The sequence below is a fragment of the Trifolium pratense genome, linkage group LG2 (genome assembly GCF_020283565.1).
Source record: "Trifolium pratense cultivar HEN17-A07 linkage group LG2, ARS_RC_1.1, whole genome shotgun sequence".
NCBI lineage: Eukaryota > Viridiplantae > Streptophyta > Magnoliopsida > Fabales > Fabaceae > Trifolium > Trifolium pratense.
The window spans coordinates 25,528,151-25,816,048 of record NC_060060.1 but is presented as its reverse complement, the minus strand read 5'-3'; the positions used below and the strand labels follow the sequence as shown (position 1 = coordinate 25,816,048).

Below are 287,898 nucleotides of genomic sequence, written 5' to 3'. Positions count from 1 at the left end.
TGGGCAGCTAAGTTACTTGGCTATGATTTTGAGATTATCTATAAGCCAGGGAAACTGAATAGAGGGGCAGATGCTCTCTCTAGAGTAGAAGAAAGTGGTGAATTGTGTCAAGTAATTACTAGTGTGCAATGGAATGATGAAGAGATAGTGAGAGCAGAAATTCAAGAAGATTCAAAACTGCAACAAATAATTAAGGATCTGCAGAAGGATGTGAACTCCAGACCTGGTTATGTGTACAGGCAGGGGGTGTTGTTGTATGAAGGGAGACTAGTGCTATCTGACAAATCCTCTTTAATTGATCAGTTATTGACAGAATTCCATGCTACTCCTCATGGTGGTCATTCTGGTTTTTACAGGACATATAGAAGAATAGCTGCAAATGTGTACTGGATAGGGATGAAGAATACAATCCAGGAATTTGTACGAGCATGTGACATATGTCAACGACAGAAATACTTGACCAGCTCACCTGGAGGCTTACTACAACCTCTCCCAATACCAGATCGTGTTTGGGAAGATCTTTCCATGGATTTCATAACTGGATTACCAAAATCCAAGGGTTATGAGGCCATTCTGGTAGTAGTAGACAGACTTTCAAAGTATGTTCATTTTGTACCTTTGAAGCACCCTTATACAGCAAAGGTCATTGCAGAAACCTTTGTAAGGGAAGTAGTAAGGTTACATGGAATCCCTCTGTCCATAGTGAGTGACAGGGATCCCATTTTCATGAGCAATTTTTGGAAAGAGTTGTTTAAGTTACAGGGCACCCAGCTGAAGATGAGTACAGCCTATCATCCAGAGACTGATGGCCAAACTGAAGTGGTGAATCGTTGTTTAGAAACCTATTTGAGGTGTTTTGTCACTGATCAACCAAAAACATGGTCAAATTGGATCTCTTGGGCTGAATATTGGTTCAATACCAGTTATCACAACTCTTCTGGCAAGACTCCTTATGAAGTGTTATATGGCAGAGTTCCACCAGTCATTACACGCTGGGTAAAGGGTGAAACTAGGGTGGAAGCAGTACAGAAAGAGCTTGAAGACAGGGATGAGGCTCTTAGACAACTCAGAGAGCAGCTACAAAAAGCCCAAGATAGGATGGCACAGTTGGCAAATAAGAAAAGATGTGACAGAAAGTTTGAGGTAGGAGAGTGGGTTTTTGTTAAGCTTAGAGCTCACAGGCAACACTCTGTAGTCTGTAGGATCAATGCTAAGCTTGCTGCAAGATACTATGGTCCATATCCTGTCCTTGCACGTGTTGGAGCAGTGGCCTATAAGCTGAAATTGCCAGCTGGATCACGTGTACACCCAATTTTTCATGTGTCCTTATTGAAAAAGGCTGTGGGGACCTACCAAGATGAGGAGGAGCTTCCTGAATTGGAGGGTGAACAGGGTACATTGATTGAACCAGAAGATATTCTTGCAAGGAGATCTGTGCAAGTGCAGAATGAATGGGTTGATCAAGTTCTCATACATTGGAAAGGACAGAAATTAGAGGAAGCTACTTGGGAGGACACTGTCATGTTGAGAAGCCAATTTCCTCAATTCTGCCTTGAGGACAAGGGTGTGATTTCTGGAGGGAGTATTGTTAGGGCTCAAACTCCAAATGATGACTCAGCTACCCAATCATTAGCTAATGATTATTCTGTGGGACCCAGAGAATGGTTAGTCTATTCTAGAAGAAGGAAAGCTGTCAAGAGTTAGTTACAAGTGAGGTGACGTGGGGAGAGAGAAGTACAAGGATAGAGTCATTCCTTCCACGATATAAGGAGCTAGATAGAGAGTTGAGAATTATCTTTTGATTATAGCTAAGTTGTTAGAATGGAAAGGCAAGTCTAACCTTGCTTTCACTGAGCTTAGCTCTGGTCAGATATTGTTAGGATCACAATCTCCTCATTATCTGTATTATTCTCCATCTTTTATTCATCAATAAAACTCTATTTCCTTGTTCTGTTTCATCATCATTTCACTATTTCCATCTATAATTTCTGGGTTCGTAACATATACAAATGATACAGTTCTTTAGAACTAATTCCTAGCATCAAGGGAGCGTATGATTCAAAACTATAGCAGCTGATCATGTACACAATAATAGGGAAAGTGGTTTACACCTTCAACACATAAGGATAGGAACAACTTATTATAATTATATATTAACTATACTTGTGGCCCTTCGTTTGGATAGAGCCATATGTAATCACGCTTGGCTTTCCCATTGGCAAGTTATTCACTGTTGTGCCCTCTACAAGCACTGTTCTGACCACCATCCTTTGTTGGTTAGTCAAGAATTATCTGAAATGCAGCACCCTACGACTTTCCGTTTTTGTAAAGCCTGGACATCTCATGAAGATTGTGAGAGAGTTATGATGGAAGAGCGGAACAAACAAGTCGTTGGCAATCCCATGGCTTACCTTCAAACAAAGCTTAAAAGATTGAAAGTGGCATTAAGGGCATGGAACAAGGAAGTGTTTGGAAACATTGATGCTAACGTAAAACTCGCAGTGAACGAGGTAATGCGGATCCAGTCCCTAATAGACATCAATGGAGTTAATGATGACCTTCAGCAATTGGATTATAAAGCACAACTGATTCTCTCTAAAGCTCTTCTTGACCAAGACCAATTTTGGAGAGAAAAAGAAAGAGTTACACACTTTATGCACGGCGATAGAAACACATCATATTTTCACTGAGTGGCTAAGATAAAAGAAGTGACAAAGAAAATTCACATGTTGCATAACAGTAATGATGCAATTACTAGCGCTACTGTGATTGAGGATCATATCCTCCAATATTTCCAAGCTATTTTCTGTCAACACAATAATAGTACTGCAAGTAATATTGTCGTGAACAGTATCCCACCTTTAGTTACATCTGAGGATAATAATTTGCTTCTCCGTCTTCCCTCTAATAATGAAATTAAGTCCACGATTTTTAATATGAACGGTGATGGAGTCCCGGAACCGGATGGTTTTGGCGGGAATTTTTTCCAATGTCACTGGCACGTTGTTGCAGTCGATGTCATTAACTCGGTGCAACATTTCTTCATCAATGGTAGCTGCCTAACAATTTGAATTCTAATTTGTTGATCATAATTCCTAAAGCTCCATGTGCTGACCGCATAGAGAATTTTCGACCGGTTGCACTCGCAAACTTTCAATTTAAAATTATTACGAAATTGTTGGCGGATAGACTGGCTATAATAGCTTCAAAAATTATTTCACGACATCAACGTGGCTTTGTACCAAACAGAAGCATCGCTGACTGCATTATTGTCGCCTCTGAAGCCATAAACGTTCTTTCTAAACGAAGCTTTGCTGGTAATTTGGCATTGAAAATAGATATCAAGAAAGCATTTGATACTCTTGATTGGAGGTTAATATAGGCATCATTCCGTTCACTTATCTCGGATGTCCCTATATTCGTTGGTAAACCTAAGGCAATTCAGTTTCAGGCAATGGCAGGTAGAATTAAAGTGAAGCTAGCAACGTGGAAAGGCTCTCTGCTCTTGATTATGGGAAGAGTTCAGTTGGTGCGCTCGGTAATTCATGGAATGCTGGTTTCTTCTTTTCATGTTTATCGCTGGTCCAAGAACATGTTGAAGAAACTTGATGCATGGATTTGCAACTTCGTGTGGATCGGTGATATAAATATAAAGAAATTTTGCACGGTCGCTTGGAAAACAGTTTGTACACCTTACGAGGTTGGTGGTTTGGATTTAAGACCTCCGTCTAAGATTAACGAGTCTCTCATGTTGCTTCTTTGTTGGAAGATGCTGTAAAGAAATGATCAATGGGCGATTCTCTGTCGAGCTCGCTATTTTAAGAATGGTACACCCACTAAATCTTTCCTTCGTTCTTCTATATGGAATGGTCTTAAACATCATTATGCAACTGTCGTGGATCATTCATTATGGCTCATTGGCAAAGGAGATACTATCTCATATTGGAAGGATAATTGGCTAGGTGAATCATTGGTAGATATGCTACATATCCCGCGACAGATTTTGAAAACTCTGAATTCTTCGATTGCGGATATGCGAGTGGCAAATCAATGGATCATACCCAATTATATAACAGATTTCGACGCTGCATTGGCCGACAGAATTTCTGCGGTAACGCTTCCAGCACAGCAGTTTGATGACAGACTTGTTTGGAAGAACTCGACGATGGAATTTTAACATCAAAACTTGCGTATCAGTTCCTCTTTCCAGCACCAGCGACTAATTGGACAGCCCCTATATGTTTTAACCATATTCCCCCTTCCAATTCATTTGTCGTTTGGCGATGTTTGCATGAGTAAATGCCTACCAATGAGAATTTCATGAAACGTGGGTGTACGGTTGTTTCTAATTGTGTTTTATGCATGGCGTCTGCTGAGACCAGTTCCCATATTTTTCTCCATTGCCCTTTTGCTGCTGCACTATGGATATGGTTGGACAGTATTTTTAATCATCACTTTGATATTACAACGTTCAACGGCAGTTTCTACGAGTTGCAATCAAGCTTGGGACGACCAGACGTTGGATCTTGCTACAGCTGCTATTATCCATATTTTCCATACTATATGGATGGCACGAAATGGTATCCGTTTTAATAACACGTCTATTTCATTACATGCTGCACAAATGAAAATAAAAACGTTGATTGTGAATAGTGCTGCACTCATGAAAAGTTGGTCTAGCAAGTCGAGTGCGAACCTGTCAATGTCAATTCTGCAGACGTTACAGGTGCCAATTCGTCTTTAGAACGCACCTACGATCAGTCAGGTACTATGCAAAGTACTGAGTATCCTCGGCGTGCGGAGGTATTTTTCGTGACCATTCTGCCAACCATCTTGGCAGTTTTGCTGCTAAACTCCAACATGATTCTGTGTTGTATACAGAGTTTAGGGGAATGATTATTGCTCTTGAGCACGCTAGCATACATGGTTGCACGCTAGAATACATGGTTGGAATCATATATGGTTGGAGAGCGATTCTAAAGTTGCGTTGAGCGCCATCACAAATATGGATATTGTGCCATGGACTTTGAGAAATCGTTGGAGTAACTGCTTCTCCTTAGGATTAAACATTTCAATGTCACATATTTACCGAGAAGGGAATAGCTGCGCAGACAAACTTGCAAACCACGGTCATAGTCTGTTATCCCTCAGGTGGTGGGATTCGCTTCCGATTTGTGTTAGGAGTGAGTTTTTGAAAGACAAGTTGGGACTCCCTACCTTTAGATTTCACTAGTAATGTTTTTCTCCTTAATTTTTGGATGGGGTAAGGCCTAGCCCCCCACCCACATATTTTTATTTACTATTTTTATATATTTGATGAGCTATAGGTATAGGATAGGTGAAATTAGGGGTGCCAACATAGTTGAGATGTCTACTTGTTTCTTGATGCCTAGATGCTCTTAGTTGATCCAAAAAAAAGAATTTCCTTTCTCTGGGATGTTAATAATTTTAAGACAGAGCTCATCCAATATGGAATATAAATAAACGATGTTGTGCGAATCTAAAACTTAAATGTCTAAAATATATTGTCCTCATAATAAGATGCTTCGCAGGATCAAGTATATGTTCAAGACCCGAAACTTTGGTACTTTCCTATGCCATCAAATACAAGTAGTGCCATTCCTGGTTCAAATCACGACTTCCGAAATGCAGTTTATCATGTGGTGCTTTCATCACCTGTGGTATGATAATTTTTTTTTTTTTGGTTTTCACCACCAGTTTAATCTGGTACGGGGGTCAGTTCTAGCATCAAGTGGTTCCAGCCCCCTCCCGATCGCAGTTGCGGGGGATCGAACCGTGGTCCTCCTTACCAAGTTCAGCGTCAATCACCACCGAACCAACTAACGATTGGTACATGTGGTATGATAACTTAAATCACATATGCTATACACATTTGTAGATTAAGAGATGACTTGCTTTACTCATCTGATTGCTAAATGTGAATGTGTTTGTTCAAATCCATGTTCAATGCAATACTTAGTTTAGTCTTCTCTGTATTATGTAAACAAAGTTACTATCCAACTGATAATATAAAGCTAAACTAATTTTAATATGTCGTTGCCCTTCAACATTTGCAGAGAATAGCATTGTCTTTCTTTAACATTTTAGAATAGTTATCATGTGATTGTGACTATGAGTTTTCAGAGTCATTCTTTAATTCTAACTGACGATGAAGGAGCATGTACTCACTTCAAAAAAAGTGGAAGTGAGAAACTACGAGCAGTTCATGCTCATAAGGGAATTATAGTTGCGCTAGTGCCTGAATTTTATGATTTTCACTTCTAATCTTGTTTATTAAAAATATTTAGGTTGGACTCACTGACATGGCAAATTGATTGCACAAAGCAATGTGGAAAGAATTTTGAGGCATATGGAAACTGATCTAGTATGTCAAATGTGATTTAATTTTATGTAAATCTGCCTATTTGTATGTTCTTTTTCATGCACACAATAATTGCAACCCTTTCTTGCGCACCGAAAATTTTCTTACTCTCTAATGAAACTTTCATCATTAGTTTCTGTCTATGCCGTATTCCGAGTTTCTGACAATAGTTTCCTTATAATTCGAATAAAACCATTTTTTGTCTTTCATTGTGAAGGAAAAGGAAAACCTTTATGCGTCATTTTTGTTTTTCAAGCACTGTTTTCAAATGATAGAAACAGAATGTCTATGCGGTTGACTGAGGAGGCTGAGAGATATATTGAGGATGTTATTTCAAATGTTGAAGATACGGATATTTCGTCACTCGATGGAGAAAGGAGTGACACAAGCTCATTCATCGGAGGACTGATAAAACAAAAACATCTAGCAGTCCACCGTTGCCTATATCTCTTCCTGTTTTGATGGATGGGATTACCTAACCATGGTTGCAATGGGAAACAACTAACAATACTACTTGTACAACAAGCATGAATAAAAGCACTTTTGGCATCGACTCCGAATATTGCCACCCCGATTTCCACTCAAGTTATCAGTAAACTTTTAAATTGTTTTCACATAAAATGCACTTGCGATATTGATTCCTCGATAACCCTAATGAAGCCTTGATTTTACTTCTTGTTAAATTTGATGTCTCGATGACCCTACTGATGCCTTGAATTTACTTGCAATATTTGATACCTTGAATTTACTTGAGATATTGATGTCTCTATGACCCTAAATTGTATTATGAATACTAGTCATAATCATAATAATCTAAAAGTTGCTTATTTGTGATATTCATCTGGTAAGTCTTTTTATTTTTGTTACATGTTATGGTAAGTCTAAAATACACAAGTAATATCCTAAAACCAAAGTGTCGGTAAGAAGTTTGGTTTGAAGTTGAATCTGACTTTGGAATTTAGATATAATAAGATTAGGGATTATATTAAGTAACTGATGCAACTATGGTGGAAACAATAGTGCTTTTAGTCTTATGTGTTGGGGATATATTGATTTGAACTTTGAAGAAGGAGGTAGTAGTTATAAGTTATAACTATTGGTTATGCTCTATTTTGGACTGCAAATATATATTTGTTTTGGCTGAGTTGTAAGTTAAAAGTTATAACTATTGCTTATGTTCCGACAGTTTTGCTGTCATAAGCTAAAAGATATAGCATTTTTTTTTAGCATATTAGCAAGAGATTATGAAAATGTATACTGTTACTATGTTAGTGTGCTTGATTTATCCTTAACAATATCAGAAAATGGAATTTTAAGCAAGGCATATCAACTGGTTCATCCTTAATAACTAAAATATATGATTAAGTTAAACATACCAATATTAATCAAGAGAATCACTTTTTACTCCCATAACATATATAAGACTTTCTTTTGAATCAAAGGTAAAAGTAAAAATTTTATATGAGAGTAACATTTTCTACCACTCACATTTCTATAATATCAAAGGTAAGTGTACTTTCACATGATATATTTTTTAATGACACAAATTTCATATCAAGGTGAACTTGATTGATAATTGCTCTCCCCCTGAATTGCTCAAAATCCTCTCATCCACTTACCGGAAGATATTTTCTAGTAGGAGATGAAATCTTCCGGTAGTGTATTTTGTCTATGTGAGCAACTCGGGGAAAAAAGCAATCACCAACTTGATTAGATTGAAAAGTTTATCTCTTTTGATATACCACAAAAGATACACTGAACTAATTGAACTTCACTTTGTGGGCAGAAGAGAAATGCTTTGATGCTGCAACTATGGATGCTTCAGGTCCACTAGTTGCAGAATCTTTGGTACTTGTCTTTTTATTACCACAAAATAACATTGTAAAGAATCTTAGTATTGATGAAAACCAGCTTTTCTTGTTTCCCTTAGAACCCATTTTACTCCTGTTTGTGATGGTGCTCAATATTATTAATTTAGAGGATTTTGCTAATTGATGGATGCATTTGAATTCATTTGTTAACCTCTATACTTTATATAAACTTAGTTTTCTTGTTGAAGTAGATAATTAACTTGGACAACAAGTTTATTAATTCAAAATATTCACTTTATGCTATTGACTAATTTTATGTTTCTTGTCCAAGAAACTTCGATAACTAGCAGTTCAGTCCATCACTTTCTTGGAATTTACCTTTAAAGCTTAAAAAAAAAAAAACACTATTGATCTCATTCAAATTTAAGTAATAACAATAAGGTGAAGTATATTTTTAGTCCTGTAAAATGCTAGTAATTTGTAAATAATAATAAAAAAATACTTGAAACTTTTATAATCTAATTTTTAAAAATATAAAAAATATTTTTTCAATTCAATTTTTTTTCCTTTCTATTCTCTTAACTAGCACCTCAGAACACAATATTTTGCCAATAAATTCCATTTGGAACTTTTCACGGAACAAAATGTTTATTTGATCGGAATATCCAAAATTCTATTGTTTCACAGATGTTAATAAATTTGTTATTTTTACTAAATTACCCCTTACATACATTAAATTTGCATTGGGACTATGCAGTTATGTCAAAAAGTGACAATTAATCAGGGGTACTTTTAGACGGTCGGAATTGGGTCCAAATTAAATGATTACGATTTTTATCGGTTTGATGGTTTTTGGCCCGAAACAGACCGATGCTCAACTTATATTTAAGGCAAAAAATTTCTTTAACTTTTACTTATAAATAAGTTCAAAGGGAGTATACGGTCAAGGGCATGTTTGATCTGTTTGACAAGAAAGCACAATGACATAAATGTTTGATCTGTTTGCTGCTGCACTATGGATATGGTTGGACAGTATTTTTAATCATCACTTTGATATTACAACGTTCAACGCAGTTTCTACGAGTTGCAATCAAGCTTGGGACGACCAGACTTTGGACCTTGCTACAGCTGCTATTATCCATATTTTCCATACTATATGGATGGCACGAAATGGTATCCGTTTTAATAACACGTCTATTTCATTACTTGCTGCCCAAATGAAAATAAAAACGTTGATTGTGAATAGTGCTGCACTCATGAAAAGTTGGTCTAGCAAGTCGAGTGCGAACATGTCAATGTCAATTCTGCAGACGTCACAGGTGCCAATTCGTCTTAAGAACGCACCTACAATCAGTCTGGTACTATGGAAAGTACGAGTTGATATGGTTTTTTGTGTTTTTGTATTGCGGAATTTGGTGAGATATAAATTTAGGGAGAAAACTCTCCTCAAATATAGGGTTATATGAAGAATACTAAAGTTCTTGTTTTATTCATTATGCTTATGGCTCTATATATAGAGCTACATAAAAAACAAATCATATATTTTTAAAACAAAACTAATCATATAATAAATTCTAAACAAATCTTAAATATTCTAAATAGAAATATAAATCATAAAACCTAATATTATCATATTTTAAATATAAATCTAAATAATATTTAAATCTAAGATCTTCAGAAGATATTTAGGCATATTATTCTCAACACTCCTCCTTGACTGAATATCTTTTGTGCGTATCCAATCTGAGCTTCTTGAAAAATTATTCTTGTTTTGATTCTTCTTCTTATCGCAAGCTTTAGCATCTTTGTGCCTTGTGGACTTCATGGTAGAAACATTGCATTTGTTATGACTTTTAGGTGATTTTTCACAAGCATATTTATTCTCCTCCTTAACTTGAAATTTCTTCAAAATACCTGAATCTTCGCGATCTTCTTTGAATTTAAGTTCTTTTTTCTCTTCAATAATATGATCATTCTTCATTAAATCTAAAACAAATCTTTTGCCTTTAATCTGAGATGTGATCACTTCCTTATTGTTTTGATCCTTAATCACACAACTTTTATGTTCAAATATCACTTTATAATTTTTCTCCAATAACTGAGCAACACTTAAAAGATTCTGATTAATTTCAGGAACATATAAAACATTGGAAATTTGTTTCATACCTGCATGAGTTTTAATTGAAATTGTTCCAATGCCTTCTACTGCAATTTGTTCTCCATTCCCAATTCTGACTTTGGAAATAGAAGTTTTATTGAGCTCTTTGAAAAGATCTCGATCATAAGTCATATGGTTTGTGCAACCACTGTCAATGAGCCATTCTTTTGACGATTTGTTGGTTGTAAAACCTGAGATTGCAAGTAGTAGTTCCTGGTCTTCTTCATATTGTTCATGAGCAATGTTAACATCTCCTTGTTGTTGTTGTGATGTGCATACCTTCATCATATGACCTAATTTACCACATTTTTCACATTTTGCATCAGGCCTCCACCAACAATTCTTTGGTGAGTGATTATCCTTTTTGCAATGAGGACATGGTTTGTGTTGGTATTTCTTTCCAAAACCTTTTGCTAGACATATACCATCTATAGTTCTTTCTTCCCTCATAAGTCTTCTTTGTTCTTGTGCATGCAATGCATGTAACACTTCTGGCAGAGTGATTTTACTCAAATCTTTTGTGTTCTCCAAGGCGGCTATAGAGGCTTCATATCTTTCAGGTACCGTTACAAGGAGTTTTTCCACAATTCTGGAATCAGAAAATTGAGTGCCTAGTAATCGTACCTTATTAGCAATACACAATAATTTATCAGCGTATGTCTTGATTGTTTCATCCTCCTTCATTCTTTGCAACTCGAACTCTCTCAATAAATTCATAACTTGCATGCTTCGAATCCTTTCATCTCCTTTATATTCTTCTATTAGGTAATCCCAAATTTCTTTTGGTGTTTTGAGAGTCATGATTTTAATAAAGACGGTTTGTGAGACACTTGCAAACAAACAAGTCTTTGCCTTTGCCCTCTTGGTTTTTCTTTCTTTATGAGTTTTCATCTGTTCTGTTGTGGGATCTTTTGGTAACGAAGAAACATCGTAATCATCCTCCACAGTTTCTGATAGATCTAGAGCATCTAAGAATGCCTTCATTCTCACCGCCCAAAGATCATAGTCTTCTCCATCAAAGATCGGAGGAGCAACCTTTGAAAAATCCATCTTCACAGGTCCTTATGAACGTTGGCTCGGATGCCACTGATATGGTTTTTTGTGTTTTTGTATTGCGGAATTTGGTAAGATATAAATTTAGGGAGAAAACTCTCCTCAAATATAGGGTTATATGAAGAATACTAAAGTTCTTGTTTTATTCATTATGCTTATGGCTCTATATATAGAGCTACATAAAAAACAAATCATATATTTTTAAAACAAAACTAATCCTATAATAAATTCTAAACAAATCTTAAATATTCTAAATAGAAATATAAATCATAAAACCTAATATTATCATATTTTAAATATAAATCTAAATAATATTTAAATCTAATATCTTCAGAAGATATTTAGGCATATTATTCTCAACACGAGTATCCTCTGGATTAAGGTATATACTGATGGTTATTTCTTGGACAATTCCTCGGCGTGCGGAGGTATTTTCCGTGACCATTCTGCCAACCACCTTGGCAGTTTTGCTGCTAAACTCCAACATGATTCTGTGTTGTATACAGAGTTTATGGGAATGATTATTGCTCTTGAGCACGCTAGCATACATGGTTGCACGCTAGAATACATGGTTGGAATCATATATGGTTGGAGAGCGATTCTAAAGTTGCGTTGAGTGCCATCACAAATATGGATATTGTGCCATGGACTTTGAGAAATCGTTGGAGTAACTGCTTCTCCTTAGGATTAAACATTTCAATGTCACATATTTACCGGGAAGGGAATAGCTGCAAACCACGGTCATAGTCTGTTATCCCTCGGGTGGTGGGATTCGCTTCCCATTTGTGTTTTTATTTACTATTTTTATATATTTTATGAGCTATACATAGTTGAGATGTCTAGTTGTTTCTTGATGGGCTTAACTACACATTTGGTCCCTTACGTTTATTTTAAGTTTTAATTTAGTCCCTTACGTTTAAAAAGTATCAATTTGGTCCCTTACGTTTCCATTAGGTTTCAATTTAGTCCTTTCCGTCAATTTTGTCACATGTGGCAGTCAATTCACATATGTGGACTGACACGTGGACACTTTGACACAGTGATACGTGTATAGTTCAAACGGTGTTAGTGACAAAACTAACGGAAATGACTAAATTGAAACCTAATGAAAACGTAAGGGACCAAATTGATTTTTTTTAAACGTAAGGGGCCAAATTGAAACCTAAAAAAAACGTAAGAGACCAAATGTGTAGTTAAGCCTTTCTTGATGCCTAGATGCTCTTAGTTGATCCCAAAAAAGAATTTCCTTTCTCTAGGATGTTAATAATTTTAAGACAGAGCTCATCCAATATGGAATATAAATAAACGATGTTGTGCGAATCTAAAACTTAAATGTCTAAAATATATTGTCCTCATAATAAGATGCTTCGCAAGATCAAGTATATATTCAAGACCTGAAACCTTGGTACTTTCCTATGCCATCAAATACAAGTAGTGCCATTCCTGGTTCAAATCATGACTTCCGAAATGCAGTTTACCGTGTGGTGCTTTCATCACCTGTGGTATGATAACTTTTTTTTTTTGGTTTTCACCACCAGTTTAATCTGGTACGGGGGTCAGTTCTGACATCAAGTGGTTCCAGCCCTCTCCCGATCGCAGTTGCGGGGGATCGAACCGTGGTCCTCCCTACCAAGTTTAGCGTCAATCACCACTGAACCAACTAATGATTGATACCTGTGGTATGATAACTTAAATCACATATGCTATACACATTTGTAGATTAAGAGATGACTTGCTTTACTCATCTGATTGCTAAATGTGAATGTGTTTGTTCAAATCCATGTTCAATGCAATACTTAGTTTAGTCTTCTCTGTATTATGTAAACAAAGTTACTATCCAACTGATAATATAAAGCTAAACTAATTTTAATATGTCGTTGCCCTTCAACATTTGCAGAGAATAGCATTGTCTTTCTTTAACATTGTAGAATAGTTATCATGTGATTGTGACTATGAGTTTTCAGAGTCATTCTTTAATTCTAACTGACGATGAAGGAGCATGTACTCACTTCAAAAAAAAAAGTGGAAGTGAGAAACTACGAGCAGTTCATGCTCATAAGAAGGTTGGGGAATTATAGTTGCGCAAGTAGTGCCTGAATTTTATGATTTTCACTTCTAATCTTGTTTATTAAAAATATTTAGGTTGGACTCACTGACATGGCTAATTGATTGCACAAAGCAATGTGGAAAGAATTTTGAGGCATATGGAAACTGATCTAGTATGTCAAATGTGATTTAATTTTATGTAAATCTGCCTATTTGTATGTTCTTTTTCATGCACACAATAATTGCAACCCTTTCTTGTGCACCGAAAATTTTCTTACTCTCTAATGAAACTTTCATCATTAGTTTCTGTCTATGCGGTATTCCGAGTTTCTGACAATAGTTTCCTTATAATTCAAATAAAACCATTTTTTGTCTTTCATTGTGAAGGAAAAGGAAAACCTTTATGCGTCATTTTTGTTTTTCAAGCACTGTTTTCAAATGATAGAAACAGAATGTCTATGCGGTTGACTGAGGAGGCTGAGAGATATATTGAGGATGTTATTTCAAATGTTGAAGATACGGATATTTCGTCACTCGATGGAGAAAGGAGTGACACAAGCTCATTCATCGGAGGACTGATAAAACAAAAACATCTAGCAGTCCACCGTTGCCTATATCTCTTCCTGTTTTGATGGATGGGATTACCTAACCATGGTTGCAATGGGAAACTACTAACAATACTGCTTGTACAACAAGCATGAATAAAAGCACTTTTGGCATCGACTCCGAATATTGCCACCCCGATTTCCACTCAAGTTATCAGTAAACTTTTAAATTGTTTTCACATAAAATGCACTTGCGATATTGATTCCTCGATAACCCTAATGAAGCCTTGATTTTACTGCTTGTTATATTTGATGTCTCGATGCCTTGAATTTACTTGAGATATCGATGTCTCTATGACCCTAAATTGTATTATGAATACTAGTCATAATCATAATAATCTAAGTTGCTTACTTGTGATATTCATCTGGTAAGTCTTTTTATTTTTGTTACATGTTATGGTAAGTCTAAAATACACAAGTAATATCCTAAAACCAAAGTTTAGGTAAGAAGTTTAGTTTGAAGTTGAATCTGACTTTGGAATTTAGATACAATAAGATTAGGGATTATATTAAGTAACTGATGCAATTATGGTGGAAACAACAGTGCTTTTAGTCTTATGTGTTGGGGATATATTGATTTGAACTTTGAAGAAGGAGGTAGTAGTTATAAGTTATAACTATTGGTTATGCTCTATTTTGGACTGCAAATATATATTTGTTTTGGCTGAGTTGTAAGTTAAAAGTTAAAACTATTGCTTATGTTCCGACAGTTTTGCAGTCATAAGCTAAAAGATATAGCATTTTTTTTAGCATATTAGCAAGAGATTATGAAAATGTATACTGTTACTATGTTAGTGTGCTTGATTTATCCTTAACAATATCAGAAAATGGAATTTTAAGCAAGGCATATCAACTGGTTCATCCTTAATAACTAAAATATATGATTAAGTTAAACATACCAATATTAATCAAGAGAATCACTTTTTACTCCCATAACATATATAAGACTTTCTTTTGAATCAAAGGTAAAAGTAAAAAAATTTATATTACAGTAACATTTTCTACCACTCACATTTCTATAATATCACAAATATTTTTAGAAGTGTACTTTCACATGATATATTTTTTAATGACACAAATTTCATATCAAGGTGAACTTGATTGAGAATTGCTCTTCCCCTGAATTGCTCAAAATCCTCTCATCCACTTACCGGAAGATATTTTCTAGTAGGAGATGAAATCTTCCGGTAGTGTATTTTGTCTATGTGAGCAACTCGGGGAAAAAAGCAATCACCAACTTGATTAGATTGAAAAGTTTATCTCTTTTGATATACCACAAAAGATACACTGAACTAATTGAACTTCACTTTGTGGGCAGAAGAGAAATGCTTTGATGCTGCAACTATGGATGCTTCAGGTCCACTAGTTGCAGAATCTTTGGTACTTGTCTTTTTATTACCACAAAATAACATTGTAAAGAATCTTAGTATTGATGAAAACCAACTTTTCTTGTTTCCCTTAGAACCCATTTTACTCCTGTTTGTGATAGTGCTCAATATTATTAATTTAGAGGATTTTGCTAATTGATGGATGCATTTGAATTCATTTGTTAACCTCTATACTTTATATAAACTTAGTTTTCTTGTTGAAGTAGATAATTAACTTGGACAACAAGTTTATTAATTCAAAATATTCACTTTATGCTATTGACTAATTTTATGTTTCTTGTCCACGAAACTTCGATAACTAGCAGTTCAGTCCATCACTTTCTTGGAATTTACCTTTAAAGCTTACAAAAAAAACACTATTGATCTCATTCAAATTTAACTAAAAGGTGAAGTATATTTTTAGTCCAGTAAAATGATAGAGTGTTGATGCTCTATCAAGCTACACTATAACTAAATCTAGGAAAACAATAAAGAAATGCAAATAAATAAAGATAAATAAAAGACTTTATTTTCATTCCTCGTGTTAAAATGCATAAGGCACTACATATATATAATACTCCTAATGGGCCTAAGGCATAAAGCCCATTTAAACAACCCAATAACATAAAAGTCCTCATAACAATAAAAATACTAAATCTTACTTATACCTAAATAATTGTTAATAAACTATTATCTAATAATTATTTAATTAACTAGATATAATCTTCTATCATTGCCGCCGGATTCACTTGAACCTTGCCCTCAAGGTTCGGAAGCGAGCATGGCAGTTTAAGGGTCGGAAGAGCGCGTGAAAGCCCAATTGAAGTGTGTGGATTGTGTTGTAGTGAAGCTTGGATCACAAAAGATTTTGGCCCATAAAATTCATCCATAACATAATATTTGGCCCACTTCTCTCACCATGAAAATGATAACTAAAAATAATTCCTAGCACATGTGGGTATATCACGTGATTGTGAAACGTGCTGTGAGTTCCCTCAAGGACAGAGGCTGGCCCACCTTGGGAATAAAACAATTCGTTACATGAGTAACGCATCCCTCTCCTCCAATGAGAATTCAACACACGTCTCCCCACTTTCTGAAATTACGCTGCCAAATACAAACAGCACAGTAGCACACACTGCTGAGGATAAGGACAGTGAGAGCACGTGTCGATCTGTGATAGGATGGTAAGATTAAAAAATTTATTGACCGTCTTGATATGAAGAAACAAGCGGAATTTCTGTGAGGAACCATTTGAACAATTAAGTTTCAACGAGAGTTAAATCTGGGGGCTTCGCCGGCGGTCGCAAAAATGGCGATGACAAATTCGGTGGTGGATGTAGCTTCGATGACGGCGACGTGAACAGAGGTAAGACCTTGTCTGGAGGTTTAGGTGGCGGCAGTTTCAGTGGTGACTTTGAGAAGCACGGTGGTGTTCGAAGATGAGACTGAGATATGAGAAAGCTCGATGATGGATCTGGCGGTTTCGACGGCGGTCGACTCGCCGGAGGTGGAACTGAGAAGGTTTCTGACGGAAATTTTTGATCTGATGGTTCCGACAGTTTAGACGGCGGCTTCGACGCCGGAGAGATGTTGGTTTCTAGTGACTTCAGGAGTTGTTTGGATGGCGGCTCAACTAGAGGAACAGGTCCTTGTGGTGGTGACAGCAGCGCCGGCGACGACACAGTTGAAAGAAACTGTGTTGGTGGTAGTTTTGGACACGAAGGAGGCAACTGTGATAATGAATCACGGTGAGTTTTAAATTCTTGTTTCTTCTCCACGTTGTCCTCTTCTGTTGATTCTTTTTCTTCGACTGAAATAGTAAACTCAGTTTCTTCTGTTTGTGGTTTTTCTTCTGCAACTTTCTCTGAATTTGTTGTAAGAAGTCTCTCCTGCCTGCTCTGTTTCAAAGCTGTATATTTGTCAGATACTTTTTGGAGGTTTTCCTTGAGAGCAAGGCGAATGGCTTGCATTTTTTCAGTAAAAACTCTATGAGATTCTTCCCATTCCTTTTCAGCATGCTTAGAGGAAATATGTTGATCTGCAGTGTGAAATGTTGTAATATGTTGTGAATAGTTGGAATTAGGAGTCTGATTTGGTTGTTGAGGAAGAAATGATGTGTGGTATGATGGGTGTTGGGTGTAGTTGTAGTGATTTGAATATGCATAATCAGATGGAGAAGAAGTTGTGTATGATGTGTAATGGTTTGGTGATGGTGATGCGGTGCTGTTTGGGTATGAAGAGTAAGGTGGATAGGTGAAAATTGGTGGTGGGTTGTATGATGGGTCATGAAGGTGATGTGGATATGAAGGAAAACTTGGGTTGGGAGTAGGGGTTGGAGTTAGGTTTGGTATGGTTGTGGGATAAGTGGGAGGGATGGTAGAAGGGTAAAATGGAGAAAAGGTTGGAATGGTGGTGGGATCTGGATAATAGAGATGATTAGGGTTTGAATAAGCCATGGGAGGTGTTTGGTGTTCAAGAATGAAAGCACCAATTGATAGAGTGTTGAAGCTCTATCAAGCTATACTAAGCTAAATCTAGGAAAACAATAAAGAAATGCAAATAAATAAAGATAAATAAAAGACTTTATTTTCATTCCTCGTGTTAAAATGCATAAGGCACTACATATATATAATACTCCTAATGGGCCTAAGGCATAAAGCCCATTTAAACAACCCAATAACATGAAAGTCCTCGTAACAATAAAAATATTAAATCTTACTTATACCTAAATAATTGTTAATAAACTATTATCTAATAATTATTTAATTAACTAGATATAATCTTCTATCATAAAATGCTAGTAATTTGTAAATAATAATAAAAAAATACTTGAAACTTTTATAATCTAATTTTTAAAAATATAAAAAATATTTTTTCAATTCAATTTTTTTTCCCTTTCTACTCTCTTAACTTGCACCTCAGAACACAATATTTTGCCAATAAATTCCATTTGGAACTTTTCACGGAACAAAATGTTTATTTAATTGGAATATCCAAAATTCTATTGTTTCACGGATGTTAATAAATTTGTTATTTTTACTAAATTACCCCTTACATACATTAAATTTGCATTGGGACTATGCAGCCATGTCAAAAAGTGACAATTAATCAGGGGTACTTTTAGATGGTCGGAATTGGGTCCAAATTAAATGATTGCGATTTTTATCGGTTTGATGATTTTTGGCCCGAAACAGACCGATGCTCAACTTATATTTAAGGCAAAAAAAATCGATATTTTCTCTTCCCCCCTCCCATGAATCTTTTATACCCCCTAATATTTCAATTTTGCCCTTGCAGAAACATTTTGTTCGCAGAAACCGAAATTTTTCTAGTGCAAATTCAGAGTAAATTTCGGTTTTTAGAAACCGAAATTTGTTTTCAAGGCAAAAAAAAACTTCGGTTTCTACGAACCAAAGTTTTTTCAAGGGCAAAATTGGAAATTCAAGGGGGATAAAAGATTCATAGGGGGTGGGGAGAGAAAATATCAAAAAATTCTTGACTTTTACTTATAAATAAATTCAAAGGGAGTATACGGTCAAGGGCATGTTTGATCTGTTTGACAAGAAAGCACAATGACATAAAAACTTCTCTTATGTCCTCCCCCCCCCCCCCCCCCCCCCCCCCATGATTCGGTTCCCCACCCTCCAAAAAAAACTCCATTTTACCTCTAAACTTGTTTCGGAATCTATTTTTTGAAAAGGGAAAAAAATTCGAAAAATAGATTCTGAAATTCCTATTTTAGTAACAAAACAATAAAAAAGATGGTTTTGTGTGGGGACCCGAAGCATTGAACGCATTCGAAGAATTAAAAAAGATCATGACCCAAGCTACGGTATTGACCCTCCCAAATTTTGCTCAACCTTTTGAAATTGAGTGTGGCGCATCCGGAAAAGGCATAGGGGCTGTTTTGATGCAGGGGAAGAGACCAATAGCTTACTTTAGCAAAGCCTTATCGAAAGCTAATTTAAGCAAGTCCGCATATGAGAAAGAGTTGATGACAATGGTGTTAGCCGTGCAACATTGGCAGCCATATTTATTGGGGAGGAATTTTGTGGTGTATTCCGATCAAAAAAGTTTGAAACACTTGCTGCAACGAGTCGCCACTGCTGATCAACAAAACTGGCTGTCTAAATTATTGGGATACCATTTTGAGGTGGTGTACAAATCCGGTCCAGAGAACAAGGCAGCAGACGCATTGTGACTGCGTGATGAAGGGTGTGAATTAAAGAATATTGTGTCTTCTCCAGTCTAGTTGTAGAGGCAGCAAATACAACAAAAAGTTCAGTTTGAAATATGGGGTTCTGCTCTACAAAAATCGTTTGGTTTTGTCCTCTAACTGCTCTTTTATTCCAACATTATTAGAAGAATTTCATTAGACACCAACAGGGGGTCATTCCGGATTTCTCAGAACATATAGAAGACAAGCAGGGAATCTATATTGGATAGGAATGAAGAGGATTGTCCAAGAATTTGTCAAGAGGTTTGATGTTTGTCAATGTCAGAATTATTTGGCTGCTTCTCCGGTTGGCTTTCTTCAGCCATTACCCAAGACTTGGGTTCATTGGGTACCATGGGCGGAATTGTGGTATAATTCGACATTCTATGTGTCGACTGGAGTGACACCTTTTGAAGCTGTTTACGGAAGAAAACCACACCTGTTGGTGAGATACACACAAGGAGAAACTAAAGTGGCAGCAGTGTCTGAAGAATTAAGTGACAGGAATGTGGCATTAAGGCAGTTGAAACACCATCTGATTAGAGCACAAGAGACAATGAAAAAGTATGCAAACAAGAAGAGACTTGTCTTTTGAAGTAGGAGAGTGGGTATTTCTCAAGCTGAGGCCACATCATCAACAAACAGTGGCAAGAAGGATCAATCAAAAGCTGGCCCCAAGATTCTTTGGACCATTTCTAGTTGTGGAAAAAATTGGAGTTGTATCACACAAATTAAAATTACCAGAGATGGTTTCTCTCCCGACCCCCCTCATTTCTTTTCTACCCCCTGAATTTCCGTTTTTGCCCTTGGGGGGTACTTCGGTTTATACGAACCGATTTTTTTTGTCATGCTAAAAAAATTCGGTTTATATAAACCGAAATATTGTGTTCTAAAATTTTTTCCAGTTTTCCTGCATAAATTCTGCATGAGACCCTCAACTTCCACAATTTATTTGAAATACTAAACGATGTCCGATTTGAGTAAACGACCACTCGTTGGAAAGCTTAGGGTGTCAACAATACAAATATAATTTTTGTTTTGAGGGTTAACTATCCAATTGGTTCAGTTTGACCAAATAGTGGGTACTGGTACAGAAACAGAGCATAAACTTTTCTCAAACTTGTAGGTAGAGTTTCTCATACTATACTTAATGAAATTTAACAATTCCGGTTTCAATCGTGTAGTAAATTTTGTCTTCTTTACACTGGATTAAAAATAATTAGCATACGACTTATATTCAGAGAGCTATGATAAATTTACCACAGGTATATCTACAACATTTTGCAGAAACTTTTCTCAAACTTGTAGGTAGATTTTCTCATACTATACTTAATGAAATTTAATAATTCTGGTGTCAATCTTGTAGTAAATTTTGTCTTCTTTACACTGGATTAAAAATCATTAGCATACGACTTATATTCAGAGAGCTATGATAAATTTACCACAGGTATATCTACAACATTTTGCAGAAACTTTTCTCAAACTTGTAGGTAGATTTTCTCGTACTATACTTAATGAAATTTAATAATTCCGGTGTCAATCTTGTAGTAAATTTTGTCTTCTTTACACTGGATTAAAAATCATTAGCATACGACCTATATTCAGAGAGATATGATAAATTTACCACAAGTAGCTCTACACGAATTTTCACATAAATTTTCCTTCTTTTTGGGGGGTATATGTTATTTCGGTTTATATAAACCGAATTTTTTTTCCATGTTTAAAAACTTCGGTTTATATAAACCGAAGTTTGTTGGCAAAATTTTTTCATACCGCAAGGGGCAAAATTGGATTATTGGGGGGTAGAAAAGAAATGAGGGGGGTCGGGAGAGAAAACGTCATTACCAGATGATGCGCGAGTTCATCCAATTTTCCATATATCTCAATTAAAAAAGGCTATTGGGAACTATACTGTGGAGCCTAAGCTGCCTGAAGGAATGAAGATCGAACCCGAAGAGTGTGAGAGTCCTGAGCAGCTGTTGACATCTAGGGAGGTAGTGGTGGTAGGTCAAGTGGTCAAACAATGGCTTGTGAAATGGAAAGGAAGGGCTGAAGAGGACACAACCTAGGAGGATGAATTGAAGAGTCAATTCCCTCAAATTAGCCTTGAGGACAAGGCTGCTATTGAAGGTGGGGGCAGTGATAGAAACCTGATGCCCAATACTGCTGAGCCCAAAATTGATGTTGGGGTGGTTCCACCTAGGCCGATTATTTGGAAAGTTTATTCTAGGAAGAGGGTTAGTGGTAATAAGTAGTTCCATAACGTGGAAGTTATCTTTGAGCTGTAATTTGATTAGAGGTTATATGTAGGTATGATTAGTGGGGGAGAGGGTATCACATATTTTGTTTGTTAGAGTAAGGAGAATCATTTCTCTGGGAGGAGCATTTTGGCTCTGGTTTATTTCTTTGTAACCACCACTTTCCATTATTTTCACTAAATAAACATTCATATTCCATCTCTATTTCTTTTAATATCTATCAGTTGATGTCTTTCTAAGTTTCTTGAGATGTTTTTCACAGGTACATCCTTAAATATCAATTACTTATGTCGCACAATATAAAGATAAAATTTATTAGAAGTCTTAAACATTTGAAAGACAAAAGTTTCTTGAGTATTGTTTTACTTACCTAAATTGAAGTCTTAAACATTTGAAAGACATTTACAAACAATAGAAACGGGGGAAGAATTGGTTCATATAAAAATTGCATTGAAGGACATCATCCACTCGTTTTTCAGATGATGAAAAAAGATTTCCATCTCACAATGATATATAGTCTTATAGGGTTTGTATACCCAATTAAATTTTGATCCAACCAACATTCATAGAGGTTTTAGTTTTATCAAGAAACTATAGTATTTATCACAATGCGTTCAGTCTTTACTTGAGAAGAAGAAAGACGAATCAGACAACTAAACCAAACGCCATAGTGATAGAAGCTGCATAACATAGATGTGTGAAGAATGCATGTGCTTTAATATAAAGGCTACCTGATGGTCTTTCATATTTTATTCGACCAAGGGCCTCGACCCAATACCGGGTTAATTAAAGTGAATTTATGCTTCCATCAAGCAATATTTTTTGTCTTAGTTTTTAAGTTAATTTATGTCCTTCAAACTTTTGAGTTAGAGAGACGTTTATAATGAGATGTACCTTCATAGGTGATGATGTGAGACTTATATAGTCGAAGAGGTGGTATTGGGCTTGGGTCAGCTCACCAATCCACTCTAGAACACACAATATTTGAATTCATATCCTACAACCACAGCATCAATATTCCAGTCAAAACACTAATGAACCTAAAAGGATGACAATTTAATCAACTTCAATTTGTTTAAACACAGAAACCAAATTAGAAAACATAAATATGGTCATTTGACCAAGGGATTTCTACCATCAACTTCTTAACATTTGACCATGGGATTTCTATACAACTTTTGTTCCGTATTTAAAGATGTTATAACAACAAACTAACTTAATCTCAATCAGATTTATTAGTTTGATATTCAATAGTAGCTCTTAGGCTATGTTGAGGTAGTATTATCACACAATTTCAAGGCAACTAATTATCCATATATACTTATATGATGAAATTAATAGACTTATGAGAGCATAAACCTATTAAAGTCTAAGTCGCTCATCCTTGTAGCCCTCTTTCAAAATCCGAAATCAACCATACATGCCATCAAGTACCACTTTCTCTACTAGTTATTTTCATGTAATTGATCAATTTTTAAACAAGCATTGAAAGCATATTATAACAGAACTTCCCGTCACACAGTAACCATCATATAATGTAATCTCGTTATCTCGATAATGTGACCATTGAAATAGACCTTAACTCAAGAAATTTTCATGTTGGCCATGATACTTAAATTCTGTCCTTACAAACAAAAATTGTGTAAAAGCAGTAAGTATAATTCAAAAGAATATAATGTTATAATGTAAATATAGGTTGAATAAGTTCTCAAAAACGAAAATAAACTGCATTCAGCACCAAATCTCCCAAATACATAACATGATAACATAGTAAAAAGGATCCTCTTGTTAAGCTAATTATAGAGCTTTAGTTATATAAGCAACATTGTAAATTGCACGACGCGTATGTAATTGACAGCAAGTGTTAATTGCATAAAGAAAAACACATCAGTAAAGTCATTATACCATATGAGAAACAGATACAATGGTCGAATCACTTGCTCATAATTACCGTAGCAAATATGTTTGAAAAATCAAGAATGATAAAATCGGTAGCCACAATCGTTCCCAACATGTATCGATTATAAACCAGATATGTCCATTATCCTGAGAAACAAAAAACTGTCTTTTTACACGATTAAGGTTTTTTTTTTTTTTTACTCAAGCAGAAGATCCAATCATTCTTAATGAATTGTTAGTAGATTCTATGCAAGCAACACCCTCTGTCAAAAGCCCTAGTTGTAAGATGCGTTAGTTCAATAATGTAAGGTCTAACAAACATAGATAAAAAATGTAAAATTTTTAGAGATATTCAGGTCCTAGATAGGCTAGATTGATTTCATTACCATCCTATGTCATTTACACCAGGGTAACCAACTAGACGCATAATCCAAAATAGATCACAAGCCCTATCTCCTTCAAACTCATGGTGATCCACCTAATGCTAAAGCAATTCTGCGCATTTTTTTCTTTGCAAGATATGCTCTGACCAAATGAACAATATAAGAGAAACAACTTTAGCCAAAGGAACTTACCGGACAAAAAAGATAAATAAGGTAGGAGAAAGCATGCCTTTGCAGCGGCTTATATATTCCTTCATAAGAACTTTGAACTTTGGAGGATTATATGCCTTTGTAGAGGCTTATATATGCCTATTGTCAGTAATATGAAACATATCTATTGTATAAGAACACACAAGAAACATAGGCACTTAATTTTATGTCAAGCAACAATTAAGACTTACATCAATAGCTTCATCCATACAGGTGCACCTTCAGTTATATTTTATCCAGTCTTCTCATATCCTCTGCAGCAGAAGTTACACTGGTATTAGTTGATGTAACAAGTACTCAAATGATGTGATAGAAACCAGAATTTCAGAAACAGCAGCAACAGGAATATCCTAATCTTAATGTAAATTACTCGGCAGCACCGAACGTGGTTACAAAGCAAGCTCTGGCCTACCACCAACAACATTCTTGCTTCTTTCGCTTCCAACACTAATCTCACATTTCTTCTTATTCCAATTATCCAAATCTGCATCACCACTAATACTAAACCTGTTTTTCTTTTGTTCTCCAATTCTTAATACCAAACCTGTGTTTTTCTTTTGTTCTCCAATTCCTAATACCAAACCTATGTTTTTCTTTTGTTCTCCAATTCTTATGTCATTTTTTCCCTTAATAATAATACACAGTAGTTGACCAAAATAATACACATTTTTTCCCTATATATATATTACATCACTAACAATTGAAATTACCTTGCTTCATAGTAAACTTTGAGACTTTTTCCCGTAACAATCGGAGATATGTTTAAGCTCCTGCTGATCCTGGAAAAAGAACAACTAGAGGTCTAAGATTATTTCCATACCGGAAAAAGAACCGACAATCCTGCTCTTCATACCACCAGCTCGGTTCAGCTTTAGCAAACACAATTCCACTGTACCATATCCAGTTCATAACGTCATCAAAATTATAAACAGTTTTTAACCAATCAAAGCCAGGGGGATTGAACACCAATGGTGCTACCATCCATAATGCATGAACTAACTAGTAATGGTCAGAGATATATAAACAAATGTGTCAGTTGATACAGAACTGTGTTAATAAGTAGCTTATATAATGTTATAAACAAATCCAATTCATTAAGTCATCAAATCTTAAGAAACCACACAATGTTGATAAATCTCACACTACAAATTATCCCCTTCTCACCTATTATTGCTTCATGGAGTATCTATCTTTTTTGCTTTCTACCTCATCCCTGCAACATATCACAAACATAAATTAATAGTCCACTTCCAGCCACATTTTCATATCACAAACATAAATTAATAGCTCACTTTTCACCTATTTTTACATCATAGCTCTCTTTTTCACCTTCTACCTCAGCCCCGTAACATCACATGTATAAATTTTAGAATTCATCCTAATCGAAAGAAACCACACAACGCCCCCATCAAAATCAATCACAAACCACATTCCTCCAAAACTGCTAACATTATATGTACTAGGCAACAATTTTGAGTAAGTGGGCTCATGTTTACCACACCACACTTTATAGATAATGAAAAAAAAAAAAAATTCATCTCAATGACTGTTTCACGATTAGGGTTTTAAAAAGACAATAAATACCATCGATTAGGGCCATAATGCATTTAACTCTGAGGTCATTGTCTCATTGAGGCAATCCATTCCTTACAAAACTTGTCAAACATTAGGGAATAGGGTCATTAAGAACATAATGAAAAATCACATCTAATTGCAGTTGCAAAATTGAATTTAGGGACCAAGGGTCATCAAATCAAAATAGATATCCATGCATGCATTATGAATAAAAGTTCATATATATATTTTTTGACAGAAAAGAGGACATCGATAGAGACAATTGCTTGAGTGGCAATTAAGGCAACAACTAGCTTTCACATTCAGTGACTAGGGTCATTAAGTTCATCACATCAAGATATTTAATCTCTTACAAAAATTGAAAGTTCTTGAATAAACAAGAATGAAAAAATCAACAACCCATCATAGTTCCCAATAGGTATTGATTATAAAGCAAACAAGGAAAATATGTTGGAATGAAATTTCCAATAAGCAGAAGATTGAAAGTTCTTGGGACAGAACACCTTTCCTCGATTAAATGCATCATCCAACATTTTTGAGCCATCAAGACAATCGCTTACAAAAATCATGCAACAAAGTATATTTATCATTTTATCCATCTTATTGTCGAATTTCAAGTTAGTGAGCTCATCATGTATATCATACCACTAGTGACAGTTGCACAATTAGGGTCATAAAAAGACAGTCGACACCATCCACATTTTGAGTAATATTTCATATTAAAATTGCTTTGCTTTGAAAGCCACGATCCAACTTTTCCATTATGAATAAACAATTCATAATGCATTTTCCACAAAGGTCATTAAGGCATTCATCCCTTACAAAACTTATGTAACATTAAGGATAAGGGTCATTAAGTTCATAATGTAAAATCACTTATAAAGCCACCATCCAACTTTTCCATTATGAATAAACAATTCATAAGGGATTTTCCTCAAAGGTCATTAAGGCATTCATCCCTTACAAAAATTAATGTAACATTAGGGATAAGGGTCATTAAGTTCATAATGTAAAATCATTTCTAAAGCCAGCATCCAACATTTCCATTATGAATAAAGAATTCATAATGCATTTTCCTCGAGGGTCATTAAGGCATCCATCCCTTACAAAATTTATGTAGCATTAGGGACATGGGTCATTAAGTTCATAATGGAAAATCACTTCTAACCGCAGTTGCAAAATTGAATTTAGGGACTAAGGATCATCAAAGCAGAATATATATCTATTCATGCATTACTATGAATAAAAATTCATAATTTTTTTAATAGAAAAGCGGACACCGATAGGGACAATTGCTTTGAATAGCAATTAAGGCAACAACAGGATTTTATATTCAGGGCTAGGGTCATTCAGTAATTTATCCAGCATTTATTGGGTATCAAGACATCCAATCCCTTACAAAATTTGAAATTTCATATTTTATTGATGGAGAGGATTGAAGGTATTTGAATAATCAAGAACGAAAAAATCTAAAACTCATCACCATTCACAATAGGTATTTATTATAAACCAATAAGCTGAAGATTGAAAGTTTTCGGGACAGAACACGTTTCCTCAATTAAAATTCATAATGTAAAATCACTTCTAAAGCCACCATCCAACTTTTTCATTATAAATAAAGAATTCATAATGCATTTTCCTCGAGGGTCATAAAGGTCATTGAGGCATCCATCCCTTACAAAATTTATGTAGCATTAGGGACAATGGTCATTAAGTTCATAATGCAAAATCACTTCTAACTGCAGTTGCAAAATTAAATTTAGGGACTAAGGGTCATCAAAGCAGAATATAAATCTATTCATGCATTACTATGAATAAAAATTCATAATTTTCTTTAATAGAAAAGCGGACACCGATAGGGACAATTGCTTCGAGTAGCAGTTAAGGCAGCAACAAAATTTCACATTCAAGGAATACGGTCATTAAGTAATTTATCCAGCATTTTTAGGGCATCAAGACATCCAACCGCTTACAAAATTTGAAATTTCACATTTTATTAAAGCAGAAGATTGAAGGTATTTGAATAATAAATAATGAAAAATTCGAAAACCATCATTATTCCCAATAGGTATTGATTATAAACCAATAAGCAAAAGATTGAAAATTTTTGGGACAGAACACATTTCCTTAATTAAAGTTCATAATGTAAAATCACTTCTAAAAACCACCATCCAACTTTTCCATTATGAATAAAGAATTCATAATGCATTTTCCTCAAAGGTCATTAAGGCATCCACCCAAAACTTATGTAACATTAGGGATAAGGGTCATTAAGTTCATAATGTAAAATCACTTCTAAAGCCACCATCCAACTTTTCCATTATGAATAAAGAATTCATAATGCATTTTCCTCGAGGGTCATTGAGGTCATTGGGCATCCATCCCATACAAAATTTATGTAACATTAGGGACAAGGTTCATTAAGTTCATAATGCAAAATGACTTCTAACTGCAGTTGCAAAATTGAATTTAGGCACCAAGAGTCATCAAAGCAGAATATATATTCATGCATTACTATGAATAAAAATTCATAATTTTTTTTAATAGAAAAGCGGACACCGATAGGGACAATTGATTTGAGTAGCAATTATGGCAGCAACAAGATTTCACATTCATGGACTAGGGTTATTAAGTAATTTATCCAGCATTTTTTGGGCATCAAGACATCCAATCTCTTACAAAATTTGAAACACATTTTATTGAAGCAGAAGATTGAAGGTATTTGAATTAATCAACAATGAAAAATTCGAAAACCCATCATTGTTCCAAATAGGTATTCATTATAACCCAATAAGCAGAAGATTGAAATTTTTTGGGACAGAACACATTTCCTCTATTAAAGTTCATAATGTAAAATCACTTCTAAAAAGCCACCGTCCAACTTTTCCATTACGAATAAAGAATTCATAATGCATTTTCCTCAAGGGTCATTGAGGTCATTGGGCATCCATCCCTTACAAAATTTATGTAACATTAGGGACAAGGGTCATTAAGTTCATAATGCAAAATGACTTCTAACTGCAGTTGCAAAATTGAATTTAGGCACCAAGGGTCATCAAAGCAGAATATATATCTATTCATGCATTACTATGAATAAAAATTCATAATTTTTTTTAATAGAAAAGCGGACACCGATAGGGACAATTGCTTTGAGTAGCAATGATGGCAGCAACAAGATTTCACATTCAGGGACTAGGGTCATTAAATAATTTATCCAGCATTTTTTGGGCATCAAGACATCCAATCTTTTACAAAATTTGAAATTTCACATTTTATTGAAACAGATGATTTAAGGTATTTGAATTAATCAACAATGAAAAATTCGAAAAACCATCATTATTCCCAAATAGGTATTCATTATAAACCAATAAGCAAAAGATTGAAATTTTTTGGGACAGAATACATTTCCTCAATTAAAGTTCATAATGTAAAATCACTTCTAAAAAGCCACCATCCAACTTTTCCATTATGAATAAAGAATTCATAATGCATTTTCCTCAAAGGTCATTAAGGCATCCATCCCTTACAAAACTTATGTAATATTAGGGATAAGGGTCATTAAGTTCATAATGTAAAATCACTTCTAAAGCCACCATCCAACTTTTCCATTATGAATAAAAAATTCATAATGCATTTTCCTTGAGGTTCATTGAGGTCATAGGGCATTTATCCCTTACAAAATTTATGTAACATTAGGGACAAGGGTCATTAAGTTCATAATGCAAAATGACTTCTAACTGCAGTTGCAAAATTGAATTTAGACACCAAGGGTCATCAAAGCAGAATATATATTCATGCATTACTATGAATAAAAATTCATAATTTTTTTTAATAGAAAAGTGTACACCGATAGGGACAATTGATTTGAGTAGCAATTATGGCAGCAACAAGATTTCACATTCAGGGACTTGGGTCATTAAGTAATCTATCCAGCATTTTTTGGCATCAAGACATCCAATCTCTTACAAAATTTGAAACACATTTTATTGAAGCAGATGATTTAAGGTATTTGAATTAATCAACAATGAAAAATTCGAAAACCCATCATTATTCCAAATAGGTATTCATTATAAACCAATAAGCAGAAGATTGAAATTTTTTGGGACAGAATACATTTCCTCAATTAAAGTTCATAATGTAAAAGCACTTCTAAAAAGCCACCATCCAACTTTTTTATTACGAATAAAGAATTCATAATGCATTTTCCTCAAGGGTCATTGAGACATCCATCCCTTACAAAACTTATGTAACATTAAGGGTCAGTAAGTTCATAATGAAAATCACTTCTAATTGAAGTTGCAAAATTGAATTTAGGGACTAAGGGTCATCAAAGTAAAATAGATATCCATTCATGTATTACTATGAAAAAAAATTCTTAATTTTTTTTAATAGAAAACCGTACACCGATAGGGACAATTGCTTTGAGTAGCAATTAAGGAAGCAACAAGATTTCACATTGAGGGACTAGGGTCATTAAGTAATTTATCCAGCATTTTTTGGGCATCAAGACATCCAATCCCATACAATATTTGAAATTTCACATTTTATTGAAGCAGAAGATTGAAGGTATTTGAATAATCAAGAATGAAAAAATCGAAAACCCGTCATCGTTCCCAATAGGTATTGATTATAAACCAATAAGCAGAAGATTGAAATTTTTTGGGACAGAATACATTTCCTCAATTAAAGTTCATAATGTAAAATCACTTCTAAAAAGCCACCATCCAACTTTTCCATTATGAATAAAGAATTCATAATGCATTTTCCTCGAGGGTCATTGAGACATCCATCCCTTACAAAACTTATGTAACATTAGGTACTAGGGTCATTAAGTTGATAATGCAAAATCACTTCTAATTGCAGTTGCAAAATTGAATTTAGAGACTAAGGATCATCAAAGCAGAATATATATCAATTCATGCATTACTATGAACAAAAATTTATAATTTTTTTTTAATAGACAAGCGGACACCGATAGGGACAATTGCTTTGAGTAGCAATTAAGGCAACAACTAGATTTCACATTCAGGGACTAGGGTTATTAAGTAATTTATCCAGCATTTTTTTGGCATTAAGACATCCAATCCCTTACAAAATTTTAAATGGGCCACCAAATTATTCATTAAGTCATTGTTATGTGTATATAACATAGTGACCAATGATCAAGAACATGTTATTTACAGATTCTAAAAGCAAATTTTTGCTCTGCATAAGTATATATATCTATTCATGCTCTGCAGCAAGTAAAATAGTATAACACTAACAATTGACATAATAAAAAAGTTGTTCACATATATATATTACATCATTGAAATTACCTTGCGCCATAGTCAACTTTGAGACTTTTTCCCTGTAACAATCTGAGATATGCGTAAGCTCCTGCGGATCCTGAAAAAAGAAGAATTGGAGGTCTAAAATTATTTCCATACTGGAAAAAGAACCGACGATCCCGCTCTTCATAGCCCCTTCTCACCTATTATTGCATCATGGAGTATCTATCTTTTTTGCTATCTACCTCATCCCTGCAACATATCACAAACATAAATTAATAGTCCACTTCCAGCCAAATTTTCATATCACAATAAATTAATGGCACACTTTTCACCTATTTTTACATCATAGGTCTCTTATTCGCCTTCTACCTCAGCCCTGTAACATGACATGTATAAATTTTAGAATTCATCCTAATCGAAAGAAACCACACAATGCCACCACCAAAATCAATCACAAACCAAATTCCTCCAGCACTACAAACATTATATGTACTAGGCAACAATTTTTGATCTATCACAACAAAATTGTTTAGAAAAACAACTAACAATCATATATAAAGAAGTCAAATACTGCAATAGTAATCATTTAGGTCACTGAAAACATGCATAAATCAAACTTGACGAGGATGAAGAAAAACCCTAAGCAAAGTGAAAATCGACTTAAAATCAAATCTGAAATGTCAAATCCTAAACATACATAACATCAAATTAGAAAAATCAAAACCCTAAACAGAGTTAAAATCTCCTTGAAATCAAAACCCTAAAATCACTTGATAATATAGAAAATAACTTGAATCAGAAAATATAAGTTCAGAACCATATAATAGACATGAAATTAACAAGAATTGATACCGCAATCAATTGATTCAGAAATTGACTTGAAAATTTATGATTGAAGAATCACGGGATGCGGAAGATGCACACAAATGATCATTGAAGAATCGACGGAGAAAGGAGAAACACGAGATTGTGAGTTCGAAGTGTGATTTTGGAAGAATCTGTGAGAATGTGAGAGATTTTGGAAGAATCGGAAGTGTAATGGGTGTGATGAAAATGGGAGAAAAATAGATTCTTGTTTCTTGAAGAAGAAAAAGAAAGAACGAATTTTTATTCTTGTTTCACAAATCCACATAGCGTAAGATTCAAACACACACGCACATATTTCAGACCGTTTGTTTTAGTTTTTCTTTTCAAAATAATTTTTATACTGTAATCTTTTTTTAAAAAAAAATCTTAAAATTAAAATTTTTTTTGCAATAAAAAATTGAATATATTTTTTGTCATCATAAAATTACCAACTTTGAATCGGAAAAAAAATAAAATTATCAACTTTCTTTTTGGTCCCTGTATTCTTTCTTGTTAAAATTCATAGGATTAGATATATTTTTTGTTTTTTTATAAAATTACCAAATTTTGTTTTGGTCCTTAGAAAATTATTATGCAAGTAATTTTTTTATTTTTTTGTTACCATGATATTGGTACGAAGTTTCCACCACCGTTAGCGTTGACTAATCTCCATCGGGGAATTTGTGGGGCACACAAGGTGGGTTTTCCCCTCTCAACCGAATTCTCTCCATACGCATGAGTCAGGAATCGAACCCCGACCATATACAAGGTGTACCATTTAGATTGTGAAGATGATTTTGAACAAGAATGGCGATCAATGGTTTCACAATTTGGTCTAAGTTGATGAAAGTAATACATGTTTTAAGGTGTTTTAGCATGCTTAAAGTAGAAGTTAAGTGACTGAGTTGGAATTTTAAAGTTGCAGCATTACTAGCTCAGTGAAAAGATGTTGGCTGAGCGAGCTTAGCAGTCTTTGTTTTTCAGTTCTGACAGTTAAAGTCAATTACAAGTAGTTAGTTTGTTTTAGTCCTAGGTAGTTAATGCAGTTATGATTAGAACTTGTATATAACTATCTTTGCCCCTTTGTGGATGAATGAAATTTCTACCTTTTCTCTTATTCTCTTCTTCACTCCAAAATTCATCTCCCTCAAAATTGTTCCAATATAAGTAATGATACCCATATTGATTTGTTGTATTCTCTTCGCCAATGTTGGGCACTAGCTTATTTGAAGGACTTCTTTTTTGCTGGGATGACAACAACCGGACGTTCAGAATCAATAAATTCATATATAAATACACTAAAGTAACCATAGGTAGAGAATCCTTTTCCTAAAGGATATATGCAAAAGAAAAAGTTTCTTTGAACACCAATTTTTTAACAAAATTATCTTACCAAAAAAATTCTAATAAAAATACAACAACCTACATATTCGTGCTATTTTTTAATTTTTTAATACTTTTCGCATGTTTTGGAAATTGTGCATAGAGAAAGATAAAATATAAATGTCGTATTTTTGTCTAGAAAAAAATGTTTTTTTTTACGCGAGAGAAAGATGTTCATCTAACATAGCTCATATACGAAAAAATATGACCATAATTATGAGTAATAGTACTTTACAAGTGTTAACACAGCGCATCATGATAATTTAGTCAATAATAAATTGAAGAATTCTCGTTCAATGAATGTTCAATTGAATTGCAACGAAACTTGAGACTCAAAGATTTGTCAAACAAACGCATTTGTTCTTCATGACCCACCTGTTCTGTTCCTACCTTTCATATTTATTCTTTTCTATGATTCACACCAAAAGTGCTTCTAATTATCTCACTCATTACTCAAACTCACATGCATATCAACATCTGTATATGATTCTAACTTCCCTTTGGTTGCAAATAATAAAGACACATATTACTCATCCGTACGAGTGTGGAGACTAAGATGCCTTGCTTTTGGGATCGGATATTGCGTCAACGTAGTAACTGTAATAAGCTGTTCAATTAAAAATAAATGATGAAATTGAAAACTGGGTTTTAAAATGTTAAATGAATACTAAATTAATTTGAGTCGTTCAATCATATATAAATTTATAGTTGAGAGATTGCCTACTGCGTGAAGCAGCTAAAATAGACAATCCGGATCCCTTATTTAGGACTGAAAATGACTGCTGCATGCAATTACAACAGCGATCGATCCGAGTCATCGATTTCATATAATTAGTGCTACAATTCTAAAATGTACTCACTTCATAACAACAGCTGTAATATAACAGTTTTAGAGATTTCGGCAACAATATTGCAACCGCGACCGTAATTGTGATTGCATCACCGTCTTTGTCTATATTTTATCACAATGTTTAAATTTATAGCATGGGATAACTACAACCGTGACCATAACTACGATAAAGAACATGCTTATTATAGGAGTATATATCAAGTGATGTGAAGGTTTAGAAAGTTTTCAAGATTTAGTCAAAAAAAAAAAAAAGTTTTTAAGATGTTTCTCTATTTTAAAGCTCTTAAATGCAAGGCGTGAACATGTCACCTAACTATCGGACACAATTCATTCTTACCATATGCTATGCTCATGTCAAAGATTATTAAAAGAAACAATAATACTGTGCTATATATTATCATGTTTTGTGAAGGTTCAGTGGTAATTGACGTTGAATTTGATAGGGAAGACTATGGTTTGATCCTCCGCAACAGCGATCAAAAGATAACTGGAATTACTTGATGCCAGAACTAACCTCCAAATCGGATTAAACTGACGGTAAAAACCAAAAAAAAAAAAACTATCACCAAACCTTTTACTATAGTACTCTTTTCGGCTATAATTATAAACAAAATTTCAGTTTTTATAAATTATATTATTTAGTCTATATATCAGATACATCAATTATCCGTACAATTGTGATTAGAGTGAATATAAATTTACCTTGTGATGTTAATGAAGGGGACCATATCATATGACAAGTCCCAGATTTACTCCTCCATTATTTTTTCTCCCACCTTTGGTGTATCATTGTATCTTTAAATCAAAGTTTTGTAGTACAAGTGACAATAAGAAACTAGAGAACCAAATGGAACAGATTAGGATGCCACATCATCAAAGTCACTTTCAAGTTTCCATATTGCAGACCAATCTCTTAATTAAGTATTTAGAGCAGAAATTCAACACTTAAGTTATGACTCTTAATGGTAGCAATTATTAAACTAGGAGTAGTAGATTTTGTTAGATGCAAAATCATATCATGCCCACAGTAAAGTTGTTGGAACTTAGATTATCAGTGATCAAGTGTCTCACCAAATCTCTATGTTTATCTAATTAACTCAAGTAGTATAGTATAATATGAAATTAAGTGACAATGACATGTTAAACCCATGGAGACAATATTAGAATAGCACCCCCTACACTTATTAAACACCTATTCTACACAGAAACTATAGTCTAATTAATTTAGAGTCAATTGATAATAATTGTTGGTGTGCTTTTGAAGCTTCTTAAGTGAATGGAAGAATCATGCATCTGCCTCTTTATACTGTGTAGTGTCTATTCTTTTGACATCAAGTAATCTTTACCATATTTATAGGATTAGATTATATTATATTTAGTCATTTTCCAGTATGCTTTCACAAGGAAATGAAATAAAAAAATTAAAAAGTCATTTTTAATTTTCAACTTTTTTTCATGAACCCCCAATTTTCCATACACAAGTTGAGTAGCACAATTAATTACTCATATATAAAATTGTGATTAATTCAATTGAATAGATGATTAATTAGAATCACGTTAATTTGAAATTGTAAAATAGTTGAATTAACTACAATTTTAACCGTGAATTGAATTAATCATCTACTTAACTAAATTAATCATATTTTTAACCTAATTTAATTAAATGACGCACTTGTAGAAAAAATGAGTGTATAAATATAATTATTTTTTTATTACACCCTTTATTTCAAATTAATTGTCTATTTTTTGTTTAAAATTACACCATTTCATTCATTACACTAGTAAAAATACAAAATGGCATCAACTCAAAAGTTATGGTAACGGGCATACAATTTTGTTCCTTAGCCCATGGTTTTTGTCACTTGTAGTATGCCCTTGATTGTTTCCTACTTAAGCCGCTTTTGGGGTTATTGGCCCCTAACTCTTGCCATTAAACAACATTTAATAATATGAACATTCTTCGACGTTCACATACTCGTCGATATTTTATTTTGTTGAAACAGTCAATGTTAGTAGTTACACTAGTGCAGAAAGGGGATTCCACTACTGGCCAAAGCTACTTTCCACTACTGGCCGTGGCCGTAGTGAATGCTGGCGTCGTTGTAAGTCCAGACTTTCCACGTCGGGTCTTTCAATACCCGTCGTGGTATGTATATTTCTTCTTTAATTATTATTTAAAATTATGGACTTTCCACGTCGGTTTTCCCAATTACCCGTAGTGGTATGTATGGGATTCCACGTCGGTTATATGAATACCAGTAGTGGTATGTATGGTTTCAAATTTTTTTAATATAAATCATGGGGATTCCACTACGGGTATTTACACATATCCGTAGTGGTATGTATGGTTTTCCAGTTTTTTTTTAAAGAATTGGGGATTCCACTACGGGTCATTACTCATTACTTTTACCTGTAGTGGTATGTGTAGTTTTCACGTCTGTTTATTATAAATATCAGTAGTGGTATGTTAGTTTTTTTTTTTTTCGTTTTTTTGTAGCTTCCTGTGCCATATTAATTATATGGCCTACACTTTTCCGGCGCAGAAATTATACAACATAAAAATTACTAGTAGCTAACATGTTATACATATCCCTCATAAAGGTAAAATTTGAATGTGTCTACACATAAGTTCATATCTCAAAGAAACTAGTAACTATCTCAAAGAATTAGATTGAGGGAGTAATGAATACAGGTTATATATAAGTTCATCGATGTACAATTACAGGTATTGTAATATGCTAAACTAATCATGGGCATCATTGCAAAAAAATAAACTAATCACGAGCCAAAACAAATTTAACTCTGATTTCATTTTGGACAATGAATACAGCCAAAGCTTCTTAATATAAAGCATAAGCAAAAATGCATTGTCAGGTTCATTTTGGACAAGTGGCATACCCCATATGTTTTCCACCTCCGGCTGTCTTGTGCCATGAACCCAGCATTGCTTGCATAATCATCAGAGGAATTGAATCTGGATCCTTCCAAGAAGCACCTTCAAAAGCTACTGCAAATTGTGCAAGGGGAATATCATCATCGAGCATTCGAACCTGTTTTCAGAACACGTAGGTGAACATAGTTAATAAATTAACTAACTATAACAACAGGTTCAAATTTTCTCAATATTAATATTTTTACCTCGGAACCAGTGAAAACTGCTGGTTCTTTTTCGACCAACTGAGATGCTGTGGAGGGATTAGTTGACAACTTAGTAAACAATTTTTTCACTTCCTCAACAAAAGCTTCATGCTTTACAGCTCCAGATGCAGCAATCACCTTGAAAAGCAGACACACGCGGAAAACAGACATCAGGCCAACTTCCAAATTTAGATATTAAAAGAAAATCTATATACTGAGTACAAGTTACAAAAATAATGTGCTTTCACAGTTATGGACTGCACACATCAGCAACAACACACATACACCAGATCCCCACGTTCAAAGACTATAACCTATAAAATGAAAATTGAACACATCGCATACCCTTCATATGTATTCTCTGGATGAAAATTGAACACAAACACCAGATCCCCACGTTCAAAGACTATAACCTATAAAAGGAAAAACATTAGGCATTTAATTATAACATAGCGCAGAGTATTACTTGAAATTAACTAGTAGTAGACAACGGCTTGTTCATCATTTTTAAAAAAAGCCTTCTTCATACACCATGTATTTATTCTAGGATGTAGTCTATTTTAATGTGTCTTAGCATAAGAAATTCTCAGAATTGCCTAGCAGTAGTAGAAAATATCACATTATGAATGAGCATAATACAATCATTTGGGGGCAAATTCACCTTGTCTTCATTGTTTGTGCTGCTCACAATCTGTTTTGTTGATGCAAGGAATGAGAATCTGCACATAATATGAATTCTAAACTGCACACAATATGATAATCTGCATAAACACTCGTGTATGATAGTTCAATCTCATTAGTTACAATTTTTGGCACAATTTTTGATTGAACTATCATTTGGTCAATTGTGTTTCACTACTAGTATTCACATATCAGTAGTGGAATCCCTTATCCAAAAGTCTTTTTTCTAGTAGTGTAACAAAATCAAACAATGCTAACTACGAAAAGACTAGGCTAAACAAAGCTAACCAAACAGCACAAGCTCTAGTGTAAGTGTAGCACTTATAAGCCTACATATAATTGAATTAATAGACCGGTTGCAATGCTCTAACACAAACCTAGTAACTTGAAGTAATAGTTACCCCTCAATGCTCTAACTCAACATTTCTTGGGCTGAATTCCTACATGCTTCATATTCTCAAAAGCTTCATATTCTCAAAAGCTGCATCAAGTTGTCAACTTGAAAAGCCATAGCCTGGAACCAGAAACTTATAAAAGTTTACATTACTAGATTAGGCACTAGCTAGCATCACTAACCTGTTCATACAAACAACATTAACCTGTAAGAAAAGCATAAACTTTTGCATGTTTATGGTACATTCTATAGCCTTTTTATGCAGGGTGTTACAAAAGTAAAGAATGATCCCTACATATACTGGCTAACAGGGGAATCATACAAACAAAGAGGTGAATAGATAATTAAAGCTAATTTGTGCTTTTGTTAGTTTATCTTCTTTTCACTTCTTTCTAAATTAAATTCAAACAATATACACAAATGTCATGGTAGTTAACTACACAAATGCCCACTTTACTTATCAACCACTTAGACACATGAGGCCAAAATTTGATGCTAATATGCTATGCTAGCAAATGCAAAAATAGAACCAGATAGCAATAAGCAGTGGAGTAAATTTGTGCATTACTCTACATCCAATATGAACCAGATAACAATCTAAACATAAGGTTATGCATTTAGTTACTTACCTGGGATTGCAGAAAACATCCAATATGAATAAATACTCAGTATATATGCTTGAATATGAATAATAAAAATTTCCGAAACAAAAGGTAACAACAAGAATTGGGTATAGAACTAACTCAACACTACAGAAAAGGAACCGAGTATCAAACTAAGTACAATGGTATAGTTAGTTATAAAGTGGGCATAAAAAATGAATAAATTAGTTGACAAAACCATCTAATCTAATCAGTAACCAAATAATACATGTAAATAATAATGATAGAATTTTTTCAGGCCTAATTTAAAAGATATAAACCATTATATACCATATCCATAAATGAGTAAGGTTCAATTTCACTCTGCTAATACCAGCCATAAGCAAAAAAGGGTCATTCAATTTCAAAGTAAATTTAACTAATGATATAATGACGGGTCGGTAACAGCTCACAAACACAGTGATACAAATGCAAAAACGTTCACTAATATATCATTATATCATTAGTTACTTTCACTAATAATTATATCATTATATCATGACACATAATCATTATATCATTAGTTACTTTCACTAATATTAAATCTTACTTTGATGCCAAAAAGACCTTTAAAAGTCTAAGTGCAAATTGAGTAATTCCCGCAAAGAAAGTAGCACTAAGTGCAAAATGCATCTGCCAAGCAAGAGAGACATCAAGTTTCTACAACTGGAGTGAAATTTATGTCTTACTGAACAAATTAATGGGAGTTGTTGTCTTTAACAAATCTATCTCATGCATAGAATATTGATTGATTATAATGGAAATTTAAAGAGCTTACCACTTCAATGGTGCAGTAAGAGGAGACTAAATTTTTTATCAGGGTTATTATCCATCGTCAAAGGATCTAAAAGCAAATAATAATTTTGATTTTAGCTATGAGAAAAATAAAATAAAATAAAATCAATAACGAAGAAGAATTGATTCACCTTCTCTTGATTCTTCAACAAATGAACATCAATTGCATCATATATATATAATTAACATACCATATTGTTTCCTCCATTCTTCATATATATAATTAACATACCATATTGTTTCCTCCATTCTTCAAATTTCATAAACCCTAAAAAGAAAAACGAAAACGAAATTACATAAACACTAAAAAGAAAAACGAAATTGCATAAACCCTAAGTTTTAACATAAACCACAATTGCATAAACCCTAAAAAGAGAAATTAGAACGAAGAATGAAATTAACTGAGAACGAAATTAGAACGAAGAATGAAATTAGAACGAAATTACCTGCGAACACGAATTGGGGAACGATTTGAGGTTGGCCGGTTTCAAGAAGAACGATTTGAGGAACGATTTGAGGTTGGCCGGTTTCAAGGAGAACGTTTCGAAGAAGAAGAACGATTTGAGGAACGATTTGGGGAACGTGATTTGGGGTTTCAATCGATTTAGGGTTATTTCGAAGAAGAAGAAGAAGAAGGTGATTTGTGTTAGCGCGTAGTATATGTGTGTGGTACAGATCGAGGAACCCTTCTAGTATGTGGAAACAAATTTAACTACCGTGTAAAACTAAATCAGTAGTGAAATCTAATTAAAACAAATTTCAACGTAATTACAACATTGCCACCGTGTCTACTTTTCACTACTGATTTAAGAAAACCAGTAGTGAAATCCCTTGTCTATGAACTTTTCACTACTGGTATTCAAATATCAGTAGTGGAATCCTTTGGTTAAATGTGTTTCACTACTGGTATTCACATACCAGTAGTGGAATCCCTTATCCAAAAGTCATTTTTCTACTAGTGTTAGTAATGAGTATTATTAGTTTTTGTTGAGGGCCAAAATCGAACGTCCTAACACATTAACCTTCAAACACTAAATCATCCTTATAACTTCTACATACTCATCCAATTTTAGGACTTTGTGAGTTATGTTAACCTCCAACTTCTAAACCCTTAACTCAACTAACTTAACCACCAGTTAAGTTATCCATCCAAAAAAAAAAGAATTTATAATTGGAAACGGAAGTAGCATCTTCATAGATTATATTTCAGAATCGGTAACCTTTGTTTTGTAGCTCTTGAACTGCGCTAGGAAGTTAAGCAGCACAACTGCTACATAAGATAATGCTCATGTCTATTTCAATCCACCTCATGAATAAGTCACATATTTAGAAAACATCGAAAAGGAAATTTGCTTTTTTGTTATCTTGCTTGCAACACAAACAAATAAAAATAATTCAAACTGTTGCGACGGCAATTAAATAGAACTATGCCAGTCCATTTCAATTGATTTGGACATTTTTTGCTTTAAGCTAATTATTGAAATTAAACTATGCAGTCCATTAGAATTTTTATATATAAAAATTGTTTTAGACTGTGCCAAGACCCGACTAAGAACTATATTTTTCTCGCTCGGACCAAATGAAGTTGGCCGACGATAAAGGTCCAATTTATCAATGGGGCGGCAGCAGATTCGAGCAGACAACGATCGTTACGTCCATGTCCGCCGCTGGAATCAATTACCTTAAATGTTAATCAATGTATTAAGGGTTTCTGATCAAAACAAAAAATTAATACATTAAGGAAAATTGTCCCCACTTTGGTTTCTCGTCAGGGGACTTTATATACATCTTTCCGAGGGAGGACTCATTTTTGTTACATGTTCTCAAGTCTCACACTTCCCGTACCTAATTTGAATGTGAGATTACTTTTAGGGTTGTTTGATAATACAAATAAGTTAGTTTATAGCTTATTAGATTAATTTATAAGTTTGTTTGATAAAATAAAATGTGTTTAGCAAAAAACTTTTTGTTCGGACTTATAGTTTTTTTGAGATGTTATTTCAAAAGCATTTGAGCTTATAGTTTAAATATTTTTACCTTTTATTTAAATTTTACTCTTATTATTTAAATTTTAAAAAAAATATAATAACTACCTACTAACCATGTATTTTTATGTCATATCGTACTTTTACAACAACTAAATTTATTTCATATCAATTATAAACAAACTTTTTAAAATGGATCAATCTAAATTCAATTGAAAAAAAGAATATGCCGTGAGAGTTTAAAATAATTTTACACTGTCAACCAATATCAATCATGTTTTCCGCTACGTTACCTCATTTTACCCCACTTTCTTAATATAATATAGCAAAATGATAATTATTTATTAAATAATCTCACTTTCTTAATATAATATAGCAAAATGATAATTATTTATTAAATAAAAATTTAAAATTAATTATTTTACACCCGTCAGTACATCTCTATTAACCTCAATTTAATTTCTAGTAGAAACAATTTTTTTGCTTAATACTGTAAAAAATAACAACTTAAATAAATGACCCTTAAACTTAAATAAATTACCCTCGAAATATGCAGTAGTCACATCACGTGTTAGAAAAACAAGTGGCCGGTTTAACAATGCAAAGTACAAAAGGATCCCCGGTTTTGGGAAACGGATCCTCTCCCGTGTGGTTTTCACGGGAGGGAGTAAAGTATTCATCAAAACCCTTCAATACTTTTTTGATAAATAGTCACTTTGCAACAAAAAAATATCATGTGGCTGAAATTTAACTAGAGGGCAATGCACACTGGAGAGAACCTGCTCCCCCGGTTTTGATTAATGTTGGTTGATTCCTCTATCTATGTCTGCCACCCAACGTGACTTTATCAATCACAAAATTAAAGTGACAACAACGTGCTCAAGGATAAGGAGGGGACTAAACTAAAATACATCAAACTTTTTTAAATTTTTATACACAACTTGCCTGCATAGAAATTATGATTCATCTACCCAATATTCTATTCTCAATATTCTATCATGGTTTAAGCAAAAATATACCCAAAATCTTTTATCTTATACGGTATCTTAAGAATAAAAGATGAAAGACTAAAATATTACGATAAAAGATTTCTGGTATATTTTTGCCAAAATTCTATGTTTTTCCTACTTGATTGTCAACAGTGAACAGTTATGACACAACCGTTGTCTTTTGATCGGCAGTTAGTAGTTACTGTGCAGTAACGGCATTAAAACCATTCCCGTAGGCCGTAGCATATCACAAAGTATGCTTATGCAAAATATATAATGTCACTCCAAGTTAAATTGATTGTAATATTTTACAAAGCTGGATAATGTAATTGATGATGTTTTACAAGGGTTTTGGTTTATAATATATACTTCTCAAATTTTGTTCTTTATTTTACAGTGTCACCTGCTTAAACAAAATTTCTCTCTTGTAACAAAAAAAAAAACCTGCTTAAACAAAAGCTATAACCAGAAGCATTGTTTTTACAAATAAAAATACAGTCCATCTATACCAATCAAATGACAAATATCCTTCCAGCCTCACAATAAGCAACAAAACTTGAACAGTGTCATTCCAGTAACAAAACTAATAGGATAAAAAAGTGAACAAATTACATTCATTATATACACAAATTTCATTTCACAAATATATCCTACAAATTATTTATCAGACAAGTCAGAGAACAAAAAGAGGGCAAAATGATAACAAAGAAGAAATGAAATCATAAAATGAAAATGCAAACAACTATTAGGCTCACCACTTAAGCATATCTACAGTGGTTCTTCCTACCCTCATCCAAATCTCAAACAGGAACCATTCTAACAATCCTGCAATCTCCGCAACCTATAATAAAAGCCTTATTCTTCAAAACTGGCATGAAGTACCAAGCCTCTGCAGCTGCTTCTGACCTAAGGTTATCGATTTTCTCTTGGCAAATGCGGAATACAGCAACTCTTGAAACTTCTCCAGAAACAAGGTCCATTCATCGTCAGTCATATCTGCAAGCTTTACAAAGCTTATACTTGCTGGCAGCTGCTCGTTTGCACTCCTATGGCCAGATGATGTATTCACAGAGTGGCCATTTTCCGGTTTTCCTCCAGAGTGTTTCTGCTTTTTCTCAGCTAACATGGTAGTTTTCAGCGACACAGTAATCTCCGGAATAGTTGGAACTTTTTCTTGAGTGGAGAAAGTGCCATATTCCTGAGGAGATTCATTGTCACTTTCCTCCTCTTCCTCTTCAATGCACTCATCCAATTTGGAAAGTAGATTGCGAGCATGCCCATTTCCAAGTGTATGCTGAAAAGTTGCTCTCATTAGAGGATCATCCATTGCAAATTTTGGAGTGCAATCTGATCCAGCTTCATCATAGTCGATATCAAACAGGAATTCATCGTTACCCACCTCAGTCCTTGGAGATAGTTCTTTCTCCATCTCTGCCAACAGCTTCCTTGCCTCCAAACAAACAACCTCGAGTTCACTTGGCTCCTCCTCACCCCTATGGAACTCACGAGTCATCATCTCGCCAATTTCAGCAAGACAAAGGCCGAATTCAGCAGCCTCCTTGAGAAAAATGGTGCAGAGCACCAACACTCTCAAACAAGCCTCTCGAATCATTGGCAGCTCCATTTGAAGCATCTCACAGTCGTGAGCAGGGTCAAGATCTCGAATGTAGGCAAGCTCCTCCTCAGAAAACGGAATTGAAGCTTGAGGCCAATGAATCCACTCAAAATAAGGATCCTCCAAAGTTTCTGGTAGGCAGAGCCCGTGATCAATAGGAATTAACTCCACCTGACCAAAAGTCCCAATACCATCACCAATTTTTCTAACTAACAAGTTTCCAGCGTGTCTATCAGTGTTAAGAATCCTAATATCTAATATCCCTATACGATGCACCGAAGCAACTGGGAAGCTCGACGTACCATGATCGCTAGCGTCAAAATCATGATGTATGAACTGCTGACAAGAAGCTATCTTGCTAACCAGTGTCTTTCTCCGGAAACAATTTCCATTGACCTCATCATTGACATTGAATATAGAATGAGTAACCTTCACCAAGGCAGTAGGAGGCACATTAGCAAAATGATCATAGTCAAGAAGATAAGCCGCAACCTCCCTAAAACCAGTTTCACCAACCCGAACCGATCGTTTCAATCCCGGCTGTCCAAGAGCTTTACCAACAAAACCTTTAGGGTTATTCGGCGCAAAAGGCTCCTCATCAGTAGGTTTCACAATAGCAACACTATCCCCGTTACTATCCCTAAAATAGTAGGCACCTCCAAGTCCACCATTAACCGGAACCGGATCTATCCCGATCTTAATTGCTTTCACAATGTCCTTAACCATATCTTTCACAATATCAAGGCGTTTTGATTGTCCCAATATCTCAATAGGACCACTCTTATCCCCTTGCTGGATATCCTTACCAGATGGGGACAAACAAGGAGTTGATGAACTTCTATGGATAACATTCCTTGTCAATAAAAGAGGCGAATCATTCCGAACAGCACTAAGATCATTTTTCAAGACAATATCACCAAAAGTAAGAGAACTCTCTTCAACAGGGACATTAAGAGCAAGCTGCAACCTTCTCTTAACAGTATGTACATTGTCCCCACGATCCAACTCCATACCAAGAACACAACCCTTATCGGTTTGGACGAAAACACGTCTCCTACCAGCCGGTTGCCTCTGGCTCTGATTCTGACTCCCATGATATTCCCCCCCAAGAGGACTCCTCATCACTGCAACTGCCATCTGGGTCTGAACTGGACTCTCTAGTTTACGAGACATAAACAAACCCAGAAGGAAAAAAACCTTCTTTTCTTTTTCTTCAGAACCAACAACAATAATTCCACCAAAATCTTAACAACAACACCAATCTCTTACACTAGTACAACAATCATTAATCAACAGAACTATAATATCGAAATTCCAATGTCAGTAGTAAAATTACACACTCAGCAAATTTTACATCAACTCAACAACCCCCATCGTGCTTATATATAGCAAAAATGAACAAAAATCTGCACAAATAAATATACAGTTTTAGATTCACACAAAATTCACCGCTATATATAAGCTTAATACGTTATGTACATGAATCACACGGAATAATTAATAGATTAAACCTCTATTAAAAGTGATAAAACACAAGCATCAGTTTTTTTTTTTTAACATTCATCACTGAACACTACTATTAAGCATTTTCAACACGTGAAAATTTTGGTACATCGAAACAACACAATGAATGAGAAGAAGAAAAATAACTCCACAATTACTTGATCTGTTTAACGGTTCAATTAAGTACTTTACATAATAATAACTAAACTAAAACGTAATAAGAAATTAAGAATTTAAGCATACCCTTAATCAAGGGAAACAAACTGAACGGTGTAGATTGAGCTTGAGCTGAGATTAGAATACGAAGTCGCTGTAATTAATGCGAGATCTGAAACAAACTGTGTAAGAAAAAAGGAACAAAAATGAAGAATTGTGTGTGAGGTTTATAGAAGAATCTGAGACAACTCGACCGAGTCGACTCAGGGAATTTTTAGTTCAAACAAAAAAATAAACAAAAAGGTTTTGAATTGAATTGAACAAGAACAAATGAATTCTCAGTGTTAATTTATCGTTGTTGTATTGTTGCGTGTGCTTGTTCTCGCTGTAGGAAAGTTCATGCTTTAACCCGATTCGTGGAGTAAGGTTAAGAAACTTAACTATGGTTAAAACTTGACCTCTTTTGCAAGCCATGGTTAGTTAGTAGTAGAATAGTGTTGGGGGAGTGGAAGAGTCTAGAATAGAGAATGAGGACCGTTGGATTGCGCCGCGAGATTAACTAGATATGGTGACGTGGAGATAAGGGAGTGGGTAAGGACGTGGAATTGAGGCGTCACCGTTAAAGAAGGAAGGTTAACGAATGAGGGTGAGAGTGCGGTGATTTTTTTCACATCGGCCAGTCTTTGCATGCCAACGTGGTTTTTTCACGTGTGATTGTGAAATGCCATAACTAACCTTGTTTCCAGTATAGAAAATGTCAATTAATGTTACTGGATAAGAAAACTCAATACAGTATATAATAGCATCCGAGTTAAATGTTTCTAAGGATGAATCTGCGAACAGGCTCACGGTATCCGAGTTAATAGTATAAAATGGCATAATGTCTATGACAAAACCTACAGTTGATATGACAAAATTCAAATGTCCGCAATAATTATGCATCCGGATCTGCAACATTAACGACACTAAAGTCATTGAATCTGCACTTAATTTGGATTGAAGCAAACCTGCAAATCTGAACAAAAATAAACATCGTACTAAGACAGGATAATCAAAACACTGTACTAAGACGGGATAAAATAAAACACCGCACAAAGATGGATTAAAACAACACCAGATGAAAAACTCTCGAAGAAACTCGAATGAAACCTAAAAATATGTGAATATTATGACTTGTTTAAATAAAAAGAAATAAAAAAAACGATCAAAATGGATGATTTTGGATCAATTTTTTTTTTTTTTTAACAAGCCAAAATGAGATATATCAAAATTGATCCTAAATAACTTGCGTGGTTAATGTTTGTAAAATATAAAAATGTTATTTTTAATGTAAAAAATATCTTTATATGTATTTTTAACTAGTATATCGGGGATATTAGTTGAGGACACTAATTAGCATGATCTTATAAATATAAAAAAAAAATCAATTTTTAAATTTATTGAATAATTAATAAATCTGATTTATATTACACATCAAATTCATTAATTATTTAATGAATTTATAAAATAATTTTTTGCTTATAGTATTATAAATTGAAAATAGTGATGAAAAAATCCAGAAAGGGTTAAATTAATGATTTTGTTTTTATAATTAAGTTAAAAGGTGTTTTACAATTTCTTGGGAATCAACTTTTTTTTTTTTGTAAAAAAAAAACTTTTTTAGGTTATAAATAGCATAGCAGTTACTTCTTTATTCATGCATACATTTCTATTGAGTTTAGTTCTTAGTTAAAAAAAATCACTCTTTCAAACCATGACTCCTATCTACACTCCTGTGTCCGTTATAATAGCTGGAAAAACAAATTTAAAGTTGAAAGTTCGAATAGTTCATGTGTGAAATGTAACAGACAAATACAAACCAACTGAGGTTACATCTATGAATATGTTGTTTGTTGATGAAAATGTGATGAACTATCTTAATATACTTTTCACATTTTCACAAAATCTCTATTGATGTGTTTTTTTATATTGATTTTTTTCCCTTTTTTATTTTGATCATCAAGTGCGATAAGATTCTTGCTACTTTGGGAAAGTGTTTGGTGTCAAAGATAAAAAAAATCATTGAAGATGGATCAACATATAAGGTTGAAAATATATTGGTTGGAGGAAGTGATAAGTACAGAATTACATCACATAAGTATAAGCTGAATTGCAAGTTTATTACTACATTTACCAAGATCGATGCTCCACACATTCCATTGAACCATTTTGATTTTATGTCATTCCAATATATTTTGAATTCGACTGAAGAAGAAAAAATAGTTGGTAATGATTATTAGCTTTCGTTTTAATTTAAATGTCATATATTGATTGATATTTTAATCTAAATAATATGTCTCCATTTTAATTTTTTTAGATTTTATTGGGCAAGTGATCGAAAGAAGTGAACTCAACATTATAATATAAAATATCGCATAACATCCTGCATCGCACGGGTGTAGGACTAGTCCAATAAAAATCTACAAAATTGCCACTTATTTTTGGTTAAGTAGTAATTTCATCTTAAAGGTTAATAAGTGAAGTGTTCAGATTCGAATCTCGGCTTCTGGGCATATAATGCGATGTTCCTACCAACAGAGTTAAGCTAACGGAAACCCAAATTGCCACTTTATCGTACTCTTGTATTTTTTATTTTTATAATTCTTGTATCGTTATTTTGAAATTAACTTTGACATGATATAATAGTATTTGATATTAGTGTGAAATTATTATATATGGACGATGTATGTCCTCTTTTATCAAAACTTCTTTCAAAAACTATTTTAAAATGATTTTTCATGCTGAAAAATGATATAATTATTTTTGGGTCATGTTAATCAGTGTCTCCGAAACACTAGTATTTTTTTTTATATTTTAAAAGGTTCATTATACACATGTTTCAAGATCATTTTACTATATTTGGTTTCTTAACTAGTACTATCACACAAGTATTAATTTTTTTTTTGAACAAGCCAAAATGAGATATATATTAACAAACAAGTCTCCTTAGCACAAGATGTGCCAAGATAGACTATCAAAGTTTACAAATAGTCATAGAAAGAAAATAAACAATCATACAAGGCCCAAACATAATAAAGGACTAGACTACCAACTATGGTAGTTTGCGACTAAAGTAACACTCGTCGTCTTCAACCACCTATAGGAAAAAAGCTTAATCTTGTCCAACAACTGATAAATAGTACTGACTGAGCCCCTGAATAACCTGTGATTTCTTTCCGTCCACAAAACTCATACGCTAGCAAGCCAAATGAGTTGTAAAAAAGACCGACGTGCTCTAGATCCACCAGCTGAGAGAGTAAACTGATAGAAGTAGATTCCAAAGAGAACCAAAAGTGCTGCAAGAGATGAATAAGTGATGAGCCGACTCTACCACCCCGCAACCAGATACACACAAATGAGCTGCAGAGGATAATATGCCTCTAGTGACCAGGTTTGACTTAGTGGGCATTTTCTTTATTTTTTATTAGTTTTTGAAAAAAAATTAATAATTGGGTGTGAAAATAATAATGTAGTGACTTTTATCTTTTTACTATATTAATTAATAAAAATGTATTTTGACATAAATATAAATTTTAAATTTCAATATTTTTTTCAACTATACTAGTAATTTTTATTTTTTTTGAAAATTCTCTATAAACAATTCCCCAATAAAGTAACCTTAAAATACATTTTTATCATAACCCTACAATCATACGGTATGACTTCAAAAAGAAACATTTGACCAAAAATTAAAATTAACTTTCTTTGACCCCATGGGTCCTACGTTAGATCATGGTGGGTCTCTTTAAAGTGAGCAAGATTTTACTGAACCAGTAGTTTTTCACCTTAGACTCTGTTTCTTTTTTTTTGACTGATTATGAATCATGCCGTTTTTCAAGTTAAATTACTCATACTATAAATTGGAAATGAAAGGGTGGTTGGGTAAAATAGGAAAGGGTATTTGGGTAAATAACGTGTACATTGTAAAACGACAAAAACAGGATGAGAATGAGACGGTTTACCTTTGGATGAAGTCACTATCGTGCTATAACTGATCTCCACATAAGGTATTGCTTCTAGCTAGCAATAGTTCAATCCTGACTTGGTAAACACGAAATTTGTATTTTTTTTTTCTCACACAAATTTTGTCTTTAATGGAGCATAATGTGGTGATGATATCAAATACACAAAAAATGACTGTATTTAAATTATTTTGCGATGAATCTAAAAAATAAAAAATTTATGTTGTTTGTTCAACGGTATGTAGTCGTTAGTTCTTGGCATATGGAGATGGTTGTTAACTGTTTTTGTTTTCGCCTATATCTTTATATCATTTTGATATGCTACTCTAGCTTGTTGGTTTGGTTCTGGAAGTGCTGGAGGTTCTAACTCTAGTTTATTTACTCGAAAGAGCTAAGGCTTGATGAATTGGATGCTTTTCAGCGTCTCAGGTTAATTCATGATCACTTGCTCATTGTTGTCGTTTTCATCGCAATGAGTTGTGGTGGGTGGATCCGTTCTTCATTTTGACGGTCGATTTCACATTTCTAATGATTGTCCGAAGATAATAGAAGTACCATGTTGATTTCTGGTTGTTTTTAATATCCTTGTCATTTCTTTTGTTTGATATTGGACTAATTAGCTCGAAAAAGTAATTGATTGATTGTTGTCGTTGCAAGGAGTTCAGTACTGGACAACATTTTTATAAAATATTTCTTTTTTATAACGTCTGCTACTGAAGTAGCAAAAGGGTAAAATGTGAAATGCGTAGGACACGCAAGCAACTCATAGGGTGACAAAAGTAAATCTCCATTTTCTTAAGTGTTTGCATTACCTATTTGGGTTGACCTACGTATTGTGGGCAAATTCTAATGTGCATAAGTGAGTTAGGTCTTGCACCATGCACCACTTGCGAATATTATTATTACGAATATTACAAAATTCACCGTTGGATTGAAAGTTTATATCATATAGATCATTCGTAATTTTTTTTAAAGAAATTGAAAATCATTTGATATGATATCGAGACACATCAAAATTAACGGTTTGTGGATTTTAATTGAATATCGTTAATTTTGATGGGTCTCAATACCATATCAAATTATTTTCAATTTTATTTAAAAAAATTTATTGATAATCTATATGATATAAACTTTCAATCCAACGATAAATTTTATAAAATTTGCATTCGTAATAATAATATTCGCAACTTGTACACCATAAAAGACTCGGTGAAGTCTTCCATGTTAGCCAAAACCATATAAAATATTATACTCACTTTACATTCTTACGTATAATATTTATTTTCAATTTATTAATTAAAGTTGATGTTAGTCACTTTACATTCTAAACTAAAGTCAATCACTCACTTTAGAGGAGTATACCTCACCGATTTTTTCTAAAAATGAGATAATTAAGTAAAAAACAATAAGATTTTTCTTTTTAAGTAGTATAGTGGTTTAAAAAAAGACAGTATTATATAATGAAAAATGCAAAGACACTGCTTAAAGAAACCAGAAGAAATAAAACTATTTAGAAATTTGAGTAGTTAACAGAATATATGGATATGGACATAAACAAACTCATCAAATGAAACTTGAAATAAAATATATACATGTTTAGCCCCACAATGGCACCCCACCCTGACATTTTTCAGCTACACTTTTGTATTGGTGAGGCATCAGCATTCAACCGTGGGCTGATCCACAAAACCATGTGTGCTGAGACAGCGAGTCATAAGATAGCGTAACTGTTTGGATTTCTGTCACAATTATGCACTTTGCATTATAAATTCAGCTTAATTATTTAGTGTGAGCAAATAAAGGGGAATTTACATCATAAAAATTGAAAAGAGAGAAGTACTCCCTCCTTTTCAAATTTTATTATAGAGAAAATTGATAAAGTGTTTACACCCATATTAAAAAAATACAGTGATTATAGAGAAGATAATGATTAATATTAATGTCTTAAACTTACAGGCCAAACATGTGTAAAAATAATTATAAATATACAACTTTCTATAAAAACAAAGTTAATATTTTTTATTGTTTAAACAATATTTTAAGACGCTTGTTAGCATTTTCATTAGTTATTAGTTATTTTACCAAATTATCTTTAGTAATTATATATTCCTCCCGTCTCAAAATATAAGTAAAAGTTAGTCAACAAAAATGAATGTATTTGGTTCAAATTTTTAATCAAATACATCAAGTTTCTTTGACTCATTTTTACTTATATTTTGGGACGGAAAGAATATTAATGTATATATTTTTCATTATTTTATAAATTCCAAATAATTGGTCCCCATGAGCTTAGCTCAATTGGTTGGGACATCAGCATTTTATATGCAGGAGCCAGGGTTCGAACCCTGGACACTCCACTTATCCATCTTTAAAGGTGGAATTTCAAGCCACTAGGCTACCTGACCAAAAAAAAAAAAAAAATTCCAAATAATTGTAATATTTTGAAAGTAGTGTAAAAAATAATTAATTTGAGGCTATAACCGAAAAGAAAGTGTGACATTCATCATCCAACAACTTCTTTTTACATTCATTTGAAAACATTTTTTTCACTACAATGATACTTATTTTTATTTAATTTTTTTGGATACAATTTTTATTTATTTTGAAAGTAGTAATCTCCATAGCGTCAACTAATAACAAGTTACTCAGATTAACATGACACCGCTCGTATATCATTAGCAAGAGCATCTGCACAAGAATTTGCCTCGCGATAAGAATGGTAGACATTCACCTTCCGGTCCATATAGCTAATAACCGTGGAATTTCTTTGATGAGCCTCCTCCCAATAACACTACCACCCTTAGTATTATTAAGTGTTTGAACAACAACCTTCAAATCCATCCTTACCTCCATCTTAGTAACTCCTTTTTCACGCGCCAAACAGATACCTTCCAAAATTCCCCAAACCTCTGCGAGATAAGTATTATACCTTTCCAAATACCTTGAGAAACCATCAATCCATTGCCCACTGGGATTTCTAATAAATCCCCCACATCCAGCCACATTGTTTGCTCTACATGTTCATTCGTATTTAGAATGAAACAACCTTCCTTCGTGCCGTTCCATGCAATATTTTAAAATGAAGGGAACAACCGGTCTATTTAACTAGTTTTTCTTTTTTCCTTTTAATAAAAAAAGAAATATTTATTAACTAATCACTGCCAAAATAAATATTTTTTTATACAAAAAATAAATTAATTATTAATCCATAAAATAATATATGCAATGCCACATATAGAAGATATAGTTATTTATCACACTAAAACAAAACAAAAAGAATGAAGTCTCGTGAACTTAACTCAATTGACAGGACATTGTATTATATATGCAGGGATTGAAGTTCGAATTTCGGTCACTTCACTTATGCACCATAAGGGTAGAATTTTTAGTTAAAACAAAAAAAAAAGGAATATGAATATACACATATTTACAAATAAATAAATAAAATAAATAAATAAAATAATGGAGTAGTATATTATATGGATGGCATTGGCATGGGGTATGTATGTGAATGTCAGGCAGTATACATAATAAAAAGTGTGTTATATATGAAGAGATACAGTGCATCAACAAAAAAGGACAGCCAAGGAACCGGAATCTACTGGAGTCACATTCTGTACTGTTCGTGCGCAGCAGCAGTACTGGTAAGTGGTAACACCTTCATGTCGTTTACCTATATCTTTTTTGTGCAAACAAAATCTAAAATATCACCGAATCTATTTTTAAATGTAACAATAACATTGGACTTGAAACCAATAAAAGAAAAACAACGGCCCCAGAATAATACAACAAACAAACAATGGACTACAACTACATTGGTGATGTTCTCATGTGAGAAGAACCCAACCATAGTTAATTAAGGAGTAAACGGTTATTTTGGTTAGTGAAAGTCACACTCGCTGTCATGGTAGTACCTGAATCATCAATTTTCTTTTTAAATTTCTGGATATAACTTCCGTTAGTTAGAATAAACTCTAATGTTAAGTTTCATCTAGAAACCGTTTGTGGGTGCTCACATGGACTGGTTGTTGATTATGTTGACCATGATGTGTCATTTGGTTTTCAAAAAGTATGCCACGTAGTCGAGAACCAAAATGAATGTAAAATTTACAAAAAAGAAAGATGAATCTTGAGGGACTAAATCGAGGAAAAAGAGAATAATATTAAAATCAGTCAACAATTCTTCATCTTCTTGCTTCCAAGTGCATCAACATTTTCACAAACTTCAACACACATCAACCCATCAAATCAAATCAAATCCAAGGCTTGTTTCAAAAACTTCATCTTCTTTGTTCTTCAATGTCCCTAAGGGTGTGTTTGATCGTGAGAAAAAAATGAGAAGAGAGAAATTTGTGAGAGAGAGTGTGAGAAGAGAGAAAAAAATGAGAAATAAAGTAGATTTAATGTATTGATTTGTATAAGAAAAAAAAGAGAAAAATAGAAGAGAGAGAAGTGTGCTTAATTTATTAAAAAATAATCAAATCCTTGCAAAAGAAAGAATAAAAAACAAACTTGTTGGGTATTGTAGCATAAAGTGGGGACATAAAAGGAAATTTGAAAAAATAATTGTTTCTCTCTCATTTCTTCTCAATTGTGAAGAGAAACAAAAAGGCAGTGGGTCGCACGTTTCTTTCTTCTATCTTTCTTATTTCTTCTAAAACCAAATAAGAGAAGTTTGGTATCTCTCTTTGAAAAGTATAATATGGATTTAAGCTATTGATTTTTCTCCATATCATGTTTTTTTTTTCACCACCAGTTTAATCTGATTCGGGGGTCAGTTCTGACATCAAATGGTTCCAGCCCCCCCCGATTGCAGTTGCGGGGAACTGTGGTCCTTCCTACCAAGTTCAACGCCAATTACCACTGAACCAACTAATGATTGATATATTTGTTATTAAATTTTTACTTAATGGTATGATATATTTTTATATTAATTTATTAACAAAATTATGTTTGTGGTCTCTTAACTTAATTTCAAGTAATACTCCTTCCGGTCCTTTTTATAAGAAACACTTTGAGAATTTTTTTTGGTTCTTTCTATAAGAAATTTTGACCAATTTTCAAATGTTTTAAATGTTTAATTTCACTTATGCTCTTATTTATTATGGAAGAGAATATTAAAAATAAGTAAGTTAGTTGAATTAAGAGTAATTAAATAAGAATATACATGGAATAAATTTAAATTTTGAACAGTATTAAATGAAAATCATTATGTACAATTATGTACAATGTGCTTCCTTGATATGTGTAATTTTTTCAAAATGTTTCTTATAAAAATGATCGGAGGAAGTATTATTTTTTTTTTGATAGAGGTGATACTTTTCTTATAACAATTTGGTCATTTTTTTCCATATTTTGATATGAATTTCAAGGTTTTTCTTTATTTGTGCGATCTCAATTATAAAATCATATACAAACATAGATGACTAAATGCTCTTAAGAGTCAACTGTCTTCTTGAGTCTTCACTCTCATTCAGACACTCTAGTCTAGTCGATTGAATCAACACAAACACAAGAAAGAAAGCAAGCAAACAAACCATGTCAAACTCAAAGACACACATTCTAGTATTCCCATACCCAGCACAAGGTCACATACTCCCACTTCTTGATCTCACTCACCAATTAGCACTTCAAACAACCTTAACAATAACCATTATCATAACCCCAAAAAACCTCCCTATACTAAACCCACTCTTAACAAACCACCCAAACACTATCCAAACACTCATATTACCCTTCCCTTCACACCCCAAAATACCCCTAGGTGTAGAAAACGTCCGTGAACTTGGCAACAAAGGTAACTACCCTTTCATTAACGCTCTTTCCAATCTCCAAAACCCAATTATCCAATGGTTTAACACCCACCATAACCCCCCTGTTGCTCTTATCTCCGATTTCTTTCTTGGATGGACTCACCAACTCGCTACTCGACTCAATATTCCCAGAATCGCTTTTTACTCATCTCGCGCTTTTTTAACAACTGTCTTGAACCACTGCTGGAGAAATCCGCTCCATTTCCAATCACAGGAGGTTGTTCAATTCTCCGATATTCACGGAAAGCCTTCGTTTAAGCGTCAACACCTTCCAAGCGTGTTCCGTCGGTACATTGAATCGGACCCTGAATCGGAGTTTGTGAAAGATAGTTTCATTTCCAATGCTGAGAGTTGGGGTTTTGTCATAAACACGTTTAGAGTGTTGGAAGGTCCATATTTGGATTATATTGAAGCTCAATCTGGTGGTGATAAAAGGGTTTTTGCTGTTGGCCCGTTGGGTTATAATCCGGTCGGATCTGACCCAGATGATAGGGCCGAAGTGTTACGGTGGCTTGATCGGTGGGACGAGGAAGGGTCGGTGTTTTATGTTTGTTTTGGTAGTCAGAAGCTACTGAAAAAGGAGCAGATGGAGGCATTGGCATTCGGGTTAGAAAGATCCGGGACCCGATTTGTTTGGGTGGTGAAGGTTCCATCGACGGAAGAGCAAATAAAGGAGGGTTATGGATTGGTGCCAGACGGATTTGAGGATCGGGTTTTGGGGCGGGGGTTTGTGGTGAAAGGTTGGGCGCCACAGGGAGCGATATTGGGTCATCGAGTTGTGGGCGGGTTCTTGAGTCATTGTGGGTGGAATTCGGTGTTGGAAGCTGTGGTGGCTGGAGTTGGGATTCTTGGATGGCCAATGGAGGCTGATCAGTTTGTGAATGCAAGGCTGTTGGTGGAGGATATGGGAATAGCGGTTAGGGTGTGTGAGGGAGAGGATTCTGTGCCTGATCCGGATGAGTTGGGTCGGGTAATATCAGTGGTTATGAGTGAGGATAGTCCTCAAAAGAGAAGAGCTAAGTTGATGAAAGAGGAAGCTGTTGGGGCTGTGAGTAAGGATGGTGCTTCCTCTAAAGAGTTGGATGAACTTGTCAATGCTTTGCAGCAACTTGGTGTTAAAGATGGATCACATTGATATTAAATTCTCCAATATAGTCAGCATCTCAAATAAGTGTTCATTCTTTTTCTTTTCTTTTTTCCGGTACAAAATAAGTGTTCATTTAAAATTGAAACTAAGTGGCTTTGCTGATGCCGCATCGTATTCTTCTGTCAATATTGATGCTTTAGATGATAATGTGGAATCCTTTTAATCAAGGTGTTTGTTATTGTAAAAAGTGTTATTATTAGAGCCAATTTTTCTAGCCTTCTGTTAGTTGTTGTTTCCTGATTTGTAGGTCTTTTTTGCTCGAAGCATGGCATCTTAAATTTAGTTAGTCAGTTTGTTACCACTAAATAAGTTCCAAACTGTAGTAATGTAACTGTTTTTGTTATTGTTTGTTCATCGTGAAAAGCATGTCGCGACTGTCATTTGGAATAAGATTTTAGCTGTTGGCGGCAACTCTTCGCTACTAGATTGTTAGATGATGTGCACTGCAGGCACGGTGTTGGTGAGATTATTCTATTACCATCCACATTAACATTAACTATTTTGTTCCTTCTTAAAACTGTTTGTTTAATTTTTATTGATTATCTAATTTTCTTTTTTGGAATTGAAGTGTTGTTCACTTCATCTAGTTTTTTTCTCGAATGTTTTTTCATCTTTTGCTGCTTAGGAATACATAGTAGTATTCAAGTATGTGAATAATCAAAACGGTTTTATCCTCAATTTTGATTTTCTTGTCATACTTTCCACCACCAATGTGAATAATCACACGCTCTTAATAACATCAGTGATGGATTTGAGAATCGGGTTTCGGGTCAGGGGTTTGCGAAAAAGGTTGGGCCCAACAGATATCGATATTGAGTCATCGGGTTGTGGGTGAGTTCCTGGGTCATTGTGGGTGGAATTCGGTGTTGGAAGCGGTGGTTGTCACCAAAGAAGAAGAAAACCACAGCAACTTAGTACATTGGTGTTGAGTCACAGTAAAGCGGACATTGAGAGTCGATCATATAAGCTTTGTGTAGGAAGAATATTTCTAGTCACTCCTCAACAAAAATCCAATACAGTTTGCAAAATCAAAGATCAAAAGACTAAAGTAGTACCACATATTTGAGCTTTATATGAGAATTGAGAAATACTACAACACTAATGATATTTTGTTTTGAAAAACAAATAAGAGGAATGGAACAAATCTTATTTAATTCCTTCTGTACATAAACCATATCTTAATGAAGTATTCTTTGCAGGCTATATATGTCCCTACCAACTCATGAAGAAACTTTAGTGACATCTTTAGGCGATCTGATGTATTTCATGTGGCTCTTAACAAGTTGTCAAGCAGCAATTGCAGACATGAGTGAGAGCTCTCCGGCAAGGACTAACGCAGCTACTATTGTCGCCAGTTGCCTTGAATTTGCTCCAGGAGTCTCTTTACTAGCACCCTTAACACCAAGTAAATTCAAACAAGCTGATTGTGATGCAAGTTGTGTGCCCCTCTAACTGTGCCCACCTCAATGGAAGGCATAGTCACAGATATATGAAGGACCTTCCCATCATTCACAGCTTCCATCACCGTCATATAATGAGAACTCTCGACATTCTGAGCTGGATCTTTACCTGTAGCCAATAATCTCCACCGCTTGGTTCCGAATCACGCAATCTCCAAGCTTTGATTTAAGAGAGTAAGACGGAATTGATCCCGATACCACCTCTCGGACAACCTCCTCATCTTATATGAAAGCAGTGCAGGCACCGCACCAGAGCAACTTTATGGATAGAGATTTTAGGTTGTAACAGTCTAACAGAGGTAGCTTCGACACGACTCCGGTAGTTTCTGTTACGTCAGCATCATCTTCTTCATCATAATGAAGAATAAATGCAATGCTGAAGAAAGCCATAAGGTAGATAACAGAAGCGATGAGGGAAGCTAGAGCGACAATCTCGGAGATTGTGAGGACGTGGAAATTTGTGGAGGTTTTGATCTTCTCATGCCGCCGGTGTAGAAGAAAGTACACGATGGAGAAGAAAAGACCGAAGAAAACTTCATTTGCTAAGTACAGTGAATGTTTTTTTTTTTTAACGGCAAATATATTATTATAAATATCCAGATCTCTGTACAAGAAGAACAAAGACCGGCAAAAAACGGAGCTACAAACAATGGCGCCGTATATAAGCGGAACACCAATGAAAATACTAAAACATACACTACCTAATAGAGGTCTAGTACAGTGAATGTTGTGACTGTGAATCCTGCTTCTGGTTCTTTGTTTTTGAAATAAGAGTCCATCAGATATATGTGCAAGTACTACTTTGAAAATCACAGTTTGACATACCTCATATTTGGTCCATACTTATGCAGCTACTTATACAACATCATACTTATCTGCACATCATATACAAACAGTTAAGGGTGTGCATAAGTACAACTGATGAAGTATTTGTGATAGCTTGAATTGTCTAACAATTGAGATGAAGGACATAAACAAGACTTCATTCAACGATGATATTTAGTATTATGAGATTATTACAAAACAGAAATAAAAAGAGAATGCATAACAATATTGTTCTAGACTAGAACATTAGGTCTGGAAAGCAAAATTAGTGCATAACAATATTGTTCTAACTCAAATCACCATAACACAATCAAGTGGTTTGAACTTGCAATTGAATTAACAGGTTTAATCTCATCATCTTCCTTTCAATGGCTTGACCACTTTTTGGATTGATTAGTCCTGAGTTTCAATTGTTGGTTTTTCCTCAATAACAGACTAACTAATGAAATATGAAATAAGTATCAAAACTTTCGACAGTGTGATTATCAGTTGCAGAAGCTGCCATCGTCAGAATAGGTAGCATTTCATCAGTTCCAAGCAATTCAAATTCAGAACTCATTTGTTTCTAAAACACATTGCTCTGACTTCCATGACTTACAAACATTAAAATTAAACTCAATTAAAAAAAGTCCATCTAACCGTTGAAGATACATGTAAAATACTAATTAATGATAAAAGTGTCCGATAAAATTAGACATAAACATTAATTACTAACATTACCTCAATGGATCCAAAATCAAAAGAGAAATCCTGAAAAATGGAACTTTTCAGAACATTCAATTTCTATTCTAACATCGTGCATCAGGTGATTGTTAAAGACCAAGTACTAGTATCTGCTCCAAAGAAAGCGATTGTTTCCTATTCTAACATCATGCATCAAGTGTTTGAAAAATAAAAACAAGAGCATTCAATTCCTAACCCTCTTTCAGTTTTACTTGCTTAAATAAGAACAAACAGAAATTTCAATCAACTAACCCGATGTATTACACCAAAACAGCTATTTCAAGCAAGGTTTTTAACCCTAGAGACAATTCAAATACCCTGGTCCTTGGCCCAGCAGAGACCTCAACTAATTCCCATGGCATCCACTATGGTTGGATGTACTCTGATTCTTTATGGATTGGTAGCAACTGATAGCTCCTACATGGTTCCGGACCATGATCCCCCATCTAGTAATGCTGTCAAAGCAGCCAACATCTATTTTGTTTTTTTGTGCAATTTTTCCTTACAACTACTTCTCTCCTTCCTGCAGATTTAACAACTGAATTTACTTTGTTGACCGAATTATATTAAGCTATTAAGCCTGCATGGTTAGCCGCTATGACAATATCATTAAAAATGATATTGTAAAAAACAAGCTGATTTCTTCAAAAGAGTAGTGCTAAAGAGTCGGCCTTCTAAAGCATATGAGATTGTAAGCCAGTGAAGTAGCGGAGACTTAATATGCAATTGATCAAGCACATTTATACCCAAAGAAGAAGAAAACCAAAGCAGCTTTAATATAGTGGTGTGGAGTCACAGTAAAGCGGACATCGAGAGTCAGTCTTCAAACCTTCTAGTAGGAAGAATACCACTCACTCTCGTCAAAAGAATCTAATTACATTTCAAAATCAAAACACAATCCACTGACATAACCTCCGCACAAGTATAGAAAAAGAAAACATACCAAAAACAGTATAATGTACATGTACTGCAAGATAAAATTCCTCGACCAAAACAGTTCAAAACAAACTATAAGAAATCAACCACTCTCCATATCTGTGCAGTATATATATATATATAAAACAATCACCAAAACGCACCATACCACCTCTCTATAATTTTGAACGAGCCTCGTCGATTCAACATTCAAACTTGCCCTGCCTCCGTGATAGCAACAAATCCAAACATAGTCAAGACATAAAATCTTGACAGAATTCCCACTTAGCACCCGTCACCTTTGGTGAACAAAGCAACAGATGACTCTTCATTTCCTGCATAATTCCTCATAGAAAACATATATCCATTAAAATCGCACTCAGCATCCTCCACTTTGTCTGGCCACCATCCAGCTCAGCCGCAATAATGCCAACCTTTTTTCACATTTTGCCACCTCAGGCTCATTTAAGTGATAAAGGCATAAGCATCAACCGTCATGATAAAGCACCAACCACTTACCCAAACCTGCATTTGCTGAACTGAAGCACACTTTTAAGGATACATGTTTAATATTCTCTGCATGACCAGAACCAGTCACACATGTACCTGATTCCATCAGAATGTTAGTATCATCGAAAAATTAGTAAATAACAAGGAATCAGCCTCATCCTATTTCAAGAAAAGGTTACATACATGCATTAATCTTGTAGAGGAGAGAAAACTATTCGTTATTAAGAGTAAGAGTTACTTTTTTCTAGGCTAAAACTAAATACCGAATTAGCAATAAACGTTGTTATAAGTGGTAAGTTGCTTGAAAAGGAAAATAAACAACACAGATTAAGGAAGTCCTACTCAACAACAGATATACTAAATGTCATTCTATTTTTAGTTACTTCTGGATATTGCCAACATGATTATACAAACAAGGACAAAAAACATAGAAAGAATTTATATAATATGTTGAGAGAAAATAATTAAATTTTAATTGAGGAAGAAATAAATACCATTGAGAACACTGGTTTGACAAACAAGGGATAGGGATGTGATACTGAAGCAAGAACATATGTAAGCAATGTATCCCATTGAGAACTTAAATAATAAATCAGGAATTCAGGATAAGTCTATTTATTTAATGGAAACACTGACTTGTATGGCAAGTTTGTGAAAAAGGAAAATAAAACCAATCATAGTTAGGAAGTTCTACTTCTACTAAAAAAACACATACTTTACCTGATTGAGTAGCAACCCTTTTTCTCCTGTTTTGGTTCAGCATTGACTAGCAATACCTACCTACCTCAGAACATCACAATTTCATAATAACAAAATAGCAATGGAAAAAAATGGAATTTCTTACCCTTTTCCTTACCATTTTTCCATACTATAAAAAGTAAAAACTAAATCAAAAGAGGCAAAAAGAAATTAATATCTTACTGACAAGAATAGGAATGTTGATGTACCTGCAAAGACACTCACGTAACAGAAAATAACATAACCTACCTCTAACAGACTAATTTCACAATTTCATAATAAAGCTCTTACCTTTTCAGTTACCCATTTTCATATAGAAAGGAATGATCATCGAAGTGACATCAAAATACGTATTTTTCTTTTTCTTTCGTTTTCCCTGGCTTCAGCAGTGTTCTGATTCCTTCGATACTCAAGCAACAACAATTCTCCCTCTTGAATGATTTTATCCATCAACTGTAGCATCGGGGTACAATAATAATAATAATAATAATGGAGCTCCCATTGCTCCAGACACCATGTAGTTGGTAATTGATCTTAGTTATGAATTCTGACATTGAGAATCAATCTAACTCAAATCACCATAACACAATCAAGTGGTTTGAACTTGCAATTGAATTAACAGGTTTAATTTCATCATCTTCCTTTCAGTGGCTTGACCACTTTTTGGGTCGATTAGTCCTGAGTTTCAATAATTGATTTTTCCTCAATAACAAACTAACTTATGAAATAAGTATCTAAACTTTCGACAGTGTGATTCTCAGTTGCAGAATCTGCCATCATCAGGGCATCATTGGTAGTAAAATTATCATGCTGAGCAGCACCTCATCAGTTCCAAACAATTCAAATTCAGAATTCATTTGTTTCTGAAATACTTGTATCCCCATTGCTCTGACTTCCAGGACTTGCAAACATTAAAGTTAAACTCAATTAAAAAAAAAGTCCATCTAATTATTGAAGATACATGTAAATTACTAATTAATGGTAAAAGTGTCCGATAAAATTAGACAAAAACATTACTAACCTTACCTCAATGGATCAAAACTCAAAGAGAAATCATGCAAAATGGAACTTTTCAGAACATTCAATTCCTATTCTAACATCATGCATCAAGTGATTGTTAAAGACCAAGTACTAGTATCTGCTCCAAAGAAATCGATTGTTTCATATTCTAACATCATGCATCAAGTGTTTGAAAAATAAAAACAAGAGCATTCAATTCCCCCTTATGCCTCAAGACAACATCCAGAGAAGCACAATCCTGAGTATATACACAAACAATTAAGTCACCAAAAAATGAAACTAATAAAAACAAATTAGTGAATTCAGTCATACCGGAGAGTGAGCAGAATTGCAAAAGGAATAGTAACAGTCGAACTTCAGTCTGTCTGTCTGCAAGGGAACACGATTCAGATAGGATTGGAATGGGACATTCTTTCAAATTTAGTAAATTCATTTTTTAGTTTGAAAGGAGAGACGTTTTCTGTTTAAGATCATAATAAGTTCTTCTCAAATCTTTTTGTAAAGTCACAGCAGATAAAGAAAATTCAACCAAACACTATATTTTTAACAAGCATCCGTGCTTGATCTAAAAGAGAAGCACTGATAAGTCCTTTAAGCAATGATCCAAACAGGACATTAAGACAAAAAAACTCTACTAAAATTGATCTGAAGCTTCTTTAAATACAAAAATTGATTACAGATAAATATCCTAAAATATAATTTCTTACCAAAAAAAATAAATAAATAACATTTAAACCTCTCACTAACAAAATACTAAATCTACTAAAACAGAACAGAAAGCATCCTAATTTAATTAAAAGATAAGACCAACAAACTGTTTCTAGATCTTATCAATGAGGATATATGTTGAAGCATTATCTCAATACTACTCCTTGCTTTAATAGCTGTAGACTCTGATCTTTATGCAAGACTTCAAACTTTCTTTTAGAAAGCGGCTTTGTAAAAATATCTACTCTGATCTTTATTCCAAGATTGTAACGAGATTTGAGATTTCATCCTCAGAAAGTACAACTTCACATTAAATTCAGGGTCTTTCCATGAAACACTAGATTCTTAGTACTTTGCCTCTGCTCCTCTTGAACATCTTTTAACAACTTCCTAAATTGGCTATGAATTCAACCTCTGCGGCGGACTGAGCAACAATTTCCTGCTTTTTTTAGCACCAAGAATATCAGCAAAACTGCACCTATCATAAATATCAACAAGTAATCTTGTACTTGTGCATCATCAATGTTCTCATGATCTAGTGGAGAGACGTGATCTTCCTGAAATAGTAATTCTGGAGATTCTTCAATTTTTTGCCATTTTACTTGCATGGTTTTTCTTCTTCCCAGTTGCATTCTTGCTCCTCCTCAAAACGAACATTTCTACTTATGAAGATTTTTTCTGACTTTGGCTGAAAGGGTTCTATAGGCTATAGAGACATTGTGGTAGCCTAAGAATATTTCAGCCTCAAACCTTTTATAAAACTTATCAGATGTACTAGTGTCACATGACTGAAGCAAACACAGCCAAACACCATCCTTCAAATGGAGTTTTTCATCAGACTTGTTGCAGCTTCTGCCCAAAACTTCTGAAGAGATATTTTTCTCATATAGCAAGCAGCTAACCATTTCCATCACAGTCCTATACTTCCTTTCACCAGCACACGCACCATAATGTTTCCAGCCTCCTCATAAAGCTTATTGAATTTTTCTGAGGTGCATTGACCTTCATTATCTGATCTTAACATTTAAATTTTGCATTCACTCTGATTTTCAACCCATCTTTTGAATTTACAAAGATCCTTCTGACAAAGATCCTCTAAGATCTGTATGTAATATATGGTCCATCCAATGATGCTTCTGACAAAGATCCTCTAAGATCTGTATGTATCAACTGCAATCTACCTATTGCTCTGATCGTGAACATAACAATCTGGTGAGGAGCAAAATTAGTCATGTTTTTCTCCAATGCTAGTATACCTTCTGCTAGATTGTTTTTATCCAAGTATAGTACAAAATTCAGTATCAGAAATTGATTTTACAACAGCAGCTTCCTTACATTGCAAAAAGCCCAAAGAAAAACTTTTAACCTACATTGGTATTCTGAACAATTCTCAAAGATAAGTATGAACCCCTTTTCAAGCAACTGTGCTACAATTGATCCTCTTCATTTGACATCAACAAATTAACCATTACCAATCTTAACTTTTGAAACAGAATCCTTGTTGAAATCTTTGAAAAGCTCAATATCATATGGCATGTGATTAGTGCATCCATTATCAATTAACCAACTTTCACCTGTGTTGATAATCTTGATCTACAATCTGAGTTTCTTCTTGCTTCTTTTCCAGTTGGAATTTGTAGATCTTTGAAATATGACCCAAGCGGTTGTATTTGTTACACTTCACATCTGGCCTTATCCAAGATCTTAGAGGAGCATTACCTTTTCTTCCACAATGATGACATGGTGGACAATCTGATTTCAAGCTAGAATCGGTATTGTCGCCTTCCGGATCTCGATAGTTCTTCTTTCCACTATTCTTCCTCCATTTGTTGCTACCACAAATATGTAACTTTGCCAGCAAAGCTCCTTCTTTCCACTATTCTGCTCTCTCATACCTGATATGAAATCCTTCTGCAACCTAAAAAAAATAAATCAATACCAATAAGAATCTAATTACATTTCAAAATCAAAACAAAATCCACTCACATAACCTCGGCACAAGTATAGAAAAAGAAAACTTACCAAAAACAGTATAATGTACATGTACTGCAAGATAAAATTCCTCGACCAAAACAGTTCAAAACAAAACAATCACCAAAAAGCACCATACCACCTTTCTATAATTTTGAACGAGCCTCGTTGATTCAACATTCATACCTGCCCTGCCTCCGTGATAGCAACAAATCCAAACATAGTCAAGACATAAAATCTTGACAGAATTCCCACTTAGCACCCGTCACCTTTGGTGAACAAAGCAACAGATGACTCTTCATTTCCTGCATAATTCCTCATAGAAAACATATATCCATTAAAATCGCACTCAGCATCCTCCACTTTGTCTGGCCACCATCCAGCTCAGCCGCAATAATGCCAACCCTTTTTCACATTTTGCCACCTCAGGCTCATTTAAGTGATAAAGGCATAAGCATCAACCGTCATGATAAAGCACCAACCACTTACCCAAACCTGCATTTGCTGAACTGAAGCACACTTTTAAGGATACATGTTTAACATTCTCTGCATGACCAGAACCAGTCACACATGTACCTGATTCCATCAGAATGTTAGTATCATCGAAAAATTAGTAAATAACAAGGAATCAGCCTCATCCTATTTCAAGAAAAGGTTACATACATGCATTAATCTTGTAGAGGAGAGAAAACTATTCGTTATTAAGAGTAAGAGCTACTTTTTTCTAGGCTAAAACTAAATACCGAATTAGCAATAAACGTTGTTATAAGTGGTAAGTTGCTTGAAAAGGAAAATAAACAACACAGATTAAGGAAGTCCTACTCAACAACAGATATACTAAATGTCATTCTATTTTTAGTTACTTCTGGATATTGCCAACATGATTATACAATATGTTGAGAGAAAATAATTAAATTTTAATTGAGGAAGAAAGAAATACCATTGAGAACAGTGGTTTGACAAACAAGGGATAGGTATGTGATATTGAAGCAAGAACATATGTAAGCGATGTATGGCAAGTTTATTTAGGAATTCTGGATAAAGTCTATTTATTTAATGGAAACACTGACTTGTATGGCAAGTTTGTGTAAAAGGAAAATAAAACCAATCATAGTTAGTAACTTCTACTTCTACTAAAAAAACACATACTAAATAAAACACATACTTTACCTGATTGAGTAGCAACCCTTTTTCTCCTGTTTTGGTTCAACACTGACTAGCAACACCTACCTACCTCAGAACATCAGAATTTCATAATAACAAAATAGCAATGGAAAAAAAATGGAAATTCTTACCCTTTTCCTTACCATTTTTCCATACTATAAAAAGTAAAAACTAAATCAAAAGAGGCAAAAACAAATTAATATCTTACTTACAAGCATAGGAATGTTGATGTACCTGCAAAGACACTCCTAACAGATTATGGATTCAAAATAATATTTTTAAAGAAAATAACATAACCTACCTTTTACCTTTTCATAATAAACCTCTTACCTTTTCATAATAAATCTCTAACAGATCAATTTCACAATTTCATAATAAACCTCTTACCTTTTCACTCACCCATTTTCATATAGAAAGGAATCATCATCGAAGTGACATCAAAATACGTATTTTTCTTTTTCTTTCGTTTTCCCTGGCTTCAGCGGTGTTCTGATTCCTTCGATACTCAACCAACAACAATTCTCCCTCTTGAATGATTTTATCCATCAAGTGTAGCATCGGGGTAGAATATATCTTTCCTTGCTTCATCGGTGCACGAGGAGGTGAAGGAGTTACTACCACCGCCAGGGACGATGATGAAAGCGGCGGAGTACGAGGTGTGGATGGAGAAATCGGAGTACGAGGAGGAGTGGTGATCGGAGTACGAGGTGTGGATGGCGAAATTGGAGTACGAGGTGTGGTGATCGGAGGAGTACACGGCGGTGAATCCATGGAGCGGTTGGTAAGGAAAGTGAGAGGGAGATTTGATTAGGGCGAAATCAATGAACAAAAGAAACAACGAGCGAAATCAATCAATGAATCAATCTATTGAGAGAATAGAAAGATAAAGTGAGATCAGCTTTGATCGAAATAGCGAGCGAAATAGAAACTATTGAGAGAATAGAAATAGAAACTTAGAGAGAGCTTTGATCAACAAAAGAATTCAATCAATCTATGAGAGAGAATAGAAATAGAATGTTCAATATCTATATCTATATATATTCGCGGATTAGGGCGCAACGGTTATTTTTTAACTTAGCGTCAATATTAAGCTATGCTTCTGGGCCGTATTTTCTAATTTTTCTCTTAAGCCCAACATTTCTTTTTTACTTAATAACTAAATACTTTTTTTTTTCTATAAGCAATTTACCTAAAGGATAAAGATGTAATTTTGCCTACTAAATAAAACTAATTTATAAATTTAATATAACATTGAAATCATTTTATTTTATTTTTTATTTTGAACCAAAAATCAGTTTATTTTTTTAAAAAATTATTAATAAATAAAAATAAATTATAAATAGATGAATGAAAAGTATTGGGTAAAAACAATAAAGTGCTCCTAATTTGAATTACTTTCGATAGAATAAGAGTTACTTAAATGAAGTTGAATTTCACTAAGTTGGCTAAGGAGATATAGGTTTTCAAATGCATATATACCCTCACGCCTAACTGATGAAAGACCGTCTGCTAGATACACCATTTCTACTACTATTACATTGAACAAAATGGCGATTCTTAATCCCACCTTTATCAAAACCTTTTGAGCATATCATCTTATGCATGCTTTGTTGTTCTTGTTACATTCCTGTAAGGAAAAAAGAATTGGCTGACACAAGCAACTTCTACGCAAGCTAGAAAAGAAAGGAGAAATTGAACTTCAAAAAATACATTATTACCGTTTATTTGAACATTTTTAAAGAGGAAAATAATTTTTTTTAGGTAAATTAAAAGCATTATAAGACATTACAGTAGATATAAGAGGGACATCTACTAACTCTAATCCTATGACATTAGAGGACAAAAACTATTAGTGAAATTGACTAGTAAGAAAAATATGTTAATTACTTTTAACTACTCCCTCCGGTCCTTATTATAAGAAACAATTTGGAAAAAACACACATACCAAGAAACCTTATCTTTCTTAATAAAAATTCTAAAATTTTACAATCTATTCCAAAATTAACCTTGGTGTATTAATTTATCCTTAGGGAATATATCACTCTAATTAATGCATAAGTTTGGAATGGATACAATTTAATAAGGGTAAAAATGGAATTGTAAGAATAAATTTAATGATTGTTTCTTATAAAAAGGACCAAATTTTTTTTCCAAATTGTTTCTTATAAAAAGGACCGGAGGGAGTATTAAGGTTATATTAATAACCCAAGATTCAAAATAAATACACACAACAAAGGAACACAACAATATGATTGTAATTATTGTAAAAAAAAGAAAAAAACATTTTGATTGTAACCAAAGTTTATACAAATTAGGGTCAAAATAAAATCAGTAAGGCCAAATGAATACTACTTTTCAATTGCATTAATTATTTATTTACCACATATAATCTTAAAACCAATTTCATACACCATGAGGAAGCCTCCCTCTCCTCTATTTCTCACTCAAACACAAATCGACTTTGGATGATTCTCACTTAGTGTGATCCAAAGTAAAAACCCAAGCTGATTTCTTACTTTCCAGCTGCAAAATCAAGTTGACTTGATTTCTCACTTAGGGTCAAAATAAAGTAGTGATCACTTTGATTAAGCAAGCAAAACCCAAGTCAACTTCCATGTCTGCACAGATACCAGCTGATTTCTTACTTTCCGAATCATTACACGCGTAGTGTTAAAGAGTCTTTTGGCTAATGTATCAGTCAAGGAGCCATGAGTTAATGTGTACTTAGTCAAGCACCCTGGCCAGGGTTCAGTTCTTGGATGGCCTGGCCAACAATATAAAATAACATAAAACTTAATTTATATTGCATAAGCTATTTGCATAAGCTCAAAAAAAGCTAGGCCAAACAGGTGTGCTTATTATTTAAGAGCTGGTCAAATGTAAATTTGGGAACACTTGCAAATTTCACCATCCTCAACCAAGTAATATTGTACTTTCAATGAGGGGTTCCCCTAGTTATCCTAATAATAATTTGTCACATTGTTTCTATCTATTAGATATAAAATCATTTGTGCTTCTTCTCAAAGCTTAAGGTAATAAGGTATTTTAACCTTGATTTCCAATTACCCACTCTCTTCTCCCTCGCCACAAATTCCCCATCCACTCTGAAAGATATTGAGAAAAACTCAGTTACTTGTGAAACAAGTTAACTGAGTTTCTACATTTTAACTATATGGTTGTAACCACTAACTACTTGTTGTAATAGGTTGTTAGTTAGTTGAGCTGTAACTAGTTAGTTAGCTTTGATCCTAACATTGTATATAAACCATTAGCTATGCATTGTATTATATTAGTTTTTTGTGTGAAATAAAATTTCTCTGCTTTTCTCTCAAGCTCACATTGAGCTCATCTTCTGGTTTGCTCTTGCTATCACACAAACTCAACATTGTTAATGGAGTTTCGGCTATCTTTTCACACCCATACACTCTCAAATAAAACTGTTATTGAAAATGTATTTACAATTATATTACATTAAAAATTATAGCGACATGGTTTCACATATTTAGAGAACAAAATAATTATTACGAAAATAAAAATTCTAGAAACTAAAAAAAAAAAGGTACCGGAACTTGATGTTGCAATGGTGATATTATGTCGTAGAAACATTGAGTGGTTGTAATTAAAACATTGAATTCAAGTGGTTAATGAACTCTCCATTCTTTTAGTGTATTCTGATTGTATCTTTTAGTGTATTCGGAAATTTATTTGTTCCTCAAAAGTTTGAATTCTATGTAAAACGACTTGATTCTCCATTCACCCCATGTAGTAAACTAAACATCGTTATACCAACCAACTAAATTGATAAGGAGTGCGATGTGGATTCATTTTCTCGAAAAACATCATCAAAAGAGGAATAGCCCTAATGTTAATGATTAGGATTAGTTGTTAGGAATTATTATTTTATTTAACTTTTTAAATTTGAATGTCAATATTATTAGGGATAGGATTTATTGTTAGATGAGTTTATCCTATTAAATAGGATTATCATCATTTAAATGATAGTAATTTTAGGATAAGTTAGTTATTAACCTAGTTTGATTGGACTCTTTTATTGTAAGACCTATTTTTTGTTTTTTTGGTTTACAATGTCGGCAACGAGGATCAAATTTAGGACCTCATGCATACTACCTCAATTCCTCACCAATAGACCAAACCTAGTGACTTATGTAAGACCTATCTAAAGACGTTCAGATTGGGAATAAAGATCATTCAATAATTATTACAAAAAAGTAGGGTTGTAAGTTCAACATGAATCAACAAGAGACTCTGTCCAGGACGAGTCCTCCGCCTTTACCATAGGTCAAAAGAAAGGTTATCCCGTGTCTAATGTCATGCTGCAGAAGCATACTCGTCCTTGTCATAATCTTTTTTTTATAATTAACAAAGAGAAAATTCTAATATGGACCACTCCTATAAGTGGTTCATCGTGAACCAATTCTTAAAAAATATTTAAAATTTCAACAACGACATACATTGTTGTTTGAAAGTATAAATTAATGACTTAATTGTACCAAAAAAAAATAAATTAATGACTTAATTGATATCGGTTGGACTAAAAAAAAAAGTAATATATATTGAATTGACTTCAATCATGTCATTATTTTAGCCGTAAAGATTAAGAGAGTTGTGATTTTTTATCGTAAAAAATATTGTCGACAGTCATTAGAATTTCGGATAATTGTAAACATTAGTCCACGGTGGACCACTTATGAAAATTCATAAGTGGTCCACTGTAGCACTGGCCTTGACAGAGTCTTTTTTTTTTTTTTTTGACGGAGTCTTTTCTTGAATTCACAAGTTTGTTGATAACAATTATTGATGATTTCTTTACCAAAAAAAATTAAAATAAATTATTGATGATTTTCATTACCAATCTAAATGCCTTTAAATAGACTTACAATAGAAGAGTCCTAATTAAATTAGATTAATAAATAATTTTATCCTAAAATTACTATAATTTAAATTTTAAAGATAATAATCTTATTTAATAGGATAATTTGTTCTAACAGTAAACCATATCCCTAATAATACTGAAATTAAAATTTCATTTAAAAAGATAAATAAAATAAAAAATTCTAATAACTAATCCTAATGATGAAAATTGCGTTATTCCTTTTCTGATATTGTTTTCCCACAAATGAATCCATATCATCACCTCCCCCTAGACCTTAAATTTACTGTCAATCAGTTTGGTCGTGTGTTCTCCTTTTGTTGTTGTGCCTTTCAGGTTTGGGATAACAAATAATTGCCGAAGGTTCTACTCATTATCTCGTGTCGTAAGCAATCCTTGTGATCCCTTTAGCCCGCGTTCAAAGGCTCGAGCCATATTCATAGCAACTCCGAGATTTTCTGGTTGCTGAAGTTCAATGTTTATCCTCAATTCATCAATCAGCCCTGTCCTAAATAAGTCTACTTGTTGTCTAGGCTTAAGATCATGAGTTCTGGCAAGCAAGGATTGAAACCGGCAATGATAATCTTCCACAGATCTAGTTTGCTTGAAGTTGGCGAGTTCTCCCAATGGATTATTGCTCATAGCAGTCCAAATCGTATATGGCAACATTCCTTGAAGCGTGCCCACTCTATTTCGAAAGTCGTTCTTTATTGTTGCCAAATCCGCTTCATATGTTGGCTCGTGATACCAAATTGTTATGGTCCCTGGTCTGGGATCGTAGTGCACGATCTTAGAGGCGGGAGAACTTTTCTTTCACAGATGGTGAAGGAAAAAGCAAACGCGTCCTTGACAGATTCTCTTCTTGAATCCACAAGTTTACTTTTAGATAATAATTCTTGATGATCTTTATTCCCAATCCGCATTAAACTAGGTTAATAACTAACTTTATCCAAAATATCATTTAAATACTAATAATTATTACCTATTTTATAGGATAATTTGTTCTAACAATAAATCCTATCCCTAATGATACTAAAATTCAAAATTAAAAAGATAAATAAAATAATACCGTAATTCCTAACAACTAATTCTCATCATCAGAATTAGTGCTATTCCTTTTTCTGATGCATTTTCCCACAAATGAATCCACATCAGAGTGTCACAATTTATATCATGTAAAAATAGAGTTCGGTAAATTTACCTACAAAGATAAAACCTACATAATATAGATGTTGAAACTTGCCTGCATCTTGCATCTCTGAAGATTGACTATGCACTGACTAGGAGGATCAAATAACTCATCCTTTTTTCCATGAAAACTCTTCCACTAGTAAAAAATAACCTTGCTGAAGCTGGCATAATATATTAACTTATTCATTTAACATTCCAAAAGCTTTCATGAAGAAAGCATACTCATAAGCTGTTTCGTCGCACTGAGCATAGCGACCACCTTCACCAAAATGGCCACCTATCATACTTGTTTTCATGATGACACCACGAGAACAATGAGAGCAGGTACTATCTCGTACTTTAGCTACCCACTTAGCACCTTCCCAAACTCCAACCCTGAGAATGAATGTCAATCGCTAACATCAACCTCTTTGAAGCAACTAACAGTAGATGAAAATGCATATAACTCAAGAGGTAAAGAAGAATGCATAAAAATATTGAAGTAAATCAGCAATTTAGTTATTCAAATTTGCGATATAGCAATTTATTCCCTTAATTTGAACAATGTCAGCCAATTTGGTCTATTTTTCCCCAAATTTAGCACCACGACTTTAAAGGTTCAATGTTTGTCTTGGATCCACCAAGAGACTATTCAAGTTAATATGCAAGTATTTTATTGGTTTTGATTGATGTTTACTAAATAGCTATTTTGATGGAAGGACTAAATTGATCAATCTTCTTTAATTTAAGGGACTAATATGCTATTTCGTAAATTTGAAGGACTAAATTATTTGACCCTTATAATTTAAGGGATAGAAATGCTGATTCGCTCATAAATATTATGTATGCACTGCATCTGGTCCTTGCAAATAACTAAATATGTAAATAATGCAGAGATATAGGGAAGAGTGAGATTGCCTTGAATCATTAACTGCTGCTGTAACCATAACTGAAGGAAAGCAACAACCTTGAGGGATGTTGTCGTAAGGAGAAAAACTAAAAATAGAATTGAAGTTCGATTGAATTTGAGGATCTCCAAATTCTTCATAATCCAGGATTGTAAGGGGCAGACTTGGATCCAACAAAGTGTTGCATACATCAAGAAATGGCACCTGATACATATAATATAACCCATCCGAGTATAAGAAAAATAAAATAAAAATAAGAAAATATGGATAAACAATGTAAAATATTGATTGATTGTATTATCCTTCTAAATCAAAATAAGTTAATTTATTTACCCACTTAATTACCACATTTATAAAAAAAATTGATACATAGAAGGCAGAGCAGAGATGATGCACGTGTGCATGACAATGTCCAAAACTGGTTAATTTTCAAATTAGTTTCAGTTATGTTCCGAACCAGTTCAGAACCGGTTTATAATTACAAACTGGTTTTATGGTTTGGTTCAGTTTTTAAAAACCACTTTCATCATGTACAAATGTTCATGGTTCATAAACTGAACTGAATTTAAATATGCATCACACTTATCACACTTGATAGGGAAATAATGTTTTACTTTACATTACAGACATTTAAATACAAATTCCAAAACAAACGCACAGAAGGGGAGGGAGAGAGGGAGGGAGAGAGAGAGAGAGAGAGAGAGAGAGAGAGAGAGAGAGAGAGAGAGAGAGAGAGAGAGAGAATGGAATTCCAGAAATCTAAAGAGCTATAACAATCTAATAGTAATGTCATATATTTCATTGAAGTTTAAAAGTGACAATTCATTATTTAGAATTTTGACAAAACAATGCTTCAAATGAGTTAATTGTAGCCAAAAAGTTGAAAAGGGTTTAATTAAAAACTTAGATTTGAAATGTTTGAACTCTTTCTCCACAACTCAAGTTATCTCTAACAAATTGGTTCAAAAAAAAAGTCATCGCTAACAAATCATCCTTCACAAAAAGTCTGTAACAAACAGTGATATTATATAAAACATACCTTTAATATGGCGGCACGAAAGAGTTGTGGATGCATATTCATAGCTGCACCAACAAGAAGGCCGCCAGCACTCCAACCAATAGCACCAAGCTGATCTCTGTGGACGTAACCCTCATTAACCAGGTAGTTGCCACAAGATACAAAGTCAGATATTGAATTGTGTTTGTTTAATCCACTCCCGGATTTATGCCATGAACGACCTCCACCACCACCACCTCTGGTGCAACATAGATGGCCAGATAATTAAATATATGGATATGCAAGTTAGAAATATCATAATAAAAACTTCCAATCTAATATGTTCAACAAGATTATATAACAAAACCCAATATGCAAAAACATTCAATTTCAATGATCTCAACATATAAGCATATCACAAGAAACAGGCCTATCCCATATATAAAAGACCAAAATAAAGCTAGCAGAGTTGTGAGGATAAATGTCAAGTAACCAACCTTACATCAGCAAATGCCACAACCCAACCACGGTCCAATAAACTCAGGCGATCCGAAAACCAGCTCTTATCAACATCTTCTCCATATGCTCCATAGCCTATTAAAAGTCCTGGGCGTTGACCCTTTTGCCAGAATTCCCTAGAGTACACAATGGTTAGTGGAACTTTTACACCATCATGGGAAACAACTTCCTCTCGCTGACAACAGTATACTTCTGAAAAATCCTTCCATCTTTGTGAATCAGAATCCGAGGCACACTCCTTTTTATCGTTGCATGGCTCTTGAATTTTATTATTAATAAGCTCAAAAGGTGGGATGCGTGACTGACCAACAGAATCACAATTCACTTCCTCTTGATGCACAATTGAATATGTCTGTCTCGACATGTCATAGTCAACAATAACATCTGGCATCTGTTCACTCGCAAAGAAAAACCAGGTTAAGTTAAAGGAACTAGATATAATAAATCAACAAATATTACTTTTTTTTTTTGGTCAAGTAGCCTAGTGGCAATCCGGGGTTCGAACCCCGACCACTCCAATAATGTCCCTGGTAGCTACCATTTGAGCTACACTTATGGGACAACAAATATTATTTTAATGAAATCACAATTCACAACACCATTAAATGCACTAAAGGATCAGCTCCCATGATTAAAAATAAGCTAGATGTAGATTTAGTCACAGGTTTAGATATGAAGAATACTTCTTGTGACCTATAGTAAATGTAGAGAGGTGGACTTGTACTCGATAGAGACCCTTTAGAGCCCTTACCAGGATATTAAAAATGAAAGAATATGTTAAACAAGTGGACTCAAATTTTCCATAAATATAAAATAAAGAAAAATCAACATGTTAAAGAAAGACAATGCTATTCTCTGCAAATGTTGAAGGGCAACGACATATTAAAATTAGTTTAGCTTTATAATATATTATCAGTTGGAAGAATAGTAACTTTGTTTACATAATACAGAGAAGACTAAACTAAGTATTGCATTGAAAATGGATTTCAACAAACACATTCACATTTAGCGATCAGATTAAGTTATCATACCACAGGTGATGAAAGCACCACACGGTAAACTGCATTCAGGAAGTCGTGATTTGAACCAGGAATGGCACTGCATGTATTTGATGGCATAGGAAAGTACCAAGGTTTCAGGTCTTGAAGATATACTTCATCCTGCGAAGCAACTCAATATGAGGACAATATATTTTAGACATTTAAGTTTTAGATTCGCACAGCATAGTTTATTTATATTCCATATTGGATGAGCTTTGTCTTAAAATTATTAACATCCCAGAGATGGAAATCCCAGTAGCAAATATCTAAATATATCTGCAAACAGATGACATCCAATATAGTTTATCATTTGGATTTGAACATTCATATTGACATCATTTTATGGTCTCTTTTGGAAATGGGGAATAAAGGCACACAAATCCATGATTGACACGATGGTTACACAGTAGTGTATCTGTCATTCTATTGCTATGGGATAAAATTTTATGTACAATGAGACAACAAGTAACATGACAGAGCAAGGCCACAACATATTTTTATTTGGCTCTTTGATTATCCTCTTCATATCATAATTTTTATTTTCATCAAATTAGCAAAAAATTCGATTAACTAAGCTCAAACTAAGCCATTCAGTAATCCCATATAAATTAAGCTTATAAAATGTATATCAGATAGCCTCAGTGTCATTGTGATTGAAGTTTAATAATATACCTTGAAATCAATTTGGAAAGGTAAGTTCAAGGAACATAACATAGGAAGACCTTTCTTATTGAGGAAAAGAACCAGATGTCCATTAAAGATGTCCATATCACATAGCCTTGTATCTTTATCAGGAAGGATGATATTCTGAAAGAAGAGCAAACCCAATCGGAGTTAGAGACACGATAATGATAGCATTCACACACAGATGCACAGGTAAAAGAGAACTCAAATGAGAGAGAGGTGTATGAAGCTCATCACACAGAACCTGTAATTTAGGCGACTGTATATCTTCAACTCGGCACCTAACAAGGTAATACTCATCGCCAAACCATTTACCATCAGGCAAAGGAGCATTAGTAAGAATATAAAATAGACCAGAGTGATGTTCTACAAAATACTGTACACCAGAAGTACGTTCACATAGTCTTTGTAAACCATCCATTGGATTGCCGGAATCTATAACATAAACCTGTGATAAGCATCAAGATAAACATGTCACTAGAAAAGAATTTTTTTGTATAAATCATAATAGAAGACATATAAGTTCCTTCCTCAGATGAAGTCCTTGAGTTTGAATTCACAGTAATGAACTTGCCATCCTTTGTGCTTGTTATGTCCACACAAAAACTGGAATCGCTTTCTGTAAATACTGGGAGATCATTCACAAGATCATATCCTAATTTTCTGCAGAGAACCCTGCCATAATATCATACAAAAGTTAGGATACAATCTTAATGCAACTCTCATTCCCTTCCCCAAGCCCAAAAAAATCCACAAAACAGGAAATCCGGTTACAATATTTTGCCTGTAAGGTCGGTGATTTTCATCTGATTGAGTATAAAAAAGGGAACTTGCATCTCGAGACCAAGCCAAGCTAACAACACCATCAACTTCTACTTTTGGGTCATTTAGTCCACTTCTAAGGTCTTTAACCTGAAGCACAAATCGTTCACCACCAGAGGTGTCAACTGTGTATGCAAGGTAGTTATGATCAGGTGAAACTCTACATGTTCCCACGTGGACATACCCTGCAGTATTGAATATACTGTCAAATATCCCATGAAGATTCCATGAAGATTCTAGAAGAATTTAGCATTTATACAATTTGAGTATAACAACTATCCCATGAAGACTCACTAAAGGTTAAAACTCTGAACTTATCAGATTCAATATAAGTGTGTAACAAGATCAAAGTATTAAACATGTCACACTTACATTCAGTATCAGTGTACTGGTAAACAGCATTTTCGGTATACAAGGGTAGCTTAGTATGAAGTCCGGATACTCTAAAATAGAAGAAGTATCCGTATCAGATATGTATCATAGAAGTATCTTATTATTTTATATTGTTTTAAAAAAACATTATTGAACACGTTAGAGATACTTTATTGATACTCCTATGATACTTTCGGATACCCGACCATGTTTTTGAAATTCAAGATACGAGACGACAAATATAAGTTTTCTTATTAAATTTTATTAATGTATCTAAGTCGTGTCGTATCTTGAATTTCAAAATAATTCGGTATCCATGTCATATCGCACCCGTATCTGAGCTACGTATTCAGACTTCACTAGCTTACCATATCTCTCTGCGAGTTCATTCCAGTCAAGCAAAACCTCCTCGTTTTTCGATCTTGTCATTCCATGCCGAAACAAAAATGTCTTCAACCAACCACTTCTCTCTGTTTCCAGCTTCCTACAAAGCACAGGATATTCCTTTCCCTCTGGAATGTACTGATAATACAACCTGACCAACAGATCAAAACCAATGCATTAAACTCAAAAATAAACAATTGTGTAGAAAATCATTTGTATAGTTCCATTGACACTATCAATTTTCAGAAAAGTAAATATCAAATCATGCCTCAAAAAAAATATATTCAGATTAGTTTTCAAAAGATTAAGTGTATGTAATTCAATCAAATTACACTATGAAGCCACTATGTTATGTTAGTTTCTAAAACATTTCTATTAACATCTATGTGGTGAGACCTGAGATTTAATTTAATGTAAGTTATGTCATGTTATGACTTAAAAATACACTATGAAGCCACTATGTTATGTTAGTCTCAAAAGATAAGTTGTTTATTCATAAACTACCTTGACAAGCTTATAAATAATACATAAAGCTTATTTATTTTCATAAGATGTTTTCCATAAGCTGAAAAATTAGCCAATCCAAAAGGGGCCCTTTATCTTTTGCTATAAAAATAGCTTATGTAAGCTTATACATAAATACTTATTATGATAAGGCTCTGTTTGAGAAGACACATAAGCTAGCTTAAAGCTTATAGCTGATAGCTTATAACTTATAGCTTATAAGCTCATTTGGTTAAAAAATCTCTGTTTGGTAACAATTTTTCAAAAAGAGCTTATAGCTTATTTTTCAAACGCTATTTGAAGTAGCTTATGAGCTTATTGCTTATAGTTTATCTTTTTTTCTTCCAATTTTACCCCTATCATCTTACTTGAACAAAACTAAATATTAATTAAACATATCTTTTTTATGTCATTTCATATTTATAAGTTAGTTCAACCGCTAATTTGACCAAACATTACAAATTCAATCGGCTAGTTTATTTGCTATAAGCTAAAAGTTAGCTTATAAAGCTATCCGCTTATCACCTGTCCGCTATTTTTTACCAAACAGAGCCTAAGTGTTTGTGCTATAAGCCGTTTAACCAAACATGACCCTGGAGATTAAAGGACATGTAGGAGAAGCCATTATTTTGCAACTTTATATCAATAACCCTATCATTCAGCAAATATTATTATGAAGTTTAATTATTTTCTTTCAATTGAATTTGAATGTAAATACTAAATAGCTATAAAACAAAAATACAGAAAAGAAAATGGAGTAAGAAAAGTAAGTGAGTAACTAACCAAGGTCCCCAACGCTCAGGAGGAGTGGAAATAGAAGGAGGTAAACGAGTTTTCATCTCAGTAGACAATTGGGAGCAGAGTTTGAGAGTATCAGCCATGAATGCGTTGGTATAGCTGTTTTCACGGTTAAGATGTTCCAATAGATGGGGATCCTCTGTGTTAGACATCCAGTGATATGGGTCCTGCCATGTCCTCCCGTGAGCAGATACCGTGAATGGGATTTTCTTTGGGGACGGTGGAGGTTGCGGCGGAAATGGAGCGGAAGGGCGGAGGCAGCGTGTAGAGAAGAAGGAGGAGGTGATGAGTGGGAGTCTGGCGTGGGAATGAGGAAGATGAACGAAGAGGCGGTGTGCCATGGAAGTGATTTTCGAATTCAAACTCATTAGTCACTCTGCACACACTAGTAACGTAAGAGTTTGTTTGCAACGGTATTCTAAAATAAAAATTAATAGGATTTTAAATACTAGACAATTCAATTGATTCAATTGAATTTTTTTTATTTTTAAATTTTATTGTTTGGATGAAAGGATGAAATTTCATTAATTATAAAAAAATTTGTTTGGGTAATGTAATTAAATTTTTTTCACTTAATTTTATTTATCTTAACAAAATTAACCATAAATTCAAAAAAGCGACCGAAAACCTAAAATTAATCGTAAACCCAAAAACCACTTGAAACTCAAAAAATCGGCCCAAAACCTAAAATCCCTTGATTTTGAATGCTGACCCTGACCGATACTCTTACTTTGATTTGGTTGACGACGTTAACGAGTTGGCTACAGATATTGGGTGCAATGATGCATGTTTGTCGTAAGCCTTTCGTTTCTTCATCCTGGTAGTCAGTCAAGAAACCCCATTAAAACTGATTCAGAGGTTCTTGACATTTTTAAGCTCAATAACATGTGTAGTTACATCCATGTGTATGCTACATTATTAAATCATCATCATGAAGAAACTGAAGTTCTTAGGCAGGTTGTTGATACAATAATTAGTGATTATACCATCTGTTATGCCAAATCCATGGAAAAATAGTAGTTTTTTATTTAAAATAAAAATAGTGTTAAGTTGACAAGGGAGGTTTTTATCCATTTTAAGAGATCTAACTCTAAGGGAGGTTAGTTTCTAGTGTAAAATTATATGAATGGTTAACGGATTAGTTAACGATGTTAAATTGATAAAAGAAATTTTTTATCTATTTTAAGAGACCTTTGGGTTGGTCAATGTCAAATGTAAAAATAGAAGCGATGTCTGTGTCATTTAAAGAAACCTCAAGGGAGGTTAGTGTATTTTTCCCTTGAATCAATGACATAAACTTAAAAGGAAATCAGCCATTATTACAATTAATAATGTGATTATATTTTGGGACCAATGAACTTTTTTTGTCTCCAACGAAGAGGAAGATACTTTGAACGGAGGAAAAAATAATTTTTCATGATAAGCACTCGAATAACATGTCTAATATTTCGGAAAACTCAAATTATTTGCAAGAACAATAGTCTCTCCAAAACATCTCAATTTTTTTTTATTCTATACGACAAATTATTTCAGGTTACTTCCCAAAAGAATAGTCTCTCCGGCAATTAATTATTGGTACAAACGGTTTTAACATGAGTTTAAGCCCAAAACATATAAGACCTAGATTATTATATTTATACTCTTCTAATGATAGTTTTCAAAATAAAATAAAAAAATAGAGTGCAAAGGCATCATATGACAATCCGTGACATCCCAACTAGGTTGGCACCCCATAGTTGTCACCTATCATTTGCAGCACTCTAAAATTATTATTAACAAACAACATGAATAATACATATTATGGGAGGTCTATATGCCAAAACCCAATAAAAACATTCAAGGACTCTCAACATCTGCCTCGTTAAAAACCTTTTAAGAAAAACCTAATAGGATAAAACATATAAAAGGAAAAGAGTGCAGAGCTACTAAACAATGCAAGGAAATAAAAACTCCTTATGAATTTGAGGCATTTCAACATTTGGAGGAGGAGTTGGATTGTAGTCCTTATAAAGAAGAGGGTGAAAACTTCCATTCCATTCGATTGTGTCATGGATTTGATGCATTTCAACATTTGGAGTAGGAGTTGGATTGTAGTCCTTATAAAGAAGAGGGTGGAAATTTCCATTCAATTCTGTTGTGTCATGAATTTGATGCATTTCAACATTAGGAGGAGGAGAAGTTGAATTGTAGTCCTTATATACGAGAGGCTGAACATTTTCATTCCATTCGGTTATGTCATGAATGCTTGTTCGTTTCCTCTTCTTCATTGCATCATCTTGACGAAGGAAGTATTTTTGAGCATGACTAGCAACTTGTGTATGAGTTTTTGTAACAACATGTTTTGCTATTTTTTTCCAATTTCCACGACCATACTTCTCGAGCCCTTGCAGAAATAACCTACATATATCAAAAAATAACAAGGGGGAGTCAAATTTTAAGGGTATACAACATAATATGATTGTTATATGTAATCATCAAAATATTTCACCTTAGTGTGTGTATATATATTTTCGGTATTCAACTAAATGTATATTTTGATTACACGAAAAATAGGAAAACAAAGATATTTATTAGCAAAATTCAATTTAGTTGATACTATAGGGATTGATGTCCCGCATTAATTTAGTTCGTTTTTCTTATGCCCCTCTTTGTATTAAAAAATAAAATAAAAAATTTAATGATCTCACTCTCTACAAAGTTGTTAATACAAATAGAGACAAGTATTAAAAATATAGTTTTAGCAAAATAAATTGATAGTTAATTATAAATTCTAAAATAAAATACATACCTATGTTCATCATGATTCCAATGCTTCACTTTCTTTTTTACATTGTTCTTGTCAGCCGAAGTGAGATCATCTGAGTATTGAGGTGATTCAACAACACTTGACTGAGTATGGAGATTATCGTCATTAAACAATAATTGGTTGAGCTCTTGCTCTTCTTCAACCGATTTTGCAAAACAAAGAGCTAACAATTTATCTGAGTAGCTTTTCACAAATTCTTCTGAAAATTGATCCATTCTTCTTTAGTTGTTGCCTTGTGAATTCAAAATTTTGTAGAGAGGTACCTCTTGTTATTATTTATATAGATATAGAGTAAGTGTTGGAAATACTTAATGGGCCCAACTAATTAGGTTTCCTAATAGTTAAAAATAAATAAAAATCCTAAATAAATGGTATTTTTTGTTTTTGACGGAATTGTAGACTAATTTGTTTTCTTTGAGGATAAGATAAGATATTTTTTCTAACTAATTGGATTTTAGAGTATACCTAATATTCATCCGTCAAAAAAAAAATTTAAATAAAAAAAAATCCATTTTATTCTTCAAATCCCAATTTTATTCTTCAAATTCCATTTTTTTAAAAATAAAAATCCTAAATAAATGGTATTTTTTGTTTTTGACGGAATTGTAGATAAATTTGTTTTCTTTGAGGATAAGATAAGATATGTTTTCTAACAAAATAGATTTTAGAGTATACCTAATCAATTTTTGAAACATATACCGAATATTCAATTCTTCAAATTTTTTTTTTTTAATCGACGGTTTAAAAATATTTTCACATGTATTCAATTAAATCACACTATAGTGTCACTTTTATAAGTTAGTTCATAACATATTTTCACAAACATTTACTAGTTGTGATTTAATTAAATGAATGTGTAAAAAAATAATACATATTGTGTATACAAATTAAATTCATAAAAGTATAAATTCTATGTGAAAATAAAAAATTACTTAACTGATCATGCAAAAGTAGCTCAGTTTGTAGCTACCGGTAACATTATTGGAGATGTTATAATTCGAACTCCGAATTCTATATTTTTATACACTTAAACTGTGAGTCTGGTTACTAAATTATAGGTTTTTTTGTTAACCCTCTGATTCTCAGGAAGTTGGTCTAGTATTTTAAAGTTCAGCGGTGAAGTAAGTAAAATCTGACAAAAAATAAAAGAAATGAGTCATATCTAAAAAGTATGATAGAGTATATCTAATATCAAATTTACTTGAATAAAAAATATATTAAGTTTGACTAAATTGGTGTATACAAATTAAATTCATAAAAGTCAACAATTCTTTTTGAAAATAAACAAAATTATTTAAGTGGTCCCTTAAATGTAGCTCAAATTTGTAACTACTAGTGACATTATTAGAGAGGTCGTGAGATTTCTTTTATTTTTATTTTTGAAACACCATATTTCATATTTCCCTATACTTAAAAGTGCGTGGCCGTATGGGAAACATGAGAAAAGCTGATGAAGTGATATTGGATATATGCAAAAATGAGGATAAGGAAGTGGCTGGCCAATATGCTGTGTTGGTTTGGTTATTATGGAGTAATAGAAATAATAAAGTGTGGAATGGTGAGCATGAGGAAGGACGCAGGAGTGATTGGAACATAGCGCAGAACTGCCAACAGCTTGGTACACATAGCGCTGATCAACAACAGCAGCTACTTCGGTGGCAGAGGCCTCCAATGGGATGGCATAAGTGCAATGTGGATGCAGGTTTCCATAGCGATTTAAATAAAACAAGTGCGGGCTGGATTTTGCGAGACCATACAGGTAATTTTGTGATGGCGGAAACTTCTTGGAACCAAGGTAAAAGCTCTATAATTGAAGGAGAAGCAATAACTTTACTTGAAGCAATAAAAGAAATGGAGCATAAACGCATTACTCATGTCATTTTTGAAACGGATTCTAAGAATGTAGTTGACGCTATTTACAATTTACGGGTTGGTAATTCAGAGTTTAGTACCATCAATTGTAACATTAGGAATGCTTTGTTTTTAAATTCAAACTTTGTGGTAAAGTTTATTAAGCGACAAACGAACATGGTGGCTCACACGTTAGCTAGGGCGGTCATTTCTTGGGCTAGTCGCTATGTCTTTGATGTATTACCTCTTTGTATTACTCCTATTTTGAATAATGAAATGATATAAGTTATTGTTTGTCAAAAAAAAAAAAGTGTGAGTCTAACCAACAATAATAAATTAGGTTAAAGTGACGAGAATTTTGGGCATGTTAAGTAGGTGGTCAGAGTTAGATTCTTGACTCTTGCATATAGAAAAAATTTGGTTGGTAGAAGAGAATCCACCTTATATGGTCCACAATTTTTCAAAAAAAAAAATAATTCTTGCTAATGATGGAAACTTTATACCTATATATCATAGTAACAAATAAAAAAAGGTGTATTTTTTTTTTGTTTACAAAAAAGTGTGTCAATCTAACCCTTACATTACTTGAAAAAAAAAACTATTATTAGGTAGGGAGTATATATTGTTACGGGTAAAAATCTGAAGGGATACATGTCGTATTCTTTATTTATTTTTTTTCCTAATAAAAATTTAAAGACAGTCTAGTGACTGAGTCTAAGATAACATAGACCTTAAGATTTAAAGAACATTTATAAATATATCTATATTTATAGGTGTTCGAACCTAAAAGCTCTCATATTCAAAATCTTATTGTTCTGGACTGGGATTAGAAGCTCGGATATAGAAGGACCACGAGTAACGGCTTCCGAGCAAGCCCTAACACAAGGATGCTCGGCGGCATATTCAATCCACCAACGACCACAATGCCAACGCGTATTGTAACGGCTTTTACCAGAATGATGAGCATTAACTGTTCATCATGGCTCTCCAGCCGTTTTCCGGCAGGCCATTAATGCCATCAAGGGCCTTAGCCCAGTGGGGGCTATATATACGGAACCAATCACCATTTCTCAAGGTACGTATTATCTAGCTAAGAAAACCTCACTCCACACTTAAACTGACTTGAGCGTCGGAGTGTCTGCAGGTACACAATCCCCCTCAGTTTCAACAGGGGCATTCGAGAACAAACACCGGCGTTGTTGCACGTTCTGATCAGGTACAATCACTTATATTAGATCAAACCATTCAAATGAATAAATAACGAACGTATCCTAAATTTTAGTTCAAATGTACATTGCAAATATTTTCCTGCCCATTTCTTTTGTCTTTATGGACAAAAGACCACTAGAAATCTAAAAAGAAAGAGATTCACCATACAGCAAAACATAATCCTACCAATAAAGTTAGCTTTCCCTATAATTGACATTTAGTTATAAGAACTTTCAATTGATTTTGAGAAGCATTGCCTGAACAACAACATCAATCACAAGGTAGAAGTATGCATTGGAGTAATCAATGATTTAGAAATAGAAAACTTAACAGATCAAACTACAAATGAGAAAATTGCTAAAAGCGACGACGGAGAAAAGGTGCAGAGATGCAGAGGCAAATGGATTGGGTCATTTGGGTGTAAGAAGAGTAAAAGCTACTTAAAAACTGGAATTTAATCGGACCGTTAGTTTTGATCGGATGGTTTATATTTGTTCCTCTCATATCTCGCAATAAGACACTCTTCTCACTTTTTTTTGTCACTTTGCCAACTCATGCTTCATTTTCTCCGACTCATCATCCTAAATACAAAATGTATCAATATACTTAGTTATTAGAAAATTGAGATGGTAATACTTCAATATTTTTCTTTTTATTTGAACGATTTCGCGCATTATTATTAGTTCCACCACAATTTGGAACTTGATAATAACGAGGCTTCTTTGCAATTTCAACTCCTCCTTTTGGCTTGGATCCTTTTGGTCGACCTTTTGTTTTTTAACCTGACAGATTTTCAACATTCAATTCATCATTATTTCGAACAGCAAAAGCTAAATCCACCAACTTTTCTTGAATTTCAGATATGTATTTAATCACTCAAATGGCTTTCTGCGTAACTACAACTTGTTCTCGATCTTTTGTCTTTAAGGATTCAATTTCTAATTAGACATTAATTTAAGCGAAAAATACAATAACCTCCCTTGAACTTTATCCATATGTAATTAACACTCCCTCTATTTTCTCACATGACACAAACCTCTCTTGCCACTTAACACCATTAAAGTCCGTCAAATTGAGATCGAATAGTAAGCGCTCTCCTAAATTCTTACTATTGAGTACCCCTCTTCTCCTTCTAAATTCAATTCGCCTATTCAGTATTCACTCCAAGGAATATTGATCGTCACTTGCTTCTCACCATGGAAGTAACTAACAACACCTAAAACATTCATGTTTTAATCCCTTTCGTTCTCACGAAACTCGGTAACGTCGCTTTCGTTTTTGCCACACTTTTGATATTTTGTCTTTAAGGATTTAGTTTCTAAACATTGAATTAATGACATAAACTTAAAAGGGGGGCTGCCATTATTAGATTTTGGGATCAATGAACTTTTTTGTCTCCAACGAAGAGAAAGATACTTTGAGGGAGGAAAAAATATTTTTTCATGACAAGCACTAGAATAACATGTCTAGGGTTGAACTTGGTGATGTTATTAGAGATTGTGATCGTTTGCATAAAATTTATTTTAAAAACTCTAGTGTTGAGTTTATTAGGAGACAAGCCAATGAGGTTGCTCATGCGCTAGCAAGGGTGACCACTTTTATAGCTAGTTTCCACATTTTCATTGATATACCCACTTGTATTGTTAACATATTCTAAATAATGAAATGCTATAAACTTTTTACTATAAAAAAAAAAACATGTCTAATTCATTGTTTGAAATTATTTCCAAAACATCTCAATTTTTTTTATTCTATACTACAAATTATTTCAGATTACTTCCCAAAAGAACAGTCTCTCCGGAAAATTGTAATATGTTAAACTATACTTTGAATAACTTTTAAAAATGCAACTTCCACAACATTTATGACAATGCCCGGCTTATTTTTGAACTTATACAAACAGTTTATGCAATATAAATTAGGTTATAAGTTATTTTATACGCTAATTTATCATAAACTACCATGACAAACTTATAATAATACATAAAAATTGCATAAGTCGTTTGAATAAACTTAAAAATAAATTAATGTAAACGGGCCATAAACCTAAAAAACTTTCTAAGTTAGAATATTTTCATTCACCAAAATCAACATGGTGCACGAAAATATACACGCCAACATCCAACTAATTTATTTGCACCAAAGTTAGCCACAATTCTATCAAAGGGCAACTTAGGCCTCACCACATTATATTTTGTTGTTTTACGTAAGTTTCTTCATATTGAGAGGATATAAATTGTTTATTATAATTAAATTAGAAGAAGGACATTAATTATAGGTACAAACGGTTTTAACATGAGTTTAAGCCCAAAACATATAAGACCTATATTATTATATTTAAACTCTTCTGATTAATATGATAGTTTACAAAAGAAAATATAAAAAAATAGAGGGCAAAGGCATCATATGACAATCCGTGACATCCCAACTAGGTTGGCACCCCATAGTTGTTACCTATCATTTGCAGCACTCTAAAATTATTATTAACAAACAAAATGAATAATACATATTCTGGGAGGTCTATATGCCAAAACCCAATAAAAACATTGAAGGACTCTCAACATCTGCCTCATTAAAAACCTTTTAAGAAAAACCTAATAGGATAAAACATATAAAAGGAAAAGAGTGCAGAGCTACTAAACAATACAAGGAAATAAAAACTCCTTATGAATTTGAGGCATTTCAACATTTGGAGGAGGAGTTTGATTGTAGTCCTTATAAAGAAGAGGGTGAAAAATTCCATTCCATTCGATTGTGTCATGGATTTGATGTATTTCAACATTTGGAGTAGGAGTTGGATTGTAGTCCTTATAAAGAAGAGGGTGGAAATTTCCATTCAATTCTGTTGTGTCATGAATTTGATGGATTTCAACATTAGGAGGAGGAGGAGTTGAATTGTAGTCCTTATATACAAGAGGCTGAACATTTTCATTCCATTCGGTTATGTCATGAATGCTTGTTCGTTTCCTCTTCTTCATTGCATCATCTTGACGAAGGAAGTATTTTTGAGCATGACTAGCAACTTGTGTATGAGTTTTTGTAACAACATGTTTTGATATTTTTTTCCAATTTCCACGACCATATTTCTCGAGCCCTTGCAGAAATAACCTACACATATCAAAAAATAACAAGGGGGAGTCAAAGTTTAAGGGTATACAACATAATATGATTGTTATATGTAGTCATCAAAATATTTCACCTTAGTGTGTGTATATATATTTTTGGTATTCAACTAAATGTATATTTTGATTACACGAAAAATAGGAAAACAAAGATATTTATTAGCAAAATTCAATTTAGTTGATACTATAAGGATTGATGTCTCGCATTAATTTAGTTCGTTTTTCTTATGCCCCTCTTTGTATTAAAAAATAAAATAAAAAATTTAATGATCTCACTCTCTACAAAGTTGTTAATACAAATAGAGACAAGTATTAAAAATATAGTTTTAGCAAAATAAATTGATAGTTAATTATAAATTCTAAAATAAAATACATACCTATGTTCATCATGATTCCAATGCTTCACTTTCTTTTTTACATTGTTCTTGTCAGCCGAAGTGAGATCATCTGAGTATGGAGGTGATTCAACAACACTTGACTGAGTATGGAGATTATCGTCATTAAACAATAATTGGTTGAGCTCTTGCACAATTTGGAACTTGATAACTACAACTTGTTCTCGATCTTTTGTCTTTAAGGATTCAATTTCTAATTAAACATTAATTTAAGCGAAAAATACACTAACCTCCCTTGAACTTTATCCATATGTAATTAACACCCCCTCTATTTTCTCACATGACACAAACCTCTCTTGCCACTTAACACCATTAAAGTCCGTCAAATTGAGAATAGTAAGCGCTCTCCTAAATTCTTACTATTCAGTACCCCTCTTCTCCTTCTAAATTCAATTCTCCTATTCATTATTCACTCTAATGAATATTGATCGTCACTTGCTTCTCACCGTAGAAGTAACTAATAACACCTAAAACATTCATGTTTTAATCCCTTGCGTTCTCACCAAACTTTTGCCACACTTTTGATCTTTTGTCTTTAAGGATTTAGTTTCTAAACATTGAATTAATAACATAAACTTAAAAGGGGAGCTGCCATTATTAGATTTTGGGATCAATGAACTTTTTTGTCTCCAACGAAGAGAAAGATACTTTGAAGGGAAGAAAAAATATTTTTTTCATGACAAGCACTAGAATAACATGTCTAATTCATTGTTTGAAATTATTTCCAAAACATCTCAATTTTTTTTATTCTACACTACAAATTATTTCAAGTTACTTCCCAAAAGAACAGACTCTCCGGAAAATTGTAATATGTTAAACTATACTTTGAATAACTTTTAAAAATGCAACTTCCACAACATTTGAGACTAAGGTTTAGATTAGCTTATTTTTTAACTTATACAAATAGTTTATGCAATATAAATTAGGTTTTAAGTTATTTTATACGCTAATTTATCATAAACTACCTTGACAAACTTATAATAATACATAAAAATTGCATAAGCCATTTGCATAAACTTAAAAATAAGTTAATGTAAACGGGCCATAAACCTAAAAAACTTTCTAAGTTAGAATATTTTCATTCACCAAAATCAACATGGTGCACGAAAATATACACGCCAACATCCAACTAATTTATTTGCACCAAAGTTACCCACAATTCTATCAAAGGGCAACTTAGGCCTCACCACATTATATTTTGTTGTTTTACGTAAGTTTCTTCATATTGAAAGGATATAAATTGTTTATTATAATTGAATTAGAAGAAGGACATTAATTATAGGTACAAACGGTTTTAACATGAGTTTAAGCCCAAAACATATAAGACCTAGATTATTATATTTAAACTCTTCTAATTAATATGATAGTTTTCAAAATAAAATATAAAAAAATAGAGTGCAAAGGCATCATATGACAATCCGTGACATCCCAACTAGGTTGGCACCCCATAGTTGTCACCTATCATTTGCAGCACTCTAAAATTATTATTAACAAACAAAATGAATAATACATATTCTGGGAGGTCTATATGCCAAAACCCAATTAAAACATTCAAGGACTCTCAACATCTGCCTCATTAAAAACCTTTTAAGAAAAACCTAATAGGATAAAACATATAAAAGGAAAAGAGTGCAGAGCTACTAAACAATACAAGGAAACAAAAACTCCTTATGAATTTGAGGCATTTCAACATTTGGAGGAGGAGGAGTTGGATTGTAGTCCTTATAAAGAAGAGGGTGAAAAATTCCATTCCATTCGATTGTGTCATGGATTTGATCTATTTCAACATTTGGAGGAGGAGTTGGATTGTAGTCCTTATAAAGAAGAGGGTGGAAATTTCCATTCAATCCTGTTGTGTCATGGATTTGATGCATTTCAACATTAGGAGGAGGAGGAGGAGTTGAATTGTAGTCCTTATATACAAGAGGCTGAACATTTTCATTCCATTCGGTTATGTCATGAATGCTTGTTCGTTTCCTCTTCTTCATTGCAACATCTTGACGAAGGAAGTATTTTTGAGCATGACTAGCAACTTGTGTATGAGTTTTTGTAACAACATGTTTTGATATTTTTTTCCAATTTCCACGACCATACTTCTCGAGCCCTTGCAGAAATAACCTACACATATCAAAAAATAACAAGGGGGAGTCAAAGTTTAAGGGTATACAACATAATATGATTGTTATATGTAATAATCATCAAAATATTTCACCTTAGTGTGTGTATATATATTTTCGGTATTCAACTAAATGTATATTTTGATTACACGAAAAATAGGAAAACAAAGATATTTATTAGCAAAATTCAATTTAGTTGATACTATAGGGATTGATATCCCGCATTAATTTAGTTCGTTTTTCTTGGGGCTTTAGCCCCTCTTTGTATTAAAAAATAAAATTAAAAATTTAATGATCTCACTCTCTACAAAGTTGTTAATACAAATAGAGACAAGTATTAAAAATATAGTTTTAGCAAAATAAATTGATAGTTAATTATAAATTCTAAAATAAAATACATACCTATGTTCATCATGATTCCAATGCTTCACTTTCTTTTTTACATTGTTCTTGTCAGCCGAAGTGAGATCATCTGAGTATGGAGGTGATTCAACAACACTTGACTGAGTATGGAGATTATCGTCATTAAACAATAATTGGTTGAGCTCTTGCTCTTCTTCAACCGATTTTGCAAAACAAAGAGCTAACAATTTATCTGAGTAGCTTTTCACAAATTCTTCTGAAAATTGATCCATTCTTCTTTAGTTGTTGCCTTGTGAATTCAAAATTTTGTAGAGAGGTACCTCTTGCTATTATTTATATAGATATAGATATAGATTAAGTGTTTGAAATACTTAATGGGCCCAACTAATTAGGTTATATACAACATCCAATTATATTCTTCAAATTCCAATTTTACTCTTCAAATTCGATTTTTTAAAAATAAATAAAAATCCTAAATAAATGGTATTTTTTGTTTTTGACGGAATTGTAGACTAATTTGTTTTCTTTGAGGATAAGATAAGATATTTTTTCTAACTAATTGGATTTTAGAGTATACCTAATATTCATTCGTCAAAAAAAAAAAAATCCATTTTATTCTTCAAATTCCATTTTTTTTAAAATAAAAATCCTAAATAAATGGTATTTTTTGTTTTTGACGGAATTGTAGATAAATTTGTTTTCTTTGAGGATAAGATAAGATATGTTTTCTAACAAAATTGATTTTAGACTTTTAGAGTATACCTAATCAATTTTTGAAACATATACCGGATATTCAATTCTTCAAAAAAAAAAATAATTTTTTAATCGACGGTTTAAAAATATTTTCACATGTATTCAATTAAATCACACTATAGTGTCACTTTTATAAGTTAGTTCATAACATATTTTCACAAACATTTACGTGTTGTGATTTAATTAAATGAATGTGTAAAAAAATAATACATATTGTGTATACAAATTAAATTCATAAAAGTATAAATTCTATGTAAAAAAAAATTACTTAACTGATCCCGCAAAAGTAGCTCAGTTTGTAGCTACCGGTAACATTATTGGAGATGTTATAATTCGAACTCCGAATTCTATATTTTTATACACTTAAACTGTGAGTCTAGTTACTAAATTATAAGTTTTTTTGTTAACCCTCTGGTTCTCAGGAAGTTGGTCTAGTATTTTAAAGTTCAGCGACGAAGTAAGTAAAATCTGACAAAAAATAAAAGAAAGGAGTCATATCTAAAAAGTATGATAGAGTATATCTAATATCAAATTTAAATACTTGAATAAAAAATATATTAAGTTTGACTAAATTGGTGTATACAAATTAAATTCATAAAAGTCAACATTTCTTTGTGAAAATAAAAAAAATTACTTAAGTGGTCCCTTAAATGTAGCTCAAATTTGTAACTACTAGTGACATTATTAGAGAGGTCGTGATTCATATCGCAAATTTCATATTTCTTTTATTTTTATTTTTGAAACACCATGTTTCATATTTCTCTATACTTAATGTGCGTGGCCGTATGGGAAACATGAGAAAAGCTGATGAAGTGATATTGGATATATGCAAAAATGAGGATAAGGATGTGGCTGGCCAATTTGCTGTGTTGGTTTGGTTATTATGGAGTAATAGAAATAATAAAGTGTGGAATGCCAGCAGCTTGGTACACATAGCGCTGATCAACAACAGCAGCTACTTCGATGGCAGAGGCCTCCCATGGGATGGCATAAGTGCAATGTGGATGCAGGTTTCCATAGTGATTTAAATAAAACAAATGCGGGCTGGATTTTGTGAGACCATACGAGTAATTTTGTGATGGCGGAAACTTCTTGGAACCAAGGTAAAAGCTCTATAATTGAAGGAGAAACAATAACTTTACTTGAAGCAATAAAAGAAATGGAGCATAAACGCATTACTCATGTCATTTTTGAAATGGATTCTAAAAATGTCGTTGACGCTATTTACAATTTACGGGTTGGTAATTCAGAGTTTAGTACCATCATTTGTAACATTAGGAATACTTTGTTTTTAAATTCAAACTTTGTGGTAAAGTTTATTAAGCGATAAGTGAACATGGTGGCTCACACGTTAACTAGGGCGGTCATTTCTTGGGCTAGTCGTTATGTCTTTGATGTATTACCTCTTTGTATTACTCCTATTTTAAATAATGAAATGATATAAGTTATTGTTTGTCAAAAAAAAAAATGCGTGAGTCTAACCAACAATAATAAATTAGGTTAAAGTGACAAGAATTTTGGGCATGTTAAGTAGGTGGTCAGAGTTAGATTCTTGACTCTTACATATAGAAAAAATTTGGTTGGTAGAAGAGAATTCACCTTATATGGCCCATAGTTTTTCCAAAAAAAATTAATTCTTGCTAATGATGGAAACTTTATACCTATATATCATAGTAATAAATAAAAAAAGGTGTATTTTTTTTTGTTTACAAAAAAGTGTGTCAATCTAACCCTCACATTACTTGAAAAAAAAAACTATTATTAGGTAGGGAGTATATATTGTTACGGGTAAAAATCTGAAGGGATACATGTCGTATTCTTTATTTATTTTTTTTCCTAATAAAAATTTAAAGACGGTCTAGTGACTGAGTCTAAGATAACATAGACCTTAAGATTTAAAGAACATTTATAAATATATCTATATTTATAGGTGTTCGAACCTAAAAGCTCTCATATTCAAAATCTTATTGTTCTGGACTGGGATTAGAAGCTCGGATATAGAAGGACCACGAGTAACGGCTTCCGAGCAAGCCCTAACACAAGGATGCTCGGCGGCATATTCAATCCACCAACGACCACAATGCCAACGCGTATTGTAACGGCTTTTACCAGAATGATGAGCATTAACTGTTCATCATGGCTCTCCAGCCGTTTTCCGGCAGGCCATTAATGCCATCAAGGGCCTTAGCCCAGTGGGGGCTATATATACGGAACCAATCACCATTTCTCAAGGTACGTATTATCTAGCTAAGAAAACCTCACTCCACACTTAAACTGACTTGAGCGTCGGAGTGTCTGCAGGTACACAATCCCCCTCAGTTTCAACAGGGGCATTCGAGAACAAACACCGGCGTTGTTGCACGTTCTGATCAGGTACAATCACTTATATTAGATCAAACCATTCAAATGAATAAATAACGAACGTATCCTAAATTTTAGTTCAAATGTACATTGCAAATATTTTCCTGCCCATTTCTTTTGTCTTTATGGACAAAAGACCACTAGAAATCTAAAAAGAAAGAGATTCACCATACAGCAAAACATAATCCTACCAATAAAGTTAGCTTTCCCTATAATTGACATTTAGTTATAAGAACTTTCAATTGATTTTGAGAAGCATTGCCTGAACAACAACATCAATCACAAGGTAGAAGTATGCATTGGAGTAATCAATGATTTAGAAATAGAAAACTTAACAGATCAAACTACAAATGAGAAAATTGCTAAAAGCGACGACGGAGAAAAGGTGCAGAGATGCAGAGGCAAATGGATTGGGTCATTTGGGTGTAAGAAGAGTAAAAGCTACTTAAAAACTGGAATTTAATCGGACCGTTAGTTTTGATCGGATGGTTTATATTTGTTCCTCTCATATCTCGCAATAAGACACTCTTCTCACTTTTTTTTGTCACTTTGCCAACTCATGCTTCATTTTCTCCGACTCATCATCCTAAATACAAAATGTATCAATATACTTAGTTATTAGAAAATTGAGATGGTAATACTTCAATATTTTTCTTTTTATTTGAACGATTTCGCGCATTATTATTAGTTCCACCACAATTTGGAACTTGATAATAACGAGGCTTCTTTGCAATTTCAACTCCTCCTTTTGGCTTGGATCCTTTTGGTCGACCTTTTGTTTTTTAACCTGACAGATTTTCAACATTCAATTCATCATTATTTCGAACAGCAAAAGCTAAATCCACCAACTTTTCTTGAATTTCAGATATGTATTTAATCACTCAAATGGCTTTCTGCGTAACTACAACTTGTTCTCGATCTTTTGTCTTTAAGGATTCAATTTCTAATTAGACATTAATTTAAGCGAAAAATACAATAACCTCCCTTGAACTTTATCCATATGTAATTAACACTCCCTCTATTTTCTCACATGACACAAACCTCTCTTGCCACTTAACACCATTAAAGTCCGTCAAATTGAGATCGAATAGTAAGCGCTCTCCTAAATTCTTACTATTGAGTACCCCTCTTCTCCTTCTAAATTCAATTCGCCTATTCAGTATTCACTCCAAGGAATATTGATCGTCACTTGCTTCTCACCATGGAAGTAACTAACAACACCTAAAACATTCATGTTTTAATCCCTTTCGTTCTCACGAAACTCGGTAACGTCGCTTTCGTTTTTGCCACACTTTTGATATTTTGTCTTTAAGGATTTAGTTTCTAAACATTGAATTAATGACATAAACTTAAAAGGGGGGCTGCCATTATTAGATTTTGGGATCAATGAACTTTTTTGTCTCCAACGAAGAGAAAGATACTTTGAGGGAGGAAAAAATATTTTTTCATGACAAGCACTAGAATAACATGTCTAGGGTTGAACTTGGTGATGTTATTAGAGATTGTGATCGTTTGCATAAAATTTATTTTAAAAACTCTAGTGTTGAGTTTATTAGGAGACAAGCCAATGAGGTTGCTCATGCGCTAGCAAGGGTGACCACTTTTATAGCTAGTTTCCACATTTTCATTGATATACCCACTTGTATTGTTAACATATTCTAAATAATGAAATGCTATAAACTTTTTACTATAAAAAAAAAAACATGTCTAATTCATTGTTTGAAATTATTTCCAAAACATCTCAATTTTTTTTATTCTATACTACAAATTATTTCAGATTACTTCCCAAAAGAACAGTCTCTCCGGAAAATTGTAATATGTTAAACTATACTTTGAATAACTTTTAAAAATGCAACTTCCACAACATTTATGACAATGCCCGGCTTATTTTTGAACTTATACAAACAGTTTATGCAATATAAATTAGGTTATAAGTTATTTTATACGCTAATTTATCATAAACTACCATGACAAACTTATAATAATACATAAAAATTGCATAAGTCGTTTGAATAAACTTAAAAATAAATTAATGTAAACGGGCCATAAACCTAAAAAACTTTCTAAGTTAGAATATTTTCATTCACCAAAATCAACATGGTGCACGAAAATATACACGCCAACATCCAACTAATTTATTTGCACCAAAGTTAGCCACAATTCTATCAAAGGGCAACTTAGGCCTCACCACATTATATTTTGTTGTTTTACGTAAGTTTCTTCATATTGAGAGGATATAAATTGTTTATTATAATTAAATTAGAAGAAGGACATTAATTATAGGTACAAACGGTTTTAACATGAGTTTAAGCCCAAAACATATAAGACCTATATTATTATATTTAAACTCTTCTGATTAATATGATAGTTTACAAAAGAAAATATAAAAAAATAGAGGGCAAAGGCATCATATGACAATCCGTGACATCCCAACTAGGTTGGCACCCCATAGTTGTTACCTATCATTTGCAGCACTCTAAAATTATTATTAACAAACAAAATGAATAATACATATTCTGGGAGGTCTATATGCCAAAACCCAATAAAAACATTGAAGGACTCTCAACATCTGCCTCATTAAAAACCTTTTAAGAAAAACCTAATAGGATAAAACATATAAAAGGAAAAGAGTGCAGAGCTACTAAACAATACAAGGAAATAAAAACTCCTTATGAATTTGAGGCATTTCAACATTTGGAGGAGGAGTTTGATTGTAGTCCTTATAAAGAAGAGGGTGAAAAATTCCATTCCATTCGATTGTGTCATGGATTTGATGTATTTCAACATTTGGAGTAGGAGTTGGATTGTAGTCCTTATAAAGAAGAGGGTGGAAATTTCCATTCAATTCTGTTGTGTCATGAATTTGATGGATTTCAACATTAGGAGGAGGAGGAGTTGAATTGTAGTCCTTATATACAAGAGGCTGAACATTTTCATTCCATTCGGTTATGTCATGAATGCTTGTTCGTTTCCTCTTCTTCATTGCATCATCTTGACGAAGGAAGTATTTTTGAGCATGACTAGCAACTTGTGTATGAGTTTTTGTAACAACATGTTTTGATATTTTTTTCCAATTTCCACGACCATATTTCTCGAGCCCTTGCAGAAATAACCTACACATATCAAAAAATAACAAGGGGGAGTCAAAGTTTAAGGGTATACAACATAATATGATTGTTATATGTAGTCATCAAAATATTTCACCTTAGTGTGTGTATATATATTTTTGGTATTCAACTAAATGTATATTTTGATTACACGAAAAATAGGAAAACAAAGATATTTATTAGCAAAATTCAATTTAGTTGATACTATAAGGATTGATGTCTCGCATTAATTTAGTTCGTTTTTCTTATGCCCCTCTTTGTATTAAAAAATAAAATAAAAAATTTAATGATCTCACTCTCTACAAAGTTGTTAATACAAATAGAGACAAGTATTAAAAATATAGTTTTAGCAAAATAAATTGATAGTTAATTATAAATTCTAAAATAAAATACATACCTATGTTCATCATGATTCCAATGCTTCACTTTCTTTTTTACATTGTTCTTGTCAGCCGAAGTGAGATCATCTGAGTATGGAGGTGATTCAACAACACTTGACTGAGTATGGAGATTATCGTCATTAAACAATAATTGGTTGAGCTCTTGCACAATTTGGAACTTGATAACTACAACTTGTTCTCGATCTTTTGTCTTTAAGGATTCAATTTCTAATTAAACATTAATTTAAGCGAAAAATACACTAACCTCCCTTGAACTTTATCCATATGTAATTAACACCCCCTCTATTTTCTCACATGACACAAACCTCTCTTGCCACTTAACACCATTAAAGTCCGTCAAATTGAGAATAGTAAGCGCTCTCCTAAATTCTTACTATTCAGTACCCCTCTTCTCCTTCTAAATTCAATTCTCCTATTCATTATTCACTCTAATGAATATTGATCGTCACTTGCTTCTCACCGTAGAAGTAACTAATAACACCTAAAACATTCATGTTTTAATCCCTTGCGTTCTCACCAAACTTTTGCCACACTTTTGATCTTTTGTCTTTAAGGATTTAGTTTCTAAACATTGAATTAATAACATAAACTTAAAAGGGGAGCTGCCATTATTAGATTTTGGGATCAATGAACTTTTTTGTCTCCAACGAAGAGAAAGATACTTTGAAGGGAAGAAAAAATATTTTTTTCATGACAAGCACTAGAATAACATGTCTAATTCATTGTTTGAAATTATTTCCAAAACATCTCAATTTTTTTTATTCTACACTACAAATTATTTCAAGTTACTTCCCAAAAGAACAGACTCTCCGGAAAATTGTAATATGTTAAACTATACTTTGAATAACTTTTAAAAATGCAACTTCCACAACATTTGAGACTAAGGTTTAGATTAGCTTATTTTTTAACTTATACAAATAGTTTATGCAATATAAATTAGGTTTTAAGTTATTTTATACGCTAATTTATCATAAACTACCTTGACAAACTTATAATAATACATAAAAATTGCATAAGCCATTTGCATAAACTTAAAAATAAGTTAATGTAAACGGGCCATAAACCTAAAAAACTTTCTAAGTTAGAATATTTTCATTCACCAAAATCAACATGGTGCACGAAAATATACACGCCAACATCCAACTAATTTATTTGCACCAAAGTTACCCACAATTCTATCAAAGGGCAACTTAGGCCTCACCACATTATATTTTGTTGTTTTACGTAAGTTTCTTCATATTGAAAGGATATAAATTGTTTATTATAATTGAATTAGAAGAAGGACATTAATTATAGGTACAAACGGTTTTAACATGAGTTTAAGCCCAAAACATATAAGACCTAGATTATTATATTTAAACTCTTCTAATTAATATGATAGTTTTCAAAATAAAATATAAAAAAATAGAGTGCAAAGGCATCATATGACAATCCGTGACATCCCAACTAGGTTGGCACCCCATAGTTGTCACCTATCATTTGCAGCACTCTAAAATTATTATTAACAAACAAAATGAATAATACATATTCTGGGAGGTCTATATGCCAAAACCCAATTAAAACATTCAAGGACTCTCAACATCTGCCTCATTAAAAACCTTTTAAGAAAAACCTAATAGGATAAAACATATAAAAGGAAAAGAGTGCAGAGCTACTAAACAATACAAGGAAACAAAAACTCCTTATGAATTTGAGGCATTTCAACATTTGGAGGAGGAGGAGTTGGATTGTAGTCCTTATAAAGAAGAGGGTGAAAAATTCCATTCCATTCGATTGTGTCATGGATTTGATCTATTTCAACATTTGGAGGAGGAGTTGGATTGTAGTCCTTATAAAGAAGAGGGTGGAAATTTCCATTCAATCCTGTTGTGTCATGGATTTGATGCATTTCAACATTAGGAGGAGGAGGAGGAGTTGAATTGTAGTCCTTATATACAAGAGGCTGAACATTTTCATTCCATTCGGTTATGTCATGAATGCTTGTTCGTTTCCTCTTCTTCATTGCAACATCTTGACGAAGGAAGTATTTTTGAGCATGACTAGCAACTTGTGTATGAGTTTTTGTAACAACATGTTTTGATATTTTTTTCCAATTTCCACGACCATACTTCTCGAGCCCTTGCAGAAATAACCTACACATATCAAAAAATAACAAGGGGGAGTCAAAGTTTAAGGGTATACAACATAATATGATTGTTATATGTAATAATCATCAAAATATTTCACCTTAGTGTGTGTATATATATTTTCGGTATTCAACTAAATGTATATTTTGATTACACGAAAAATAGGAAAACAAAGATATTTATTAGCAAAATTCAATTTAGTTGATACTATAGGGATTGATATCCCGCATTAATTTAGTTCGTTTTTCTTGGGGCTTTAGCCCCTCTTTGTATTAAAAAATAAAATTAAAAATTTAATGATCTCACTCTCTACAAAGTTGTTAATACAAATAGAGACAAGTATTAAAAATATAGTTTTAGCAAAATAAATTGATAGTTAATTATAAATTCTAAAATAAAATACATACCTATGTTCATCATGATTCCAATGCTTCACTTTCTTTTTTACATTGTTCTTGTCAGCCGAAGTGAGATCATCTGAGTATGGAGGTGATTCAACAACACTTGACTGAGTATGGAGATTATCGTCATTAAACAATAATTGGTTGAGCTCTTGCTCTTCTTCAACCGATTTTGCAAAACAAAGAGCTAACAATTTATCTGAGTAGCTTTTCACAAATTCTTCTGAAAATTGATCCATTCTTCTTTAGTTGTTGCCTTGTGAATTCAAAATTTTGTAGAGAGGTACCTCTTGCTATTATTTATATAGATATAGATATAGAGTAAGTGTTTGAAATACTTAATGGGCCTAACTAATTAGGTTTCCTAATAGTTATCTAATATGTCAAGTTTATATGTAGATAAGGTATACTGATATACAACATCCAATTATATTCTTCAAATTCGATTTTTTAAAAATAAATAATAATCCTAAATAAATGGTATTTTTTGCTTTTGACGGAATTGTAGACTAATTTGTTTTCTTTGAGGATAAGATAAGATATTTTTTCTAACTAATTTGATTTAAGAGTATACCTAATATTCAATTCGTCAAAAAAAAAATTAAATATTTAAATAAAAGTAGAATAATTTTTATTAATCGACGGTTTAAAAATATTTTCACATATATTCAATTAAGTCACATTATGGTGTCACTTTTATAAGTTAGTTCATAACATATTTTCACAAACATCTATGTGTTGTGATTTAATTAAATGAATGTGTAAAAAAATAATGCATACGGTGTATATAAATTAAATTTATAAAAGTATAAATTCTATGCGAAAATAAAAAATTACTTAAGTGATCCCGCAAAGGTAGCTTAGTTTGTAGCTACCAGTGACATTATTGGAGATGTTATAGTTCGAACTTTGAATTCTATATTTTTATACATTTAAAGTGTGAGTCTAGTTATTAAATTATAGATTTTTTTTTGTTAACCATCTAATTCTCAGAAAGTGAGTCTAGTATTCTAAAAGTCAGCGACCAAGTAAGGAGTAGGGTAAGGGAGAGTTGAAGACATCTAAAACCAATGTTTTAAAATCCAGACCGGTGATCGACTCGGTCAAGGCACTGGGTCACTGGTTCACTGGTCAGACCAGTGGGTCACTGGTCAGACCGCATGACTATTGACCCGATTTATATAAAAAATTTAAATATGTACTTGAATTTCATAACAATAAAATTTAATAAGAAAAAATTTCCTTCAAACTTTTTTCAATAAAAATTTCATATATTTAAAAGAAAAAACTCAAAAGCTTTTCATTTCATCATTATTTATATTTTGATTCACATATCTAACCGTATAATATTATAATTTAGTCAATAAAAGTATTATTATATCATAATTTTTAATTAGAACAACATAATTTATTAAGTCCAAAAAAAATAATACATAATTTAATATATTATATTAAAATAAAACAGTGAATATATATTAAATAAAAAATAATAAGAAAAAAAATGATCAATGTATTTATTAATACATGCCATGGTATTCTATAACTAATATAGTAGTATTAAATATATTTCAGTTATTTAGAATATCACATAAATGTGAGTGGTCTGGTGGTAGTAGTGATGCTGCTGTATTAAAGTGACCTGAGTTCAACTCCCATATGCAACATATTTAGAATTTTTTTGAAATAATTGACTTCCTCTTCAAACCGGTCCGGTTCACGCGTGCGGGTTAACCCGGTTCCCGGTTCAACCATCAAACCGGCCGGGTCACAGCGGTTTTCGGCGGTTTTAAAGCAGAACCGGTTCTGCATGCTAACCGAGCCGGCCACCCCACCGATTCCCGGTCCGGCCGGTCAGACCGGCCGGTCCGGTCCGGTTTTTAAAACTATGTCTAAAACATATATATCCCTCTCCTGGTAATTTGAGTATTCCGGCTTTTTCCTTGATCAAAGCATATTAGCTCGCCGCCTTTTTGTTATCAAAAATAAAAGAAAGGAGTCATATCTGAAAAGTATGATAGAGTATATCTAATTTCAAATTTAAATACTTGAATAAAAAATATATTAAGTTTAAATACTTTGAATTGATTTATTTTGGGGCTTATGAAAAATAATTTATACAAATAAATAAGATTTTATTTTAATTCATAAGTTCTTACAAATAAAAAATATATCTTTATAAGCTGTTTTTTTATAACTACATTGACAAGCTTATGAATAATACGGAGTACATAAAAACTTATTTATTTGCCTAACCTATTTTACATAAGCTCAAAATAAGCTAATACAAACGGATCCTTAATCAAATCACATTATGTGTTCAGTTTAATAAGTTAGTTCTTGTTAGTGATATATAACCATTGATTGTGGCTCTATCCTAATTAACAACTTAAGCTTTTGAGATAATCGGTTATTTGACATGGTATCAAATCCTCTATGACTAAGTGGTCTAGAGTTCGATCCCCGCTCCCCTCACTTTCTAATTAAAAAAGTGGAATTTAAGCATATGGTAGGTGAGTTCGGGTTCTCTCCATTTATTATCCCTCCATTTATTCTCCATTTGGAGAGAGATAGACACATTAAGAATTAGTGGGACCCATTAAAAGTGGGTCCCACTAATTTGTGGACCCCACTAATTTTTTCTTGTGTCTATCTCTCTCTAAATGGAGAATAAATGGATAAATAATAAATGGAGGGAACCTGAACTCATGGTAGGTGGGCCTATTCATTATTCACGCTTCATGTGCACAGCTTTGCTGCGGCGCGTAGAAGAGGTGCGGCGGCGTGAGTAACAGTGGGTTATCCTAGCATCATTATACCGGTGCTTTTTTCGCAGAATAAAACATCATATAAGAATTTAGTAATACTAATAACATCAACAAATATGTCAACTGTACAAGGCAAAGCGCCCGGGTTCATCAATATCTTATCTAATGAGCCAATCCGCCACTATATAGGTACGGTCAACAAATAAACAATAACGAATTGCATAAGCTTTCTCCACCAGTTCACCAAATCTACATAGTGCCACAGCCACCGATCTTAAACTCGAGACAGCTACAACCATTCGTCTCTGACAGATATCTCGGCTAGTTGCAAGCAGCAAACTTCATTTTCACTATAGTCTAAAACAAAGTAAATTAGCAACCTATACTGTTGCAGCAGATGTTTTCTTTGCATGCTTCTCATCTTCAACATCCTGAAAATTCCCAGTAGCATGATAAATACAAATTATCTCACCAAAAATAAAGCTACCAACTATTGAAGTTTACTATAAAATGCTGACGAAAACCATAGATGCCGACAGCAACAAAACTACTCAAAGTCTAATACTAGGTCTATTATTCATCCATATTATCCACACAAAGTCCAAAAGCTCAGGCCATTATGGGGTGTACTGCTATAGGCAACCTTATTAGAAGATTTGGTAGGGCTGCGTTAGACACAAAATCTAGAGATCAATTATAATTGTATTTGTTAATAACAAAGTCAGTTTTCAAAGGAAACATCCTATTTGCCTGCTCTCTAACAATATTAAGGTAACTAAAGAATGTTAGACCAACGGAAAACAAGAATCCCAAACCAAAGTGGATTCAGTTGAAAAGCACTTACAGAATTGCCAATCTTGTCAAAATCATCATCAAAGCTACCCTCACCATCATCTGAAAGATATGTAAAAGATGATCAATACATGTCGAATAACAATGCAAGATCATAGCATTAGCAGCTCGTGACATGACAGACAAATCTTAGTTATAACCATCAAAGGCAATGTCTGCCAAAAGATTTCAAAATCAAGTTAGTTCTCTATAATATAATCTTAATGATGGTAAGCCTTCACGCTTATGCACATACAAATCTCTACACAATGTGCAGAATTTCAGTTACTGATCCTATAAACAAAATTCAAAAAGCCAAGGTAAACTGCATATTTCTGTATTCATATCTTAACAAACTTTTGAATAAGATACCTGGAGCTTCATCACTGTCTTCAAGATCTCCAAGAAGAAATGTATCCAAGTCTTGCTCAGTAGAGGATGAATTAGAAGATTTACTCTTCACAATCTTCCCGGTTACTTCGGCCTTTCCACTTCCTCCACTAATATCAGTTTGCTCTAGCTTAGGATCTTCACTCTTCTTTGCTGCTTCTCTCAGCTTCTCCATATATTGATTTTCATACCTGCTTGTAAAGTCATAAGTATTAAATGAGGATACCTTAAAGATGCTACAATACTACCCTCATATTAGATGCGTGGCTCAAATTATTTACATCCCTCCCAAATGCCAACTACTTCATGAAAATGTTTGTTATAGCCTTTTAATAATACAATCAATTTACCATGCTCACACTTTTACCTAAAGATTTATGTTTTTGTAATCAGACTCTTGATGTTAAGTTATCTATTGAATTGTATAAGGTGGCCAACAATTTTTCATGCTGTAATCAGTGTTTAAACAGAGACAAATAGTGAAAAACTATATCCAAGCATGGCAACGGAACCTGTATCTTTACCAACTTTACAAAAACGTGAGTTTTCCCATGGCCTTTAAATCTTAACCATCCAAAAACGTTAAAAAACAGAGAACACGGAACTTGGGTCTTTACCAACATTCTTCACCCCCTTTGCCACCACAAACACGTCAGCCTCCATACCATCTAACAGCGGCCACCCATCATCAACAAGCACTGTATTCACCATGTACTACCCATAGTGACTACACACGAGCTCATCATCAATCACAGCAAGTTTAGCCAGCAACCATCACAAACCATGTATCATCGGACCTGTTGTTGAACACTGCAAAGCCATCACTATATGAAACTTTCTCTCCATGAGATAACTTTCACCGCCATCTCATCCAGCACAGATCACCACCAGTTGGCAACTGAACTACTAGAGTGAAGATCCCCCATCGTCATCTTTCCACCAAATCTCCCACTCCCAACAACAAGGGCCTCCAAGAGCTCAGCAAACTAATTAGGGTCGCCAGTGATAGGTTTAGAAATTGAACATTTTATGATACGCCTCTGTGGGAGGTGACGCCGACAGCAGGGGTCGGTGTGAGTGGGCAGATGAAGATTGGGTTATAGCGATCAACTAATTAATTTAATCTTAAATATAATTTAATTCCATCACGTGAAGAAGCCTTATTTACTTAGCTCTAATGTCTGTCTACAGTAGGATCTTTGTCAAATACTTGTGTAACCAAATTTAATAACAGAAAAAAATTTAATAACCGAAATTATTGTTAAATGTGTGCTACTTATGGGGCTACATTAAAAAATCTAATATGTTATATGACCTGTTAAAATGAATGCTACTTACGGAGCCACATGAGTGTTGACAAGTGTGAAATATATCTTCCAAAAGTGTCTTTCCTTCATAGCACGTGGGCATAGTTCATATCTCAACCTTGAAATTTCCTGTAAAGAAATAAAAATAGGTAAACAATTTTATAGATGCAACTTGAATTTTCAAATGTGTGCATGTAATTTATTTTTTTTTCAATCAATGCATTACAATAAGAATACACCAACATTATCAACCATTAAATTTAAAGAATGGAAGAAAAAAAAAAGGCATGGAAGTAAGCACACAAAAGACTGGGTAATATATACATTTCTTAATCATTATATGTGCAATGGGATGCATTATAAGGTGAAAAATTGCTAGGGTGGACCAGCATGCTAGGTGGTCCACCATAGACCAAGGTTTTTATACTCTTATTGTTTTAAATTTTTAAAATACATAAATTATTTACTCTCCTCTCCCTTCACCATGAGACACCACCCCTCTCCTAATACCCTTGTTGCTCCCTTAAACTGGAATCATATAATTATGCTTCTTTTGCTTTCTCCAATTAGAGTACTGAAGCCCAAACCATTTCTATCTTCCTCTCCATGTTACTATTTTTTCACTCAATATTCTCGTGCTTCTACTCTAGTCGTGTATTTGCATACGATCACGGCGATGGCAACGTCGGAGGAACCAGAGCAGGAGGCTATATTCTAATGAAAACACAATCGTCAAGCTCAGTTATCTCGCTGTCGCGGAGGGCGAAGAGGAGCTGAGGTGTTAAATATATTTTTGGTCCCTATAAAAAATAGGGACTAAAACTGTATGCATAAAAAATTTGTAGGACCAAAACATGCCACTTTTTTTATAGGGACCAAAAACGAAATTTGGTAATTTTATAGACCAAAAACATATTTAACCCTAAATAAAAATTGAACTAAAGAGATTTAGTAGATGGAAAATTGAGAACAAAAACAATGATAGATCCCTCAGAATGCCAAGTATCAACTAAGGAGAGGGTATGGCATGAAAATCAAAATGGGTTCCTCAACTTCATTTTTTTTCTAAAGAAGGGAGCCTGCACTTGATATTAAACCATGAAAACCCACACTCCTCTCTTCAGATTACTAAAATTCTCGTCACCGGGAAATATTTCTACCATGAACCAACAACATAGTAACTTCTGTTTGTAGAACTAAAAATGCAGTTTTTTCAAACTTTACTTTCTCTGCTAGCACTGGATTGTGGATCTTAAGACAGTCACACCATGATAATAGAAAGTACAAACAAACCCAATAAAGAACTCAACTCAAAATCCAGTTTTCTAAATTCTCAAAACAAACCATACAGGGGAGGATTCACATGCCTTCTACACATTACAAAAGTGCACATATGAATTCAAATGAATTTATAAACAATCATATAAATATTAGTGTATGTTTGGTTCTTCTGCGTGAGAAAAATTGATTTTTAGTGAATTGATTTATAAAATTGATTTTGGCTAAAATTAAGTTGAATGTAAAGTGCTTTATGTTTGGATACATGTAAAAGTGAGTTGAACAATAAATTTGTGTGTAAAAATCAATTCTAAAATCAGAAACTAAAATTTCTAGCTTCAAGTAGAATCCATTTTAAGGGAAAAACCAATTCTACTATTGACGAACCAAACATATCTCTAGAATCAACTTTGGCTCCTCCAAAAGTGGAGCTAAACATAGACTAAGTGTATGTTTGGTATCACGGTGTGAATGACAGAATCACGGTGATCCGCTGTGATTTTGCATAAGCTACGGAGTATAGCCTTGTGCAAAATCACAGCAAGTCACCGTAATTCTGACATACCCACCGTGATACGAAACATAGGTTACATATTACATGCACACAATGAAATTCCTCTACAACAAGAAACAATATAACACACTTCGAATAAAAATTAATTTTAAGAAATTCTGAATTCACCTTAACAGTAGTTAAAACAAGAGTGGCATGCTTCTCCTGAAACTCATTGAGATCCTTTCGAACATTAGAGGCCGAAGTTGGCACATCAGAACCCTCAGATTCAGATTCATCTGCATTTTCAAATCACACACTCAATCAACCAGCACAAATAACACAAATCATTTCTATTTAAACAAAAATAAAACTTTTTAATCAATAAAAATTTACATAAAAATGTGATTGAAGAATTACAGAAAATTACAGGAAATGAAAAACTGAAAACTACAAAAAGATCAGAAATTACCGGAATTGACAGGAAAGTGTTTGAAGGTGGTAGAAGTGAGACCCTGAACGAAGGATCTGAGATCATCGGTGACGCCGAATCTCTCTAAATCTTCTTCCTGAGGAGCAGAAGGAAGTGCGGTAGAAGTGGCAGTTGTGGTAGCTGCGGTAGCAGCGGCGGCAATTGCGGAGAATTGAGGAGGAATGGAAATGTTATCGGAGAAAGACTTGATCTGATCAGCTTGACGGATTGCAGCGGTTTTGATTTCTTCAGCTTTCTTTGAAGCTTCGGCGGCGAGTTCTTTTGATTTCTTGGTGGTTTCGGAGACGAGATCGGCGATTCTAGATGTGGCGGAGGAAGTGGTTATAGATTGCGATTTCTTTGCCGCTTCTTCGGCGAATGATTTGGCTCTCTTCCAGAAGTCTTCCATTTTGGTGGTGTAGTTGAGTGACAGAAAAAGAAGGGAGAGAGATAGAGAGAGGTTGAAGATGATTGGAGAAAAATCGATGTGAAAAAATGATTGAGACTTTTATTTGAAGAGCAGTGCTTCCAATTTCTTTTCTTTTTTTTCTTACTTATAATTATTGATATATTTGGCCCAATTTTTTTATATTAAACTAGCAAGCACATATAACGCGCATAAAAAAATATGTCTTATATTATGGTTAGTTTGTTAATTAAAAAAATTTGCTAGTAAAAAGAAAAAGGCATTCCTTATGTTATGTTGAGTTTGGACTAGGGCAATCTCGCTTGTAGATGGACCAGGATTCCATGCATTCGAATGTTTGGTGCAGTCGTGCAGTCACTTGATTTACAGCTGTCCGATCAAAATCAGACGATCGTGATTTAAAACTGCATTTATTAACTGCATTTATCTAAACCGTCCGATTATGATCGGACGGCTATAAAACGACTGCATTGAAAATTCGACTGCACATGATCCATTTCCTTTCCCTTGTAGATGGATCATCTCATCCACATTGGTCCATATATCGAGATAAATAAGATGGAACTTGACCCCGTTTGGCCCTACTTTTTTTTTACTTTTTTACTTCTCCTTAAAAGAAATAGAGAAGTAGAAAATTGTATTTGACTATATTTCTCCTTAAACGAATTAGAGAAATAAAGTAAAGAAGTAGAAAATAAGGAGAAGTTGGGTCAAACACAATTTTTTACTTTTAAGGAGAAGAAAAAAAGTGAAAAATAAGTAGAGCCAAACAGGGTCTGACAATCTCAGGTATCAAAAAAACTTCAAATCCTATCATTTGCCAACTTTTGATGGCAAAATCGATCCCTTAACCGGGTCATTGTTAGAACACAAACTGTCATCATTGGTGTTGTAGAGTCCCTTAAGTTCAAACTCATGTTGCAAACTTTCAAGGACGCCGCCCTCCGTTGGCACATGAACCTAACTCGATATTCAATCACGACAAATATGTGAAGGTCAAAAAAATAGCCTTTTCAACATATGCCAAGGACATTTAGAATCCCTCTAAGACTATTTTTTTCCGTTTCAGTGAGGCCACCATTAAGGTCGCAAACCATAATAAGCAAATGTTCGTGGGAGCATTCTAGAATGACCTCAAGGCAATACACTTCAATGAGCCCTTGGCTCTTAAGACAGTTGTTGATATGGAAGAGATCTTGAAGTGTGTTGTTATATAAAAAGAGATGAGAGCAATGCAAGAAAAAGGTCTCGCTTTGCCGAATTCTATTATTAAGACATTCTTCTGAAAACCAAAGAGTTTAAGGCAAAATAAAAAAACAAAATAAAAAACATTTTTTAATGCAAATATATTAATAATATTATCTCAGGATCAAATGACACCAACTAGTTTGACACCAAACGTTACATCTCTCAATAACGTTTTAACCAATATAAATTTTATAAAATCCACCGTTAGATTGAAATTTTATATCATATAGATTATTTATGTAAAACTTCATACAAATCCAAAATCATTTGATATGTTATTGAGATACATCAAAATTAACGGTTTGCGTCTTTTTTTATACGTCGTTAATTTTTATATGTCGCAATAGCATATCAAATGATCTTGGATTTTTCTGAAATTTCACACAAATGATCTATATGATATAAACTTTTTAATCTAATGGTGGATTTTATAAAATTTATATCGGTTAAAATATTATTGAGAGGTGTAACATTTGGTGTCAAACTAGTTAGTGTCATATCTTGACCCTATTATATTATATAAATATAAAAAACGAAAGAAGTACAAGATATAAATGTACTGGAAGTACACTCTACTAGAACCTAATTAATAACCTCTAAATAAGATAAGAACAAACAAATAAAACTGCAAAAACATATTTAATTAAGTTGTTGATCCATGTTTTCCTAAATCATTCATACATTTTATAAATGAAAAGACTTTCATACTAGTAATTAAAAAAACATTTCCCTATTTTTAGTTCCTAATTACACACTTTTGTGACAAAACTGTGGCCTTAATAAACTCCTAAGTCCTAACTAGGTTATGTTTATTGGAGAGAAATGAAAGGAGGTGGGTGTATAATACTATTCTCCTATCCTATCCTATGTTTATGGACCAACCGGCAATTTCTTGTTGTGTATAGGACGCCGTCTTTTAACACGATTATAATCCATAGTAAAATATTGTGATGGATCATCAGCTTCCTCTATCCACTCTTGTCTTGTTCCTTTGCTCCCAACCTCCATGTTTTGCTGTTTCTTGCTTTGTTTCCCTGTAACGTTGCACAATTTCGTAAACATGTTCAGTAAATTAATATTGTATTTTGAATTCATTATATAAGATATATGTACATATATATAAGCAATCATTAGTTGGTCTAATGATGATTGGCGTTGTACTACTTGGTAGGGAGATCCACATTTCGACCCCCCTCAACTCTGATCAGGTTGGGGCTGAAACCATTGAATGCCAAAACTAATTTCCGAACCAAATTAGGCGGTCCATTGAACTGGATATTAAAGGTGAAAAAAAAATATATACATATATACGGACATACCATATGTTAGATAATAAAATAATAGTTTATGTTATTGGGCCTGTTAGTTTAGAGTCCATTAGGTTTTATTATATATTCTCTAGTAACCTTTTTGTAATGTTAAGCTATTGGTATTCTATTGAAACCCTAGCCGTCTTTCTCTTTTCCTATTTGTGTATCTCTGATTCTAACATGGTATCGAGAGCTTGTTTCGATCCTCCTTAAATTGAATGGTGTTAATCCGCTGCCGAGTTCCCGATAGTTTGGGAATGTGTTTGCCATGTTGTTTTGTTTTTGGTTGGATCGCAAGATTTGTATTGATGGATCTAAAGGTTGCATTTGTTTTGTGTTGGTTGCATCTACGGTTTCACAATTGGGTTGTAACGGTTCCATCAATTTGCATCGCTCACACCTTCGTCAATTTATTGAGATTATGGTCAATTTGCATCTTCAGGATCATGTGGCACACTTGTTTGAAAGGTTAAGTTTTATTTGAAGTGGAATTTGTGCACTAAAAGTCTCGATGCATGGAATGTTTTTTTTGTTGCATTGGGTTTGTTGTTTGTGTGGCACTTGTTTCTTGTTTTTTTTTTTTTTTTTTTTTGAAGTGATGACTTTGGTGAGTTTCAATTTCATCATGGTGTTGTTGCTTTGTTTCGTGTCTCCGCATTGGAATTGTTTAATAAGGTGCCCCCTCTTTGTTTTGATTATTGTGTTTCTATTGGATTCTTTTCTGATTGCATTGCACTTCTCCCTCCTATTGCATTTCTTCTGATTGCATTGCACTTCTCCCTACTGCACTTCTGATTGTATTGCACTTCTTCCTATTGCACTTCTTCCGATTGCATTGTACTTCTCCCCCAATTGCACTTCTCTTCTGATTGTATTGCACTTCTCCCTATTGCACTTCTCTTCTGATTGCATTGCACTTCTCCCTCTATTGCACTTCTTCTGATTGTATTGCACTTCTCCCTATTGCACTTCTCCCTATTGCACTTCTGATTGCATTGCACTTCTCCCTATTGCACTTCTCCCTATTGCACTTCTGATTGTATTGCACTTCTTCCTATTGCACTTCTTCTGATTGCATTGCACTTCTCCCTATTGCACTTCTTCTGATTGATTGCACTTCTCCATATTGATTCTTATGATTGGTTTAGTTTGAATTTGTTCGATTGATTTGGTTTTTGGTTATCTTGGACTGCATTGGATTGGATGTTGGATTAATTTGATTTGGTTCTCCCCTCCTTGATGGTAAATGGCTGCTCTTAGTTGATCGTGATCTTAATTGGGTTGATTTGTTGTCAGGGCTAATTTGTAACAAGCTTAAAGCTTAGTAAGCTTTAGCTTGAGGGGTGATGTTAGAAGTTTATTTTATTTGGTAGTTTATTTTATTTTCGTATTTTGTTTGACAAACTCATAATGCTTCTTGTTGATGCATCATGAGTTTGAGAGTAGGTGTTAGATAATAAAATAATAGTTTATGTTATTGGGCCTGTTAGTTTAGAGTCCATTAGGTTTTATTATATATTCTCTAGTAACCTTTTTGTAATGTTAAGCTATTGGTATTCTATTGAAACCCTAGCCGTCTTTCTCTTTTCCTATTTGTGTATCTCTGATTCTAACACCATATACATTTTGAATTTATTTAATTTGTATCACTAATTCTTTATAAGGCATGTTTGGTGCGTAGGATAGGGGGACATGATATAATAAAACAATCCTATTATATTAAAATATCTTGTTTGGTGCACCAATTAGAAAGGATAAAATAAACCTATTGTTTATCCTATCCTAGTTAGCATTTGTTATTTTAATCTTTATTTTAAGCTGAGTTAGCAACATGATAGGATAAAATAAACATGTTCCTCACTTCAATTTCCATTGAATGCATTTTGATGATTTTTTATTTTTTACTTTTTGGGTACATATTTTGCTTCGTATATAATTTTATATACTTTTTTTACTGCATATAATTTTATATACTTTTTTTGATGAAATAATTTTATATACTTGATATGTCCTGATATTTTTTTTTTTGATAGAGTGATATTTTTTTTATTCCCGTGAGATATATTACTATGGACCTGTTGCTTGATTGCTCACACACACTAATCTTTATATACTTTTTTATTTTAATTTTAATTGATACTTGTTATTATTATTTTATAATTAATATTCATTAATATTCTTATAAAAAATATTCATTTTATTTATTTATGGATTGCCATGATACTACTCGTCTTGTATTTGTTAAGTCGTTGATAATATAATTTAAGTACGGTTTGATAAAAATATTTGACAATATATTGTTGTTTTATCGTTTTCATTGATTTCTTACTACTTATGTTTATGAAAGTTTTAATTTGACACGATTTAAATTTTGGCAATATGTTTCTTTATGTTTCTTATGTGTATAACAATTTTAATTTTATCAATGCACTTTTCTAGAATTAAATGAAATTATTTCACAATGATAATTTTGTCATTACTTATTTTATGTTAATTGTAAATATAAATTTATTTATTTTTTATAAAAAAATATATTTGTTTTACAAGAATAATGTTTTCATTTAAATAAATATGTATCTTATCATGTCAATATTAAGTTTGCACCAAATACAGGATATGATAAAATAATGATATCATCTTTCTTATCATGTGTGCACCAAACACATGACAGTATATATGTTTATCCTGCCACTATTCTATCCTATTCTTATCCAACTTTTTATCATATTCTATCTTTATCATATCTTGCGCACCAAACATATATTTTTTATGAATGAAACAAAAAAAATTCAAGTTGGCTTCTCTGTTGTTGCTAGAGAAAATATTTTGTATTTGCTTGTAATTTTATTTTTTACGGTGTATTTGCTTGTAATATATTGCCTTGAGTTTTCATTTTTGTTACTCAATTTAACTAGTTATGTGGCTCATCATTTGACAGCACTCATATTAAGCAAGAGAGAGTCAAGAAAGATGACCATCTGCTGACTGACGGAAATTAAAAGAGAGAATAAAGATTTTACAATTAATGATTAAGGAAAAAGTGGGTGTTTTGTCCTTTTCAAATGGGTGTAGCTTTCTAAAATACTCCTTCAAATTTCTTAGTGGGTGTGTATTAGCAAAATCCTATATAGTTTATATGGTGAGTTTATACTAATTTTATTGATAAAATATTTTCGCTGGTTTAGTTTTATACGACGCCTCTGTTATGTAGTTTTTTCTTACTAATCTTTGTTCGTCTTGAACAGAGATTTATGTAATAATATATTTGCCATTTAAAAGTTTACACCTTCAAATGATAAAACCTAGCTTGATTCATTGCACCAAAAAGGACAGATAACTAGATCCTTGCAGCTTAGGTTATAGGATACCAAATCCTTGCTAAGTATGTACCAAAAAAAATCCTTGCTAAGCTTTTGTAATGCAAAAAATGATGAACAAAAGCTAGTGCTTCACAAACAAAATATATTTTGCATTGAATGAAGTGATCACTTTCTTTTTTTGATAATAAGTGATCGCTATTTCTAGTAACTAGTAGTAGTAGTAGTACATGATTTTATCATTACCTGCAAGAAGGGAATCTTTCTCCTTGTGTGATACAATATCTCTAGCTTCATCAGATTCTTTAACCTACTTATATATAGGAACATATAGTTAGAAATAAATAAGTAGCATAAATAATGAAAGAAACTTTGATGACTAAAGAAGCTTCTTAAGATTTATGTTTTACCTTTTTAGTGAATATTCTTAGCTTTCTATGCATTGTTGGTAGAGAAAGCTGCTGGTGTCCATTTACTACTCCTACTATATCATTTATTTAGAAGGTAGAAAAAAATTAATTAAACAAGTTATAAGGTTATTATGCATTCATTCATTGATAATACAAACACTAATGATAGATATAATTACCAGCTTGATGTTGAAGTGAAGGATGTGATTGAATTTGTGAAGAAGAAAAAGAGTGTTGTAGAGAAGAGAAGAAAAGACTTAGAAAAGTGATTATTTTTATGAGCTGCATTTCTTTTGTTGAGAGGATATGCATGAGATACTTTCTTAAGCCGGTGAGTGTAACCTATATATAGACTAACCTAGGAAAGGAAATACACACATATACATACACACACATGAGAGACACAAAGTCCAAAATGCAGAATTCCAAAACAAGTTCAAAGAAAATAAATATTAAATAATCATTCATTCACTTTTTAGGAGGCTTTACACAATTTTGGGTTGGTTTTTCACCTAATATGTAGGGCCCTTGGTTTATGACTTTAATTTCAGTTCAAACGATTTTATCTCAATCCATCACTCCATCAACAAACAATGTATTCAAATTCGATCTAGCGCCGCCGGGGTGTAGTTGATATCGTGTGTGATTGACTTTCAACGGTACAAGATTTTCTGCCTCTTTCAAATCTTTTGAGATTTGCAGGTCTCTTTGTATCTGATTGACCTATTCTACGTTGGTGTTGACTGTTTTGGAGGCGGACCGGGAGCTGTGACTTGTCTACCTAGGTCTTCATGCCTCGTTTGACCCATCAATTTTGACTCGCGGAGTTGCTTCTTGGATTCCGATGGACCTGTCACTTTTGATTCGAGATTGGGAGTTAGAATCTAGTGGCATCTTTGTAGGTTGAGTTGATGTCTTCTTTGGTGGTCTGGAGTTTGGAGACTGAGGAGTGCCCTTTAGATATGGTCCTCTATTAGGTAGTGGCGGCTTTGGTTTTCTTCATTGGTTTTCCGCTTATATACGACGCATTTATTTTGTAATTACGCTTTTTCCGATCTCTGCTCGTCTTGTGCAAAAACCGATTATTAATAATAATTTATTTGCCGCTAAAGAAATGTATTCAAATTCGCACTATTGCTACATTATATAATTATTTTATATGTTTTACTCATCATCATATTAGTTTTATTTGCCTTATTTTTAGTTTTTTGAGTGTCGCTTTTTGTTTTTATAAAACATTAGTATATATAGGCATCATATGATAACTATGACATCCTAACTATGTTGGCACACCATAATCATTACCTATCATTTGCAGCACCCTAATAAATTTATTAAAAAGAAAGGAAAAGAGGCAAACTTGGTGGACTAGACCAAAATCCAAGGAAACAAAATACAAGGAACCTGCCACTGCCTCATTAAAAACCTTTATTGGAAAACCCCAGGGGATAAAACAAGGATAAGGGGAAAAAAAGTGCAGTGTATTTAATGAAATCTAAAAGACGAAAAACCCATAAAATTACTAATATAATCTCCTTGAACACTAGGCGGAACATTATCCCACTAGTAAAAACCATTAATATTGATGTCTAAAGCAGCCATTCTATCTGCACAACAGTTTCCTTCACGATAAATGTGAGTCACTCTAAACTGCATGATTTTAGTCAGCTCCAAGCAATTGAACCATCTATTATGGAGCTGTCAAGGGACAATGAGGGAGGACTTAAAAGCTAAATTAACCAATTGTGAATCAGATTCAAGCCAAAGATTGTTCCACCCTTTTGAATGAGCGATCTCAATAGCATTCATAACACCAATAAGTTCAGCATGAAGGGCGTAAGAGTTTCCAATATTAATAGAAAAACCTCAAAGAAAAGTAGTAGTATAGTCTCTAAAAAGACCCTCACAAGAAGCAAGACCGGGGCCATCCAACGCTGAACCATTTGTGTTGCATTTAACCCAATTATAAAGTGGAGGATGTCACCATACTTCTTTGAAAAATATTTTAGGGGAGGTCACTACAAGAAATTCTGCATTTTGCGACGAATTTATAAGTGCTTAGCAGCGGTTTTGAACCCCCGCAACGCAATGTAGAGACGGTTTTTAAACGGCTGCAAATCCCGATGTCGGCTCAATATATTGCGACGGTTTTGTGAACTGCCACACAAACTGTCACAGGTAATTTTGTGTCAGTTATAACCGTCGCAATAAGCAAGAACAGAGTTGTATAATTTTAGCCACCGGTGGATGTTGAACCCATGACCTCTCCATGACCAAACCAACCTCCCAACCAACTATGCCAGCATGCACTTAGTAAAACTTAAAGTTGCAACCAACAGGAATTGAACTACTGACATTTACAAAGTCGGGCACTAGGTTACCACTTGGCCAAAATTCCTCACTAGGATTCGAACTCATGACCTTTTAGTATCACTTTTTAATACATTCACCACTAAGCTATATAAAAATACAAGTTTGTCTTGACTACAAAAAATTTGAACCATTTTTCGATTTGTGCGTGTCATCCTTGCGCAGGGGTCATGCTGATCTTCTCTGTATCGTTCCAATTTTATCGGATGTCCCCGAAGGGACAAAAAAAAATTAAATTCTTGTATTGTTGTCAATTTTGAGTGTCGCCTCTTAATTGCAATGAGTTTGAAGTTCTCATTGTACTCTATTTTATACTTATAAAGGTAAATTTTTCGGTACACATTTATTAATGTTGTCGCTAGAATCTCTAAAACTGACCTCATTTTTTACCATCATTACTTTTTGTCTAATTGTTTAAGCTGTTACTAATCTCCATTGGAAAATTTATGAGATATATTTGGTGAGTTCTCTTTTTCTAATCAAATTTTTTTGGTATGCGCATAAGGGTAAAAGATTGAATCAGACCTGGCCACTTTACTTAAGGGGCCTAAAACTCTTACTACTTGTCACTTAGACAAATGTAACATTATTTATAAGTCTACCAATGATGCTAAATTTTTTGTGTGTTAGTTATACATGTTTATTCTAATGAATAGTTGATTCAAAGATTATCTACCAATTTTATTCGTAAAAATACAAATTATTAAGTAAACGATTTAAATTGTAGGACTAGGATATATACATTAATATAAAATCTGTGAGATGTTTCAAATAATGGATTCATACATATTTTAAAAATGGTGGCAATTATTGTTAGTGATATTTCCAAAATATACGTTTGAAATTGGGTTGTGCATTTTTTATTAATTCACAAAGAGTCGTCTTCCTTCACCAAACGGATATAAATTTCACTATAAATAGAGACCACTATACAAGCAAAATAAACCATAAATTTGGTTATTCCATAAGCCAAAATTTTGTGAAATTTATTTTTCAATAATTTCTTCTTGTCTCTAGCACACGAAAGTAATTGAAGAAATCTTATTATATATGAAATATCATTGGTCAATACACTTGATGCAAGTGTATAATTAATTCATGTTAACGATTTTAAAGTATCTTAAGGAGAAATCACGATTATTCCAATTACGTACAATTTTTCCAACTGAAAATCTGATAGAAAGTGACTCGCAGGGGCGTCTCCAACTTTTTGGAGACCCTGTGCATTATTAAAAATAGGCCCTAATAAAAGAAAAAATGTAAAAAAAATCAAAAGAATTATCATCCATTTAAATTACAAATAACATCGATAACACTAAAAAATAATCATTTTTTCACTACTATAAAAAATGTTTAATAAATAGGACAATCTCTATTATACTATAGTTTTATCCATTTGATAAAACTATAGTATAACAATTAGCTATAAAACGTCTAAAAAAATTATTCACAATAGAAAAATATTTTTTAGGATATTTTGTACTCCCTTCAATCCTATATATAAGAAAAATTTTGCTTTTTAGGTTCATTGTAAAATGAATGTATCTAAATTTAGATACATTCATTTTACAATGAACCTAAAAAGTAAAATTTTTCTTATATATAGGACCGGAGGCAGTAACTAATAAATATCTCGTTTTAGAATAAAGATAATCTCAAATATCAGGATAACACAATCTATCAATTAAAAGGTTACAATTTTATACCTCTTATTTATTAATACTACTACCCTATAATTTTTTTTAGAGACCCCTATTTTTTATGGGGCCTTAGGCCATGGCACATATGGTGTAGTCGCCACAGGTAACTCATCTTAGAATTTTAGATTGAACTTAACTTAATTTTACAAAACTGACTTCTAAGATGAAGAATACCTCTTATTTATAAACATATCTTATAAAAAAAATTATAGGACCATTATGATGTTTGTCATGTTTTTATATTTGGGAGGACACATTTGGACAAAAAGCTTACCTTTCTTGAAATACTGCAAACCCTCATGTTTCATGAAACATATTGCATGTGCTTGGTATTGAACACCACAAGTCTTTCTCGGGGATCACTTCTTGTTAGGCATTTGTAGAATCTTGAATTTGACAAGGAAGCAAAACGTGCTATGCTTATAGAAAATCTACTACTTACTGTATATAGTATTTGAGTTCGATGTTCCCATTACCTACCATGAACCCTCTTGTATATATATATTTTCTTGGCTTGCATGAATGTCGGTCTTCTTGAAAGTTTCAAGGCCTTTGAATTGCGGTACAAGTGTACAGCTATATAAATCCGTACAAGTAATTGCATATATTATGTATGTTATGGAATGTGATTTTCAAAAAGTTCACCTCATTAAACTTATATTCTGCTAGCTAGAAAGTTCCATTCTCATATGAAAAAATGAATAAATAAAAACTTAGAGGAACATGTACAATATCTGATATATCATACAAGTGGTAGATATATGTGATACAAGTGATAAATATATTTAGTCCTCTTAATTATTTAGGCTAAAGGTAAAACTCTTGTTTTGTCATAAGACTTTGAATTCCGAAATTTAAACGGTGTATATCTACTTTTAATATATTAAAATTGATTACGACCAAATTTACTAATTTATTCTTAGTAAGATTAACCACATTCCCAATTTTATATCATTCATTGTAGTTTCACTCAGTGTTTTAAAAACCGGACCGGACATCGAACCGGCGAGGGCACTGGTTCATTGGTTCATTGGTCGAACCACTGGGTCACTGGTCGAACCGCATGATAAACCGGATTAAATCGGATTAAACCGATAGAATGAACCGGTCTCTATAATAAAACTATATAGTTATTAAATCGGTCGAATGAGATAACTCGTTCTTTGAATAAAAGCATAAAAAATTTAAAAATTAAAAGAAAACACAAAAATAGCAAACTGAACACAAAAATAGAACACAAATTTAGCTTTTTTTTTTACGGTAGTACAAATTTAATGAGTTTTTTAATAATTTATTACGTTAAAGGCAACTATAGAAACAATAAAACTTTTTTTTTTAAAAAAAAAAACAAATAAAAAAATATTAGTTTTTACGAGCTGGAATTTTTCTTTTTATATAGTATGTTTGTTTTAAATGCAAAGTAAACACCCAAACAACAACATATAAGTAAGTGTTTCAAAATATATATATATATATATATATATATATATATATATATATATATATATATATATATATATATATATATAATATAGAGTCAGGATCCGTTGACACCAACTAGTTTGACACCAAATGTTACACCTCTCAATAACGTTTTAACCGATATAAATTTTATAAAATCCACCGTTGGATTGAAAGTTTACATCATATAGATCATTTGTGTAAAATTTCAGACAAATCCAAAATCATTTGATATGCTATTGAGACACATAAAGATTAACGGTTTTTGTATTTTTTTAAATGCCGTTAATCTTTATGTGTCTCAATAGCATATCAAATGATTTTGGATTTGTCTGAAATTTTACACAAATGATCTATATGATGTAAACTTTCAATCCAACGGTGAATTTTATAAAATTTATATCGGTTAAAACGTTATTGAGAGGTGTAACATTTGGTGTCAAACTAGTTGGTGTCAACGGATCCTGACTCATATATATATATATATAAGGAAGTAACAAAAAAAGTCAAAAAAAAAACAAACATATAACAAGTTAAAAAAACCCTAAATCCTATCATCTTCTCTAACTCATTCATTGAATAGCAGCCAACTGTTGCCTGCCTCACTTCCTGTTTCTTTCTCCTGCACTTGGTTTATCCTTCTTTTCTTTCTTTTTCTTGCCATAATCGTGAATCTTCTTTATTTCCATTTCTCTATTTCATTCTTCTGTGTTCTATTCTTCTCTTGGGTGAGTTCAAAAGTAAAAATTTAGAGGGTTAAAAGAACAAAATATACAAGGTATATGTACAATTTTTTCTCTATTTTCATTCTCCTGCGTTTCACTTTTATGAGTTTTCTCAGTTTCTGTTTCTTTGTTTTTTTCTAATTTTTTTTCGATTTTTTTTTTTTAAAAAAGCAAACGTTTTGGTCCAGAAAAAAAAACGCAATTGAACCGCCGGCTTTTCAAAACCGCCGGTTCACCGGTTTTCACCGGTTTTCACCGGTTTTACCGGTTCCCGCCGGTCCAATAGCGTATCCGATCCAACATCCGGACCAGACCGGTGACCCCTCCGGTTCCCGGTTCAACCGGTCGGACCGGCCGGTCCGATCCGGTTTTTAAAACACTGGTTAGTCTATAAAAAAATTACCAAATATTTGAAAGAATATAAGATAAACACTGGTTAGTCTATAAAACACTGGTTTTTAAAAAAATTTGAAAGAATATAAGATAAACACAAAAAATATAAAAATATAATGAATCTATATACATTAAAATAGGAAGAAAAGTTTAGTCTATAAAAAAAATTATAAAAAGAGTAAAATGAATATTAATAGGTATAAAAATAGGAACATCTACAACTAAGTTATTAACTATACATTCAGAGTAGTCTCATAAGTCCTAGTTCAACCCATCTCACAATTATGTGAGTTTAATTTCAGTGGATTATGTATGTACCACTTCATCTAAAACCGAAAACTATATATTAAAAGTAATTATAAGATTGTAATATTTTTTTGTTGATGAGATATAAGATTTTAACATCTACTATTAATCTACCAAATATGATAACATCAAATAAATTATTCTATAAATAAAACAAAAAAAAATGAATAATTAGAACAGATTAATTATAATTTATTTAAAAATATACATGGGACAATAGTTTTACTAAAACAAATTTATCAATTTAATTATTAAAATAAATAAATTTATTGATTTAATAAGTTTTACAAGAAAGAAAATAATAATTTCACTTATATTTTAATTACTTTGTTCTAAATAATTTTTTTTTAACTTAATATAATTATAATTAAATATCGATAAAAGTCAGTCAACTCACACATGTCTCTAAATTAGTATATATGTTAAATTAAATGACTTCAACTAAAGAAATAATTTATCCACAGACGAATAATTTATCCACAGACTAAATTAAATTACCTATTCTTTTTCTTCTCCTGTTCTCCTCGCTTAACTTAGGCGTCACCATTTTTTTTTTCCTTCTTAATCGGAGAAAGGTAAATTAGGATCAATTTGACCAAAAATCATCCTTCTAAATTATATTTTCTTTCTCTTTTAGTTAAATAAGTGTGTCATTTACATATATTTAAGGCTCTGTTTGGGAAGCCAAATAAGGTACCGTTTGACCTAGCTTTTTTTCCTCTTCTTTTGAGCTTATGCAAACAACTTATGCAATATAAATTAGGTTTTATGTTATTTTATAAGTTCATACTAGTCAAAATTGTATTTTTATAAGCTATTTTATCATAAGCTACCTTGAAAAACTTATAATAATACATAAAAAATTGCATAACCTGTTTGCATAAGCTCAAAAGAAGAGAAAAAAAAGCTAGGTTAAACGGTACCTAAGCTAGCTTATAGCTTTTAACTTATAAGATAAAAACTCTGTTTGGTAACAATTTTTTAAAAAGAGCTTATAACTTATCCAACCACTAATTTTATGTCATATCTTTTTTATGTCATTTCATACATATAAGCTAGTTCAACCACTAATTTTACTAAACACTACAAATTCAATCAGTTACATTATTCGTTATAAGGAAGCTTATTAGCCAAAGTATACACACCAAAAATATTTGAGAACATTAAACATGTAAATGTACGTAACAACCAAAATCAGTAATAAGTATAACTGAGTACGTATGACAAAATGCAACATAAAATTTTACACAGAACACCTCATATCATAAACTTAGTCTCTTGTTCATCTTTTCATCAGTTGGTTTATCATTCATCTTTGTTTTGCCAATGTCTCTCGAAGCTGCTTTATTTCATTTCTAAATACTTCAACCTCGTGTCTCTGCTGCTTTATTTCATTTCTAAATTCTTCAAGCTCATGTCTCTGTACCCATTTAGTTGATGAAGAACATGAGTCGTGATAATACAACCTTCGTGCTACTGTAGTAGATTTCATTCGACGGCCATTTTTTAGTTTTTTCTTTATTCCTAACGACAATGGCTTCTGAACTGCATGAAGTACATCATGAAACTTTTGATCCCAGTGAATTTGATTATGGTTGTTTTGTCTCTCTTGTGTAGGTTTTTTCTTATGTTGAGTAGTAAACTCTACACACAACTCCGGATCACTTTCTCCGTGGCATGTCCAGTACCAATAATCAGGTTTGAACCCCCGCGAATAAATATGAACTTTAACTTCTTCGGGATCTAAGAATTTCATATTTTTGCATTTAGAACAAGGACATCTAATTTCTTTATTCGACGTGTCTCGTTGAATTGCAAAAGACACAAATTCATCTACCCCTTTTAGAAATTCATCAGTAAGGCCCCTTCGACCAGGCATTAGTCTATTATACATCCAACTACGGCTTTGGCGGATATCCATATTCTATCATATAATCAAACCAAGTCTACACGTTACAATTAACATTTTTAAAATTAAATATCTATACCATATTACCAAAAAAATAATTAAATATCTACCAAGAAAACTAAAATATCTACACATTATTACCTACCCGCCCTTCAGATTTTCAACAAGTCACTAAACCTATGAAGTTCAGATACGTGACACGATACCGATACGATACGGTGATATTTTCAAAATTCCCGATACATATGGCGGGGATACGTTATTTAAAAATTAAATTTAAGATTAAATATATAAATGCATAATATATAAATATAACTAAAATCGATGATTATAAAAAATTAACATTGAAATTAGATTTTTTTTCCATAATGTCCCTCAAAATGACCAAACAAGTGAATTACATATTTAAGTTAAATACTATCCAAAAAGGACAATCAATTAGTATTATTCCAAAAAAATATCATCAATACTACCAAAAAAGACATAGGAGTAGTTGGTTATCCATAAAAAACATCATACACAAAAAAGGACAATTAGTATCAGACATGTATCTGTTATATTTTTTTAAAAAAAATAATATAATATTAATTGTCGATACTTCTCTGATACGTGTATCCGGAAAGTAACGGACGAGTATCGGTATCAAGTATGTATGAGACACGATACTTCACAATTTTTAGAGTATCATGACTTCAAGATTCAAACAGAAAAGGGTGCCAAATCATATTATATGTCAATCTTATGAATCCAATAAAATCAAATACTAAAAGAGAAGATTAAAATAAAGTTATTGAGGAATATAGATCTAAAAAATCATCACAAACTTGCAAAAGAAGAAGAAAAGAAGTTTTTAAACAAACAAATCTGAGGAGAATCAACCTGCAAATTAATCCAAGGAGATGTTGGGAGTGCAGAAAAAATAGGAGGGAATTGAAAAATTCGGAAGGAATTGGAGATTGGAAAACGGAAGATTTTTTTATAGTTTTAGGGAAGGAATTGAAAAATATCTATACATCTATACATACCTGTATATAAATATGATACAAAAGTTTTGGTATTCAGACTTTTTAGCAACAATACCCTTGATATTTATATCTGTATATTTATAATACCAATAATATCTTTGATTGTTTTTAGTAACAACAAAAAATTTTATTAACAAACTCACCGTAACATAAGAGACATTTTTTTTAGCAACAAAAATCTTTTATTAACAAACTCACCATAAAATAAGGCGTGTTTTTTTTTTGACATAACTTAGACACAGACAGACCCGGAACGCACCCGCGCCTGTGTGGCCCGCTAGTCTATATCTATACTATATATCAAGATAATACAGAGTTTTGGTGTGGACTTTTCATAATCCCATCAATACCCTTAATTTCTTTTAGTAGCAACAAAAATCTTTTATCAACAAACTCATCATCTATTCTATACTATATATATTTATATATATTATATTATATATTATATTATATTATACATAAAGAGAATACATGAGTTTTGATGTGGACTTTTTATAATACCAATAATATCCTTGATTTTTTCTATACTATATGTAAAGAGAATACATGAGTTTTGATGTGGACTTTTTATAATACCAACAATACCCTTGATTTTTTCTATACTATATATATATATATATATAAAGAGAATACATGAGTTTTGGTGTGGACTTTTTATAATATCAACAATACCCTTGATTTTTTTTAGTAGCAACAAAAAAATTTATTAACAAACTCATCATAACATAAGACACATATTTTTATTTTAGCAGCAAAAATCTTTTATTAACAAACTGACCAAAACATAACGCATATTTTTTATGGACATAAGTTAGACACGGGCAGACGTGGAACGCGCCTGCCTGGCTTGCTAGTCTGTATCTATATCTATATCTATACTATATATAAAGAGAATATATGAGTTTTGGTGTGGACTTTTCATAATGTCAACAATACCCTTGATTTTTTTAGTATTAACAAAAATCTTTTATTAACAAACTCACCTTAACATAAGACACATTTTTTTTAGCAGCAAAAATCTTTTATTAACAAACTGACTGTAACATAAGGCATATCTTTTTTTTTTTGACATAAGTTAGACGCGCCTTCCTGGCCCGCTAGTCTATACATAATATAAAGATGATACATTTTTTTTTGTGATCTTTTCATAATACGAACAATATCCTTTTTTTTAGCAAAAATAATCTTTTATTAACAAACTCACCATAATATAAGACATTTTTTTAAAAGCAAAAATATTTTATTAACAAACTCATCATAACATAATGCATATCTTTGTTTTTGGACATAAATTAGACACAGGCAGAAGCGGAACGCACCTGCCTGGCCCACTAGTATATATAAAAAGGATAAAAAAAAAATTGGTGCACTACAAGAAAATACGGGATTAGCTATACGACGGCGTTTGTAGCTAATTCGTAACTAATCTCTAGTAAAACAGAGTTAGCTACCGATTTATTGTGAATTAGCTGTCATATAGGGCGTAGCATAGATTGGGCGGCAAATCACCTGTCAAAATATTTCCTAGCTAATTTGCAACTAATATAAAGAATATCCTAGCTAGTTCACAATTAATACCTAGTTAAATAGTGTTCAAAAGTTTGTGTTTCCTAACTAAATCGCTAGGATATTGCCACCACAATTTCGCAATAAATCTCTAGCTAAATATTCTAGCAATTTTGCAACAATATCCAAGCTTTTCAAATAAATTATAATTATAAAATGCTAATTATGAATCCATGCCCAAAATCCAAGCTAATTATAAATTATTTATTGTCTATTAAAAAAATCGAAATAAGCCTAATTAAATTAACATGATGTATAACTACAATACTAAATTTGATGCATAACAAAGTAATTAAACACATGCATCTGCAGAACTTAAAAAACTCAATAAACTTATACAAGCAAAACATGTATCTACATAATAATTCTAAGTAATAACAAAAATTTGACTTACATTCTAGCTTACTATTCGAGAGAACTTTCTCTCCTTTCTTCATTGTTTTCACAGCCTTAGCCAACCTGAATTCAATCTGTGCAAAACCTAATGAATTCAATATTTGCTAAACCTAATAAATTATGGTGAATAAATTCAGTAACCTGAATTCAATTTGTGCAAAACCTAATGAATTCAATTTCTGCAAATCCTAATAAATTTAAGCCTAATATGCAAAATAAACACAAATTCGTAGCATTCAAATCAAATCCAGAGCTCAATTAGTGAAAACGAACTAAATCGGAGAAGAAACAATCGCCAGCGAATTATCTTAATCAGAGTTTTGAAATTAACTTACGCAGAAATCGGAGAAGAAACAATCGCCAGAGGATCGAGTCCATGTTGGAGCGAGTTCGACGATCAGAGGGAGAGTGAGATCGGAGCAAGATCGAAGGGAGAGTGAGACCGGAACAACATCGGAGCGAGATGTGAGAGAGAGAGGTTTCGCGAAAAAAAAAAAAGAATAGTTATTGTTATACAGTTATAAATAAATAAATAAGAATAAAAATACCGTAATTTGTTAAATTTGTGCAAATGGTTGTTAATATACTTGACATTAACCAGAAACACCTTTTTTCTTGTAGTGGTGTTAAATTTTCATAATATCAATAATACCCTTATTTTATTTTATTTTAGCAACAAAAATCTTTTATTAACAAACTCACCATAACATAAGACTTTTCTTTTTTAGCAGCAAAAATCTTTTAATAACAAACTCACCGTAACTTAATACATAACAAAAAGCAAAGAGCCTAGGCTATGTTTGGATTGATGGAATAAGGTGGAATGGAATGGAATGGAGTGGTATATAATGAGGTTCCATTGTTTGGATATTTAAAATTTTAATGGAATGGAGTGGAACACAATGGAATACATTCCATTCTATTCCATCCCTTTTCTTCATTTTTCTTCCCCTCCAATTTGGGGTGTATAGGATGGAATGCAACCTATTAAATTTTTAATGACCAAAATATTCCTTTTGTATTACAGCATTTCATTGCATCGTTCAAAATAGAATTAGTAGTGCTTCATCATATATATATGCCAGAAGCATGATGACAATACCAACTAGTATCGTGACCGTACCACTACCTACCATGCACTGAAGGATGCTAGTTCTTTGTAAAAAAATAACTTTTGTGATGGAGTGATAGAAGTGGGTATCATACAATTTCCCTTACGATAACAACAATGTATATTATAGCTTCCAGCATGAGTGCGCTTTCCTACTTCATCAATCACAATATTGAGAATAAAGAACAAATAATATGCAGAAGGTCTTTTTATTTTATTTTTTGGTTTTTTTTTATTTTTATGAAAGTGAATTGGAGTTATTGCTTATAGTTTATTGTTTTAAAATAAGGGTAAAATTGGAATAAAAATGTTATAATTTATTTCATTCCGTTTACTTCCCAAACGATGGAGTGGTAATTTTGTTTCATTCCATCATTGAATATCCAAACAATGGAACGTAATTTGTGTTCCATTCCGTTCCGCTCCACTCCATTCCATTATGTTCCATTCCGCTCCATTCCGTTATGTACCATCAATCCAAACGGAGCCTAGGATTTGAGAGCATTTCTCACCTGGCTTTGTGTTGCCAATATCGGCCTCTCGTAGCTGCTTTGTTTCATTTCTAAATTATTCAAGCTCGTGCCTTTTGTAAACCATTTAGTTGATGAAGAACACGAGTCATGAGAATATGACCTTGGGGCTACTATAGTAGATTTCATTCCGAGGTCATTTTTTCGTCTTTTCTTTATTCCTGATCACAGTTGCTTCTAAGCTGCATGAAATAAATCATGAAACTTTGATCATTTATATTTGGAGACTCCCGCATTTCTATCATCATAACCATGCTCTCAAATCTACTATGGTGTTGTTTTGTCGCTCTTGTGTAGGTTTTTTCCTTTTAGTAGCATCCCAAATTAGTTGCAATCTATACTTACCAATGTATGAACAACCTACTTTTTATTTTATTTTTTGGTTGTAAAATCACTAATAATCTGTTTATACTCGAGATTCTTTAAAAAAAACATTTTCAATTGAAATTAAAGTAAGGCTATTTTATCCACACAAAAAAAGTAAGACTATTTAATCTACTTTGTGAAATTGTACATGTAAAAATGATTGAAACAATTTTAATTTTGAAAAACTTCTTTTAACATTATTTTAACAGACATAATAGTAATATAAATAGTTAATACTATTCTATAAGATATATATGCAACCGTCCATTAGTAAAACAAACTTTGTTTTCTCTATTTGCTAAATTTTTTATTTTTATCAAATTTGGGTTGGGCCTTGAGAGAATAATTTTAAATATTATTAATTGTAAGCCTATCCAATAAATTAGGGATTTAATTTACATACACCGACGGTGTAAAATAATTTTACACCATCAATCAATACCAACCATGTTTTCTGCCACATCACCCCACTTCACCTCACTTTCTTGATATGACATGGCAAAATGGTGGTTGTTTATCGGACGATCGTGTAAAACTATTTTACATCGTCGGTGCATATCAATTAAACTCATAAATTAGGATCTCTCTCTTTTTTTAGTGCAAGCCTATCCAATAAATTATTTATATTAATTATATAATTTTTTATTTTAATACACGCGTTAAGGCAAAAAATAAAATTGCGTCTGATGGTGGCTCTGCAAGTGCACAGAACCGCAACCAAGTAATAAAGTGATAAGTTATCGTTCTCCACAGGGATTGTGCCAAAATTACTAGTTTCGCTTAGGAATTTAGATAGTTTGCATTCGTTTTGGTGTTTGGAGATAGTTGTGCAGTAAATAACATTAATTAAATAGCAGAAAAGTAAATTGCAGGAAAGTAAATGACTGTAAAAGTAAATGGTGCTTGTATGTCCACGCGAGGTGGTTGAGTGTGATCGCATCTCTCCCTTACTCCTGCTTGATGGTTATTCCCTTGTTTCCCTCTATCAGGATTAGACTATTAAAAATAGGTTCAGAAGCACTCGTTCCCTATTTCTATTACAAATTATTCAGAGCCTAGTTATGGTTGCCTTTACTCTGCTTAAATATCATAGCCCCAGCCGGTTCCACTTTTTCGTTACAAACTTTGGTATCATTACCTTTAAGGCTCAATGTGTCACAAGTTGTCACGTGTGCCTCAAACTAGTCATAACTCTGTCTCAGGTAGAAATTATCGTTCATTCTAATCCTATACTAAGACCTCATATACTGAATTTAATGGTCTCATCTTGGCCTTAGCACTTCGTCATTCGTTCGGGTTTACTAGCTTCATTTCCTATCCATATCCATTAGCTCCTTAGATTTTATTCTAATGTGATCAGTATTAAAATAAATATAAAACCAGACAATAAAAGAGTTTGAAAGTAGAAACAATTGAATTTATACCCAAATTATACAAAACCAAGCATTCGTAAGGGAGTTCATCGACTCCACCTAACCCAGGAAAAATAAATTACAAAGGCAGAAAGAAAAGAACTTTGTCGGCCTTGGAGTTCCTTGACCTCTCTGCCTCGTCCTTAGAGTTCTCCTAACTCTAGAGTGAATATTGAATAGCTCTCAATATTTTTGAAAGAATAATAGTGGAGGAGGAATGCTCTATTTATAGTTTTTCAGCTGGCTTTGGGCTTTTTCTGCGCGTCCATCGCACCCATCGTGGCCACGATGGCGTGTAATTTCGCCTCATCGTGGCCACGATGGATCATATCGTGGTACGATGGAAGATTTGATCAGGATTTTCTGTTTTCATCAACCGCTTTTCATCGTGCCACGATGACAAGTCATCGTGGTACGATGGTAAAGATTTGTTGCAGATTTTCTTCAATTTAAACCGCCTTCTCATCGCGCCACGCTGGATCTCATCGTAGGTACGATGGTGCGCGCTGTTTATTACGTTTTTGCCCTTTTTTGCTACTTTTTCAACTTTTCTTGCTTATGGACAAGTAACTTCATTTTTCCAGGTATTTGCTTGCTTTTGGGCTTCAACTGCTATTAAAACTACCTAAATTACTACTAAAAACATCATATAATTGACTGTCATCAGCATCCCTTAAAATTTAGGCCCATGTGTGGTTGCTCCTTCCGAAACCTTCCCTGAAATTAGTGATACCAATTGAGTGAACAAAAACACCTAGAAACCAACCCTTATAATAATATCGGCAAATGTGAACATTAGTAGGGGTGCTCAAATCCAAACCAATCCAAAAAATAACCGCAAACCGATCCAAAAAAACCGAAAACCGCAAAAAACCGAATATTTTTGGATGTGTTTGGATGTCATTTTGTGAAAACCGCTGGATCGGATTTTGGATTAATTTTTCAAAACCGATCCAAACCGAACCAAACCGCATACATAATTTTTAATAGTTATTTAACTTTTAATTAGTATGATATATTGCATTAACATATTAATTCTTGGTTTTTAATTTTCTCAATAATACTTATTAGTTCAATTTCATCTATTTGTTTTTACTATTTCATAGGTTTCAAATATATATGATAATTATCATTGCAAAATATTAATTTTTAACATATTATGTGTTATATTTTACATCAAATATATTATTTTACCATCTATTTATAATATTAATATTTAATTAAATAAAATTTAACTTGTAATTTGGATATCCAAAAACCGATCCAAATTAAACCGCACAAAATTGGATCGGATTGGATTGAATTTTTTTAATTAGCCATCCAAAACCGAACCGAACCGCGAGTAATTTTAACTTTGGATCGGATGAATTTTTGCCACAAAACCGATCCAAACCGAACCGCGAGCACCCCTAAACATTAGTAGTTTTTAGAAAGGGTCATGTTAACATGTGCACCAAGGGCACATGTTAAGATTCTAAAATATAGAAAACTGTATTTAATGTTGGAAAAAAAATTTAATGTTTAAGAAGTTAAATACACAAATTTCAATATATTATTACTACTTTTGCTTCCTTAACATGTGCATTTGGTCCACATTTAACATTTTCCGATATTATGGTGCAAACACAACCATGGTGCTTCTAGAAATAGTTGGAAAACCTTTGGGAGCACCATTTGTGTTGCAATTTATCCAATACTTAAAATTTTGGACCATTTCATAATTCTTGTGTGTCATCTCTACATAGGGGTGATGATAATTTTTCCCTTATCATTTTAACTTTATCGGATATTCCCGAAAGAGACATTTAAAGAATACTCTCTCCAGTATTATATATAAGATAAATTTAATTTTTAAATTCATTGTAAAATTGATGCATCTAGACTAAAATGTTGTCTAGATACATTAAATTTACAATGAATCTCTAAAGTAAATTTTTTCTTATATATAGAACCGGAGGAAGTAGTATATAATTTAACAAGCATTAAATAAATGTTGCGTGAAAAAACATTAATAAAAAGCTTAATTAAATGTTAAGTATTTCTAAAAATAAATATGTTAATTTATTATTAATTTAAAGTTATTAAAATTTTGATTCATTTGTCAAAAAATAAAAGTTTTAGTAAAAAAAGATTATTAAAATTTAGTATTATTTATAACTCTATACTACTAATTAATTGTCAAAATTATTATATATTGACAAAACCATTAAATGTATATATATTTAAATTTATTTTCGGATAACTTTATGTAGAATAGTATACAAAAAAACAAATATACTGAATAAAACTTTTAAAAATATATTATAAATTTAAGTATCTCAAAAACTAAAGTTTAAAGAATTTGACCAAAAAAAAGTTTAAAATGAATTTGACCAAAAAAATAATTAAAAGAATCTGACCAAAAAAGTTTAAAAGAATTAATTATATTTTACAAGATTTTTGTTATAAATAAGACTCATTTTATTGTAAGGATTGCACCTTGAAGAGAATACAACAAAGGATCTTCTCTTCAGTATCTCTTTTCATAATTGTTATGCAAAAGAAGTACGCATATGTTATGATTTTGTGTCACCATTTTTCAAGTTATTTTACCTAACTTTCTTATTTTTACTCTTTATGATTGCAGGAAATATGTCAAATCTTAGAAACGAGGATGTAGAAGTACATGATCAAATTCAGAAAACTCGTGGTCGTGGTCGTGGTCGTGGTCGTTCTGAAAATTATAAGAACACATTGAAAAATATTGAAAAGAATAAAAATGAAAAAAGAGGGCAAACTAGCAAAAGTAGGACTCGTACTCGTCGTACACAAAAGATTCCTATTGACCTTAACCAACAACCACTTAAAACTGAAGAGAAAACTATTGCAACTCATTTTGGTTATGAAGATGGTGATTCAGATTATGGTGAGATGGATGTTACTCATTTAGAAATTGGTGATTTCTTTGCTCATCCAGAAGGAAGAATTGATCACCTAATTGGAGATGGAACCGTTAAAAAATAGATTTGTTATATCTTGTGATGATATTAAAATATTATGTTTAAGTGTGTTTTAAATTCTCTATGTTTTTATGTTATTGAAATTTAGGGTTATTGTGTAATTTATTTTAAGCAATAAATATTTTTCTTATAATAATATTATCATCGTTTTAAATTTTTTTTGTTCATCTTATTTATCTATTTTTTTCTAGAGTTAAATATGTTTTTAGTCTCTACAGAATTATTAAATTTTGTTTTTGATCCCTATAAAAAACCTGACATGTTGTAATCCCTACAAGATTTTTAGGTATGTAGTTTTAGTCCCTATTAATTTTCAAAATTTTAAAAATTGTTTAATTTTCCTTAAACTTTTAATTTTTGAATAATTTTTTGTCAGACATATTTAGAATACTATAAAAAAAATTTACAAAACTTTAGAATTTTTTAAAATGAGAAGAGTTAATTATGAATTTTTTAAATATAAAGAAATTAAGACAAAAGTGACGAAAAACTCAACTTAAAAATCAAATTTTAAGATCTTTTTTTATGAGACACGTTTTATAATATTCTATACATGTCTGCGATATAATCATTCAAAAATACGCATTGGTTTAACAGTATGGACTAAAATTGCGTGCGTAATAATTTTATCGAGGCCAAAACATGCCAGATTTTTTTATAGAGACAAAAAACATATATTTAACCTTTTTTCAATAAATAAAATTACAAAGTCAAGCTCTTATTTATAACCACTAGCATATCTTAAACATATGTCCTTTCTTCTAATTTGTACTACACAAATATTAATACAATTTAAATAAATAGTGATTTTTTGGGTGAATATTGAAATATACATACTATTCAACTAAAAATTTACACATAATCATAAAATTGTTGTTTGGCACAATCCTAAGTAAGGATATATATAAACTCCTAAAGAATCTTAAAAAATAATTGAAATTTGGGTAAATGCCTATTTACCTCCCTGCAAAATCTGGGATTTTTCATTTACCCTCCTGTGCGATTTTTTTTTCTGTTTACCCCCCTTGCAATGTCAAGATTTTTTCATTTTGCCCCCTAGATAATTTTTTTTAATGTGGCATGCACACGTGTAAAAGTAATAGAAAATAAATTTTTAAAAATAAGTTTATTATTTTTAAAATTTATTTGTTAAAATTATTTTTTATTATTTTTAAAAATTCTTAAAAAAATTTATTAAAAAAAGAATAATATAGTTTTAAGAATTTTGTTTTTTAAAAAAATATTTTTTTTGAAATGTTTTTGGCAGTAAAAAAAATATTAAAGTTTTAAGATAAAAAAAAATTTATTATTATTTTTAAAAAAAAATATATTAACTGACGTGGATTTTTAAAAATAAATAAAAATTTAATGCATTTTCATGTGTGCATGTCACATCAGCAAAGATGCACGGTCAGATGCTCACTTGTCTTTCTAGGGGGCAAAATGAAAAAATCTTGACATTGCAAAGGGTAAACAGAAAAAAAAAATTGCGCAGGGTAAATGAAAAATCCTTAATTTTGCAGGGGGTAAATAGATATTTACCCTTGAAATTTCAATTACAAAAGATATTTATTTTTAAGAGATGTATTCAGTTATAAAAATAGCTTATAAAAATATAATTTTCACTAGTGTGAATTTATAAAATAACATAAAATCTAATTTGCATAAGCTGTTTGCATAAGCTATAAAAAAAGTTGGGTCAAACGAGCTCATAGTTGATGGTATTCACTTATATATAGTTGATGCAACTATGCAAGTTACCTTTCGATACTTAATTAGTCTAGTACGTAGAACATAAAGCGCTAAATTTTCATACGATGGATATTACTACTCAATTATGTGACTCATTTGACAGAGTCGTTTACATGAATTTTCTAATGAGAAATAATAATATAAACATATATTACATAGTGAATTTATATAAAGATCTATAAATGAACATGTTATAATTTTTGTATGTTGGTGACCTAAACATTATTGGAACTCTCGAAGTGTTTCCGAATTATATAGATTTATTAAGGAAATAGTTTGAGATGGAGGAATTAGGAAGGACAAAGTTTCAAACTATTATGGAGTGGATAATAGTAAAATATAAAGATTATCATGTGGGTAGATTGATGACCACATCTCACCGGCCATAAACATGAGATATCAAGTAATATTTATATTGAATTGACTCACCATGAGAATACTACATAATATGTTACGTAAGTGGCATATGTTATTCACATAGTAATAGTCGTGAATACCACCCTTCGACCTAAAACCCCTATGGACTATAGATGTGGAGTCGAGTGTTTTGTTTTCGTTCAAACGTTATCCACGACATGATAAATATAAAGTCGGTTGACGAATACACCAAAAATCATGTTGAGGGATATGATTGACCTGGATGAGATTTGCTCCTCCTATACATACATGAGTAATATCTATGAGCCTCTTGATAGAGTATGACTATGAAGTGTGTGGTCACTCTAGAATAACTCAATATGAGATATTGAACATGGATTATTATTGGAAAATTCTATGGTGCATTCCTGATTTGGACTTTATTGGTGCAGTCCTAAATCTAATCAATGAGAAAGCAATATTGACTCAATCAATGATACTTTGAATTATATGGTACATACCACTTATGTGGTACTTATCATGTATTCTCATATCTATTAATATTGCAATTAAGTCCCTATCATATTAAAAGTTACAAAATTACCCCAATCTTTAAATTGTTTTTAATTTTAATTGTTATTGTAAAAAACTAAAAACAGTTAAAACAAAACTTTTTTTTTTACTAAAAAAAAAGTTTTTTTTTTAAGAGGCAAACAAGTTTTGTAGTATTAGTAAAATCTATTTTGCGTTCAGATCGTCTCTTTTGCGAGCACCTGTGTCTCTCTTCGTGATAATGTTTTGAAAACGACGTCTTCCGACGATGAAGCACAAGAATTTTGGAGATGAAAACAAATTCCGACTAAACATGAAGTTTTTGATGAAGTCAAACGTAAAATCAAAAGCTGCTTTCAAATAAAACATTCGACATATAAATAGTCCAACAACACTAATTAATAGATTTTAGATTTTTGACATATGTTTTTAGATCTGAGTTTTAAGGTATTCATGATTGAAAATGAGTTTACAAATCACATAAGAATTGATTTTGAATGGTGTATGTGACTTTAAGAATTGATCTTAGTGTTATAATGTCCAAAATGGGTCGAATATCATTTAGGGTTATCGGGTCTATTTCAACTCGGCTGGAGGTTGAAGACAACCAAATTTTATTAAAAAATAATTTAATCATGAAAGGTATATACAATAAATAACTTTAGTGTATCAGATGGGAATTTAATCAGCTAACAATTATACAATAAAACATCTTAATTCTTAAGTTAACAATTATATAATAAAAATAAAAATTTTATATCGCTCACAATTGTAATAAAATAAAAGATAAAAAAAATCAGTTATATTAAATTTATTTTTTCAAAGTAACCAAGAACTATATTTTGTTGAGTCATAAAAAAAAACTATATTTTGTCCTTATCAGTTTTAATAATATTTCAAATTTTGTATCCTTCATTATAATTTTGATTCAAATCGTCTAAAACAAAAAACCTAAATTTAAAATTTTTAAAATTTGAAAACTAGATATTGCCACCGCCGCATATGCCACAACTGATGATGACTGATTTCACCATATCAACTGTTAATGTTACTGATTTATTTGAAATCTTATGATGAGTTAGACTTTTTGTTTCTTTTTTTTCGTTTCCACTTTTATCCAATCACCTTGAAAGAATTCTGCTCTCAGTTATTATTAGTAATATCCAAAGCATCTGTTTTGGTCATCATCTCTTCAATGTTTTTTTCCCTTTTTTTCTCTTTGACAATTACTCACATTAATTTCATAAGATTATTATTAACTGTGAGGAATTTTTTCCGTTTTTACTCGCATTAATTTCCGTTTTGTAAATTATTATTAACTAAATGATGGACTGATATGCAATAAATAAACAATTTCTAAGGTTCATCATGGACTTACGCTGATGTGAAATTAATTAATATTCTATTGGTCAATTAAACGGAACTACACCAAAAAAGTCCAAAACAGGACTGCACCATAGAATCTCCCATTATTATTTAAGCAAGGTGATACTTGAATACGATGTTCTGCTTGATATGAACTGTTTCAATGGTTTGCCGATGGATAGTAGGGAGTTAACGTCTAGTTTACCCGATTTTTCAATATCTTATTAGTAGAACTAGCAATTCTGCAACTCATGAGCTTTCTCGAGTTGCGCGGGTGGAAAGCTGGAAATTAAAATAGAACCACCAAATATACACCACAAAAAAAAATGGTAATGTTGGAGATCAAAATAAAATCATGCAATTTCCAAACAAGGCTACTAGATTTAGATGCTAAAGCGTATTCGGGAGGGTGTTGGTGAGCCAGGTGGTAGTTGGTTTAGGGAGCATGTTTCGAGGAGGGTGGGGGATGGGTCAGATACTCTTTTTTGGACCGATCCGTGGTTGGAGGGGATTTCGTTACGGGAGCGGTTTGGACGACTTTTTGAGTTGGCGGTGACCAAATCTCGCTCGGTCGCAGAGATGTTTGCTTTGGGTTGGGGGGAAGATGGTGGGGCGTGGGAGTGGCGGAGACGGTTGTGGGCGTGGGAGGAGGAGATGTTGGGGGAGTGTCAGTCTTTACTTCTTGACATTTCTTTGCAGGATCAGGCTATTGACAGGTGGCAATGGAGACTTGACCCTGACACAGGTTATACGGTCGGGGGAGTTTATCAGCTTTTGACGTCTCAGGATTCAGTTACTTTGGATGATGCGGATAATCTTATATGGCATTCTCAGGTTCCCTTGAAGGTTTCCATCTTTGCGTGGCGATTATTGCGGGATAGGTTGCCTACGAGAGCAAACCTGGTTACTCGTGGCGTTTTGTCTACTACGGTTGCCACTTGTGTTTTTGGATGCGAAGCGGCTGAGTCGGCTCATCATTTATTTCTATCTTGTAGTATTGCTGGATCGCTTTGGGATTTAGTTCGCGCATGGATTGGCATTTCCTTGGTGGATTCCACTTCTCTGCGTGATCATTTTGTTCAGTTTACGGCTTTATCAGGTGGATCTCGGGCGAGACGGTCCTTTATGCAGCTTGTTTGGCTCGCTTGTGTTTGGGTGTTATGGACAGAGAGAAATCATCGGTTGTTCAAGGGCTCAACGGGCACACCTCATATTTTATTGGACAAGATCAAGCTTTTCTCTTTTAGGTGGTTGAAGACGACGAACATCACGTTAGCTTTAAACTACCATAGCTGGTGGTCTAGTCCATTGATATGTTTGGGCCTTGTATGATTTTATTTCGATTGTATTTCTCTGACTCGTTTGTAATTTTTTAGTCTTCTTTGGTACGTCTTGTGCTGGGGAGACTGTTTATGTTAATATATATCATTTTGGCTTCTTCAAAAAAAAAGATTTAGATGCTAAAGGGACTAAAGCTAACTCAAGATCTGAATTGAAATGTCAAAAGACATTCACTATATGGATCAGATGGCTATGAGCCTCTTGATAGAGTATGACTATGAAGTGTGTGGTCACTCCAGAATAACTCAATATGAGATATTGAACATGGATTATCACAAACTTAATTTAAGCAAGGTGATACTTGAATACGATGTTCTGCTTGATGTGAACTGTTTCAATGGTTTGCCGATGGATAGTAGGGAACACGTCTAGTTTACGCGATTTTTCAATATCTTGTTAGTAGAACTAGCAATTCTGCAACTCATGAGCTTGCTCGAGTTGCGCGGGTGGAAAGCTGGAAATCAAAATAGAACCACCAAATATGCAGCACAAAAAAAAAAGTAATGTTGGAAATCAAAATAAATTCATGCAATTTCCAAACAAGGCTACTAGATTTAGATGCTAAAGGGACTAAAGCTAACTCAAGATCTGAATTGAAATGTCAAAAGACATTCACTATATGGATCAGATGGCACTATCTTTATTTATTGCTATTTTATATATGGAATTAACACCATCAAAGTTGTTAATCATTACATGGCTTTCCTTGGCCCTCATTAAAACCCTGAATTGACTTCTAACCAAACACAGCCTTACAACTTGGCCTGAAAAACTCCAGGTAAATGCTTTTTTTGTGTTCTTTGATCATTTGTAGAAAGTTACTTATTATATTTTACCTTATTTTCTCCGATAATTTGCACCTAACTAACTATGGATTCTACCCTAGAATCCCCAGTATACTAAATTAAATACTTCAATATTAAATCCGGAGTCGCTTTAATAATTAAACTTCCTAGCTTCTAACTTTCAAGCTTTCAATTATACAAAAAACATGCAAAATAATCTACTAGGAAATATTTGCTATTGAAACTTTTTAAAAAATCAATAAAACCATGTATAAATAACCCATCAGATTCAGATGCAAGCAAATCTAAATTCAATACTTTTTGCTTGCAGCAGAGATATAAGATCATTGGCTGGTAATTCTAAATCTATTGCACGCCGAGAACAACTATGCAAGTAAAATTTAAACGGTATATATAAATTTTAAACCTATTATAAGAGAAAAATAATAATCTCTTAAAATTTACAGCAAAGAAGGCCATTCCTCCATTTGCGTTGCTTCCGGTAGCTTCTCCTATCGGGCTTCTCCATTCTGACTGGGCTGCTATTCCATTCAGATTGCAATCTGCAAGCACAAGATGGAAATCAAATACTATTTATTAGTAATGTATCGATAACAAGGCCAAAGAAAAAGTATATTAAAGTAAGAAGTTTTCTAGAAATTTACATCGGAAAAGCAAAGGACCGAGTGCTGGTGGTGCTACTGTCTGATCGAATAGAGATGCTTCCAGAATAAGGTATAGACCCTGAGTAACTTATACGACCTGATACAGCACCTGCAGCAGAGAAACTTGACTCGCCAAAGCCTCGATGAATCTGCTGACTTGTTTCAGCCTGATGGATTTCAGAAAAATCACCGCCAGACGGACCTTCTACAGTCATAAAAGGTAGGTGAGTTTCATTGCAGTTGCAGCCACCAAATTGGTGAAATTCCTTTTTGATACAATCAGCAGGAGCTGAAGGGGCAGAATGAGGAGGGAAGCTCCTAACACCATCACCGTTCAATTCATCAATGGCTAATCCCGAAGCAGGTGTTGCCAGCACTTCTTCCTCAACCATATTATTTGACTCTTCCGACTGAGAGTGCAAATTGGGTTCGCCGGATGGCTGTAAACAACAGATAAACATCAGTTTTGAAACTTCTCTTTCCTAACAGATTTACGCATGCGCTGTAGCACACACATAAGATAACAATTTTCCAATGGAAGACATGGAGATTTAGGCTAACAATTCATTTTTTCTTGTAACAAAATTTTCAAAAGATATGTTATTTGCAAAATAGGAATGTGGAATAATCAATGCCCTAGAAACTTAACTCAGTAAATGGTAAATAGAAAATATTTTTCTTGAGTATTAAAATCTATCGCCATCATGCTAAATCTTACGCCATCGTGCTAAACTAGTACGTCCTTCATAAACATTAAACACGAATTTGATTTTCATAGTTTATTTAACAAGCAACAGCCAGGGGAGTTTAAATAACATATCACAATCAATCGGTTATTTCAAAAGAGCATTGGACATACATTTCCAAACAAAATATTTAAATACTTAGCATATATGTCAATTACCTCTTCATCCTTGTCATCAGTAGCTATAGAATCATGTACGTCTTCATGTAAATCCATCACTTTGGTCACATTATCAATAAGATCTTCAATCTCACTGTCATCTTTGTGCATCACATCATTGTGCTGATCATGATTCAAAGAAACCTGGTCAGACTCCTCGGTTTCTGGTAGATCTAATACCTTGATACCAGTGTTGTCTTTCGGCTTTTGGTTATCATCAAAACTCTCTACAGGGAAGAAATTGTAAGCCTTTCCATCATCAGTTTCCTCGAACATAAACTTATGCTTGGTAAAGTCACCTTGATCAACACAAATGTCCTTCACATCATGGTAACTACTCTCTTTGTAACAAACTTCCAGTTCTGGTTCATATTCGGTAATTGTTCGGTCCATAAAGACATCTACGGAATTCTGAAATTTATCGACTTGCAGAGGATCCGAGATTGGCGAAGCGATGGACTTTTTAACCGAATGTTCATCATTTGCAAACATCATAAATGACCCTATATCCTCCGAAGAATGAGCTACAGGCTCATGCGAGTCTATTACCTGTGTTTCGTAATCACTTTTAAAATCAACCATACTGTCATAAAATTCAAGTTTTGGTGATGTATCGAAGCCTCTTTTATCCTTAGAAGAATGAGATTTGGGCTCATGATGGTTTTTCAAATCAATATCGCTGTTATAAAATTCTAGTTTTGGTTCAGGAATACAATTTTCCGACTTCATGTCATTTGGTAATGAATCGAAATCATGTTCATTCATCTTTACATTCTTGGAGACTCTGTTGTCATATTCCTTTGCCTTTTGGTTCCGCGATTTGAAGCCAGCAGAGTTTTCATCACTATCATTGAACTCAAACGATTGAGAATCCAACTCAACGCCCATTTTAGAATGGCGGAGAGCTAATTCACCCTCTGCACATTCGTTTTCAAACCAGTGAAAAATGAATTAGTATGGGTTAAAATTTCACAATAGTGAGCACAACACACACCATCGAAAACATAATGAAATTCTGTGTATCGTAGGAAGTATATATCTATGACATCCAGAGAAACCTAATTCATCAGCTAAATTGACAATCATCATAAGTTTCATATTAGCGATATGATTCAGAAAGCGGGCTTCTTTTGCCACTCACACGAGTGTCAAGAAGTATACTTCCAGACGGGAAAACACCGTGCTTTTGTCCGGAAGTATACTTCCAGAAGGCAAAAAACTTAAGTTTATCCGCAAGTATACTTCCAGAAGGCAAAAAACTTTTCATCCGCAAGTATACTTCCGAAGTGACTTTGGTGGTGAAAAAAGCTCCTTTCTGAAAACAAATCACCCTCAACCTCAACAAAAGTTCGGATTCATGAACCAACAAATTTAAAAGAACACATTTATAGACCGAATTAAAGGGTTACACAATCTTGTTACTGTCCGAAAGATCAACCAAAGTCATTCTATAACATCCCTTAATAAACCAAAGAACAAAAAATTGAACGACTTCTGAAGACATTTATAAAACAATTGGAGATATCATAAACAAACAGTTTCTTACCTAGTTTCATGAAGTACTTTTTTTGAACAAAGTTTCATGAAGTACTTATATTTGAATACATGAGTGAATTTTCCGAACCATAACGACCGATGCTAATTGGATTATTTCCAATCAAAAAACTAATCTAATATGATCAGATAATATTCTGCAAGAACCTGTAATTCAGCAAACAAGAACAACTAGATTAGCATAATAACTACATACTTAATAAAGAAAAAACCAATAACGGAAATGTTTTAAAATAGTATCGAAAGCGATACACCAACATAATGATTCTATTTCAATGCTACCAAGTAACCAAATTTAAAAGAGTAAAAGATGAAAAACAAGTAAGAAAGTGAAACAAACATAGAAGTCAATTAATCCACTATATTGTTATTCATAAGATAAGATACTATATGATATATTTGGATTGATGCAATTAATTAAAGCTTAACTGCTAAATACTATTGAAAAGAACCAAATTTGATTCTTGACCAAAATTACAAGTTAATCCAAAGAACTAAGAAAGTACCATATAGAAATTTTAGCACTAGAATCAGTGAAAATGGGGACCATATTCTATCTTAAGGTTCTAAGTTGCATATACAAAACCAATCAAGTTTGGTTTATTTCACAATATAGTAGACTCTAAAAACCTATGAAATAAACAATTTATAAACAAACAAAAGAAGAAGAAGAAGAAGAAGAAAGTACTAGTTAACTTTTTAATTATTTATAATATTTTATAAATTAAAAAAGAATTTTCTCAAGTAGAATCCAAGGACAGTGCACACAGTGTAAAAGGACAAGAAAGAAAAGTTTAAAAAATCACACAACTTTACGAAAGTTTTCATCTATAAAATTACAAACCCAAATTTTAAAAATCAAAATTCAAGAGACCTACAAAAGCAACAAAATAAAAAAAATATCCCTACCAATTATTTGTCTTTTAGCACTGAATAGATCTGACTCAACAGAATAAACATGTTTAGAAATCCAGAAAAAGTAAAGTGGAAATACAACTGGGTTGGTTTTTTGTAAACTTCAATCCCTATGAAGGAAAAATTGGTCAAAATCAAAATAGAGATCTCTATCTCAGATCCCAAAGCCTTCAAAATATATTTTAAAAAAATTGAAAATGAAATTTCAGGTGTATAATATACTATTTTAATCACCAAAAATCATATAGTAGTAAAAATTAAAATTAAACAAAACCCCCACTATCTCACTCACCTTGAAAATTTGACCTTTTCTGAATGAAAAAGTCTAAAACTTCACAAACATGAAAGATTAAAATGAAATAAATTATTTGATCATGATTCATGAACCATTGAAAAACACACAAAAGAAGAGAAAGAGAAATTCATTGATTAAGATATACATGAATAAAATGAAACTAGAAATAGAGAGAATTATTTACCTGAGACCAAAGGAAGAGTTTTTTTCTTTGTGTTCAAGTCGGTAACTGAGTTTCTTTCTTCAATTCAATGGTTAAGAATGATGAAGAAAAAATAAGGATTAATTATATATATGAAAGAAAAAATGAAATTAATAAAATAATTAATACTGATAAGAAAAGCAACCGAAGAAAGAGTATAGTAAGAGATAATGGATGAGTTGTATATAATTATATAAGCTTGATTATGGTCAACTGTAACACTCTTTTTTCTCTCTCTCTCTCTAAACCCACCACAACATAAAACCTCTTCTTTTTCTTTCTCTTCCACCTTCTACCTTCTGTTTTCTGCAATTAATGCGTTTTACAAATGAAAAACAAAGCACCAAACAGGGCCCTATACCCTACTGTCCAATGTTGTAGCATTAAATTAGCACCTCCTAACTATTAACCCTTACTCATTTCAATATTTAATTTCATACCCAAAAATATCCAACTTTAGCCCCTCTGTTTCTTTCTCTTTTTTGTCTCTCTTTCATTTCTCCCACTTTCTCTTTTTCGACAAAGTCTTTGCCTTTAACAAACTTTCTATTACCTCACCACTCATCCTCACACGTCAACACCAATATTTTTTTATTTATTTTTTTCAAGTAATCTATTTGATAAAAATTTGAAAGAATAAGTGGAGTGTCCGGAGTTCGAACCCCGATTTCTACACATATAGTCTGATGTCTCTAGCAACTGAGTTAACACCAATTTTAATTTAAAAAAGTAAAATAATTAAAGAAAAAATATAACATCCCCCAACAATATAAATAATTTTAAGGATCATTTAATATCAAGTATCAACACTTTATTACATGATATCATGTAGAGAAATAATTTATTTGGATTTTGGATATTTCTGTAAAAGTATTTTACACCGACATAACATGTTTAAGGAGTATAGTCATGATGTATTGATGTCGTGTCGGTGTCTAATATTAACTAGGGTTAGATAGTGATATTTTTTATGTCGCCGTATTCATGTTTTGTTGCGGTTTCCGTGTCAAAGTCCGTGTTTTATAGATGATACTGTCGACACCGTACATAAAAAAAAATCATTTTCCGACCAAGCAAACATTACCCAAAATTTTCAAGAGAAAATTCACTGGACCCAAAAAACGCACGACCGCATTAGTCCTTGACCGTGTGGATCAACCCATAAAAAAACCAACGACGATGATAAATCAGAGATTCAGAAAATGAACATAAGAAAAAACACGACAGCATCACACGATGAAACCTTTGACTTGAACCTTAAAAAACACGAACAGAAAAAAATAAAAAAAATAAAAATAAAATGAAGTAAATAAAAGAGAAAAAGAACAAAATGAAGTTTGTTTTTGAAAACGATGGTGAAGAATTTGAATGATTCTTAAAAAACTCACCAGAGATTAGAAACTGTTAAGTGTTGGATGAGATAGATAAGACCCCACCATAGGATCCTGAACACACGCAGCTTCTGAAACTGTCGTTGGTATAAAACAACACAGCTGTTTCTACGTCTTCAGTTTATATATACCACATTTTGTTTTTATTATTATTTTTCCTTTTTTTATTTTATATAGTTTTGACTTTTTGTATATAATTTTTTAATACCTCCTTCCCAAATATTTGGTTTTTCTCCCAAAATTTTGGTTCTTTTGAAAAATTAAGGTACAATTAATGATGTTTTAAAATTTGTACAATTACAAAAACTAAAGTAGGAAGGACCACTGTTCGATCCCCACAACTGCGATCGAGAGGGGACTGAAACTACTTGATAGCAGAACTTACCCCGAACCATATTAAACTGATGGGGAAAGTAAAAAAAACTAAAGTATTCAATAAATGAATTTTTTTCTTTCTTAATAAAGAAAGAGTAAATGACTTAATTTATCGATATTTATTATTTCTTATTTCATATGCAAAACTTTAAAATGATCAAAGTTTTGAGGCGGAGAGGGAGTATATTTTATTTGGGATCTACGAAATGAAAAAAAAATATTGGACAAAATATTTTGATTCTTGCAAATGTATGTCGGTGTCACGTTCATCTTATTCACATCTGTGTAATTTATTACTCAGTAGTTATTTTGGTCTTCAAATCTATATTTTGATAGTCAATAGGATCTTAAATATTTTTTTTTTTGCTTAATTTTGTGTATAAAATATTAAAAATAATTAACAAAAGAAAAATTATAAATATTTTTATAATTTTGATACATTTAAAAACTAATATGGCAACGAAATAAACAATTTTAGGACTAAAATTGTGGTTTGCTCGTAACCAAAAGAAATTGTGGTTTGCTCATTTTTATCTTCTATGTTAGATAAAAGTAATAAACATCAGTTAAACTTACAAATAGAACGAGATTTTGAAGACAAATAAATTTTCATTTTTTTTATTTTCACCGTCAATATTCGTTCCACTAGATCGCTTTAATTTAGTTTGGTGGTTAGTTCTGGTATCAAGTAGTTTCAGTCTCCTCCGATCATAGTTGCAAAGGATATATCATATATAGAATACAAACAAATATATTTGACTTAACAATATTGATAACTCTACTACTCATGAATCATGATTCATGAACAAGGATTTTTATTATTATTGTTTAATTTCATCATTTCAGGTTCACACAACTCGCACACGAATTGCCAACCAACTTTGGCTTTTGAAAATGATTAAATTATGTAACGTAGATCCAGTTGGGAATGAGTATCTTTCCATTGCCTATGCTAAAGAATGCCCACATCACGTTTGCAATGGAAGTCACAAATTACTTTTATGATGATTATTATTATATTTATATTTAATTATATAATTTAAAATGTTCATTTTATTCAGTTATTAGTACAATTTTTATTTAACTTTAATTAAATATTTAACCATAAATGGATGGGATGGGAAAGGAAACATGAGATATAACGGAACTGTCAGAACATAAGAAGAATGGAATGAAATAGAAGGTGAGTGTTAGATCCACCGTGTATAAAAGTAAAATTATCAAAAATAAATAATAATGACGGTAACCAATATTTATTAGGTTTTTTTTTTTGACTAATACAGTATTTATTAGGTTTTGCTAACTTAATTTATATTTTAGAAAGTGTGTATTTTTTTTTGGTACATAGAAGGTTGGGAAGTCCTGATACTCAAAAAATAGCAAAGTATTGTGTCTGATACGTACTCGATATTGATACTCATCCGATACTTTTCGATACACGTATCGGAGAAGTATCATATCTAAGAAGTATCAGCAATTAATATTATTTTTAAAAATAAAATATAACCAATATTTATCGGATACTTCTCTGATACGCGTATCCGGCAATTAATGTTTTTTGATGATGAAAACGTAGAAGAGGAGACTGATACAATTTGTATTTTCTCTTAAGTATTGAATGTTTGAGTATAATGTTACCAACTATGTCTATTAGTTTTCTCTTTGTCATGACTTGAACTCTGGACCTTCAACTCCTTATCCCTTAGCTCAACTAGCTTAACCAGTTGAGCTACTCATCTCACTCCCTTTTTGGGAACTACTACTTAACTTAATATACGTAATTGTCACTTGTTTTCTTATTTTGAGTAATTTGAATTTATCGATTTTAGTTATGTTTATATATTATGCATTTATATATTTAATTTTAAATTTAATTTTTAAATAAAATATCCCGGACGTATCGTATCGGGAATTTTGAAAATTTTCCCGTATCGCCGTATCGGTGTCGTATCGTATCGGTATCGTCTCATGGCTTCATAGATAGAAAGTGTGTGTTATTATTACTAACAAGTTATTATAACTAAAGTACTTAAATGCTTAAAAAAAAAAAACTAAAGTACTTAAATAGAAGCTACTAGGTTTGGTCTAGTGATGAGGAGTTTGAGTAGTATGTTACAGTTTCTTGGTTCGATTTACAGCTCATTATAAACAAAACAAAAAGAAGTACTTAAATAGTCTCCATGAACTTAACTCAGTTGGCAGGGACATCACATATATTATGCAGGAGCCGGAGTTCGAACCCCGGACACTCCACTTATTCACCTTTAAGGTGGACTTTATACCCACTAGGCTATTAGGCAAAAAAAAAAGTACTTAAATACACCTTGAAATGCATATTGATAAAACACATCTTCTAAAATATAAGTGACTAGTGTAAGTTACCAACTCCTATAAGCATCTTGTTAATGCATACATTCGTAAAAAAAAAAAATTGATGTGCTTTAGCATTCCACATATGTATTAGAAGTAAAAAAATATTCTAAAAAAAAAAAAAAAATAAGTAAAAATTTTAATTTGTTTTACACGGCTAAAATTGTCATGTGATTGATGTTATTTTGATACAACTTTCTTTTTTAGTTTTAGTTTTTTAATTAAATTGGTATCAATTAATTTAGGTTCCACTATTTTATCAAATTTGCGAAAATAGTTCCCCTATTTTGAAATTGAACTTTTTAGTCCTCTATTTTTATACTTGTTATAGTTTTTGTCCTAACTGGTAGGTTTTTTGTGCGTCAAAAAAGAAAATGACAATTTTTTACGCCACAAATGGTGAATTTTGGTCTCAACTGTGATATTTCATCCTTAAATTCAATTTTGGAGACAATAAATCATCTTTTAGAATGCCAAATATCATCATTTTAAAAGAAGAAACGTGAATTAGGACCAAAACTGCAACAAATATAAATGCAAAACAATATATTATACACAACATAATATTAAAAATAAAAAAAATTGTTCTCATGAGCATAAAATATTATAGACTATTTTAAAAAAAAATAATTAGCTAAAATATAAAATACAAAACTCTAAAATTTGCTTGAGTCAAAATAAAAAGTTTGAAGAGTACATGTTAATAAAGAAATTCATTATTGCTCAAAAAAATAAAGAAATAAATTAGTCAAAAATTTAGGAAATGTAAGAATTTCATTTTCTTTACTAAAAGAAAAGATTTAACTAAAGATGCAAAACAATATATTATACACAATATAATATATAAAAAAAAAAAACAATTATTCTCATAAACATAACTTAGTTGATAGAAACATTGCATGTAAATGTATGGACTGTGGTTCGAACCTACTATATATTTTGTCATTTTTTTTGTACATAATCTTAAAGTTGCAGGGGTTGAACCGACAGTCCGACACTATTTTGTTATATTTTATTTACTTGGACTGAACTCCAAACAATAAGGAGGTCGTGAGATTTTTTTTTTATATAAGAAAGGTTAGTTGTTTGTATTACAATGTTATGTTAGTTTTTTCTTTTTTACCAAAACTTGAACCCTGAACCTTGTGCTCCTTAACTTTTACCTTAACTAGAGGTTTGAACTTTGAAGCAATAAGGGAGGTCATGAGTTTGACATGCCCTAAAATAAAAACAACAATTAACTACATACTAACATCGAATATTTTATAATTAAAGAATTTATAAATTTATATGTAAATATTACCTCTACTATTGGAAAATTCTGAATATTTTCAATCGTTAATTAGCATAAAAAATGCTAATTCTATTTAACTGGGTCAACTATATCTTCAGTTCTATTCATATCTCTTTTATTTTTCAACCCCTTGAGACAAAAATGGGATAAGAAACAACAAGTGAACAATTGTAGTCAAAATACAAATTTGGATCCTACTCAAGAAAAGAACATATATAAAATGACAAAAGTATGAAGGAGTTAGCTGACCCCACGGCATACTTTGCCATCTAAGGATAAAAAAACCCTGTTCATTTCATGGCATATTTTTTTTGGCCCCTGTATGTATATAGCTCATACTTTGACAATTGGAATGCTGTCTGCCTGCTTCTATTCAAGGGTTCTTTTCACCAAAATTATTTTTAAGATTTTTTTTTAAAATAAATCGGATGTCTCTAGAAATCAATTTTTGAGTTTTATGGGATTCAAATGATTGTATTTTTTAAAATAAATCGGATGTCTCTAGAAATCAATTTTTTGAGTTTTCGTGGAATTCAAATAATTTAAGGGCTCTTTTCGCCAATCTTATTTTAAAGTTTTTTTATAGTAAATCGAGTATCTTTAGTGGATAATTCTTTGAGTTTTGTGGAATTCAAATGAATGGCAAACTCTGCCAACAAGGTTTAACGTTATTGAATACATAAGTCAGAAATCGAACATAAAATCTTGATTAAATTATAAAAGACTTGTACCATCTCATTTAAATGTTCGATAAGTTATTTTTAATATTTGAATAAACAAACTATACCCCTTAATTTTATATTTTTGAACTATGAAGATATATTAAACACTCTAGCTATTAATTAAATAGGTGTCTAATAATTTTAAGTGAGAAATATAATTAAAATATAATTTCAATGGAATATAATTTATTTATTTTCTACTATATATTTATTTAAGTTGACTTGGTCTTTTCATATAGGATTCCCTATTTTATTGTAGCATTAATATCAAATGGTTACATGTTTTGCTTTAATATAGGGAATTAAGTATAGAATTAAGCTTGCACTTATTTTTTATTAACGGTGAGAAAAATCCTAATTAATAGGATCGATTATTTTACTTGCTTTTTTGACTTGGTGAATAATATATAATGTCATGAGTTTTTAACGAGAGGTATGAAGAAACTATATATAGACATTGCATGCACTATAGTATAATGTTGTTTTGGAGCTTTAACAAATAAATTATATTTTGTCTACCTTGTTGATATTCTCGTGTCTCGATAGCCTCGATACGTTTATGATCGAGAAGAACCAGTTGTATTCTGGGGGAGTTGCGCAATATCTTGCGGATAATTCCTTAGTCCAGTAATTACACGTCTCCGGTTAAACATTTTCAGCTATCCGCGCCAACAATAACTACTTTTAATTAACTAGATATTCGATAGCAAACTATATATATATAACACACGGGTTCGATTAAAATATTTTTATAAATGAAAAATAATAATTGTGATAAGTATAATCACATATATATGCTTCAAAAAAAAAGTATAATCACATATAATTAAATAATATTTTTTTACCAAAAAATAATAGATATTATTTTAAAATATGATTATATTTAATATTAGTATATGTATAAAAATAAAAAAGTTGTTTAGAAATATGAGATTTATATCGTAGTTTTGTTTATATTTTAATGTATAATATTTCATAAGTTTGAAAGGATGTATCATATTTTATTTTAATTGTGTAATCGTATAAGATCTTATAGTTTTCTTTATATGAGTTGCAATTTTGATAGTCACATGTCACTTTACTTTTTATTTTTGATGTATTCCTTATTTTATTTTATTTCAATATTAAGAGTTGAAAGCATAGATACTCATTGTTGCGGACAATATTGCTCATGAGAAATGTTGAAATAAGCTTTGGCTATGGATTCATATATGGTGGCTTTGATTTTTTTTTGAAAATTACGTATCAAATAGCGCAACTGCTTACTGGTGAGGTTTTATCATATTTTTATCACGTTTTTTGTTTAGTCTTTCTCTTTTGCATTATGCAGAAAAATAGGCTCTCTTTTGCATTATACAAAAGACCAAATGAAGGTGTGTGTATTCATGTAGTGTCTTTTTTTATCATATTGTACGATAATTATGTAGCATTTGTCGCAGTTTTGGTCCTAACTCATTTTTTTTTTCTCAAAGGGACAGTTGTTTATATCAAAATTGATGAATTTTGATCGCAAATGTGATATTTTATTTATATATTCAATTTAAGAGAAACTTTGAAGACTTGCAACACTAACTACAACTTTTAAACCTCACAAATTCTTTGTTAAAATCTGTGAAGCGAAAACACTTAGATTGTATTTTTACGAACTTATAATCTTAGAATATCTAAGTAGGGTTGTAAACTCTACGCTTAATTGTAAGCTTACCACTTATAAGAGTCTCAAGTGTAAGCAAACCTCAAACAATTTGTGTAACTCTAATTGTAAAAGTCCTAAGTTGTAACACATTGAAAAGTCTCTTGGTTAGCAGTACATTGAGCACTGAAGTCTTAAGGTCAGTAGTACCTTGAGCAAGGGAAATATCTTGGTCAGAAGTATCTTGAGGAAGGAAGTCTTGGGATCAGTAGTATCCTAAGCAAGGGAATCTTGGGCTTGATGTCTAAGCCATTGTAATCTTGATGATTATAGTGTTAACCCTTTTATTCTACAGGGACGGGCTGTAACTCTAGTTAATGGGTGAACTAGTATAAATCTCTTTGTATCTTTGTATCTTTCTACAGGGAATTTCTTGCAATTGAGGAGTAAATTGGAGGACTTGGACTTTGGAGTGACTTGGGATTGTTCTTGAAGATACAAGAACAAGGATTCAGAGGAGTTGATGATCATTCATCACCGTCAAAGAGCTGCGGATAAAGTTCTTAGCATACTGATTGGGTTTTCTTTTTCTTAAACTTCTTTGTATAAACATCAATTTTACATATTAATAAGTTCTCGATTCTTGCTTGAATCGAGGGCAAACATAACTGCAAGCGAGGACGAGCAGCGAACTGCCTTAACAAATTGATTGTCTTTTCTCTAAATTAGTCACTCATTTGCATTGTTTAATTGTATGCTTTGGAATTTACAAATTATCAATTGTGGTTTAGTTTTGATTAGGTTTTGAATTTCAATTGTGTTCAGTTAAATTTCTTCATCAAGTTCTACAATCCTTTAATCAATTTATATTTTATACTCTTAGGGTGCAAATTTTAAACACTCATAGTTGAAATATAAACCAAACATTTATGCACAACACGACGCGTGATAGTTTTTAGGCTGAATTGGTATTGGTGATTGATATAGATTAATCGATTTACTTCTTAGTGATTCAAGTGTATAAATTAAGAGTTAATCAGATTATTTCTCTCAAGAGGCTTTGCGTATCATTTATACTGGTTTTCTTATCTTCATTATTAATCCAAATTAAATGTTTTTCAAATCGTTACCAGTTATCGCATATACTTTTTTTTTCAATAGTTGTTCGGGAAGACGTTTGTTGATCCAAGCTGCTACAACAGTGCAAAAAAAAATTAAAAACACAATATTAGTAACAATTGACTATCCGTGCCCGTTAATAAAATAAAGAAATTACTTAAATATTCATAACACCCCATGTCAATTTATTTAGAACATCAACAATAGTGTACATAACTGAATCGGGAAACATTAAATTTTCATTGCATATCGTCCGAATACATAAATAAGATTACAAAATCCAAGAAATTAATATTAAATTGAGCTAACAACTGAAAACATAAAGAAATTAAATTTTATACAAAATATAAGATAACATGACGTCATCTGAACTAGCATAATCCAAGTATCTGAACTCCATGCTTGCAAACCATGATATCTCAATGGATTCCTACTACCCTAATTGTCAGTCTCTAACATAATTTCATATCATGATTTCATAAACATAATAATATAAAGGTGTAACACAAATTAATTATCTTGTTCATTTTAACATAACTAAGATACTCTGAGGTGAGCCGATCTCAGAGGCCTGACATATTCGTCGATGATTATACGCATCAACACAACCTGACATATTCCTCGAATCCCATAACATGGTACATAAGTAACCACCATGATTGACTGACTTAATTTCTTAATTTAATTATCCTGATTGTTATCCTACCCATGAATTTTCCTCCCTGGGTAACTAACTTGTCCTGATATCCTGATTATCTTAACTTAACGTGTACTTAACATTTTAATTAAATATTATACATGTATTATTCACAGAAAATGTATCTAAAAAGGTAGGGGATTCAAAAACGTGAGTTTGTCATAATTTTAAATTCTACGAAGTACTGAGCTGACATTCTCGCCTAGCGAGGCTATCAGTTCCTTACTCTATTTTTACAATTTCCATCCGTTTTGCAGAAAATCATTAACACAATCCCTTTCCTTATTAGCTACGAACATTACAGCATATAATTAAAACAAAGAGAAGCTTTGGGATTAAGCTCCTCTCATACACAATTCACCCTAATTCTTATGTTATCATGCAAGATTCATAATTAGGGGATTCTAATATCCTACCTAACTAATGTTGTCATGGATATATTTTGGGAAACTAATGGAGCTAAAACTAACTAGAGTTTAAGGCTCTAAGGGAACCCACCTGAAATAAACACTTGAACAGTACCACCAACATCTCCGGAGCGCGCCGAAATACAGAATTTCCAGCCAAAGTACTTTAAACCCGCATCCTAATTTTTCTGCATAATCTCCATTTCAGACCTTCAACTTCAAACTGGTCTCCAGACCTCAATATTCATCCAAATTCTACGAAATTGGCACCTAGACCACATGAATTTCGTCAGCTTTCCATACATGTAAACACCATTCGAAATGGAGATACGGTTTGACAGGTATCACCCAGTTACTGAGGGTATGTCCATACGAAAATTATGCAAAATATTTTCCTTACCTTCACAACTTCCACTTTTCCTTCAAAGCCAAGCTCCAAACATTTAATCAAGTCTCTTACCCCAAACATATCACATACAATTACCAAAGGTGTGATTAGTAGAATTTCTAACACTAAAGGAATGGAACATTTCTAAAGACAAGGATAAGAGCTTGAGTTTTCTTACCATTGACCAAGAGTGGGGTTGACACTGAGAGAATCAACAACATGCAGCATCAGAGTTACTCTGCTATCCTCACTAAGCAAGGAAGTTAGACTGCTCAGCGAGCTGTTCAGCAAGCCAAAAACGCAGTCTTTGCTGCCTTAATCCTCTTCAAATTATATCCACTTTAATTCCTTGAATTTCATAGCTTATCTTGCAGCTACCAAACTTTGAATCACAGAGCATCAAATTCAGTTTCCCTTGTATCATGACCTACAATTTCGAATCTTATACAACCTTGTGGCCACTTTGGAGTCTCTCACTTTTTTAAGAGAAATATATGATATTATTAAATTTTGGTAAAAAGAAAGAAAAATGAATGTAGTGACTTTTACGAAGAAAAATATATGGTATTATTATCTGTAAATATCCGCAGATACTCGCTTTGTTAAATCAGCATATCCTTAAGCACAATTACCTCATGCATAATTACAAAAACTAATCTCGAAATAACTAGATTCATTTTAGGTGTTGACCAATCCTAACATATGTTTTTCATATGCTCCAATTAGAGATAAACTTCTGGCCAAATAATTACAAAATCTAAGGTACCGTTTGGCCTAACTTTTTTTCCTCTTCTTTTGAGCTTATGCAAACAGCTTATGCAATATAAATTAGGTTTTATGCTATTTTACAAATTCATACTAGTCAAAATTGTATTTTTATAAATTATTTTATCATAAACTACCTTAGAAAAACTTATAATAATACATAAAAATTGCATAAGCTGTTTGCATAAACTCAAAAGAAGAGGAAAAAAAGCTAGGCCAAACGGTACCTAAGTATGTATCGCTTATGCCACACCATGTTAGTAAAATAATTACCAAAACCATGATATATTGCCATGTTCTCAAACACAATAATTTACAACAACTACACCATATGCAGAAATTAAAATGAATTGACTTCAAATAACAACAAACATATCGTTCGATACAAAAAGGAGGTAGGGTTCTATACAAACAAAGTTAGCCGAGTCTAGTACGCTAATATCCTGAAACTAAGTAAATAAAAGCTCTATTGCTTCCACCATATTGTCAAAATCTTTAGCACCATAAGGATGAGAAATACAGACACTGTCAATTTCGTAATGTTCCATAAACAACTTAATATCGAATGAAGTAAAATTACTAGGTGATCATTCTCTTACATTGCTGCAAGAGAATAATCAGCTTTTCCTCATCAATCATCATTACTATTTTCATCATCCTTCATGTACTTCTCTTGCACTGCTGCAACTGTAGATTGCTGAGTTAAGGGAATCTCATAATTATTAAAAAAATATATATATAAGTACTGTGACCAAGTGGTAAGAGAAAAATTAGCAACATAATTGAAAAATGTGTGATAGTCAGAACACTAACTAAACATATGTAGCATTATCAGGTCCAAAATGCAATTTAATACTATTATTGTATTCCCTTTCATTTCCAATCATTCATCAGCTTGAGATGCCTCTGTGCAGCATCATTGAGCACTTAGATTGACCACCAAAGTGTATCTAAAATAAAAACAGTTTTTTTTTGACAGAGTAAAATAAAAACAGTTCATAATTAATGAGATGTAACCAAATATTCTTCCAATGAGATTGAGAGCAATGTCAAAGATTTCTAAATCAGATTAGCCATGTGCATAATGGACTACAAATATACACACAGACAAATCCTTAACGGCTGGCCTTTTAATACACAGATTCTATATTTTTAGGGTCTTCTATGACCCCTTCTGCTCATATAATGTGGTCTAAATATTCCAATGTGGTGTCTTAGCCAAAAATAAACTTCTTGTTGGTACTCAAAGGCCCGCTAGTTCCTTTCTCGATATATTTGCATATCAAAATCAGAAAACCAGAAGCACCCCTCAGCAGCCTGGCTAAAATGTATTCACTCAAGATTTTTCATGACCTTTTCCGGCTCCCTGCTTCTTTCTTCCTTCATACACAAGTAGCTTTGTTTCTTAGGCTCATATATTCCTTATACCACTCTCACACATGCCCCCTCTTCTCCCCTTCTATATTTCATTCCAGGTCTGTCGTATACAAAATGTTTCTTAGGCTCATATATCTCTTCTAATATTCCCTCCTCCCCTTCTTCTATATTGCATCCCAGGTCTATTGTATACAAAATGAAAAGCCCTCCTGGATAGTTGAGAAATACAGGTCTCTCACAATTTCATCATTATAGTTCATTAAAGACTATTATAGAACACTGCATTTCCCCTAACTCTACTCTAATTAAGGGTCTCTGACCTATTATCGTTCCACCAAAAAGAACGTTTTCCAAAGAGCTTTTACATAGATCCTTCAAGTTACAATCAATTATTTCTGCCAACTAATGGAATGAATTTGGAGTCCATAATAGTATAGAAGATATGTTTCCCGGAGGAATGCAACTATTGTATTTATAAATATCATACCATCATCACTTTTGTTATGAGGACTAAAAAAAGTTCAAAAACAGAATAAGCATGCAAAGCAATTCTGTCATGCAAATGTTAACACGATGATGTTATTTACTATAGATACTAATTGTTAGGTAAAAGATAAATCAGTCAGAATAGCACATGCGAAACAAAACAAAAAAGGATATCTATAATAATCCCAATCAGGAGCTCCCATAGCAATCTTGCTAAACTCAACTGCACTTGCATCTATGCCAGCAAATATATACCCATTGGTTTTGTCTATCAGCTTCACTAAATTCCCTACACTCTCTTTGTCCTGTAAAAAAAATATCAACTTAGAATTCTTCTGAACAATTGATACGAACATATGTTGCCTAGGTACGGGTACGGTACGAAATACGGCAATTTTAGAAAAACTAAGGTATGGGTACGTTTGCATAATTTTTATTTTAATATAATTATATAAATAAAATTACATTGTTAAACCAATTAATTAAACATAAAAAAAATAAAAATAAATCATACTTTAAAAGTAATTCAAATTGTTCAAATGACAACAAAACATCAAAACTAAAAAATAATTTGCTCAAAAAGAGCGGCCTTTAGGTTAAGTTTATCGAGAAAAAACTAGCAACTTAAAAAATACCGGCTCCATTAAATAGATTTCGTTCATCTCCACCAATATCCTACATTTTTGTTGCTCCTTTATTATATGTCTTGCTCTTTTTTGATAAAAAATCGAAAAATATCCCATTTTTTTTTGTGTTTGGCGTACCCCATGTGTACCCTACGTTTACCCTGTATGAGAAAAAAAATTAAAAATATTGGTACGGTTTTGGTGCGTACCAAGGTGTACCGGGTACATACCAGTACCCGATACGTACCTAGTACCAGTACTCTCCTTCAAATGGAGTACCCATGCTTCATACAAATGAAAAACCTATGGATATCCAGCGTACCTGAATATCTAAAGTTGTAAAGTTCACAAGACTGTAGTGTTCAACGACATCACACAATTCCTTTGTTAGCTTTCTGCAAATGTAATACACAATTCTTCTAAAATAAATCCCTCAATAAAAAAACTGTGTACCTTAAAGGATGAAATAGATAATATGACAAAATAATAACTTTTATATTACACATCGGAACCAACCTTAAACACCATTTCCAACTTTTTACTTCAATTTTGAGGTTACTAATAGACACGAAACAAACAGGCAATTCATTCCATCAACAAAGACAAATTTTCACATCAGGAAGACAACTTGGATAGTGCAATATAATATAATCATTGTAAGCTGCTAATATAAAAGGAGCATCGCAATAGAGATTGAGAATACAACTTTAACCAAATCAAGGAGTATTGTCATCAATATCTATTTCATATTTTAGATTAGCATAGCATCAAGTATGAAGCTGTTCACAGAACCTCCAACATTCAGAATTTGTGTCCTTGTCCTTTCTAGTCTCATGGTATATGGACTCCAATCAATTAAATACAACTTAGCAAAAATTTAATATGGCATGAAATGGCCAGCATAGACAAACAGTTTAAACGTTCTAACGAGTACAAAACACTGCATTACTATTACTATCACACTCAGAAAAACTATTACACTCAGAAGAATGGTTGGTAGGTAAATGTTGAAAGTAGTGTATAATTTCGAGTATGTTTATTTTATTCCAATGAAAAGGTGCTCCTTGTATAGGAGAGAGTAGATAAAGACACTCCAGGAATTAAGGAATTAAAATAAAACACAATAAACATAAAATCAAATAGTATCGAGGCTAATAATGATTAAATATTTCAACAGTAAAGAATCTCCAAACAACGAATCACACCTGTACTTAGCAGAGTGAGGATCTTTATCAAGACTGTGTTGCAAATATGACAAGTCTTGCACGTCTGTATAAAAGTCAAGGTTGAAGGCTGCAACAATCAAATGGTAAAATCAACATACAAATTTGTCAACTATAACCAGAATGCAATTAACCCCTGGCATCTAAAAGTAATTACAGCACCTAGCTTTCCGTAGCTCTCGATTAAATCAATTTTTGACAAGACATTTATGTGGGGGAGTTCTAGATGTAGCATTGTGGATAAGGATAGAAGCAATGCACTGATGTACTTCCCAGGGTCACTGCAAAGATGAGCATCAACCAAATGCACTGCCGTTAACTGCATAGAACGGACACACAAATTAGTTCTTAAAATAAGACATAGCTTGACACTAGTAAGACGTGAAAAACAGAACTATACCCTTAAACTTAATTTCTTTATGAGCCTCATGATGACATTCTTGGCATTTGAATGAAGAAAAAATAGTTCCACTTGGCCAGGAAAATCAAAGAGTAAATAATGATCTGAAACATGAATAACATTAGAGTAGTTAGCTGAATAAGATAATAATAGTAGTTTGCGAGTGTATTTAAGGATGACTTAGGCTGTCAATAGATCTACAAAATAAATGAAGTATAACAATGTAATAACCTTTCAGAAGAGGTTTCAATTTTTCTTCCAACCAGTCAATATTTTTCTCTAGATAATCCATACAGTATACAAGACCTGCTTATACAACACAAGTGAAACTTCAGAAAATGCATACAGTAAAACACAAATACCTACTAAAAGGTAGTGCTGTCCCTTTCAAGAAAACAATTGAATTGCATATTATGTAACTTGTTAAATCTTTCATATACGCTCACAACTCTCAACAGTGAAAATTAGAAAATCCATCACCTACGAAACACTAACACAGACGCGGACATGCCAGTAAAATTGACACGTAAACACAAGTGTAATTTAAGAAAATAAAAGTAATTGAATGCAACTACATGTGTCAGTGACGGACACCAACATGTGTTTGGCACCGTGCACACTTTCATTCTGAAGTATCGATGCTATTAGTTGTACATTAAAACAAGCAAAAAATTTACAATAAACAAAAACTTCAAACAACAAAGAAAGAATAGACTTACCCCCATTAGGACCAAGAGAGTGTTCTATCATGACATCACTAAGTTTCACAAGATCCTCAATGTTCACAGCACATTCATATCTATATTTATTATTAAGATAAACCATATCAATTAATCTAACTATATACATCTAAGAAATAAGCCGTTATTTAACAACAATATTTGAAAGAAGTAAAGATAAGGATACGGTAATGAATCGTTAGCTGGATCCAAATTGACAATAGCAACCTTCCTGTATTTAAAAATGAAAATATAAAGGCAAATTAAAAAGACTCGAAATTCAAGTAATAATATATAACATATTGAAAAGAATGAAGTTTACCTTCCAATTAGAGTGAGAAACTGAGACATGCCATTACAGTAAGTTGTTTTCCCAGAGCCAGGAGGACCAACTACTACTTGACCAAACACCATTTTTCTTCCTTCCTGTTAGAAATGTTACTGTGCAGATAAGATGAGGAAGTGAGGCACTGTGGCGATCAGAGAGATATGCACGAGATTAAGCAGGCAAGTCAAAACGCAAACGCAGTAGGAAGTCAACAAATTTCAATTTGTATGAAGCATTAACAAGTCGACAACGACCTTGTTTAGTAAGCATTAACCAATTATTCTGTTCAATTTCAATCACAAATTAACAGTAGGCAGTAGCCCATTATTCTGTTCACAAAGGGAATTAAAGGCTCTGTAAAAAGCCTTGATAAATTTGTACGAAGCTACGTTGCCTAAGTGCGTGTACGGTACCGTTACCCGATACGGGTACAACATTTTTAGAAAAACTAATGTGTGTATATTTTATATTTCCTCCACGGACAAAATAGATTTCATATTTATAATAGAGTCGTATGCTATCTAAAAAAAATATTAGAACCAAATGAATGGCCTGATTATTTATTTAAAGGCCAATCGTCTGTAAAAGAGAAGGTTGCGTCGGGATACTTGGTCGTACCCGTACTCATACTCAAATGGAGTACCCGTGCATCATAGGTACGAAGCATCAACGATCACAAATCAACAACAAGCTGAAAATGTTAGAGAGATGTGTATTGATAAATTTAACTTATGAAAGAACGTATACATTATACAATCATATTAATATGCATCATTCTTTAGTAGTATATATAATTAAGAAATTCAAATTCATGGTTCAGATGCCTAACTTAAACATAACAATTCTCATTCTAATTTCATACTTATTAATCAACAAAAAAACAAAGCAGAAAAGGAAGAAAATAAAGCTTAAGAAAAATAACCTATATTCTCCAATTGAAGTTGAATTGGTTGAAGAAGCTCATAGAATCCTACACATGCTCGATTACTGAAGCAACTCCTGAAACAGCTTAAAATTTGATTTGAGAATTGGGATTACGTTCAGTAAATCGATTTTGAGATTTAAATGATGCGAGTCATGTATAATTTTCTTAATCTTCCTCTGTTATCCTCAAACTTGATGATATTTTAAAAAATATAATAGTGGATATAAATACTAACTAATATGATACGAGTACAAAGTAAGTAACAACGTTGATTTTTTTAAAAAAAAAATAGGCAAATGCTAAATAGTGCCCCTGGAGCACTCTTTAAGCCCTCAACATTGATTCACAACAATATACAAACTTTACATTAACAATGCAATGCAAAAAAAAATTAGCACAACAGTTTATGAATATAAAAAGACATGGGTAACAACCAAAAAAAAATTAGAACAAAAATGGATATGAGGACAATTATGTTAAAATAATTAAAATTGTAATGATATCTTTCTCCTCCCCTCCCCTCCAAATCCCCCCAATTTGGGGGAAGCAAAAATTGGGATTTGAAAGGATTTTGCTCACCTCCTCTCACCTCTCCTCCCCTCCTAAAAATTGAACCAAACACAATTAATTTAAAATATCCCCTCACCTCCCCTCCAAATGTTTGGTTCAAAAGAGTAGAAGGGGAGGGGAGGGATTTTTATAGAGGGGAGGGGAGGGAATGGGAGGGGAGGGAAAAAATTTAATTGCAGATGTGTTTGGTTCAAAAGAGGGAATAAGAGGGGGAGGAGATAGATTTTAATTGCAAATATGTTTGGTTCACGAGGGGAGGGGAGGGATGATATAATTAAATTACTTTTTTATCCTTATAATTTATAAGAGTCTCATAATTTTAAAATTATTCACTTTATAAATATTTAAATATAAGAACTCAATAGACTCGAAACTCCACAAATGTAATTATTTGTTGATGTTAATATTTTTTATCTTGATGGTTGATTGAATCTAATAAATAATTTATAAAAATTTAAATGCACACAAAAATTTAAAATTTAATCTTATAAAAAAAATTATATATATATATATAATTCCTAAATAGTTATCCTAATGTTTATCTAAACCCTAATTCACTTAAACCAATCAAATGTTTTCATTTAGCCATGTCATCCAATACATCCAATTAAATCACTCTGCCACATCACTTTCTATTTCTCTCTAAAACTCAATTTAGTAGTTAATTTAATTCTTGCTCCTCTTCCAATGCCCACCAATCAATATGTATCCGTTTCATTTTTCTTTTCATATGCAACATTTACTTTGAAGAAATTATATGCCTAATAATATATTCACCATTTATATGCATTATCTTTTCATATGCTCTTTTCAAGTTTTTTTTTCCTTAAATGTGCATATCCCTTACCCCCTATATATATATTACATTCATTCATGCAACTTTATGCTTCTCTCCATTTCCAAATTATGTGATTATTTGTTACCATTGTTTTGTAATATTTCCTTTTTGCAAATGGGTGACCATCATTCTTCTTCTTCTTAATTTTTGTTTTAATCTCTTTCTTTTAGTGGTTTTGGTATTTTTGTGATGATTACATCCAATTTTTTTTTCAAAACTAAATACTTCGCATTAATCTGTGTCATTTTTTTGTTCATATGATTCATCCTCTTTTACGAATTTGCGGGTCTTTTGTGTGGAGTAATTCAAATTAGCATTCCTATGGTAATTACAAACCAACATAAATCTATTATCTATGTATCATTTAAATGTGTCATTTTCATTTTTTTGTCAATTAACTGATCTTTTATACTAACTTCCAAATAATCCAAGGTGTGATTCAGATTACTGGTCCTATTGTTGTTCCGTTAGCCGATGATTTAATGCAAACACAAAGAATGACTATTGAGAAGTTGTTCGAATCCCCTATTTATAGATTTATAAAACTAGATGCTCTAATTAATTATAAATTTGATATTTTTATTTGTGGACTAATTAAGCGAAAACACTTCAACCATGCTATGATTGGAGTTTGAATCTCGGATTCTCTATTTTATTATTTTGAAAATATTTATTGTTTCAATTTCTCCGATTATAATATAAAACAACGCATTACACCCGTGCATCGCACGGGTAAGGGTCTAGTATATATATATATACATGTAACATGTAACAAAATATAAACGTAGGCAAAACAATTATATAACAAAATTGTATATTCGATGCAACAGATTGAAAATTGTGAGGAAATAAGAAATATCAACGAATCCAAAAAAAAAAATTGAAAACAAATTATATATGTCTGTGTGAGTGAATAATAATTAACATAAGCAAAAACCTAAACAAATAGCAAGTTCTCTTTTTATAATAAAAAAGTAGCAAGTCTTTTTTTTGACACAAAAAAATAGCAAGTTAGCAACATTAAAAATGCAAGTAAGGATGATTTTGGTATTTAAAAATAAATATAAGGATAATTATGTCAACATAATTAAAATTGTAATAACAATTAATGCCTCCCCTCTCCTCCAAATCCCCCCAATTTGGGGGGAAGCAAAAATTGGTCTAAAATGTATTTTGAATCCCTCCCCTTCCCTCATCTCCCCTCCTAAAAAATTGAACCAAACATAAAAAATTGAAAATATCACCTCACCTCCCCTCCCATCCCCTCCAAAACCCCCGAACCAAACATACCCTAAACTTATTTTCCAATTCCTGAGTGCTGCGATGAAGGTGGTTTTATGGCTACCATTGCTTAGGTTGAAGAAGACAAATTGTTGGGCTCATTACTTTTACCTCCGGCCCATTTAAGTTGGTTTTTTTTTTTTTTTTGAGTTTTACTTTTCTATCATATATATATATATATATTTTGTGAGGGTGTGGTGCGTCATCCAAAAATAGTTGGGTATACAAAATGCTTTCCTGAATAGTTTCTCGTGCTCGTATTTCCAATGGCCTACAGGTTTGTTTTTTTGAAAATTAAAGATATCTTTAAAGCGATTTGATTGGCAACAATTTGGATATTTGAAAAGCTATAAATAATTGGATTTTTAATCCGAGAGAGTATGACGCAGATTCCGTGATACATAATATTAAACTTCAGGTGTGGTGGTGGTTTAAAACTAAGTTCAAGTTATTTGATTGTAATTTTTATATGTAGTACACGAATCCTTTAATTTGTTTGGGGTAGCTACGTCAACTGCATTTTTTTTAATTAGATGTTATTTTTTATGATTTTATTAATATTATCTTTGCAAAAATCATATAAAATAGTTGATATCGGGCCGACCCATAACCCGAACTAACCTAATCGAGTTTGATATTCATATGGACTAAATAGACTAGGAGCAAAAAGGCCTAAATGTATTTGGACTAATTTTTTTGAAGTCCGTTCTATTAAAAAATGTAGGTTAATGAGACGGTCCATTAACTCGGTCTAACTCTAAAAATCTGACTCCGCAAAAGTTAGTAGGCTGGTCTAATTATATTTGGACTAATTCTTTTGTTTTGGTTCTCGAAATCTAACATTTCTTTCGGTAAAAATTTACACATGAAAATAGGATTGTGGGAGATTTAGAAGAGTCTTTCGTTTCCACCATTTTAAGCAGAATTTCATTTATAAAAAAAATTGTAGAAATTTTAACATTATTCACCTTAGATGGAAGTCAATAGATTTGGTCTAGGGTTTAAATAGTATATATGAGGTCATAGGTCCAATCGAGTTCGATATTCATATGGACTATATAGATTAGGAGCAAAAATGCTTATTATATTTGGACTAATGTTTTTTTGAAGTCCATTATATTAAAAAATATGGGTTAATGAGCTGGTTCATCAACCCAATCTTAATCTAGAAATCAGAGATTAACTGATTAGTAGTACGACTATGATTCTGACTCCCCTAAAGTGAGTAGGGTGGTTAATATCTGATATACTTACAATGATTTTTTGATTAATATAAATTATATAAATATTGCAATTCTTTTTGTAGTTACTCAAATCCCTCGCTACTAAACTAAATTTAGTAGTTAAAAAAACTCACTTTAAATGGTAAATATATTGGAAAAATTAAAAATTGAAATAGAACATTTCCATCAAAGATGAGTCAAAAAAAAAAAAAGAACATTTCCATCAAACACAATCTTTAGCTCAGATTGAAAAAATCCTCCTTCCCTTGAAAACACTACTAACAATTATTATTATGCAGGGTCAAGTCTAATCGCATCACATGTCCGTTTCTCTGCTTTAAAAGCAGAAGATACCCAAAAAAAGTCTTCATTTCATCATCACAATCACAATCACAATTTGCTTACATTTCATTTTGCATTTGCTTGCTTGTTACAGTAGTAGTAATAAATAAAATATAAAATACCACTAAAATTCAAACAAAAAACTTCATTTGAAGAGTTTCCATTCATGCATTCATAGATTCCATGGCTTTGATGAAAGATGGTATAGAAATTGTTGAATGTGATGTTAAAGTTATTCCAGCTACAGTTACAGAGAAAAAGAAACGAGGAAGAAAGAGTAATGCGGAGAAGAAAGAAGCTTTAAGGAAAATGTTAGAGAAAGATGATGATGGTAATGGAGATGACGTGGCAGTGGCAATGGCACCTTCTTCTGGAAAGAAACGCGGTAGAAAGAAAAAAACAGACAAGAAAGCTGAAACAGGTGAATGTAGTTTTTCTTCTGTTGTTGTTGTTGTCGGAAAGGGAAAGAGTAATGTGGTAGAAAAGGAAGTGAAGAAGAAGAAGAAGAAGGATAATCATGGTAGAAAAAGAAAGATTATTTTGGATGAAAATGATGTAGGGAAAGAGAAGAAGAAAGATAATCGTGGTAGAAAAAGAAAAATTATTGTTGATGATGTTGTGAAAAAGAAGGATAATCGTGGTAGGAAAAGAAAGATTATTGTTGATGATGTTGTGAAAAAGAAGGAAAATCGTGGTAGGAAAAGAAAGATTATTATTTCTAGTTCTGAAGATGATGAACAAGAGGAGGAAGAAGATGGTGATTTTGTTAAGAAAGAAAAGAAGGAACTTTATGGAAGAAAGAGAAAAATGGGTAATAATAGTAAAGGAAGTTATGCTTTAAGGAGTACTGATGGAAAAATGAAACATGATTGTATTTCTCAGGAGGAAACAAAGGTTAATGATGCCGCTGCTGCTGATGATGTTGTGCTATCCAGGTATATGTTGGAATATCTTCTTCCATATTTAAGACAAATAGATCTACAACAGATGGCTGAGAAGGATATAGAAGCTAAGATATTAGGTATTTTTTGTTTATCTTCTTATTAATGTGATTTGCTTTGCATATGCTTCATGGTTTTGAATTTTGATTACTTGCATATTTGATTGATATCCTGCTTTGCACTATTTTTTACTGCATGTTCTTTTTTTGACTATTTTTTACATGTTCATTGAATATGGTTTATAAATGTTGAGTTAGCCCAACTTCTAAGATGGTATCAGAGCCTCTTCAAGATTCGTTGGGCCGCAATCCTCACCTTACAAGTCGATTTTGTAGGGTTGAGTTAGGCTCAACTCCCAATTTTAAGACTTAGCATGTGTTGATTAAGTTTGTATTTCATCTCATGCATGCATATATCTAAAGTTCACTAAGCTACTTCCTAGATCAAGGTTCAAGAATTGCTTGGACTTGATCAGATTCCAACAGAAAAAGTGAGTGCGAGGAAAACAGGGGGAAAATGAGTGAGGGATCAAGGGTATGAGAGAAAATAATGTCTTTTTATTGTTCATTTTGAATATAAAAAGGGGCATGAATCAAGGGTTCTCTATTGTAATATTGATCCAAATTCTTTGATTGATAGTGAAGGAGGGAGCAGCCCGGAGATGTAGGTCATCTTTTTGGGGGTGAACTCGTAATTAATTCTGGTGTGCTCTACTGTTCTTCTCTATTAATCTTGATTTTTAATTTTTGTTAGTAGTTTTCACTTTTTTTGTTGTTTAAATCTCTGCATAATTGCATTTTTACTGGTATGTGCATTTCTGCGTTACTGCGTTAATGTGCTGCTGCCGCTGTGTTGTTTCTTTTATTTGTGTGTTACTGCTTGCTTCTGTGCTTTTTCTGGCTTAGTGCATTGCTACTGCATTCTGTTTTTTCACTGCTGTGTGCATGCTTAGTTTTTGAGCGTCTGTGTAATTTGTGCTTCTGTTTTATGCAAATTATGTTTTGTGGTTCTAGTTTTATCACTTGTGCAGGAAAAATTCTAAATAACTTCCTAATTGTCTTGTGAACCAACAATATATTTTTTTAATTTGCTTTTGGGATAAACATTACAGGGCTCTCACTCTCCGAGATAAACATTAAAGCAGCGGATTGCTCTAAAGACGAGACCGCTTATTGGTAGGTACTTATTTGGCATATTTTTGTTTTCGTAGTTATGATTCTAATGCTATATTATCGCTGTCTTAACACTTTTGCAGTGATAACTGCCAAACTTCAATATTTGACTACCACCGAAGCTGTACAAAATGCTCGTTTGACCTTTGTCTCGACTGTTCTTGGGAGCTTCGTCGTGGGAAGCTTCTAGGTGGTGCAGATCCAATTGAGTTTGAGTTTATCAACCGAGGGCGAGATTATCTGCATGGTGGAAATGAAGAGAGAATAATCAGAGAAAATGAATCTCATCCTGCCGTCCCACCTCATGTATGGTCACAATCTGGGTGGCATGCAAACAGCGATGGCAGCATTGCCTGTCCGAAAGCCAATAATGAATGTGATCATGGTTTCCTTGAGTTGAAAAGCATGCTTCCGCCAAATTGCGTCTCTGAGTTAGTATGTAAAGCAAATCAACTTAAAGAAACAATTAAGCTTAAATATGCAGAGGAGACTCTTGACAATAGCTGCTCTTGTTTGAAGGTTGTTAGAAACAATGCAGATGATATACCCGATAACACAAGGAAGGCAGCTTTTCGTGAACATTCCGATGACAATTTTTTATACTGTCCTAGAGCTATAGATCTACATAGTCATGAGAAGGATTTAAGACATTTTCAATGCCACTGGAGAAAAAGGGAGCCTGTAATTGTCAGCAATGTTCTTGAATCATGTACATCCGGTTTAAGCTGGGATCCGCTTGTCATGTGGCGTGCATTTCACCAGATAAGTGATACCGATCACAAGTCATTTTCGGATGTGAAGGCTATTGATTGCTTAGATTGGTGTCAGGTTTGTTCGATTTCTCAATCTTGATCGTGGATTTTGTTTTGGTTTCTTAATCATGAGCTTCTCAAATGATTGCTTAGTTTTAGTATTTTTTTTCTTTAACTTCCCGTGTCTATTAGTGGTAATTTCTGGATTTTTATTTGATTTGTTGATTCAATGCAGAGAAATTTTAATGTGCACCATTTCTTTACTGGATACACAAATGGTCGTAAGGATCAGCTTGATTGGCCTCAGGTATTGAAATTGGATGATTGGCCTCCTAATTTATCTGAGGAACGATTGCCTCATCATTGTGCTGAGTTCATATCTTCCTTGCCGTATAAAGAATATACAGATCCTTTCAAAGGCACTCTTAACCTTGCTTTGAAGCTGCCTGATAATGTTCACATGAAACCAAAAACATATATTGCTTATGGATTTGCTCAAGAGCTTGGACGGGGTGATTCTGTGACTAAGCTCCATTGTGATATGTCTGATGTTGTATGTTTCAATTCTGTGTCTTTCCTAGATTGTTTTTTCTAGAATGTATTATGGAACTTTTTGGTGCTTATATTGATTGATATTTTTTTTTATAATTTGGCTTTTTAGGTAAATGTGTTGACTCATATTGCTAAAGTGGAACTGGAAACTGCGAGCATTACTGCAATAAAGAAATTGAAACAAAAGCACCTTGAGCAAGACAAGAGAGAGCTACACGGTGATAATCATGACGGAGATACCAATGTTGACATGCTTGATGACCCGTCTTCTTCCATAACTGATTCAGACGAGCTAAATAGTTTAGATGGTGCTCTCTGGGATATTTTTCGGAGAGAGGATGTACCTAAATTGAATGAATATCTGAACAAGCATTTCAGAGAGTTCAGGCATGTTCATTGCTCTCCTTTAAAGCAGGTAAAGTCAATTACGTGAATAAGTTATCTCAAAGTCTGATGGCCGTTCACTCATTATATATGTATTTTCTTGAATGACATATCTTTTGGTAATGTAGGTAATCCACCCCATCCATGATCAGACCTTTTATCTCACTATCGAGCATAAGAAGAGGCTTAAGGAGGAGTATGGTTAGTAGTATTTATAATTTTTTGTATGTTTGGTTTGTGGAATGTTGATCAATAGACTTGTTCCATTTTGTTAACAATTCAACATTGACTTGTAGGAATTGAGCCTTGGACTTTTGTTCAGAAGCTAGGAGATGCTGTATTCATTCCCGCTGGCTGCCCCCACCAAGTCAGGAATTTGAAGGTAAAATTTACGTACATGGTGGATTTGTTTCATCTTTAATGAAGGTGTAAATTTTTATTATATGGTTAAAAGAAAAAGAGAGAATAACTATAACTATGGTTAAATACTATTGATAATGACTTGAGACCGTCTTTATAGTTGGATACTTCCATATTCACAATAACAGCATGGTGAACCAACACTTTCTTACATATTACACTGGCCATTTACCACTAGCTCATTTTTTTGTCCTGTTATATTGTTTTTCTTTCTAGCTAATGCTTGTCAACGATATCCATCATTGTTTTGCAGTCATGCACCAAGGTTGCACTTGATTTTGTCTCTCCTGAAAATGTTGGTGAGTGTGTCCGTTTGACAGAGGAAATCCGCAAACTTCCGATAAATCACAGTTTCGCAGAGGACACATTGGAGGTATGCCAGGCCACTTTTTTGGATTTGATTCTTCTGTTTATACGCTTATCCAATATTTTGAGATATTATATCTCCTATTATGCCATTAGCTACTACTTTCAACTATATTTTGATTATAGCTTCATAGCTGTTTAAGAATTTGGACTTGACCTACCAGAACAATCGGGCCTGCTGATTGGGGACTTTCAGTACATTACATCTATTGTTGGCACTGTCATATTGCATTTGTCCAAATCGGAACACTTTTAATTGAATTTCTTTGAAAAGTCATTAACAGCTCTTGTAAATTAAGAGTACTGGTTTTAGATTTTAGATTTATTTATCTAGTGTTATTGTACCTTTTTATGTAATGACAAGGTTCTAATATTAACTGTTTCTACTTGTTGAAGGTTCGATAGTTTTTTATTGTCATATCTATGTTACCGTTTTATACCATAATGTTGTATCAATAGATTGTGTGTACTGTTTTATGCTTTCTTTGGTTACAGGTGAAGAAAATGATTATACATGCTATGCTTGATGTGGTCAAAAAGTTGGACAAAGAAAGGTTAGTTAGTGATTGCAAACATTTTGTATTTTGTTTTTAGTTTTGTTAGTCTCATGATTTGCGTGTGCATATCATGAAGTTGATGACTGTCATTTAATTTACAGGTTTGAGGATACCAAGGTTTTGTTGTAAATGTAAATTTCTTAGTTGCTTACTAGTAAGTTTTGCTGATCTTCAGTTCTTTGTATGGCAACCCTAGGAATGTATCCGTATTTTGTTCTATCTGGCACACCTTGATGATATAACACCATTAAAAAGTACTCCATTTGTTTTAAAATGAGTGTCGTTAAGATTTTTGCACATCAATTAAGAAATGCATTCGTCAAAAAACATAATACTTTTACTAAACTAATTTTGTTAACTATTGGTATGTTTTTCACAGTCATTGAAATATAATGTTTTGAGAATCTATCAACAAACCTACTTTTAGCCTTAAAAACATCCCACTTTTCATGCGGAATCCCTTCATCATTTTATGGCGTAGAAATTTTTATAGGGAGTGGCCTACTGAGTTACCTTACTGGTTCACGTGCAATAGGTTAGTTGTTTTTCAATACAAGTGGGAGTTTAAAGTGAGCAACGCTACTGCAGAGGGAAAAAGTGTGCTGGTAAGTATAATCTTGATCAATTCTCATGTCTATTTATTTGTTTCTGTTAATATTTTTCAGTTTTATTTACATTTTACATTTTTTATTTATGCAGCATTTTCCAAAATTTATCAGCACTGGATGTTCGCTTCGTCAGGGTCAACCAATTCATGTAGTTTGTGATAACACTAAAGAAACAACCTGCTGTGATGTTATGAAGAATGACAGAAAACCACCTCAATACCATATAGGTGGTGGATGGTATGAGTTTGTTAGAAAGCTGAAACTGAAAGATGGCGATAAGATTGTGTTTACTCTTGACAATCCTCCACGATTCTTGAATGTCAGGGCAGTGAGACATACCGGAAGTTGAAGAAACTACTTTGATCATGAACAATTTGGTTTTATTGCAGTGTTTTTATTTGCTATTGGTATGTACTCTTAACAATTTAGTCTGTTTTAGTAGTTTGACAAACATCTTGGTTTCTTGAACAATTAGTTGTTAGGAGTTTGTTTATTTTGATTGTGCCTGCTTTTGTCACTGGTTTAGCATTCCACACAAACATTGAATGTATTGTTGTTTCCTGTAATTCCGGTTAATTTAATTCATCTTACGTTTTGAGGGTTGCCTACCACGTACCAGAACCCGTACCATGTACTGAAATGATTGCGTACTTACTATGTATATCCTCCACTTCCACACACCGAATATTTTGATGGTTGCGTACCACACATTGACGGAGCCACATTGGAATCTGAGGGTTCACATGCACCCCGTCAAATTATTAAAATATGAATTTGTGTTTTTGAACCTCTTGAAAGTTAAGTCTTGCACCCTCTCTTTCCTTTTGATTTCTCAAGTTCCTCTTTTATCGGTTTCAAACCAGAGACCTCATATTTGATGCACGAATCTCTAACCAAGACATAACTTATTTATTACGAAAAATCAGTTGAAAAACAAAAAATCGACCCTAAATCCAAAAAATCGGCCGAAAAACCTAAAATCGGCCGAAAATCCAAAAAATGACTATAAACCCTAAAATCGACCGAAAAACGAAAAATCTATTGCGAAGCAATTTCATAAAATTTTAAAATCTTCCCGTTAATCTTGACAAGAGAATTTTTTTAAGAAAAATATTAATATATATCATAAGAAGACAAATTTGATTTTTTTTTTTAAAATCTTGTACATTCAACTAGGCATGGCATGATAATGGGGCGGCCGAATTTTGCCTTTTCCAAACCCATAAAATTCGAGTTTCCTCAAATGAGTTCCAATTATCAACGAATATGGAAAATAGAACTCCAAACTTATATCCAATGAAGTTCGTTATCACCGTGGTTCAAGTATCTTCATTCCGCGTCACTTCAATATGTACTTTCGTTGAATTTTGATACTTTTTATTAAAAAATGAGGTAAAAGTCAAAAACTAATTTGTTTCGACAATATGATTTTTTTGAAACAAAGAATATAAATAAATAAATAAATAAAACAACTTTGTTTAAACTTAAAAATAAAAACAAACATGTAACCAAAAAATAAAAAATAAAAAATATAAATAAACATATGAATATAATTTAAAACTTTGTTTAAGGGTTTATAATTTAAAAATTTAAGACAAGCAAAATGTAATTAGATATATGCGGGGCAAATTCGAGGTGGATATCAATGACGCCATTACCCACCCCACCCTTGTCTTTTAAATTCGAGAAAATCCATAGCTCGAACTCAAACTCAGTCAATGTCATGCCTACATTCAATTTTTTTTTTGACAATCCTACATTCAACTTGTTTTTTTTTTACTAAAATAAAAGATATTTATTCATTCAAATTGGTATAGTACATCTGATTCAAGTACAAATTCAATAGCACTAAAAACAAAAAGGATAAATTTGCGAACAAACTCACAACATCCAAGTTAATAGCATAAAACGGCATACTTATGCCTACAAATAATGTGATAATATTAAAGTAACCCAAATACCTATGCCTCCGAATCTGCATCTGTGACGAACTTAATCACTGTGTGCATCAGTAGTTGACCGAGGTTGATCTTCCAATTCAATCAAACGAACACCACAAGAAGACGGGAATACAAACACTGCACAAAGATGGGACGACGAAATCACAAAAAAACACACAAAAGAAAATCTTAATCTATGTGAAAACCACTTATTTAGATTAAAACAAATAAAAAAAGATGCAAATGGGATGATTTTGGGTCGAAAAAGACCCAAAATCACCCTTTTAGAAGGAAGGAGGAGCTTGTCTCTCTAAAAAATTAGGACCGGCTTACATTACATTCGACTTTTTAAATATTCAATATTTTGTTAAAAAAATACAATATTTTTCAATACCTTATTATTACATATTTTGGCCTGAGCCCTTTTATAAATACAGTTGCTCTCAGTCTCACACACAAATTAACCCTAATCTCAATGGAAAGGAAAAAACACTCTTCATCTCATACAACAAAAACAACGCCGCCTCCCTCAAAATCACCTGCATCCTCTTCTGATTCACATTCTGATTCTCACCAATCACAGATGGAACACAAAAATCAACTTTCTCGGAAAGGAAAACGTATCAAGAAGGAAAATGTTGCTAAGAAACCGATGCCGGAAGAGTCACCGTCTGTTATTGATAACGAACCTGCAAAAGATGAATTTGAAAAGGGGGAAAGTAGTGATGAAATGCCTCATCTTTGTTTTAGGGAAATGGATGCGTTTAAGAAGGGGATCGAGTTGCTTGGGGAATCGGAGAGGAAAGAGTTTGATAGAAGATATAAGAAGTTGAGAGTTCAAGAGGTGAAACTGCGTCTGAGGCGTGCTGAGTTAGTTGAAAACCACGTTGAGATTATTTTAAATGCATTGCAAGGATCTTCTTAGGTTTGATTTTATGGCTATTTTATTGTGTAGTTGTTTTTGACATAACAACTATTGTGTTGTGCATTATGTTTTGATTAGATTATGTTATTAAAGACATGTAATGCACAAGTTATGAATGGTGTTGTTATGATGTTTTGATGATTTTGATTATTGTTGTAGTATGTTTGTAAAATGATGTTGGAGAGACCTCAAACATTGGCTCTAAATATGCAGTTGGTTGTTGGTTTAACTTTTATTATTTGTGTTCTCTCGACTATTATGATGAATGATGCTCATTATGTTATGTATCCAGGGAATTTGTATTGAAGTTTTGTTTGATATGGTTAGGTTATGTTGTTACTTTGGCTAGTAAATTTGATATATACTTGTTGATTTTTTTGTTAGCTATGAAGCATGAACCCCGGACACGACACAGACACTAACAAGTCGATACTAATAGATAGTAATTTGAAAAATTGACACAATTCAATGTAATTATAAGTGTGGGTATCGTGTGGGTATCGTGTCGGTGTCGATGCTGATGTGTGTCCAACACTGGACATGCCTAATCCGAGAAGTGTATGTGCTTTATAGTTGTTAATTACCTAAAGTCAACTTTTCCAGGGATTGTGGCACTTGTTTAAACAAATATGTTAGGCAGTGTTTTCTTTGACTATGAAACCAGATTGACAACATTTCACTTATCTGCATAGAGTAATTCCCCATCGCGAAAAGTTCCTCAAGCATAAAGTTCTTTTCAGCAGCGTTTATGCTTGTTTAAAGATGTTTTTCAGGTCTCAATTACTTGATTGTTTGGTTGCTTAATCTTTAATTATTTACATTATTTATCGTGTTGTCTTGTATGCAAGTAGTGGTAGATTGTAATATCAATGATGTGTATGCAAATTTGGTTTGCCACAAATGAAATGACTCTTCTTCCTTCTAAAGTAAATGTTAGAACGGATCAGCTCTGGTTTGACTGTTAATGTGGATGCTTGCTTTTGCTTATTTAATTAAGTGTTTCTTTTGTACAGTATTTATATCTATTTAAATTTGGATTCATAGGTTGAGTTTAATTATTCTTGTTGGTTTTGGTGGAGACATCCATCCATTCTAGATATTGTTTGTAGTGATTGAAGTTGCTTTAGATTTGGATTGTGACAGCTTAGTTTCTGGTTTAATGTGCTGTGAGTGATATCCTGCGGTTCTGTGTTGGTTTTGATACTGTTATTTTTTGTATGTTTTTGGTTTAGGGGATTTGGGTGTTGGTGGTCCTCAATTATTTTTGGAGTTTAATAGAAGTTTTGTTTGAACTTTTTTTTTATAAAAATTGTGTTAAACTCAAGGGTTGTTTTGTTTGCTCCACCGTTATAAAACTTGGTTTGGACTGGCTGGTCAGACTGAGCACCGGAGATGTGGCTGGCCAGTTTGAGCAGCTTCGTCAATCGGAGTGCCCTAAAACTGGAAAATACTGCACTTTTGAGAAGTTGGCTGGGGATTTTTATTTTGTTTTTCATTTTCTAAACTGTGCGGATTTTTTGTTGTTGTTAAAGTTAAAATGAGACAGCTTTCATTCTCATAGGGGGGCAGGGGTGTCTCACCACTGTTGTGGTGTAGACTATTAACCCACAGTCTGCACAAGTGATATTTACTTGTGTTTTGAACAAGTGATATTTACTTGTGTTAAGTAACATTTGCGATTTTCTATATTTGCTTAATTGTTTCAGTGCTCAATTTGCGATTTAGTGATCAGAGACAAATTTAGTGTCTACATGTCTTTGTAAGGTGTTCTTGTTGGAATGACATATTCAGTGAGACCGCATACAATCTAGTAAGGGTCAGAGGCGTCTCACCACTGCCAAGGAGGAGATTGTTAATCCGCAGTCCGCATAAGTGGCATTTACTTGTGTTAAGCATATCTGTGATTTTCTATATTTGCTCAATTGTTTTACCGAGCAACTGATTAAATTTATTTCAGTTTCTTCCTCAGCATTCCATCGAAGTTATGGTCACCTATGAATATGAATATGTGATGAATCAAAAAACTACATGATGCGATCAAGTAGTAGTTTGAGAAAAAATATTTAAAGGATAAATTAGATTGATAGTTATGACTTCCACAAGGCATCTCTAGGCTCTAGGCTTTAACTTCCATATTCAGATCCAACAATCTCAGGCACCTCTAGGCTCTAACTTACACAAGGATTTTCAGAAGCAACTCTAGATTATTGAACACATCTTCTACACCTTGCCACATAAGCGAAATGTAATAACCATACCTACTGCCAGTAATATTATTATGATAGTTATGACTTACATTGTCCACTCATAATCATCCGGCAAGTCTAACATGCACAAGTGGAGAAAGTCTTCCACGGTGCACAAGTGAATGGTAATATTATAACGAATATGAATTTTACAAAATCCATCGTCGGATTGAAAATTGATATCGTATAGATCATCTATTAAAATTTTGAAAAAAAATTGAAAATCATTTGATATGTTATTGAGACTCATCAAGATCAACGGTTTATGGTTTTTTATTGACTACCATTAATATTGATGGCTCCCGATGACATATCAAATTAATTTCAATTTTTTTCAAAATTTTTATGGATGATCTATATAATATAAACTTTCAATTCAACGGTGAATTTTGTAAAATTCGTACTCGTTATGATATAATTGCTAACTTGTGCACCGTGGAGGGCTTTCCTCACTTGTGCATTTTAGAAAAAGCCTCATCTTCATACTTGTTGCAGCCATAACAGTAAAGTTGTGTAAGCATTCTGGAATTTGGTCTGATAAGTGATTTCTCAGATTTTCAAAATGGCTCAGGAGTCATTGTCAAACATAGTGTCTTGAGTGGCTTAAAGTCAATAATAGGGTAGCTTGACATGTATTATGAGATTCTACCGTCTTAATCTGTGTCACAGAAGTTTGATCTGAGTATGGTAAGATAATATAAATCTGTGACGGTAAACTTCCAACATCACACGTAAACTCAATCCACAAAAGAATTGCACCAGACAATTGATTTTCGGGCAAACCACCATTTTAGTCATTGGAGGTGTTACTCGTTATCACATTAGTTCCTGAATGCATCAAAATTGCAAATACATCCCTAGTCTCTCTTTTGTTACTAATTGTATCCCAACAATCAGGTATTTGTCCTTTCCGTTCATATCCACTTTGCATCAGCATAATTTTCCTTATTAATTTTGAGATTAGAATTTCTACCTAGCCTTAATGATTGCAATATCCAAAGCTCACTGATCTTAAAAGGGAGTGTTCCGTCAAGCGAATTGTCTCCAAGATCAAGAAACTGCAGCTGTGCAAGATTTCCAAGTTGATAAGGGATTGCTCCTGTAATAGAATTTCTTCTAAGATTAAGATACTGTAGTTTTTGCTAGATTTCCAAGTTCAAAAGGGATTGCTCTAACAAGATTGTTGCCTTCAATGTTAAGATAGTTGAGCTGTGAAAGATTTCCATGTTCATCAATTTGGTTAGCCATCCTTCCACTATATTCAGAACTTGAAATATTGAGATATCTTAATCTGCTGAAGGAATCAATAAGTTATGGTATGTAACTCCCTAGAAAAAATTACTTCATTTATTTTTTCAGTCGAAAAAAGAAATACTATTTATTTGTAGTCCTAAAATACTATTTGAGCCTTGAGGTTGCTTTTGATTTGGATTGTGATAGCTAGGCTTGTGCAATGATCTGTGGCATCCTGCGGTTCTGTCCTGGTTTACTCATGTTAAGTAACATTTGTGATTTTCTATATTTGCTCAATTGCTTTAGTGATCAACCGATTATATCTAGTTATTTTTGTTTCTTCACCATGATCCTATCGAAGTCGGAGACGGATTTAGTGTCAACATGTCTATGTCGTGTTAGGGGTCCTTGTCGAAGTGACATTCAATGAGACTACCTATAATCTAATAGAGGTCAAGGGCGTCTCACCCCTGTCGAGGAGGTGACTGTTAATCTGCAGTCCGCACAAGTGATGTTAACTTGTGTTAAGTAACATCTATGATTTTCTATGACTCAGCTTGTAAAGGGAAGAATAGACGGTGCTGATTTTAGGAGTGTGACACAAGCTGGTTTTAAAGGTTTAATAATATCTAGGCAAATATTAGTTTAGAATTTGACGTGTCTCCTAAATCTATGTGATCATATATGATTTTAGTTTAGAATTTTATATCTAGTAGAAAATTTAATGAGATTGATTTTCACTAACAATGCAAAGTACTTCAAAATTTCAAATTATTATGAAAAACAAGTAAAATCGAAAGCCATTGTTTATATCATTGTAACTAATAATGCAAATAATTCAAATTATTATGAAAAACAAGTAAAACCAACATAAAAAATATTGTGTAGATTTCCAAAGCCATTGTTTGCTTAATACACTAACATTCTCATAATTACATTATCTACCTTGCATGCATGTAAACCTGTAAAATTCATAATTCCTTGTGCTCCTTGGTAGTAAAAACGATGAAGAAAACTTGATTTTGTAATTTAAGCTTTCATTGACATTATCGTTGATGAAGTTAAAAAAGAAAATATACCAAATGGTTTTTTTTTTGAACGGTACCAATGGTTATTCACTTTGAGAAGATGAAGATTTTGTTTTCGTTTCTTTTTACATTAACCATTCTAATTTCTATCCTACCATGTTCTCTCGATTTCCGATCTCATCGTCACCAAAGTTGACAGTCCTATTGATTTGTCAACACAAATTGTCCGCACTACACTAAAGGTAGAGAATGCAGGGTCTATATTGTATCAGAAATCTTGTTGTCCTTTCATGAAAACCATGCAATTCATTTGGCATGCTCTTTGGCAACACTTAATGAAGGAAGAGGAAAGGCGAAACCGTCTTCTGGTGTTGGTTTACCTTATGATGAAGTTGTCAGCCCTGAAGGTTTTCCCAATTCCTTGAAAGTATACTCCATAACCTTACCTAAAGGCCTTGGGAAGGGAGATAGTCTAAAGTTGGATGTTTTCACCCATATATTGCAACCATTTCCAGAGAAAATTACTCAAGCTGACATCCAGCTTCCTCAATTTGCACACTTGCCAATGGTTTTCCACTTTGAGAATAATCAGGCTTTTGTTGTTGCTAAAGAGTTGGTGCGGGAGATTGAGATACCCCATTGGGGCAATGGGCAGATCAGAGAGCATTATAATCAGGCTTTTTCTAGGCTTGACAATCAGGCCAGACCGGATGTAAGAGGTGCATCAGCCTTTAGGCGTCTTGTTGCCAAGCTGCCACCAGGGACGGAGGGAGGTACAGGGTTGTGTGGGCACATGACTGCGCAACCTTTGGAGAATTGTTTTTAATACTATTATTAGTATATTTTGATTGTTGATATATTAATTAATTAGTTCCACATTCACCTGTTACTAATTGAAAATAGTTTCAATTTATTCTATAACATACTCTTTAATATTTGAAAAAATCTATTTACTATCAATCTAGTCTATAAAATACTCTTTAAAAGACAAATATCAATAAAGTTTGAAAGAGTGAGGAACCATTGTAGAATATTTGATAGTGTTTAATTGGGATTATTGCATATGATGCGAGATATATATATATATATATATATATATATATATATATATATATATATATATATATATATATATATATATATATATATATAGTGCATGTGTATGATTTGAACATAGTTTTAATTGGGTAAAAAAAGCTAATAATAAGTAATGAATCAAATTTTTTTTCTCAAAAGAAAGTAAAATTCATAAAACTCGTCACTTCTAATCCTTAAGCACGTGATGAATATAAAATTATAAAAATATAAATTGACAGTATATATTTTATGCTACAAATTTAGGCATTTAATGCGCCCACTATTAAAAATGTCTGGCTCCATCACTAGCTGCCACCAAAAGCTCATTCAGTGTGCTACGGGGATGAAATAGGCAACAATCCCACTTCTAATTTGTGGGGTGACTCAAAAAAGACACATCTGGAAATCGAACCTAGGTACCCAATCTTTGGTGGCCGGAAAACTGCCTTTACCATTGGATTCTTAACAAGAATGAGTATTGATCTGTTTTTCATTTTTAAAATGAAGTGTCAAACCTATGTGGATATACTTTGAAGAAAGAGTTAGCTAGCACATGGACTTTGATATATATATATATATATATATATATATATATATATATATATATATATATATATATATATATATATATATATATACACGTGAATGCTAACATGCACAAGTGTCTCGATAATCCTATAACCAATACAAATTTTAAAAAATTCACCGTTGAATTGAAAGTTTATATATATCAAATGATTTTCAATTTCTTTAAAAAATTGTATAGATAATCTATATGATATATACTTTCAATCTAACGATGAATTTTGTAAAATTTGTATTCGTTAGAGTTATTGGCAAGTGGTGTACTGTGCACCACTTGTCCAACTCTTTCATTTTAGCCAAAGCCTAAATTATAAGTAGTATAAAATTACTAGTATTGAGAATTGGTTTTTCTTAGTATCACTCAAATTCTTATTTGCAAGAGGTTTTTCTGAATATCCAATTTTCTTATGCTAATACAAATCTTAGGTCCAAGCAAAATGTGACTAGATTATAAATATATTTTCAAAGCTTGTGATGCTGCTAGCTACATTACACATGATACATGTAATTCACGGTAAGTTTAAACGGTTAAGCCACATTCATATAAGCATTTTACAGACCACACGAAACAGAGTGTAGTTGAGGTTTTTGAATGGCATGAGCTGAGTCAAAATGCTTTAAATTAGTTTTAGGTACATGATGAAACGGCTTTATTTCAAAAGAAAGGGTGTGACCATTATAAGTTGTTAGAAATATATTCACAAAAATAATGCATCTGGAATACTTCAATTTTCATCTACCCAAGACACATCAAATACAAATGAAGAAAATGAGTTCAATAATAAGTTTGCTTTAGTTGTGAGAGAGTTACTAGTAGATATATAGATACGAAAAACTATTTTTCCAAGTAAAATGTGTTTGCTTTAGTTGCTACAGACATTAATTTCGTCCCCATAGGCGCGGGTTCGAAATCCACAAAAACATAAATGAAAAATGGTTACCAACTAGAAGTGAGCATGCGACATTAAACATGTATATATTACGGGAATGGATTCTCTCAAGTGTGATTTACACTTGAGAGAATAAAGTGTAATCTAACACCATCTAAATTCATTTTCTCTAAATTTTTATATGTTTCTCTCTCTTGATCAATGGGAACAAACCACACTTTATTCCCACAAGTGTAAATTACACTTGAGAGAATCCATTCCCATATATTACCTGCATCAAAATGGACTAGGTTGTCTTCTCCATTTGATATTTAAACGCCCAAACAAATATATGTATGATACCCCGATAGCTCGGGCACTTTCAACTAATATTGGTTGCAACTTCTCTTTATTCTAAAATGTGTGCTGTAATTTATGCAATTGAGTTTTCTCATTATAGAGATCGGATGAATCTTTCGCTAGAATGTGACTCTCCCTTCTTAGTTCAAGCTTTTATAAATGTGAATTTGATTACTCGAATGCTAAAGGTTAAATAAAAAAATTGGGTTCACATCATTAGAAATTTCCGTTTTCGAAAAATGTTCATTTAATATCAAAATTTTGATGTCAAATATGGTGTGTACTTCTTGACGAGTTTTAATATGATCGGATTGACGTTTGATTTTTTATATGTATTTTTCTATAGGTATAAGTTGTAAGAAGATAAAGAAATAAGGTCGATATAAATAAAAGCAAAATGTTAACAAGTGCTCTTAGTGCAATATTTAAAATAAAATAAAAAAAGAGTAACTTTTGCATAGAATATGTGTAATTATAACTTTGACAAGTCTGTCTTTAATTTTCATGACAAAATTTCTTTTTATAGTCTCTTTAAAAATGTTCTTAGGGCACTTATTATCATGATCTTAAGATTGTGTTTGTGAGTTTGGAGGAGATGTGAGGGCTTTGAAGGGAAGAAAATAGAGGGAAAAATAGAAAAACTTTTCATATTATTTAAAAGATTATTTTGTAGGGAATGATAAATGTATGTTTTGTATTAACATAATTTTTATTTTGAGAATATTATAATAACATAGACTAAATTTGAAGAAGTCATATATATAAACTCTTAAAAATCCTTCTCTAATAGTATAATTTTTTAGTTCCTTCAAATTAGGTTGATTTTCTATTATGAAAAAGAAGAATCCTCCAATGTTCTCCGAACCCAGATTCCTCTAATTTTTTCACCTATTCCTTCCTTTTTCCAAAACTCTCTTACAATAAAAAATATAGTGTGTCACATAGGTGGCATTTAGAATTTGTGCATGGATGCACAACTTTATAAGTTGATTTTTGACCATTAGATCTAATAAGAAATACAATTTTATTATAGTCTACCAACACTAGATTTTATCTCACACCCAAATTAAATCTAACCTCATTCTCTATCACCTTCTCCCTCCTCACCATCACTAGTTTCTGACGAAAAAAAACTACACCCATTCCTAAAAATTGTGTTGCTGTGGGATTTTTGCTAGCAAAAGAACTGAATCAGTCCAATATTCCAGATTTGAAATTTTCAAGCTTCCAAAGAGAAGAAGATGCAAAAAAATTATACCAAGAAAAATCGATTATAAATTTAGTGTATGTTTGGTTTCAATTCTGGAGCATCCAGAATTGATTCTGAACGTGTAGAATTGATTCTGACTTGTTTGGTTTCTCAAAAGTAGAATTGATTCTGCCTCCAGAATTGATTCTACTTGAAGCTAGAAATCGTAGCTTCTGATTCTAGAATTAATTTTTACACTCAAATTTTTTGTTCAACTCACTTTTTCATGAATATATCCAAACATAAACCACTTCAGCTTAAAATCAATTTTGGCCAGAATCAATTTTACAGAATCAATTCTGCCAAAATCAATTCTCTCCGCCGCAGAACCAAACACACGCTTAAGCTCCACTCTTTGTTGTGCTAGTAGTAACAGATCTTTATTATCGATTATAAATCGATTATAAATTTTATAATCACATATAATAGAATCCAACTAGTGAAATTTGGGAAGAAAATAAAGTTTGGAAGAAGAAGGGTATCTGATAAGGTGTAGGAGGTGTATGATAAGATTTAATAGAAATGCAAAATCCAAACTCCCATCTTGCTTTTTAAAATTTTGTGCACCCTAAATGCCACATGTCACATATTATGGATCAGGATTGTCGGTGTAAAAACCACACATAGTTGCACACAACTTTAAATCTTAATTGATGATTTTTAATCGGATATTTTGTATGAGTTTAATTGTTGTGCATTGTCGGTGTAAATTTTTTTTACACATACATTTAATGATGACATTATTTAATGAATGTGACACATCATATATCTTTAAATATCATACATAATGTGTCAGTATAATATTAGATACATGTATAAAATAACTTTACACTAACGTTCCATATAAATTAAATGCATTTCATATTCCACACTAATGAAATCAAGAGTTAAATTTTGTTTTTCATCTTTATAAAATTAGCTAATTAATTTTTGGTTTTGTACTTAAAAAAAAATACATGTTTTTTATTTTCAAAAAGATTTTAATGTCAATATTATGACTATTTTATATTTAATATGTTGTGTTTATATATTATTATATTAAACTTATAAAAGATCGGCTATTAAGAATCGCAAACAAAACATTTTGTTTAGAATGACTATGATTTTTTTATAGAGACAAAAAGTAAAATACACTAATTTTATAAAGACAAAAATTATATTTAACCCAAAACAATTATAAAAGATCTCATATATAAAAATAAAAAAAAAATATTATGAAAGATCTCTCGAACGTTAATATTGAAAAGAAAAAAAATTGAATGTTACTACAGTAACCATGTCATGACTCATGCAGTTATATATGTAAGATCCCACATATATACTACTTGATGTTTTAATAATAAAATTTCTTTATAAACTGCAAGGCGAAAAGTGATGAGCATGCCTTGTTTCCCTCGCCAGAGATTTGCACTGCGCTTCCATGTGTTTGTCACATGTTTGGTTTCAGAGAAAAGTACGTAGTTCAGTAACTTGTCTATTCTAGTATATCCTAGTCAATTGTCAACCGGTCATGTCTAGTAAATTTTAGTAGTAGTTACTGTCAATAGTGAACAATATCCCAAGTTATTTAACCATCATCAAAGTTTTGTTCATCACTTTTATTATTCAACTCAAAACAACTATACAAATGAATTAAACACTACACCTTTAATTATAAATGGAATACTACATTACGTAGTTCTGTTTAACCTTAACTTTTTCAAATAATATGAGACTCACCTCACCTCACACTTGACACAATAATTTCCCTCTCAATTGAGTGTAATTCAATTCATTATGCTCTCCCTATGGCGGAAGGTTTTTTCATCAATACACAAATATACTTGCATTGTCGTTTGCCGCACTCAACATGACACGTCGTCTGACCATCATTCTCAGGAAGGCTTTTAATACAAGAAGTCGGTTGAACCATTCGTCGAACTATCGGCTCTAATACCACTGTTGGGTCACGAGAGGCAGTCAGTTGGATCATCCCCACTGGTCTCAGAGTAATTATACAAATTTTCACAACATGTTCAAATTTTCATTGAGAATATGGATGATGGTGACCCTTTGAACGTGTATTATAACTAACAACGCTTTTAACTTACTTTTTTCTATTTTTTCTTCACCTGTTTGGAGACAAACTATGTGAACAGACCTTCATCCTCATGTTGTCCAGTTGATGTCTGAAGTGCCAGAGCTCGTAGGATCTTTTCCATATCTTCAAGTACCACTGGTTTGAAAACCTACTCTGTTTCCTTTACAGTGACATATTCATTCCAAGAGTCCTCATAATCAGACTGGACTTGCGCAGAGTTGTGAGGAAAAAGTTGTGGCAGTCCCTTTAGTTTCATCAGTTACCAGTGTTGTCTTTGTGCAACTTGGTTGTCATTGTCTGGACTATGAAGCGGGAAAACTCGTTCCTCCGTTGTCTGATCATACATCGCCACCTCAGGTACTTGCTCTGACTCAGAGTTGTTGTTGTTATATCGTCCCAAAGTATTAACTGCATTAGTGTCACAATGAATATGTCATTCATTACCTTCTTTAGAGTGAAAGTGTCGGCATAAGGGGTCCTTTTTATTTTTTTTTACAATGGAGCTAATGATCGAAGCTCCAACATATTACTCAAACCTCTCACCACTAGACCAAACCTAGTGATTTTTCAGGGTGATTTTATGTAGCAATTGATAGCTAACCATATCTGATGTGTCTCACGTATCTGTCGCATATTTTATTAATTAATCTTTTTAAAATATATATATATGACTATTATAGAATTACTTTTTGTATTAAATATATTTAATGTTTATTTTCATATTCCATTATAGATTGATATTATTATTTAAAAAATATATGAAAAAAAGTAATAGATAAATAAAAAAATATATTTGAAAATGAAAAGTAAAAATTCAAACAAAGAACGAATGATATATTTTTTTTTCATCAAAATAATTTTATATATACATAAGATAATTATACTTGAATAAAATAGAAATGAATAACAAGCTACGCCACTACTTTTTAAATGATAAAATCAACTCTTTTAAAAACTGTATGACGAGACTTAGGAGAAAATTGATACATTGAATTCTGAAATCTCAGTATTATGAAAATTGAAAAGACATTGAACATGTGAAAAAGAAAACAAAATATTCTACCCATAAATCATGGTGATTGACCAACCAAATTGTTTCAACAATTATCTGCCACGAATCCATAAACAAAGGGGAACACATGCTTATCAAATTCAAATCAGAGAAAATTCACGAGGAACCATGCTAGTATCAAGTGGACAAAACGGATTCCATAGTCCAAACACATGCAAAAAAAAAATAAATCTTAATACAATACGCCTTCCATTCCAATTTGATTGATACAGTTGACTGTTTCATACATATCGATACATAACTTTGACAATTAATATTTTTAATTGTATAACAATAAAAATTATAAAAATTTGATATATTTTGACAATGCTCATCGAGACGAATCAAACAACATCTTATATGCTAATATTTATTTTTGTTTATTAGTAGAATAATATGGTTAAAGCAATGTGTGTGAATAGTGCACAACACTCAACTGTGTCAATCAAATTGGGACGGATGGAATATATACGTTAGCATAATCCTTTATACTTTACATATTATTTTCTCCACTTTCATATGTAAGTAATAATTCAATTTTTAAATTTATTGAATAACTGATTTTTTTTTTTAATTTTTTTTTAACTTTTTTCTTTCATTTTTATTTTTTTAGTCCTCATGAGTTTAACTCATTTGGTAAGGGAAATCACATATTATATGCAAGGGTCAGAGTTCGAACATTGGAGATTCCACTTATCCACTTTAAAGATGGAATTTCTAGCCACTAGATTATCATTTAATAAAATGATGCATCCATTACACTTATTAAAAGATATTAAGAGCATCCACAATGGAGCACTCTAACTTTGAGTACTTAAATGGGTCTCACATGGACACATCACTATTTTTTTTTTATAATAGTACCTAATAGGTACTCAACCCATTCAATGGAGCACTTCTTAAAAAGTTTTAAAATGGGTCTCATCAGACCATCTCCAATGGTGTAGTACCTATTAGGTACTTATTAGGTATTACCATTGGAGTACCACTCATTTGAGTACCTATTAGGTACCACTTCTAAAATAAGAACTCTCTTCTCTTAGATCCACCTTATTTTTCATTAAAATATTTTTTTCATGGGATCCACTTTATTTTATATATTCAATTTGAATTAATGGATATTTATACAAAAACACAATATTTTTTTGGTACATCACAAAAGCACAATTTTTGAACATGATCTTGTCGAGCATATTTTGCAACGTTTTGAGCATGATGATCAACAAAATTAAGAGTTTAATTTGTATGCACTGTCAGTGTAATGTTTTTTTTACACATGCATCCAATGATGTGTTGCCACATCATGTGTTTTTAAACACCATACATGATGTGTTGATATATTATTGGACGCATGTGTAAAATAACTTTACACTGACAATGTATATAAATTAAATTCTAAAATTAATTGTTTTTAAAATTATGTAATGTTAATTTAAATTATTTTTTAATTATGTAATTTTTAAAATTTGGCAATATTATTTTAAATTAAATTTCGATTTTAATTATTTTTTCGAATTATAAAAAAAATAGTACATACTAATTTTGTAATTTTATCATTCAATCAATTTATATTATAAAATAGATAATTAAATAATAAGTTATTGTAATGATATAGAGTTATTAGACAACATATAAATAAATTTGCATGTGATACTTATAAACTAACGTTTATTTTATAAAGATCAATTTTATATCAGGGCCGACCTAACTAAATTAGAGGCCTAAAACATATTTTTTTTGTGAGGCCTTGTAAAATGAAAAACAATTACAATAGGCTTTATGAAACAAAATAAAAAGCTAAATATTGTTAAGGTTAAGGAAATTTTTAGACATTTTTTCAGACTGAAATTTTAAAGCCTAAAATCTTTGTTTGAATTGATTGACCCATGGACTGAATTATTTTATGGAGTTTATTTTTATTGATCGTAGATAAATACTCTTAATTTTTTAAGAGGTGGTAATTAAGAAAAATCTTGATGAATCTAAATTAGAAAAACAAAGGTTGTTAATCTAAACTAGAAAAACAAAGGTTGTTGAAATCCACCAAATTAGAAAAGTGGATGATTAGGACATGAGTTGTGTGGGTTAGATTATATATCATGGGTGGCGCACCCCTAGACCCTAGTAGATGGGAGACAAATAGCAGGAGACAAACCTGCCGTGATTTTGATAAGGCACCACCGCATCAATTTACCCATAATAGGGATGCTGCCTATACCTAGTGATGACACTACATTCATATATCGGACCCTGCATCTGCAATGCATGTTTCTATTCCAATTGGTCGAGTGGAATTCACATAGATTAAACACCACCATATGTTTGCATTAATTATCCCAACAAGCTTCTCTGCACCCACATGAACGAGTGTTCGCGGTGTGGTTTGGTTCAGTTTTGAGCATAAAAGTCATCCTAATTGCGAGATAAAAATGTATGCGGTTCGCTTTGGTTCGGCTGATTTTTAAAAAGTCATTCAAACCAAACCAAACCAATGCGATTTGGATTGGTTCGGTTGGTGCGGTTTACCTCATAACGTTTCAGTATCGAACAATTTTAAACATTAAAAAAAAACTTAAAATTCCAAAATAACATTGTAGTACCAATAAAAATTATTTATCCAAAATAACATTATAATATTGGATTTAATTGATATGCACCGACGGTGTAAAATAATTTTACACTATCAACCAATACCAACCATGTTTTCCGCCACATCACCCCATTTCACCTCACTTTCTTGATATGACATGGCAAAATGATGGTTGTTTATTGGACGATGGTGTAAAACTATTTTACATTGTCGGTGCATATCAATTAAACTCTATAATATTTTACAATTTTAAATATCCAAAAAAAAAAACCTGAATTTCCAATATAACATCACAGTACCGATAAAAGTTGTTTATCTAAAATAACATTATAACACCAAAATAACATTACAGTAAAAAAAATAAAAACAATTTGAAGTTCCCTTTGGCTATGTATATTGGAATATAAATATATAATAGTAACTTAATGCGGTTTTTGCGGTATCCGCGGTTTTTGCCGTTTGCGAATCAGTAAGAAAGTCATTCAAATACATCCAAACCAAATGCGGTTTTTGCAATTTTCGGTTTGGTTCAATTCGGTTTGCGATTTTACTTTTGGATGGGTTCGGATACGATCACCCCTAGCCACATAACTTCATCTTCATGCCCTATATCATATGATACTGTACCACCAACATACCATGTTTATTTGCTACGTACACTATAACCTATAATAATTTTTAGGGTGCGTTTGATTTGCTAAAAAATAGGGGACTAGATTGAACAACTTTTGTTATACCCTATTTCATTTAAAATTGATTATGAGACTTGACAAATTAGGTAGTAATGGACAGGACAAAAACAAAAACTTTTGTCCCTCACTGAACCACGACACAACTTTTTATCCGCAGTACAACTATAAAAAATACAAAAATTTACACGATCAATTAGTTATAATTATTGAATCATTACAAATAATTAATTTACATGTTTTTGGTTGGTTTTTAATAAAAGTTTCACCTTTTGCTGCTAAAAAAAATCACTTCTAGCATTAAACTCGTACAAATGATGAATATTTGTGATTGATAAGTAGAAAGTTTTAGTTTGAGAATCTATAAAATATATTAATCTGATGGGGGATTCTAGGGTGAGAGACCATGATAGGTCTCTCACCAATGAGTCATGTGTTTTGTGGACCGGATTTAATGTGTACGTGATATTATGGTGTACTGTCAGTATTATATTATTTTCTATTTTTAAAAAAAAGTTTCCAATTTTTTCGGAAAAAAGTTTTCGATCTTTTTTGGGGAAAAAATTTTGGATTTTTTTTTTCGGAAAAAAGTTCCTGATTTTCGGGGGGAAATTTTCAATTTTAGATAAAAACAATTCCAGAGGTTTTGTCTGAACAAAAAAGTTTCCGTTCTTTTTTCGGGAAAAAAGTTCCGATATTTTATTCGGAAAAAAGTTTCGGATATTTTCCGGAAAAAAAGTTTTCGATATTTTTCTAGAAAAGTTCTAATATTTCATTCGAAAAAAAAGTTTTAAATATTTTCACTCTTTTTTGTATCAGCAAACTTTTTTCAGATGAACATTTCGAAATTATTTTTCCCAAAAAATCGGGAACTTTTTCCAGAAAAATCAAAATCTTTTTTTCGGAAAAAATCCGAAACTTTTTTCCCGAAAAAAAACGGAAACTTTTTTTTCCAGAAAAACTCCGGAATTGTTTTTATCTGAAATCAAAACTTTTTCCCTAAAAAATTAGGAACTTTTTTCCGGAAAAAAAATCGCTAATTTTTTCCTGAAAAAATATCAAAATTTTTTTTTCAAAAAAAAAAATTTAATACTGACAGTACATCATAATATCATGTACACATTCAATCCAGTCCACAAATTACATGACTCATAGTGAGAGACCTATCATGGTCTCCCACACCAGAATCCGCCTAATCTGATAAGTAACATTAGTTAATAAAATACACAAAATGATATAAGCTTATTTGAGAATCCAGAGGTGAAATAAAGTACAAGAAGTATTATAGGAGATAAAGGTTGTGCTGAAAGATGGAAAGAAGAATGGTGAGGCAAGTTACACAGAACTCATATGGGATCACGTGGTGGTGAGGGACATTCCACCGGCATCAAAGCGCAATACACGCATGTGTGCGTCTGCGCAATCGCATCATAATATCACTTACTAATCAAGCTGCCCAATCACCCTTTGCTTTGCATACCATTTGCTTAAATAAACCATTCATGTGGTTACAATGTTCACTAATTATACTACCATTATTATGCACATACACACACTAACATATACTACTCCTTCCTTTTATCCATATGTATAAACTTGAGCTTAATTTGGTACATTTTTATTGAGTAGTTTAGTGGTTAGAAAATCCACCTTAAAGTTAAATAAGTGGTAAAGTAGAGTGTCCGGAGTTCGATCCTCGATTCCTACATATATATAGTGCGATATCTCTGTCAACCAAGCTAAACTCACGGGAACTAATCTTCTTATTTCTACTCATTCACTAAATTAGTCCCATATTTTAAAATCACTCCTTTTTAGTCCCTCAACTGAATTTTTATACTTAAAAATTATGATTTAGTATATTTTAAATGATATGACATATGATCTGATGATGTAGATTAATCTATGTGTATTAATTATTTATATTTCAAATCGAAGTTTTTATTAAGTTTTGTTCTAATTTCATGACTTTTGCTAATTTGTTATCATCAGATTGGATGTTGCATCATTTTAAATATATTAAATCATCATTTTTTAAGTACAAAAATTTGATAGAGAACCAAAACTGTGTGATTTTAGAATTAGGGGGACTAATTTTGTAAAAATGTGAAAATAGAGAGACCAAAATTATAATTAAACCTAACTTTTAATTTTCTAGCTAGTCATGAATTTCATACGCATTTTATCGAGAATAAAAGTGTAAGAGTTTTTTCTACCAAAAAAAAAAAAAAGTGTAAGAGTTTAGAGAAATCCTTTGGTGCAACATTGGGGCTCATAGGTAAACTCCAAGGTCACTTGTTTTCTCAATGTCGAGACCCTTACTAAGCATGAGTGCATTATGCTCAACTATATTCATAGAGAAGAAAACTCTATATTTGCTTAAGTTGATCTTATGACCAGAGTTAGAAAAAAAAAACTATGTAGCACTTATTTTATAAGAATGATATGTTCCATGTTTGCTTCTGCTAAGACCTCTAGAGAAATGAAACTTAGAGGTAGGGTCTTCATTCTAGTTTATTGGGGAAGAAAACCATCACGCCCTATATGGATTTATAACTTTTCGTACTAAAAAGAGTAGATTGATGAAATTAATGAGTATTGTTGTCACCAAAGAATTATCCACTTGTTTCTAGCTTATTGGAACCAATAATTCTCTTCATGCTGAGTAATTTGACGATATTCTTCTCAAACTTAAGTTGTATAGGCAGGACCCTATTAATGGCCTCCAACCTTCTGAGGATTTGTCTTTCAGGTTTAAAGATATTCCTAAACACATTCTTGCCATTCAGAGTAGAAGTCCAAGAGTACTTCCTCACTTTGTTGACAAAATCAAGATGATCCAACCAATATCCTAGAAACTTAAAATAGTTATGACGACTACCTGCATTTGTGTCTGGATTAGGACGCAACCATAACCTATAGTTGATCATAGATTGGGAGGGGAACATGAATCATAGAGCTAGATGAAAACAATTGTTGCCCGACTAAATTACATACTTCAGCACAGTCTAATATGAACGGTGAACCTAAAGAGATATGACATAATAGATAGACATAACACGAAGATATTTTTATTTTTTTTATTTACGATGTAACTGATGATCGAATCAAGAACCTCTAACATACTACTTAAATAACTCATCACCACTGGACTAAACCGGCTTACATAACATGAAGATATATGATATAATAGGAATATGAACATAAAATAGTACTAACTAGAACATCTACCCGTGCGGTGTTCGGGTCTAATTAACTGTAAGATATGTAATTATAAATTACGATATGATAATTGCAATAATATAAGTTATATGAACATTTTAGAGTAACATTAAACGATAATTCAACAATAATTTTGGATAAATATTCATACAAAAGAAGGTATATTACGGAAGACTTCCTTATAGACCACATTCGAAGTCTTAGTCGTATCTTCGCCATCATCATCGATGATCAATATTTTTAATCCTTCTCTAGAAGTAACTCTTGAAATCGCAACATACAGCTGACAATGTAAAAACACTAGTGATGAAAGATATATCCCAACATGCTTTAATGATTGTCCCTGACTCTTACTAATAGTCATCGCAAAAGAAATCATTAAAGGAAATTGTCTCCGTTGAAATTTAAAAGAAATTCTTACATCAGATGGTGTCAAAGAAAAATCTAGGTATGAAAACCTAATCACCAATATTACTTCCTGAAATAATTTTTCCTTCAAGAGCATGTTTTCCAAATCTTGATAAGTCTTGTTCCATTGCATAATACTAATTTTTGATTAAAATTCCTTAACAGCATAACAGGAACTCCAACTTTAAGTCTCAACTTGTGATTTGGGAGTCCCGATGTAGAAATCGTGTTCAAAAATTCGGGAGTATGAACATCTCCACAGTTTGACCATCTACATTTTGTGCGAGTGGAGTATCATAACTCAAATATGTTTTTTCTTCACCAGGAATTAAATCCAACATATAATCATTTATTGTGTCGACTATTGAATTTTTAGGAGCTAATATAGCTCTATTTTGGAAACACGTTATATCGTTCATGTTTTGTAAAAGTTGGGGATATGTGCTTTTAACGATAGAAGCAAGAGGATCACCTGAATTTGGAATCAATAAATCTGATGGAATGTGAAATTCTAAATCATCATCGTTGTCATCTTCAATTTCTCCATCGCCGACACCCAAAATCCATTCATAAAATAATCTTCTTTGATCCGGAAAGGTTAAGATACCTTATTAGCAAAAGAAACAAATGTGAATCAGTGATTTTTTTCATAATTAATAATATAGTCACGTTGATATATACCTGAAGTCAACTACTATTTGCATATATTACCTTGATATATATTTGCAGTAGTACGATTAACTATATTCCTCAACATGAAGAAACTTTTAAGTTCAGAAAGACATAAAAAAAGTATATTTTTCTTAGCATGTTTAGTTAAGAAATAGTCAGTCCAATGATTTTTTTCTTTCCGTAAAATAAAATGGTTAACATGTTTAGTTAATTAGTAAAAAATATTGAATTAAGATAAAAAAATGTAAATTTTTTCGAAAAATAAAACACTAAGAAAATGTATGATTTGATGATTTGCTAAATTTCTAATTATCGATTTTAATTGTTTAAACTGTGCAATGTAATTTGATGGTGTTTAATTGTTGTATGAAATCTTTCATATGAAAATATGTGCTTATCAATTATTGCACATAATTTTAATCACAATTGATATACTTGTCATAGTGGTTGAAAATACTGTCTTGAATTGAAAGGTTGCGGGTTCGAGTGCCAAATCGAATCGAAGTTTGTTGAGAACAAAATCCCATTTTTATTTTTAGAAACAATTTTTTTGGTAGGCCGACAAATATTGTTGATTATTAACCACTTGAGTCCAATGTCTTAGTTGTAATTGTTGACAAATTATTAATTTTTTTTGACAAAGTTGACAATTTTTTTTTTAACTCTATGATAAATAAAGATATTCATGCCGACTCAGAAATGATTTGTGATAAGTTGAATATAATTTTTTTTCTACATATATTTTCGTTGGTGATAAGTTGAATAATTAAAATGAATCAAAATATTCCATTCCTAATTTTCGTTAAAAAGAAAGAATATTGTTAGTTATTATTACAAGCATTTATATCATATTCTTCTGCACGTGCTTCATTCACATCTTCACGCGCTCAACATCACCACCATCATTCGGTCGTTCTTCCATTCCACCGCATAACCGTCTGCACTCCTATTCACTAACGTGCGCCATCAGTTACTAGTAACATTCTGTTTTCAAATAGTAACAACTCACAAAATAAAAATACAAAAACAAGAGAGAGAAATTATCAAAGATAGTGACATTCACATACAAAGCGAAAGAGAAAAAGAGAGTCTGCAAATTTTTTAGGTACTTTTTTAATTTGCAGGTTTTGGAGCATCGTGTCGGGTTGTTTCTCATTTTTCACATTTTTTTATTTTTTTCCCTTATTTTTCGTTTTCTGTTTTATATTTTTTTTATTTTACTATATAGTTTTTTTAATTTATATATTATTTTATTTTATAGTGTCTATAAGAGATCCCAGTGGTTGTTTACATTTTTTTATATCAGAAATTTCCTAAATTGAAACGTATTTTTGTGTATTTATATGTATCACTGTTGCTTTGTAATAACAACAACACTTTTACATAGAGACTCTTCATTTCAGAGAGATAGAACCTAGGAAGAAGAAACTTTTACTGTAGCATTTCACCAATCCTAAACAAGGAACTGTAATGGGTAGGTTCTGTTTTTTATTTTTATTTTTTTTTATTTTTCGTGCTCTGTTCTTGGTTTTTTGTTTCTTTTTTATGGGCATTCCGAAATTTTTGATTTTTCCTATGGTTTTGTCTTTTGGGCTTCACCTTTTTGTGATTGTTGTTGTTTTTGCTTCTTGGGTGGTGAAATTTGGATGCAAGGTTTGTGTTATGTTCATAATTAGGTAGCAAAAATGTAATCATAGTTTGAAATTTCTGTTTTTTTGTTTTTGTAAATGGTTTCTAATTTGTTGTGTTTATCTTTGCTTCTTCTTCTTCTTCTTCTTCTTCTTCTTCTATGTGGCTTTTGGGTGTGTTGAGTTAGCAATATGGTTAGTTAGTTTGATTAGTCTAATGGGTTCTGTTTTGTGAATCTTTTGTGTTTTAGAATATTTATTAACAGCTAAGCATACACAACAAAGCTTATTCTTTTACTCCAACAACTTTTTTGGGGTTATAGCTTTCTTCATTATGTAGTTATTCTTGTATGTTTATTCATCTTTTTTACAATTGGTCACTCTCTTTTTACACACCTCACTTTGTCCTCAAGGATTATATTCCCCCCTCTCTCTCTCTCTCTCTCTCTCTACAAGTTGCTAAAGAGGGTTATCTACTCCATCATTATCCTATTATATGTGTGTATAATTTATTTTTATTGTGTTATTTTTACTAGCTTTTGCTTTTTACTATTGGTTATGAGGGTTCTGTTACTATGTTCTATCTTCTGATTGGTTTGTTTGGTGTTTTTGTTTCTCTTTCATAGCTTTTATTTCTGAGGTCAACATGAGCTATTCTCAGTCTCACTACATGGATGATGAATATGAGAAACTCTTCAGGAGAATGAACCCTCCTAGGTACATGTTTTTCACATTTAATAACAAAAAAGAGATACATATAATACATAATTTGAATGATTTCTTTCTCACATCTTTGTCTTTTCAGGGTTGTAATTGATAATGAAGCCTGCAAGAATGCCACTGTTATAAGGGTATGCCTATGTATCTCTCTTATTTGTGTGCTGCAATTTAATTTGATGACAATTTGTTTTTGTTGAAATTTGGAGGTAATGAAATTCATTTTTTTTTTTTGCAGGTTGATAGTGCAAACAAACATGGAATACTTCTTGAAGTTGTTCAAATCCTCACTGATCTAAATCTCATCATTCTTAAGGCTTACATCTCTTCTGATGGTGGATGGTTTATGGATGGTACTTATTTTATTTTATTTTTTTCTAACTATTTTTCCTAAATATATATATTGATAATCATAACTTTTTGAGGGGAAAAGTTGATTTTTTTTGTTCTGTTATTTCAGTTTTTAATGTAACTGGCCAAGATGGAAACAAGGTCACAGATGAAGTCATTTTGGATTACATTAGAAAGGTGAGTGTCTATCATTTGGTATTTTTTGAACTTTTATGTTCTTTTTTAATGTACAAAACAATTAACTATGTACATTGTTTGATTGATGCAATTTATGTATTTAGTCTCTTGGTCCTGAATCTTGCTTTCCAACTACTATGAGATCTGTTGGTGTTAAACAAACAATGGACCACACTGCGATCGAGCTTATGGGAAGTGATAGGCCGGGATTGCTCTCCGAAGTTAGCGCTGTTCTCACAAACCTCAAATGCAACATAGTAAATGCCGAGGTTTGGACTCACAACATGCGTGCAGCCTCTGTAATGCATGTGACCGATGAGGAAACCGGTTCTGCTATAACTGATTCTCAGAGACTTTCACTTATCAAGGAGCTTCTATGCAATGTGCTTGGCGGTGGAAATAGGAAAAGGGGTGCCAAGACTGTTGTTACTGATGATTCAACTCATACTGATAGAAGGCTTCATCAGATGATGTTTGATGATAGGGATTACGAACGTGTTGACGATGATTTTGATGAGAAACAAAGACCAAATGTTGATGTTGTGAATTGGTCTGATAAGGATTATTCTGTTGTTACTATTGAATGTAAGGATCGGCCAAAGCTTTTGTTCGACACGGTTTGTACTTTAACAGATATGCAATATGTGGTTTTTCATGCCAATATTGATGCTGAGGGGCCACAAGCATATCAGGTATATAGCATTTTACTACTTTGTTCTGTACAAAAACATGGATACAGACTTGTTAGATTCCTTTTGTTGCTTGGTCTGTACTTTGTTAGTGCTCTAAGGTCATTTCATTGGCTAAATATTTTATGGTTTTATGCTGTAGGAATATTACATCAAGCATATCGACGGATCTCCTGTAAAATCTGATGCAGAAAGACAAAGAGTGATACATTGTCTTGAAGCTGCAATTGAGAGAAGAGTTTCTGAGGTGAGGGACTTCATATTGGTACTCGATGATGTTTTGATTGCCGGTAAATTTGTGAATCACGGTATAATACGTGATTTTTGCAAAAACTACACTTTAGAACTAAAAAAATTTACGATAATATTATGATATTTTCGCTAAACTCGCTAAACTACGGAATTTCATAGTTTCCTGAAGCGACCCTTTTCATTGTTTAGCTTGTAATATTGTTAATGTTTTTTTTCCTCATACTATATGATCTATTCTTAATTTTCACTCAAACTTTATGTTGACCATGACCCTTTACATTTAATATCATGTGAATGATCTTGTTAGTTGTGATAATGTTCCAAGGTTAGTTGAATAGCAGTTGATAGACTTTGACTACAATTTTGTTAGTCTACTTTGAACTTAACAACAATTTTGGTGGCTTAACAAAACCTAAACAATATTTTAGTAAATACTATGTTCGGTCCTTTTCATAAAAAAAGTGAGTTGTTTCTTATAAAAAACAACCGAGAGTAGTTAAACTTTTTTTTGTCAAATCACCTAGTGGCTAGAAATTCACCTTTTTAAGGTGAATATGTGGGAGTACCAGGGTTCGAACTCTGATCCCTGCATATTACATGCAATGTCTCTGCCAACTGAGTTATGGTCACAGGAATAAGAGAGTAGTAACACTTCAGATATTCTTTAGTAAAATAATCTTCTGAATCTTAACCAGTGTCTTTACTTGTTTATTTATATACAAGTGGCAATTAGGTATTTTGTCTACTACTAATTAATTTATTTATATATATGACTACTAATTTGTCCTATGTTTTGTTAATTTGTTTAGGGTTTGAAGCTAGAACTATGCACCACCGACAGAGTAGGACTATTATCAAATGTGACACGTATCTTTAGAGAGAATAGTCTCACAGTTACAAGAGCAGAAGTAACAACAAAAGGAGGAAAAGCTGTTAACACTTTCTATGTTCGTGGTGCTTCTGGTTGTAATGTTGATTCTAAGACCATTGAATCCATTAGACAAACAATTGGTAACACAATACTAAAAGTTAAGGGTAGTTCTGAATCTGTACCTCAAGATTCTCCTACAAGATCTTCTATCTTTAGTGGTCTTTTCAAGTCTAGATCTTTTGTTAACTTTGGTTTGGTTAAATCTTACTCTTGAATCTTTATGAAGCTTTTGTTGCATTGTACAGTTACAAGATTTGGAGTTGCAAAAAGGGTTAGTAGAGGAAGTGTGTGACTTTAGCTTTAGGATATCTTAAAAGCTTGAACCTTAGGAAGTGTTTGGTTGTAAATTCTCAAGTAATCTCTCATGCTTTAGTTTTTTTAGTTTTTCCACTAATTGCTATTAATCCAATCGTTAGTTGGAGTAATGAAAGCAAATTGAGAACCTATCATTTGTATATATTCACTTGATTTTTAGGAAGCTTGTATAGTTTTCTTATCTTGAGTGGCTTTTTTACCATGCTTAATAAATCTTGCATTTGAAGTTGCGTCTTCTATAAGATTGGCTTCATGAATAATTCATTGTTACATTTTTTTTTTGTGTGTGTTTTTTTTTTTAGTGAAAAAATTGATTTTTTAAAATTGATTAAGGTGGTGCTCTTTGTATAATTACTTTAACACTTGATAAAAATATGAGTTTAATTTTTATACTTGTGGATTTTTTTACAAGGTGAACAAATTATAACCAATTATGTGTCATTTTAAAAACTACAGCAACTTTTGTGCAATTTTGTGTATTTTATGAGAGAAATACGTGATTATTTGGATCTGTTATGTATTGTAACAATTTTCACGTTGTGTTAATTTTTTGTTGTTATTTGACGGTGATTGTGGTTTTTGATTTCCTAAACTGGTATCAAAGTTTTCAGTTTTGGGGGTCTCTTATGCAAAAATTTAGCCACCGTCATTTTTACACCACTATTACAACAACCGTTTTTGTGCGCGATATTGTTCATTCCGCACACTATTTAACCGAGGCATTGTTCACGTGCTATTGTTCACCTGATGTACTGTTCATGTGGTGTTCCCCACGATACTGTTCACTCGACATTGTTCATCGTCCGTGCGGTACTGTTCAATCAAAGCAAAAAAAAAGTGCCATTTGGTTGAGGTTATTAATTATGACGTGTTTTTTATTCTCGGCGACGATCATTCACCTTTAGATTTCGTCACAAATCCAAATATTGTCATCGTATGGGTTTATGGGATATACTATTGTCCAATGTTGGAAAGCACATTGTCGACCTTCGAATCAGAAGAAGAAAAGTGGAGGCGAGGGTCATGCATTTCAAGCTAATAATTCTGGTAAAGGATAATCATCCTCTTCAATTCAGCTTTGACAATGAGGATACTGCCAAATCGGAGAAAACTAAGGAATATGTTTAGAAATTCACGAGAACTAATCTGATGATCTATGCACAATCAAAAGCATAACTCAGTGACTTAGAAACTCTTGCAGAGAGACGTCATTATGATGTTTATTGAACTTCACTATAAACAAATGGAGACAACATATCTTTGATACTCTCAACATTGAATTTGAAATTGGAGCATTCCTATCTATTTGTAAAACTTATTTACGGTTATTTTTAACTTTAGATAATTTGTTTTTGATAGATAGACTTAATAACAATTATAATTAAAAACTAACACACACAAATAAAAGAGTCAAAATTTTAATCTCGATCGTAATATCCAACTTAACAATTTTAATATTTTTTACATGTGAATTAAATCTTAGAAAATATTGACAAAAACCAAAATATATTGGCACGACTACACGAGTTACACACCTCCGTATAAATTGGTGGGACAGATTTTCATAGCTTTCGCACTTTCGCCTCAATCGGTTTGTGCAATTTTTATTATAAAAAACAAAAAGGATTTGTTTTTATAAATCATCACTCATTATACCTTTTTGTTCTTTTTTCCTTGCTGTGTAAGATTGGTTTTGACTTTAATATTTTGAATCATGTAGGATGGTTTGATTCATAAAACAATAAGAATTGGACAGAATAATATAGGATAGAATAAGATAATACAGGATAAGATAAAACTGTATCGAAGAGATATAAGACGATAATATTTTTATATTAAAAAATAAAATGGATATTTTCGTATTTTTTATAGTTGTACCGTAGACAAAAAGTTGTCTTGTGATTCAGAGAGGGACAAAAAATCTTGTTTTTGTCCTGTTCCTTGCTGCCTAATTTGTCCCGTCCCATAACCAATTTCAAATCAAATGGAGTACAACAAAAGTTGTTCAGTCCAGTCCCCTATTTTTTTTTAGCAGATCAAACACACTCATATACTCAGATAATTTGAATTATTACAGAATAAGAAATATCATAAAAATGGAAATAATGTAGGAAATTACAAAGAAAGACGCTTTCTGTTGCGTCCGAATTAGGCGCGTCTATATTGTAAAAGTTAATGATGTAATTTTCTTTCGTTACATCAAAAAGGTAATGATGTATTTCATATAAAAAAAGTTATCGATTTTCATTACCACTTACAATATTTTGACCCATTTCACACTTATGATTTTGAATATCATGATTTTTTTTATAAGCAATGTTAGTGGTTATTATTACAATGTTATGTTATTTTTTTTTTGTCAGGACTTAAACCCTTAGTTCAACTAATTTAACCAGTTGAGCTACTCATCCCACCCCATTGAATATCATGATTTGAACATTACACTTTTTTTGGTGAACTTTAGTCATTTATTAGATAACTATAGTAAGAAAATATATTAAATAAGAAAATAACATAATAGATTTACTATAAACTAAAAAGTTGCAGAACTGAAATCATTAAGTTTGATCCGATGTAAAGAGTTTGAATAGTATGAATGAAATTTCATTAACTTTAATGTAGCAAAAAATATTGTGCAGATCTTCATATTCAAATTTGGACTATAAATTAAAATCGGCAATGCCATTGTACTTTTAGGCAGGGGTGTCCAATGGATTAGACAAATCCAATCGATCCGACAAAATCCATCCATCCAACCCAAAAAATTGAGTTGGGTGAAGTAATTGGATGAGTATAGTTTTAAAAATGAAAAACCCATAAAAAATTTGGGTTCCGGATAAAATCAGACTCAACCCAAAAAAACTCCCTAACCCAAAATTGTTATAGTTTTTTGAAATTTTTTTATAAAAATACTAATGATTTTGTTATTTTTTTTTTTATATATAAACAATGTTAGTCGTTAATATTATAATGTTATGTTAGTTTTTTCTCCTATGCCAGGACTTGAATCCTGGACCTCCTGCTTCTTAACCCTAAACTCAACTCACTTAACCAGTTGAGCTACCCATCCCACCCCTACTAATGATTTTGTTGTTTGATAGTTAAATATTTTTCATAGTGAAAATAGGTTATACCGTGTTTTAAGAAAATAAGAAGACCGAGTAATTTTTATAAATGAAAATGAAGATTCATCGTTTAGTGATTTAATATTAAAAAAATAGAAAAAGCATTCGGGTATCCACTATCCAACCTGAAATTAGTGGGTGATTATTTTTCATTGTGAAAAAAGTTATATTATTTTTTAAGAAAATTCAACGGTTGGATAATTTTTATAAAAAAATATGATGATTTATCATTTAGTTATTTAATTTTAAAAAACAAAAAACAATTTGGATAACCCGACCCAACTCAACTTGGTCCAATATTGTAACATATGATTATTTTATTGGACCCAATTTAAAATACCTTATGTGATTCGGATTTTCATTTTGGCCAAACTCAACTCAGTCCGACTTAGTACATTTATACTTGCATTTTCTCTTCGGTATAATTCGGACATCCATTTTATCTTTTATCAAACTCATTTATTAAATAAATATATGGTTTTTTTTTTCACAAAAAATAAATATATGGTTTTCTAATCAAAAAAATAAATATATCTTTTGGGGTGTTTCCCACCCTCTCCCTCCATTATTATTATGATGAGAAATTTCCATACCAAATAAAGGGACCAAGCTATATCCTGGTTCCATAACTTATTGGACAAGGCAACTTGGTGGCGGCTAACTTTGTACAACATAGTGATGGCTACCTAAAATTCATCTACAAATACCAAATTTAAACGCAAATTTATTACCATCACTTTCTGATTAAGACTTGCACTATAGTTTAGTTTACCTTATACCAAAAATCCATATCTTTTGTGACGTTGAAATACGGTCCTCATGTCTCACATCTTCAACTATCATCCAAAAACTTTGTAATCAAATATGTAATGGTTAATCCAATTAGGGAGGAAAAGATTAGGAATCTAATCTATGAATAAAAAGTTTTTTGATGCTTTATAGTAAGCTATTTTTGTCAATCCATGACCTTTCTCATTGTGTTATTTTATTTCCTCAATTTGAAGTGGTCCAAGATGAAAACACTTCTTGTCCAATCCATGCCAATTTGAACATTCCGTTTTGACCAAAATAGTGTGTGTGGGTGTTGTTATACGACCTTTCAAGTATAAGAAGGGAAAAAGGCGTTTAATGAATAATAATGTAGATAGAGGGGAGAAAAAGTATAGAAAATGCATATTATACTTTCTGTTTTTGGTATTCATTTTGGTCTTTAAATTTTGAAGCTCAAATTTCCATTTTTTTTTGATAAAGTAAATTTCCATCCTTTTAATAAAAAAAAAGAGAAATGCTAACTAGTGCCTTCGAACATTCCTTAACTATCATAAATAATAATGTTTTTTATAGAAATGTGTGAAATTTATACATTAAAAAATAAAATGTTTCACTTTTTGAATATTTTTTTAAAAATAAAATAGAATATTTAAAGAATGTCCTTAAAATACTTGTTAGCAAGACATTAAAAAAATATCATTTCCTTTCCCACTTGATTACCACATAGTTTTTTTTCGATATGTTGTATATACGGGTATGTGTGTGTCTATATATATATATATATATATATATATATATATATATATATATATATATATATATATATATGTGGGGTTTGCTAACGTAGACCCACCTAAAAACATGAAAGTCTAAGTTAGCAAGGTATACCTTTTCACTTTGGACAAAAAAATCTTGACATTTAGTTTTTTTACACTAGAAAATTGAGGGTTAGTTAGGTAAATTTTATTAAATGTTGGTGCACTCATTTGCTAATTTACACCCACTTAATTATAAATATATACAATCTAAATAAACAACATATGAAATCAAAAAATGACAACTTAAGAAAACATGTTACTCAACTTTGAAAATGTGCATCTTGCTAACTTAGACCTTCATGTTAAAACATCAAATTAGTTTTACTAAACTACACTTGGCTTGAAACTATATTAAAATAGTAAAAAATGGTGTTTTGGTCTAAAGTGAAAAGGTGCACCTTGCTAACTTAGACCTTCATGTTTTTAGGTGGGTCTAAGTTAGCAAACCCCTATATATATATATATATATATATATATATATATATATATATATATATATATATATATATGGGTTTTGTTAACGTACACCCGCTTATTTTTAAGAAGGTGTGTGTTAGCAAGTTATAACTAAAAAGTAGTTAAATACACCCTAAGGTGCATGATGCTAATGCACACCTTCTAAAAAATAAGTGGGTGTACGTTAGCAACTCCTATAGGCATTTGCTATAATACACCTACTTAATTTTTAGAAGGTGTGTGCTAGCAAATGATAACTAAAAAGTAGTTAAATACACCTTAAGGTGTATGTTGCTAATGCACACCTTCATAAAAAACAGTGGGTGTGCATTAGCAAATCCCATATATATATATATATATATATATATATATATATATATATATATATATATATATTACATTATTTAATAAATGAACCTAAAAAATAAGTTTAAGTTTAAAGAAATGAAGATTTAATAATGTTCCTAGTAATAACTATCAACTGAGCTACAATAAAAAAAGAAAAAGAAAACTATCGACTGACCTAATTTATATATAAAACTCGTCCCTCTTTATTTACCAAAAGAGTTGTTCTAATTATTTTATTTTATTTTCGACAAAAAATGCTTTAATCTTAAGATTTAAGTAAGTAATGTACTTATTTACTTTTGGGCTTAGAAAGGGTTCCAACTGGAGCCCATGATCTACAAAATTTTCTCAGAACTATTCTCTCCAGACCCCCCTCATTTCTTTTCTACCCCCAAAAATCCAATTTTACCCTTTACGGTTTGGAAAATTTTTGTCAACAAACTTCGGTTTTTACGAACCGATGTTTTTAAACATGGAAAAAAAAATTCAGTTTATATAAACCGAAATAACATATACCCCCCAAAAAGAATAAAAATTTATGTGAAAATTTGTGTAGAGCTACCTGTGGTAAATTTAGCATATCTCTCTGAATATACGTCGTATGCTAATGATTTTTTGATCCAGTGTAAAGAAGACAAAATTCACTACAAGATTAACACCGGAATTGTTAAATTTCATTAAGTATAGTATGAGAAAATCTACCTACAAGTTTGAGAAAGGTTTCTGCAAAATGTTGTAGAGATACCTGTGGTAAATTTATCATAGCTCTCTGAATATAAGTTGTATTCTAATGATTTTTAATCCAGTGTGAAGAAGACAAAATTTACTACAAGATTGACACCGGAATTGTTAAATTTCATTAAGTATAGTATGAGAAAACCTACCTGCAAATTTGAGAAAAGTTTATGCTCTGTTTCTGTACCAGTACCCATTATTTGGTCAAACCGAACCAATTGGATAGTTAACCCTCAAAACAAAAATTATATTTGTATTCTTGACACCCTAAGCTTTCCAACGAGTGGTCGTTTACTCAAATCGGACTTCGTTTAGTATTTCAAATAAATTGTGGAAGTTTAGGGTCTCATGCAGAATTTCTGTAGGAAAGCTGGAAAAAATTTTGGAACACAATATTTCAGTTTATATAAACCGAAATTTTTTAGCATGACAAAAAAATTCGGTTCGTATAAACCGAAGTACCCCCAAAAGCAAAAACAAAAATTCAAGGAGTAGAAAAAAAATGAATGGGGTCGGGAGAGAAGAGTTCATTATCTCATCCCACCCATGATCTACTAGCCCGTTTTAGACAGCACGAACTTGTTTTTTTGATTACTTCTCTCTCTGTTTTTTTTTCTCTTCATATTTTTATTTTTTTTATATTTGTTTTCTTGTTAGTTCTCTGTTATACATCCGAGAGCATGTTTTTTTGGACTTACATCCGAGAGCATGTTATTTATTTATTTAATTATTTTTGATAGGTAACCTAGTGACTTGAAATTCCATTTTAAAAATGGATAAGTGGAGTGTCCGGAGTTCGAACTCTAACTTCTGCATATAAAATGGTGATGTCCTACCAACTGAGTTAAGCCACGAGGACATTTATTTATTTAATTTGAAATAAATATAAAATACTTTTGTACAAAATAAATAAATAAAAAATAATTTAGCATAAAATATTAATGAGTAATTAATAAAAATCACCAATTATGTCCCGAACATAACCCAATTGACAATGACATAGCATTATATATGTAGGGGCTGAGGTTCGAACCTCAAATACTCCACTTATTCACCTTAAAGGTGAAATTTCTAGCTACTAGAATACTTAAAAAAAATCACCAATTGTCACCCCAAATTGTAGGGTATAACATTTACACTCCTGCAATTTACAAACAGACAAAAAATATTTTGATTTGATATATGTCAATCAACTTGGTAATTCTATTAACTTTTATTTAATTTACTGTAAAATTAGTCTCTAATTTGCACCACATATTAATATTAGTAAATTAGTTTTTGAATTATATTACTTACTAGTAAATTACTTTTTAAATTATATGACTTTTTTTTTGACACATAAATTAATCTTTACAAATTAGCAGAATGACCAATTTATCTAACACTACTCAAAATCCGAATCTTTTATCTATTTGAAAATTTGATACGTGTAAGTTATGTTATCCAACATTATAATTCCAAGGTAGAAAAGATGATTTCTCATATATACAAGTGCATGCACCTTTGGAGACAAAGTATATGTTTGGTTTCAATTCTGGAGCATCCAGAATTGATTCTGGACGTGTAGAATTGATTCTGACTTGTTTGGTTTCTCAAAAGTAGAATTGATTCTGCATTGATTCTACTTGAAGCTAGAAATCGTAGCTTCTGATTCTAGAATTGATTTTTACACTCAAATTTTTTGTTCAACTCACTTTTTCATGAATATATCCAAACATAAACCACTTCAGCTTAAAATCAATTTTGGCCAGAATCAATTTTACAGAATCAATTCTGCCAAAATCAATTCTCTCCACCGCAGAACCAAACACACGCAAAGAAGAAGTGGAACACAACAATCCTTCACCATGTTACAGATCTCACTTTTTCATATCTAGATTAGTCTGCAGTTATGCTCCTAACATGTTTGTGCACAAGAGCAAAGAATAATAATAAGTATATGTTTAATCCGCAAAACAATATAAAATAAAGTTTAAGATATATGAATAAATTTTGTCTTGTATAATGGTTGGTGGATAAAAAATTTATTTTAGTATATTAGACAACTTGTGTAGATTATAAAAAGTTGTCCCGTAATTCAGTGGGATAAGAATTTCGATCTTGTCTAGTTCCATAGCCCTCAATTTGTCCATTCTCAGAAATAATTTTAAAATCAAACACAGTACAGATAAAATTATCTTGTCCGATCCTTTAAGAGAGACACCTAAATATTATGATAAATGCCGGTGATACTAGAAAAATATCAGCTGGCAATAATCTTTGTTGGCATGACAATTATAACCAAATTATCATCTAAGTAAGCTCTGACACCACAAAATTATCTTATCTTACTTAATTTAGGTAATATTATGTGGTTGGTTTAATTTACTTGACAATAGCCATAACTTAAGCAGCCAAATGATATTAATAATAAAGGAATCACGTTACTAACTTTCTAAAATCAAAGTGGGAGCAAAACAATGCAATAAAAAATTACCAACACTCTAACAATATCATGTGCTTTACTCTGAGTGTCATTATCACTGAAACTTAGGCAATTTAAAAATGTTAATTGATTCTTTACTCACATGAATTAGAAATGGGGCAAATGTAGGGGAAATGGATTTCCTGTAGTCAAAATATTGCCGGCAGGTAATCTCAACCACCAATTTTATTTATGTGTTTTATTTATTTTGTGAACTTTGAATCTGAATCATTAAAGTAGGTGATTTCATGACTGCACAAACAATCTGAATGCACCCGATCTATACTATTACTTACAAAGACTGCAAACCCCAAAACTTTCCCTCACATGTAATGGGCAAATACATAGTAATATATCTTCTGTCATCTTAATTTGTGTAAATATCTATGACATTTTTTTTTTTATGATATCTTTGTAAACAAAAGTTGGTTTAATTGGTAAAAATTAAAGTCATATCTTTTAAGGATTGACCGAAGTTCGAATTCCGTCATCAAAATCAGACATTTGTTAGTTTGTAATATACAAATACTTTTTATAAATACTGTATGAACAATGATTTTTCTTGATGCTGAGGATTTAAATACCTAAACTCTTTTTTTTTTTGAGAAAGAAATGATCTAAACTTTTATGTATAAAAGAAAATACAACCTATTTTTCTTTTTTTCAATTTGAAAACCTATTTAAAGAGTCAATATATGCTCTAATAACTTGCATGTAACTTTGAGATTATGTATAGAAAAAAAAAAAAAACTTGCATGTAACTTTAAGATTATGACCACATGCCTAACGTTTCAGATCTACAATTGCATCATATTGATAAATATACTCTCTCCGGTCTTAAATATAAGTAAAAGTCAAAACGTATTTAGTTTAAATTTGAGCTAAATAGATTTTGACTTTTGCTTATATTTAAGATCGGAAAGAGTATATGTCATTTAAGATACACATGACTTCTACATTAGCTATTGGCTAATCAAGAGGTCCACATGGAGCACCAAATCAGCCAATTTCAATTTTTTTTTCATGTTAAAGAAGTCCCTTAATTCAATGCAACTTTAGCTTCCCTAGAAATAATTTTTCTTTTACATAATCTTTGGCTATCTATCTACAGTTCCTTTGTCTAATTTCAATTTGCATACTCAATTATTTGTCTACTTCTCATAGCTAAATACTCCAAAAACAAAGTCCAAAAATCAAAAGCAAAAAAATGAAGGAATCTATGATAGAATTTCCTGGTTTTCAGATTTACAGCCATAAGGATGAATTAATGTTTAGAAATTCCATAACAAGGCTACAAAAGAGAGCTCCTTGTCCACTTCAAATCAAGTCTTACAATGGAACACAAAACTCAATTGGAAATGTTTCAACTTCATCTTCATCAACTTCATTAAATTCCTTCTTCACAAGTAAAGATCCAATACCTCTTCTTTCTCCTCTTGTTGTGCTTGAATCTACAATATCCATTAGAGAAGAAAACACTACAAAATCTCATTGATGTTATTTTAGTATATGTTGTATGGTTTTCTAATCTTTGGTCTTATAAACTTGTTGTGCATCATAATAAGTCCTAATGTAAATTGACTAGATTGTTATATATCTTTGGTCTTATCGATCTTTAGTATATGTTTGCATGTATTTTTTTTTTTTTTTTGCAAATTAATTCTTTCCTCTGATGATCCATTAATTAATCTAGCTTAAAGTTGTTATAGTGCTACAAATTATATTTATTTTTAATTTTTTGTGTAGGAGTGAATAATTAATTCATTGGATTTAAATTTTGTTAAACCAAAACATGTTTTTTTTTTCTACACTAGCAAAATGTTCTCAAATCTCCAAAGAAACTAAACAATGTCTTCTATGGATTAAGATTCCCTGCAGTTAAAAACCACAAAGTTTGACGCTGTTTTCAAACTCGGCTGTCCATTATTAATCGGACGGTTCAGATCAATAAAGTTAAAAAGTGATTCAAAATGATCTGAACCACACATATGAGATCAGACGGCTGTAATTTAAAACTGCGTGAAAACAGTGGCTAACTTTACAGCATGAAATCTAATCCCGTCTTCTATATCTCACAATTAGTTACGATTTAAATTAAATTGTAATTATTTGTGAGATATAGCGATAACAAACATTTAATAATACTCTTCTAAATCTACTCCTTCCGTCCCAAAATATAAGATCTCATTGACCACTGCACATATGTCAATACATAATTTCGATTACAAATATCTTTAATTCTCTATTAGTAAAAATTATAGAAGTATGAATAGTGCATTTAGTCAAAGAAAATCTTATAAAATGAGACGGAGGGAGTATATCACAAATATATAGAAGAAAACTTGGAAATAAGACACTTTCAATTAAAGTCTTCGTAATTATTATGGTTTCTATACTTTATCTATGAGTATTGATGATCAAATATAGGATTTTTCAAAGGGTTTTAAACATATTTGGGTCTTCGCAGTGATTACATATGAGTAATCCACCATTTAAAAATGAAATACTAAAGTTTTCTTTAACATGCACCAATATATCTTTATTTAATTTTACACCCAGACTTCAACAAAATTTCAATAGAAAACGTGATTGTATCATAATTAAGCCATTTCAACCATCAAGTAATGCCTAAAAACCTACATGCAAGGGTTCTAACCAAAATAATGAACATTGGAAAAAGTTTTGATTCATTTGGTTCCAACATGTACTTGATTCAAGTTGTATGACTTTGTCTCAAATTTCGTGAAGAACTCCATTCTATCTCTCCCGGAACTAGCCTAGCTAGATTTTTTATAAAAGACTAACGACAAAGATTTTCTACCTCCAGTAAACTCGTTACGCTTAACGCCCACTTACTTAAAGACTCGTTGGTTTACGACTCTATAAATGAAAATAAGAATTTGAGAGATTGGTCTCCTTCTCAAAGATTTGATGGAAATGGAATGACCCAGCCCACCCAAAAGCGCTTATGTAATATGAAAACTCATGGCTGGAAACAATCCTTATGGTTTTGATATCCGGTAAGAATATTCAGAATAAAAGTCCAGGTTGGTTGGTGAGCCTAGTGATAGGAGAGAGACTATCTAGCTTGGTTGGGAGAGCACTTGTTGGGTTAAAGGTTTTTTTGTTGCTAACTCATTCCCCATCACTATCAACCAGTCATCCCAAAAAACTCCTACACATAGCTAAACACTGCCTAATAAATAAACCCAGTTATAAAAACCCACTTGAATTCTACTGCATGTTATGATCTAAATATAAATTCAGTAGTTAATCTACTCTATCTAGAGATATAAAGTCTAAGGGAACTCACCTCTACGGAGATGAAGGTGATGATAAGAATTCCAAGTCGTTCTTCCAAATCTCCTATTCTTCCCAAGCTCATCTAATCCTTGTTCCTTCTTCAATATTATAGTCTTGTAAGTGCATGAGATTATCGTTGTAATAAAAACAATACCGATCCACAAAGAATAAGAAGAAACAAAGTATAATTCTAAATATATTAATGGAGCCCTCCACATAAACTATTCACACCTAGCTGATGAACTACTCACACCTAGCTGATGGCCTCATAAGTGCACACGATTATCTTTGTCATAAAAAGTAAAACATGACCCCCGTTTGTAATAGCTAATTTTTTGAACTTATGCAAAACAGATTATGCAAATAAATAAGGTGTTATTTTAATTTATAAGTTTCCACTAACGAAAACTGTATTTTTATACGCTATTTTTTATAAACTACCTCGTCACGCTATTTTTTAATTTATAAGTTTCCACTAACATAAACTCGTCACGCTTAACGCCCACTTACTTAAAGACTCGTTGGTTTACGACTCTATAAATGAAAATAAGAATTTGGAATGACCCAGCCCACCCAAAAGCGCTTATGTAATATGGAAACTCATGGCTGGAAACAATCCTTATGGTTTTGATATCCGGTAGGAATATTCAGAATAAAAGTCCAGGTTGGTTGATGAGCCTAGTGATAGGAGAGAGACTATCTAGCTTGGTTCGGAGATCACTTGTTGGGTTAAAGATTTTTTTGTTGCTAACTCATTCCCCATTGTCAATCAGTCATCCCAAAAAACTCCTATACATAGCTAAACACCGCCTAATAAATAAACCCAGTTATAAAAATCCACTTGAATTCTACTGCATGTTATGATCTAAATATAAATTCAGTAGTTAATCTACTCTATCTAGAGATATAAAGTCTAAGGGAACTCCCTCTACGGAGATAAAGGTGATGATAAGAATTCCAAGTCGTTCTTCCAAATCTCCTATTCTTCCCAAGCTCATCTAATCCTTGTTCCTTCTTCAATATTATAGTCTCGTAAGTGCACGAGATTATTGTCGTAATAAAAACAATACCGATCCATAAAGATTAAGAAGAAACAAAGTAAAATTCTAAAAAAAAAAAAAAAAATTCTAAATATATTAATGGAGCCCTCCACATAAACATGTTGGAATTCCTTGAGAACATTATGCCCGGTCATAGCCTATAGGTTTTGGACATTCATCGACTTTTTCGTTCAGTCCTTTGTCTTCTTGTCCTAGATATAAAACATGGCAAAACAATATAACTATGATAAAACTTGTTAGTAATCTCAATCAACAAAAAACATAAGAGAAAGGATCAAGAGAGGATGATATGGACTAGTCTCCATGACCCCAAGATGGAGATGAACTACTCACACCTAGCTGATGGCCTCACAAGTGCACACGATTATCTTTGTCATAAAAAGTAAAACATGACCCCCGTTTGGAATAGTTAATTTTTTGAACTTATGCAAAATAGGTCATGCAAATAAATAAGATGTTATTTTAATTTATAAGTTTCCACTAACGAAAACTGTATTTTTATACGCTATTTTTTATAAACTACCTCAACAATTAGTACATCAAAATTTATTTATTTGCATAAACTATTTTACATAAACTCAAAAATAAGCTATTTCAAACGGACAATATATTTATAAAGATTAGAAATAGTAGAAAAATTAGTAAAATATAGGAGAATACGTGAGAAGATTATGTTTGGAGTATTTATTAACCTAGTTTAATTAGGATTTCTATTGTAAGCCTATTTAAAGGCATTCAGATTTGAAATAAAAGAAATTAAATTATAGTCTATCATAAAATTTCGAGAGTTTATAGACTCTGGTAGATTCTAGTGCGAAGAAGAAAGAAATATTAATAAAGATATGAGTTCATACAATCTTAGAAGAACACAAAAGACTGAACTGAACAACTTTTATCGTACCTTGTTTAATTTAGAAACTGATTTTGAGAATTAACAAAAGAGGTAATAAGGGACGGAATAGAAAAGATAATTTTTGTCCTTTACTGAATTATAGGACAAATTTTTGTCCATAGTACATCTAAAATATTAAAAATCAATACAATTTTCCGAAGTATCTTGAAATCTTCATGATTGAATAACACAATTTTTTTTTAAAAAAAATCTTTTAAAATTTTATCAAATCTTAATCCATACATCTCTAAATTTTTTATCAAATCTTAATCCATATCTCTAAAATTTGGTATTTTTCATTTTATAATAATAATAATAATAATAATAATAATAATAATAAGGGTCTTGTTAACATGTGCATATAGGGCACATGGAATAATGCTAGCAACACACTCTTTAACAAACACACTCCAACACACTCTCTTTTATTGGTTGAAATTCACATGAGTCCCATAAAAAAATGTGGACCCATATAACTTTTATGAGACCCATATAAATTTTAACCAATAGAAGAGAGTGTGTTAGAGTGTGTTTGTTAAAGAGTGTGTTGCTAGCACTCCTCAGGGCACATGATAAAGTATCTTAATATAGAAATTTAACATTTAATGATACAAGACATTTAATGCTTGAAAAGTTAAAATGCACAAATTCTAAGGCATAATTTCTACTTTTACTACCTTAACATGTGCCATATATGCACATGTTAACATTCTCCTAATAATAAAAAGAAGGGTATGCTAACCGGTGCCCCCGGGGCACTGGTTAAGGAAACCAAAAAAGAAAATTTTAAATTGTCCGGCACTGTTTAGCATTTTCCTAAAAAGAAAAAAAGTCAAACCTCATAAAAAAGCTAAAAAAGTTGAGAAGGAAAAAAAGAAAAATCCCAACGTGCAGGAAAATGGACAAAGAGAGAGAGAGTACTAAAGAGGCAAAACCCAAAAACTAGTACTCCATTTTTGAGATAGAAAAAATCGACTCTGTGTTCGCAGCAAAATTCATAGGTTTTTCAATCATATATTCACCCAAATCTCAATCCCAATTTCACAATCCCAATTTCACAATCCCTACTTCGCATCCCTCTCTCAGCTTCTTCTTCTGATTTTCCTTCGATTCTGAATTCTCACTCACTGATTACGGAGGTAGGGTTTCCATTTCAGTTATTTTTCCCCCAATTTCACATAGCCGTTAATTATTGCTATTATTTTATTCGATGCATTTTTTTTAGTTCTGCTTCTCCTTCACGTTATTGATTAGGGTTTTTGCTCGAATTTTTAGGATTGTGTGGAAATTATCGTATGTCTTAATGGGTTTTGATATGTTTGAAGTTTATATTTAATAACACGATACATACATGAATCAATTTTGATATGATTGGAGTTTATATTTAATGTTTATTCTATGTGGATATTTTATTCTATTGGAGAAATATAATTTTTTTTTTGACAAAGGAGAACTATTTATATGCTTGAAGATATCCTGTTGAGTTGTTGTTTATGTGAATTTTATTATGCAGGTATAGATGCTTGGAAAAGGTGTTTCGAGAGAGTACTTTCAACCCCGGACATGTTCTACGGGGAAGAATGCATCCAAAACTGGTCAGGCGAAAAGGGATTTAGAGAATATTGTTTACATTGACTTAGATAGTGATCAATTTGATGATGTAGAAATCATAGATTGTCCTGAGGCTGTTTTAGAAAAATTGCGCGGTTTTAGTGGGCCAAGTAAAGATAGAACATCGACACCGCAGAGTGTTATTAGCATTGATGACGATGATGATGATGAGAGTGATGATGTGGATCATTCTGGAATTGATGTTGATGGTGTTGGAGAGTTTGATAGTGATGCCTCTTCAAACAAAAGGTTTTCTACGCCCTCAAGTGTGCGAAATTCTGTACATGTAGATGTTGATGATTGTGACGTGTATGAAAAAGATTCTGTTTCAAAGAGGCAAAAAAGTAATGAAGTATTCTCTTCGAAGGCTGCTGTAAGAAATCGTTATGGTTTATATGGGTCTGAAATTGAGTCATCTGATAGTGATTGTTCTGATTGTGAGGTCATAAAACGTGAACAGTGGGAAAAGGTTTCAGCAAAGAGAAAGGGCCGTGTATTTAATGAGCGTGCCAGTTCTTCTGGTTTACATAGAAATAATTACAATAATATAGAAGTGGAAAATAGGTCTCAAAGGCATGGGAAGGGTCCTTTATATGGTCCTAGCAGTAGTAATAATGTCAAGGAGAATCGATCTTCCTTCGCTGTTAAGGATGATATCCAGCATGGAGAAAGGACAACTAAAGAAAAAGTTTATCCCTGCACCAAGAAAAACTGTAATTTCTGTAATGGTGTTACTGGTTCTTCAGGGTCCAAGAATGAATTGGGTGATGAAGAGTCTACTAGATTTAAGGATGATATTCAGCATGGAGAAAGGACAACTAGAGAAGAAGTTTCTGCCTGCCCCAACTCTGAAAATTCTAATTTTAAGGGTCATGAGTTTGAGTTACATACTCAAGATGCTGATCTTACTGCTTCAAATGAGAAGAATATAATTAATGAAAAAGAAAAGCATAAGGAAACCGATTTATATAAAAAAGCCGAGGAAGAGGAATTGGCATCCAGACAGCGAGCATTACAAATTCAGGTGATTATTTTTTCCTCTTCCGGTTATGCCCTTACATGTCTTGGCTCTTTAAACAGCTGTATAGTTTGTAAATGCTGCCTCCCTTGTAAATTCACGTGTATTTATTGTTTAGAGTTATCCAGTTTACATCTGAAGCCGTTATAGTTTTGGGACTTTGGATCATGGTTGTCAAAATCGGGATCCCACTAAAGATCGTTGGGGTATAGAAAAAGCGTAGATCGTAGGATCTCACCAAATAGACAATTATAAAAATAACTAAGAAAAATTAACTTAACATAAATAATTTATTATAGTAATTTTTTTTATAATAGTAATTTATTTATTTTTTACAGATAAAAAGAAATTAATAAAAATAATCAATTAAAAAGACTCATTGTTAGGTGAATCCCATTATCCCAAGTATTTAAACCAATTAAAATCCACCGACTCCGTTAAAGGATGGCAAATTTCCAAGTAATTAAAGCAAACAAAACCCACTCGAGTCCCAAGTTCAGTGAGTTCCTCATTTTCGATGGAAAATGATTCGGTATTGAGTTGAAACGGTGCAATCTGGACCCGGGTTAAACGAGTCGAAACGGGTCAAACAGTGTAGACGCGGGTCAAAACATTCCAAATCTGGGTAAAACAGGTGCGAGAGAAAGCGCTGCTACCACGATTTCACGACTTTCCTCTGCGCTCTCACCGCTCCGGCATATCTAGCGATTTTTGATCCGCTCCGACATGGTGGAAGGAAAAAACACGTGAGATCTCTTACGATCTCACGATTTAACTCCGGCGCTTAACAACCATGCTTTGGATGATCACTTGAAACTGTAGGAGTTTCAAATAAAGGCGGGCCTAATTTTATTAAATGCATGTGTGTATGTAAAAGAATAAATATATTACTATTAAAAGAAAAAATATGCTAAGAATAATATTTGTGAATGTGTATCTTTTTTGCTAAGAAAGTATATACTAAATGACAGAACAAAGCAGAAAACAATCAAGAAAAAAGAGAAAATATATGAAATAGAGCTGACCATACCCTTGTATCTATTGGAGAAACCTTATTGAAAAGGTCATGCGTTTTTCACAGATAGATCCAAAATGCCTAATGTTTCCAAATTGAGTTTCACTCAAGTTAGATGCATGAAAGTGTGGCGTAAGTACAAAGCACAGTAAGTTAGGCCCAAATTATGCTAGTGTGATGTATTCAAGTAGAATAAGAATGAGAAAGCATCTCATTTGGTTTATTTTGTGTGATTTGGGAGAGACTAGGCTCTCTAAGTCCTACCATGCAAAGCAGTTTTTTTTTCTTCTTTTTTCAAAGCCATGCAAAGCAGTTAGGTTAGGAAGGGAGAAGCAACAGATGTTGCATTTGAAATCTTATAACAATAGACTGGAAACTCTGGAATGAACAATGACGCAAGGAGATGGTGTCAGAATGAAGCTATAAGTTATAACCATTGATTGAAAATTGATGATTGAGATTTGAAACAACTATGTAGTTGTTATACTTATGATTACAATTGCATATCGTGATTTTGCAATCAATGCCTTGAGCTCCTCACTTTCCCTTTAATTTGACACATTCATTTCAGAAGAGACAAATTCCAATATAATTATGTTTGTGTCATTGGATTTTCCAGCATTACCCTCCACTGCATTGGGCTTACCAGCCTAGTAATTTTAAAAAATGTTAAAATGGACATATCTCTGTGCAAATTCGGTACGTTCAGTGCCAACCAATGTCATTCTGTTAAACCACCAATGTCATTCTTGTTATTGCCTTTTTTTTATTTATATTTTTTCTTTTAATTGTTATGGCTAACCAATATGTTATGGTTTCTTGTATATCTTCATTTTAAATGTTCTTTTGTGCCTATGGAGTTTAATGTATTCCATGCAAGTACGTGCTGGATATTTGATGTTACCCACCTAATTTTACTAAGCTTTGTTTAGTATATATATATATCGCTCTTTTGTTTTGGGAAACTTATTGTTCCATAAACTGATATGCATACTACAGGCAGAAGAAGCACAAAAAATGCGCACAATGCGCAAAAGAAAAAAGGCTGAAAATAGCCGATTGCTGGAAAGTCAAAGAAGGACAAAGGAACGCCTTGAAGATATGAGAGAGACAGAAAAGAAGGTTGCAATTATGTCTTTTAACTTGGTGTTTCTTGTGCAAATTATACTTCACATGTTCATTATTATTTATTTACTTTGATTTTTTTGTTCCTTTAATTAAATTTTTGGATTTTCTTAAGTTTATCCCGTGAATTCAGAGCTAGATCAATATTTGGGCATTTGAATGTCTTCTTTCATGCATTAGTGTGAACCTAGTTTAGTCATAGAACTTTGTTGTAACTTAATGCCAAATTCAGGAACTAGAATTAAAGAACACGAAAGATAAAATGCGGGTCGAAATAAAGAAGAGGCTCAATCAATTGGAGAGGCAATGCACGGATATGACCTCACTGCTTCGTGGCTTAGGAATAAATGTGGGGGAAAGTCTTAGACCTTCGCCAAGCGAGGCAAGTTGTGTTTATCTATTGCTTTTCAATATCGCATCATTCTTTACCTCACTTCATGTTTTAGATTCTGTATAATATTTCAATACTATGCTACAATTTTTCGGTACTTTATTCAATACTATGCTAATATAAGATATTCATTATATTTTAAATTTTATTTTCCTCATTTACAATTGAATATATTTGAGTCCCAAATCCCAATGTTCTTCCTGTGTAACATCTGATGTCTTCCCGTTCTCAAGTTTGAGTTCATTTTTAGTCACACATGTAATGAAATTGTGAGCTATTTATGATTCCGATTTTTATAGTGTCTTTTGTTCTGTTTTATGCTTTAACAATTTTATATCTTATGATCATTTCAGGTGCATGCTGCCTATAAAAAGGCTATGTTGAAGTTCCATCCAGATCGTGCATCAAAAACCGACGACATTAGGAAGCAAGTTGAGGCTGAGGAGACGTGCAAACTCCTCTCATCCGTAAAGGAGAAGTTTTGTTCGACTTCATGGCGCTAGATAAACTCCCACGTATGAATGGATCTGGGTAATGTTTTAATTGAAGTGCCTCCGCTTCATTTGATTTTTTGTATTTATTTTTTTACTTCATTTAGTCTTGTCTACCTTCCCCCAAATTTAATGGCAGGATAAAAGGTTAGAGAACAAGAACATGTAAAGGTTATAACTCTTAGGAAATGTTAGTTTTTTAAAGAAAAAAAAGGAAATGCCAGTTTTTTAAGATGGGCTGTAAAAGTAATCGATTTATTGTATTCTTTAGTACATGTTGAAGAATTTAGGGGCTAGCAAAAAGATACGGAAACAAATGGATCTGTGATACTAACTGCTACCCTCGCCCCATATTTTGCTATCCATATTGCCATCTAGTTAAACGAGTCTTTGGAACTTGTGTATATTTTTTTTTTCAAATTATAAATAATATTTGTTTCAATGTGCAATTTTTTATTTTAGCTTCTATAACTAGTGCTTTGGGGGCACTAATTGCATGATCCAAAAAATTGGAATTTTTGTCGCCAATATTATTGTTTTTTTTTTTATACTTTATTTTATATGCGAACAGTAAATGTCTCTAATAGGCGCCAAAGGTGAAAGGTATTTAGGATGATATACTCATGACTCAACCAGTATATCATCCATATCTTAAGTTTGGAGAGGATTAGATTGTTCATTGTTGTTATTTTGTTTAGTTTTTGTTTACTGAGTGGGGTCAAAAATGGAGGAGTTTTGACACATGTCGAACAAAAAATGCAATTTTTTTCATAGAATATTGAGTCCGTTACTATTGTTTTTCATCGTGGTGGGGGAGTTTGCAAGGGATAACACAACATTTTACATTGGGGGTGGGGTGTTTCAAACTTTGGTATCTAAGCAAAATTATGACAAATGGGAGCTTGGTGAAGTGTTGTGATACAATGAAACAAGCTTTAGGGTTGTATGAGAACTTTGTGCAATTGAATTTGAATGAATTTGATGTTACTTCACACGCTTTGAACAACAAAGTTGATGGTCATATATGTGGATCACAATGTTAAGGATATTCATGTGAAAGTAATTGAACCTCAATGCATTGATGAAGAAAGTGACAATGAAGGAAGTGTTTACAATAGTAGTGATGATTGTGATTTAAGAGTACGGTTTGATGATAGTGAAGAAGAGAGAACCAATACCCTTTGATAATTAATGAGTTTGTGGTGTTGGAAGTGAATCCACCTCCAAGGTGGCTCTAATAGGGTTGAAATCAACGCGAAGTCCTATCTATAAAGTGAATATGAACTTTTCTCTCCTGATCCCCTCATTTCTTTTCTATCCCTTGAATTTCCGTTTTTGTCCTTGGGGTACTGCGGTTTATACGAACCGAAAGAATTTGTCATGCTGATAAACTTCGGTTAATATACACCGAGTTTATTTAGCTCCAGTGAGCCAATGAAAATTTCGGTAACCACTTACCGAAATTTGGAACATTTCGGTTTGCAGGTACCGAAATAATTATTTTGGTAAACTTCTGCCGAAATGACTTAATTCCAGCGACCCAATGAAATTTTCGGTAACAACGTACCGAAATCTAGGACATTTCGGTTCGTAGGTACCGAACAAGCTGACGTTCGGTTTCGGTGAATATAAACCAAAGTTTTTTGACAATTTTTTTAAACCGCAAGGGGCAAAATGAGATTTTTGGGGTATAAAAGAAATGGGGAGGGTCGGGAGAGAAAAGTTCAGTGAATATGTGTGCAAACAAGGACCCAACGAAGAAAACATCACCCAAAAAGAAGTTGAAGGTTGTTGCTCCTATTGGCATTAGAGATTTCCTTTTGCCACCCTACCGGTTACTCGGACGCCCTACGAGTTTCCCATTTTATCCTTTCGTTACTTAAGTAGCGAACATGTAAAAAATGAGTAATTTTTGAATAATTACGTAATTACACCCTACCAAAATTTTTATAACATCCGGTACTTAAGTAGCGGACGTTATAAAAATCTTTGTAAGGTGTTTTTTACTAAAAGAAAATCTCATTTTTATAACGTCTGATACCGATACTTAAGTAACGGACAGAATCCTGTATGGTGCAATGAAAGTCTCATATTTGAAGTACAACTTAAATATATAAAGCAAAAAGTCTCATATTTGAACTACAACTTTCATATATAAAGCAAAAAGTCTCATAAAACTTTCATATATAGTTAAAATATTACAAAAGTTATAAAAATGAGAAATTTTTATAACATCCGCTATTTAAGTAGAGGACATTATAAATGGTAGGTGTTTTTTACTCAAAAAAAATCTTATTTTTATAACGTCCGATACTTAAGTATCGGACAGAATCCTGAATGGTGCAATGAAAATCTCACATTTGAAGTACAACTTTCATATATATAAATCAAAAAGTCTCACATTTGAAGTACAACTTTCATATATACAGCAAAAAGTCTCACATTTGAAGTACAACTTTCATATATAGTTAAAATATTACAAAAGTTATAAAAATGAGAAATTTTTATAACATCCGTCACTTAAGTAGTAGACGTTATAAAAATCTTGGTAGGGTGTGGGATCTCAACTGGTTCAAAAACTAAGGAATACACTTCCGTCACTTAAATGCTGAGCAGTATTTCATGACCTAAGTAGCGAATAGAGGTAGTATGATAATTTCGTAGGACGCGCCCCAAAATCAGTAGGGTGTCAAAAGTAAATCTCTTGGTTACAAATTGAAAAACTAAGTTGAATAGGAGCATGAATATTTGACGATGAATTGGGTAGCTGAAGCCCATGTGATTCTAATATTGAAGAAAAGGGGCCTAAGTATAAAAAGTTCAGGAAAAAGAAGCTAAAAGGAGTATAAATTTAAGACTAGTATAGAATCTAATGAAGTTTTCTCTCCCGACTCTAGCATTTCTTTTCTATCCCCTGAATTTTCGTTTTTGCCCTTGGGGGTACTGCGGTTTATACGAACCAAATTTTTTTGTCATGCTAAAAAATTTCGGTTAAAATAAACCGAAATATTGTGTTTCAAATTTTTTTCCAGATTTCCTACATAAATTCTGCATGAGACCCTCAACTTCCACAATTTATTTGAAATACTAAACGATGTCCGATTTGAGTAAACGACCACTCGTTGGAAAGCTTAGGGGGTAAAGAATACAAATATAATTTTTGTTTTGAGGGTTAACTATCCAATTGGTTCAGTTTGACCAAATAATGGGTACTGGTACAGAAACAGAGCAGAAACTTTTCTCAAATCCGTAGGTAGATTTTTTTATACTATACTTAATGAAATTTAAAAATTTCGGTGTCAATCTTGTAGTAAAGTTTGTCTTCTTTACACTAGATTAAAAATCATTAGCATATGACTTATATTCAGAGAGTTATGATAAATTTACCACAAGCATCTCTACAATATTTTGCAGAAACTTTTCTCAAACTTGTAGGTAGATTTTCGCATACTATACTTAATGAAATTTAACAATTCCGGTGTCAATCTTGTAGTATATTTTGCCTGCTTTACATTAGATTAAAAATCATTAGCATACGACTTATATTCAGAGAGCTATGATAAATTTACCACAGGTATCTCTAGAACATTTTGCAGAAACGTTTCTCAAACTTGTAGGTAGATTTTCTCATACTATACTTAATGAAATTTAACAATTCGGTGTCAATATTGTAGTAAATTTTGTATTATTTACAATGGATTAAAAATCATTAGCATACGACTTATATTCAGAGAGATATGCTAAATTTACCACATATAGCTTTACACGAATTTTCACATAAATCTTTCTTCTTTTTGGGGGGTAAATTTATGTTATTTCGGTTTATATAAACCGAATTTTTGTTCCATGTTTAAAAACTTCGGTTTGTAAAAACCGAAGTTTGTTGGCAAATTTTTTTCAAATCGCAAGGGGTAAAATGAGATTTTTGGGGGTATAAAAGAAAGGCGGGGGGTCGGGAGAGAAATCATTGAATCTAATTCTTTAACTGATTTTAAAGATGTAATTATTGAGTGGTCAGTTTTAAATGGTACGAAAATTAAATTTGTCAAGAATTAAAGTTAGTGCTACTTAATGCGAAAACATGGATTGTTAATGCTGAAAGCAAGAAGGATTGAAGAGTTTTATTACTACACAAGCTATCAAACTTCCATAGCTACTCTGATGGAGTTGATTGCAATGTAAGTCTGACATTGCTAATGAAAGAAAAAAGGTTAAGGAAATTATATTTGAGACACATTGCTTAGAAAAGTGAAGAGTGGAGGAGCTCAATGCTATATAAAGAGACCTCAAGTTTCTTGTTTCAACACACGAAGCAGTATCACTTGTAAACACTTTAAGTTTATATTTGTGTCTTTTTTATTTTCTCTTATGCTCTTGTTTAAGAGTATTTGAGACGTAGTTCAAATATTTACTTTGGAGAGTGTGGGTGTACTAGGGTCATGGGGTGGTTGAGAGTGAAGTCTATGTGTTGTAACAATTTTCACATAGTATTTATTCTCTGGTTGTTGGTTTTGACAACGACTGTGGTTTTTTCTCCGATTTTGGAGTTTCCACGTTATATTCTTATGTTGTGATTGCATTATTTTATTTTCTCTATGCCTGTTTTTCCCAACAACTGGTATCAGAGTTTTTGGTTTGATTCAGAAGGAGGGGGTTCCGCTGTGAAGTTTAGGTTAGAGAAAATTGATGTTTGGCTTGTGGAATATTAAGTAAAGGATGTGCTGATATGCAATCGGGGTTACACAAAGTCAGCCTGGAGAGGCGGTGATAATAATACTCGATATCAGCCTAGAGAGGCGGTGGTAATAATACTCTACATCAGTCTGGAGAGGCGGTGATAAGAATACTCGGGTTACGTCTGAAACAACAACTTATTATGAGGATGCGGTGATAAGAATATACTTATTTATTAGGAATTATATTGGTAATAATGATAGGATTGATTATATAATTAAATTTGAAAAATTTATACTCGATTCCCAAACTGATTCATAATAAATAAACAGTGTCAGCGCTATTTTTTGGTAATATTGATGTGAATAATTATACTATTTTTTTCACTTAAGATATTAATGAATATACTGTTTATAGAGGTATATTTTTAAGTGGAAAAAAAAAAGCACTTTAAGTGGAAATATAAGATATTAGAAAACTTTTCCATCCACAAAACATGCATATATGTCATTGTTAATTTCATTTAAATAAACGTGTGTGACTATATTAAGCATATTTTGGTCCTTTTTTTTTTCGTAATACAATCAATATAAGAGATATTAGGAAAAAAAAAAAAAACTTTTTAAGTGGAAATATGAACAGAAGAATAAAACAACACTTTTTTCATGGATGTGTATACAAGGAAAAAAAAATGTGGATGGACAAGATTTGTCGGCGGTTTTACTATTATATCTCTTATATTCTAAGTTTATTCTGATAAGCTAACCCTAACTATAATCATTTTTCCTCTCTTTTTATTGCAGTTTTATATTAGAAAAAATTTAATTTGTCTACGGTGGGAATCAAACCCGCATCCTTTGTTTATAATAAAGTTTTTCAACCACTAGAGCATGTACTTAAATTGTGATTAAAGTTAAAAATCCTAATATGTTACCCTAGTATTAAATGCATTTATAATCTTCTCTTATCTCTTATTTCTTATATATTGTAAGCTTATTTCGATAAGCTAACCCTAAACCTAATCATTTTTCTTCTCTTTTTAATGCAGTTTTATATTAAAAAAAATTCATTTGTCTACAGTGGGAATCGAACCCGCATCCTTTGCTTACAATAAAATTTTTCAACCACTAGAGCATGTGCTTCAATTGTGATTAAAGTTAAAAATCATAATAGACAAAATTACACTTCAGGTCCTTTATCTTATTTTTTTGTGACACTTTGGTCCTTTATATATATTTTTTTGTAATACTATGGTCCTTTATTTTTTTTTTGTAACATTTTGGTCATTTATTATTTTTTATTTGTAACATTTAGCTCTTTATTTTTCATAAATAAATAAGATAAGGACCAAAATGTTACAAAAAAAAAAGGACTAAAGTGTTACAAATAAAAAAGATAAATGACTAGTGTTACAAATAAAAGATAAATGATCAATATGTTACAAAAATAAATAAAGAACCAAAGTGTTAGGGTTATATATATGCTGTTCATTTTGCAGCAACTGACAAGGGAGAAAAAATGTGAGGTTTTTTAGGATTCTTCATCCAACATCAATCTAGGATAAATGAGGTTTCTTTTGGGTATATTCTAGGGTTGGGGAAGTGTTTCTAACACCTTGTAATCACGTATCATTGAAATCTCTTGGTAATCTCTTGGTTACGGCAAGAGATTTGCGAAAAAGATAGATTTAGGAAAACTCTAAATCTTGTAACTCTTTGTGAGAATCTCATTGTAGTGGATTGGAGAGTCTCTCTCCCTTAGAGTAGGTTGGTTTTAACCGAGCTGGGTAAACAAATTTCGTGTCTCTTTATCTTTTTTGGTAGTTTTAGCTTTTGTGTTTAAATTGCTCATTCATTTTGATTTGATTGCTTCAATTCATTTGTCCCACACACTAAGTATTATTGGTGTGGTTTTCGGTTCGAATTTTATACATGTAGTTTGTTTGTTAGATGTCCTAGTAGAAAAATCTCGATTCTACTACTTTGACAAAAGTTGAACAAATATTCTATTTGTTTGACAAGTTCCATTATTACATGCATCTCCTTGCCGATGCTGTCGATGCTATTGAAAGTAAACAGCTAATCATCATTCCTTTGATGACTATTGTACTAAAAATTCCTAATCATGTGAGAAAGGGAGAAAAGGGAGAAAGTTCTTCTTGTGTAACATCTGATGTCTTCCCCTTCTCAAAGGTTGAGTTCATTTTTAGTCATACATGTAATGAAATTGTGAGTTATTTATGATTTTGATTTGTATAGTGCCTTTTGTTCTGTGTTCTATGCTTTAACAATTTTATATTTTCTGATGATCATTTCAGGTGCATGCTGAGGAGATGTGCAGACTCCTCTCACTCATGAAGGACAAGCTTTGTTCGACTTCATGGCACTAGATAAACTCCTCCCATGTATGAATGGATCTGGGTAGTGTTTTAATTGAAGGCCTATGCTTCATTTTTTTTTAATTCGTTTAGTCTTGTCCCTTCCCCCAAATTTTATGGCAGGATAATAGGTTAGGGAATAAGAACATGGAAAGGTTTTAACTCTTGGGAAATGCCAGTTTTTTGGTGACTATTTGTTTGGTCAAATCTGTTGGTGACTTTTTTTCTTTCTTTCTTTCCCCACTACTATCCGGCCCACAAGACCGCTTAATCTGATTCGGGGGTCAGTTCCAGCATCAAGTGGTTCGAGCCCTCTCCCGATCGCCGTTGCGGGGATCAAATCGTGATCCTCCCTACCAAGTCCAGCGCCAATCACCAGTGTACAAATCGTTGATATATTGGTTACTTTACATCATATATATGTTGATACAGCTGGATTTGGTTGGTACCAAAATAGTCAAATTGACAAATTATTAAAATAAATAAATATACAAACATGTGAGTAAACCAAACCTTACTCTGTTCAATCTCAACATGAAGGAAACTCAAATTATAGTGTCATCTAGATTTGTAACTATCTTTATTTTGTTCTTTTTCTTCATTAATTTAAACTCTTGTGATTCAGATTCCATAAACATTCCTTCAGACAAAATCCTCCTTAACTGTGGTTCATCTGGATCATCACCATTCAATGGTGTCAATTGGATAGGAGACATTGGAAAAACTTTCTTGTCTCCATCATATGAAACAACTTCATCAACAACACTCTTACTCTCAAACATAAACAAAGTAGCACCAAAAATCCCTTACTCAACAGCAAGAATAATTCCTCATTCTTCATTCACCTACTCTTTTCCTTTCTCTTCTTCTGGTCTTAAATTCATTCGTTTATATTTTCTCTCAACTTCATATTTACCAATAAACCCCTCAAACTCTAAGTCCTATTTTTCAGTCAAATCTGGTTCTTACACTCTTGTTAACAATTTCAATCCATTACTTGCTGCACAAGAAATCAACTCACCTTATATAACCAAAGATTTCTTTGTCAGCATCAAAGAAAAGATACTCAACATTACTTTCACTCCGTCTCCTCAAATTCCCAAAGCTTTTGCTTTTATAAATGGAATTGAAACATTCTCAGTACCCAATAATTTATTCTCTCATCATGCTTCAAATTCTAATGTTTCTGTTCCTTACCTTGGACAGAAAGAAAGGTTTTTTCTCAACAATGAATGTGCTTTTGAAAAGCTTTACATGGTTCGCACGGGGAATGAAGGTGACCCTGATGTTAAAAATGCATTTGGATCATGGCTAAATGATAGAAACTACATTTCTGGTTCACAATATGGAACTGTTCTTGTCTTGAGAGATGGTAGAGTTAATATGAACGAAAGTTTTCTCAATTCAAATGACTATACCTATTCAGCACCAGAAAATGTATATTGGTCTGCAAGAACAATGAGTAGTAGCAGTGGAGATTCAAACATGAGGTACAATTTAACATGGTCATTTTCGGTTGATTCTGGATTCAAGTATCTTGTTAGGCTTCATTTCTGTGAGATATCTATGTTTGTAACAGATATTAATCAGAGGGTTTTCAGTGTTTATATAAACAACCAAACAGCTGAGGAAAAATTGGATTTAGTTGCTTTGGCTGGTGAACCTTTAAGTCCTTTGTATAGAGACTATGTTGTAAAGGTTCCAATTGAGACTGAGAGAAGGAAAGTTTTCATGTTGATCTCACTTCATCCCAATTTAGAGTCAAAACCAAAGTATGCTGATGCTATATTGAATGGAGTTGAAATTAGTAAGTTAAGTGATAGTAATTATAATCTTGCTGCAAGATTTCAATTGAAGAATGAAGAACTTCACAAGAAGAAGAAATTTCCAGTTTTTATTGTTGTGGGGGTCAGTACTTTAGGTTCCATTTTGGGACTTTTCATAACATGTTTCATTCTTAGAAGAAAAGACTGGAGAAAATTAAAAATTGGAAGTTTTCAGTTATTTACAATGGATTCTACTGCAAGAAGTGAGGAAAAAGTTCATGTAAAGGTGATATCAGGTAATTGCTATCAATTCACTTTAGCAGAGATTATATCAGCAACAAGTAACTTCAATGAAGATCTTGTGATTGGGGAAGGAGGTTTTGGAAAGGTATACAAAGGAATCATAATGCTTGATGGAGTGACTAATGTGGCCATAAAGCGCGCTAAACCGAGTTCGCGTCAAGGATTTAAGGAATTTCAAAATGAGATCAATTTTCATTCATTTTCTCACATGAACTTAGTTTCATTGTTGGGCTACTGCCAAGAAAGCATTGAACTGATACTTGTGTATGAATACATGACTCAAGGTCCACTTTGTGATCATTTGACCAAGAAACAGAAGCAGCCACTTTCATGGAATCAAAGACTAGAGATTTGTATTGGTGCAGCTAGGGGAATCCATTACCTTCATACAGGCAGAAACAATCCGGTGATTCACCGCGACATCAAGTCGTCAAACATATTATTGGATCAGAATTTGGTACCAAAGATTGCAGATTTTGGGTTGTCTAGAATGGTTGAATCCATTTACCACACTCATGTTAGTACTGAGGTTAAAGGTACTTTTGGATATTTAGATCCTGAGTACTATAAGAGAAGAAAATTGAGTGAAAAAAGTGATGTTTATTCATTTGGGGTGGTTTTGTTTGAAGTGTTGAGTGGAAGAGGAGCAGTGAATCCTACGGCAGTGGAAGAGGAAAATGAGAAAGTTGGATTGGTAGAATGGGCTATGCATTGCTATCAATTAGGAACTATTGATAGATTGGTTGATTCTTGTTTAGAAGGAAATATAAGGTTGGAATGCTTAATGGACTTTGTGGAAATTGGTATCAAGTGTTTGGCTAACAAGAGTGCAGATAGGCCAACTATAGGAGAGGTGCTGAGTAGTTTGGAGAAAACTCTTTCCTTGCAGAAAAGTTTGGAGGGGCAGGAAATCAATGCAGTCAAGATGGATATGTAGCATCGACACTATAGTATAGATTGAATGTGTGATTGTTGTTCAACATTTGTCGGTATCCAACACTACGCCTGCACATGTGGTTACATTTTGTAGATTATTCTCTTTTTTGTTGGGTTACCATGAATCCATGATATAAGTAGGTACAAGGATTTCGCTGCTGTTAGCAATGATCAATCTCTGTCGAAGAACATGTGGGGCACACATAATACGTTATCCCCTTTCAACCAGAAATTTTCCATACATAGGAGTCAAAAATCAAATCCCGACAATTAGCTTAAAGAGCCAAGACCCTTACTACTTATTTATTATGCTTGATATAGTTTTCTAAGTTTACTATTTTTCCTTTCTCGATCGGAGTTGGGATCATTGTATAATTTTACACAACCTCATTGTATAATATAAGCCATTCATTTTAAATCATTTAAGTTGCAAAAAAAAATAAAAAAAAATCATCCTTATTAGTTTTTACTAGTACTAGTGATTACTTGTTTGAAATTTATGTCACAAACTCTCCTACTGACGTCCCTAATTTTTAATTTTTTTTTTTTTTTTTTTTTTTATATATAGTTTTAATTTGAAGCCAAAATCTGTATCTAAAACCAAATTGCCATCACTACAGCAAGAACATGATTTTTCTTTTGGCCAATACAGCAAAGTTATGTCACAGAGTTCAAAATTCCACATATTATGTCACAGACAGAGTTCAAAATTCCACATCCTAGTCCTTATAATATCATGACCAACAAGTGTGAGGGAAATTATACATTTTCCACGAAATTGTTTGGCTGTCTCTGTTATTGAAAATTCAACACGAAAATTATACATATTATTAGCTGGATTTTATTTTGATGCAATTAAAAAATCATATTATTAGCCAAGCATACAAAGTCTCTGTCATTTTCCACGAAATCATATTTCTTGCTACATGCTCTAAAGCTGGATAGCTGGATTTTATTTTATTTTATTCATATTATTAGCTGGATTTTATTTTGATGCAATTGAAAAAATATTTTTATATTTAATTTTTTATCTAGTACATTTGAGACACTTGTTAGCATTTTTTATTTTATTCTATTTATATTATTAGCCAAGCATACAAAGTTTTCCATTCTAAGAAACCATTAAGATACAACAATGTTACATAATCATATGAATGGTGTAACATGTTTTATCATGTACATTATTTTCTTAAACTTCTATTACATGTTACATCCACAATTATTAGTTGCTGCTGACAATACTACTAGTTATGTTCCATCAGAAAACATAGTTATTAATTGTGGTTCTAACACATCAGAACTTGTTCAATATGATGGTAGAATCTGGAATGGTGACATTGATTCACCATATTTACCTTCCAATGCAGACATCATCAAAAAGTCCTTAATTGCAACAGTACCTTCTACCAATCTTCAATCCATTCCTGAAGTTCCTTATATGACAGCTAGAATTTTTCAATCTCAATTCACTTATAGATTCAATGTAACTTCTGGTCCGAAATTCATACGCCTTCATTTCTACCCTGCTGATTATTTGAATTTCAACATCTCAAATGCTTTCTTATCAGTAACTGCTGGTAATTTCACACTTCTGCATAATTTCAGCGTTTCTCTCAATGCAGATTACTCTAACTTAGCATATTTAATGAAAGAATTCATTGTCCATGTAAATGGGAATAGTTTGGAACTTACTTTCGCACCATCGTTAAATGACTTCGATTCATATGCATTTGTGAATGGTATTGAAGTTGTTTCAATCCCACATGGTTTATACATCAGTGGCGATGATTCGCCTATTCCTTTAGTTGGCCACTATCCAAATGTTGTTTACATTTATAATAATTCAGCTATGGAAAATCTGTATAGATTGAATGTAGGAGGTGAGCAAATTCTACCAAAATATGATAGCGGTATGTTTCGAAATTGGTATATGGATGATGGTTACATATTTGGGGCTGATGCTGGTATTAAACCCTTTGATAAGAGCATGAAAGTTTTGTATCATGATCATGTTCCGGTTTATACCGCCCCGAGTGATGTGTACCGCACGTCACGTTCGATGAATCCATATGAGAAAGGACTTGTCAATTTAAATTACAATCAAACATGGTTTTTTTCAGTTGATTCTGGCTTCTCGTATCTTATTAGGCTTCATTTCTGCGAAATTTATTATGCTATAACAAGGATCAATGAGGTGGTTTTTTCAGTGTTTTTAAATAATCAGACAGCTGAAGAAGGGTTTGATCCAGTTGGAGAGAGTGGAGGACCTGGAGTTCCTATTTACAAAGACTTTGTTGTGATGGTTCCTAAAGACAGTGATGCAAAGCAAGATCTTTGGTTAGATCTTCACCCTTACAAGTATTCGAAACCCGAGTACTACAATGCTTACTTGAATGGTGTTGAGATCTTTAAACTTAGCAATGTTGATAAGAAGAATCTTGCAGGCCTTAACCCTTCCGAACCGAAGTTTGGATCATCTACAACGGCTACACCGCATGTTGTTGCAAAAGTTAAGAACTCAAAGAAACTCAAATTCATCCTCATTGGATGTGGACTTGGTGCATTGGTAATACTAATTATTTTGTGTTTACTTCTACTGAAATTGAATGTGATTAGGCCAAGAAAGTTTATGTCATGTTATGTCCTTTCACCTAATGAAATTGAAAAGGCAAAAAAGTCATCCTTATTTTGCTGTCAATTTTCATTAAAAGTGATAAAAGTAGCAACAAATGACTTCAATGAAGCTCTAATTATTGGAAGAGGTGGATTTGGAAGTGTCTACAAGGGTAGCTTTGATGGTGGTGCATCTTTTGTAGCTATAAAACGTGCTGATCCAATGTCTCAACAAGGAGTCGTAGAATATGAGACAGAGATTCATTTGCTCTCGCGCATACGCCATAACAATTTGGTGTCGCTTTTGGGCTATTGCAATGAAGATGATGAGATGATCCTTATCTATGACTTCATGGAAAATGGAACTCTTTATGACCATCTTCATTTGAAGCAAAGAGATCAACATCAGCCTCATTTGTCATGGATTCAAAGGCTTGACATTTGCATTGGAGTAGCAAGAGGTTTGCATTACTTACACACTGGTACAAAAAATAAGATCATTCACCGTGATATCAAGACGACAAACATACTCCTAGACCATAATTTAGTGGCTAAAATTTCAGATTTTGGTTTGTCAAAGGAAAGCTACACTTCATTAAACACCACCGTCGTAAAGGGTAGCACCGGTTACCTTGATCCAGAATACTATCAACGCCGCATGTTGACTAAGAAATCTGATTTATACTCACTTGGTGTGGTTTTGTTGGAAGTGCTAAGTGCAAGACAAGCTCTAAATCCATGTGAAGATGATGATGAACAATTAAACTTGGCTGAATGGGCTAAGTTATGCATTGAGAATGGAAATGTGAATGAAATAGTGGATCCAAACTTGGAAGGAAGCATTGTTAAGGAATGCTTTGAGTTATATTTAGATGTTGCTATGAAATGTTTGGCTGAAAGAGGAGTGGAGAGACCATCTACTGGTGATGTTCTGCAGAATCTTTTTTCTGCAATGAAACTTCAGAAAAATGGTGGTAATGTTCAAAATGGAAAATTTAGTAGGACTGAGTATTCAGATTTGACACCTGGGATTGAGTTCTCTGAAATCATGATGCCTGTTGGTAGGTGAATGTGATTTTTTTAAACTAAATCTATTATTTATATGTTTAGGAGTTTCTCTCTCTTGATCACTTTCATATGTGGCATCCTCTCATTTATCATAATCTATGTGGCAACTTGTGAGAGCATGTTTTCCTATGTGGCAACATTTGACAACTTCAATAGAAATTATGTAATGTATGTACTCATATAAGATTTTTTTTTTTTTTGTGTCATTCTCAATCAAAATTTAATGCTAATTCAAAAATAATCATTCAAAAGGAAACAATTGAATACATTTCAATTTTTTTAATGACAATGTCAATTTTTACTTTTTTTGTGTCCTTCTCAATCAAAATTTAATGCTAATTCAAAAATAATCATTCAAAAGGAAACAATTGAATACATTTCAATTTTTTTAATGACAATGTCAATTTTTACTTCTAATTTGATTATTTGATATTTTATTCATTATTATTATTATTACATTATTATTATAATATTATATTTTAGAAACAAAGTCATTTTGTCCCATAATTTGTCAATTAGATAATTGCTATTAAATGACATTTATAATTTCGATCTTCATTCTATTAATATAAATAGCTGTGATTTGCAACCGATTTCACACACTATTGCAATTCAAAATTATATTTTTTGCAATATTTTATCTCTATTCTTTTTTTGGGTGATTTCACTCTCATTTCCTTCAACTTTTTCGTTGTTTTATTTTCTTCTTTCAATGTTTTTTTTTCAAGTTTAATATTATATAGTATATTTTTGTATTTTGATGTTATCCTTTTTTGTGCCTACAAGGAGATAATCTTCTTTTCTTATTTTACAGCAGGTGTCCGTCTTTTTTGTGTTTACAAGGAGATAATCTTCAACTTTTTCGTTGTTCTATTTTCTTATTTTCGAAGATGTTATATGCATTTATATATATATATATATATATATATATATATATATATATATATATATATATATATATGGGGTTTTCTAACTTAGACCCTAGTTAGGTCTAAGTTAGCAAGGTGCACATTTTCAATTGGACCAAAATACCCATTCTTTTAATTTTTGAAAGAATAGAGCAACAGGGGCATTTCTGTAATTTTACATAAAAAAAAAATAACAAGACGCGCCCCACCTTCTTAAACAATTAATAGACGTGGATCCAGTGTCGCGCGCGTACGGAAGGACCATGGTTACAGACCGTTGATTTCCATCAGACAGCCAAGATGTGATCTCATTAAGACTGTCTGATCAATCAGACAGCCCAGATCATCCTGATCTATCAGATCATCCTGTCTGCGCCACACTAGATTATAAGCTGGAGAGAGAAAATTTTGCTTTTGAAAAAGGCAGCCACGTGTCAGCATATGAATGGGTCTGCGTGATTTTTTTCATTTTATACTTTAAACTCGATTATTTCGTCGTAAATTAATTTTTTATTTTTTATTTTTTATACCAAAATTCATAATTTTTTTTTCTCTACAAATAGAGACTTGGTTCGTTTGATTTGGACACCGAAAAAAAAACGCAATTTTTCACTACTTTAAACTCGATTATTTCGTCGTAAATTAATTTTTTATTTTTTATTTTTTATACCAAAATTCATAATATTTTTTTTCCTACAAATAGAGACTTGGTTCGTTTGATTTGGACACCGAAATCCTTCTGAAACCATTTATATGGTAGAATGGTTTCAGAGAGTTGTAATCTGAAACCATTTTGCTGGTAGAATGGTTTCAGTAAGTTGATTATTAGTTATTTGCTTCTGAAACCATTTACCTTGTAGAATGGTTGCACATAGTTGTATTCTGAAACCATTTTACTGGTAGAATGGTTTCAGTGAGTAATTTATTAATTGTGTTTGCTTCTGAAACCATTTATCTGGTACAATGGTTTCAGAGAGTTGTAATCTGAAACCATTTTGCTGGTAGAATGGTTTCACATAGTTGTAATCTGAGACTTGCTTCTGAAACCATTTAATTGGTAGAATGGTTGCACATAGTTGTATTCTGAAACCATTTTACTGGTAGAATGGTTTCAATGGGTAATTTATTAATTGTGTTTGCTTCTGAAACCATTTATCTGGTACAATGGTTTCAGAGAGTTGTAATCTGAAACCATTTTGCTGGTAGAATGGTTTCAGTAAGTTGATTATTAGTTATTTGCTTCTGAAACCATTTAGCTTGTAGAATGGTTGCACATAGTTGTATTCTGAAACCATTTTACTGGTAGAATGGTTTCAGTGAGTAATTTATTAATTGTGTTTGCTTCTGAAACCATTTATCTGGTAGAATGGTTTCAGAGAGTTGTAATCTGAAACCATTTTGCTGGTAAAATGGTTTCAGTAAGTTGATTATTAGTTATTTGCTTCTGAAACCATTTAGCTTGTAGAATGGTTTCAGAGATTTGTACTCCGAAACCATTTTTCTGGTAGAATGGTTTCAGTGAGTTGATGTAAGGTAGTGAAAAATGAGATTAAGGTAGTGAAAAATTGGGTTTTTTTTTCTGTGTCCAAATCAAACGAACCAAGTCTCTATTTGTAGAGAAAAAAAAATTATGAATTCTGGTATAAAAAATAAAAAATTAAAAATTAATTTACGACGAAATAATGAGATTAAGGTAGTGAAAAATGAGATTAAGGTAGTGAAAAATTGCGTTTTTTTTTCGGTGTCCAAATCAAACGAACCAAGTCTCTATTTGTAGAGGAAAAAAAATTATGAATTTTGGTATAAAAATTAAAAAATAAAAAATTAATTTACGACGAAATAATCGAGTTTAAAGTATTAAATGAAAAAAAATTAACGCAGCCAATCAGCTTCTGACACGTGGCCTGCCTTTTTAAAAAGGTTTCTCTCTCCGCGATTGGGCTTCACCCACTCGCGCCTGTCGGCGCGTGTGGTGCACGCGCTTTGGTTTTGGCAAATAACAGCGTGACACGTGTCCTGGGGGGGGAAAAAGAAGTGGGGGGCACGCGTAAAATTGCAGAAAATTACAGAAATGCCCCTGTTGCTCTATTCTTTCAAAAATTAAAAAAATGGGTATTTTTGTCCAACTCAAAAGGTGCACCTTGCTAACTTAGACCCAACTGGGTCTAAGTTAGCAGCCCCCTATATATATATATATATATATATATATATATATATATATATATATATATATATATATATATATATATATATATATGGGATTTGCTAATGCACACCCACTGATTTTTATGAAGGTGTGCATTAGCAACGTACACCTTAAGGTGTATTTAACTACTTTTTAGTTATCATTTGCTAACACACACCTTCTAAAAATTAAGTAGGTGTATTATAGCAAATGCCTATAGGAGTTGCTAAAGTACACCCACTTATTTTTTAGAAGGTGTGCATTAGCAACATGCACCTTAGGGTGTATTTAACTACTTTTTAGTTATAACTTGCTAACACACACCTTCTTAAAAATAAGCGGGTGTACGTTAGCATATATATAAGCTTTGTATTTAAATAATGTTTATGATTAATCATAATTATACTAATTTTGAGCTATAATTTTTTATTAGCAGGTCCATACGGAAGAACATATTGTTCGTTATTCAAATTAGGATTAGGTATTATCAACTGATGTTAGAGTTTTAAGTATTTATTTATATTTTTTTTATATTTTATTGTCATTTTTTTTAATCATGTTTACATATTAAAAAACACTTTGTTCATATTATTTTTTATTGGTGTAAATCATGCTTATAAATGTTTTTTTTTACTATTATTAATAAATGTTGTACTCTTTTTTTTACTCATTATTTTTTTGTTTGTCTAATTTTTCATGTGATATTAAATAAATATACTGATAAAATAATAGAAACTCCTCGAAGGACTATACTATAGAACGAATTGCTTATCAAAAAAAATTATATAGAACGAATTGGCCAAATGTGGAACTGAGAAATTGAAGACTTAATACGTTTCAAAACAAAATTGAAGGCTTAAGAATCTCTGAACAAAAATACTCACCTTAAAAGGAATATAAAAAAAAATAAAAATAGTAATTTAATTATTCACAAAAAAAGTTATTCTTAAACTTCATACTTATCGAATAGAGAAAATGGTGTGATTGTCTGAAATATAAAAGGAATGAATTAATTGACTTCATAGATTATTTTTCTATTTTATTTTATAATTTTATTAATTTTATTAATAAAAAAAAGTTACATAGTGATTTATACCAAACATAATATTACAATAGGGGGTATTGATAAAAAATTAATCTACATGGAGGTATTAAGCAAAAAATAACTTACACGGGGCGAGACATACATTTGTAGATTTTATTATATAAAAAATACGATAAATATCAATTGAAAGTAAGGAAAGTAACAATTATTTTATATATAAAAAAAGAAAGAATTAAAAGTAATAATATCATGTATTACTTTGTTTTTATTTTCCAAACATCACTGTAAGATAAACAAATAGATAAATTTTTTAAAATTTGCACCATTAACAAATGAGATATGCATAAAAAAAATGATATAAATTTTTTTTGTGTCAAGCAAATGACAAATAATTCTACTGTTCATTACACAAATGTGAAATTTTTTCACACGGGGACATGGGCTAAAATACTCCAGAAGAAAACAAATGTCTAAAGGAGAGAGATGACGATTAAGAACTAATATATATTAACCGTTAGATTAGTTTTTGCTTAATGACCTTTTTTATGAAAATAAAAGAACAAATATACGAACATGTGGGTTGGGAACGGGGAGTGGAGTATCACTCTCCGTTCTACCATTTCTTCTTAAAATCTCCAAAATTTGGATCATTTATCATATTTAAATAAATTATTACATTAAATATAAAATTAATTTTACAAATAATTAAAAAAACCAAAAAATATTAAAAATTTAATAATCCATATTTTTCATGTGTAAAAAAAATATCTAATATTTTTATTGAACATTAACCCGTACATTTGCACGGGTAAGTTATACTAGTATATATATATATATATATATATATATATATATATATATATATATATATATATATATATATATATATATATATATATATTTGATGCTGTTATAAATTATTAAAACTGACTATTCAATATATAATGTACGCCTAAAAGGAAAAGGAAAAAAAACAAATATAGTGTTAAAAAAGACAAAATTCCACTCATGACATAAACACCAACAAAAATAAAACATCAAATTATCTCAATCCCGAGAAAAACTAAAGGATTTTATCACCAAAGATTGTAATTAAAACTAATACCTTTCTTCTTCACTTCATCCACCACCAAACATGAAATTTAACTTTATTAAAAAAAAGACTATTATCAACTCCTTGTGACCAAACAATATGTTTTTTCTTTCTTTCGAAAATTGTTTAGAGATCCGTGTTATCCCGAATTTTCCACAATTGTATAAGAGATGTAGGTTGACCTACCACTCTTGCACAATTGTGGAGAATACGCGATGGATGTGGCCAAAATTCTGGTAATTCAAATGTACAAAATAATGAACCGATGAATGAAGTACAAATTTTTTCATAAAAAAGTGATAATCAGGAACAAAATTTAAGGATTGAAGCATGACAATCCTCAATGAAGTGTTCTGGAAACCGGCCAAGCATCTATTTCCAAACTGATAACCGGACAAATTAGCAACGAAAGCATCTTATGCAGCTGTTGCAACGAGGAAGTTTCTGTATGGAACTTTGAGACAGAGAACAATGCGGAGGAACTAAAACACCGTAGGATGTCATATGTTCCCAAAAATGATAATGACACTGTTGAAGACAAAAATCATGATGCTTGTTTTCTTTGCGGAGATGGGACTTTATTTATTTGCATAAAATATTTTGCATAAGCGCAAAAATAAATCAATCTAAATAAATTTTTAATAAGTTTTACAAGAAATAGCACAATAGTTTTACTTATATTTTATAATAAATTTTTAAATATTCTATTTTAAATAAATTTTCTACCTTACTATAATGACGAACTTAAATATCGAATAACATGTTGTTTGATCACAAAGAGTTGATAATAGTTTTTTTTAACCTAGGAAAATACTTGGGGGTGAACATAGCGCCAGGTTGATCAACTAGGGGAAAGTTCCAACACATCATCAGGAAGATTCAAAATAGACTTAGTAAGCAGCAGTTCCTGAGCTTTGCGGGTAGACTTGCCTTATCAAAGTCTGTGCTTAGTTCAATCCCTTACGATAACATGCAGTATGTTAAACTCCCTAAAACTCTTTGTGATGATATGAAGAAGATTCAAAGGGGTTTTTTGTGGGGTGACAAAGAGGAGCGACACAAACCTCATTTGATTGGGTGAGATGTTTGTTTATCCAAGAATGATTGGGGGGGGGGGGGGGGGCTAGGAATTAAAAGCCCTCATCTTATGAATGAAGCTTTTCTCATGAAGATTCTTTGGAACTTGATTAATAAGCCTGATGATCTTTGGTGCCAAGTGCTCTATAGTAAGTATGGAAGAAATAAAGACCTTATATGAGATTAGTTCCCAGCCCTATGACTCCCCTCTGTGGAAAGCCTTGTCTTGCATTTGGGAGCAATTCCAAAATCACATTGTATGGCAATTGGGGGATGGTATAATAGTATCAACTTTTGGATTGATAAATGGACTCCTAGTGGCTGTCCTCTTATGATAAATGTCACTAATAGCATAATTGACACAACTCTTTTGGTTAAAGATGTCTTGACGACGGAAGGACGATGTGATCTCAATTTTCTATATACTCATCTCAATCCCAACATAGTGAGCCAAATAATGGCTATTCCAGCACCTAATGGTACAGACGGAGATGATACGATTGGTTGGAAAGGCACTAATACCCATCATTTCACCATTAAAAGCGCTTATGATTTGCAACATGGGAATGACCATCACATAAATGGGGACTTGAATAAGATTTGGGCTTGGAAGGGGCCTCATCAGATCCAAACTTTCATGTGGATTGCAGCTCATGGCCGTCTTTTAACAAATGCTCGTAGAAGCAAGTGGGGAGTAGGAGTTTCACCTATTTTCTCTATTTGCGGAAATGGCGATGAGACTGTTATCCACACTCTTAGGGATTGCATTTTTGCAACCCTCATTTGGAACAAGTTAGTAAGTTCTAATCAAATTACTATTTTTTTTTCTTCTTTTGATTGCAGGGAGTGGATTTTCATGAACCTAAACAACAGAGACATTGGGAGTTAAGAGGAGAGCTGTCAATCTATTTTAATGGTGGCGTGTTAGCACCTTTGGAATTGGAGAAACAAAACTATTTTTGAAGAAGACTTTCAACAACCTAATGATCCATCGCAAGTGATTCTTAGGATTGCCAAGGATATTGAGCAATATGAGCATACTCTCATGATGGGAATTCGTAGATGATAGAAATTTAGCAAGTGTACTAAATAGCCGTCAAGTAGTATAATAAAATCGTTCTTTCCGCAGGGATTGTTGTAAATCAATTGTAAATTGAAGACATACTCATGTAAATTGACATAAATTGTAAAAGGGGGTTCTTGTTTGGTTTCAAGTTCAAATTTTTTAAACTTTGGAATTGCTTTGGTGTTTAGATTGATGTAAGAAAAGCGATTGGTCCTTTTTGGGTCATCTAATTACTATTTTTCTTGGTAATTTCATGTATGATTACAAATTACTCAACTTTAGTTTCACGATTAGATTAAATCAAAAATAATTATGCCCAATGTCTTGGTAACATAATCCTCTCCCTTGATTATTGATCCCTAATGTCTTAGGTAATCTATGATCAATTGAGGTTTATAACCTTTAATCCTTTAATCTCAATTAACAATCCAAAATGTCTTAAGTCAAAGTTAATTGATTAATCATTCCTAGATCGATGATTTATTTCTATTGTCATAGTAAAACAAATCATTGCAATCATCATATAAGTCGCGAATTCATACAAAGCATTAAGCACAAAGAACAATCAATAGAAACTAACTTCGTAATTCATTAATCATATCATATGACAATCACATAATTCAAGATCAAAAGTAATTAGAATCACCTAAGGACCAATCATGAGAAATTAGCTAGACATTGCAAATTCAAAAATTACATCAATTAAAATGAAAGAAAGCATAATTACAAGAAGAATCTTGATGTGTTTCCACACTTGAATCCTTGCTTGGTCGCTCTTGATCCTCCAAAATCGCTCCAAATGCTGTTCTCAGTGTCAAAAATTCGATAATGATCCAGATCTGATGTTTCCCTTTTATAAAAATGATCAAAAGTAACGTTTTCCGCCTGAGGCACAGAATTTCCGCCCCAGGCGTAAGAAGTTACGTTTCAGGCACAAGAATTTCGCTTGAAACGGCAAAACAGTGAGCAAACCAGCTTCTTCAGTGAAATTTCCGCCCCAGGCGGAAAGAATTCCGTTTTAGGCGTAAAAATACTATAAAATCCACCAATTTTCATTTGCTATCTTTCTTCGCATGTAGCTTCAAATCAATGTTTCATTCTTCATGATTTAGGTCAAAAACCTCTAAAAATACTTGAAAATGGTCTTTATTTCCATGTAATGTAACGTCATCAGTAGACAATGTGAAACAATTTACATCGGCTGGAAAATCCACATAAGATTGGATCAAGCTTAACTGTGATGACAAGGATTCAATGAACATTGCAGGATGTGGCAGTCTTTTTCGGGACTCAAATGGTCGGTGGCTAAAAGGGTATACACAAAGAATTGGAGATTGTGATGCTCTTCATGCTGAAATGTGGGGATGTATACGGGAATGGAAATGGCGAGAAGACAAGGGTATACACACCTCATAGTGGAAAGTGACTCCAAGCTTCTGATTGATATGGTAACAAGAAGGTGCAAGCTCAACTGAAACACTCCTATCTTGGTTAATCGTATCTAAGACCTCTCGAACCTACATTGGCACATTATTTTTAAGCACACATGACGCGAAGGAAATAGATGTGCGGATTGGCTAGCTAGTTTTAGTCTCAAATAGAGTTCATATGATGTGAGAATTTTGGAGATTCCTCCTAGGGAACTCCAACAACTCCTCTTTGATGATGTATCCGGGGCTTGCATGCCTAGGAGTGTTAGAGTAGTCTTGTAGTTTTTCTTTCTCCTTGGGCTTTGCCCTCTTTATTCAAAAAAAAAAAGTCATCTTAAGAAACTATACAAACACATTTACTTGATCAAGCCAAAATCTAGACTAGATTAAGCGGTTGCAATTTGTGAAATTGAAGGGAAACATTAAGTTATTTTAAAACAAAAGGTTTTATAATTGGGAAGATTAGTAATATTTTTAGGGGGAAAAGTGGCTTTTAGTTGATTTGTTAGATTGAATGATTTTAAAGAGGGAAATGATTGGGAATGGTTCAAAGTTTGAAAACTTTGTTCTTGAATAGTATGGAAACAATTGTGTATATATTAGTGATTGTATGAAATTTGGTCATGCATCCATTAGCATTAGACGGGGTGGTGGATTGTTTCACAAAGGTTAAAATATGTGACTTAGAGGAACTTAATAAGCTGAAAACTATGGACTTATCCATTTTCTTAAGTTCTTCCAAATACTAATGCAAGTACGATCGATATATCATGAGCTATTTTCGTATGCTTTTCAAAACATCCACAAATTAATAAACCCTAAGAATGATATTAATTCTTCATTTTTTGCGCAAGATAGAATTTACTTCATTAGGCATCAATTTGATAATATAAAAAACAACTAAAAAATCCAATTACAACCTAGATATTTCTTAAAAAACAACCTAGATATTACACAATTATGATCAAAATCAAACATCATAATATCATATAAAAACAAAATTTACCAATAAGCTAAACACAAAGTGAGAATCATGAGCAAAACCTGAAAAGCTCTTCAAAATTGAGACCACTAGCATTGTAATTGTATATTTGATTGATTGTATGATTCTAGATGTTTTGAAGTCTTGGCACCATATTACGAATCCATGATTACTTGCTGTGTTAGAAATAATATAAAACCATTGATGTGGCCCTATCCTAACAGCTTAACTTAAGCTGTTAGGATAGGGCCACATCAATGGTTTTATATTATTAACCCACTTGGGGTTGGTCGAGTGGTGTTGGCTTGGGCCCTTGGAGTATGCTCCTCTCAAGGTCCCAGGTTCGATTCCCATTGGTGCCAATTTCGGTGGGCTAAGTCCATACAGAACAAAAATAACTCTGGCTTTAAATGGGACCCCCGCAAGTGGGTGGTGGGATTGGTCCCCTTGGATTAGTCGGTCCTAATTAAGGTCGGATACCAAGTTTTCAAAAAAAAAAAAAAATGGTTTTATATTATTTCTAACACGCTACTTGGAACTCTCGATCTATAATTTCCAATGCCTTTAGTCACTTTCTCTTTCAAAAAATGAAAAATAAAAAAAACTCAAAATACATAAATACATCTTTTTCTTAACCTAAAATGTTAAAAATAAAACCATCAAATTAAAGAGAAGTAAAATATCAATGGTCTTGCATTAAAGATTAATAACAAGAAAATTAGTGTTGGTTAGATAATTTATTGAAAAAACGGTAACTCAAAATGAATGATTCGAGTGATTGAGTGAGAAATGAAGCTCTGGAGATTAGAGAAATTTTTTATTTCAAAGTTGTATACGATGAAGAAGACATTGGCCATGGTTTGCAATTCATTGATTTCTGCAAGTTGTGTATACAATTTTATAATATACTGATAATAATACTACTCTATCCGTCTCAAAATATAAGATCTCATTGACCATTGCACGTATGCCAATACATAATTTTGATTATGAATATATTTAATTCTCTATTAGTAAAAATTATAGAAATTTGATATTTTAAAAATATTCATCGAAACAAATCAAACAAAATCTTATATGATAATATTTACATTTATATACTTTTAGAAAAATACGGTCAAAACAGACATATAAATAGTGCATTTAGTCAAATGAGATCTTATAAAATGGGACGGATGGAGTATAAAGCTCTGGTTCTTTAATGATAAAGTTAATGACGAGAGAGAATAACTTTTACATCATTAAAACATTGAATGCACAGTTTACGAGATAAATTTTTTATATTTACAACCTTAACTAATGTCCGTCAAGACACTGTTTAGAATTTTCCTATAAATAAATTGACATTAATATTTTATAATTATTGAATTTGAATGACTATAGTGATATCAATTTACGAAGAAAAATATAATTAAATATATACAAAATATCACAAAAGGTGTCCATATTTTGGTGTTAACATTATTGTTTCGAGAAAGTATTTTAAAAGCATCTAGTTTTTGAATTGTTTAAAAAAAATATATGATTGAATATGTTTCAGGCACTTCGTTGACACTCTTATAACAAAGTATATATGTCCCCTAAACAAAGAGAAAACTATTATAGAAAACAAACAGAAAACTCATAATCCTTTTAGTATTTTTTAAGCGTGGAGAATTGAAAATATTAATATAGAACCTAGACCCTTATTCACAATTTTGTTTGGTAAATTTATATAGGCCTGTTTGTTTCGGTTTTAGAAAAATCGATTTTTTCTTTATATTTTTGAAAATAGATTTTCTAAAATCGATTTTCAAAATATTACAATTTTTTTATATTAGTTTTTTCTAAATCGAAATACTAATTTTGACATCATATAACATAAACCTACATTATTAAAGATCAAAATATAGTCAAAATCACAATTTTTTCAAAAAGTTGTATTTCAAAAATGATTTTTATGAAAATCTATTTGAAATAGCTTCAAAATTAAATGATTTTTCGAAATTTTGATATTCAAAAAAAAGTTTCAATAAAATGATCAAATACCTAAAATCACATTTTAAGAATAACTGTTCAAACCAAATTTTCATTTGAAGTTTTTATAGAAAGTTTCTTTGTAAATTTTTTTTACACAAAATTATGTATCACTACAAGCATCTGTTTTAAAAAAATCTATAACAAACAGGTCCATAATTATAGTATGGTATTCATTAATTAAAAAACATAAATCTAGTCCTCGTGAGCTCAACTCAATTGGTAAGGTTATCAACATTTTATATGCAGGAATTAGAGTTCGAACCTCGGACACTCCACTTATCGATCTTTAAAGGTGAAATTTCAAGTCATTAGACTACCTAAAAAAACATAAATTTCTTTTTTGACTAAATTTATATACATTCTATATTTACATAAATTTCTTTCTTTCTTTTTCTATATAAACCATTTAACTTTTTTAAGAATTAGTCAAACTATATCTTTTTTTTCTTGAAAGGTCAAATTATATCTTAAATATTTTTTTTCCATATTTAAATATAATGCATTGTATGCGTTCAAAGAACCGGAGCTATATAAAAGATGCTCTGAAATCATTCAACTGTTCACCAATGTTTGTTCTTCACATTCATCTTCAAAACCATAAATTTCACTGAACTTCAAAGCTTCATTTCTCATTCAATCATTCATATTCCAGTTACAACATTTTCAGTAAATTCTCTAAACAATACTATTTTTCTTGTTGTTAATCTTTGTTTTTAGACTATATGTTGATTTTTCATTTATGTTCAATTTGATGTTATTAATTATTATGGTATGATACATGTATGCTTCAAAAACGAAAAAATAGGGATCTATTAGATTCAAGTAATTTTGAAGTATTGATTATGTGTATATTTGATTTTTCAAGCTTACATTCAATATCCTCATTCACACAACATTCCTAACAAGAGAACTTTAGGTTTTATAAAATGATAAGTATGCTTGTTTTAAAATGAGTAAACCTTTCAAATTCAATATATGATTTATGCTCTGCTGCCATTTCCTTTAAATTGATTCCTCTGTTTTAGCACTCACTTCAATTCAAAGAATGAGTATAATCTGTCTATTTTTTTTTTTTTACTCATTAGGTAGAAATATGTTGTTTTATCTTATTAATTTATATAGTTCATTAATTTAAGTTTTTGCTTTTAAAACTTGTTACTTTAGTGGAGAAAAGATTTACTTCGTCTGATCAAGAGGAGAGTGATCACATAAATGAAAATGGTGATGATACGCAAGACACAAATATTGCTCATGATGATGAAGAACCTAAGGTTGGGATGACATTTAGTTCCGAAGAAGAAGTTACCAGATATTACAAGAGTTACGCTCGATGTATGGGTTTTGGAATTTCTAAAATCAATTCAAGAAATGCAGATGATGGAAAAAAATACTTTACGCTAGCATGTAATCGTGCACGAAGCTATTTGAAGAGTTCAAAGAATCTTTTGAAGCCAAATCCTACCACACCATTACAATGTAAGGCTAGAGTAAATTTGGCTGTGTCTTTAGATGGAAAAATTACTATTTCAAGAGTTGCACTTGAACATAATCATGAATTATGTCCAACCAAATCAGTATCTTTTAGATGCAATAAAAATTTGGACCGTCATATCGAACGGAGGTTAGAGCTTAACCATGCTAGAATTAATGTAAACAAAAATGTTCGGTCCATGGTTGATGAAACGAATGGGTATGATAATCTTGCATTTGGGCGACTTCGAATTGGAATAGAAGATGCTGAAGCCATTCAAAAATATTGCTTTAGAATGCAAAACAACAACAACCAATTTTATTATGTTATGGATGTGGATGACAAAAGGCAGTTACAAAATGTATTTTGGGCAGATGCGAGATGTAGGGCTGCTTATGAGTATTTTGGTGATGTCATCACTTTTGACACCACTTATTTAGCAAATAACACGCCTTTGGTTTCTTTTGTTGGTGTAAACCATCATGGTCAATCAGTTTTGCTAGGTTGCGCCGTATTGTCCAATGAGGATACTAAAACCTTTAGTTGGTTATTTACTACCTTGTTAGAGTGCATGCATGGACGTGCACCAAATGCTATAATCACTCACGAGGATATACCAATGAAGAATGTAATTGAGGTTGTCTTTCCGAAAGCTCGACATAGGTGGTGCTTGTGGCATTTGATGAAAAAGGTTCCGGAAAAATTGGGTAGACACTCTGATTATGAGTGTATCATAACATTTTTGCATGATGCTATATATGATTCGTCGACCATAAGTGATTTCATGGAGAAATGGGGGAAAATGATTGAACATTATTCACTGCATGATAATGAATGGTTGAAAGGGCTATTTAATGAGCGGCATCGTTGGGTTCCTGTGTATGTTAGAGACACATTTTGGGCTGGAATGTCAATTATACAACGAAGTGAACGTGTGAACTCATTCTTTGATGAATATGTAAATTCAAACACAACACTGAAGCAATTTGTTGAACAATATGACATCATGTTGAAAGATAAAATTGAACAAGAAAGCATGGCTGATTTGGACTCATTTAATACAATAATGGCTTGTAAAAGTCATTTTGGCTTTGAGTTCCAATTCCAAAAAGCATTTACCAATGAAAAATTCAAAGAATTTCAAATAGAAATTGCTTCTTTGATGTACTGCAGTGCTTTCTTAGAGAGAACGGAGGGCTTGAATTCAACATTTTGGGTTATAGAAAGCAAAATAGTTTATGGTAGAAATCAAAACAAAAGGTTCGAGGTAATCTTCAATGAGAAAGACTTTGAAATAAAATGTTCATGTTGTTTATTTGAGTTTAAAGGTATTTTATGCAGACACATCCTCTGTGTTCTTCAACTCACAAGTAAAACAGAGTCGGTGCCGTCATGTTATATTTTGTCAAGGTGGAGGAAGGATATTAAGCGAAGACACACACTTATTAAATATGGTTTCGATCATTTAGTTGATAATGTTGAATTGCAACGTGTTGGTAAAGCTTGTAATGCCTTTTACGAAGTTGCTTCTATGGGGATACATACTGAAGATGATTTATCGAAAGTGATGAATTGGATCAAGAATTTGAAAATTGAATTGACTTGTAAACGAAGTTCTCATGTGATTATAGAAGAAGAGAGTTTGGTTCAAAACCATGTGACTAAAATTCATGATCCTATAGTAGCACAAAGAAAAGGATGTCCTCTCTCAAACAGGAAGGATTCTAATGTTGATCAAAATGGAAAGAAGACTCAAATTAACAGTAAAAAGAGTAGCAGTGGTCAAATTCAAGAAGAGGTGAACTTTTAAATTTTCAAGTTTATTTTCAAGTTTTTTTTCTGAATGAAAACATACTTTTATCGACAGGTAATAGTGTCCGTAGCTAAAAATGGCCGTAAGCAGAGGACATATTTCTTGTAGTGTAATAACATGTATGTCTAACTTTATATTTTTTGTGGCAGGGATTGTGTCCATGCAGAGTTCAAGAAACTGAAAATGCAGGGTTTTCTGCATCTCAAACCATTGATGAGATTGACACGAGCATTCATGTAAGTTTATCTCCCTTCAATCCAATTGTCTTGAAGTATATCAAGTGCAAATATATTTGTTCAAATTATATATATGAAAGTGAATGATTCAATATATTTGTCTTACAGGTTCCATATTATTCTCAATCTCAAAGCATAAATCACAATATTACTTATTCAAAACTTTCAGAGGTATTGGCTCCTTATTATATTTTTTTAAAATTATAGGCAAGTTTTAATATAAATTACCAATTCTTACAATCATGTATTCTTTTTGTAGACATAAGATCATAGGAATGATAGACCATCATCATGAGGACATGAATGAAGCACTGCTTTGGGAGATGAGAGTTGGAGATGGCTGTAGCAGTCATGCAGCAACTATTTGGCTTTATTTTGTGTTAACATTTAAATATTTCAAATTTGGATAATTTAATGTTATTGATGTTGAACTTGAAGCACTCTATTTGTTTTTTATTGTTGCAGCAACTATTAAAATAACTATAAGACTTTATCCCTTAACATCTTCACTCTCTGATTTTTTTATGATTTAAGTTATTGAGCTGAATTAAATTGTGACCCTGGGACTAGGTTTTTTTTTTTTTTTTTTCCCAGTATCCTAGTGGCTAGACTCTCTCACACATTTAAATATGGAGAAATGTGGAACCCGGGGTTCGAACCCCAGCCACTCCAATAATATCCCTAGAATCTATCATTTGAGCTACACTTATAGGACTTCGACTATTTTTTTTTCTGTCCAGATCTGTTTTATGCCTCTTGTACTCATATCATCTACCTACACAGAAATAACCTGTATCCGTTTCACTTATACATACACACTTCTGCCAAATGTTGCCAGTCTTTGCACAATGGAAATTAAATATTCAACATCATGCATAGCACATTTTTTGTTTGGAATATATGGTTGGTTATTTTTTTATTTAATTAATGATGTTTTTTGGTTTTGCTTTTATCCTGTTGTATATATTTGTTCTGTTTCTCATTGTTCTTCTTTATTGGTACCTTTGTATGTATAGTACCTAGCTGCCTCCTTTTTTATGTTTTTTCTCTCAGAAACATCGATACTTTTGATCGAAGATGTGTCTGGTATTCGACACATGTCATTTTTTTTTTCTTTCTCCCTCTCTCTCTCTCTCTCTCTCTCTCTCTCTCTCTCTCTCTCTCTCTCTCTCTATTTTCTTATTAATGAAGACTTTGATAAAGTTGGAATGAGTGGACAACTTGGAATTTGAGACAGTAGTAATGCTAAAACATGATCTTTGGTTTTAAATCCTGTTGTTTGGCTAGATTTTTGGCAAAAAAATGTATACCAAAAAAGTATACATTTATATTATACATATATACAAAAGGAACTATTGTTCCAATGATTTCATAGTATGTTTGTCATCACATGTGTTAATAGGCTTCAAAAAGGAAAAATATGGATCTATTAAATTTGAATAAAGTATTTTTTTACATATTAATTATGGGTATATTGAAATCTTATTGCTATAAAACTTCTCATAATTCCTGTTAATATTTTGTATGCATTGTTTTTTGTTGATTGAATATCATTGAAATGCTTTAGCAAAGGTGTGAAAGTACTCATAATGAGAATTATCATTTTGTAGTTTAGTCAATGAATAAAATTTTACGCCTTTTGCATAAGGTCATTTGAAAACTTATGAAAAAACAAACATTTTTATCTAGAGAACCTTTGGTATAGGATAATACTTTGAGTAGGTTTTAATTGCAATAGTAGCATGTAATACAAAAATCAAGCTATGCTTTGTCACAAAACATCAAATATGTTGAGTAGCTTATGATGCAGGTTTTTTCATCCTGATTCTTCAACTATATATGATCCTCATATTCTTTCTTGAACATTTAATTCTAACTGTGAACCTGGTGGTGGTGAGAAAGACTATCATGTTAAGCAATGTCATAGCATCATTAGACTAAAATTGCATTGTGATGTATCAAGTTAGTTTGTTAGCTTGTGTCACAAGTTAGTTATTTGGTTAGGCTTTGTGTTAGTTTTGAGTTGCTTATTGTAATCCCTATATAAGGGCACCTTGTATGTTGGTTAATCCAATGAAAAACCTTTCCCTTTCTCCTAACATATCAGCCATAAGCTTACTTTCTTGCTTCTATAGTCGTGGCCACCGATTAAACTCTAATATGGATGTGTGTGTCTAAGAAACGCTTCTAGACTTAGAAAAAATGTGAAAGGAAAATTAGGCACAAGTTATAAAACATTATAATAATGTGAAGGAAAATCGTAACAAAACAGAGATGTAAAACGCAGCGGAAATTAAAATTTTCCTTCGATGGATCCTTGCGAATGGACATGATCAGGGTTTCAATTATTACATTTGAAGAATAAATTCCTCGATTCTGAGTTGATCACATGCACCGCACGATCGCAACACCTCTAGCCGGTCCACACGAACAGTTTCCGTTCACCTCTTAGTGCTAGTTGCAAGACGACGGTAGATGGAGATTTAGTGCGGTTAGGGTTTTAGAGAATTTTAGGGTTTCTCCAAAATTCGGATTATGTGTATGTCACTCTAGACTGAATTGCATAAGGCTCTATTTATAGAGCTTCTTATGTTGTTTTCAGGCCAAAGCGGTTATTGGACTTCGCAAGCCCAATAACCTACTGTTACTAATCGCACCCCACTAATAAGTCATACTTATTTCTCCCGTCATTAACTGTCCTTATGTGTGTGACCCTGTAGGTTCCTATGACGTTGGCAATAATATTAATCTCAATATTATAAACAGCGAGCGGTATCTAGCAACACATCACTGCTACCCAAGTCACAAGAATGTCACGTGATCTGACAAACCTTTCCGTGATAAATATCTTGTGTATAATTATCCTTTTACCCTTATGTCTATATTGAACACAAGACATAGTATGTCACCCTTGCTAAGTTTAATATTGGGCCCATAGACATATCTCCTGTTATGTAGGAGGGGCAAATTCCATCCAGGTCACTCATGTCCCTCAGCATGATTCGTGGAATACTCATCAACCAACTTTATAGTCATCCTGTTACGGATAACGTTTGAATGACAACAAGGTAATACACTCCTGCATCTAAGGTACATAGTGATTTCAGGTCGAAGGGTGGAATACACCACTTATCACTATGAGAATATCTTATGACATTTCATAACACACTATGTAGTATTCTCACGGTGGGTCAATCTGATACAAATGTTACCCTTAACATTTATATCTATGTGAAGACTTGATAACTCTTTATCTATGATCAGTGAGATGTGATCATCAGTCTACCAACATAATAGCCTCTATGCTTTAATGTTATCCCATTTCAGTTTAAAGCTTGACTACGGATACTTTAAGAATAGTGTTCTTATGTTTAATGGATTCTCACGATTAAGTCATACTTAACGTTCCACTTAACGAACTAACTATTCTAGGGACTTTATTATTTTAACACATAAACATAATAAAGAAGAGCCTTTATTTAATAAATGAATTATTCAATACAAGTATCATACAATCATAAATAATTGGCCTCTAGGGCTTATACTAACATAATGTTGCACAGTTGTTTTTGAAAAAAAAATTAATTATAAAAAATATAATTCAAACAAGAAAGCATTATGCAAATTATTTGAGAAATTTTGGAAAAACTAGATCCAGGTTATCATAAAATATATGAATCCTAAATATACAAGAAATTTTTTATCAGAAATAAAAAATAAATAAATAAATATACAAGAAAAATGATGTTTATACATGAAAATATGTGTTAAAAAAAACATGAAAATATACGAAAGCCCATATACATATTTTATTTTCTAATCATTTTATTATGAACTATAAGTATAGGTTGCAAATGTTTAGATGTACCAAACTAGTTTGTACCTTGGAATGTCTACTCAATTGTTGATGCCTAGATGCTCTTGGATCACTTAAAATATGTTTCATGCACTTCGTTAGTTATTAGGTGACAAAATAAGCTGACGTGGCAGTTGAGTCACTTAAGTGACTTGTCACAACAACGTTGACTTAGTCAAAATTAATCTTTTACAAAAGATGATAAAGAAAAGAGTCCTATAAAGCTTTTTTTATAAGTTAGGAGGTCAAAATCGTAAGTTTTTGAAACTTAGGGGACCAAAAGTCAAAGTTAGACAAATAACATTGGTCAAACATTAGATTATTTTAGTTTGACCTAAAAAACAAGGATATATATTGTTTTTTGTTTTTGTTTACAACAGAGCAGAGGATCAAACTCATGATCTCATGCATACTATACTATCTAAGCCCCTCACAAACATTTTTGATACATTTATATAAGGGAAATGCTGATTATCGCGAATGATAGCATCACGAGAGGCTCACGAATGACGTGGCACTGCCACTTGCGTGTTTCACTTCATTTTTTTAAGCCGCGTTTTGTTTTCTTCTTTCAAACCAAGTTAACCTTCCATGTAAAATATCTTTGTCGACAAAAGTGAACTCACCGCCGGTACATCGTTATCTTTGTTTGGATTCCTTGGAAGCCAATTTGAGAAGTGGATACATGCTATGTAAGGGTTTAGTTTTGTGCAAGTCTTTCTCCTCTCTTTCCATTCCAACTTCTTCCATCTTTATTATTTTTTCTGTACTCTCTCTCAAGTCTCAACCGTTGGAAATTTGGGATCACTGTGTGCACTACTATTTCTCATGACTTGTTCTTTTGTATGGTCCCAAGTCCCAATATCAGATCATCACTCTCACTTCCATTTGTACATATGAGAAGAAAAGGTATTGCAACAAAACAGAGCAGATCTTGTTCAAAAAAAAAACAGAGTTTTTTGGGGCATTCGGTGACGGAAAAACAGAGTATACGTGGGCAACACAAGTGATAATAAGGCAAAGCGGTTCCAATATTTTCATATTAATAAAGAATCAATAAAGAATACAAATATAACTAAGATATTTTTTGGAAAAATAACCATTCGTGATCCATTCGTGAGATTTGGTTCGCGATAAATAGCATTGCTCTTTATATAATTATATAATAGTATTCATTAATTTAATACCATAAATCTATATTTATTTTTAAACATTCTTTTCTTTTTTTTTTTTTTTTTTTTACTAAATTTAGATACATTCTATATTTATATAAATTTCTTTATTTATTTTTCTATATAAAAAAAATTTCCATTTCATTTTTTTAGTATATCTTTTTTTTAATGGAGTCAAACAATATATCTCAAATATTAAGTATTTTCCATATTTAAATATAATGCATTGAGTGCGTTCAAAGAACCGAAGCTCTGAAATCATTCAATTTGAGTATGATTAGTCAAATTATATTTTTTAATTTTTATTTTTTTTAAATGAGTCAAACTATATCTCAAATATTAAATATTTTCCATATTTAAATAGGGTCATGTTAACATGTGCACAAAAGGTACATGTTAAGGTTCTAAATATAAAAAATTGCATTTATTGTTAGAAAAGTATTTAATGCTTAATAAGTTAAATACACATATTTCAATATATTATTTCTACTTTTGCTTCCTTAACATGTGCATTTGGTGCACATGTTAACATTATAGATTTAAATATAATACATTGAATGCATTCATTATAATTAAATGTAATGCATTGAATACTCCCTCGAGTTCGATGTTTAGGTTGATTGTAAAATGAATGTATCCAGACGATATTATAGTCTAAGTACATTCATTTTATAATGAATCTAAAAAGTAAAACTTCTTTTATATATAAGATCGGAAGGGATATTTTATTTTTTATTTTTTTGAAATGAGTCAAACTATATCTCAAATATTAAATATTTTCCATATTTAAATATAATGCATTGAATGCGTTAAAAGAACCGAAGCAATATAAAAGACGCACATCATTCAATTGCTCACCAACGTTTCTTCTTCACATTTAGCTACTAAACCAAAAATTTCTTTGAACTTCAAAGCTTCATTTCTTATTCATTTTCCATTTACAACTTTTTCCGTAAATTCTCTATTTTTGGTTTTTCCGCCGATTTTTGGATTTTCGGTCGATTTTTGGTTTTTCCGCCGATTTTTTGGGTTTTCAGCCGATATTAGGGCTTATAGTCGATTTTTGGAATTTTGGTCGATTTTAGGTTTTTCTGCCGATTTTTTGGGTTTTCGGCCGATTTTAGAGTTTATAGTCGGTTTTAGGGCTTTTGGTCGATTTTAGGTTTTTCAGCCGATTTATGGTTTTTGACCGATTTTAGGTTTTTCGGCCAAATTTTGGGTTTAGGATCGATTTTATTAAAATAAATAAAATTAAATGAAGGAAATTCAATTACATTATCCAAACAAAGAATTTTACAATTGATGAAATTTCAACACTTTATCCAAACACTGGAATTTAAAAATCAAAGGAATTCAATTGAATCAATTGAATTGCCTGATATTTAAAATCCCTTGAATTTCTAGAATCCCTCATCCAAATACACTCTAAATGATACTATTTTTCTTGCTGTTAATTTTGTTTTAAGACTATTGATTTTTACAATTTGATGTTATTATGGTATGATGTCGTGTTTGGCATAAATTTTTTGAAAACCAGTCATCATATGTGTTAATGATTACAAGTAAGCTTCGAAAACGAAAGAAAAGCAAGCTACTAGATTTGAGTAATTTTTTTTTATGTATTAATTATGTGTATATTTGATTTTCAAGCTGACATTCAATATAATCATTCACACAACATGACTTATATTTTTGGCTTAATTGTATTTTTTTGACTCCAAAAAATGTTCAATTGGGCAATTTTAAACCCCTTTGTCTCATACGATTGAGAAATTAGGAGGGCCAAATTTACAATTAAGTCTATATTTTAATGGAACAAATGAAGAGTCAATGGGTATTACATACTCGTATATTATTCATATATGATTTATTCTCTGCTGCCACTTCCTTTTGATTTTTTGTAAATGCAATCTAATATTTTGTTCAATAATATTTTTTTGTAAATTCCAAAAGCATCGTAGTCACCGTCAATTAGTTGATCTCACCACCACGTCCACAACCCGCAACAGTTGCCGCAGACACCACTACTCATCACAACAATAATCGCCGCGTCATCTACACAAATTTTCAGATTATTATGGTATGTTGTCTCCGATTGTAGCCTTTATCATTGTTAAGAATAATTATATATTGTACGTAGAGTCAATATATTCTAATTTCATGAGTAATGAAAATTGTATAATTGTTCTTAACTTTTTATATGATCATGGTTTTACGCTATTAAAAAATTTTATCGCAACAATTTCAGTGACTAGCACACTAGATGTTAGATAATTTAGTAACCGAAACCAAAATGCAAGTGACTCAATTGCCGAAAAAAGAAAAATAATATTGGATCTACCTGCAAGTAATGCACTTGAAAATGATGGTTGCGAAAGAGGAAGACGTGGGGGAAGAGTGGCTAATATGCCGCCACAAGGAAGAATGTCCAATTCACTCTTTTTTGTGGTGGAATATTAGACATTCTTTCTCTACCTCTTCCTCTTCCTCAACCATCATTTCCTAGCACATTGCTTGCAGGTAGAGTCAATACTATTTTTCTCTTTTGGCCATTTGTGTCACTTGCATTTTGATTGCGGTTCCTAAAATTGTTTGACATTTTGAGTGGTAGACACTAAAATAGTTGTGATAAAATTCTTAAGTATTGTAAATCTAAAATTGTTTAAGACGTTAAGAACAATTATATATTGTACGTAGAGTCAGTATATTCTAATTTCATAAGTAATGAAAATTGTATAATTGTTCTAAACTTTTTATACGATCATGGTTTTACGCTACTAAAGTGTTTTATCGCAACAATTTCAGTGACTAGCACTCTAGATGTTAGATAATTTTAGTAACCGAAACCAAAATGCAAGTGACTCAATTGCCGAAAGAAGAAAAATAATATTGGATCTACCTGCAAGTAATGCACTTGAAAATGATTGTTGCGAAAGAGGAAGGCGTGGGGGAAGAGTGGCTAATATGCCGCCACAAGGAAGAATGTCCAGTTCACTCTTTTTTGTGGTGGAATATTAGGCATTCTTTCTCTACCTCTTCCTCAACCATCATTTCCTAGCACATTGCTTGCAGGTAGAGTCAATACTATTTTTCTCTTTTGGCCATTTGTGTCACTTGCATTTTGATTGCGGTTCCTAAAATTGTTTGACATTTTGAGTGGTAGACAGTAAAATAGTTGTGATAAAATTCTTAAGTATTGTAAATCTAAAATTGTTTAAGACGTTAAGAACAATTATATATTGTACGTAGAGTCAGTATATTCTAATTTCATAAGTAATGAAAATTGTATAATTGTTCTAAACTTTTTATACGATCATGGTTTTACGCTACTAAAGTGTTTTATCGCAACAATTTCAGTGACTAGCACTCTAGATGTTAGATAATTTTAGTAACCGAAACCAAAATGCAAGTGACTCAATTGCCGAAAGAAGAAAAATAAAATTGGATCTACCTGCAAGTAATGCACTTGAAAATGATGGTTGCGAAAGAGGAAGACGTGGGGTAAGAGTGGCTAATATGCCGCCACAAGGAAGAATGTCCAGTTCACTCTTTTTTGTGGTGGAATATTAGGCATTCTTTCTCTACCTCTTCCTCAACCATCATTTCCTAGCACATTGCTTGCAGGTAGAGTCAATACTATTTTTCTCTTTTGGCCATTTGTGTCACTTGCATTTTGATTGCGGTTCCTAAAATTGTTTGACATTTTGAGTGGTAGACAGTAAAATAGTTGTGATAAAATTCTTAAGTATTGTAAATCTAAAATTGTTTAAGACGTTAAGAACAATTATATATTGTACGTAGAGTCAGTATATTCTAATTTCATAAGTAATGAAAATTGTATAATTGTTCTAAACTTTTTATACGATCATGGTTTTACGCTACTAAAGTGTTTTATCGCAACAATTTCAGTGACTAGCACTCTAGATGTTAGATAATTTTAGTAACCGAAACCAAAATGCAAGTGACTCAATTGCCGAAAGAAGAAAAATAAAATTGGATCTACCTGCAAGTAATGCACTTGAAAATGATGGTTGCGAAAGAGGAAGACGTGGGGTAAGAGTGGCTAATATGCCGCCACAAGGAAGAATGTCCAATTCACTCTTTTTTGTGGTGGAATATTAGACATTCTTTCTCTACCTCTTCCTCAACCATCATTTCCTAGCACATTGCTTGCAGGTAGAGTCAATACTATTTTTCTCTTTTGGCCATTTGTGTCACTTGCATTTTGATTGCGGTTCCTAAAATTGTTTGACATTTTGAGTGGTAGACAGTAAAATAGTTGTGATAAAATTCTTAAGTATTGTAAATCTAAAATTGTTTAAGACGTTAAGAACAATTATATATTGTACGTAGAGTCAGTATATTCTAATTTCATAAGTAATGAAAATTGTATAATTGTTCTAAACTTTTTATACGATCATGGTTTTACGCTACTAAAGTGTTTTATCGCAACAATTTCAGTGACTAGCACTCTAGATGTTAGATAATTTTAGTAACCGAAACCAAAATGCAAGTGACTCAATTGCCGAAAGAAGAAAAATAAAATTGGATCTACCTGCAAGTAATGCACTTGAAAATGATGGTTGCGAAAGAGGAAGACGTGGTGGAAGAGTGGCTAATATGCCGCCACAAGGAAGAATGTCCAATTCACTCTTTTTTGTGGTGGAATATTAGACATTCTTTCTCTACCTCTTCCTCTTCCTCAACCATCTTTTCCTAGCACATTGCTTGCAGGTAGAGTCAATACTATTTTTCTCTTTTGGCCATTTGTGTCACTTGCATTTTGATTGCGGTTCCTAAAATTGTTTGACATTTTGAGTGGGAGACACTAAAATAGTTGTGATAAAATTCTTAAGTATTGTTAATCTAAAATTGTCTAAGACGTTAAGAACAATTATATATTGTACGTAGAGTCAGTATATTCTAATTTCATAAGTAATGAAAATTGTATAATTGTTCTAAACTTTTTATACGATCATGGTTTTACGCTACTAAAGTGTTTTATCGCAACAATTTCATTGACTAGCACTCTAGATGTTAGATAATTTTAGTAACCGAAACCAAAATGCAAGTGACTCAATTGCCGAAAGAAGAAAAATAAAATTGGATCTACCTGCAAGTAATGCACTTGAAAATGATGGTTGCGAAAGAGGAAGACGTGGGGGAAGAGTGGCTAATATGCCGCCACAAGGAAGAATGTCCAATTCACTCTTTTTTTGTGGTGGAATACTAGACATTCTTTCTCTACCTCTTCCTCTTCCTCAACCATCATTTCCTAGCACATTGCTTGCAGGTAGAGTCAATACTATTTTTCTCTTTTGGCCATTTGTGTCACTTGCATTTTGATCGTGGTTCCTAAAATTGTTTGACATTTTGAGTGGTAGACACTAAAATAGTTGTGATAAAATTCTTAAGTATTGTAAATCTAAAATTGTTTAAGACGTTAAGAACAATTATATATTGTACGTAGAGTCAGTATATTCTAATTTCATAAGTAATGAAAATTGTATAATTGTTCTAAACTTTTTATACGATCATGGTTTTACGCTACTAAAGTGTTTTATCGCAACAATTTCAGTGACTAGCACTCTAGATGTTAGATAATTTTAGTAACCGAAACCAAAATGCAAGTGACTCAATTGCCGAAAGAAGAAAAATAAAATTGGATCTACCTGCAAGTAATGCACTTGAAAATGATGGTTGCGAAAGAGGAAGACGTGGGGTAAGAGTGGCTAATATGCCGCCACAAGGAAGAATGTCCAATTCACTCTTTTTTGTGGTGGAATATTAGACATTCTTTCTCTACCTCTTTCTCTTCCTCAACCATCATTTCCTAGCACATTGCTTGCAGGTAGAGTCAATACTATTTTTCTTTTTTGGCCATTTGTGTCACTTGCATTTTGATTGCGGTTCCTAAAATTGTTTGACATTTTGAGTGGTAGACACTAAAATAGTTGTGATAAAATTCTTAACTATTGTAAATCTAAAATTGTTTAAGACGTTAAGAACAATTATATATTGTACGTAGTATATTCTAATTTCATAAGTAATGAAAATTGTATAATTGTTCTAAACTTTTTATACGATCATGGTTTTACGCTACTAAAGTGTTTTATCGCAACAATTTCAGTGATTAGCACTCTAGATGTTAGATAATTTTAGTAACCGAAACCAAAATGCAAGTGACTCAATTGCCGAAAGAAGAAAAATAAAATTGGATCTACCTGCAAGTAATGCACTTGAAAATGATGGTTGCGAAAGAGGAAGACGTCGGGGAAGAGTGGCTAATATGCCGCCACAAGGAAGAATGTCCAATTCACTCTTTTTTGTGGTGGAATATTAGGCATTCTTTCTCTACCTCTTCCTCTTCCTCAACCATCATTTCCTGGCACATTGCTTGCAGGTAGAGTCAATATTATTTCTCTTTTTTGACCATTTGAGTCACTTGCATTTTGATTGCGGTTCCTAAAATTGTTTGACATTTTGAGTTGTAGACACTAAAATAGTTGTCATAAAATTCTTAAGTATTGTAAATCTAAAATTGTTTAAGAGCTTAAGAACAATTATATATTGTACATAGAGTTAGTATATTCTAATTTCATGAGTAATGCAAATTGTATAATTGATCTTAACTTTTTATACGATCATGGTTTTACCCTACTAAAGAATTGTATAGCAACAAATTCAGTGACTAGCACTCTAGATGTTAGATAATTTAGTAACCGAAACAAAAATTCAAGTGACTCAATTGCCGAAAGAAAAAAAATAATATTGGATCTACCTGCAAGTAATGCACTTGAAAATGATGGCTGGGAAAGAGGAAGACGTGGAGGAAGAGTGGCTAATATGCCGCCACAAGGAAGAATGTCCGATTCACTCTTTTTTGTGGCGGAATATTAGACATTCTTTCTCTACCTCTTCCTCTTCCTCAACCATCATTTCCTGGCACATTGCTTGCAGGTAGAGTCAATACTATTTTTCTTTTTTGACCATTTGAGTCACTTGCATTTTGATTGCGGTTCCTAAAATTGTTTGACATTTTGTTTGGTAGATACTAAAATAGTTGTGATAAAATTCTTAAGTATTGTAAATCTAAGATTGTTTAAGAGGTTAAGAACAATTATATATTGTACGTAGAGTCAGTATATTCTAATTTCATGAGTAATGAAAATTGTATAATTGTTCTTAACTTTTTATACGATCATGGTTTACGCTACTAAAGAATTTTATCGCAACAATTTCAGTGACTAGCACTCTAGATGTTAGATAATTTTAGTAACCGAAACCAAAATGCAAGTGACTCCATTGCCGAAAGAAGAAAAATAATATTGGATCTACCTGCAAGTAACGAACTTGAAAATGATGGTTGCGAAAGAGGAAGACGTGGGGGAAGAACGGCTAATATGCCGCCACAAGGAAGAATGTCCAATTCACTCTTTTTTGTGGTGGAATATTAGGCATTCTTTCTCTACCTCTTCCTCTTCCTCAACCATCATTTCCTGGCACATTGCTTGCAGGTAGAGTCAATACTATTTTTCTTTTTTGACCATTTGAGTCACTTGCATTTTGATTGCGGTTCCTAAAATAGTTTGACATTTTGAATGATAGTCCCTGAAATAGTTGCGATAAAATTCTTAAGTATTGTAAATCTAAGATTGTTTAAGAGCTTAAGAACAATTATATATTGTACATAGAGTTAGTATATTCTAATTTCATGAGTAATGAAAATTGTATAATTGTTCTTAACTCTTTATACGATCATGGTTTTACCCTACTAAAGAATTGTATAGCAACAAATTTAGTGACTAGCATTCTAGATGTTAGATAATTTAGTAACCGAAACAAAAATGCAAGTGACTCAATTGCCGAAAGAAGAAAAATAATATTGGATCTACCTGCAAGTAATGCACTTGAAAATGATGGCTGCGAAAGAGGAAGACGTGGGGGAAGAGTGGCTAATATGCCGCCACAAGGAAGAATGTCCGATTCACTCTTTTTGTGGTGGAATATTAGACATTCTTTCTCTACTTCTTCCTCTTCCTCAACCATCATTTCCTGGCACATTGCTTGCAGGTAGAGTCAATACTATTTTTCTTTTTTGACCATTTGAGTCACTTGCATTTTGATTGCGGTTCCTAAAATTGTTTGACATTTTGATTGGTAGATACTAAAATAGTTGTGATAAAATTGTTAAGTATTGTAAATCTAAGATTGTTTAAGAGGTTAAGAACAATTATATATTGTACGTAGAGTCAGTATATTCTAATTTCATGAGTAATGAAAATTGTATAATTGTTCTTAACTTTTTATACGATCATGGTTTACGCTACTAAAGAATTTTATCGCAACAATTTCAGTGACTAGCACTCTAGATGTTAGATAATTTTAGTAACCGAAACCAAAATGCAAGTGACTCCATTGCCGAAAGAAGAAAAATAATATTTGGTTCTACCTGCAAGTAACGAACTTGAAAATGATGGTTGCGAAAGAGGAAGACGTGGGGGAAGAATGGCTAATATGCCGCCACAAGGAAAAATGTCCAATTCTCTCTTTTTTGTGGTGGAATATTAGGCATTCTTTCTCTTCCTCTTCCTCTTCCTCAACCATCATTTCCTGGCACATTGCTTGCAGGTAGAGTCAATACTATTTTTCTTTTTTGGCCATTTGAGTCACTTACATTTTGATTGCGGTTCCTAAAATTGTTTGACATTTTGAGTGGTAGACACTAAAATAGTTGTGATAAAATTCTTAAGTATTGTAAATCTAAGATTGTTTAAGAGGTTAAGAACAATTATATATCGTACGTAGAGTCGGTATATTCTAATTTCATGAGTAATGAAAATTGTATAATTGTTCTTAACTTTTTATACGATCATGGTTTTACGCTACTAAAGAATTTTATCGCAACAATTTCAGTGACTAGCACTCTAGATGTTAGATAATTTTAGTAACCGAAACCAAAATGCAAGTTGAAATTCCTGGCACACAATGGACAAATGTTGTGACAGATGCTACAATAGTTGTCTAATATAAAGTACTTAACATACAAACAGAATAATAAACGGCAGAATAGTAAAGAACACAGTAGGTTTGTTAACCCAGTTTAGTGTAAACACACCTACTCTGGGGGATACCAGGAAGGAAATCCACTATAATAGTGTTAGTTCAAAGCCCTCAGCAAACGCCCCGTTTACGACTTATCACCTAATCACTACCCCTGCTAACTTCTACCTAGGAATTCCTAGATATGAGACCCCTCTCACTTCCTCTCAATCACACAACCTGTGATTTAAACTCAGTAACAAACCAATTGTGAAGACACACTTCAAACACATTCCTAACTCCGTACTTCAAAGCTTAAGAGTAGGTTCACACCTGTTGGGTTTTTGTATGATTGGCTACATTTTGCAAAAACATATTTTAGCCAAGTGTTGAGACAAGTGTGCTGACCCCAAGTGTTGTGCCAAATGTTGTGACACTTTGGAACAACACCTGACTCTGTTCTGCGCGCGCCAGCTGGATGTTATTATTTTCTACTGAATCTTTTGAAGATCTGTTTGAAGAATTATGTCAAGGTTTCTTACAGAAGAAGGCGCACGTGTTTAATGTGTTTCATGAGGCAGCTAAACCCTAGTTTTATTTTCCAAAAGAATTATATTTTTGGAAAATATATTTTTGCGGTTTCAAAAATATAACTATTGTTTTCAAAAATATATCACTGCTGCCGCAATTCTAGAAGCCCTAATTTTGTCTTGAAGCCCAAGTCGTTCTACTACTATAAATACGAAGGCAAGCATATGGTTTCAAGTATCTAAAATCGAGTCTTACAAAGCGTGTGTTTTTAGGATTTTAGAGTGTTAATTGTGAGCCTATCTTGTGTCTCATTGATGCAAGCTTAGGACCTGAGTGTTATTGAGTTGTAAGTGTGAACTTCTCCTAAGCTTTGAAGTACGGAGATTGTTCTATTGTGTTGTGTGATTTACTCGCAAGCTTTTAAGCAAAAGTGAATCCTAGTTTCTTAGGAGTGTGTCTCCACCTGTTGTGTTTGTGAAATTGAATAGCAGCGCTGTCTGTGTTGCTAAGGTGGGAATTGGGACGGGGTCTCATATCTAGGAGTTCCTAGGTAGAAGGGTCATTGGGTAGTGATTAAGTGAGAAGTTGTAAACGGGTGAGTTTAGCTTCGAAGTAATACTGCTGATAGTGGACTTCATTCCTGGATTGGTATCCCCCAGAGTAGGCTTTAGGCTGAACTGGGTTAACAACTCTCGTGTGTTATTTACTTTACTGTTTGTATTGTTTTATGTTATTTACTCTGTTTATAGACAAGTGTTGGCGCACTAGTTACAACATCTGTCTACAACAGACAAGTGTTGCTACACCTTGAGCAACACCTGTCCACTGTGTGCCAGGAATTTCAATTGGCATCAGAGCAGGCACCCTGTTCTGAATTTTAGGGTGAGCTCCAGGGAAATCGTTTCTGGCAAGGATGGACAAAGAAGGAGGTTTTGTTACCAGACCACCTCTTTTGGTTGGCGCTTCAAACTATGACTATTGGAAGTCCCGCATGATGGCCTTTCTAAAACAAATTGATAGCAAGACATGGAAGGCAATTCTGAGAGGATGGACTCCACCTGTGAAGATGGACAAAGATGGTAAACCAACTCTTGAGTTGAAATCTGCTGAAGAATGGTCCAAAGAGGAAGATGAGCTTGCTCTTGCAAACTCAAAAGCATTATATGCACTTTATAATGGTGTTGACAAACACATATTCAGACTCATCAAAAAGTGTGTCTGTGCTAAGGAAGCTTGGACAATTCTTGAGACTGTTCATGAAGGTACATCTAAAGTAAAGCTGTCTAAGCTACAACTTCTAACAACTAAGTTTGAGAATCTTAGAATGAATGATGATGAAACCATTCAGGACTTTCACATGACCATACTTGATTTTGATAATCAATTTGATGCCTTGGGTGAAAAGATACCTGAAGAAAAGCTGGTAAGGAAAATGCTCAGGTCTTTACCTAAGAAGTTTGACATGAAAGTCACAGCTATAGAAGAAGCAAAGGATATCACAGATATGAAGCTAGATGAACTGGTTGGTTCACTACAAACCTATGAAGTAGCTACAAATGAAAAGATGGATAAGAAAAACAAAAGTATTGCTTTTGTTTCAAATGCTGAGGAAGAAGATCAACTGAGTGATACAGAGTCTGAACAAAGCATCTCTGATGCAATGGTTCTTTTGGGAAAACAATTTAATAAGGTGCTAAAGAGAATGGACAAACGATCTAAGACAGGTGCAGCTGACATTGGTCGCAACACTTACAGGAATTTCAGAAAACCTGTAACAGATGAGAAATCAGCTCCAAATAAAGGTGTTCAATGCCATGAATGTGAGGGTTTTGGTCACATTAGAAGTGAATGTGGAACCTTTCTGAAGAAACAAAAGAAGGGGTTAACTGTAACTTGGTCAGATGAAGATTCTGAAGGAGAAACTGATACTGCAAAGGCTATACATGTATTGACAAGTGTTTGCACATCTGACACTGAATCATGTGAAGAAGAGCTGACCTTTGATGAGCTTGCTGAATCATATAAAAAGCTGTGTCTGAAGAGTGCAGAAGTCTGCAGAGTCTCTGAAGAGCAAAAAGAGACAATCACTAAGCTGCAAACTGAGAAAGCTGCTAATTTGTCAAGAATCTCTGAATTTGGTACTAAATGGGAAGATAGTTTAAAGATCATTGAGCAACAGAAAGCAACTATCATCAACTTAGAAGCTGACAAGATCAAACAACTGACTGAGATAGCCCATCTGAATGAAGAGGTAACTGAATTAAACTCTCATCTTGAGAATTTAAAGAAGCATGTTCTTAGGCTATTCAAAGGAAGTGATCTAGATGAAATCCTGGAAACTTTGCCTGCCCCCAGTAGATCCAAAACAGGCATTGGGTATGAATACAAAAATGTTAATAGGATTATGGATTACAACAAAGAAGGGAAATTTTTGCCTGAGTTGAGTAAACAACCGTCTCCAAAAATGCATGACAGGATGTCGCCACACCTGTCTCCTAGACAACAGAGACAAGTGTTGCCACATGTGGCACCACATCAGCAAAGATGGCAGAGACCTAGGTTTATACCTAGACCAAGAAGCAGGTACCATTCATGGAGATGTCATCACTGTGGAAGAAAGGGACACATAAGGCCTTATTGCTACAAACTGTATGGTTATCCAAGTGAAATTCCACAAGAACCTGATCAATCCATCACTAAAACAAAGATGGAATGGAAGCAAAAAGATGATGCAACCAATACCAAGGAGTATACAGCTGAAAGCAGTGGGAAAGGTTTGATTGCCCATACGTCTCTCAGAGCCTCATCAAAAGAAGATTGGTACTTTGATAGTGGTTGTTCTAGACACATGACTGGTGTTGAAAAATATTTAAAGGAAGTAAAATCCTATGCCACAAGTTTTGTGACATTTGGAGATGGAGCAAAGGGGGAAATCAGAGGTATTGGAAGACTGATTGACCATGGTCTACCAAAACTTGAAAATGTTCTCCTTGTAAAAGGACTAACTGCCAATCTAATCAGTATAAGCCAACTATGTGATCAAGGCATGAAAGTCAACTTTACAAAAAATGAATGTCTGGTCAGCAATAATGATGGAGACATCCTTATGAGGGGTGTTAGATCAAAAGACAACTGCTACTTGTGGATCCCTCTTGAAGAAGGTAATGTATCTACATGTCTCTTAACTAAAAATGAAGAGGTTAAGCTGTGGCATCAAAAATTAGGACACCTTAACCTGAAGAGCATGAAGAGAGTCATATCAGAGGAAGCTGTCAGAGGACTACCAATCTTACAGATACAGGAAGGCAATATCTGTGGTGAATGTCAGATTGGGAAGCAAACCAAAGTGTCGCACCAAAAGTTGCAACACTTGTCCACCTCTAGAGTTCTTGAGTTACTACATATGGATCTGATGGGGCCCATACAAGTTGAGAGTCTTGGAGGTAAGAAATATGTTCTTGTTATTGTTGATGACTTCTCTAGGTATACTTGGGTGAATTTCATTAGGGAAAAATCTGAGACCTTTGAAGAATTCAAAAATCTTTGTGTACAACTTCAAAAGGAGAAAGACTGTGGTATTGTAAGAATCAGAAGTGACCATGGTAAGGAATTTGAAAACTCTAAATTTGCTGATTTTTGTGCTGCTGAAGGAATAATTCATGAATTTTCTTCACCAATTACACCTCAACAAAATGGTGTGGTTGAAAGAAAGAATAGAACCTTACAGGAATCTGCTAGAGTAATGTTGCATGCCAAAAATGTTCCTTACAAGTTCTGGGCTGAAGCCATGAATACAGCATGTTACATTCACAATAGAGTAACATTAAGGAAAGGTACTGCTGCAACATTGTATGAACTATGGAAGAATAGGAAGCCTACTGTAAAGTACTTCCATGTGTTTGGGTCAAAATGTTATATTTTGGCAGATAGAGAACCTAGGAGAAAATTGGATCCCAAAAGTGATGAGGGGATATTTTTAGGTTACTCAACCAACAGCAGAGCATACAGGGTTTTTAACTCCAGAACAAGAACTATGATGGAATCAATTAATGTTGTAGTTGATGATAGTGATACAACAAGTGCAGATCCAGCTGAAGAGACAGATGTCATAACACCTGTCCCAACACCTGATGATGATCAATCTGAACCTGAACCTGATCAACACTCTGAGTCTACTACAGAGGTTCCTAGACCAAACAAGGGACCATCTACTAGAACACAGAAGAATCATCCTCTGGAACTTGTCATTGGAAATCCAAATCAAGGAATTGCAACAAGAAGATCAAAAGAAGCAATTTCCAATTCATGCTTCATATCAAAGATTGAACCAAAGAATGTTAAAGAAGCTTTGACTGATGAATACTGGATCAATGCTATGCAGGAGGAACTAACTCAGTTCAAAAGAAGTGAGGTATGGGATCTAGTACCTAGACCAGATGGTATAAATGTTATTGGTACAAAGTGGGTGTACAAGAACAAAACTGATGAAAATGGTGATATTACTAGAAATAAAGCCAGACTTGTAGCACAAGGATACACCCAGATAGAAGGAGTAGATTTTGATGAGACTTTTGCTCCAGTTGCTCGCTTGGAGTCCATAAGATTACTCTTGGCTGTGGCATGCATTTTGAAATTCAAGCTATATCAAATGGATGTAAAAAGTGCATTCCTAAATGGCTATCTAAATGAAGAGGTATATGTTGAGCAACCAAAAGGGTTTGTAGATCCAAGCTTTCCTAACCATGTTTACAAACTAAAGAAAGCACTTTATGGGTTGAAACAAGCCCCTAGAGCATGGTATGAAAGATTGACTGAATTTCTTGTCAGCCATGGATACAAGAAGGGTGGTAATGATAAAACCCTGTTTGTAAGAGAAGAAAAAGGGAAGCTAATGATAGCTCAGATATATGTGGATGATATTGTATTTGGTGGAATGTCGCGACAAATGGTGGAACACTTTGTGCATCAAATGCAATCTGAATTTGAAATGAGTCTTGTAGGTGAGCTAACTTATTTTTTAGGTCTTCAGGTCAAACAAATGGAAGACACCATATTTATCTCTCAAGAAAAATATGCAAGAAACATTGTGAAGAAATTTGGTATGGAAGGTGGTAGTCACAAAAGGACACCTGCACCTACACACTTGAAGCTCACCAAAGATGAGAAAGGGGTTGATGTGGATCAAAGTCTCTATAGAAGTATGATTGGGAGCTTACTATATCTCACAGCTAGCAGGCCTGATATCATGTTTGCAGTTGGAGTTTGTGCTAGATACCAATCTGAACCCAAGATGAGTCATCTGACTCAAGTAAAAAGGATCTTCAAATATGTCAATGGCACATGTGGCTATGGAATTCTATACTCTCATGGTAATGATTCTACCTTAATTGGATATTGTGATGCAGATTGGGCTGGAAGTGCTGATGATAGAAAGAGCACCTCTGGTGCATGTTTCTTCTTGGGAAACAATCTAGTATCTTGGTTTAGTAAGAAGCAAAATAGCGTGTCTCTATCAACAGCTGAGGCAGAATATATAGCAGCTGGAAGTAGTTGCTCTCAATTGTTATGGATGAGACAAATGTTGAAAGAGTATAGTGTGGAGCAAGATGTCATGACACTTTACTGTGACAATCTTAGTGCTATAAACATTTCTAAAAATCCTATTCAACATAGTAGGACTAAGCATATTGATATACGTCATCATTTTATAAGGGAGCTTGTAGAAGAAAAAATTGTTACACTTGAGCACATTGCATCTGAAGAACAGTTAGCAGACATTTTTACTAAGGCGTTAGATGCAAGTCAATTTGAAAATTTAAGAGGCAAACTTGGAATTTGCCTTTTTGAAGACAAATAGCAGTTACAGCAGGCAATGCGTGTAACTACCTCTCATCACTTTAAGTTACACGCAAATCAAGGAAGTTCTCATTCAACTTCCCTCAACCTCCATCAACCACAATCATTATTTTTCATCTATTCTCTCTCTCACGAACTCTCTATCTTCCTCATCAACATCTCTCTGACTTCTCCTTTTCTCAGCAAACCTCAAATCCAAATCATGTCGAACTCTGTCAAATCTTCACCAACAAAGTCAGATGCTACTCCATCACTACAAAAGGTGGTAATCGATGCTGTTCCTCTCACCACCATACCTTCCACAAGTCCAAAGATGAGGAGAAAATCAGTTGCGAAAAAGGAAAAATTATCACGAACGAGCATAAATCCTTCATCTCCCTCCTCTTCAATTAAGAAAGCGAAGAAGAAGAGCAAGAAATCGCGAACTGAATCGAGAAGAAGTTTTACAATGTCTGAACTGCATGTTGATCCACTTCCATCGAGCGGTGTTGCTACTCCTGTCGTAAAAGCTGCAGAGGTTAATGTTGACACATCTGGTAAGAACTCACTTAATCAAAACTCTGATACTCCAAATTCTGTTGAAAACCTAGGTTTAGAGAAACCTACTGTGTCTGAAAATTTGGGGAAAAGTGTTCATAACTCCCCTGTTGCTGATGATGATAATGTTGGTGCTTCTACTGAGACCAATAATCCTGTTGCTGATGAGTCCATTAAGAAAACTGCTCCTGAGACTCATGTTGCGCCAAGTGTTGCAACACATGGCGCTGCGCCAAATGTGGTGCCCGATGTTACCACATCTTTGGCACAAGAGAACCTTGTGGACTATTCTGAGTCTGATGAGAGTCCCCCACCTAAGGATACTGATAAAGAAGCGGGTTCTGATAAAGTTGTGAATGAAACTCCTGAGGTAATCATTGTTAATGAAAATGAAACTACTGTTAGTGATAAGGCTATTCCTGCACATTCTGAAGCTAGTGTGGCTAGGAGGACTAGAAGCAGGGTTAATAAAGGTGTAGAGACTGCTAGTACACCTGTTCAAACACCCAAACCCTCTAAGGCTGGAAAGGCTACTGGTAAAAAGCCTGTGTATGGACCTCCAAAACCTGTCAGTAAAGTGGTCCCTAGGTCAGAGACCAAGAAAAGAAAGGCCCCTCCAACTAGTGATTCTGATTTTGAACCGGAGACAGATGTTGCTGCATCTGGCAGCACATCTAGAAAGAGTATAGGAAGGAAGAAGGTTCCTCAAACTGTTCCCTATGCTCCTTTGGATAATGTCTCATTTCATCTGGAGAATGGTTCTGCAAGATGGAAGTTTGTGTATCATAGAAGGTTAGCTCTAGAAAGGAATTTGAAGAATGATATTCTTGAATGTCCAAGTGTTGTTGAAGCTCTTGAGTATGCTGGTTTGATGAAAACTGTTGTGGGTTTGGACAAGTGCTATGACAGGCTTGTCAAGGAATTTTTGATTAATGTAGCTGCAGATTGCAATGATCCAGCAAGTCCTGAATACAGGCAAGTATTTGTACGTGGAAAGTGTGTGAATTTCTCACCTATTGTGATAAACCAATATCTCCAAAGAAGTTCTGATGAAGTGGCTCCTCTGAAAGCCACAGATAATGAAATCTGCAAGGTCCTCACTGGTGGAAAAATTAAAGTGTGGCCAAGTAAGGCAAAACTGTCTGCAACTTCCCTCTCTCCATTTTATGCTGTTCTGAATAGAATTGCTGCACATAATTGGGTGCCTACAACCCACTCAGGTGATGTGGCAAGAGGATTGGGTAGGTTTATCTATGCTGTGGGTACCAAGGCCAAGTTTGATTATGGATCTTATTTCTTTCAAGAAACCTTAAGCCATGCTCTGACTTATGCTGTTGAGAAGCCAGTTGCTTTTCCCACTCTGCTATGCAACATTATGCTTGAACAACACCCAGATATACTAAGAAGTTCTGATGTTCCTTGCAAAAGGAAAGGGGTGTTGGTGATTGAGCAGAGGCTGCTGGATGGGACAAATGTTGCAGCAGGTGTTGGCACATCTGTCCAGGCTGGTGTACTTTCAAGGAAACAAATGATTGCTGATCTTACTGAAACTAGCAGAGCTCTTGAGGCCAGGAAGCTGAAAATAGACCGTGTGATTGAGGCACTCAAGGCTGAGGAAGCTGCTGAGATGGCTGAGGGTGAGCCAAATGGACAAGAAGGAGAAGAGGCTAGTGAGTCTGAGGATGGTTCTGAGGATGTGATGGAGGACTCTGATGAAAGTTCTTCAATCTGATTTCTGATGTTTTCTTATGATTTTTCTGATGTACTTTTGTTGTTTCTTTTGTTGTTCCTTATGGGCAAGGCCCTGAATCTCTATGGTCTGTAATAACTGCACACTGATATTCTCTATGCTCTGGTACACTATGATTTCCTATTCACGATGTTTGTCTAAATTGTGGCTAAAAAGGGGGAGTAGTGTGTGTGTGTGTGACGAGTGTGTGGTCAGATGTTCTCACATCTGGTGACTGATGACTATTTTTGCATGTTTTGTTCGTATGCTCGTTTTGAGGGGGAGTGTGAGTAATATGCATGTACTGAGGGGGAGTAGTGAATATTCTTTCTCTATCTGATGTGTGTATGCATGAATTCAGGGGGAGTGTGAGTGAAATTATCTCTTGATCGCCTGAATGTTTGATGACAAATGTTGTGCCAAGTGTTATGGCACCTGACTATTGAGTCCACTATCTATTATGACTGAGAATTTATTTTTCTCAGATGTTTATGGGAATTTATTTTTCCTGTTGTTCTTATGTTGATGAAATGCGCCTTAAATTATTAGGAGTTTATTTCTCCTACTTAGCATCTACTATGGGAGTTTATTTCTCCCTTGTGTTGTTCCATGAGGCTAGTTGTTTCTATTCCGCTGTTGTATTGCCTCTGATACTACTTATCTCTTCTGGAAGTAGTTTTTATTATGTGTTACTTTCTTTCCTAGTTGTGTGTTCATGTTGACTCGAAGGAAAGGTGATACTGTATCTCTCAATATACTGGTCTAATATTGTTTTAGCCAAAATTTGCCAAAGGGGGAGATTGTTGGGTTTTTGTATGATTGGCTACATTTTGCAAAAACATATTTTAGCCAAGTGTTGAGACAAGTGTGCTGACCCCAAGTGTTGTGCCAAATGTTGTGACACTTTGGAACAACACCTGACTCTGTTCTGCGCGCGCCAGCTGGATGTTATTATTTTCTACTGAATCTTTTGAAGATCTGTTTGAAGAATTATGTCAAGGTTTCTTACAGAAGAAGGCGCACGTGTTTAATGTGTTTCATGAGGCAGCTAAACCCTAGTTTTATTTTCCAAAAGAATTATATTTTTGGAAAATATATTTTTGCGGTTTCAAAAATATAACTATTGTTTTCAAAAATATATCACTGCTGCCGCAATTCTAGAAGCCCTAATTTTGTCTTGAAGCCCAAGTCGTTCTACTACTATAAATACGAAGGCAAGCATATGGTTTCAAGTATCTAAAATCGAGTCTTACAAAGCGTGTGTTTTTAGGATTTTAGAGTGTTAATTGTGAGCCTATCTTGTGTCTCATTGATGCAAGCTTAGGACCTGAGTGTTATTGAGTTGTAAGTGTGAACTTCTCCTAAGCTTTGAAGTACGGAGATTGTTCTATTGTGTTGTGTGATTTACTCGCAAGCTTTTAAGCAAAAGTGAATCCTAGTTTCTTAGGAGTGTGTCTCCACCTGTTGTGTTTGTGAAATTGAATAGCAGCGCTGTCTGTGTTGCTAAGGTGGGAATTGGGACGGGGTCTCATATCTAGGAGTTCCTAGGTAGAAGGGTCATTGGGTAGTGATTAAGTGAGAAGTTGTAAACGGGTGAGTTTAGCTTCGAAGTAATACTGCTGATAGTGGACTTCATTCCTGGATTGGTATCCCCCAGAGTAGGCTTTAGGCTGAACTGGGTTAACAACTCTCGTGTGTTATTTACTTTACTGTTTGTATTGTTTTATGTTATTTACTCTGTTTATAGACAAGTGTTGGCGCACTAGTTACAACATCTGTCTACAACAGACAAGTGTTGCTACACCTTGAGCAACACCTGTCCACTGTGTGCCAGGAATTTCAACACCACTAATCTCCTTGCTTAAAACCTTTGGAGTTAGTACACAAATTACAACTCAATAAAACTCAGTCCTACACTTGCATCAATATGATACGAGAGAGGCTCACAATTAACAAAGAACAATTAAAAGACTAAAAGCCTAAAAGACTCAATTTGTGATTGATGGCTTCAATAAGTAAAATAGGTTTAGCGTCTTCCTTTATATAGGCACAACCTCGTGGGCTTTTCACAAAGCATCAGCTCCAAGAAATCTTCTAGAGGCAAAATATTAATTTTGCCAAATCTTTCTTTGCACCAAATATTTCTTCCATAAATATATTTGTTGTAAATATATTTTAACAAATCTTCAAATCTTCTTGAAGTACAAAGATATATTTGAAATATATCCTTTTCAAATCTTCAAAATATATTTTAAAATTAAATCTTCCATACAAATATTTGCATCAAATATTTTTGTTGTCCATAATATATTTTTGCAGCAACTTCCTTGAAGCACAAAAATATTTAAATCAAATCTTTTTGATTCCTTAATCTTTTTATAACAAACTTGAGAAACTTGGGGAACAAATCGAACTAGTAAATCTTTTGTTGACAGCTGGAGAAGGCGATGGCCAACTCACAAGATATTCTTCAAATATTTCTTCAAAAAAGATTCACTCCAAAAAATAATTCTTCAACAAAGATTTGATGCATTCCAAAAAATTTTCAAACATATTTTTGGACTGAATAAAATAATCAAACCGCCTTTAGTAACTTGCAGTAGAAGGCGCGTTGGATAAGCACAAGATTATTTGTGAATCAAATCTTTCAAAAGATATTAACAGAAAATAGCGCAGTTCCCAGGAGACACATGTTGTACGGACATGCTACGACATCGTAGTCCAACATTTGGCTATTTTTGTTTTTGCAAAATTGTAGCCAACATGTTGGTGTAAGCCCTAGAGGCCAATTATTTATGATTGCATGATACTTGTATTGAATAATTCATTTATTAAATAAAGGCTCTTCTTTATTATGTTTATGTGTTAAAATAATAAAGTCCCTAGAATAGTTAGTTCGTTAAGTGGAACGTTAAGTATGACTTAATCGTGAGAATCCATTAAACATAAGAACACTATTCTTAAAGCATCCGTAGTCAAGCTTTAAAGTGAAATGGTTGACACCGTGAGAATACTACATAGTGTGTTATGAAATGTCATATGATATTCTCATAGTGATAAGTTGTGTATTCCACCATTCGACCTGAAACCACTATGTACCCTAGATGTAAGAGTGTATTACCTTCTTGCCATTCAAACGTTATCCGTAACAGGATGACTATAAAGTTGGTTGATGGGTATTCCACGAATCATTCTGAGGGACATGAGCGACCTAGATGGAATTTGCCCATCCTACATAACAGGAGATATGTCTATGGGCACAATATTGAATTTAGCATGGGTGACATATTATGCCTTGTGTTCAATATAGACATAGGGTAAAAGGGTAATTATACACAAGATATTTATCACGGAAAGGTTTGTCAGATCACATGACATTCTTGTAACTTGGGTAGCAGTGATGTGTTGCTAGATACCGCTCACTGTTTATAATATTGAGATTAATATTATTGCCACTGATCATGTCCATTTGTAAGGATCCATCGAAGGAAAATTTTAATTTCCGCTGCGTTTTACATCTCTGTCTTGCTACGATTTTCCTTCATAACATTCAAAACCCAACACAATTGACTCAATTGCCGAAAGAAGAAAAATAATATTGGCTCTACCTGCAAGCAATGCACTTGAAAATGATGGTTGCGAAAAAGGAAGACTTGGGGAAGAATGACTAATATGCCGCCAGAAGGAAGAGTGTCCAATTCACTCTTTCTTGTGGTGGAATATTAGGCATTCATTCTCTACCTCTTCCTCTTCCTCAACCATCATTTCCTGGCACATTGCTTGTAGTTAGAGTAGCATCATTACTATTTTTCTTCTTTCCACATTTGAGTCACTTGCATTTTGATTGTGGTTCCTAAAATTGTCTGACATTTTGAATGGTAGTCCCTGAAATAGTTGTGATAAAATTCTTAAGTAGGGTAAATCTATGATTGTATAAGAAGTTAAGAACAAGTTATATATTGTACGTAGAGTCGGTATATTCTAATTTCATGATTAATGAAAATATGTATAATTGTTCTTAACTTTTTATACAATCATGGTTTTACGCCACTATAGAACTTTATCACAACAATTTATGTGACTAGCACTCTAGATGTTAGATAGTTTTAGGAACCCAATTGCCGAAAGATGAAAAATAATATTGGCTCTACCTGCAAGCAATGCACCTGAAATTGATGATTGCGATAGAAGAAGAGGTGGGGGAAGAGTGCCTAAAATGCCACCACAAGGAAGAGTGTCTAATTCACTCTCTTTTAGGGTGACATACTAGGCATTCTTTCTCTACCTCTTCTTCTTCCTCAACCATTATTTCCTGACACATTGCTTGCAGGTAGAGTCAATACTATTTTTCTTCTTTCAACATTTGAGTCACTTGCATTTTGATTGCGGTTCTTAAAATTTTCTGACATTTTGAGTGATAGTCACTGAAATAGTTGTGATAAAATTCTTCAGTAGTGAAAATATGTGGTTGTATAAGAAGTTAAGAACAATTATACATTGTACGTAGACTATATTCTAATTTCATAAGTAATGAAAATATGTATAATTGTTCTTAACTTGTTATACAATCATGATTTTACACTATTAAAGAATTTTACCACAACAATTTCAGTGACTAGCACTCTAGATGTTGGACAATTTTAGGAACCGCAGTCAAAATGCAAGTGCTGAAAGACACATGTTGAAATCCCAATGTAATTTCCTTTAAAGTGCTGAAAGACGAAAAATAATATTGGCTCTACCTGCAAGCAATACACCTGAAAATGATGGTTGCGAAAGAGGAAGAGGTGGGGAAAGAGTGCCTAATATGCCGCCACAAGGAAGAGTGTCTATTTCACTCTTTTAAAGGAAATTACATTGAATTGAAGTTACTTGAGAAGGAAGGAATTTTGGTGGAAAGAGGCTATTGAATGAAAATTCGCTTGGGGTGTAGAGATTGGCGCCTAGGGCGAATAATTGAAGGAGAAGGCATGAATCTGCTCAATTTTCTATTAAGAAGTGGTTCCAAATCACTCATTTGGTTGCGTTTAGACAAATCTAATTATGACCAGGTGAATTAGATGTTCCTCATGACCAGTGGCGGATCCAGGACCTCAAGTCAGGGGGTGCAAATCATATTTAAAATGTAATGTATATATCGCGAGTTCTATGATAGATTCCTTTATATATAAGTTATAACCTATAATAATTTACACATGTGACCGTAAATAAATGGATATAAGGTTGTAAGGGCGTCGTGTTATCGGTTCAAATCCACTAGGCTATGCATGATTTTTTGTTTTTTTTTATAAAATGGATATAAGGTTTATATATTTTGTAGCTATGGCAAGTGAGTTAAGAAGTGAAGTGATATCGTAATCGATGACTTGATACACTTATAAAATACAACTAACAGTATTATCGTTGCTTGGCTCAAACCATGATAAAGTAGAAAAATACTACTAAACATAACGATTAACTACTAAAATTTACCTATAAAAAACAAGTTCACTCGATCCTCAAATTTTAGAGTTTTTTTTTTTTAATTTAAAAACAATTGAAAATTTTTACTCCTCTCCAATACACGTGTACATGTAGCAGCTCTCTTTGTAGTGTATGGACTGATAAATGACTGTGCATTGTATGAACACTTATAATTGGTAAAGTTGTAGGAGAAAAGAGAAGACCAAAGTGCATTTGGTGCAAGCTTAAAAATTTGAGTGGGTGCAAAAAGTATAAAATTGGAAGTATTGGTGTAAATGCATAAATTGAGGGTGTGCAAGTGCACCCACTCAACACAACATAGCTCCGCCCCTGCTCATGACTCAACGGAATAAACAATGGCACTTAGAAGTAATTGATTTATGTCGAAAATCTTCCGCAATATGTTGTGCTCATAATGCATATTTCATTTATGAATATAAGTAAACAATGAGGCAAGTGTATGAACCTACATGAGTTGGCTTGGCGGTAAAGACTTGAGATTTTGGATTGTGCTCCTCTCAAGATTTCATGTTTAAATCCTCTCAATGTCACTTTCTATGTTGGATCAGTCCATACAGAATGAAGTTCTGACTTTAAATGGACTCCGCTAGTTGACGAGAGATCAGTGTCCCTCAAATTAATCGGTATTTGAACAAGATACCGAGAAAATGAAAAAATGATGCAAGTATATGTAAGATAAAAAATTTATACCAAAATGCACATTCATCCTTTCCATTCTCAATTACATACTTTTGCATATCACAAAACACTTTATTATTTACAAATAACATTGTGATTTTACAAACCAAACAACATTATATAATTAATCACTTGTAAAATCTTAAAGGTGAGACAACATCCAAATTATTTTGACAATAGATTAAGCTAATAGCCAAAAATCTTTATGACGTTTAGTAGTAATCATATACCCTCCAGTTTTGTTACCCTTTCTTCTCACAGCAATTGCCATACAATGTGCATTTTGGATACAATACTCTACAACACCACCAGTTACTCTATTGCCAGCCCACATCATTAGAAGTCGCCACGTGGTGGACCTCTTCTTCTGTCCCAATACCAAAAGTGCCACACCTTGTTTTTTGGCTTCCTCCACTATTTTTGGTCCCTTTTCTTTTCCTTCTGTTACTGCAATCTCAATTTGTACCTATCAGGACCATTAATAGTCTCAACTTTTAATAATTGTTACATTTATATAATGTAAAAAAATACTCTAATTAGAATTTAATTTAATTTATTATAGTTAGCATGTCTCCTTCATTTACATTAATAATGTTCCAACATCATCATTATACAAAGTATTTAAGGATGTATTGATGTAATCTTGATTGATATTGATAATCTGGAATAGGAAATTGATCAAATGTAAATTCTTTTCCAATGGCTAAATTTTAACATCTTGAGAAAATGTAGAATATCATAGGTAGAGTGTTGCGATTTGGATTCGACTTAGTAAATGTGTGACTCATTTATTGATTTTCACCGTCTGATTTAAAATTAGTGATAAAGATGATTTTGTGAAAATATAATGTAAGACAACCGATATAAAATTTATGAAATCGAGTTTAGATCAATTAATAGTGTAAATGCAAGGAATATGGAGGATCCTACTATTTCATATAACGAATTGGGATCCAACCTTTACAATGGTTATAAATGAAAATGAATTGTAATTCACTCACATTCCTCTAGTTTGTGAAGATGAATCGAATTTATTAAATCTAAATTTTAAAATGGTATCAGAATCTTAAAGGATAAACTTACCTCCGGCATCTTCACATTACAAATATTCTTGAAAGAAGAAGCAAGTTCATAAGCCCTTGGATCTGTCTCCTTGCTAGAAGCTTCATCATCTGTGGCTGCCACATTGAAAGAATCATACTTGATAAGTTCATAGTTGAAGAGAAATTAAACATATAATAATATCATTAGTTAATTTCACACACACCTTGTTTAGAAGAAGATTTCATCACATGAAGAAGAACTATAGTATCATGATTTTGAACAGTATGAGTTAGTGCCCATTGCAAAGCACCTTTAGCTTCAAGACTAGAATCAATCACAATCATAATCTTCCTACTAATCACTGACCCTTGTTTCACACCACTATCATCTAATTTCTCCTCACAAACACTACATGAAGAATTCTCAATCTTCTCATCAATTTTAGTATCATCACTTTTATCATTCTTCGCTTGTATAGTTGGCGAACGCACCCTCGCATGAGGCCTAATTCTGTTCAAACAAAAACCAGGTAACCTTGTTCCTCTCTTGCCCATTTCTTGGAATGTTACTAATCTTGTTAGAGAAAACACAAATTGTTATAAAGAGAATAATAAAGAAACAAAAACAAATAACAATAATACTTGTTGTTGTGGCTGAGAAAAATGTGCAAAATGGTTGTATATGGGACATGGTTCATTTTTGCTTTTCTTTTCTTTTTTACTTTACTATAATCATTTGTTAAGTTCTTGGTTTCTTTTGATTTTTCCTTTTGTTGTTGGGGCCTTGTATTGCTCCACATGAACATGGTTCTCATCAAGGTGTGTAGGCCCAATAGACACCTAAACATGGTTAAATAATTAATCTCATAATTATAGCACTTTGTTTCTCCTTCTAATTACTCATTATAGGCTTATTTGTGTGTCTAAATGTAATTTGCAAAGCTACTTTCTTATCATTAGAGGTTGTAATTTCATTCCTCCTTTTACTTTTTCCCCTTTTTTTACTGAGGTTGAAGGATTGTGAAGTTAACAACAACAACAAACCATGTGAAGTAAAAAAATCAATGAATAAATAAATAAAGGTGTTTGCAGTTATATATAGTAGCATTAAAATGAAGAATAAAATAAGAATATAACTTCCAACTTCAGCATATAGTGTATATTTCACTCTAGGTATATATAGTATTTTAATCATCATTTTAAAATGGGGTCCACATCTGTAATTGTTGCCTCAATTTTGTTGATATTATAGTCTCTGCAACCGCACCACAATTGCAATGTGATATTTAATCACATGAACGAACTCAAGGTAACAACTATGACGATTACATACATGTTTGTTTAATTCTTCGCACAAAAACTCAAAATTTCATAACCCTTAATCTCAATATTTCAATCAGTATTTATAGAGCAAACTGAGAATCTACTGTAGTAGATAAAGAGTGTAGTGACAACGACGCATGATGTTCTACTTAGTATATTTTATAAAATTTAAAAACTTTTAACGGTTTTTCAATTTTGTATTTAGTTAAGAATTTTTCAATTAGTATTTTAAGAGAAAACTGAGAATCTACTATAGTAGATAGAATGTAGTGACAAGGACGCATGACACTTCTACTTAGAGTGTGTTTGGATGGGGGAATTTTTTGAGGTAAAGTAATGTTTTGAGGGAATTCAAATGATTTAAGGTGAATTCCATTGTTTGGATGGAAATTTGAAGAATTTTCAAAATGATGGAAATTTAAGAAGTATTTTGTTCAAGTTAAATTTAGAGAATTTCAAAATGACACCTAAAACCAAAGAATTTGAAATTCCTTCTTCTCTGTAATCTTTTAAAAATTACTAATTGATAGTAAAACCTAAAATTAGCCGAAAAACCTAAAATTGACGATAAACACTAAATCGGCCGAAAATCCAAAAAATCGGCAGAAAAAACCTAAAATCGGCCAAAAGCACAAAAATCGACTATAAACTCTAAAATCGGCCGAAAACCCAAAAAATCGGCAGAAAAACCTAAAATTGGCCAAAATTTCAAAAATCGACTAGAAACCCTAAAGTTGGCTGAAAACCCAAAAAATCGGCCGAAAACCCAAAAAATCGGCCGAAAACCTTAAAATGGCCAAAATCCAAAACATCGACTATAAACCCTAAAATCGACCGGCAACCCGAAAAATCGGCAGAAAAACCTAAAATCGGCCAAAATTCCAAAAATCGACCATAAACCCTAAAATCGGCTGAAAACCCAAAAAATCGTCCGAAAAACCAAAAATCGACCAAAAACCCAAAAAATAGGCCAAAATCCAAAAAATCGACTATAAACCCTAAAATCGGCCGGCAATCCGAACAATCGGCAGAAAAACCTAAAATCGGTCAAAATTCCAAAAATCGACTGTAAACCCTAAAATCGGCCGAAAACCCAAAAAATCGGCCGAAAAACCAAAAATCGACCGAAAACCCAAAATCGGCCAACATCCAAAAAATCGGCCGAAGAATCTAAAATCGTCCCTAAACCCAAAAAACTCGCCCGAAAACCTAAAATCGACCCAAAATCCTGAAATCGGCTATAAACCCCAAAATCTGCCGAAAAACCTAAAATCGACTATAAACCCTAATATCGGCCGAAAAATGGATTTATAGTCGATTTTTAGGTTTTTCGGTCGATTTTAGGGTTTATAGTTGATTTTTGGGTTTTTCGCCGATTTTAGTTTTTTCGGCCGATTTTTTGGGTTTAGGGTCGATTTTTGGGTTTTCGATTAATTTTTTTGGTTTTCAGCCGATTTTAGATTTTTTAGTCGATTTTAGGGCTTTTGGTCGATTTTAGGTTTTTCAGCCGATTTTGTGTGTTACTATCAATTTTATGGTTTGTGGCCGATTTTAGGTTTTTCGGCCAATTTTATGTTTTTTCTGCCGATTTTATGGTTTTCGGCCGATTTCATGGTTTATAGTCGATTTTAGGTTTTTCAGCTGATTTATGGTTTTTGACCGATTTTAGGTTTTTCCGCCGATTTTTTCGGCCAATTTAATGGTTGATAGTCGATTTTAGGTTTTTTGGCCGATTTTATGATTTTGGCCGATTTTAGGTTTTTCGGCCGATTTTTTTTGTTTTTCGGCCAATTTTTGGGTTTAGGGTCGATTTTATTAAAATAAATAAAATTAAATGAAGAAAATTCAATTACATTACCCAAACAAAGAATTTTAAAATTGATGGAATTTCATCACTTTATCCAAACAATGAAATTTGAAAATGAAGGGAATTCAATTGAATCAATTGAATTACCTAGTATTTTAAATCCCTTGAATTTCTAGAATTTCCCATCCAAACATACTCTTAGTATATTTTATAAAATTTAAAAATTATTTCACACCATAACAACCGTAATTGTAACGACCGCAAACGTAATTTAATGATCATCATGTTTTCATCCATGATATTATTATTATAATCCACATTAGATAATCTTAGAATTTTGGTTTGTAGTCTAACTCAAATTAACAAATTCAGTTAACAAAATGCTTGTATGATGCGGATTGCCCTTACTTGACCGAATACAGGATTCTTGACCGACATAAAAATAAAATTAAAAAAAGGAATACAAAGGTAATGACATTTTCATATGTAACATTTGGGGCAATTGTGATTAATTGTTCTTGCAGAATTTCCTATGCTGAAAAACATTGTAAAATTGTTGTGATCAACTATGATGAGTTACCATGACTAGTTACTTTTGCATTTTATTTTATTAGATGACTTTATTCCTACGCTACAGACCCATCATTTTTATGTAAGTAAATGAATTTCAACTTAATAATAAAATACAATGATGTTCTCCATAAGGATAAAAATAGAATAATGATTAATATGATAAAAGGTTAGCTTCATAATGTGAATTTGCAAAGTTAAAATAATGCCAAAGACTTTTCTTTTAAAAAGGTTCTGTTGTGTGGGATCCTAGAATCAATTTTTTATTTTTTTTTGTGAACTCTGGTTGGCCTTATCAAATATTTTTATTCTCATATTTACTGAATTGCTTATAAGAGTGACAATGTGACATATTTTCTGATAATGAAATTCCATTTTTAGTATATGACGACCGACCAAAAAATGCAAATTATGCAATTTTGGGTCCTTTTGTTTTGAAAAAGTTACATCCTTACATTTGCTAATTTGCACATTTATACACAAGTCAAGCATTGCCGAGGGTGAGTCCCAATCTTCAACAAGATATTGTCAATACATAGGTTAAAATGATCATCTACTATAATGCATAGGACAAAATCTATATATTTTTTAATTTTTTTTTTTTCAAAAAAATTATGATTTTGTGATTTTTTGTCAAGTAGTTTAATGACTAAACTCTCACTTTAAAAATGAATAAGTTAAGTCTCTGGTGTTCGAATTCCAGTTTATGCATAAGTAATGTGATGTCCCTACCAATTGCGCTAAACTCACGGAGACTTGTGATTCTATCTTTTAGACAGCTATATTGCGAATTTTTAGAGCTAAGTAAATAAAACGTTAAAATTTTGAGGATGTTGGTTGATCAAGAGGGGTTGTGGTTCAAGGTGTCGGGTGTTTGATATGGCGTGAAGGATGGACGTGTGAGGCGGGGAGGGAGGAAAGCATCTAATTGGTGGAAGGATCTGGGTGATTTTAGAAATGTGGTTGGGTTGAGTGTTAGATGGTGGTTTGAAAATTACATTAGTAAGAATGTGGGTAATGGTGAGTAAATGTCTTTTTGGAAAGACAAGTGGTTAGGTGAGGTATCCCTTAATATCATATTTAGTAGATTGTTTGATTTAACAGTCGATAAAAAAATTTCGGCGGCGAAGAGTTGTATTTGCATTGCATGGGAGGAAGAGTTGTATGACAATTGTACACATTGACACGTGTACTATTCAAACGGTGTTAGCAGCAAAACTAATGGAAATGACTAACTTGAAACCTAAAATAAACGTAAGTGACCAAATTGATACTTTTTAACCGTAAGTGACCAAATTGAAACCTAAAATAAACGCAAGGACCAAATATGTAGTTAAGTCTATATATATATATATGTTGGTTACTTGATAAAAAGAATAGGTTCATATTTTTAAATAAAAAAATATATTAGGTTAATATTACTGTAATAAAAGAAAAAAAATCATATTTCTCACATATACTTATGAGATACAATATATTTAAACAATTTGTAATATACTTGAAACTTTTGCAAATGCCACTTAATTTGAGAATTTTTGTTGGACATGCTCCCTTAAACACTAACACTAAAGGGAAAAGGAAGAACGTGATAGGAACATATTAGCTTCAACTTTGACACTCCACCAGAAAAGTAAACTTCAACTGATTAGAAGGAAAAAGAAGATTCTTCTACAGTATACAAGATGCCTCATTAAGTTAATTTGATTGGAATGGTAAAGTGATTAGGCAGTTGATTAAACCTAGTAAAGACTTCAAGTAGTACTATCCAATTATTATTGTAGTTTATTAATATAAATAAATAAATAAATTACTATTGTAGTTTATGGCACCTTGATTTTTGTTTTTTGGCAAATTTCATTGTCTCTTCTGGTTTTTTGGTTTTCATAGTTAGTATCTGGATCACTGTATCGTTTAATTTAATTTAGAGATAAATTTTGGCATCAAATAATTTCAGTTCCCTTTCGATCGTAGTTGCGGAGGATTGAACCGTGGTCCTCCCTACTAAATTCAATGTCAATCACCATCAAGACCGGCCTTGACCGGCCTTGAGCGAGCGCAAGGTTCCCTATGACATCGGACCTCATATTTTACAGTCCTCAAAAATAATTTATATGTAGCAAGGCTCTTAAAAAAATGTTCAAAAAATAAATAAAAATTCGTAATTTGTTTAATATATTTTTATTGACCCAGTCTAAAGTGGTTAGGTTCAACTTTCAGAAAAATAAAATAAAATGAATAAACAAAAGTTTTTCTTGTCTCAAATAGAAACATCTCCCACAGCTAGAAGGAAGGTTTATTTTTTTTTTAAGTAGTTAGAAGATATTTTTGTTGGTATGGATTATAATATGACTATTTTATGTTATTTATATTATTTACAATTTAAAAGAGTATTTTTTTTTTTTGTAAAAAAGAAAAAAAAAACAGTATCATTTTTTTGAATTTTTTTGTTTTTTTTATTTAGGGGTCCACCTTTAATATTTAAGGCCGGACCTCTAAATTGTCGGAACCGACCCTGATCACCACTGAACCAATTAACAATTGATATTGTATGTTTCGGTTTGTATTAAGAATATGCATTTCCGCTTATAAAAAATAGGCTTAATTAATTACACATTTAATCTGTTATGTTTATTTCAGGTTTCAAGTTGGTCCATTATGTTTATTTTATTTCAAATTGGTCCCTTATGTTTTAAGTTTCAAGTTGGTCTCTCAAGTTTCTAAAATTTGAATTAGTTAGTCCTATAAAGGTGATTAAATAGGGACTAACTAATTCAAATTTTCGAAACTTGAAGGATCAACTTGAAATGTTTAAATCATAAGGGATCAACTTAAAATTTTTAAAACATAAATGACCAATTTGAAACTTAAAATAAACATAAGAGATCAAATATACAATTAAGCCTAAAAAATAAGCATTTACCAGAAAATTCCGAATTTTTGGTTTTCTAAAGAAAAATGCTTATCGCAAAAAGAAAAATGATTATTTGAAAAAAAAAACTTATTGATGCAAACCACTACCACAGACTCTTATCGAATGACATGGCATAGACTCTATTTGGGATGACATATAAGCTAGCTTATAGCTTATAAACTAAAAGCTCTGTTTAGTAACAATTTTTTAAAAAGAGCTTATAACTTATTTTACTAGCTTATAGCCTATTTTTGAAACGTTATTTTAAGTAGCTTATGAGTTGAGTGAGATTGGTAGCTCAACTGGTTAAGCTAGTTGAATTAAGGGTTAAGAAGTTGGATGTCCAGGGTCAAGTCCTGGCAAGAAGAAAAACTAACAAAACATTGTAATATACTAACAACTAACAATTTACCATTAAAAAAAAAGAAGCTTATAGCTTATCATTTTTTCTTCCAATATTACCCTTATCATAGTGCTTCAAAAAAAAATTAAATATTAATTAAACATATATTTTTTTATATTATTTCATATTTATAAGCTAGTTCAACCGCTAATTTTACCAAACACTTTCAATCAGATAGCTTATTCACTATAAGCTCAAAGCTAGCTTTTAAGCTATCCACTATATATAAATTCATTTGTTATAAGTTAGCTTATCAGTTATCCGTTATTTTTTACCAAACAGAGTGATAGTATTTTTGTATCATGTTAGTGGGTTTTAAGTTTTCACTTCCAAATAAAATCCTTTTTTTTTTGTCCTCGAGGATACAAATTTCCAATTACCGTTTCCATTTGAGCAGAACTAAAGAAACATGAACATTTGTCCTATTGATTATCTTCCAGTGAAAAATAGCTATAAAAGCAAATTGTGGTTTGAAAATTGCTTTTTAGACCCACCTATTATGCTCCCAGGCCCCTCAAGTTCACCATTTTGCCCTTGTAACCAGTTTGGTACCTGCAACCTGAAACCACATATCTTCCTTAAATTGGCTTCGGTAGTTAGAAACCGAACTGACAAAAATTCATGGAATTCAAAACAAAATCAAATTCCTTGTTCAACATCATAATCACACGAACAGAAGATGGAGCAAGAAAACAAGAGAGAATAGTTTGAAATCTTACTCCACCTTCAATTCACTACAAGAAAATAAGGGATTTGCGACAGTTCATTTGCGACTATTAAGTCAAAACTGTCGCAATGTCTCTATTTTCAAAATTTTGCAACAGTATATGCGACAGTTTTGGCAACCGTTGCAACTTTTGGATCTAAAACCAAATTTGAAGTTAGCGCTAAGTGAATTTGTGTGAACTCTTTCCCTCACTTAGATAAACTGAAATCCCTCTTTCACTTTTTGTCATATACAAAAAAAACCCCTCAAATCCCTAAAATCATTTTCCAAATCTCTCGAATCAACGAAGAAGCTTCTCCTATATTACAAATCACTCTCCAAATCGTGTTCCCCTTCATCGTTCCCATTAACGAAGCTTCATCGTTCGCTTTCTCTTCTAGTTTCGCTATCTCATTATGTTTCCGACAACGAGCTTCTCTTTCACCACTCAGGTTCCCGCCGCACACCCGTCAGTGACGTCGATCTCCGCCGACACACCCTCCACGGTTTAGACGTTCAGGTTTTTTTCCCTTCTTCCTCCTTCCTTTCTTTGTTCTTGTTAGTTTTCCATTGAAGTTAGGGTGCACAGAAAGGGTTTGAGAATCGCGTTTGATGATCGATAATTTGGAAGGTTTTGAGAAACACGATTATGGATCTGAGGAATCACGTTTGGTGGTCAAAGGGATGAGAGTTGGGTTTGAGGAATGGGTTTGAGAATCACAGAATCGCATGATGTTTATTCATTATTTTTTTTCTTTTATGTGTTAGGTAGATGTGGTTTTTGTGTGTTATTCTTGCGATTTTAGTGATGCAAAGAGTAAAGAATTTAGGGGATTTGATACTGATTTATGGAAGATTTTAGGGACTGGCTTATGCAGGATTTTTGGGATTTGAGAATTTTGATTAAAAATTAGAAATTAGGGTTGGCAGTTATATGGTTCTGAATCTGATTTTAATGAATAAGTTCCAAAGTGACAGTTTTTATATTTACTTGGTAGTAGGGATCTTAGAAATTATTGAATCTGAAATTGGGAAGTTGATACATTAATGTTTTGCATGATCTAAATTCTGGGTTTCTTCGTGGTTGAGGTTTTCTTTGTAAAACAAAAACGATATTAAAGAAATGGTTTTGCATGATACTAAAGAAATGGTTGTGATTGAGGTTTTTTTTTGTAAAACAAAAACGATATTGGTATTATCTTTCTAGAATAGTCATCACTTAGTTAAATTGTTTTTATTAAGGTAATAGAGTCTTTGTTGTTATGTGTGTGATAATGATAACATACATAGATAGATTACAGAGAAAGAGTTTTTGCCATTGTGCTATGTTATGTTGTTATGATATGGTTCAGGCTTGTAATAACATAAATAGTCATTGTTGTTATGCTAAGGCACATATTTGAATTGAATTCAAACTTTGGAATGTATTTTGGATTGGTCTGTTCACATTGCAATTTCTTCATTGGTTGTAGGGGCTTTCACTTTGTTGGTCAAGTTAAGATGCTTTATGCTCTTGTTATCTGTTTGGCAATGCTGAACTTCTTTGTTTTTGCTGAAGGGTACCTATAATCATACATTTATACTTTGGATGATATAAGTTGCTAATAGCTCTACTTTGAATTTTCAGACGCCTTTTTATGTTGCTTAATGCTCGGGCTGAATTCCTCTTCAATTCTTTTATGATTGATATTACTTAGCCTCATTATATAGTCGATACCGACATACATTAAGCTATTAGTTCTCATCAGATGTTTTGCTATTGTTTTGGCAAGGGAAATGGCGTATTGAGGCACACCACTTATCAAGTAATATTGTTCCTAACAACTTCAGAATTTGGAGAAAAAATGAGGCAAATTCTTGTAACAATGTCTAGTGGAAGTTTCTTGTCACCAGGAGACCGAAAAATTCTAGCAATATCCAACTCACCTTGGAACTTACAAAGTGCCTTAGTGGTAAAATTTCAATGTTGAATCTTTCCAGGTATGCAGTTTGAAACAAATGAACATTCAATGCTTCTATTCTTGTGTTGTTTGTTTGCTATATTAAATTATAGTTCTTTTCACTTTTTTGGTTTGGTTTCTTTGTTAGGAAGTGTTTCATCATTTGGTTAATGGTTTTTCTTGGATTTAGGAATGCAATTTTATAATTGTAGCCATTGTAATAATTGTGTGTATATACGGAATATGCATCCTGCATCACTTCATCAGGTTATGGTAAACATTGTCAATATTTGTCTATAATTTCTTGCATTTTGAACCAGGTTTTCATTCGGGTGGCAGGGGTAGTGCAAACTTAATCATGTTATGTTAATAGTAGTCCTTGTAGAATGAGGTGAAGAAGACTAGTAACTAAATGTTTTTGCGACCAGCCTGTGATTATGTTTTTGAGAATTTTCAATATTGTGTAGTGGGGCGCGGTGCCTTTTGTTAGTGAGGAGGTAGTAAGTTTTGTTGGCTTGTGGTGGATTTAGTTTCTATTGTTTTGCTCATTTTAGCGCTCTTTGTGAAAATAGAA

At 32.6% G+C, this 287,898-nt stretch overlaps 21 protein-coding genes, 3 long non-coding RNA genes, 2 other non-coding genes and 3 pseudogenes across 53 annotated transcripts in view; 9 read left to right on the top strand and 20 right to left on the bottom strand.

Annotated features, from left to right (window-relative positions):
* Positions 1-16,684: 16,684 nt before the first annotated feature.
* Positions 16,685-17,881, bottom strand: LOC123904463 (extensin-like). The gene has a single exon (XM_045954127.1). The coding sequence runs from the start codon at positions 17,879-17,881 to the stop codon at positions 16,685-16,687; it is 1,197 nt and encodes a 398-aa protein (XP_045810083.1).
* Positions 17,882-22,332: 4,451 nt separating this feature from the next.
* LOC123911568 lies at positions 22,333-32,383 on the bottom strand. 3 transcript variants are annotated; one of them, XR_006810577.1, is made up of 10 exons: positions 32,092-32,383; positions 31,572-31,615; positions 31,440-31,488; positions 31,285-31,354; positions 25,556-25,604; positions 25,245-25,280; positions 25,102-25,170; positions 24,583-24,645; positions 24,374-24,490; positions 22,333-22,896 (listed from the first exon to the last, which is right to left on the bottom strand). It is a non-coding gene; the product is annotated as an uncharacterized LOC123911568 (long non-coding RNA). The 3 variants fall into 3 exon arrangements; XR_006810576.1 differs by lacking the exon at positions 25,245-25,280; XR_006810578.1 differs by lacking the exons at positions 25,102-25,170; positions 25,245-25,280.
* A 4,589-nt stretch (positions 32,384-36,972) lies between these two features.
* LOC123911566 (probable mitochondrial-processing peptidase subunit beta, mitochondrial) lies at positions 36,973-40,983 on the bottom strand. 13 transcript variants are annotated; one of them, XR_006810569.1, is made up of 8 exons: positions 40,414-40,666; positions 39,951-40,235; positions 39,723-39,805; positions 38,515-38,651; positions 38,118-38,175; positions 37,802-37,869; positions 37,457-37,594; positions 36,973-37,368 (listed from the first exon to the last, which is right to left on the bottom strand). XR_006810569.1 is itself a non-coding variant. In XM_045963013.1 (6 exons), exons 4-6 carry the CDS (start codon positions 38,181-38,183, stop codon positions 37,195-37,197), a joined length of 378 nt encoding a protein of 125 aa, XP_045818969.1. In that variant the 5' UTR covers positions 38,184-38,713; positions 39,723-39,805; positions 39,951-40,235; positions 40,414-40,601; the 3' UTR covers positions 36,973-37,194. The 13 variants fall into 13 exon arrangements, 5 of the variants coding, with proteins under 5 accessions (XP_045818969.1, XP_045818970.1, XP_045818971.1 ...); XR_006810568.1 differs by having other exon boundaries at positions 38,515-38,713; positions 40,414-40,640; XR_006810575.1 differs by having other exon boundaries at positions 38,118-38,198; positions 38,515-38,713; positions 40,414-40,626.
* A 2,527-nt stretch (positions 40,984-43,510) lies between these two features.
* Positions 43,511-46,697, bottom strand: LOC123911565 (phosphatidylinositol 4-kinase gamma 5-like). The gene is made up of 2 exons (XM_045963012.1): positions 46,303-46,697; positions 43,511-45,962 (listed from the first exon to the last, which is right to left on the bottom strand). Exon 2 carries the CDS (start codon positions 45,727-45,729, stop codon positions 43,804-43,806), a length of 1,926 nt encoding a protein of 641 aa, XP_045818968.1. The 5' UTR covers positions 45,730-45,962; positions 46,303-46,697; the 3' UTR covers positions 43,511-43,803.
* Positions 46,698-55,600: 8,903 nt separating this feature from the next.
* On the top strand, positions 55,601-57,416 carry LOC123911563 (UDP-glycosyltransferase 89A2-like). The gene has a single exon (XM_045963011.1). It carries the CDS (start codon positions 55,755-55,757, stop codon positions 57,162-57,164), a length of 1,410 nt encoding a protein of 469 aa, XP_045818967.1. The 5' UTR covers positions 55,601-55,754; the 3' UTR covers positions 57,165-57,416.
* A 786-nt stretch (positions 57,417-58,202) lies between these two features.
* LOC123911564 lies at positions 58,203-68,229 on the bottom strand. 4 transcript variants are annotated; one of them, XR_006810565.1, is made up of 4 exons: positions 66,098-68,209; positions 62,330-65,993; positions 61,264-61,705; positions 58,203-60,707 (listed from the first exon to the last, which is right to left on the bottom strand). It is a non-coding gene; the product is annotated as an uncharacterized LOC123911564 (long non-coding RNA). The 4 variants fall into 4 exon arrangements; XR_006810566.1 differs by having other exon boundaries at positions 58,204-59,511; positions 60,437-60,707; positions 61,264-65,993; XR_006810564.1 differs by having other exon boundaries at positions 61,264-65,993; positions 66,098-68,229.
* A 4,816-nt stretch (positions 68,230-73,045) lies between these two features.
* On the bottom strand, positions 73,046-80,701 carry LOC123911562 (protease 2). Its single transcript, XM_045963009.1, has 11 exons — positions 80,285-80,701; positions 78,982-79,148; positions 78,204-78,426; positions 77,950-78,094; positions 77,664-77,867; positions 77,408-77,542; positions 76,727-76,855; positions 75,674-76,086; positions 75,219-75,435; positions 74,190-74,383; positions 73,046-73,667 (listed from the first exon to the last, which is right to left on the bottom strand). Exons 1-11 carry the CDS (start codon positions 80,665-80,667, stop codon positions 73,472-73,474), a joined length of 2,406 nt encoding a protein of 801 aa, XP_045818965.1. The 5' UTR covers positions 80,668-80,701; the 3' UTR covers positions 73,046-73,471.
* A 1,334-nt stretch (positions 80,702-82,035) lies between these two features.
* On the bottom strand, positions 82,036-83,331 carry LOC123911561 (probable transcription factor At5g61620). The gene is made up of 2 exons (XM_045963008.1): positions 83,088-83,331; positions 82,036-82,696 (listed from the first exon to the last, which is right to left on the bottom strand). The coding sequence occupies exons 1-2, from the start codon at positions 83,318-83,320 to the stop codon at positions 82,225-82,227; spliced, it is 705 nt and encodes a 234-aa protein (XP_045818964.1). The 5' UTR covers positions 83,321-83,331; the 3' UTR covers positions 82,036-82,224.
* A 5,470-nt stretch (positions 83,332-88,801) lies between these two features.
* LOC123904462 (probable transcription factor At5g61620) lies at positions 88,802-89,995 on the bottom strand. The gene is made up of 3 exons (XM_045954126.1): positions 89,974-89,995; positions 89,665-89,875; positions 88,802-89,273 (listed from the first exon to the last, which is right to left on the bottom strand). Exons 1-3 carry the CDS (start codon positions 89,993-89,995, stop codon positions 88,802-88,804), a joined length of 705 nt encoding a protein of 234 aa, XP_045810082.1.
* A 1,327-nt stretch (positions 89,996-91,322) lies between these two features.
* Positions 91,323-92,473, bottom strand: LOC123904461 (transcription factor SRM1-like). Its single transcript, XM_045954125.1, has 2 exons — positions 92,202-92,473; positions 91,323-91,800 (listed from the first exon to the last, which is right to left on the bottom strand). Exons 1-2 carry the CDS (start codon positions 92,432-92,434, stop codon positions 91,323-91,325), a joined length of 711 nt encoding a protein of 236 aa, XP_045810081.1. The 5' UTR covers positions 92,435-92,473.
* A 5,444-nt stretch (positions 92,474-97,917) lies between these two features.
* LOC123904460 (probable transcription factor At5g61620) lies at positions 97,918-99,111 on the bottom strand. Its single transcript, XM_045954124.1, has 3 exons — positions 99,090-99,111; positions 98,781-98,991; positions 97,918-98,389 (listed from the first exon to the last, which is right to left on the bottom strand). The coding sequence occupies exons 1-3, from the start codon at positions 99,109-99,111 to the stop codon at positions 97,918-97,920; spliced, it is 705 nt and encodes a 234-aa protein (XP_045810080.1).
* Positions 99,112-100,438: 1,327 nt separating this feature from the next.
* On the bottom strand, positions 100,439-101,589 carry LOC123904459 (transcription factor SRM1-like). Its single transcript, XM_045954123.1, has 2 exons — positions 101,318-101,589; positions 100,439-100,916 (listed from the first exon to the last, which is right to left on the bottom strand). The coding sequence occupies exons 1-2, from the start codon at positions 101,548-101,550 to the stop codon at positions 100,439-100,441; spliced, it is 711 nt and encodes a 236-aa protein (XP_045810079.1). The 5' UTR covers positions 101,551-101,589.
* A 2,564-nt stretch (positions 101,590-104,153) lies between these two features.
* Positions 104,154-109,412, bottom strand: LOC123911560. The gene is made up of 6 exons (XM_045963007.1): positions 108,848-109,412; positions 108,565-108,674; positions 106,636-106,733; positions 105,280-105,488; positions 104,921-104,970; positions 104,154-104,507 (listed from the first exon to the last, which is right to left on the bottom strand). Exons 1-6 carry the CDS (start codon positions 109,254-109,256, stop codon positions 104,457-104,459), a joined length of 927 nt encoding a protein of 308 aa, XP_045818963.1. The 5' UTR covers positions 109,257-109,412; the 3' UTR covers positions 104,154-104,456.
* A 1,736-nt stretch (positions 109,413-111,148) lies between these two features.
* LOC123911558 (protein GOLVEN 6) lies at positions 111,149-115,864 on the bottom strand. The gene is made up of 4 exons (XM_045963006.1): positions 115,739-115,864; positions 115,560-115,633; positions 115,396-115,459; positions 111,149-111,556 (listed from the first exon to the last, which is right to left on the bottom strand). Exons 1-4 carry the CDS (start codon positions 115,845-115,847, stop codon positions 111,393-111,395), a joined length of 411 nt encoding a protein of 136 aa, XP_045818962.1. The 5' UTR covers positions 115,848-115,864; the 3' UTR covers positions 111,149-111,392.
* Positions 115,865-118,048: 2,184 nt separating this feature from the next.
* On the bottom strand, positions 118,049-118,151 carry LOC123911968. Its single transcript, XR_006810826.1, has one exon. It is a non-coding gene; the product is annotated as a U6 spliceosomal RNA (small nuclear RNA).
* Positions 118,152-123,650: 5,499 nt separating this feature from the next.
* On the bottom strand, positions 123,651-125,402 carry LOC123911557. Its single transcript, XM_045963005.1, has 2 exons — positions 125,303-125,402; positions 123,651-124,438 (listed from the first exon to the last, which is right to left on the bottom strand). Exon 2 carries the CDS (start codon positions 124,433-124,435, stop codon positions 123,824-123,826), a length of 612 nt encoding a protein of 203 aa, XP_045818961.1. The 5' UTR covers positions 124,436-124,438; positions 125,303-125,402; the 3' UTR covers positions 123,651-123,823.
* A 7,126-nt stretch (positions 125,403-132,528) lies between these two features.
* LOC123911979 lies at positions 132,529-132,632 on the bottom strand. The gene has a single exon (XR_006810835.1). It is a non-coding gene; the product is annotated as a U6 spliceosomal RNA (small nuclear RNA).
* Positions 132,633-140,199: 7,567 nt separating this feature from the next.
* Positions 140,200-146,045, bottom strand: LOC123911556. 6 transcript variants are annotated; one of them, XM_045963004.1, is made up of 6 exons: positions 145,904-146,045; positions 144,498-144,554; positions 143,096-143,250; positions 141,550-142,466; positions 140,646-141,085; positions 140,200-140,543 (listed from the first exon to the last, which is right to left on the bottom strand). In XM_045963004.1, exons 3-6 carry the CDS (start codon positions 143,103-143,105, stop codon positions 140,435-140,437), a joined length of 1,476 nt encoding a protein of 491 aa, XP_045818960.1. In that variant the 5' UTR covers positions 143,106-143,250; positions 144,498-144,554; positions 145,904-146,045; the 3' UTR covers positions 140,200-140,434. The 6 variants fall into 6 exon arrangements, with proteins under 6 accessions (XP_045818960.1, XP_045818959.1, XP_045818954.1 ...); XM_045963003.1 differs by having other exon boundaries at positions 141,550-142,468; positions 143,126-143,250; positions 145,904-145,974; XM_045962998.1 differs by lacking the exon at positions 145,904-146,045 and having other exon boundaries at positions 144,498-145,079.
* Positions 146,046-156,008: 9,963 nt separating this feature from the next.
* LOC123911555 (GPN-loop GTPase QQT1) lies at positions 156,009-161,954 on the bottom strand. 3 transcript variants are annotated; one of them, XM_045962997.1, is made up of 11 exons: positions 161,758-161,954; positions 160,830-160,977; positions 160,695-160,739; positions 160,508-160,587; positions 160,020-160,094; positions 159,789-159,892; positions 159,551-159,707; positions 159,371-159,458; positions 158,488-158,560; positions 157,714-157,844; positions 156,009-156,365 (listed from the first exon to the last, which is right to left on the bottom strand). In XM_045962997.1, exons 2-11 carry the CDS (start codon positions 160,919-160,921, stop codon positions 156,308-156,310), a joined length of 903 nt encoding a protein of 300 aa, XP_045818953.1. In that variant the 5' UTR covers positions 160,922-160,977; positions 161,758-161,954; the 3' UTR covers positions 156,009-156,307. The 3 variants fall into 3 exon arrangements, with proteins under 3 accessions (XP_045818953.1, XP_045818950.1, XP_045818951.1); XM_045962994.1 differs by having other exon boundaries at positions 160,830-160,948; XM_045962995.1 differs by having other exon boundaries at positions 160,830-160,933.
* Positions 161,955-165,890: 3,936 nt separating this feature from the next.
* Positions 165,891-172,387, top strand: LOC123911554 (lysine-specific demethylase JMJ25-like). Its single transcript, XM_045962993.1, has 11 exons — positions 165,891-167,035; positions 168,067-168,130; positions 168,211-168,955; positions 169,115-169,432; positions 169,541-169,846; positions 169,944-170,016; positions 170,112-170,197; positions 170,489-170,608; positions 171,097-171,155; positions 171,694-171,763; positions 171,858-172,387. The coding sequence occupies exons 1-11, from the start codon at positions 166,198-166,200 to the stop codon at positions 172,113-172,115; spliced, it is 2,937 nt and encodes a 978-aa protein (XP_045818949.1). The 5' UTR covers positions 165,891-166,197; the 3' UTR covers positions 172,116-172,387.
* Positions 172,388-179,217: 6,830 nt separating this feature from the next.
* Positions 179,218-180,749, top strand: LOC123904458 (annotated as a pseudogene).
* Positions 180,750-193,076: 12,327 nt separating this feature from the next.
* On the bottom strand, positions 193,077-194,075 carry LOC123904457 (annotated as a pseudogene).
* Positions 194,076-194,887: 812 nt separating this feature from the next.
* LOC123911552 (ACT domain-containing protein ACR4-like) lies at positions 194,888-199,231 on the top strand. Of its 3 annotated transcripts, XM_045962991.1 has the most exons (9): positions 194,889-195,095; positions 195,396-195,464; positions 196,245-196,335; positions 196,424-196,469; positions 196,574-196,688; positions 196,796-196,863; positions 196,968-197,555; positions 197,695-197,799; positions 198,614-199,231. In XM_045962991.1, exons 2-9 carry the CDS (start codon positions 195,461-195,463, stop codon positions 198,947-198,949), a joined length of 1,353 nt encoding a protein of 450 aa, XP_045818947.1. In that variant the 5' UTR covers positions 194,889-195,095; positions 195,396-195,460; the 3' UTR covers positions 198,950-199,231. The 3 variants fall into 3 exon arrangements, with proteins under 3 accessions (XP_045818948.1, XP_045818947.1, XP_045818946.1); XM_045962992.1 differs by lacking the exon at positions 195,396-195,464 and having other exon boundaries at positions 194,888-195,095; XM_045962990.1 differs by lacking the exons at positions 194,889-195,095; positions 195,396-195,464 and adding an exon at positions 196,049-196,116.
* A 14,667-nt stretch (positions 199,232-213,898) lies between these two features.
* On the top strand, positions 213,899-219,070 carry LOC123911551 (sporulation-specific protein 15-like). The gene is made up of 5 exons (XM_045962989.1): positions 213,899-214,162; positions 214,537-215,658; positions 217,667-217,789; positions 218,025-218,174; positions 218,537-219,070. Exons 2-5 carry the CDS (start codon positions 214,543-214,545, stop codon positions 218,684-218,686), a joined length of 1,539 nt encoding a protein of 512 aa, XP_045818945.1. The 5' UTR covers positions 213,899-214,162; positions 214,537-214,542; the 3' UTR covers positions 218,687-219,070.
* A 6,234-nt stretch (positions 219,071-225,304) lies between these two features.
* On the top strand, positions 225,305-229,220 carry LOC123911550 (receptor-like protein kinase FERONIA). Its single transcript, XM_045962988.1, has 2 exons — positions 225,305-225,540; positions 225,666-229,220. The coding sequence occupies exon 2, from the start codon at positions 226,260-226,262 to the stop codon at positions 228,729-228,731; it is 2,472 nt and encodes an 823-aa protein (XP_045818944.1). The 5' UTR covers positions 225,305-225,540; positions 225,666-226,259; the 3' UTR covers positions 228,732-229,220.
* Positions 229,221-229,794: 574 nt separating this feature from the next.
* On the top strand, positions 229,795-232,584 carry LOC123911549 (receptor-like protein kinase FERONIA). Of its 2 annotated transcripts, XM_045962987.1 has the most exons (2): positions 230,219-230,362; positions 230,401-232,439. In XM_045962987.1, the coding sequence occupies exons 1-2, from the start codon at positions 230,347-230,349 to the stop codon at positions 232,410-232,412; spliced, it is 2,028 nt and encodes a 675-aa protein (XP_045818943.1). In that variant the 5' UTR covers positions 230,219-230,346; the 3' UTR covers positions 232,413-232,439. The 2 variants fall into 2 exon arrangements, with proteins under 2 accessions (XP_045818942.1, XP_045818943.1); XM_045962986.1 differs by having other exon boundaries at positions 229,795-232,584.
* Positions 232,585-241,039: 8,455 nt separating this feature from the next.
* Positions 241,040-248,001, top strand: LOC123904455 (annotated as a pseudogene).
* A 28,613-nt stretch (positions 248,002-276,614) lies between these two features.
* On the bottom strand, positions 276,615-278,372 carry LOC123911548 (universal stress protein PHOS32-like). Its single transcript, XM_045962985.1, has 3 exons — positions 277,889-278,372; positions 277,705-277,799; positions 276,615-277,087 (listed from the first exon to the last, which is right to left on the bottom strand). The coding sequence occupies exons 1-3, from the start codon at positions 278,217-278,219 to the stop codon at positions 276,803-276,805; spliced, it is 711 nt and encodes a 236-aa protein (XP_045818941.1). The 5' UTR covers positions 278,220-278,372; the 3' UTR covers positions 276,615-276,802.
* Positions 278,373-285,415: 7,043 nt separating this feature from the next.
* Positions 285,416-287,898, top strand: part of LOC123911547 — a 3,589-nt gene continuing 1,106 nt past the window's right edge. Inside the window, exon 1 of the long non-coding RNA XR_006810563.1 lies at positions 285,416-285,904. This is a non-coding gene — a long non-coding RNA (uncharacterized LOC123911547). The remainder of the gene's footprint in view (positions 285,905-287,898) is intronic.

Excerpts from the sequence above, each read along its gene's own strand:
- LOC123904463 (XM_045954127.1), bottom strand. The coding sequence starts at position 17,881 with ATGGCTTATTCAAACCCTAATCATCTCTATTATCCAGATCCCACCACC.
- LOC123911566 (XM_045963013.1), bottom strand. The coding sequence starts at position 38,183 with ATGTGCAGATTCTCATTCCTTGCATCAACAAAACAGATTGTGAGCAGC. Across the intron at positions 37,595-38,117 it reads GCACAAACAATGAAGACAAG|GTGATTGCTGCATCTGGAGC; the intron begins GTGAATTTGCCC and ends CTGCTTTTCAAG. Across the intron at positions 37,369-37,456 it reads CAGTTTTCACTGGTTCCGAG|GTTCGAATGCTCGATGATGA; the intron begins GTAAAAATATTA and ends TTCTGAAAACAG.
- LOC123911565 (XM_045963012.1), bottom strand. The coding sequence starts at position 45,729 with ATGTCTCGTAAACTAGAGAGTCCAGTTCAGACCCAGATGGCAGTTGCA.
- LOC123911563 (XM_045963011.1), top strand. The coding sequence starts at position 55,755 with ATGTCAAACTCAAAGACACACATTCTAGTATTCCCATACCCAGCACAA.
- LOC123911562 (XM_045963009.1), bottom strand. The coding sequence starts at position 80,667 with ATGAGTTTGAATTCGAAAATCACTTCCATGGCACACCGCCTCTTCGTT. Across the intron at positions 78,427-78,981 it reads TGAACTCGCAGAGAGATATG|GGTATGTCCACGTGGGAACA; the intron begins GTAAGCTAGTGA and ends TCAATACTGCAG. Across the intron at positions 76,087-76,726 it reads TGGTGCTTTCATCACCTGTG|ATGCCAGATGTTATTGTTGA; the intron begins GTATGATAACTT and ends GCGAGTGAACAG.
- LOC123911561 (XM_045963008.1), bottom strand. The coding sequence starts at position 83,320 with ATGGATCAATTTTCAGAAGAATTTGTGAAAAGCTACTCAGATAAATTG. Across the intron at positions 82,697-83,087 it reads TGGAATCATGATGAACATAG|GTTATTTCTGCAAGGGCTCG; the intron begins GTATGTATTTTA and ends TGATATATGTAG.
- LOC123904462 (XM_045954126.1), bottom strand. The coding sequence starts at position 89,995 with ATGGTGTTAAGTGGCAAGAGAG. Across the intron at positions 89,876-89,973 it reads GGTGTTAAGTGGCAAGAGAG|AAATTGAATCCTTAAAGACA; the intron begins GTTTGTGTCATG and ends ATGTTTAATTAG. Across the intron at positions 89,274-89,664 it reads TGGAATCATGATGAACATAG|GTTATTTCTGCAAGGGCTCG; the intron begins GTATGTATTTTA and ends TGATATGTGTAG.
- LOC123904461 (XM_045954125.1), bottom strand. The coding sequence starts at position 92,434 with ATGGATCAATTTTCAGAAGAATTTGTGAAAAGCTACTCAGATAAATTG. Across the intron at positions 91,801-92,201 it reads TGGAATCATGATGAACATAG|GTTATTTCTGCAAGGGCTCG; the intron begins GTATGTATTTTA and ends TGATATGTGTAG.
- LOC123904460 (XM_045954124.1), bottom strand. The coding sequence starts at position 99,111 with ATGGTGTTAAGTGGCAAGAGAG. Across the intron at positions 98,992-99,089 it reads GGTGTTAAGTGGCAAGAGAG|AAATTGAATCCTTAAAGACA; the intron begins GTTTGTGTCATG and ends ATGTTTAATTAG. Across the intron at positions 98,390-98,780 it reads TGGAATCATGATGAACATAG|GTTATTTCTGCAAGGGCTCG; the intron begins GTATGTATTTTA and ends TGATATGTGTAG.
- LOC123904459 (XM_045954123.1), bottom strand. The coding sequence starts at position 101,550 with ATGGATCAATTTTCAGAAGAATTTGTGAAAAGCTACTCAGATAAATTG. Across the intron at positions 100,917-101,317 it reads TGGAATCATGATGAACATAG|GTTATTTCTGCAAGGGCTCG; the intron begins GTATGTATTTTA and ends TGATATGTGTAG.
- LOC123911560 (XM_045963007.1), bottom strand. The coding sequence starts at position 109,256 with ATGGAAGACTTCTGGAAGAGAGCCAAATCATTCGCCGAAGAAGCGGCA. Across the intron at positions 106,734-108,564 it reads TTGTTTTAACTACTGTTAAG|GAAATTTCAAGGTTGAGATA; the intron begins GTGAATTCAGAA and ends ATTTCTTTACAG. Across the intron at positions 105,489-106,635 it reads GTCAACACTCATGTGGCTCC|GTATGAAAATCAATATATGG; the intron begins GTAAGTAGCATT and ends CTTTACAAGCAG.
- LOC123911558 (XM_045963006.1), bottom strand. The coding sequence starts at position 115,847 with ATGCAGCTCATAAAAATAATCACTTTTCTAAGTCTTTTCTTCTCTTCT. Across the intron at positions 115,634-115,738 it reads TTCACTTCAACATCAAGCTG|TAGGAGTAGTAAATGGACAC; the intron begins GTAATTATATCT and ends TAAATGATATAG. Across the intron at positions 115,460-115,559 it reads TAAGAATATTCACTAAAAAG|GTTAAAGAATCTGATGAAGC; the intron begins GTAAAACATAAA and ends ATATATAAGTAG.
- LOC123911557 (XM_045963005.1), bottom strand. The coding sequence starts at position 124,435 with ATGGATATCCGCCAAAGCCGTAGTTGGATGTATAATAGACTAATGCCT.
- LOC123911556 (XM_045963004.1), bottom strand. Across the intron at positions 141,086-141,549 it reads CTGATGACAAGGATGAAGAG|CCATCCGGCGAACCCAATTT; the intron begins GTAATTGACATA and ends TGTTGTTTACAG. Across the intron at positions 140,544-140,645 it reads CGGTCCTTTGCTTTTCCGAT|ATTGCAATCTGAATGGAATA; the intron begins GTAAATTTCTAG and ends TTGTGCTTGCAG.
- LOC123911555 (XM_045962997.1), bottom strand. The coding sequence starts at position 160,921 with ATGGTGTTTGGTCAAGTAGTAGTTGGTCCTCCTGGCTCTGGGAAAACA. Across the intron at positions 159,893-160,019 it reads ATTGAAACCTCTTCTGAAAG|ATCATTATTTACTCTTTGAT; the intron begins GTTATTACATTG and ends TTCATGTTTCAG. Across the intron at positions 158,561-159,370 it reads CCTCACTCTGCTAAGTACAG|AAAGCTAACAAAGGAATTGT; the intron begins GTGTGATTCGTT and ends TTACATTTGCAG.
- LOC123911554 (XM_045962993.1), top strand. The coding sequence starts at position 166,198 with ATGGCTTTGATGAAAGATGGTATAGAAATTGTTGAATGTGATGTTAAA. Across the intron at positions 168,956-169,114 it reads ATTGCTTAGATTGGTGTCAG|AGAAATTTTAATGTGCACCA; the intron begins GTTTGTTCGATT and ends GATTCAATGCAG. Across the intron at positions 170,198-170,488 it reads ACCAAGTCAGGAATTTGAAG|TCATGCACCAAGGTTGCACT; the intron begins GTAAAATTTACG and ends ATTGTTTTGCAG.
- LOC123911552 (XM_045962991.1), top strand. Across the intron at positions 196,689-196,795 it reads TGGTGGATGGTTTATGGATG|TTTTTAATGTAACTGGCCAA; the intron begins GTACTTATTTTA and ends CTGTTATTTCAG. Across the intron at positions 197,556-197,694 it reads AGGGGCCACAAGCATATCAG|GAATATTACATCAAGCATAT; the intron begins GTATATAGCATT and ends TTTATGCTGTAG.
- LOC123911551 (XM_045962989.1), top strand. The coding sequence starts at position 214,543 with ATGCTTGGAAAAGGTGTTTCGAGAGAGTACTTTCAACCCCGGACATGT. Across the intron at positions 217,790-218,024 it reads TGAGAGAGACAGAAAAGAAG|GAACTAGAATTAAAGAACAC; the intron begins GTTGCAATTATG and ends TGCCAAATTCAG. Across the intron at positions 218,175-218,536 it reads TTAGACCTTCGCCAAGCGAG|GTGCATGCTGCCTATAAAAA; the intron begins GCAAGTTGTGTT and ends TGATCATTTCAG.
- LOC123911550 (XM_045962988.1), top strand. The coding sequence starts at position 226,260 with ATGAAGGAAACTCAAATTATAGTGTCATCTAGATTTGTAACTATCTTT.
- LOC123911549 (XM_045962986.1), top strand. The coding sequence starts at position 229,866 with ATGTTACATAATCATATGAATGGTGTAACATGTTTTATCATGTACATT.
- LOC123911548 (XM_045962985.1), bottom strand. The coding sequence starts at position 278,219 with ATGGGCAAGAGAGGAACAAGGTTACCTGGTTTTTGTTTGAACAGAATT. Across the intron at positions 277,800-277,888 it reads GAAATCTTCTTCTAAACAAG|CCACAGATGATGAAGCTTCT; the intron begins GTGTGTGTGAAA and ends TCAATGTGGCAG. Across the intron at positions 277,088-277,704 it reads GTAATGTGAAGATGCCGGAG|GTACAAATTGAGATTGCAGT; the intron begins GTAAGTTTATCC and ends TGGTCCTGATAG.